The 288,358-nt window shown below is 42.7% G+C and overlaps 4 protein-coding genes across 4 annotated transcripts; 3 read left to right on the top strand and 1 right to left on the bottom strand.

The window, feature by feature from the left end:
• The first annotated feature begins 30,690 nt into the window (after positions 1 to 30,690).
• Positions 30,691 to 55,637, top strand: C1GALT1 (core 1 synthase, glycoprotein-N-acetylgalactosamine 3-beta-galactosyltransferase 1). Its single transcript, XM_065398725.1, has 4 exons — positions 30,691 to 30,725; positions 44,165 to 44,404; positions 47,147 to 47,814; positions 54,459 to 55,637. The coding sequence occupies exons 2-4, from the start codon at positions 44,182 to 44,184 to the stop codon at positions 54,648 to 54,650; spliced, it is 1,083 nt and encodes a 360-aa protein (XP_065254797.1). The 5' UTR covers positions 30,691 to 30,725; positions 44,165 to 44,181; the 3' UTR covers positions 54,651 to 55,637.
• A 30,988-nt stretch (positions 55,638 to 86,625) lies between these two features.
• Positions 86,626 to 228,135, bottom strand: COL28A1 (collagen type XXVIII alpha 1 chain). The gene is made up of 34 exons (XM_065398455.1): positions 228,009 to 228,135; positions 226,921 to 227,480; positions 224,564 to 224,584; positions 223,595 to 223,651; positions 216,411 to 216,464; positions 215,126 to 215,167; positions 214,285 to 214,311; positions 209,240 to 209,284; positions 204,693 to 204,737; positions 200,592 to 200,645; positions 178,858 to 178,926; positions 177,172 to 177,240; positions 170,487 to 170,555; positions 168,102 to 168,170; positions 166,051 to 166,119; positions 165,109 to 165,177; positions 163,246 to 163,314; positions 161,453 to 161,524; positions 159,194 to 159,262; positions 158,657 to 158,728; positions 157,906 to 157,974; positions 154,461 to 154,529; positions 134,233 to 134,301; positions 132,878 to 132,946; positions 123,532 to 123,600; positions 121,350 to 121,418; positions 113,268 to 113,336; positions 112,814 to 112,894; positions 112,687 to 112,722; positions 111,577 to 111,613; positions 108,337 to 108,885; positions 93,465 to 93,655; positions 87,669 to 87,918; positions 86,626 to 86,798 (listed from the first exon to the last, which is right to left on the bottom strand). Exons 1-34 carry the CDS (start codon positions 228,133 to 228,135, stop codon positions 86,626 to 86,628), a joined length of 3,528 nt encoding a protein of 1,175 aa, XP_065254527.1.
• Positions 228,136 to 243,281: 15,146 nt separating this feature from the next.
• LOC135873841 (protein NYNRIN-like) lies at positions 243,282 to 245,013 on the top strand. The gene is made up of 2 exons (XM_065398454.1): positions 243,282 to 243,367; positions 243,684 to 245,013. The coding sequence occupies exons 1-2, from the start codon at positions 243,282 to 243,284 to the stop codon at positions 245,011 to 245,013; spliced, it is 1,416 nt and encodes a 471-aa protein (XP_065254526.1).
• A 12,859-nt stretch (positions 245,014 to 257,872) lies between these two features.
• MIOS (meiosis regulator for oocyte development) lies at positions 257,873 to 282,530 on the top strand. Its single transcript, XM_065399040.1, has 11 exons — positions 257,873 to 257,913; positions 258,767 to 260,138; positions 261,635 to 261,733; positions 263,644 to 263,901; positions 264,457 to 264,626; positions 273,600 to 273,665; positions 274,761 to 274,919; positions 276,385 to 276,537; positions 277,954 to 278,158; positions 280,808 to 280,937; positions 282,424 to 282,530. Exons 2-11 carry the CDS (start codon positions 258,842 to 258,844, stop codon positions 282,518 to 282,520), a joined length of 2,634 nt encoding a protein of 877 aa, XP_065255112.1. The 5' UTR covers positions 257,873 to 257,913; positions 258,767 to 258,841; the 3' UTR covers positions 282,521 to 282,530.
• The last annotated feature ends 5,828 nt before the right edge of the window (positions 282,531 to 288,358 follow it).

Raw genomic sequence — 288,358 nt, 5'->3', positions numbered from 1 at the left:
CAATTTTCTAACCCGGGCTCGAACCTGGGGTTCTGGAGTCCACAATGCAGCACAAAGACCCAAGTCAAACCAACCATATTCCATACTCCCTAGCACCCTCCCAAAATGTGGCCACTCTTGCCCCTTGATGCACTGAGGAAAAATTTGACTGTCCACCCTGCATGTGACAGGAAGTTTGAACAGCCTGGCAACGCATCCTGTTGAGAAGTCATTTTGATAAGTGCACTCCCACCTAGGTTTCCTCCAGCAACGTGGAGGAAATGCCTTTAGAAGAACTTCTCTTGCTTGCACTTTCACTCTTGTGTCAGGAAATAAGCAGAGCTTCCATGAGACACTGGTGGACATTTCGGCAGCATTTTCTGATCCACCAAAGGCACCTGATGGATTTTATGATGCAGCAACAGGAGAAGAAGACAGAGGAGGGAAGAGCACCCTGGCATCGCAGACTTGCGCTGGTGGATGCTGCTCAGTACAATGGTCATAGCTGCTGATTCCCCCTATCTAGTCTGGGGCTTCTGGTGCAAGGTCACAAGCACAGACTGGTGGTGCAGTTTGGAACCCCATTTTTTCTAAGCCAGCAATTACCTCAGGAATATCTTTAATGCCCATCACCTTGGGGTAAACCACACACCTGATTACCTCAGAAACCTCCACCACCACTTTACTCACAGTCGACTTTTCAACACCAAACTGGCTGTCAATGGACCTGTAGCAGTCTGGGGTAGCCAGCTTCCTGGACTGGCAAGGGTGTCTTTATGCAGGAGGGTCAGGGCAAGCTGCTCACAAAGCTCCAGAAATGTAGCTTTTCTTCATGCAAAAGTTCTGGACCCACGCTTCCTGGCCAATGGGAGCTGCGGAGCCGGCGCTCAGGGCGGAGGCAGCGAGCAGAGCTGCCTGGCCATGCCTTCACCTAGGAGCAGAGGGAGGGGAATGTCACCGTTTCTTGGGAGAGGCGGAGCCAGGTAGGGAGCCTGCCAACCCCGCCCCTCCCCAGCACCCATGGCAGCTCCCAGGTCGCCTCCCCACCCCCCAAGATTTAGTCAGGGGTATATAGTACAAGTCATGGATAGGTCACAGGCCGTAAATTTTTGTTTACTGCCCATGACCTGTCTATGACTTTTACTAAAAATACCCATGACTAAAACATAGCCTTAATCATGACTGTATAATGGGATGCAGAGATAGCAATAAATTTTCTTGACATCATAAAAGGTTTTATGTAAACACGTTAAAACAGTACAAACAGTCACCCATTGCTAGGCAGGCCAGCTGCTATTATAACACCCCAAAACAACAGATGAACATTTCCAAAACTAACCAAAACAAAATGTGCATGTGTGACACAACCCCCCTACTGCTGCATGTCCCCTGGCCCCACAGACTTTTTTCCCTTCTTTCTTCATTTTCCCATGCTCTTGGTGCTGGGCATGAGGGGGGTAGAAGTATCCACAGGAGAGGGTTCAACAAGGAAGGCTGTATGGGATTTATTTGCCCTGCCCTTCCGTTCATGGGGCCTGATTGCATAGGCCACTCCAACATGGAGTTATCCAAGCTACCTCTGGGCTGAGAGTATGTTGCTGGGGGATCATGTTGTAGTGGGGGAGAAGCAGAAGGAGCCGGTGCTCTTCCAGGCATGATGGAGATGAGTCACTCAAACAATTCTCTGTTGAGCTCTGTCCTCCTTTAGCCACCGTTTGTTCTAGGAACTGCGCTGCAACTGCCTGCTCCCTTGCTGAAATCCTGTCCTCCAGCTGCACGGTGAGCTTCGGCCTTTCCTCTTGCTTCTCAGCTTGCCATTTCTCTGGTTTTAAGCCCCTCGGCTTCTGGTACTGGACCTGCTTGTGAGCCCTCTCAAGAACATCAACCATAACTTCCTCACAGAAATGCTTCCTCTTGGAACAGTCCATGAAGCTATGTTGGGCCAGGGATTGAGTTGTAGATGTACAGCAGCAGAGGTCGAGGGGCCTGAAACAGGACAAGAAACAGAGGGTTATTGTCTAAAATAGCTCAGTGGAAGAGCACAACATTAATTCTTGTGGAATTTCAAGGATATAAAATGTTATATTTCAAAACTGAAGCACAATATATTGTGAAAAGGATGCTTCAGTTCACAGAATCTCCCCGGATACAGAATGGTTAATCACAGTTATAGAAAAAGTGCAGAGGCAATGGTAAGTTTAAAATTACAAGCTGTTTGCGGTGAGACAAGTGGCCTTGCTACAAAAGGTTTTTTTTCTGTCATTTCAGCCTTTCACATTTTGGAGAATATATTTGTTCCTGGGGTGCCCTATTAACAAAGAGAGACGTTATTCCAAGCTGCTGGTGGGAAACCTGCAGTGTATGCAGCCAAAGTAGTTAAACATATTATGACTGAACAGCACATCTATGTGGAGCGAACTAGTTAGCTACGGAGGTGGCCCTTAAAAATATGCCCTTCCCTGAAAAGTGACTATCTGGAGTTCTTGCTTCAGGAAGTTAACAGCTATCACTAAAAGGCACTGGATCAGAATCCATGTGAGAATTAACAGGATGCTGGGTTATTTTACACATAGCTTACCCTGTTATGGCTGCATGCAAACATGCTGAACTCCACAACCTTCCTTCTCCCCGCTCCAACACATTTCTGAATAAAAAACAATACCTCCGTCATACTTGGGAGAAATGATTTTGTCAATCACAGACTGCCTGGACTACCTCTAACAGAAATGTTCACTGCTTCCAGGCAGCTCTATAGACCGTTGAGTGATTACTGAGCAGTAAACTTAAAGCCATTATTACTTCAAGGAAAATAGCAGTGACCCTAGCAAAAAATCTGTGCCTTTCCAGTAAAAACACTCTTTAAAGCTGTTCTTTACTGTTTGCATTTCCCAGTTTCTATTTTGAACTCCACTTGGTGATGGGGGGAGGGGGAAATGCTAAGGTGCTGGCATACAATCCACCATTAGCAGATACATGTTGCTAGCTGGGGCTTCTCATAAATTTTGCATTGGTTCTTAGAGTGGAAATCCCTCCCATTATTGTAGTAATAAGCTTTAAATTGGAGTCAGAAACATACTGAGCTCAGGGACGGCTTCTGTCTTCTCTGGGTTTGCTGTAGACTTGGCAGCGGGGCAATCCTCAGGGGACAAGACAAACAGCTCTTCCAAGTACAGATCCAGAATTTGCAGCTGATTCTTTTCCAAATGTAACTCTTCTGCCAGGTGGGAGCAGGCAGCAACCAGGTCCGGGTTCAATATCATGGGGTTCCTTTTCAACAATACAACACAGAACTGGCTCGAGCCACCACCCAGTAACCTGGGAAAATTACACACCACCCTTGGGCACCTCTGAGAGGCAATACTTCCCCACTCACAAGCACAGAGTCTGAGTGTAGAAAAGAAACTTTTAATGAAAGGAGAGAAGTCACATGACATTAATTAGGGAACATGCCAAAAGCAGGATTCATAAACCTAAAACTGTGAGCAGGACGCCCACCCCAGAGTGCATGGGGCAGAGTCTTCTGCCTCATGTTCTTGAGTTCTACAACTCAAAGTTCCTTTTCTGTGCCCCTCTCTGCTCCCTCACCATACCCCACTCACAGCGGTTGTCCTTGGTCAGTGAAGACCCAGGTTTCAGAAGCGCATCTGTGAGTTCACCTCCCACCCAGGGAAGAAGACACCTGGTTTGCTCCACCATCTGAGCACTTGCTTTGGTTGGCTGCCCTGCCAGCCGCTGCTCACCGCCTGGCCACCCTGCCAGCCGCTGCTCCTTGTTGCCTCCCGACTGCTTACCACTTTCGCTGGTTGCTCCCACCGGCCGCCCGTCAGTCACTTATTTTTAGCTCTCAGCAGGCTGGGCTGAAACACTGCCTCATCACAACTGATTTCAGCTCTCATTGACTACTTAACATAACAAAAAGGCTCCTAATGAAGCCTATTTAGCTCTATCTTTGAACAGTGGGGAGGAACAGGCTAAACCAGACCGGGGACCCTTAGAGAAAGGACACACTTCCTTGCTGGGACAACTGTCCCCACCCCTCTTACTTTCACAGGGGTCTGGCATTCGAGCCCCTGGCTTAACTAGGTACTTTCAGCTGAGGGTGACCCCTTAATTGGGACAGATTAAGCACAGTTCTGCTCCCTTATTCATACAATAATGACAACAGTATTGATAACAGCATTTCACTACCCCTGCATTCAGTACTAAAGTGATTTGTAACCCAACACCACCCAAAGTTGATTACTTTGAGCAACACCGCTCTATCTGCTGAGCGGAGTAGATGTGTTCATATAAATACAGTTTGCTCCTGAAGTCTCTCCACCTTCCAGCTAGTTGTCTGGGGAAAGTTCATTCAGACCCAGGTTATACATGCTCTGCACTGGTTTTAGAAAGAGAGTCATTTCATGTCCTCACTCAGAGCCTGGCTCCCACCAGTGCCCATGCTGGATTCAGGGGCCAGCAGGGCACCATCTCAGCTGACTAGGTCATCATGCACCATGGTAGACTCCGTGCTGGGGATGTCATGTAAAGCCTCCGCTCAAATGCGATTGTAAGATGTGTAACTTGTATCATTAAGTTCTGCAACCTTTTTGCAGACTTTGTAAGTTCAGTGATTGTTAGCATAGCCTTTGAACTTTTGTAACCTTTGCAAGCTCTGTAACCTTTTCAAGTTACCACTTGTATGAACTTCCAAGTTTTGTAATATCCCATCACTCAATCAGAGAGAGTGTGAATGAGGAAGTGTGTGGGGAAGATAAGGGAGTGTGAACAAGGGAGTGTATGTGGGACTGGGTGGAGAGGAACTGCAAGGAGAAGAGAGCCCGGAGCCAGGTGTGCCTGATGTAATCTGCACTGAGAAGGCAATCACAGAGTGCTGTAAAGAAAAGATGCATGAAAGGAACAGGGTCTGGGAATGCTTCTCGCTGACGGACACAGAAGAAAAACTCAGAGTACGTGACAGGAGCGCCCAGTTCCAAAATAAAAGGAAGCAGCCACGCACACAAGTGGCTGCTCCTTGACCTGCTCAGCAGCCTGGACACACCAGATTTACCACGCTTCGGCTTCTCGGCCTCCATGCTGTCTCTGGTAACTCTCCGCCTGTGTAAGTGTGTGGGTGCATGACGGTATGAATGCGGTGAATGTGTGCGTGTATGAATAAGCTCCATCTCTTTTCTATCTGACCTAAGAGCGGCATTGTAATAAAACTAATACAAGTGTGACCCTGGGTTGGTTTTTAGGGGAACAGAGGTAACATTAATGGTGGAGAATGCAGGCAGCTTAGTGGAGGATTTGACCCAAGAGTAGGGGTCCCCTGGGCCCCCCAGTGCTCTCTTGGGTTGGTCCAGCTCGAGCCTGCATGAAAAAGTGGTAGGCTAGCAACCCACTGCAGGGAGAAAAGGACGCCGCTGCTAAGTATGCCACTGTGGGGCAAGGGGAAGAAAAAGGTGAAGCAGCCCGAGCAAGAATACACCCCTCCTTGGGGAGCGCCGCCGCCGCCACCTGGGGTGTTGTTCGCATGGCTCCAAAAGAAAGGGGCAGACCCCTGGATGCCAGGGGCGGTTCTACCTGGGAGTACAATTCCTGAACTAGAGCTCATGTTGGATAAATAGGTACTTATATATGGTCCCAATAAGGCGGGACTGGATCGTGCATCTGCCTGGCTGCTGTGGCAAGCAGGCTGGCAATGGCAGGCGGCAAAGAGTCAGCTCGCCACTGAAATAGATTCACTCAAGGACCAATGTAATGAGTTGGAGAAGGAACGGGATATGTGGAAGGCACAGGCTCTGACTGCTAGAGCCCAGGCGTCTTCCCTCTCTGTAGCTGCAGTACAGGTGGCGGCAGCAGAGGAGGAGTGGGAGCGGGTGGAAGTAGAGAATGCCGCTCTGAGCCAGGCAGTTACCTGTCTAAAGAATCTGGTCCTGGAGGGGTCAGCCCGGGAGAACAGGGTCAGGAGACTTATTCAGCCCGGATCGCCGCCGTTGGGGTGAAAGCCCAGGGAGGGTGCGGGACCATATGATGATTAGCACGGGGATATCTGGTGTGATCGGATCCCGGATGGCCGGACCCCAGACACTGTGTTGCAGCGGTCCGGAGGGTGGTCCGAAACTATGGGCCTGCGCCCCCAGGGGCAGGGCAGCCCCAAGTACCAGACACACTGTGGCAGAGACTGAGTTGACTCTCACGCAAGCAATAGAGTTAGCAAAAACCCTGGTGGCCCCTCGCGCTCCAGATTCAGCAGGTGGGCCCGGGACATGGTGACCCTGTGTTTGGATCAGGGACTGAACCTAGCTGACGGGTGTTAAAAGCCGCATCCGGGTGGGAGGAGATTTAGCAAGGGCGACTTGGCAGCAAGCCGGTCATGCCACATACAGTAGTATCTTTGATATGTTGGCGGGGATGGTGCCTGCTGTGGGGCCGTGTGCGTTGTTGGCAGAGTTTGTCTCGGCGGCTGCTGCGCCTGGGGAAGACCCCATCCAGTTCATAGAGAGAATGGTTCTCCTGGCATGTTTGTGTGGCCGGGGTGTGGCTGCCACAGCAGGAGGGCAGGTACCTCTGACCATAGTTCAAATAGCCCTGCCTCCGGAGGAATTGAGGCTGATTGCCCAGGGTCTCCCAGTCCACGAACAGCAGGCGTTAGGGAGGTGGAGACCCGGGGAACCCGCGGATGTGGGCCACAACCACCAGTGGGCAAGACTTCTAAGGTGGCGGCAGTAGACCGCAGAAACCTCAGGAGACCAGACCCTTGGTCTGGAAACCGCAGGGGGCAGTCCTGCCTGCGGAACAACCTCTGGCGGGTTTTGCTAGAACAGAGGGAGGATATGGACAATTGGCATGGGAAACCCACCAGGGAACTGATGCTCCGGTGCGTGCAGTTGGGGATACCCCTTCCTGCAGGGGAGAAGAGGGACATCCCAGCCCCGTCAGGAGCAGCGCCAGCTGACTTGGATCAGCCAGTGCAAGTCCCCTAGAGGAGCCCGCAGGAGGACGGATGCCCAGAGGACAGGTGGCAATGCGTAGCCACCCTGTCCCCCTATCGGGGCGGCATCTAGTAGTCCAAATGAGGGTAGGAATGACACGTACCCCTGTGTGGCACTGGTGGATACTGGTGCAGCAGTTTCACTTTTACCCTTTTTTCCCCCTGAATCTGTGCAAGTTCGGTCAGTTGTGCTGGCTGCTTATGGGGGCCAGGAGGAGAGAGGAAACTTGTTGTCAGCAACTAGGTAGGAATTGGCAGATTTGGTGGCTAACTTCCCGTGGGTTCATTCACGGATGGCAGGCGAAGTTATTCTGGGGATTGATCAGCTCAGAGAGCTCCATTTGGTGGTAGATTGTGCCAATCGCTGCATGTGGCAGATCCCCACAGTGGATTGGGGAGAAGATCTACAAGGAGGGGTCTCTGGAGTGCTAACCCGCTTTATGTTGGGGGTGGCAGCTGTGGAGGTTCCAGAGACAGATGAATGGAAAAAGCAGATTCCTGGAGTGTGGGCTAAGGATAAATACGATTGTGGTCTCTGGAAGGGGGAGCCCATTGTCATTCAGGGTCCCCTGGTGCCGCCCCAGAAACAATACAAGTATTCTCCTGAGGCAGAGCAAGCTGTGGGTGAGATATTGGATGCCCTGATAGACCAGGGAATGGTTTGTTTAACTACCTCTCCTTTCAACTCCCCCATCTGGTCGGTCTGCAAGGCAGACGGAAAGACCTGGAGACTAACTATAGATTACCGCCGGATCAATGCTTGCACCCCACAGCAGGCTCCAGTGGTGGCAGACATGACTGCATTGTCGGAAAGAATTCCGCCTGAGGCAAAGTGGTTTTCAGTGATTGATTTAGCAAACTGCTTCTTTGCCCTGCCCTGGCTCCAGAAAGCCAAGACCAATTTGCCTTTACCTTTCGCAATACCCAGTATACGTTCACCCAGGTTCCCCAGGGATTCCACAGTTCCCCTATGCTAGTCCACCAAGCCGTGGCTAGCACCCTAGATACCCTGACCCTCTCTGCCAGCTATGGGACCCCAGAGGGAAAATGGGTACACCGCGGACAACTCAAACGAGCAGGGTCTGCCGCGGTGGGAGCACTGTGCTAATTTGTTTCTAAGCTTCTATCTTTCAGCCTCCAAACCAGAACATCAGGAGAGCTGGTACCAGCTGAAGAGTTATAAAAATACCATGGTTATAGTGTCACGACAAAGTCTGTGTTCAGTGTTCTGTGTTGTATGTTCTGTGTCTGTCTCTGGTGGGTATCCTGTGCTAGCATTGGGTCTGGAGAGAGAGGGGATACTACACTAGACAGGGTAAATGCCTTTTCCTCTCTCTACTTCCCCCATCTCCAACCAAATTATCAATCACATCCACCTCTGTCCAAAAGACTTTGGTCCCCAATACATCAGGTTTATTTTTTGTTAGGTTCTCTAATAATCATTTTGTTGTTAAGTTTTGTTATTGATACTGGTACTCCTACAAATCTTATTTGTTGTGTGTACTTAAGGATTAGGGTTGACTTATTGTTTGATGGCTATTGCAGCATCAAACTTGGGCCTCATTTTGTTTGTCAATGTACCCAATTATTGTAGTGGTGATGGTTTTACTGTATTCCCAATTATTATTATTGTGATTGTTTGCATTTGTGTTATGTTATAGCTGGTGTTAGTCAATTGTAATGGTTTTAGTTATATTCATCTGGTTATGACTGTTTGGTTTGTTTGCAACAGATCACCTGTGTCCTACAACGACAACAACCACTGTAATGATCATAGATCAAGGGGCGGAGTGTTGTAGGAGCAGCAGTGATCTGTATGCTCTGTATAACTATGCTATGTATAACCTGTATACTCAAAAGGTCTGTTATACTCCCCCCCCACTTTTGTCTCCTCTCCCTCTCTGAATACCTGTGAAGTGGCTTTCCCCCTCCCCCTCCCTCCTAGAATGCTTGTGGGATGAATGGACTGGTTGAACAGCTGGAAGATCAGAAGAGCTTCCAGGTAGACAAGGTGTCTGGGACTCTAATTAGGCAGCACTCGCACACCCAGTGCATGGACGCTGCATGGACACTGCCCGAGGTGGAGTGTGACCAACCAGATGCAGCCAAGTCATCTCTAGTCGCAGGCCATGAGGAGCAGGTCCTTAAAAGGGGAAGGGGCTATGTGCTCAGGAGTGCACTCACAAGTTTGTACCTCCCATGAAGGCCCTTCGCCCGGACCGCCTGGCCAGTAGTTCGCTGCGTTGCATTCCATCGTGCCTTGGGAAGACTTACCTTCATCGCACCGTCCATCGCTGTGCTTTGGGACGCTTATCTTAAAGAATCCTGACATCTCCAGTGTTGTGCCTGTCCTGGGAGCGTGAGTATGCGAGTATGAGTGTGACCCCTGCCCCTTCTTTTGAGCTTAGCTATCAGTATAATAAACGTGCTGCTTTTTGCCAAACTCTGGTGGGTCATTAGTCCTCCCTAAGCTTACTAGCTGACCCGGAACAGGAAGCAGCTTTCAGCGAGCTGCAGTAGTCTTTGTTGCGAGCAGCGATACTGTGACCCGTATGGGTTGGAGAGTCCATATATGTGAGGGTTGCCACCAGTCCTGAGATGTTGGCTGTGGTGTTGTTACAAGCAGACCTGTTGCAGAAAACAGTCCCGATAGCATTCTATTCACGCCTTTTAACACCAGTGGAGCAAAAGTTTGGCCCATGTGAAAGGGAATGTCTGGCAGTAATATGGGTGCTGGAAGTAGGGGCAGTGGTTGTGGGAGATAATCAAGTTATTATTCAGAGCCCCCACACCCTCTTAAAATATATATTGTCAGGAAAACCCACCCAAGCAGGAGTAAGTAATCCAAGAATGGCTCAGTGGACCCTGGCCTTGGTAAATCGAGAGGTCCAATACCAAAATATCCCAGGTGCTGGGCAACTACCCGGGGTCTTGCTTCAGACAAAAGGGGCAAAACATGAGTGCCCTGTGCCAAAGACCAATCCAGTGCTGGTGGGTTGGGTGACCTCAGTAGAGCAAGCACAGAGCCTAACCACACCGGCCAACATTTATTTTTCAGATGGGGCAGCTTGGGTACAAGAGGGAAAACCCCACATACAGAGTGCAGTAATAAATCTGGAAGATAAGTCAGTAGTGCAAGTTTGGCCCCAAGGTTCGGCGCAGCTGGCTGAATTAAAGGCACTGGTGGAATGTTTAACGCTTTGGGAGCCGTGTCTGGGACCCTTGGTGGTCTTTTCAGATTCTCAGTGTGTGTTAGGAGGGTTGACTAAATGGATGCCACAATGGGCCAGTAGTGACTGGAGAAGTGCTGACGGGAAGGAGTTGGTCCATCGTAAGGACTGGGAGGGTGTGCATCAGTAGGTCACTGCTAATCCTAACCAATTGTTAGTAGGATATGTTAAAGGTCATCAAAGTGCAGACTCGTCAGTGGAAACCCTTTTTAACAATAAAGTGGATGGTTTAGCAAGGACACCTGTGGTGGCCGTGGTCACCACTCGTGGAGCCCTGTGTCGGCAGTTGAAGCAAGATGGACACCCAGAGGACCACCCGGTAGTAGTACCGGCACAGTGGGATCGACAGGAAATTATATGTTGGTCCCATGCGCTGGCCCACGAAGGCGTGGAAGGGACTCTGCAACGAGCTAGAGACATAGCCCGCTGGCCAGGACAGCGACAGGACGTGACCAATTGGGTACAGAATTGTCTTACATGTGCTGCTTTTAACCCACGCCGACCAGGGGAATCCGAGGATCAGCTGCCTTTAGCGAGAGCCGGGAGGTCCGTGGGCTCACCTCCAGGTAGATTTTATTGAAGAGTTACCACCTGGGGAAGGAGGATGTACCTCGCTTTTGGTGATGGTAGACGCATTTTCGGGGTGGGTAAAAGCGTTCCCCATGAAAACCCATAGCGCCGAGAAAACAGCTAAGGTTCTGTTCAAGGAGATCATTTGTAGATACGGCTCTCCCGAGGCGATTGATTCGGACAGGGGACCCCAGGTTGTGTCGGCGGTCTGGAAGGCATTGTCGAATGCTTTGGGAATACAGCGGAAGCTGGATATTCCTAGGCACCCTCATAGCTCTGGGCAGGTGGAGCGTATGAATCATACCATCAAAGCAGCTCTGTCTAAAGACTTGTCAGAGAAGCGGGGGGCCCTGGACTAAATATTTGCCTTTAGTGTTAGCCGTAATCAGGAGTAGATCCCAGTACAGTAGCTCAGTGACACCTTTCCAATTAATGTTTGGACAACCAATGCACCTTATGCGATCACAATCGGTCCCCTCCCCCTCCGACCCCACCAGTCCGGAACTGATCCAATGGTATAAACTTCTACGGGAAGAACTTCCTCAAGCTGTTCAACTCATGCAGCAAACAATGGGACAGGCTCAGGAAAAAATGTACAAGGGGTGACAGAAACCACCCGCTTGGCAGGTGGGTGATCAGGTAATGTACATGAAATGGAACACTAAGCCCTTCCAAGCAAGGTGGGAGGAGCCGTTTACTATATGTAATAAGGGAAGTGATACAGTGTTCCAAATTGACCGAGGACCCCATGGGAAGTGGGTCCATCGGGGACAGCTGAAGCATGTAGGGGGAACCACCCCGACCCCATGTTCTTCTCTATGATAGCCTATGCCTCACAATATTTAAGCTTTTTTGCAGCTTCTGTTTTTTAGGCAATCAAAAGGGCTGGTACCAGCTGAAGAACAACTGAAACATACCATGGTGCATCATCACGACAAAACGTCTATGTTGTCTCATGTTCTGTGCTTTGTGTTTCATGTTTTATGTTTGTCTTGTAGCTCTTGTCTCATTGCTAGCATTATGGTGTATAGTGTTTGGGAAGAGGGAAGATACCGTATTAGGCAAGGAATAGCAACAAACCATTCTCACAGCCCTCTTTAACTCTAAATAGACCCCTCCCTCTCCTTACCCCTCCGTCTCCTGCCAAATTGTCAGTCACATACCTATCCCTGTAGTGGCCACCTCCATCCAAAAGCCTGGGTATAACTACCCCCTTTACCAGCCCCATGCAGAGCGAGGCAGCCGCACGGCAGGGAAGGGGGCTCTGAAGCCCAGCTGGTGCTCGTGGAGAAGGAAGGAAAAGAGGGGGGGATGTTTTTTTCCTCGCGGTCTCTCTTCAGCAGAGGGGGCTGAGGGAGCGGCAGGACCAGGAGGCAAAGGAGCGACTTTGGGTTATTGCCCCCCCTCCCGTACTTACCCCCCCAGTGCTGCGCCCCGGGCTGTGAAACTGTGCTTAGTGCAGCTTTTGAAGGAAGGAGGGGTAAATGTGCTTTAAGGTGCCAGTTATGTCTTCTCAGTCTCACTGCTGACTAGCTGCAGACCGAGGGCTCAGAATTAAGCAGTGTTCTCAGGGACTGTACAGACTCTATACTAGTTTTCAGTTGCCTGCTAAATGCTTCAGCCATGTCACCTTTTCACTTAGCTATCTCCTGAATAGTGGTGACTGGGAATGGGGAGGGCGGGGGGAGTGTAGTAGATGCCAATTTGAGGTGAATAGTCCCTTGGCCAGATTCTACTGGGTTTATGGTGCTTTGTGCTATGGACTGGAGCAAAATGGCTGGTGAATAACCAGGAATCTGGTTAATAATTGTTCTCTAAATTCAGCTTTCTTCTTTCTCTCTCTGTGAATTATCACTAATTCAAAATAGTAGTGTGCAAGTTGACTGGATGATGGTAATAGCATAATCTCTTGTTATAACACTGTAAACCCTACTACCTGATTAGTAATTTGATATGTCGGGTGGCGCCTTTTTTTATGTGTTCACTCCCCCTGATGTTAGAACCTGGCTATGCCACTGGGGAGGGGGGCTTCCTAGACCCGAGCAGCTGGGGCTTGGGTGAATTTTGTGACACCTTGCCCCCCCCCCCAGCCACCACCCTGCAGTCCCCACTCCTGCCCCACGCTGGGCAAGGGGCAGCCCCATCCCCAGTGAGGCTATGGTGAGGGGCAGCAGCAGGGGAGGCCACACATGATGGCAACCCCCCCCCCCCAGTACCCACCATAGGGGAGGTGAGTGGGCTTTCTGGACCTGAGAGAGGCCCTAGGAGCATGTGCAGTGACCGTGGTGCAGAGTGAGTGTGCTGCGGGGGAAGAGGAGGGGTCCCTCCCCTGGAGCTTGCTGCTGCCAGTGGGGGGTGAGTCCTCTCTGGCCCTAGCCCTGGGGCAGCCTGTGTGTACCCCAAGTTCCTCATCCCCAGCCCTGCCCCACCCCAGAGCCTGCGACCCCAGCACCCCAACCCTGATCACCCTCCTGCACTGTGAACCCCTCATCCCCAGCCCCACCCCAGAGCCCTCACATGAGGGGAAAAACACACAACTTAAAGTTGGTGGTCAGTTTGGAGTATCATTGTGTTTAGCACAATACTTGATTATTTTACACCCTTTAAAGTATATAACTAGTCGTATACAGGTGTTACGAAGTGGGAATGTTCTTAATGTTTTCTCTGAATACTGTGTGGGTTCCTCAGTTTCCCCTATGCATTTCTTAAGGATCTAGATGGTGGGATAAGGGGGTGTGATTGTTGTAGAGCCCTAGAGGGCCAGTGTGATGGTGTCTGCACAGAGAATGGCCGAAACCCTGTCTCCGGACAACTAATGGCCTGGGCCGCTCTCCTGCAAGGTGCCAACTGAAGGTGTTGGAGAACAAAGAGATCAGATGGCCTCCTAATGCCTGGAAAAGAGACAAAGGCCAGAGGAGGGAGTGTTAGTGCCTGTGCGGTGTGGAAGGGGATGCTGGGATGCTCTGGAACCACTCCTTCAAAGCCAGTCAGGACTCTGGGGGAGCCTCCTCTCTCTGAGCATACTGTCTACAGGGCAAGAAGCTTACACCTTCCTGGGTCTGACCTCGGAGCATTCAGCATGCCCTTCCACACCGTGTGCTTCCCGCAGCGAGTCCGCCCAGGCAGAGTCCTGGGGCAGCCAGAGGTCCCTGCATCCCAACTCTGGAGTCAGACATGACTCTCAGCCAGCCGGGAAAACAGAAGGTTTATTAGACGACAGGAACACAGTCTAAAACAGAGCTTGTAGGTACAGAAAACAGGACCCCTCAGTCAGGTCCATCTTGGGGGGGGGGGAGCCCAGACCCAAGTTCTGGGCCTCTCCCCATTTCCCGAGCCAGCTCCAAACTGACACTCCCTCCTCTGGCCTTTGTGTCTCTTCCGGACAAGGAGGCCACCTGATCTTTGTCCCCAACACCTTCAGTTGGCACCTTGCAGGGGAAACTGAGGCACCCACACAGTATTCAGAGAAAACATTAAGAACATTCCCACTTCGTCACAACAGGTGCAACAAAATATAATACTGTATATTGAAGCAGGCAAGTGCTGCTTCTGACTTTCCACTTTTAATTGACCCTTGTAATCTTGTGGCGCCGATGCGTTGTAGCTTCATTTTATCCCAGCAACAAATTCTTGATTTGTAGGACCACTAATAATCAACAATGGATTTTTCTGATAGTGATATTGTGCAATAAAGAGAAACATTGCACTTAAATGCTTACGGCTTCCAGTCCATGTTTACACTATTTAATAAAATATATATATTGGCTTACAGGGCGGGAGCGGGGGGGGAGGGCACCACCAAAAATTATACAAACCTGCTGCCTATGAGCATAGCCTTTGAAGTTTTGTAACCTTTGCAAGTTCTGTAACCTTTTCAAGTTACCACTTGTATGAACTTCCAAGCTTTGTAATATCCCATCACTCAATCAGAGAGAGTGTGAACGAGAGAGTGTGTGGGGAAGATAAGGGACTGTATGTGGGACTGGGCGGAGAGGAACTGCAAGGAGAAGACAGGAGCCAGGTGTGCCTGATGTAATCTGCCCTGAGAAGGCAATCACAGAGTGCTGTGAAGAAAAGATGCATGAAAGGAACAGGGACTGGGAATGCTTCTCGCTGATGGACACAGAAGAAAAACTCAGTGTACATGACAGGAGCGCCCAGTTCCAAAATAAAAGGAAGCAGCCACACACACAAGCAGATGCTCCTTGACCTGCTCAGCAGCCTGGATTCGTGACCGCAGGCAGACACACCAGATCTACCACGCTTTGGCTTCTCGGCCTCCATGCTGTCTCCATGCTGTCTCTGGTAACTCTCCGCCTGTGTAAGTGTGTGGGTGCATGACGATCTGAATGCAGTGAATGTGTGCGTGTATGAATAAGCTCCATCTCTTTTTTATCTGACCTAACATTGGCATTGTAATAAAACTAATATAAGTGTGACCCTGGGTTGGTTTTTAGGGGAACAGAGGTAACAGGGGATTGCCCAGCATCCAGTCAAACTCCTTATAAAATGGGCATGCGGTCAGTGAGTTGTCCAAGGTGTGGTTCTGATTCCTCATCTTCTGCTACTTGCTCTTCAGTTTTTTAATCCACTCACTGCTCACCAGTCCAGAAAGCTAAAAAGCTGGTAGCTTTGCAAATTATCTGCTGGTAAATATGGTCATTCCTAATACTTTTGCTAAAGTCCACAGTTTTGCTGGCTCTTGCTACAGAGATTCACTAAAATCTGGCTGTGCTCTCATAACCATGAAGCAGCGCGCTTTGCAAAAGGCTTGTTCTGTTTGGTCTCCATTACAAACACAGAAGGCTCTTTGATGGTGTGTTTGCAGCTCAGTGGTCAGAAGACAATAGAAAGGTTAACTCACTGAGCTACTGGTGTATGCCAAGGGGAGTGAATTCCATTTTCAATTGAGTCGATTGGAGATTGATGGTATAGAGAGGAAAAAGGAAGTTGGCCCATGTGATTGTGGAATACTTTTGATGGACTCCCAGGACACAAGTCAAACAGGGCTGTATCTATACTGCAAGGCAATAGGGCTCAAAGCTTGGGTCATGGCTTGACACGGGAGCAGACCCTTCAGCCCCACAGGGTCCTAGGAACCAAGTCTGAGAGATTTGTGTGTAGGCGGAAGGGGGGTTGGGCTCAAGCCTGAGGCTGAGCCTTGCTTGACATTGTAATGTGTCAAAGGGGTAGCCGTGTTAGTCTGGATCTGTAAAAGCAGCAAAGAGTCCTGTGGCACCTTATAGACTAACACGTATAGGAGCATGAGCTTTTGTGGGTGAATACCCACTTCTTCGGATGCATGTAGGCATTGCACTCTGTGTAAAGAACAGTTTTACCACACTCTGGTAATTTTTAAACCTTCTGTAACTTTCAAACTTTTTGGAATGAAAACAAGCATAAGAAATGTCAGTCCAAAGATCTTTATTCCTAAAAAGGAATAAATTACCAGAAAACACAGGAATAAAAGTGCTAAACTGTAGAAACATTAGTGCGGGGCTTTAACAGAAGTGTTAGAGCTTTAACTAGAGTAGTTCAAACAGTACTTCAATAGGTCAGTGAGCACAGCCACCCCCTTTTTTGTGAGCTGTTAAAATAATGGCAATTCATCTGTGTGAACTTCAGAACCTCTGAACTCCAGTTACTGTTTGAACACCTGCATCACTCCATCTGCTGTATATTTGTTGTTGTTCTTGACTGTGACAAATCTTTGTCCAGCCTCTCCCAATTCACATGCTGTGCTAAACTAATCCCATCCTCTCAGTTCCCTCGTGGGCCTCAAACAGTTTCTCTTGCAAGAACAGTTGGCTTATACTTTTATGCAGATATTGTCTATCTTCGGGAGCAAATAAGCAGCCAAGGCTCAGTTTGAATTGGAGTTCAAAGCAGAACATATTGTTCAAATAAAATTGTTTGAGTATACCTGTAAATATTTGTGACAAGGTGTACTCAGCCTTTGTTGCTTCCTGCTGGGGCCCTGCAGCCCTACTACACTGCATTTCAAGAAGCAGCCAGCTGAGAAGAAAAGAGCAGCAAAGGTGGGTCCTCCAAGCTTGCCAAAAAAAGGAATCTCTGGAGCAGCCATTTTGGAAACCAGAGACCTGATCCTCCCAGAGCTAGAAGAGCAGATTTAAAAATTTTATTAAGATGATGTTAAAAAAAAAAAAAAGTGAACAGAGTTTGAGCATAGAAGTGTCTGGTTATCAGGGAATAACATACAGTTTATCGAGGGTGCAAAGTTTGGTTTAAGATCAAGTGGCATAAGGAATACATAATCTGCAATATCCCCGATTGGGGGTAAAAGGTTGATGGGTCAAAGTACAGGCATTGAGATATGAGGGTATGAAGTTCATAGAGTGGCTATGTTCGGGTGTGGAGTATAATGAGTGGATATGATGATGAGGTTGGTATGACCCTCATTTGGTGAGATTTAATGTTCAGGGAGTTTATGGTTCCAGTTCATATGAGCCAACGGAGAAGGTCACTTGGTCCCTTTCTCGTAGTGGGGGAACAATGTCACTCTGGCTCACGCCTCCTGGTACTGTCGGTGGCCGGTGATGTGCTCGATGTAGATGGTTCAGGGACATCTACATCGAGCACATCACCCGCCACCGACAGTACCAGGAGGCATGAGCCAGAATGACATCGTTCCCCCACTACGAGAAAGGGACCAAGTGACCTTCTCCATTCTAACAGCCTATCAGGGCCTGCTGGCCCAGATAAACGGAGGGTGCTCCTCTTTGGCCAAAGGCACTTGAGGACTAGTTGGAGTTTTCTGGCTGGGTTTTGCATTGGTGGGTTTGCTGGGAGAGACAGGACCTAAGAACATTAATCCTGAACTAAGAGTGAAGCTAAAGGGGCCAGGTAGAAAGAGGCCCTGGGAAGCAGCAGCAATGAATTGAATCAAGCAGTATGTAGCTATTGTTTATAGGTCCCTGGGTTGGAACCCAGAGTAGTGTGTGGGCCTGGATTTCCCAACCAGCCACGGGTAAATTAGCATAAACCCCAAGAAGGGGATGTAGCTTATTTGGGAGCTTGAACACTGGGCTGAATTTAAAGGGCCCAGGGCCAGTGCTGTACACACTAGCAAGGGCAGATAGGTTTTTTTACTATTATTATTGGACTCTTTAATACCATGAAAGGGGTTCATTTGAAGTTGTTGACTTGGCTGGAGGGGTAAGCCACTGAAGACTCACCAAGATCAGCTGACAGCCTGCAGGAGACACCAGGGGCCATAGAAGGACTGCAATATCACACCCAGCCACAAGAAGGCACTCAAGGTGAGTGCCCCTTCACAGTATTAAACAAGAAAATGATGCAAAGTGATGTGTATAATAAAAATAAGAAGGGTTACATGCTGGCTCAGATTTTCTGATCTGGCCAGACTGCTTGTTGCAAGACTGTAAATGGTAAGCTGTAAATGGCTTTTAAATCAGTGTCACATTTTTATAATCCAATAGTGGGAGGGAGAGGGGGTATGTTTGATTTCCAATATAAGTTAGGGCAGCTTCCAAGCTACTCTAACTGATCCCTGGCTGCCTCATACCAAGTGGCACAAAGCAACTGGAGTGGGGCCCAGCATCAGTTCTCCGACTTTCATCTACACCTGTGTAAATCCACAGTAACACTGATTAAGGGACCACTATAAATGAGAGCAGTATTTGTCTCAAAGTGGTTAATATATACTCATAACTGTAGCTGGGCAATGACTGAAAAACAAATGATTTGCTAATACTTTTTAGAATACAAACCATGTGTTTGTTCTGTGGTATTCTTTGCCCCTTCTATTTGCTTTCTATACATTTTTGTTCTCAAGAAAGTGAAAGTGTTCTCAGGAGAATGTTATTTCAATTCAGATTATGAAATACTCTGTATTAATGTTTAAAATAATTCCAAGTAGAATTCTTTTTGAAAAACACTTCCCCAACTCTTCTCCCGTGGAGTGAGTCTGCTACATTGCAAGTAAGGTAGCATAGATCTCCTACTGTCAGATATTTTAGCAACTTCTAGATAGGCCAGAACAATGGCTGTTGGGATGGGTTACTTTGATTAATGGGACCTTTGGCCTGAGTAAGGAGAGTAGGAAAAGGCCTATATCTTTAAAAAAATAGTTCTTTGAATGGCAAATATATCACCATAAGTATATAAATAAAATTTAAAACTGCACAAGACTAAGAACAAAGACAATAAAATACAAGAGAAAAGTCATTCATATTCAGCATGAATTTAGGACTGACATTTGACTTTATTGTACTGATATATAATCCATTTTAGCTAAAGATAAAGTGAGGTTCTCAGTTCATGAATGCAAGTGACATATGGAGAATAGTAAGAAAAATAATACTAAAGGATTTAATATAAAGGTTGGTGTCCAAAGTTGGTTCCTACTTTAAAGTCCAATATCTAGATGTATGAAAAATTCCTGACAATTAGACATACTGATTATATTTTGCTTTTTTGAAAAAAAATTGTTCTATGCAGAATATTTAGAGATCAGTGCTATCCATATACTGTATATGTAGACTATTCTATTTGGATCCTTCAGCTTCAGTGGAATATTTTGTTCTCACAGCTAAATCTTGGGACCCATTTCCCATGTATACTGGGTATCTTCTTAGGGAAGGTGGGAGGGAAAAAAACTGAGGATCTAAACAGGGAGCTGGATGGAGTCTGAGGGGGAAGGGAAGATGTCCTCCCTCCTAAATCTACAAGAGTGGTTTTGGAGCCACAGCATGGAGGCTGGAAAATAACCCTCCCCTGCACCACCTCAACTCACTTACTGTGCACTTCCACACAGGGAGCCTCAACAGAGCAGGTCTCTGCACCATATAAGATGCACCTTGCATAGCTGCCCTCAACCCCTAACTCCAGTCTCTTGCTGTGCAGTGGAACTGTTTCATTCTATTTCCAAGATAAGGGAGAAGGTGGATAGGGTGGGGGAGATGGTGGATAACTGAGGCTACGGGGGTGGGGGCTGGATTTGCCCCTAAAAATACCTAGCTCTTATATGGTGCTTTTCATCTGTAGATTGGGTTGCCTTGGAGTCTTCAGGAATTAAAAATTAATCTTTCATTAAAGATTATTTCACGTGATGAAACCTCCAGGAATACGTCCAACCTAAATTGGCATCTCTACCTGTAGATGACACAGCACTTTTACAAAGGAGGAAAGTATTATTTTACAAATGGAAAAACTGAGGCATGTGACTCAATTACAATTCTGGCCTGTATTATTTCTGATAATAAAACAGGAAACCTATCCTGGATTGAAGAACCAGGATTACGCACGACATTACTAAACACACACAGGTTTACGTGAGGATTAACACTACCCATATTTGCTAAAAGAATCAGTGCATAAGCCTGCTCAAAATCAGTCCACAAATACAGATCTCTCTAGACAAACAGAACATATGTGTTGTAAATTATGGTGTCCTCATTGTGTTCAAAATTACCATTTTCTGTATTAACCCAAAGAACATAAGTGCCATAACACTGCTCAGTGGTCTTCTAATGTGCATAATGCATTAAAGGAAGTGACTACAAGGAAGTTACTCTCTAATAGATATCTTATAATCTTTACTGCTGACTCATATGAATAGTTCTTTATGTACCATGAAGGCAAACAGGATCTCGAGACAAAAAGTCACTTTAAAATTGCACAAGCGGTTAGGAAAACAAGGAAAGTTATCCATATTGATTAACAGTATTTGAGATTATAAACTATTATTTCCTTGTCAGCCAAAGTGCATGACCTTCCTAACTTTCAAAAGTATTTTTAGCTAAGAGTGTCACTTTATGCAGTTCTTAGATACATCTTAATGTGGAATAATGGTTTTGTCTCCAGGGTAGATGCTTATTGTGACCGAATACACCCTGGTATTCCCCTACACAAGGCTGTAGTAATCCTTGTACAAAGTATGCCGTGTAAAGTATCATTTGAAAACTCGTAATTTGTTGGCCAGTATTGTCCTGGTAAAATGTGTGGCAATATTGTATGTGAAGTTACAAGATTTCCCTGTGTGATGTTATTAATATGTTCCAAACCCCACAGTCCTGCCAAAGCAGAAGTCAGGTCTGTCCTAGACAGAGGAAGGAATGTGTGCTTGCCTTAATTTGCATTTAAGCAGTAATCAGAATAATCACGCAGGAAGGGAAAACAAAGGAAGTTCAAACAGGTGAGAAAACCAGCAGAGAACATCCTTCCATTTAGACTCTATCTCCTGGGTCTCAGCTGGAAATGTCTTTCAAGACAGGGACTGAAACTATAAAAAGGAGGGACAAATACCCAAGGCTGATATACACCATCCACATATGTTAAAATAAGTACCTATATCGTAAACCCAATACAGAGCGGTAGTTTGTTTAAATCAACATTTTGGGCTCTGTTGTTGCTGATCCCAGTGCCTTTTTTAAGGGCAGCAGACAATATCTTCCCAGAGCGAGGGGGGCGAGGGGAAGTGCATCCACTACTACACTCCTTAGGAAAGTGTAGAAAAAGTACCATTCTACTACTACAAACCACCTCTGCCAGTTGGTGTACCTGGGGTGGGGCTTTGCCCTGCCACCTGTGGGAGATAATAGGTAGTAGTTCCTGTGTTCACTGCAATTGTGGTCGGCCTATATACAAGCCACACGTGGAAGGGGAAGGCTTCTTGTACTCTCCCCAGTCTTTGCACACCTACACAAGGGCCAGACTCTATCTGGTCCTATACTTTTAAACTAAATTACAAAGGGTTTAATTTTTCTCTCATCTATCTTCTGGCCTGCTGCCTTCCTTTGGTGCCATCTTTCCTCTTCTTGTCTCGCTTTCCCTCTGCTCCATTTCTCTTTGGTTCTAGTCATTTTGGGACAGATGTTCAAAGGTATTCAGGTGCCTAAAGATGCAGGCAGGTGCTTTTGCAAATTCCACTAGATACCTATGTGCATCTTTAGGCACCTGAATGCCTTTGAAAATATGCCCTTTAGTATTTATCTTGTTTCCTTTCCTGCTTCCTCAAGTCACTTTGGGTTTGCCTACTTAAAATGCTACAGCGGCACAGCTGCACCACTGCATCACTTCAGTGTAGATGTCTCCTACGCTCAGAGGAGAGAAGGATTCTCCCATCAGCATAGGTAATCCATCTCCCCGAGAGGTGGTAGCTAGGTCACTGGAAGAATTCTTCTGTTAACCTAGCACTTTCTACTCAAGACTTACCATATGTTGGCTTAACCAGGCCACTCAGGAGTGTGGATTTTCAACATCCCTGGGCTATGTAGTTATGCTGACCTAATTTTCCAGTGTAGACCAGGCCCACATATCTAATCTCTATATCTTTCATTGCTTTCTCCTCCCACTTTCCTTTATTTCCCCCTCAATCCATTTCCTTTCCCACTATCTTTCTTATTTTTTCCCTGCCCTGTTAGCTTTAAATAGGCTGTATTTAATATTACAAACAGCTACGTCCAGTGGTCCTTGTTTCTGATATGTATAAGGATACAATATCACTAACCTCTGCTAAAATGAGATGACCCAGAATATATAATTTCTCTTCATACTTTAGGTAAGAAGCTCCTTTAGCTTTCTGAGGGAAGTTGGGATAGTGGAGGGCCTGAGTTTAATTCCTACTGATGTTGCACGTACAATGGATAGAACATAACTATTGTATCTGTTGTGTGGATCTTCACATTGTTATACAAGAAAAGCACCACATTGCTGATCTCAGCCTTTAGTTTTCTCATTGGTAATAACACTTTCTAGATGTCAAGTATCAGAGGGATAGCCGTGTTAGTCTGAATCTGTAAAAAGCAACAGAGGGTCCTGTGGCACCTTTAAGACTAACCGAAGTATTGGGAGCATAAGCTTTCGTGGGTAAGAACCTCACTTCTTCAGATGCAAGTAATGGAAATCTCCAGAGGCAGGTATAAATCAGTATGGAGATAACGAGGTTAGTTCAGTCAGGGAGGGTGAGGTGCTCTGCTAGCAGTTGAGGTGTGAACACCAAGGGAGGAGAAACTGCTTCTGTAGTTGGATAGCCATTCACAGTCTTTGTTTAATCCTGATCTGATGGTGTCAAATTTGCAAATGAACTGGAGCTCAGCAGTTTCTCTTTGGAGTCTGGTCCTGAAGTTTTTTTGCTGTAAGATGGCTACCTTTACATCTGCTATTGTGTGTCCAGGGAGGTTGAAGTGTTCTCCTACAGGTTTTTGTATATTGCCATTCCTGATATCTGACTTGTGTCCATTTATCCTCTTGCGTAGTGACTGTCCAGTTTGGCCAATGTACATAGCAGAGGGGCATTGCTGGCACATGATGGCATATATAACATTGGTGGACGTGCAGGTGAATGAGCCGGTGATGTTGTAGCTGATCTGGTTAGGTCCTGTGATGGTGTTGCTGGTGTAGATATGTGGGCAGAGTTGGCATCGAGGTTTGTTGCATGGGTTGGTTCCTGAGTTAGAGTTGTTATGGTGCGGTGCGTGGTTGCTGGTGAGAATATGCTTAAGGTTGGCGGGTTGTCTGTGGGCGAGGACTGGCCTGCCTCCCAAGGTCTGTGAAAGTGAGGGATCATTGTCCAGGATGGGTTGTAGATCACTGATGATGCGTTGGAGAGGTTTAAGCTGAGGACTGTAGGTGATGGCCAGTGGAGTTCTGTTGGTTTCTTTTTTGGGCCTGTCTTGTAGCAGGAGGCTTCTGGGTACACGTCTGGCTCTGTTGATTTGTTTCTTTATTTCCTTGTGTGGGTATCGTAGTTTTGAGAATGCTTGGTGAAGATCTTGTAGGCGTTGGTCTCTGTCTGAGGGGTTGGAGCAGATGCGATTGTACCTCAGTGCTTGGCTGTAGACGATGGATCGTGTGGTGTGTCCGGGGTGGAAGCTGGAGGCATGAAGGTAGGCGTAGCGGTCGGTGGGTTTTCGGTATAGGGTGGTGTTAACGTGGCCATCGCTTATTTGTACGGTGGTGTCTAGGAAGTGGACCTCCCGTGTAGATTGGTCCAGGCTGAGGTTGATGGTGGGGTGGAAGCTGTTGAAATCATGGTGGAATTCTTCCAGGGTCTCCTTCCCATGGGTCCAGATGATGAAGATGTCATCAATGTAGCGTAGATAGAGAAGGGGCGTGAGTGGACGAGAGCTGAGGAAGCGTTGTTCCAGGTCAGCCATAAAAATGTTGGCATATTGTGGGGCCATGCGGGTGCCCATAGCGGTGCCACTGGTCTGGAGGTATATATTGTCACCAAATTTGAAATAATTGTGCGTGAGGATAAAGTCACAGAGCTCAGCAATAAGTTGTGCTGTGTCATCATCAGGGATACTGTTCCTGACAGCTTGTATTCCATCTGTGTGTGGGATGTTTGTGTAGAGAGCCTCTACATCCATGGTGGCTAGGATGGTGTTTTCTGGGAGGTCACCAATGCCCTGTAGTTTTCTCAGGAAATCTGTGGTGTCACGGAGATAGCTGGGAGTGCTGGTGGCGTAGGGTCTGAGTAGGGAGTCCACATATCCAGACAGACACCATCAGATCAGGATTAAACAAAGACTGTGAATGGCTATCCAACTACAGAAGCAGTTTCTCCTCCCTTGGTGTTCACACCTCAACTGCTAGCAGAGCACCTCACCCTCCCTGACTGAACTAACCTCGTTATCTCCATACTGATTTATACCTGCCTCTGGAGATTTCCATTACTTGCATCTGAAGAAGTGAGGTTCTTACCCACGAAAGCTTATGCTCCCAATACTTCGGTTAGTCTTAAAGGTGCCACAGGACCCTCTGTTACTTTCTAGATGGACACTTCTGTAGTTTCAGCCACCACAATCAGTAATTGTTTCAAAAAGTAGCTTTCATGGAGCCTGAAACTGAGCCAACCAGGAACCTTCACTATGTACCAGTCCCAGAAACCATGTAATTTGGGAGGGGAGGAGGGAATACTGTAACAGTCTGAAATTCTCTTTCCAACCACGTACTAAACTATCCAGATATTTGATTACTTGGCTATAGTTATGCTTTTTTGGCTATCAAGGGCATTCTTATAAGTAGTGTTGATCATACCAGGAAAAGCAGCAGATGTGTTTAAAAACCAAGTAGAACTTTGAGAAAATGTCTCTAAGCAGGAAACCCAATATACCATCTTTTTTATATAACATTTCCTACTAATGCTCTCCCAAAACACTTTAGTTAACTCTGTAACTGTTTTATCTTTATAGAGCTGAGCGAGTCATTCATATTTGTTTATTTTTGTCTTTTTATCTATTTGCAAATTATCCATGGACAGATCATTGAATTCTCATTTAGTTGTGATTCAAAAATATTTGTATTTCTTTAGTGAAAATTCCTCAACAGAATATTTTAATTTCTAATTGCAAATATTTTAACAGAATATACTGTAGACCATTCATTGTAACTTATTACTCATAAGCCATAATTCGCTCATAACTCAATTTATGTATCTTATATAATTGAGTATAACTTTGAATTGTGTATGTTGGTTTGTAATAATCACAGTTCATGTTGTGTTGGTGAGTTACATAAAGAATAGTAAATTGTGAATTTTACATTTGAATAGACACTCAAAATGCACTTTCAGAGAATATTTGAGAACTGGGGCTAACAAACTATTTTGTTTTGAGAATATTTATGGTAGTAAAGTTGAAAAGGGATGGAATTGATGAGGTGGAGAGAGGACAGGTGCTACAAGGAAGTCAGTGGAAGGAAAAGCAATTAGAGCTTTCATCCATCCTTTTAGTGGCCTGGAGAGTGGACACGCAGAATCTTAGTACCTACCACCAAGGGAGCACAGGGATTCCTTCCTGCTTATTCCCCCACAGTGATGCACAAAGAGGGGATGGGATGGGAAGGAAGAGGAGCCATAGCTACACACCAGAGATTGCATCAGGCCAGTTTTGCACAGGGGACTACGTTGCATAAGGGTTGTAGGAGTGTGTGTACACTCTCTGCACACCATGGAGCTCTCTCTGAGGCAGTACAACTCTGCACCTCTAATTACTGTGGTAGTGCTGTCTCTTATGAAACATAAAACTAAAGTTGACTGTGTGAAGCCATTAAAGATTCTGTGGCACATTTTTACAAGACTGGGTTTAAGTTACAAGTAGAAAATATTCAGGAATTACAACTAGCTTTTGATCAGTAGTATGAGAGGTTCACAAAACCTCAAGCTCCACAAATGCATAATTAACATACACCAGTATAGACTGAGATCCTGAACTGTGGCCAAGAAATGCTCCCCCCGTCTTGGGGCCATCCTGGCACAAAGCCAGTTGCTGGCATAAATTAGAGAAGACAGGGGGCGGGATGGAGGGAAACTAAATTGCACTGTTGCGGGGTAGGTACCCCCATCAGGGGAGTGCCGGGTTGTGGGGAAATTAAGATTGGGGTTTGGTGGCCCAAGTGGCCTAATCTCCCATGTTCCTGTAGTGGCCCTGCCTCCCAGGGCGGTGCAGCCCAGTGGCCAGGGTCAAGGGGACCCAGGATTGGGTGGCAGCCATGGTACGGGTACCCAGACCCTCCCTACTCCACGGAGTCCCAGCCCAGCGCCCTGTCCATGGCAAGTGTATCCACCACATGCTCAGCAAGGGTGTTCCCGAAACATGCTGAGTCTATCCCCAGTTCCACAACTGGAGAAATGTCTAGTTCCTACCCTTCCTTCCGAGTCTGGCTGTCTCAAGGCATCCACCGTCTCCTTTCCATTGGTGGTGGAAAGTGGCTGGGGGTCAGTTGGAGCCTCGGCTCAGCTGGCTTCAACGTCTTGGAGCTCCGGCAGTCTCATGTCTGTTCCCTTCTTTCACTGAATTCTATATTAGCCACTTGAGCCAACTTAAGTGTATCCCCACAAGGGAGCTGTATCAATTTAACTAAATCTGTTTCTAAATTGATTTAGTTACTGCAATGCACTTTTTGTGTGTAGACAAACCATTAGGCACAACTCTTCTCTGGGCTATTCCTGAGGTGGGGGCTCTGCTGCCCCCCTGGTTCTCAGTTCCTCACCTAGCGTACGGCAGCTGACCGGACTCGGGGTGAGGATCTCCCCACCAGAGGTGAGAAGCCCCGGGTGGCTGCCCCCCAGCTCCTGGCTGGGAGCATGGAGGCAAGAAGACCAGGGGGCAGTTGGGCTCCCAAGGGGTAGCTGCAAGGAGCTCAAAGAACCAGTTGATTGCATCCATTAACACAGAGGTCGGCAACCTTCGGCACGTGGCCCATCAGGGTAATCTGCTGGCGGGCCATGAAACATTTTGTTTACGTTGACCGTCCGCAGGCACAGCCCCCCGCAGCTCCCAGTGGCTGCGGTTCACTGTTCCCGGCCAATGGGAGCTGCGGGAAGTGGCGCGGGCCGCAGGGACGTGCTGGCCGCCGCTTCCTGCGGCTCCCATTGGCTGGGAACGGTGAACTGCGGCCACTGGGAGCTGTGGGGGGCTGTGCCTGTGGATGGTCAATGTAAACAAAATGTCTCACGGCCCCAGTAGCGTAGCTAGTGGGGTGCAGGGGAAACAGCCGCTTCCCCTCAGCACGTTTTTAAAAAGCGGCGCGCCTGCCGGCCGGTGCTGAACACCTGCAAGCAAGGGGGGGGGGGGGCAGCACGGCCGGAGAGCCATGGGGAGGGAACGGCACGACCGGAGGAGCGAGGGGGGGCGCAGCAAGGCGGTCCGCAGCGCGGCTGGCAGCCAATGGGGGGGCGGCCGGTGCGGTCGGAGGAGGAGGCAAAGGCAGAGCCGGGGGGGGCGCAGCATGGCGGCCCGCACAGCGTGGCCGGCAACCGCAGCCGGAGGAGCGAGGTAGGGCGCAGCAGGGCGGCCCGCAGCCGCGGCCGGAGGAGCGAGGGGGGGCATAGCAGGGCGGCCCGCAGCCAATGTGCCGGGGTGGCGGGCACGGCAGGAGGAGGCAGAGCGAGGGGGGGGGGGGCGCAGCAAGGTGGCCCGCAGTGCGGCCGGTAGCCGTGGCCGGAGGAGCAAGGGGGGGCGCAGCATGGCGGCCGGCAGCCAATGGGGGGTGGGGGGGGCAGCACAGCCAGAGGAGCCAGCCAAAGGGGGGGGGCGCGGAGCAGCCGGAGGAGGAGCCAAGGAAGGGGCACCTTTTTTATGTTTGCTCCCCCTGCTCTTGGATCCTGGCTATGCCACTGCATGGCCCACCAGGGATTACCCTGATGGGCCACGTACCGAAGGTTGCCAACCCCTGCATTAGCACCTTCCAGCATAAAAGTACCCCCATCTCAGTTTTAAAAGGTTGACACCCTGAATCATTCATCTTCAAAGGGGGGGGGGGGAGCACACAGAGCTGCTGGCATTGAGAGAATGGGAAACAATGGAATGGGGAGGAGGGGGGAAAAAAGAGAAGCCAGCATGTGGTGGGGGGAGGAAAGCGGAGAATGAGGTAGGATACAGAGCCTCTGCCGTGGGGGAGGGAGCATGGGGGACAAGGGCAAAGCAGGGTGGACATGAGCAGCATATAGAGCCTCTGGCATGGAGAACAGGGAGGATGGGGGGCACCCAAAGCCCCTGGCATGGTGGGAAGGGGGGCATAGGGATTGAGGGGTGCACATAGAGCTGCTGACATGGGGGGGGAGGCAACTGGACATGCACAGCGGGGAAACGGGACCGAGCCCCTGGCATGAAAGAAGGGGTGGGAAAGTTGCAGGGAGTCCCTTCAACAGAGGGTAATGGGGTGGAGGGCATACAAGGAGAGCTCTCTCCCATCTGCATCACCAGATACGGCACAGATGCGCTGATGTAGCGCTTCTAGTGTAGTCTAGCCCTTAGTTTGTACAACATGCTCAGTCTACAGAAGCAAAAATCATGTGACCCTCTACGTGTTAATAATCAGTCTTTGTTTGCAAATTCATTCAGCAGTCTAGGGCCTTCATAAAAATAAAATCTCAATTCCACCAAGCTGCGCTAGCAAAACCACATAAGCTATCTGCTCTATTTGTAAGAGCTCTATCCTTTGATCACATTATCATGTGAAATGTACATAATGTATAGCTATATTATCTGCTCATTCAGCTTTTCAAAACCAAGGAGTTCTACAGAAAAACATCACAGTTGTTAAATAGATACGTGGAATTAACACAATCAGATAAGGAATGAAGGATTGTTTGTCTGAAATATACCAAACATGGCAATAATCTCTGAAGGTGCAGTTACATAGCAACTGTATTCTACAGTGTCATAGTGTTAGTTTTTGAAGTGCGGGAGCTTTAGACCAATATATTGAAATGAGGAGAATGAATGAGTGGAGACTGCTTAGCCCTCAATCATCCAGCGGTGACCCTACCTGTAGTGTAGGCAGACAATGCAGCTAGTTAGAAAGAGAAGGCAACTGCAAAGTACAACAAGAAGTGGAAATTTCTAGAGGATTTCAATTCCAAATATGGTTGCAGGGTGGAGGGGAGGGGATATTTAAGAGTTTTGCTTCAAAATGTGTTTTACACTCTGAAATCATTTAAATGTCAAAAGAAACGTGATACTCTCATTTTCCCAGTTCCCCTACCTCTACCCTCCCAAATTCCTTCTGCCTTAAACTCAGGGGTGAAAGTAACTTAAAGGACTTACTGGTAGGTCAGAGTCCTGAGTGGGAGCGTGCCCTCAACTGGAAGAGGCGTGGCTTCAAGCAGAAGAGGTGGGACCTTTCAAGATTTAAAGGCCCTGGGGCTCCGGCTGTGAGCCCCAGGGCCTTTAAATCACCCCAGAGCTACCAGCTGCAGAGGCAGCTGGGAGCCCTGTGGCTCAGGGGCGAATTAAAGGGCCCAGGGATCTGGCCACCACGGAGCTCCGGGCCCTTTAAATCACCGTGGGAGCCCTGCCGCCGCTACCCTGGGGCGGCAGGGCTTGGGCGCGGATTTAAAGGGCCCGGGGCTCCTGCCATTGTAGGGAGCCCTGGACCCTTTAAAGTGCCGCCGGAGCTCTGGCAGCGGGGTTCGGGTGGCGCTTTAAAGGGCCCAGGGCTCCCCGCAGCGGCCGGAGCCCCGGGCCCTTTAAATCACCACCGGAGCCCTGCCGCCACTACCCTGGGGCAGCGGCAGCAGGGCTCCGGCGGTGATTTAAAGGGCCCCGGGGCTCCCTGCAGTTGCAGGAGCCCTGGGCCCTTTAAATCCCCACCGGCTTACTTTCACCTCTGCTTAAGAGTTTTCACCTTGAGGTCCCAAAGCTATTTACAAAGAAGGCCCTTCCTCATTATTCCCATTTTACTCATGGGGAATCTGAGGCACATAGCCCTGCCCAGAGCAGTGGCCCAGCTGAGAGTCCCACTCGGGCTCTAGTCCTCGAGACTGTGCCACCAGTTGCCTGAATCAACTCTAGCTGAAGGCACGCTGAGGGAGGCTAAGAGGCGGGGTGGTGGCCGGGCCAATAGCACCATTAATCCTCTGCTACTGCTGTGCCACAGAAGCGACATGGGGCTGGAGGGAAGGATACCACCCCGATCTGAACCAAGCCAAACCTCTTTACTCCAGCCCGTCAGGCTGAGGCACTTGCTATAGCTCGAGGCCCCCAGTCAGAGCAGCTACGTGACAGACGCGCGGGGCAGGGCGGTCTCGCCCCCTCCCCTCTGCCTTGCCCGTCTGTCTCCGCGCGCCCGCCCCTACTGCTCTTGCTCACTGCCCGCTGCAGGGCGCGCTGGCCCGGGGACAGCGGGGCGGGCGGAGCCGGGGGCGGCCCGTGGGCTCTTGCCGTTCGTTGGCTCAGCGGCGCGCGGAAGGGGCCTGCCGCGGGGGCCGGTCCCTGCAGCTCACCGCGCCGCCTCCAGCCCGGCCCCGGCCGCTCGCTGCCCAGTGAGCGCGACCAGGCTGCAGCCGCCGCGCGGCGGTGACGTGAGGAGCGGCGAGGCCCCAGCGCGCTGCGGGCCTGCTCAGTGCGCGCTGGGCCGGCGCGATGGTGCCGGGGCCTGACGGCAGCGGCTCGGCGGGCTGCTTCCCCTCCCCGCCTCCTGCTTCTAGCTAATGGGCGCCTGAGAGCCGGGACCCGCCCTGCATGCGCAGGGCCGAGCCGGTAAGCGGGGAGCCGTCCCGGGGTCGGTATCGGCCTACCAAGGGGGGTCGGTCTGTCCAGCGGGGCTGTCGGGGCAGAGCCCGGGGAGGCCCCTGTCGGCGGCAGCGGGGGCTCAGGCTGTGTCTGTAACCCAGGCAGCTGGCTAGAGGCTGGGCATGGCGCGGGCAGGCACAGACCCGTTAGCGAGCAGGTGCCTGGCTCGCCCCTCTCCGGCGAGCGAGAGGCTGTTTCCCGTCTTCGCTCCTCAGCGCCTGTGCGAGGAGGGCGGGCGAAGTGAATCCCCCTAGAGCCGGCAGAGTCCCGTTCCGCAGGCCCAGCCCAGATCCCTCCTGGCTGGGAGTCCCAGCCCTTAGCATTGATCAGGTTCAATGAAACAGCATTAGGCATTTATGGGGAGGGGAATTTATTGCCAAGAGAAGGGTGCCAGATTTTTGGCCGGTGGAAGAGAGGTTTCTACTAAGATTTTTCCTCTAAAAATGGGATTATGGTATGGATGGCTATAGGCTTTTTATTTCCATAGTTTTAGGTTTTGAAAGCAATTTTAAAATAAATGTGTCTCAAAATTACTTAATTCTAATTCTTTGTATTTATACTAGCTATGAATGTATTTTTGTTCAGATACCAACATTTCCTTAGAAAAAAATAGTCTGATAAATTTTCTTCATTATCAGCTGAAACTCATTGATTCACACTAATGAGACCCATTGCAGATGAACAAATTTTGTGAGTTAATGAGTAGGACCCTACCAAATTCATGGTCCATTTTGGTCAATTTCACAGTCACAGGATTTTCAAAATCATAAATTTCATGATTTCAGCTATTTAAACCTGTAATTTAATGGTGGTGTAATTGTAGGGATCCTGACCAAAAAAGGACTTGTGAGATGGTTACAAGCTTATTGTAGGGGGGGTTGCAGTACTGCTACCCTTACTTCTGCGCTGCTGCTGGCAGCAATACTTCCTTCAGAGCTACACAGTTGGAGAGTGGTGGAGCCCAACTCTGAAGGCAGCGCTGCCGCCTGCAGCAGCGCAGAAGTAAGGTTGGCATGATATGGTATTGCTACCCTTACTTCTGCCTGCAGAGCTGGGCTCTCAGTCAGCAGCCACCACTCTCCGGCCGCCCAGTTCCGAAAGCCGCACTGGAGAAGGAAAGGTGACGTGGTATGGTATTAACATCCTTACTTCTGCCCTCTGCTGGCGGGGCCCTGACTTCAGAGCTGGGCTACTGGCCAATAGCTGCCACTCTCCGGCTGCCCAGTTCTGAAGACAGTGCAGAAGTATGGGAAGCAATACTGCAATCCCCGCTAAAATAACCTTGTGACCCCCCCCCCACAAGTCCCTTTTGGGTCAGGACCCCCAATTTGAGAAACGCTAATCTCCCCCATGAAATCTGTATAGTATAGGGGGAAAGCACACAAAAGACCAGATTTCACAGTCCATGATGCGTTTTTCATGGCCATGAATTTGGTAGGGCCCTGTTAATGAGTGAACACACATGGTTGAATTGCTTGTTTTGATGTCGTTTTTAATTTTAATATATTATACTTCTATGTATACAGTACTGTAGTTTCTTAAAATAATGAGATTTTGTTAATACAAAACCTAACTACATTTTATCAAATCTTTACTTAAAAATGAGATCATTCTGTTTGTCATTGCTTTGGTGTTAGCAGCATGGCAGTATTGATCAATTTCATTCTGAAGTATGCAACTCTTAAGGAGTATTTATCTTAGTTGTTGTTGTTTTTTTGTTTTTTTAACTACACTACATGCGGTAGAATTAACCCTAGAGAGAACCTAGTTGTGTATGTAATGTGTTTCCATTTAATTAAATGGACAAAGTCAACTTAAGACAATCTTTTAACTATTGCTAGTAACACTTAAATTTTATTTTTTTTAAATGTAAATAAAAATAAAATATATGCATTTATAAAATATCTAGGCTCAAGGTACCTATGCTATAAATTAAAAATACACAAAATAATACAAAGGAAATAGCCACGAGCATAAATGACAATTTTAAAAATCCAGATTACTTGTGACTTTTTATATTCTTCTTTTAGTTCTTATATTTCTTTCAGTTCAGAGAAAGGAAGTCAGTTAATTATCTTGTACTTTGCTTACAGGCCTCAATCATGTTTTGCGTGGGCAGAGTCCAAAACCTTCACAGAGTTCTATTGACGGGTATGGCTGTGTAGAACATGTTTCAGGGCGGCAGCCATACTGTGTATCACCATAGTGCTATTATGTTTGGGTTTCAAACAAGGCAGGAGAATGCCTCTGTTCTTAAAAATATTTTTCTAAAATTTGAATAAATTCTGTAAATTTTTATGGATTGGGGGTTTTATAAAAGCTCGTCTTTACACAACTTAAGTTTTGGACCAAATTTAAGGTGACAGTCTTCCTTTAAACTGTGACAACACTTTTAAAACACTAAGGAGGCAGTCAGTCCCATTGACTTGAATGGGACTGCTCGCATGAGTAAAGTTATGTGTGTATAAGTATTTGCAGGAATGTTCCTAAAGTTGTAATGAGGTACAAAATTGAATATGGCCTTAGGCCACTGTAGTTTATCAACCCTTTAATTCTTGTCTGGTTTAAAGAAGAACAAGAAGTAAGGTAGCACTAGTGGGTGCAAACTGGAGACTTTTGCTACTCCACAGATTCTGCACTTGTCTTGGCACGGCTCTACTTCTTAATGACTATCTGAATAAATCATTTTGCAGAGAAGTAATTAAATAAAGAATATGGGTGTGAGGGCTGGTTATTAAGTATCTGAGAGCTGATCTTTTTTTTTTTTCTTTATATAATTTGATCTGCTCTGGTCAGATACTGTAATGTAATGCAAAAAAAGTGTTTAAAAAAACACTTCTTCCTTTTGTTTTGCTGGCAAGTAAAAACATTTTTCACTCACTTCACATCTTAACATTATATAAAAATAAATTCCAAAATATAGCCTATAAATATGCATAAACAGTCTCCTATACATTAATTTCTCTAAGACTGTTTAGTGTCGTCAGAATCAATATACAACAAACTATTTAAATGGTTGGGAGGATATTTTAAATTGTATATCAAGAATGGGGGCTCCATTGCTGAATTTTTCAAAAATGTTGTCCCCCCCAAAATAATACTTTTACTCTTCTGGAATACTGCCAAAATATACACTAGTGGTTTCCAGGCATGATTGATATTTTTCAGAAAAACATATTGTGACGTTGTGCAGTCTACATGGTTTTATAAAAACATAATAAGTGAATATAATGTAACTGGGATAATTTTATAAAAAATTTGATAATAAGTGACTATAATGCAAATGGGATATGCTTTGTGCAAAAGGTCTCTTGTAAGGTATCATTACAAAGCTCATAAGCTACTGAGTGTGATCATCCTATTTGTAGAAATGTACCACTCTTGTATCTAAAACTAGAAATATAAAATGTAACTCTGAGGGCCTATTGTAATTATGTAAAGTGTGGGCCATTAATGATGGTTTGGAATCTTGATGACTCCCATTGTCTGCAGATGGCTGTTTACCTGTGAGTCTCCCTGTATATGTGTGTGCTGGCAAGTGAGTAATGAAGTCTTGCAGTGACATGTGATCATGTCACCTGAACTGGAATCCATCTTTAACCTGGTGCTTTTCCAGTGAGGGGAGGGGGTGGGAACCCAGAGGAACAAAGGGTTCCCGCCTTATGCAAAAGATATATAAAGGGGTGGAAGAGAAGAGAGAGAGAGAGGAGCCATCATGGAGAATCCCCTAGATAACACCTAAGCTGGAACAAAAGCTGTACCAGGGGAAAGAATTGTGCCCAGGCCTGGAAGGTGTCCAGTCTGAGAAAAACTTACTGAAGCATCTCTGAGGGTGAGATTATCTGTATTTAGTTTGATTAGGCATAGATTTGCGCATTTTATTTTATTTTGCTTGTAACTTACTTTGTTCTGTCTGTTACTACTTTGAACCACTTAAATCCTACTGTCTGTATTTAATAAAATCACTTTTTATTTAGTAATTTACTCAGAGTATGTATTAATACCTGGGGGAGCAAACAACTGTGCATATCTCTCTATCAGTGTTATAGAGGGCGAACAATTTACGAGTTTGCCCTGCATAAGCTTTATGCAGGGTAAAACGGATTTATCTGGGTTTAGACCCCATTGGGAGTTGGGCATCTGAGTGCTAAAGACAAGCACACTCCTGTGAGCTGGTTTTCAGGTAAACTTGCAGCTTTGGGACAAGTGATTCAGACCCTGAGTCTTTGTTAGAGCAGATTGGAGTGTCAGGCTCAGCAAAACAGGGTGCTGGAGTCCTGAGCTGGCAGGGAAAACAGAAGCAGGGGTAGTCTTTGCACATTGGGTGGCAGCTCCCAAGGGGGTTTCTGTGATCCAACCCGTCACACATATATTGGAAACATTAAGTAGCGGAAAATGTATTTTATGACATTTTTCTTTTAAGGCACTTACTGATGCCAAACATAGAGTTCTTAATATTCCATTTAAATATTTGACTGTAACTTAGTACTAAAATAGCTTAAAAATTACAAAAAATCATTCTGAAATGATATAGTGCTCCGGCAAGTAAAATTAATAATGATTGTTAAAACAGAACACTTAAATTGCATGGTAAAGAGGCAACTAATATTAAATGTGAAAGAGGTGAAGTGTGTGTTCTTTTGTGAAGGCCTGCAGTTGTTCCATATGACTATGAACTTTTTTTTTTTAAGACCTAAGTTTTGGAGGCCACACTTTATCCTGGCACTCTCATTGTCTGTCTTGCCAGTTTTGAGGCGCTCTCTGGTAGCAGATGGGGGCCATCCAGAAAGAAGCACTATAGCCAATATTTTAATACAATGAACAGTTGCAGTGTTACAGTTTATTTGTGTAAATCCTATAAGTTTGATTATTAGAGGGCATTTAGCTCAACTCTTCTTGCCTTCTGTGTTGAGATTAATAACAGATCAGATTATAATAGTAGCACTATAAATCAAGTCATTGTCTTTTCACAGCTGTAAGTCACAGGGGGTACTATAATGTGGCTTGTACCACCCTGATATTTAAGGAGGAGATATGATAGTAAAAATAGTTCCCACTATAGTACTCTACCTTGATCCAAGTGAAGGCTGCCTTAATCAGAATAAGCATCATATGTTGGGACCTATAATCTCGACATCATACTTTTCCATATTACAGATGAGAGCAGCTGCAGTCAGTGCTATGATATGCAAATTTGGTGCAGCTGTCAAACTTCTGCAGAATGATCAGTGTGGCCCTCAGTTGGGGAACTCCTGCTGTAGTTTGTGCATAAAGGCTCCATAATCACTTGATTTAAAATATAGTAATATGTTGCAATTTGGAGTAATTTCAGCATAGTTTAGTGTGTGTGTATATATGTGTGTGTGTGTATGTGTATATATATATATTGTGACGTTGTGCAGTCTACATGGTTTTATAAAAACATGATAATAAGTGAATATAATGTAACTGGGATAGTTTTATAAAAAATTTGATAATAAGTGACTATAATGCAAATGGGATATGCTTTGTGCAAAAGGTCTCTTGTAAGGTATCATTACAAAGCTCATAAGCTACTGAGTGTGATCATCCTATTTGTAGAAATGTACCACTCTTGTATCTAAAACTAGAAATATAAAATGTAACTCTGAGGGCCTATTGTAATTATGTAAAGTGTGGGCCATTAATGATGGTTTGGAATCTTGATGACTCCCATTGTCTGCAGATGGCTGTTTACCTGTGAGTCTCCCTGTATATGTGTGTGCTGGCAAGTGAGTAATGAAGTCTTGCAGTGACATGTGATCATGTCACCTGAACTGGAATCCATCTTTAACCTGGTGCTTTTCCAGTGAGGGGAGGGGGTGGAAACCCAGAGGGACAAAGGGTTCCCGCCTTATGCAAAAGATATATAAAGGGGTGGAAGAGAACAGAGAGGGAGAGAAGCCATCATGAAGAATCCCCTAGCTATCACCTGAGCTGGAACAAGAGCTGTACCAGGGGAAAGAATTGTGCCCAGGCCTGGAAGGTGTCCAGTCTGAGAAAAAGCTTACTGAAGCATCTCTGAGGGTGAGATTATCTGTATTCAGTTTGATTAGGCATAGATTTGCGCATTTTATTTTATTTTGCTTGTGACTTACTTTGTTCTGTCTGTTACTACTTTGAACCACTTAAATCCTACTGTCTGTATTTAATAAAATCACTTTTTATTTAGTAATTTACTCAGAGTATGTATTAATACCTGGGGGAGCAAACAACTGTGCATATCTCTCTATCAGTGTTATAGAGGGCGAACAATTTATGAGTTTGCCCTGCATAAACTTTATGCAGGGTAAAACGGATTTATCTGGGTTTAGACCCCATTGGGAGTTGGGCATCTGAGTGCTAAAGACAAGCACACTGCTGTGAGCTGTTTTCAGGTAAACTTGCAGCTTTGGGACAAGTGATTCAGACCCTGGGTCTGTGTTGAAGTGGACTGGAGTGTCTAATTCAGCAAGACAGGGTGCTGGAGTCCTGAGCTGGCAGGGAAAACAGAAGCAGGGGTAGTCTTTGCACATCGGGTGGCAGCTGCCAAGGGGGTTTCTGTGATCCAACCCGTCACAGTGTAATATGTTGCAATTTGGAGTAATTTCAGCATAGTTTAGTGTGTGTGTATATATATGTGTGTGTGTGTGTGTGTGTATATATATATATATATATATGAATTTTAATAATTAAAGTGCTTGTTTCGTGATCTGAAGCAATAAATAAGTATTAAAGCTATAATGGTGGAGGCATAGAATATAGTCTAGGGATTAATGACTGCTGTGGTGAGTTGGAGTGAATGTTCCAGCTAATCAGTAACAGTTAGGAAATCCCCAACTCAGAGGTCCTCATTGCAGTTATAAGCTTAATAGAATGCTTTTTTTTTCTAATTCATCTCAAGTTGTGCACTGCAAATGCATTTTTGTTTTCAGTTTCACTTCTTTCCTAGCAGTTAATGACCAATACAGTCTTGAAGTTTGTGATACTTCAAGTAGCTGTCTAATTAGTTTGGCAGGAACCCAGTAAAAAAACAAAAATATAAAACATACTTTGTTTTCTATCACTCTACATACTTTAAGTGGTGTAAATTGCTGGTTCTGGAAGCTGGGAAATAGTGCCACCCCGTATGACTAATAACTTATAGTTTGCATTCACAGAAGAAATATTATTTTATTAGCTTTTTCTAATATATCTTTTATGTTCATTTGTCTGAATTCTAACATTAATTTCTCCTCATAGCCCTTTTATTGGAAAAAAATGGCAGGCTGTTGTGTACAGTTGTTCGTTCTTACAAAAATTTTAGCTCCTGGTGTAGAATCTGATGTTTAGTGATATTTTTATTTTTTTTAGAACTCTATTTTCCCATCTAGTTGACCCAAGGTACAAGGAGTTGAAGTTGCTTGTACAAGATCATAGTAAATGGCTCACATAGACCCCCAATCCTTCCAAGAGTTGCACACGTGCCTAACTTTATACACATGCGTAAACCCAATGATGTCAATGGGACTCCTCCAATTGTAAGCTCTTTGGGGCACGCAGTGTCTTTGTGTGCTGTACAAACACAGCAAATCGCAGTGGGGTCATGGTCCATAACTAGACACCCAGGCACTAGTAATGCAAATAATAACAATAATAGTTGTGTGAAAGTTTTTGCAGGATCAGGTCAGGATTTGACCTCAAGAACCATTCTGCATTCTGCTTCTCTAATCGATTGTGTACAAAGAGTAATTATAGCCCTTCTGTAGATCAAATGTATTGCAGACAACAGAACAATCATTTGAAATGCCGCTTTACTGTAATGTAAACAATGTGACATAGAACCACCCTTGCTGGGGCGTTGCTTGATGCCACGCATTTGCTGTACAGAGTTCTACATTTGCTTGGAAGTGAGTTGCTCATCCTTACAGATTGGAATGAGACTATAACACATTTAAAATTTTCCTTAGTTTGAAGTGAAGTCAAATCTGAGGTTAACTTCTTAAAAAAACTAGGGGGTTCCATAAATTGTTGTTCTGTACACTAAGCTTATTGCACGCAATAGAGGCTCCTTGCATTCCTCCATACCCCATCACAAGCTCTCTGCATGCCACCTTTCCATCCTCTGTGTTTCAGGTATTCCCTGCAATCCCTTCCTCATGCTAGTCACTCTGTGTCCCCTATTCCCCCTCCATTGTGTGTGTTTGAGTTTTTTAATACCTAGAACTCACTTTTGGGAGAAAAATCTTTTTTAAAGATTTGACTGTGAATTAAGAGCTGTTAAGATTGACTTGCACATTTGGGTCATCCAAGAAATTCTCAAGCATGTAGCAAAACCAGAAAACCATATTTCTAAGAAATGGGGTGTGTGTGGGTGGGAGATTCAAGTCTGGAGGAAGGGAGTAAGGAAATCTTTCAGGGTGCCTTTACAGATCCCAAAAAGCAGAACAATACTCAAACAATATTTTACACTGAAATTCTACACTTACATGTATGTACAAGGACTTCTAACAGTGCTTCTCAAAGTCAGGCCGCCGCTTGTTCAGGGAAAGCCCCTGGCGGTCCGGGCCGGTTTGTTTACCTGCCACGTCTGCAGGTTCGGCCGATCGTGGCTCCCAATGGCCGCTCCAGGCCAGTGGGGGCTGCGGGAAGCGGCGCGGGCTGAGGATGTGCTGGCCAACCTTCCCGCAGCCCACATTGGCCTGGAGCGGCGAACCACAGCCAGTGGAAGCCGCGATCGGCCGAACCTGCGGACGCGGCAGATAAACAAACCGGCCCGGACTGCCAGGGGCTTTCCCTGAACAAGCGGCGGACCGGCTTTGAGAAGCACTTCTCTAGAACATATTGAGGTTTAACCTCCCGTTGATTGTATCTAAATCCTATGCACTAATTTTAATGGGAATTACTGTATGTGGTTGTGACGGGTTGGATCACAGAAACCCCCTTGGGAGCTGCCACCCAATGTGCAAAGACTACCCCTGCTCCTGTTTTCCCTGCCAGCTCAGGATTCCAGCACCCTGTCTTGCTGAGCCAGACACTCCAGTCTGCTCTAACCAAGACTCAGGGTCTGAATCACTTGTCCCAAAGCTGCAAGTTTACCTGAAAACCAGCTCACCGGAGTGTGCTTGTCTTTAGCACTCAGATGCCCAACTCCCAATGGGGTCTAAACCCAGATAAATCCGTTTTACCCTGCATAAAGCTTATGCAGGGCAAACTCATAAATTGTTCGCCCTCTATAACACTGATAGAGAGATATGCACAGTTGTTTGCTCCCTCAGGTATTAATACACACTCTGAGTAAATTACTAAATAAAAAGTGATTTTTATTAAATACAGACAGTAGGATTTAAGTGGTTCAAAGTAGTAACAGACAGAACAAAGTAAGTCACAAGCAAAATAAAATAAAATGCGCAAATCTATGCCTAATCAAACTAAATACAGATAATCTCACCCTCAGAGATGCTTCAGTACGTTTTTCTCAGACTAGACACCTTCCAGGCCTGGGCACAATTCTTTCCCCTGGTACAGCTTTTGTTCCAGCTTAGGTGTTATCTAGGGGATTCTCCATGATGGCTCCTCTCTCCCTCTCAGTTCTCTTCCACCCCTTTATATATCTTTTGCATAAGGCGGGAACCCTTTGTTCCTCTGGGTTCCCACCCCCTCCCCTCACTGGAAAAGCACCAGGTTAAAGATGGATTCCGGTTCAGGTGACATGATCACATGTCACTGCAAGACTTCATTACTCACTTGCCAGCACACACATATACAGGGAGACTCACAGGTAAACAGCCATCTGCAGACAATGGGAGTCATCAAGATTCCAAACCATCATTAATGGCCCACACTTTACATAATTACAATAGGCCCTCAGAGTTACATTTTATATTTCTAGTTTTAGATACAAGAGTGGTACATTTCTACAAATAGGATGATCACACTCAGTAGCTTATGAGCTTTGTAATGATACCTTACAAGAGACCTTTTGCACAAAGCATATCCCATTTGCATTATAGTCACTTATTATCAATTTTTTTATAAAACTATCCCAGTTACATTATATTCACTTATTATCATGTTTTTATAAAACCATGTAGACTGCACAACGTCACACCCTCCTCCTGAACTTACTGCCAGAGACTTGGACACTTAACCTGGCGGAGGCAGTATACCTAAAATTCGTTTTTGGGCTCCCCTATGGGGCAGACACTCCTGTGTCCCCCAAAAGGGAAAGAGACCCTGACCCAGCTGTAGGCTCACAGCTACCAGCTATGAGGGACCTTTCGCTGGCCAGCAAAATCCCCCCCCACTTTCACTCAGGTTGGGTTTGCTTCCAGCTAGAGTCCTTGGGGTTTGTTCCCACCGCAGCAGTCACCAGGACCCCAACTTCCAGCTCCAGGATACATGTCTCTGTGCACCTCTTCCACTCCATTACAGCCAGGTCATGCTTCTGGGTCTTAATTGCTTTGTCTCTTAAGTCCAGGTTGGTGGGCACCCTTTTCTTTTTCCAGGTCAGCCTTTTCCCAGGCAAATTGTACATCAGTTTCCATTTGTCTTCCCTTGAGACCACCACTCGATGAGCTGGGATACCACAGATAACACCCTCCTGCCAGAACAGGCACCCCTCCACTCCTGTCTTGCTAGGTTAGACACTCCAGTCAGCTTCAGCACAGACAGAGGTTGGGCCACACCCATCTGCAGTTCACTGAAACTGAGATGTACTCAGCTCAGGGGCTTCTTAGTTAACAGAGACATTCCCAGCGCCCATTGTTCAGTCTTTCTGGGCAATTTGCAACTTGTGTAGTTTTAGCTTCTTTTGATCTTCATTCTTACTTATTTTGCTTCCTTTTCTGTCCCTAATTCCCTTTCCCGAAATAAGCAAACAGAAAATAACAAACCAGTAACCACTTTGTCTGTTCTCCAGCCACCACACTTAAAACTCACTTAAAATCACTACCAGTATCTCAAAGCAATCAGCTGTGCACAGATCCTGCCGACTACGCCACTGTGACGGGTTGGATCACAGAAACCCCCTTGGGGGCTGCCACCCAATGTGCAAAGACTACCCCTGCTTCTGTTTTCCCTGCCAGCTCAGGATTCCAGCACCCTGTCTTGCTGAGCCAGACACTCCAGTCTGCTCTAACAAAGACTCAGGGTCTGGATCGCTTGTCCCAAAGCTGCAAGTTTACCTGAAAACCAGCTCACAGGAGTGTGCTTGTCTTTAGCACTCAGATGCCCAACTCCCAATGGGGTCTAAACCCAGATAAATCCGTTTTACCCTGCATAAAGTTTATGCAGGGCAAACTCATAAATTGTTCGCCCTCTATAACACTGATAGAGAGATATGCACAGTTGTTTGCTCCCCCAGGTATTAATACATACTCTGAGTAAATTACTAAATAAAAAGTGATTTTATTAAATACAGACAGTAGGATTTAAGTGGTTCAAAGTAGTAACAGACAGAACAAAGTAAGTCACAAGCAAAATAAAATAAAATGCGCAAATCTATGCCTAATCAAACTAAATACAGATAATCTCACCCTCAGAGATGCTTCAGTAAGTTTTTCTCAGACTGGACACTTTCCAGGCCTGGGCACAATTCTTTCCCCTGGTACAGCTTTTGTTCCAGCTTAGGTGTTATCTAGGGGATTCTCCATGATGGCTCCTCTCCCCCTCTCAGTTCTCTTCCACCCCTTTATATATCTTTTGCATAAGGCGGGAACCCTTTGTTCCTCTGGGTTCCCACCCCCTCCCCTCACTGGAAAAGCACCAGGTTAAAGATGGATTCCAGTTCAGGTGACATGATCACATGTCACTGCAAGACTTCATTACTCACTTGCCAGCACACACATATACAGGGAGACTCACAGGTAAACAGCCATCTGCAGACAATGGGAGTCATCAAGATTCCAAACCATCATTAATGGCCCACACTTTACATAATTACAATAGGCCCTCAGAGTTACATTTTATATTTCTAGTTTTAGATACAAGAGTGGTACATTTCTACAAATAGGATGATCACACTCAGTAGATTATGAGCTTTGTAATGATACCTTACAAGAGACCTTTTGCACAAAGCATATCCCATTTGCATTATAGTCACTTATTATCAAATTTTTTATAAAACTATCCCAGTTACATTATATTCACTTATTATCATGTTTTTATAAAACCATGTAGACTGCACAACGTCTACAATTATTTGTGAATAAAAATGGTGATACAATTATTTGTGAATAAAAATAATCTCTCTTGCTTGGTTTTAGGAATTCTAGTTATGTTTGTATATAAATGTCATGTCCCAATGGGTTTTTTAGACTTTAAAAGCTCTTTTCATAAAGAAATTGATATTCAAGTCAATCCTGCAAAGAATTAAGCACATGTAAATCTACTAGCTGAATTTCAGCAGAAGCTTTAAGGTGTTGGTTTTGTCTTATAAAAACTCATTTTGTGGTTTACTGGCTGTTTGAGAGATTGCTTCTCTCCCTATGCATACTGTCTCAGATGCCCAAGCTAACAACCCTCTATTTAAAATATGAGGAAGCGGAAAACAGGGTTTTTCTCAGGGTTGGCTCCTTGACTTTAGAGTTTACTTTTCATTGGGCTGCTCTACACTGGGGGGGGGAGGGGGGAGAGGTCAATCTAAGATACGTCGACTTCAGCTACGCTATTCACGTAGCTGAAGTTGCGTATCTTAGATCGACTTACCTCCCGTCCTCACGGCGCGGGATTGATGGCTGCGTCTCCCCCGTCGACTTCGCTTCCGCCTCTTGCCCTGGTGGAGTTCCGGAGTCGACGGGGAGCGCATTCGGGGATCGATTTATCACGTCTAGACAAGACACGATAAATCGATCCCCTATAGATGGACGGCGGGTAGCGAAGACGTACCCATTGTCCCATCAGAGCCTGGATTTGGTGACTTTCAGGACATCCCACATCTGTCTGTTTCTCGGAGGGGTGGGGGGGACAAGACATTGATAGAAAAATGCACAGATAAGATCTAGTTCATTCTGGGATTGGGAGTATTTTTAGTTTTTTTTTATCTGTTTGACATTTTTTTATGATTATTATTACTGTTTGTGTCCTTAACTCTTGTAATATTCAAACTTGTTAGGAGCAGTTGGGGGAAAATGTAAATAAAAGGGGATGTGTGTCTCTACACACACTACTTTTTTGTCTTTCGAATATCCTCTTCTATGTTTATATAAAATGCTTCCCCTTCTGTATTCCTTTATATACAAAGGAATAAATATTGGTTCTAATCTTGCTGCTCTTAGTCACCCAGGACTCCAGTTCAAGTAATGTGAGTTCTGCATGAATGAGGGTTCTAGAATCAGGCCCTGGGTTTGCCATTTGACTTCTTTTTCATACTCCCCTATATGTCCCTTACTTAGCTTAGAAAAACTTAATGTTACTTTCTTTCTTGACAGCATATTGCCTTCAGGAAATGGCCTCTTCTAAATCTTTGCTGAATCTTCTAACCTTCACATTTGGATCAACAATAGGATTTTTCACATGTTACATGCTATTTAGCATAGTGTTGGAAAAACAGGTTGAGATCCAACCTAATATTCTTCACAATGATCCCCATGGTGAACACTCAGAAGAAACTGGAAGTGATCAGCTGGAAGGACAAATGAACTTCAATGCTGATGCTGGGCAGCATCAAGGTATTTTTTTGTTTTGTACAATGTAAAAGGAGAGGAAACATTATGTTCCAATTTGACATTTTTCTTTCTTCATTGCTAGGTATTTATACACAAGTTTTTCTTATTACATGTGCACGCACACAATATAAAATCACGTAGGTTTCCCCTCCTAAGGCATTGAATGATTGTTTTTTCTTTACTAACTTGCATTTTCTAATAAGAGTGATTTTTTCAGAGAGCACAATACTTTCCAACAGTTGCATCCAGACTTGGAAATGGTTTAAAGTTTGGCTCCCGGAGCTTCTTAAGTGGTAAACTACAACAGATTTTTTTCTGCTCATTTGACACAATCACAGTACTTCATAGGCAGCTAGATTGCTTTTTAGTTTTACTTAAGCTAATTTAGCAGCATCTATAATTTGTGATTAAGCTTTTCAAATAAAAGTGAAACTTTAAAAGTAGCCCACTATTCTTTAAACCTGATCAGTCAAGCGGTCTACATTTTGGGAGGGGAAAAATGCTATAGACATTGGTGGTTTGAAGCATGTAGTATTTAACATCATTATATAAATAAAGTTCTGTGTAAGTTCAGAGTGTTTCACAAACATTAACTAAACCACCTCAGCCCTGTGAGGCAGATAAATACCTATTTTTCAGGTATTAAAACTGATGCATAGAAAAGTTAAATGACTTGCTCAAGGTTGTACAGATCTGTGACAGAAAAGAAAATAGAGCTAAAGATTCCTAGTTTTTAGCCCTTTGCTCTACCTACTAGATCTTCAAGGGGAGGTTGTCGCCCCCCCCCCCCCCCCCCCCCCCCCGTTTCATTTTAACACAGGCAACTTATATAATGGCGTGAGGCTGGGGTGGTCTGACTTTCATCGGGGAATTAAATGACGTAATCTCATAACCAAAAAATACATACCAGCCAATTGGTGGTGAAAAGGATAATTGGCAATCCAAAGCCATATTCATTCAGAAACAAATTAATTCTACTCTACTTTAATTTTGTTGTTCTCAGGCACTCAAAACAAACCATATTCATTTGCAGTTCCATGCACTTTTTTTCTTACAGTGGATATATTTTGTCAGAATGATTAACTGTAAAATTTAGAGCCTAAATCTTGTCTGCAACGGGACTACTTATGTAAGTAAGCTACTTGCTTATGTTAGGGTTTGCAGAGCCAGGCCACTAATGAGTAACTTAAAACTAAATATATTTAAACTGCAAAACACATACAAACCTGTTTGTTCTCTGAAATGTACACACTATTATAGTAAATTATTGTAAGGAAAATTGTCCTGATCTTGTATAAAGGTAAACAAACATTTTTAGGTCCCCATCCTGCACTCTGATCTGAACCTGAATCTCATAGACTTGCATGTAGTCTTTTGAAGGCAGTGGGGACACTATGGGCATGTCTGCACTACAGAATTACGTAGCCTTAGTTACATCATCATTCAGCTGCTGCAGTAATTAAATTGATTTTGCGTGTCCACATTAAGCTCCTTGTGTCAGTGTTGCGTGTCCTCAACAGGAGTTCTTGTACCGATTGTACTGTCAGCGTGAGTCATTGTGGGATGGCCTCTGAAAGCTAGTAACAGTTGATGAAAGCAACGCTGCGTCTACCCTGACACTGCATTGACCTAATTACATTGATTTTATGCCTCTCGTGGAGGTACAGTTATTAAGTCGGCATAGAGGGGCAGTGTAGACACTTACATAGTTAGGTCAACGTAAGCTGGCTTGAGTTGAACTAATTGTAGTGTAGACCATGCCTAGGTAGGCACAGGGGTGCATCTACTTGGGTCCAGTTGCAGAATTGGTGCATGAGTTTTTAAACCTTAAACCTATTTAAACCTTAAATAGGTGTAGACTTTTATCTGATTAAGTTGTCAGTGTATCTGGAAATGAAAAGTATTTCAGATACAGCAATAACGATTTTTATCACAGTATTGCAGAACCTATTTCTTGTCTCCTTTCAGTAAATAAAGATTTAATTTGGTTTCTGGGGACAAGTTGCCTTTTCTGGCTTACTTGCTGCTTTTAACTTGAAAACCAGTTTCAGTAGTTGGTGACAGTTATTTTAAAATAAATTTTTAATTATTAACATTTTAGGTATTAAAACTAAACATTTAAAAAAAAAATCTAATTTGCTCTTCACCATAAATATTTTTTTACTTAGCATGGACTGTTAAAAAAAAAATAGACTGACTGGCTTCAAATTTTTACATTTAGTCAGTTTTTTAAAAGGTTTTCATTAGCTTCGTTAGTCTACCAGAGAATTCTTTTAAATAAAATTGAGTTGAATTTTTTAAAATTCATGTAAGGTTTTGTAAAACCATGTTTGGTTTTTTTGTGAGAAGATCTTAATAGTATCCCTTTTACTTCTCTTGTAAAACTAAGTATTTGAAAATAATTTAAATTTTTTCATTCCTGAATTTAATTTTGGTCTTGCTGACTGAAGAAAATACAAAGACAAATGTTGGTCACCAAATATCAGGTAATGTAAATTGGGCTGTACAGGACTTGTCTTGTATTAAATATGACAGAAAAAAGTTGTCCAAAACAGAAGCCTCAACTGATGCACATCTATACTGGACTTCTTCCCATTCATCTCTCTGCACTTTCTTAATGGCTAACAACTTATTTTTTCTTAAGCATTGCTGAATCTTTTATATTGTACTTTTCCATTTGTGTTACTACTTAGCAAACACACTAACGTATCATGGAATTTCTTCCCCCCCTCCTTCCCCCTTTAGATGAGAACAAAAATATTGCAGAAGGACTGTATCAGAAGGTGAAAATACTTTGTTGGGTGATGACTGGGCCTCAGAATCTAGAGAAAAAAGCCAAGCATGTTAAAGCGACTTGGGCCCAGCGTTGCAATAAAATACTATTTATGAGCTCTGAGGAGAATAAAGACTTTCCAACTGTGGGACTAGAAACCAAAGAAGGCAGGGACCAACTGTACTGGAAAACTATTAAAGCCTTCCAGTATGTACATGACCATTATATTGACGATGCTGATTGGTTTATGAAAGCAGATGATGACACATATGTTATACTGGACAACTTGAGATGGCTTCTTTCAAAATACAATCCCGAACAAGCAATATACTTTGGAAGAAGGTTTAAGCCTTATGTGAAACAGGGCTACATGAGTGGAGGAGCAGGATATGTACTGAGCAAAGAAGCTCTAAGGAGATTTGTTAATGCATTTAAAACCAACAAATGTTCTCATAGCTCTTCTATTGAAGACCTAGCACTCGGAAAATGCATGGAGAATATTAATGTAGAAGCCGGAGATTCAAGGGACACAAGTGGTAAAGAAACTTTTCATCCCTTTGTGCCAGAACATCACTTAATCAGAGGATATCTACCTAGAACATTTTGGTACTGGAATTATAATTATTATCCTCCCATAGAGGTAAGGGGTTTTTTTTTGTTTGTTTGTTTGGTTTTTTTGTTTTTTTTTTTTAGAAAGGCTGTGTTCATTGTATGAAGTACATTTCTGAAGTTATCTTTTTATATATACAGTGATTATAGGCTATTTAACTGTCCATTATTAAAATGTTGTGGGAAAATAAAATGATTTTGTTGTGAGTGCCTTAGACAGATTTAAGGGTGGAATCATTATATATTCCATTTATGAATTAAAACTTGAAAGCAAGTACCGTACCTAGTGTACCATGAGAATAAGTTAATCTGAAATTACTTTTACTGTTCTAATGTTGTAAAAGATGGACTGGATGCTCCAGTAGGTCTCTTCTATCTAACTCTTGTGCTGTATGGAGAACTGGTTTATCACAGGATGTTGGCTTCTTCTTGTTTCCTGTTGCTAAATCACATTAAAAGGCAGCTAAAATACATAAATATTGTTCCCAATGTTACCTTTCCATGTCGACAATTACTGTAGTTGCAACTTATTATGCAATCATGAATGGGAGGGAATATGTGGTCCATGAGAAAATTTAAGGTGTGGTCCATGCTAGTGTGAGAATCCCTACAATGAATTTCCTTTTGTAATTTTAGAGGATACTACTTGCCTGTCAAAGTTGAGGGGAACATGAGAAGTTTGCAGTGAGTGCAAGTGGTGGAATTTGGCTTTTTAGCACCTCTTTTATTAAATTGCAATAACTGATTTTTTTTTTTTTTTTTTGTTAAAATCAAATTCTACCAATTTAAAACTGAATGTGAGGTCCTTATTGTTGACCTGATTTGCAGAGAAATGGAGACCTGTATCTCTCATTCTAATCAATGAGAGCTATAGTTCTTGAAAGTAATGAGAGCTGAAGGTACTCATATCAGAAAATCTGGTTTGTGTGTAATCTCTGCAAGAGCCTTATTAACAACCTAAAGGTAAGGTACACAGGACTGAAAAGGACCTCCTGTCACTGAGTCCATGCTATCACAGGCAACCCATCATATAATCTTGTTCATAAATTTATCAAGTTCCATCTTAAAACTAGTTAGATTTGTAAATCTAACAGCAGTGGTAACTTTATCTGTAAATGGAGTGGGAATTACACTAACACTGGGTGCTTTTGAAACAGTTCCTCTTGAAGTCAGTGGTGAAACTCCCATTTCATTTGGGAGCAGAATTAGGCCAACACTGAATACTGTTGAAATCCCACCTGTCTCGTAACCACCAAACCATTCTTGGTGTGTTCAAATGTAGCATGGTAGTGATAAAATGTGCCATTTAGTAAATGGAAGAAATCTTCTGTCCCACTTTTAAGAGACTGTCTTGATAGTACTTTTAGAGTAATATAATAGGACAGTAAAGATGAGATGCAAAAAATGACACTGGACCTTGCATTGTCCTGTCTTATTCCAAGAAGCAAATATTTAAAAAAGAGATGGTGGGTATGTTGTTCAAAGCTCAGTACAGTACTGTAGCCTCAGCTGATTTAGTCCCCATCCTTGATTAAGAAGGACCCTTTGAATTATTTGAACACAGTTGCCCCCTAAACTGGTTTTGAACATATCTAGCTGGTGTGTATAGGTCCAAACTGTGTGTCTAAGAATTGTGTTTAAAAAACAATATTCAGAAGACATACTTGCAACGAGTTTCGATAGTGAAATATATAAAATACGTACACATAATTACATTTAAGTCAATGGAATGGTCTCGCAGTGGAAATTGTGGAAGCAAGTTGCTTGGCATGTAAAAGTTAACTTTTTTAATGTGAGTGTTTACTCTGGTTTTAGTCCTCTTTAATTTTTCTATATCTGCATATTTTTAGTTAAATGTCAGGTACCTATAGTTTTGAGGGTGAGGGAAATATCTTTATAGACATTGTAATTCAGGGGTTTTTCAACCTTTTTTTTTTTTTTTTTTTCCCCCATTTGTGAACCTCTAAAAAATTTTGAATGGAGGTGCGGACTCCTTTGGAAATCTTAGACATAGTCTGTGGAGTCAAAAAAACACTGTTGTAAGTTAATATCCTTTTTTCTCTTGATAAATCTGGAAGATAATTTCATGCATGAGACTGCAATTAAAGGAGCATCCACTGATATCTGCCAAAATAGTTCTGCGTCCTTTGCCAGTCCTGCTGAATGTCTCATCTGGGTGCAGAAACTAGATCTGTTACCTTCAGCTTTGTGATTACTCATGTATTCATTTCTAATGAGTAAGGCTACGATTTAATCACGGGTATTTTTTAGTAAAAGTCATGGACAGGTCACGGGCAATAAACAAAAAATCATAGCCCATGACCTGTCCATGACTTTTACTAAAAATACCCATGATTGAATCTTGGGGGTGAGTGGGGGGAGCCACGCGGGCCTGCAGCAGTAACTGGTGGGGGAGGCCCGCTGCTGCTGCTCGGGCCACTGCTGGGGGGGGCCCGCTGCCAGGTGCCACCAGCTGCAGCTCCTCCCGCCGCCCTCGGGACCACTGCTCAGGCAGTCCCTGGGGCCGGCTGGCCCCCTCCAACAGCAGCCAGTGTGGCTGCCTGAGCAACAAGCTGCAGCCGGGCCCAGGGCCAGCTGCTTGGGCGGACCTGGGATCAGCCACACTGGCCACTGCAGAAGTCATGGAATCCATGACTTCCCCAACCTCCATGACAGACACGGAACCCTACTAATGAGCAGAGCTGCTAAGTTGTAAAACTTGTTTTTTGTAGGTGAGAAGTGCAAGTGTTTTCAAAAGCCTTGTTTCATGTAACGTGTAATGCATTAGACTTGATTTGTGTATCATGGCCAGCAGCCATACCACATCAAGTTGTTACCTCATATCTTACTAGCTAAATGGGGATGGGTTTGGATAAACTTCCAAGGAACATGTAGATGCTGTAGAATCCTAGAATATCAGGGTTGGAAGGGACCTCAGGAGGTCATCTAGTCCAACCCCCTGCTCAAAGCAGGACCGATCCCTAAATGGCCCCCTCAAGGATTGAGCTCACAACTCTGCATTTAGCAGGCCAATGCTCAAACCACTGAGCTATCCCTCTTACTCGTACTGCTTTAGCAGCATTGAGCCAGTAAACTAGCATGCTATCTGAAGGCACTTTGGAGGTGCTATTTTGGGATTATATATAAAACCTAGGTCTCGATTATCAATATTTTAACAATAAAACAGTGAAACTTCTAATAGTATTTTTTTTTAAAAACTGGTTAGCATTTGTAATTAAAGGTGCGGCGTGATCTGTAGGAATGACCATATGATTGGTTCTGAGGTTTACTATTAGCCCTGCCACTGGCTCTCACTAGATCTTGGGCAAATTTCTGTGTTTTTCTGCCTCCATTTCTCCATTTTGTAGAATTGGGGGCAATATTACCCGTATCTCCTGAGGGGGAGCAGGACTAATTAGTTGTGTGTTTATACACCATTTTAAACTATTGTATAAGGGGAGACTTCTCACAGACACAACGGGGAGTGAGACATCTAACTCTCTCCTGTGTTATTGAAAATCTCTCCCTAAATCACTAAGTGCTAAATTTTATTAGGCTTGAACCTCTGGTTAAAAACTAGTCTTGGTAATTTTATTTTGTTTGCTTTAAATGCTCCCTCAATTACAGTTAAAGGACCCAGTCTTTCATGCACATTGGAGTTCTGCTGGTGAATGATTTGTAGGACTGGCCTAAACTTTTAGTGTTTCAGTTGCAAGTGAATGAAAGCAGCCTGAAAAGTGCTTTGGATTGAAAGGTGTCAATAAATTCTATACTTTATTTCTGTAAATATCCATATGGAGTGAATATTTTGACATGTTTAGCTCCTTCTTAGTAATAACTAAAATATTTATGTAGTTGCAGCAGTTTCTGAACGGATAGCATATATGATGTATCTTTAAGTATTTACATTCTAAATCAGGAGGGATGGAGATACACTTCTACCCCGATATAACACGAATTCGGATATAACGCGGTAAAGCAGTGCTCCGGGGGTGGGGGGGTGGGAGGCACGGCTTGCTCCGGCGGATCAAAGCAAGTTCGATATAACGGTTTCACCTATAAGGTGGTAAGATTTTTTGGCTCCCGAGGACAGCGTTATATCGGGGTAGAGGTGTATATAAAAAACACACACACACTTACTTCTAGATCTAATTTCTTTAGAGTGCTTGGCAGTCAGTTCCCTTGTTAAAATACCTGGTCCATGCATGTAGGAGACAGGTGATTATCATGTTTTCAGTCTTTTAAAGTCTTTTTTATGGCAACTGTTGCCATGATCATGGAATAAAAAGGCATGACCGCCACTTAAGTTGCTGTTAATGGAATATGGTGTAAATGTGCTAACATTCTTCAGCAAATTAAAACAGATAATATTTAGGATCCAGTATTAAAAGATAGTATCTGGAAAACTGTTAGCTGCTTTCCAGGCTGAGTATTACAGTTAAAAAAAAAAAATAGAATTGCTTTACCATATCTAATCCAATCTTGTCTCCAATGGTGGCCAATTACAGATGCTTCAGCAATGGACAATTATGGAATAACCTACCAATAGGGAAGCTTCTCCCTGACTCCTGGTAGTTGGCTTATGGTCTGAAGCATGAGGGCTTACTTCCCTTATAAGTTATAACTAATATAACAGGGTGTTTTTTATCAACTGTAGAAATGCTGCCCTTTTTTTGGAAGCCTACTGAGTTCCTGGCTGAAAATTGATGATTGATTTCTTTGCCATTTTCTAATCCATAACAATGCTTTACCTCTCACTTCATGACTACTTAGTTTAGTTTATTGACTAGGCTCTTCAGAAGGACTTTGTCAAAGACTTTTTGAAAGTCCAAATAAATTTTTTGAAAGTCCACATGTTCTCCTGTATCCATTACTTTGTTGACATATTTAAAGAATTTCCTGACCAGATGTCATGCTTATTTGCCCCTGTCGTATTCAGGTAGGTGTACTCGTAGTAGTATTGTATAGCCTACGGGCTCATCCTGGGTCAGTACTCCATTGTGCTAGGTGATGTACAAGCACATATCTCTATCATTTCAACCAGTTCATCTGAAAATGAAATCTATGGGTCTCAACAATTTTAGGATCAACCCTAGCACTTTCCTAAAATGAAGAATAATAGATATGAGACTTGCTATATTCCAGTCCTCTAGCATAGTAATTTGATTTTAATCGGAGTTTGCATATTTTGAGCAGTTTAAGCACTTCATTCTTAAGTTGCTTCAAAAATCATAAATGAATATCTTCCATTCCTGGTGACTCATTACTATTTAATTTATCAGTGTGTCCCAGAACTTTCTCTTTGACAGCTCAATTTTGGACAATGTCATCTTCTACCTGATAAGAGTATCTCTTTTAGGCAGATCCCCCAAATCCACCTGGTAAGGACTGATCCAAAGAAAGAATGTAGTTTCTCTTCTGTGTTCTTATCCATATTAATTATTCCCTTTTATTCTGTTATCCCAGTAGACCTACTATTTCTCTCACAGGCGTCCTACTTTTAATATACTTATTTCCTTATTTTTGTCTTTTCTTTTTTCGTTAGCTGCTCTTCATATTCCCTTTTACGTTTTACATGCTGCAGCTTACTTTCTGCTTGAACTGGTTTTCCATTGTTTGAAGAATACCTGTTTCTTTCAAACTCTAGATCCCTGACATTTAACCATAGTGAAAGGCAGACTGTATTTCTACTTCCTTTCATTTGGCCTCTGTAACCATTACAGTATGCTTACATACTCCGCTCCCGTGCTGAGTTTAAGGATAGTAATTTCCTCACATTAGGGTCTCATTAACTAGCTTTGATTCATTTTTTTTAAAATTTCTGTGTCAAGTTTTTCGTATCACTTTTTTTTGTGTGCACAGTCTTTCCAGTGAGAGTTTGACTAGTTTGAACTAAGGCTGGTCAAAATGTAGGATGTAATTTGTAGAAACGACAATCCACTTCTTTTCTTCAAAATTTTGAAAATTTAATTGAAATTGCAAATTTTGGGGGAGGGGGGAAATTGAGCAGCTTTAGTTTAAATAGTGTGGTGGAAAAATTAGAGATTTAAGAAATTTGAGGGGTTATCTATTGTTGCTCACTATTTGCGTCCAAGCAGAAATCTATCAGAGTACCTTGCTAGCACCAGGTCTTTAAACAAAGTCCTTTAGCTCTTTTGGCTATTTCTGGCAAGGAGGGAGACTTGCAATTGAATTAGAACATGGGAAACCAAGTTGAAGGTGTCCTGGAGAATAGGTGAGGAAAATTGAAGGTAAGGAAAAGTGGATGGGGAGAAACGTGGATGAAGATTCTGGGAAGCAGAGTCCACACAGATCAGTTACTGCACAACATGTTAGTGAGTTTTAGAAATTACACCCTGGTTTGCTCTCTTGTACACCAGACATGCTCTTCGTCATGTTGTCACAGAAACTATCTAAAGCACATCAAGCATTCTTGAAAATCGTTAATTTCCATTTGGAGATGATGATCAAACAAAATAGTATACCAGGGTCTGAGTACTCTATTCCTGCAAAATTTAGGCTTTGAAATGTGTGAATTATTGATAAAGGTGAATTGTATGATAAAGTGAAGCCAAATATGTATTATTTACACTTTAGAGAGAATTATTTTTAACATTTTAAGCATATTTTTTAATGTCCTCTGAGTCTTTTGTTTGTTTCCCCCCCTATTTTTAGGGTCCTGGATGCTGCTCTGATCTGGCAATTTCATTCCACTATGTTGATTCCACAACTATGTACCAGTTGGAATACTTGATTTATCATCTCCGACCATATGGCTACCTATACAGGTACAATCCTGACTCACTCAAGAATCTAGAAAAGCAAATCAAAAGCAAAGCAATGGATAATGATGCCGAAAGCTCCTGAAACTGAATCAGACTTCTACCCAATAATAAGATGTGGAACAACGCACTGAAAGAAGTATCATGGAGTGAAAAGCAACTACATCTAGCTCAGACAGGACTCTGGAATTGCTAGTAGTAATTCATTTGAATTTTAAAAGTTCTGTGTTGAGGGTCTTCCTCTGTGACTGCAAACTACAGGTTTCATTGTGCAGTTCTTATTCGTGGGGATAGTGGGACTTTTCACATGTTAGGACTGCAGAATCAGGTCCTAAAGCTTTTATGTGATCTGTGAAATCTGTTGAGGTGGCTTTGTTACAAATTCTTCATGTTTATATTATTGTATTAAAACAAATGGATGGTGGTGAGGTTCAAGCACGATTATACAGTATTTTCTAGTCATTATTTTTCTTTTTGCCCCAGTTCCCATTATTTTGGATAAGTACTAATGTTAGAAATCCTGGGCTACATAGGTTCATCACTTTGAGATGGTGATGATACCGGAGAAATTTGACATGAAGTAACTTGGCTGAAAAGAGAGAGAAAAAAGTCTTCAAAACCACTCCTGCCTTAAAAACAGACTTTAAAATATTTGGTGTAATTAGTAATATTCTGCCTATTTAATGTCGAAATCTGAATTACTTCCCAAATGAAATGAACTTGTTACTCTTGGCCTCATCATAAACTTCCCCCAAGATACTACTATCTGTTCCACAAAACCACCACCCAGTTGGCTTGTGCTAATTGGCGAAAAGCCCAGGAATAGCAAGGCTATACATCTTGGAGTATGTTGAAGATGTGTGGAAACTTGCATACCTGCCCACTCTATGCCTCTTGGTGTGTACTCCTTGCTTGAATGGGCACAAAATTCATCCAAAAGCTTTTTAATGTACACATGATAGAAATAAACCCCTTATAAGTGCAATTTCCTCCCCTTGTATTCATTCTGTAAGCCAAAAAATGTTTGTGTGATAACACTACAGTCATACAATAAATACTTGTGGACAGCCAGGCGTTTATGCACTAGCGTACAGTAATTTCCAGATTCACCCAGTGCTACTATTAGTTTATTTCTGTTTAATTTACACATTGCTTTACTGTAGGTTTTTTTTTTGGGGGGGGGGGAGGAGGAGGAGGAGGGTTCTTTGTTTATGGAAGTGATCTGGCACCCAAAAAAGTACTATTTTAAATCACAGTGTAGGTTCTCCACTGTGTACTCTACTATGATTTTTTTGAATGTTCCCTACAAATTCAATTTTATTTGGCTGCAATATGTAGTTCCACCTCTCTCTGAGGGTTTTGTCTGGTTTATAGTGTGGCTTTTTTCTCTGCCTTCAGTTTAAGATTTTCATGTGTCATTTTAAATGCTCTTTATTGTCTGTCTTGTGAATGTGTTGCACAGTTATTCAGGTAAGCCAACCTGAATGCAAGGACCCTTTCAGAAAGTGCATTTATTTCATCCACTATGTGGCTATGGGGAGTAGCTCTATGCCTAATTAGCTAGAAAGGATCCACTTGTTATCTGTGAGACTGACACAGATTATCAATATATTAAAATGCAGTCAGAGGTTACACCAACTATAGATTTTTGCTCTTGTGATCAATATAGTATATACATCATTAACCCAATTTTATGTTCTGCCTAGCTTGACACATTGGCTGTCTTTGGTCCTCAGTTTCACAAAAGCCTCTTTATCACTTCTTTGCTGGTTTTCATCTTCATCATATTGGTGAGTTTGGCCAAAACCTTACTTCCCTTAGCCAGTGTTTTGATGAGGTCATATTACTGGTTGTAAATGGCTTTACTAAAATGGTTACCACTGTTCTCCTGAGGATGTTGCTAGAAAATTTTGGGAGACTCTGGAGTAGTATGTCTGACTTTGAGAGACACTAAACATTATTTGCCAACAAACATCATGACTGACTTATCTATTTTCTTCTGTTCTGTCTTGTGACATGATGCCAATAACCACAGTATCTCATGAATGTGAAGTAAACATAGCCACGTTTGCTGCTCCTCAGTGTCTGAACATGGGATGTATGTATTTATGTTCCCTAGTACCACTGATGTTATCATATAGTGATTGTTTAGTTATTTCATATTTAAATCTAAATATTTTGAGTATTTTTCACTAGCAGGATTGCCTCACACATAGGCTGGAAGGGGTAGGAGCTTTAATGTGTGCTGTGAATTGACCTATAGAACTCTTTAAGGTTTGAACCTGTTGGATGATTGAAAAGCTGTGCTTTTTATGAGAGACTATGCTGATGCTGGTCCAGAGGAGAATATTTATCATTTGTGTTTCAGCTGAACTGTAGAAGGTGATTAAGCTTAGCAAGGTATTCCCATGTGAAAGTCACTCATTAGACTAACACTGTATCTCATATCTGACCTAATCAATAGGATTGCTAAATCAATATGCTAAAAGCACTGACAGCTATAGTGATTAATATATTGTTCAGATTCTTGGCTAAACCATTTTCTTAACAGCTGATGGTGCATTTAATCTACATTTAACAAGTTGATGGTTTTGATTTTAAATTCTGTATACTCGGCCAATGTAAAAGACCTACTGAATTGTAAATCTATAGTTCCTCACTACCCTTCTCTTCCCTCACTCTCCTTCAACGTCACCCATTGACCTGTAACAAAAAAGGAACTTCTCAGCTTGTGGTGTAGGCAGCCAATGTTGTAGTGAATTGGGTAGGCTGTGTCTGAGAAATGCAAATACCCTTCTCCAATAAAGTGTTAGCAAGGATACTTCAGAAAGCATGTAGTACAGGGGTGGGCAAACTACAGCCTGGGGGCCACATCCAGCCCTTCAGACATTTTAATCCGGCCCTTGAGCTCCTGCTGGGGAGCGGGGTCCGCGCTCCGCGCATGCTGTGGCTCTGCATGGCTCCCAGAAGCAGCGGCATGTCCCCTCTCCGGCTCCTACGCATAGGGGCAGCCAGGAGGCTCCACATGCTGCCCCTGCCCCAAGCGCCACCCCTGCAGCTCCCATTGGCCGGGAACCGCTGCCAATAGGTGCTGCAGGGGCGGTGCCTGTGGACGGGGAAGCGTGCAGAGCCACCTGGCCGGGCCTCCATGTTGGAGCCGGAGGAGGGGACATGCCGCTACTTCCGGGAGCTGCTTGAGGTAAGCGCTGCCCGAAGACTGCACCCTGGACCCCTTCCTGCACCCCAACCCCCTGCTCTAGCCCTGATTCCCCTCCTGCCCTCTGAGCCCTTCGGTCCCAGCCCAGAGCACCCTCCTGTACCCCAAACCCCTTATCCCCACCCCAGAGCCTGCACCCCCAGCTGGAGCCCTCACTACCCCCCCCGCACCCCAACCCCCTGCCCCAGTCCAGAGCCCCCTCCCATACCCTGAACTCATTTCTGGCCCCACCCCAGAGCCCTCACCCTCTCCTGCACCCCAACCCCCAATTCCATGAGCATTCATGGCCTGCCATACAATTTCCATACCCAGATGTGGCCCTCAACCCAAAATGTTTGTCCACCCCTGATTTAGTATCTGGCTAAGAAGGCTTCTGTCTCTACCCTCCACCACATATGCCCAGAAAGGAGAACAGGAGGTTTTGCCTTCCAGTATCACTGATTGAGAAGTATTGACTTGACTTTATTGTAAATTTTTCTAAAACTGTGTTGTGTTTTTCTGTCAAACTCCAGTATCATTATGGAAACAAAATGAATTGTATGTAGGGATTATTAACTTGGTTTTTACTTTGGTAGCCATTTTACCAGATAGCTTTCCAAACGTGGCTACCTAATAAACTTTTATGATTGCTTTTATCAGAGGGGCTTTCAACATTGCAGCCTCCTTGTATAGTGTTCTACACTTGTGAGCCACTGATTTCAGTGTCATGTCATCACTTTAAGAGCAAGCATATAGTAAAATGAGTACTTCTGCCGCCCAGGCAAGCTACTACAAGGAATCCTTCCTTAATTGATGAATTGCTTTTCTTAGAATATGCCTTTGAAGTGCAGGGGCACAGGATGCCTTATGCCACAGTGCTTATTACTCTTGATTTTTAATTTTAAAAAAGTCTGACAGAATTCTGTAGCCACAATGTAGTGATTGAAACAATCCAATCATGTAATTCTAATCTAAATTTCTTTAAGAAAATTACTTGGCAGTAAATTTTCTACTATCCCGGGGGTTTATACTGAGAGTCAGACATGGGTTTTGTTCTTTTAATAGGCTTCTTAATATTTTAATTGCTTTGTTTTTCAGTACATTCATTAGACATGCATTAGTTTCCAGAGGCATGACAGTATTATCAAATTATCCGAAGCTCTTACTTGTGGGCTGGTACTGAATGTTACGTTTTCAGAGGAGTGACTCAATTGAACTTTATTTAATCTGTTCACTCTTTGTTGTTGTTCATTCAGTATAGCAATTTGCACTGTATTTGTCTGCATGAGTGGGTACACTCCCTCGTGATACCTTGTCTGTCCTTTTGCTCAACTTTTCTTTCCCCTTTGATTTTTTTTTTCCTGGTCTTTCTGAGAATGCTTCTACAGCTCCATCCAGTGAAGCAGTGTTCAAATAATCTTTTCACATGTTGCTACTAGCTCTGTTATGCTTTAATAAGTAAAAGAAAGTTTCAGTGACTGCATTTTAAGACTACTCCCAAAACAGCCAGGAGCCACCCTTTTAGTTTACGTACTCTGATAATCTGGAGAAAGAGGTGGCATCTTGATAATTTAACTACCATTGATATTAATGATTTGGGTGTGCACGCACCATGATGAGAATGGGACAAAGAGTCCTGTGGCACCTTATAGACTAACAGAAGTATTGGAGCATAAGCTTTCGTGGGTGAATGCCCACTTCGTCAGATGTTTGCCCATGAAAGCTTATGCTCCAATACATCTGTTAGTCTATAAGATGCCACAGGACTCTTTGTCGCTTTTTACAGATCCAGACTAACACGGCTACCCCTCTGATACTTTACATGATGAGAATAGTCACCTTAGTATAGGACTAGGAAATTAACCTTTCCAATTTTTACTGTGGCAAGAAAAAATTTGTGTGAACCCCAGCAGATGTAGCAGCTCTTCATCTTACTGTGTGTTGTGTTTAAAATACTCTGCTAAATGAACTGCAGCTGTTTGTATGAAAAAATAGTTGAAGGAAGACACATGTTGCTGCTGAGCCGTCTATTCCATTAAAATCAGTGAATGGTCTGGAATTTGAGACAAGAAAATAGTTTCAGTTGTGGTAGACAATGGTTGGTGACTTACGTGTTTTTAAGTGATCACCATAAACAAAAGTTTACTTTTAAATAACTTCTTTGAAGTGCCTATGACCATTTTTTAGTAATGAATTTAAAGTGATAACTGCACAAATAAAATAATTGATCACACATAAAGCTTGTCTCTTGTGTTCCTTTACTCATTCAATACAGGTGAGCTTGGTAGAGGCACAACTCTGCTTATCTAGGCATTTCCTTACATTTTTTTCAACTCAATAGATAAGGAATTGCATATTTTGAAAAACGAAAACCATCTCATTTTGCACTTGTTTCCTATCTTTTGTTTGTGCTACACACACATACAAGTTATTTTCTTTACAAAATAGCAAACTACCTAGGGAACTTCTTTGTTTTGTATGTTTCAGAGTGTGAAGTTAGGCCCCAGTGTTATAACTGGATCCACACAGGGAGGCCTTTGTTCCTGCAGAGTCCCATTAATTTCAGTGTGATGTGAGTGCAAGGGTCTGTTTTCCATGATTCAGGTTATCGGATCCATATCTAATGCTTATATATAATTACCTCAACGTTAGACTAGAACCGTTAGAAAGTAGCCCTTTTTTGTGAAATGTCTCACCTTTTTGTTTCCACGTGCTTTTCAACTCTTTCAATGACTATTGTATTTTCGCATAAATACCTAAAATTCATACTTTCCGCTTCAAAAGCTTTGCATTTTTTCATCTGAGAAAATGATCAGTTTAAAGTGACCACTTTTTACTTAGAGCTTCCTACATTCAGCAGACAGCCCACAGAACTCCAGTTTTTTCACTACACTGAATATCACTGTGACACTGCTGGGCAAGAACAGCTGAGCCAGCACTCTGGTCAGCTCAGTGGTTCCAGTCAAACAATGCAGAATGGAGCTGGTTAAACACTATGCCTAATTTGTGGGTGGAGCAGAGCTGGAAGGCTAATTAAGCCATTAGGCAGAGGAAGGAAGTAGAAGGAGGGAAAGCAAGTAGCAGGGAGAGGAGAGAGATGGCTCTTCCCTGCTTGTTGCAGGAGCTGGGTGCTCCCTAGGACTGTTGGAGCAAAGCTGTATATAGTATGAAGGTGGTGGGAACCCACTGTAAATAAACTCCACAAGGTATTTGACCAGCACAAGGGTCTCTGAGCAGTTTGTGGAGCAGAGCAGAGTCAGGAGCCAGAAGGCCCTGCCACAATCTACCATTTTGGAAAACTGAAATGTAAACATCTCCATTTTCAAAGGCCTCACATTTTTTTGCACACTTTGTACAACAGATTATACTTTAATCCTTTTAAAATGCATCTTATTGCTCGGAACCATTTGTGACCATATGCAAATAAAAGCCCCGATTCTGCAAATATACATAACTTTGCTCAGCGAGTAGTGCCATTGTGGAATTGTGATGCATGATTACTTTGCAACGTCATGAAACTGACTATGCAAAAAGCGTGTGCCAAAATGTTTGCCAAATTGGGGCTTGTAGTGGACTGTTTACTCCTAGCACTGTGACAAAATACAGTGCAGTTTCAAATGAGAAAGACTCAGGACACAATATACTGTGAGAAATACAATCGCTATGTCTTTTATATTTTCCCCATTTGGTTCAACAGGAGTAGAGCTGGGTCTGCTGGTATAGCTTTCCATTCTTGGTTAGACAAAGTATAACTTTCATTCCACAGCATAATTTTAGACAGAAATAAAGATGTATTGGGTGGTCTCTGTGTGCATTTTATTTAAAGTGATCTAAAGCCACAAAAATGTATTTGAGCTTAATTTCAGATGTTCTGTTCTTTAAAATTGCTATGTAACTTTCAGTTTCAGACTTTGAACTATATATTTATTATTTTCCATTTAAAATGTTTGTACTCCTATCCAAAAAATGATCTGACTTTAAAAGTATGCAGCACTCCTTGAATGTAATTTTCCTATCTCTTGCTCTGAAATGGGCATTGCACTCAAGAAATCCAAACTACAATTCCTCTGGATTGGCTTCAAACTATTTAATGGAATAATCTTAATTTATCAAACATTGTATAATACATAGGTAGATATCTTCTCTTTCAAAGTGCCATTAACATCTTCATATGATGCAAGTCTAGCACTGAGAGAAGTGTACTCTATTTTCTTCTTTACCATAGATACTGTTAACACAAATTCCTGAGTATAGTACTATAGTAATTGCTTCGCTGCCTTTTGTACTATACGAGAGCACCTGCTACTACTGTTATAGTTTGGGTTCACTAGCTATTTCCTTATTCATTATTGTTACACATGTTTACATCCCAGTAATAAATATATAATATAAAGTATAACCATCAACTTTAACTATGCTAATATGATGGAGGACTTCAGTCAAGGAGCAAAGACATCCCAATGGACTCAAAGAAAAAGCTTCTGTATCCAGAGACTTAGATAGGAGCTATTCTTTTATGTCAGGGGTCAGCAACCTTTCAGAAGTGGTGTGCCGAGTCTTCAGTTATTCACTCTAATTTAAGGTTCCGTGTGCCAGTAATACATTATAACGTTTTTAGAAGGTCTCTTTCTGTAAGTCTATAATATATAACTAAACTATTGTTGTATGTAAAGTAAATAAGGTTTTTAAAATGTTTAATAAGCTTCATTTAAAATTAAATTAAAATGCAGAGTTCCCCGGACCGGTGGCAAGTACCCGGGCAGTGTGAGTGCCACTGAAAATCAGCTCGCATGCCGCCTTCGGCACACGTGCCATAGGTTGCCTACCCCCGTTTTATGTGCTTCTATAACTTTTTATCCTTATCTTAAGGACCAGCTTCTGTAAAGTGCAGCATGAGATCAAAAAGTTAAGGGTGTTCAGCCCCTTGCACAATCAAACTTTGAAGTTACAAGTCTAGGGTGAAACTCCTTTATCCTCACAAACATGTTTTTAGTATGGCTAACAAGTTACATTGCACATACTACATTAAGCTTAATAGATGCTTTAAAAATACATTTCTATGATTTCATTTCCTAATGTTGTTTTAACTGCAAAATCTTCACCATGGGCTGATTACAGAAAGATCTGTATTATCCAAGGAAATTCCTGAAGCTCCATTCTTTGTTACAAAGAAAATTCAAACATACTTAATGAATGTTAAGTTTCACACACAAACTGGAAAAAAAGCTTTAATGCAAACGTTTGTTGCAAAGTACTCAGTGTTCTTTCTTCCTTTTGCCGGTATTCAGTTTCCTTGAAGGTCTCCCAGAAGCTCTAGTGCACTCAGATACCAGAGAGATGGCAAGGGAAAGCGGAACAGAAATGGAACTAAATTTGCACTTAAGGCATCTATATGAAATGTAATAAAACTAGTGTTTGCTGGTGCACATTTTTAATACTCTACAAATAAAGAAAGGTTGGCTGGTATCAATAGAGGGGTCCATGTTAAAATAGTTTGGGTGCCTTGATAGAAAGGGCAGCTTTAACTGCATTTCTTGGTTTTCGAATATGGGGCCTTGGACAAGAGCAAACCAAGCCCACTCTCAACGTGAGGTAGTCAGCCAAATGTGGCAGGAACACTAACTCTCAATCTGATGTCTTTGTACATTGGTATTCAGATTTGAATTGGGTGTGGCAAACTGAATTTGAGCCTCTCTCTTCCCTTCCTTTTGCTCTCCTTTCCATAGTATCTAGTTTTGTGGCTAGCGAAGCCAAGCCCAGAAGTAATTTTTTTTCCTGCCCTCTTTTCATGCTTGAAGATTTTTTTTTCCTCAAGCTTCACCGATTAAGCCTTAATGTGTCATATCTTTTTTTCTGCATAAGTTGGTTGGGAAACATAAGGTGCTGTAGCATGAGTTAGTAGGTGGTATTCATCACTCTAAGTCAGTACTGAACAATTGACTCAGCCTTACGTTGGGGGACATTAAGCTGCTGGAATGTAGAGTCTTGGGATGCCAGAAAACCATAATCCTGACTACTTGTTTATTAAAGATTTTTTGCAAGTGTGACATGTCTCCTGAACATATTCCCATTAAATAACTGTGTTGTACCTAATTAATTGCTCCTATAGACTCTGCTAAATACAGTTCCTCTTATCCTATCCAAAAATGTGTTGGGTCGGTGTGTGATGTTACATTGGCAGTAGTCACTTTTCACATCAGAGTTGGCTGCATGTGACTTCCAGATAGGTCTGTATTATATATTAGTTAGTATGATCAGTAAAGTTTATAAAACACTTCAGGATCAGCCTGAAAGGGGACTACAGAAATGTAAGATACAATGGGGTTCTATTATTTGGTGCTGAACTACTCCAGTTTGGCAAAGTGCACAGTTGGACTCCCTCCAAGCCCTGGGAAATGGTTGTATTCAGGGTTTCCAGGCTGTGTTCTGCTAAGCTTCATTTGAGGCAAGAGTGGATGCTTTTTGTAGTAAAATCCTTCCAGGAGGTATGTTTAATTTTCAGCTGTGCACCAGGTGTTGCTAAAGAAAATATCTAAATTCACTCTTGTTTTTGTGCGAAGAGCTGAACAGTCCTGTGGCAGTAAAGCTGAATGACAGTGGTATTACAAATTAAGCAAACTTAGTGAGGGTGATGTGTGACTTTCCCTGTGGCAGAGCTTTACATTTGGGTTATAACAGCATCATAAAAGAAGCCTTGTTTGAGATCTGTCATGAGTCCTGGGTGATCAACTGGTGAGCAGTCAACAGCTTATGAAGAGGCATCATAAATGTCAGACCTATTCTGTGAAAGTAACCAGTAGGTTGCAAATGAACACTTTATGTCTGCATATTTGGGTATTCTTAGCCCAGCAATAGATAATTGTAACCAGGTGTTAAATAGAATCTGCTGGACACTTCAATGTGGTTATTGCTTCACACACTACAGTCATGCTGTATTTATTGTCTTTTTTGAGAATCCACTTTATTTAACAAGTGCTTTCCACATTGTGAACTTGACATGCACAGCTTGTGTCTTTACTTTAGCTACCACACTAAGCTTTAACTCTGCAAATATGTATGTCTGTGAATGTGCTTTTACATGATCAGGGCCTTAATTCTAATAAGCCCAAGCAGCAGTTCATATGAATTCATGCAGGGTAGGTTCAATGGGGTTAATTCCAGACTCCTCTCAGTGAAAAGGCTGCATTTGTTTGGATTTAAAATGTCTGTACATCATTCAGTATTTTGTCCTTTTAATTGGCCATGTTAACTTTTTCACTCTGCTATATATATATATATATATATATATATATAATCTTTTCATTTCACTCTTTTATAAAGGGGCCACAAATGTATTGAATCTAAAGCAGTTGAATCCTGTAGATCATTGCTGTATCATAAAAATGAATTAACAGAACTTAGTTACTGTAGGGTTCAAAAGCAACCATGATTCACTTGGAGAAAATAGTCAGTATCCCCAGAATTGAAATTCCCAAGGAATGATAAATTGTTACTTGGTAATTTTTCAGTTGCTACTTCAAGTACTCTAACAGTATAAATTTAAAGCATCACTTATTCCTGTTTATTTTTTAAAATGAGGATATGTTAATATTTTGCAATGTTTTCATTCTGATTTGGAATAAAAAATAGTTTTAAAGTTTCCTGTGAAAATATTTGTGGATTTTTCACACTGACAGTTAAACAAATCTAATGTAGACCACGCTGAATGGGTTGAATGAATCTAGCTACCAAACAGAGCTGCCATCACAGGAGCGTACTCTTAGGGCTGGTCTACACTAGAAAATTAGATTGACTCAGCTATGTCACTGAGGGAGTGTGAAAAATCCACACCCCTGAGTAATGTCTTTAAGATGACCTAAGTCCCCATGTGACCAGTGGAATAACCATTTAATTTCTAATGTTATTAGCTGAACAAGTAACCCAAAGAAAATACCCAATGTAAATCAGGGAGTTCTAAATTGCTTAAAAAAAACCTTAAACATTAGCTACACCCAGTTCTGTTTCCCATGCCAGTTTGTCTCATATTATGAAACATCCCACCTTGCTACAGAGGATCTTAAATATCTATGTAATTCATCTAACAGATGTATAGAGCCTTGACATTCTGTTTTCAGCTTTAGCTATTTGTAGGACAGGAATGGAAAATTTTCTTCTTTAGTGTTACTTCCGATGTGCTGCAAAGGTCATCTCATCTTAAAATTCTGACACAGGACTAGAAATAAGTATGTGTGATGTGACATTTAAAGTAGGGCAAAAATATAGCAGCCGTATTGTCTGGGCATCTTGAAATGCCACACATCCTGCAAGAAGCGTTATGAATTCCCCAGAATGTTGCAAGATGAGGATGGGAGGAATGTTAAGATTCAAAACACAATACAAATAATCTAACATTAAACTACTCTACATAATGCAGGCTTTCCAGCATTTTTAGTTATAAATGGGTGACTGCCATATCTAAAGCTTGTCACCTGGAGAATCTTGTAAATTCTAATGGCCAACAATTATATTGGGATAGACCCCAATATTGATGAAAAATAAATACATTTTAATTTATGATGTTAGGACACATCACTACATTTTTGCCTTATGTGTTAAAAGTAAGTAAGATTTTTATACTGATCATGCTTGGAAGATAACATGCTTAGTCTTGATTTTAATAAATGTCTCTATTCAGGATCAAAATAAGTGTTGTGTAAGAGATGTTAGAAGCCATAAAGCAAAGCTATAAAAATGGGGGTTTCCTTTTTCTCTAGAAAAAATAACAGGAGTACTTGTGGCACCTTAGAGACTAACAAATTTATTAAAGCATAAGCTTTCGTGGGCTACAACCCACTTCTTCGGCCCACGAAAGCTTATGCTCTAATAAATTTGTTAGTCTCTAAGGTGCCACAAGTACTCCTGTTATTTTTGCGGATACAGACTAACACGGCTGCTACTCTGAAACCATTTTTCTCTAGACTATTTTTAGGATAAAGTTACTTGTGGCTGAATAACCTGAAACACCAGAGAGTAAGTCAACTCTAATGGAAGTGCCCTATCATATAAGAACGTGAACAGCAAGTATTTCTTAATTATAGGTTTAAAGGCCATATTGCTCCACACCTGCATATTCACTGCATAAAGCTGGGCCTCAGGGAAGTGAACAAACCGGACTCCCAAAAATAATGCATGTCACATAGTGACCTGGCCTTTAAAAGAATGTGGCATCAGCCTCACCTGTGCCAAGTGTAACTTCCTTCCCCAGCTGGGGGTACAAGAGCGCAAGAGCTATATCCACTAAGGGACTGAGTGTTGCAATACCTAAAAATCTATGTACTTTGCTAAGGATTCTCACAGGAAGTTCATTGCATAAAGAAAACTTGCCAAAAGAGGTTACACAGATATACACAAAAGTCTATATATTCTAACATTCATAACTCTGGTTGGGAGCCATCTTTTTAACATGAATGGAGCCATACAGTATTGGCAGAGTTCTTGTAACAGTGTGGCACACACTTCTTGCAAGTGCCCCTTTCTGGTTAGTTGTGTCTGAGGTCTTTTAATAGTTCCAGCCCTGGTATCAGGCCATAACCTCCAGGGCTTTATCCCTGGAGGCAATGGTTTTGGTCCTTTGGTCTACTCTGGCCCCAGCCAGGCCACTGAGTAGTTTAGTTTCCCTTCTGAGGGTTTCTCGCTGTCTGATTGTAGGCCAGTTCCCCAGTGGCCTATGGGGTGGGGGTGGGAGAGCCAGGATCACCCACTACTCCTGGTCCCAAGTCCAGGGACCCTAAGAATAGCAGTCTCTGCCACCATGTCCCTTTGATGACACTGCTTTCAATTCCCTGGTCCACTTCCTCGCATCCCCAGCCTTTGCCAAAGCTTCACCCTTACCTCAGGGCTCATCTAAGTTCAGGACCAGCAGCCAGCCAAGGGCTCTTCCTCACTGCCCTGGTCTCTGTGAGCTGTCTATGGTGCTGCAGTCCCCTTTGGCCAGCCAGGAGCACCAGATACACTCCTCTGGCTCCTGCAACTCCTTTTATATGGCCCCTTCGGCTGCTCAGGGGACTCCTCTACTGCTCCTTTCCTGGGATGGGTGTGGCAGGACACTGAGGCCTCTGGCAAGGGGCCTCTGGATCTAGTCAATCCCATCACAGTTCTGAATTTATTTCCTGTATCTGCATCAGAATTTGTAACAGGGGAAAATGTACCAGATTTTTTGTTGTTGTTTAGGGTGGGTAAGGAATACTTGAAAAGACCAGATGCTCTTTCTAGAACTTTAGTTTTTTGAAAGCCCATTTATCTTGTGGTAACCAAATAATATCTTGGAATGAATTAGTGACTGTTGCTGTGTTTTCTGGGAATACAGAAGATGCTGAAATATGAGCATATTAATGGGTGACTAAAGAAAGTTGCTGGAACTGTGTAGGTAGTAAAGTCGTTCCTTTCTTTGATGCACATTATTGACAACAGATTTAAAAATTAAAAGGATGTAGGTCCAGATTTGTAAAGGTATTGCTATGCTCCTCAGTGCACTATCTAACTGATTTAGGAAGTGAAATCATTTTCAAAAGGGATTTAGGCACTTAGAAGCCAAAATTCCATTGACTGTCACTTTTGACAATGAGTTAGGCATTGCCATGCTGAATACAGCTATGCCTAGTACCTTTAAAAATCTGGATCTTAATGCTTTAATTTGCCAGAGGAAAAAAAAAACATTTTATGAGCCACATGAATTTCTGTGATTTGAAGGAACAAAAGCGATGTGCTATTTCTATTGTTCCTTTTAAAGAGGTTGGTTCTGTTACCTAGAAGTAAGCTGAAGCACCATGTTGAAAACATGGTCACTGTCCGGGTCTGTAGCAATAAGTTTCATTTCTACTAGAAAATTAGTATAATTATTTGTGTTATTTTGAGCTACTCCAATTACAAACATTTCAATAGGGTTAGCATGAGCTATGCTCACCACACGAGCCAGATTTTGCTTATCACAGTAATCCGTCTGCTCATCTGTTATTACAACACCTGTTTCTCTCACCCCTTTTCATGCACCTTGAAATAGCTAAACATTTTTTGTCGATAGCTGCAGCTGTGTATGTGCCTTCCCCTATGCACTTCATTGTACTAACAGCAAGTTTCAGAGTATGTTTGTGTACTGTTACAGGGTGGATTATTGTGGCTGTACTTGATAATGCACAACTATCAAACACAGATTGAAGATTGAAATCAGTATTTGTGACTGGTGTCATTGAAGCTGGTGGGCATGATGGCTGTCCTTCATTCAGGAAGTATGTAAGGAGCAGTTAAGCTTCTTTCTGGAGTAAGAAACAGCAGCCACTGCCCCAAACACTGGCCACTTACAAAACTGGTTAGAAACTGAGCTATGTGCATAGAGAGGTTTTGCTGGGGAGTGAATATAAACTCAAGGGCTGGGTATTTGGTGGAGTTGTGCATATGTGAGCAGAAACACTCAGAAGTAGCCAGAGAAGCAGCAGCAGCTGGCAACTAGAGAAACACTGGAAACACAATCCTGAGAAAGCCTAGAGAGATTTTTGGGCAGAGTGTTGGGTGAAAAGAGGCCTCGAATTGTGAGCAAAGAAACTGCCTCTGGTTGTTTTGATTCGTACTGTTCATGGAAATGGGACAGCCACTGTATATAAGATTGCAACAGATACCTGACTCCATCAACAATTTCTCCTAACAGAAACAGCCAGTATTTGACATCTGTTGGGTTAACAGCGTGGGTCAAAATACCCGAGTTTCTGCAAAAAGCCAAAGCTTGACTGTCAGATCAATTAATGTGCATACTTATAGTAAATCCAGTTTCATATTTTGTTCCTGAAGCTCCCCAAGGGTTTGTAGAATGAGATTAGTAAGGGCTAATGTTTACTGAGTTCCATTTTATAAGATAAAGTATCCAAAAATTCAGTTTACCTTTGGTCCTGGTTTTCTAGTTTCCTTTTTGTCACCTTGCTTTCCCGATCACATTTCTGCCCGTGATCTCCCTAATAAAATACAGCAGTGTTACAGTTAAGGATAGGCCTAAGAAATAGTCTGGATCCAAGCTTTACACACAGAAATAGTCCAACAGTTACAGGGTTGGGCGTTTATATTGTAAAAGAAGGGATAATGAATGAATAAAATGCAGCTCGAAGTGTACCACCAATGTGAGTGGACAGATCCTCACCTGATGTAAAATAGAGTAACAATTGGTAACCCCACTGATTTCAGACTAGCTGAAGATCTTGGCCCTAGAGCTCTAAATTATAGATTTGTATAAGGAAGGAACAGAATGGCATATCCTCCACACGTAAATTCTGTGCCATCCTATATGCCACCTAAATTGTTAGGCCCTAGAGATGCCTCTAAAATGACATCCAGGCCTCCTCACACTGTTACCACACGCCCAGAATTCCATTGCTTCTTTCAGCAAAGCAGAAGGTTGAATGCTCGTTTCAAAGATGCAGGAACTCAGGTTTGTGTAATTAAAGATGATAGAAAAAGAATTGAACGTCCCTTTCCCTTCCACCTTCCCCAAGCTTCCTTTGTAGTTAGAGTTGGGCAAAGAATTATAAATATTTGACTATAGTTGAAAAGTGTCACAAGTTGTATTTGGGGCATTCAGATGTTCTCATAACATTAAACAGTAGTCAAAATTTTCAAAAAGTCAAATAGTTTATTCAAAAGTTGTGTTGGCTATGAATATTTTCCTATCTGTAGATACCATGCCAGTTATATCTTAATGCGGAGTAGTCCAACTGAAATCCAGCTCTTGGTAGTAGCTCAATACCTGATAGCAAGTGTCTGCAGAATTAGACGTTTAAAATGATGAACTCTTTAGAGCATTGTCATCTTTTGTTTGGCCCAGACACACTTAGTAACTAGTAGTTTTCTTTTGTCACAAGCCTACCTTTGCGTCTGACGAAGTGGGTATTCACCCACGAAAGCTTACGCGCCAATACATCTGTTAGTCTATAAGGTGCCACAGGACTCTTTGTCGCTTTTTACAGATCCAGACTAACACGGCTACCCCTCTGATACTTGAAGCTTACCTTTGGTCCACTAAACTGGTCTCCCATCGAACCCCTTGGTCCTGGTGGACATGAATATCCTTGTTCTCCCTGAACGATATGGAAATTAAATGTCATAATTATGTTCTGTAAGTCTTCTGCTCAAAAGTAATGATCATCGCAGATTAAGCCAAAGATTTATATAATCCAGACACTTTGGCTGCTCAGTGTAGGGCATAAGACACAGTAATAACTAATGGGTTTGGATCTAAAATTAGTGTATACTCAGCTTATTAGACATAAATCATAACAGAATGACTTCACCATTAATTAAAAATATTGGGTCTGATTATCATTTTGCTGATATAATTAGACAGGAATAGCCTCAGTAAAAATCAATAGAGTTACACCAATGTAAGAGTGATGTAGGTCAGGCCAGAATCAGGGCTCTAGACTCCTCAAAGGCACATGCAGTGTTGCAAGCTCTCGTGATTTTTGTCACCTGTCTTGCAATAATCGTTTTTAAATGGTTCCCATAAATGTCTAATTTTTGCCTTCAGTCTTTGAGTATTACCCTGATCCAAAAGAGCCACCATCTCCCATTACTTGACTGAAGTCACAGGCTGCCTTTAGGAAAGATGGTGGCCCCTTATGGGACCATGCAAGGGCCAGACAGGGGACAGGAAGATGTGGGAGGGCAGGGAATGGGACGGTGAGAACAGCAGGGGGGAGTGAGTTAGGGAATAGAACTGGAAACTGAGCCATGGAAATGTGGGGGTGAGGGGAGAAGTGGAAAGCAGACTGAGCAGTGTTGCAAGGCAATGTGGCAGTTGGGGAGAATGTGAGGGGTAGAAAACTAAGGAAAGAAGGAAATACATAATGTAAGTGACCAGAGGGACAACAGACTGAAGGAACATGCAAGTGAGACTGTTCTCTCTCTCCTGTCTAATTAGGGAAGGGGATAGAATGGCAGATCCACATAACCCAAAGCAAGGCAGAAGGTAAGCACAGTCCCCTGAGCATTGAGCAGAGGTCTTCATTTTTTGCATGTGGCTGAATTTTGACTGAGATGATCACACATAACTTGGGGAAGGTGGGTGGCCTTTGTAGCGAGTCATGTTTTAAGAAAGATGGGAGCATTACATCATCTAGTCTGACCTCTGGCATAACACAGGCCATAGAACTTCACCTAGTAATTTCTGCATCAAGCCCGTAACTTCTGTTTGAGCTAGAGCATATCTTTATAAAGGGATCTAGTCTTTCTTTAAAGACTTGAAGTGATGGAGAGTCCACCATGTCCCTCAATAGATTAGAAATAAGAAACAGATTTTTAACAGTCTGAATTTGTCTATTCTCAGCATCCAGCCATTGGATCCAGTTATGCCTTTCTCTGCTAGATTAAAGAGCTACCTTCTCTTAGAAAACTCTTTGCCATGTAGGTGCTAGCAATGTTCAATAAGTAATGTAGATCCATAGCTAGAGAACACTTCTATTTGGTACTTAGAAGGCTTAAGGAGGGTTCAGAATTTTTTTTTTTTTTTTTTTTTTTTTGGCACCACTGTCCCCAGAAATTCTGAAATAGGACTGAACTTCTGACTTATATCTAATTAAAAGGCTAAGGCTAAAGTGAAGTCAGTACAGTCTATTTTTCTGGCTTCAGTGCATTCCCCAGAAGAGGGGTATTTCATATTCTTTCACATCCGTGTGATCATTATTATTTATTTATAATAATACGGTAGCACCTACCAGCAAATTGATATCAGGTTCACATTGTGCTAGGCTCTACAAGTACAGAGTATTACAGGATCCCAGCTCCCAAAGATTTTACAATCTAGTTAAGACAAAGGGTAGTGGAAAGGGATATAATATACAAGCAGAGTGATGGCTTGTCAACACCATGTTAGTATTGTGTTTTTGGGGGTGGGAGGAGATGGAGAAATAAAAGAGAAGTGGATTAAGTTTGAGATGTTTATTAGGAGTGGTTTAGATAACTAGAAAAAAAGAGAGATTGGACATTGAAAGCAAAGAGGTAAGGGGGGATAGGGCAGGGAGAAGAGGGAGGGAAGAAAGGAGGGTAGGCAAAATAAAGCTGAGGTGCCTATTGGCTCTTTACTCTGTATTTTCTTTCCTATGATGAGACTGCAAACTACAGAAAGTAGTCTGCTATCATCCGTGTCACAACAGCTGCCGCAACTATAGCTCTGTCTGCTGCCAGTTGAGTTTCTGGCTAGCTCCACTCAGGAGTTTCTTCCCTAAACCTAGATGGGTAGGACACTGGAGCTCCCCAGACAGAGGTCTCCCCTGTACTGTTCTGGCATGTGGGTAGCCCTGTCTGAATCATCTTTTTCCCCTCCCTTAACTGAGAACTGATTGGAACTGACTGAAACTCTGCCCATTTTGATTTGCTACCAGATTCTTTCACGTGGTCCGTTCTCCACCAAGATGCTCCACCACCTGTGCATTTTTGGAAGTAAGTATTTTTGGAATATTTTGCATGTCTGTACTTCTGTCACTTCCTGCTTCCAATTCCAACCAGAATCCAGAAGTCTTGAGAGTGCTTATTCTTGCTTGATTTGTAGCCCGGTTTTTATCATCCATGATAGTCAGATAAACATCTTAAGATACCTAAAGCACTAAATCTTTTGAAGTGTTCTCAGCAGTAATATATAAGACATCCTCTAGTATACAAGGATCAGGCTTTCACATCTTAAAGACAGCGGATTTAAGAGATGCCCTGTTTTGGATTTTGTTGAAAACATAATGGAAAGTTACTAGTGTCAGGGACAGATAGATCCATTTCTAAATGTTCAGGAAAACCTGTGGAACACAACTATCTTCCCCCAATTATGAAGCTGGCAGCTTTCCCATTCAAATAGTAGTGTCTTTGTATTTGTCAGTGCTGCCTCAATCTTAACACTGCCAGGCAGTGTCTGTTTACCCAGAGTAGAATGTCTGTTGTCAGGTCAATCATCATCCTGCTTTGGAAGAAAGAAAAATTCTATGATAGCTTGCTTAGGATAGAGCTCATTTACAAAACCTCCATTAGTTTTCAGTTCTCATGAGCCAAAACTTCACTTCAATTCAGATATACCGAACTTCGGATCCAGATCTGAACTTCCCCAGAATTCAGCAATGTTTGGTTCTGTCGCTTTGAACATAAATATTCACTTATTTTAAAACTGGACAGTTCAAGAGTGTAACATTTTTGGGTGCAATCCAGACCAGTGATGTCCTGTCCTGGGATGTCTCCCAACCTGGCTGCTCACAAACAGCAGGCAGGTCACACCTGAGTGTCTGTGTATGCCCACAGTTCTGGTTCAACAACTCTGGTCCCAGCAGCCTGTCAGCAAACATCGCTACACTCTGGCTTCCACCAGCCGTGGTTATTACTTGCAGGGTGACCAACACACTCCCAATCCCAAGTTCTCACACACTCACCATGTGAGTTCTGTGCTGTCCAGCCCTCTCCTGGACAGTTCAAATGTTTTAAGTCCATTTTCCCTGTAAGGGAACAATATACAACAGTTACCCATATAGTTCACAACACTGGATTAATTTTGCTTAAAGAACGGAAAAAGTTTAAACTAGAAAGAGATACATTTTAAGTCAGTACAAGTATTACGGCACCGAAGTCAGAAATGGTTACAAGAAAAAGATAAAACTCTTCCTAGTACTAAAACCAATTAGGCTTGGTTCAAAGTAAAATTCTTACCACCAATCCTGTTCTTAAAAAAAGGTAAAATTTATTAAAAACAAAAAGAAAGGAAATACATCTGGAACTTAGGCTCTTTCCTAGATCTTAAAAGAAACAATTACAAAAATTAAGCATCAAGCTAGCTCTCTTGAGGTTCAGCTGAAAGGTTACAAGCAAAACAAAAGCATCTGGGGTTAGCACAGAGGAGATCCACAAGCCAAAATAAAAAAATAAACCTAATCATGTCTATTTAAACATGCCCTGTCCAATAATTTCTTCTAGGTATGGAAGATGAATTTTCATACCTGGTTCAAGCCCTACACAGCATTCCTGCTTATAGCATTGCTGCTTCATGTCTCTTTCTCTGGAGAACTGCAGACACAGTCAAAAGGAAGTTTTTTTCCCCATTTTAAAAAGTTCTAGTCTTCCCCTTGGCTCTTTTGGTCAGGTGCCCACTCCTTTTCCTTTACCTGGGGAACTCTGTTAACCCTTTACAAGTAAAGTAAACAGAGAACAGCCACCAAGAGGGACTTTATATCTAACTGGCTGGGTGGGTGTTCATAAAAGGGAGCCCCCCTCCACTTCATTTATCACACGGGCTCTTCCTCCTCCTCTGCTGAAATCACTGTTAGCTAGTCAGCTAACTAATTAACCAACCATTCAGTTAGATATATAGAGTTTTAAAAAAAACCATTAAAGAAAAATACAAAACTGAGAATAGCAAAATATAAATGACTCTTTCCCCATCATCACATTCAAATAAGAGGAGAATTGGTAAATCATACTGGTTGAGAAAATTTAACTAAAACAGTTTGACTAAAATCAAACAACATTCCAAGTATAAAATTAAAAGGCATTCGTTTTCCCTCCCAGTTTCCCCTTTCTATAATTAACACGGCCAGAGCTTCCCTGTTGAAGAGTTAATGCTTCCGAGTTAGGGAACACAGCTGGCTTTCTGCCACTGGGACTCAGCTTCTCTCAACCCCCACATCGCCTTTTGCAAAGCAGCTGCCCTGACTACTTACCCTCATGGAGTCTGAGTCCGGCCTACAAGAACCTATTGACCTACCACACCCAATTCCAGAAACTTCTGAGTATGGAGAGCTATTTGTGAATCTGCCTAGCAACAAGGACCCAGACCCAACTCATTCCTACCTCTTCCCCGCACCCAACCGCAGATCTCTTCAAGAGATATCTCCCTATTAGGCAGGTGGGTTACAGAAGGAGCCTGGACTAATTATACCAGTTATCAACAATCATTTTATTTTGATGTTGTTAATATATTTTACTGTTTGTTTGGTAAATGGAAGCTGTCCCTTTAAAAGCAGAGTGGACTTCTCTGGGCTTGTTTGAAGAAGAGGGAGAGCAACATATGTGAGAGTTTGCCTGTGTGTCCAGAGAGAGGATGACCCCTCCTGAGTAAGCTCCAAAAAGGTCAGACCTTGATTTAATCAACTCATCTTTACAAAAGCAAGCCTTGTTCTCAAAGAGGTAACAATAGGATGTATTGGGGAACGGATGCATCAGGGCATTGCTAATAAGTTTTATATAGCCTTTCACCTACAGATCACTAGCATGAATCCAGTCCAACTCAGCAGGGACTAAAAGTTCTTCCTATGTAATGGATGGATAGTGAATATAAGAAGATAAGAATGGTCATACCAGGTCAGTCCAATGGTCCATCTAGCCCAGTATCCTGTCTTCCAACAGTGGCCAAAGCCAGGTGCTTCAGGGGGAATGAACAGAACAGGAAATCATCAAGTGATCCATCCCGTGTCGTCCAGTTCCAGCTTTTGGCAAACAGAGGCTAGGGACATTTCAGAGCATGGCTTTGCATCCCTGCCCATCCTGGCTAATAGCCAGCCATTGATGGACCAATCCTTCATAAATTTATCTAGTTTTTGTTTTTTTAACCCTGTTGTAGTCTTGCTTTCACAACACCCTCTGGCAAAGAGTTCCACAGGTTGACTCTGTATTGTGTGAAGAAATATTTTCTTTTGTTTGTTTTCAACCTGCTGCCTATTAATTTCACTTGGTGACCCGCCCCCACCCCCAGTTCTTGTGTTATGGGAAGGAGTAAACAACACTTCCTTATTTACTTTCTCCATGCCAGTCATGATTTCATAGACCTCTATCATATCTCTCTCTTAGTCGTCTCTTCTCCAAGCTGAAAAGTCCCAATCCTATTAATCTCTCCTCATATGGAAGCTGTTCCATACTCCTAATGATTTTTGTTGCCCTTTTCTGTATGTTTTCCAATTCCAATATATCTTTTTTGAGATGAGGCGACCACATTTGCATGCAGTATTCAAGATGTGGGCATATCATGGATTTATATAGAGGCAACATGATATGTTCTGTCTTCTTTTCTGTCCCTTTCCTAATGATTCCCAACTTTCTGTTTGCTTTTTTGACTGCCACTGCACATTGAGCAGATGTTTTCAGAGGACTATGCACGACTCCAAGATCTCTTTCTTGAGTGGTAACATCTAATTTAGACCCCATCATTTTATATGTATAGTTGGGATTATGCTTTCCAATGTGCATTACTTTGCATTTATCAACGTGGAATTTCATCTGCCATTTTGTTGCCCAGTCACCCAGTTTTGTGAGGTTCTTTCGTAACTCTTTGCAGTCTGCTTTAGACGTAACAATCATGAGTAGTTTTGTATCATCTGCAAATTTTGCCACCTCACCTTTTTCCAGATCATTTATAAATATATTGAACAGTACTGGCCCCAGTACAGACTCCTGGAAAACACCACTATTTACCTCTCTCCATTCTGAAAACTGACCATTTTTTCCTACCCTTTGTTTCCTATCTTTTAACTAGGGCTGTTGATTAATTGCAGTCAACTCACCCAATTAACTCAAAAAAATTAACTGTGATTAAAAAAATTAATCGCGATTAATTACACTGTTAAACAATAGAATACCAATTGAAATTTATTAAATATTTTTGGATGTTTTTCTACATTTTCAAATATATTAATTTCTATTACAACACAGAATACAAAGTGTACAGTGCTCACTTTATATTATTATTTTTATTACAAATATTTTGCACAGTAAAAATGATAAACAAAAGACATTATTTTTCAAGTCACTTCATACAAGTACTGTAATGCAGTCTCTTTATCATGAAAGTGTAACTTACAAATGTAGATTTTTTTTGTTACATAATTACACTCAAAAACAAAACAATGTAAAACTTTAGAGCCTACAAGTCTACTAAGTCCTATTTCTTGTTCAGCCAATTACTAAGACAAAAAAGTTTGTTTACGTTTATGGGAGATACTGCCGCCTGATTCTTATTTACAATGTCACCTGAAAGTGAGAACAGGCATTCGCATGGCACTTTTGTAGCCGGTGTTGCAAGGCATTTACGTGCCAGATATGCTAAACATTTGTATTCTCCTTCATGCTTCAGCCACCATTCCAGAGGACATGCTTCCAAGCTGATGCTCGTTAAAACAATAATGCATTAATTACATTTGTGACTGAACTCCTTATGGGAGACCTGTATGTCTCCTACTCTGTTTTACCTGCATTCTGCCATATATTTCATATTATAGCAGTCTCCGATGATGACCCAGCACATGTTCATTTTAAGAACACTTTAGCTGCAGATTTGTCAAAACACAAAGAAGGTACCAATGTGAGATTTTTAAAAATAGCTACAGCACTCGACGCAAGGTTTAAGAATCTGAAGTGTCATCCAAAACCTCAGAGGGACAAGGTGTGGCGCATGCTTTCAGAACACTTAAAAGAGCAACACTCCAATGCGGAAACTACAGAACCCGAACCACCAAAAAAGTCAGATGCTGGTGGCATCTGACTCTGATGATGAACATGAACATGGATTAGTCCACTCTGCTTTTGATCATTATCAAGAGTAACCCATCATCAGCATGGACGCATGTCCTTTGGAATGGTGGTTGAAGCATGAAGGGGCATAGAATCGTAGAACTGGAAGGGACCTCGAGAGGTCATCTAGTCCAGTGCCCTGCACTCAAGGCAGGACTAAGTATTATATGAATCTTCAGCGCATATGGCACGTAAATATCTTGCGACGTCAGCGACAACAGTGCCATGCAAATGCTTGTTCTCACTTTTAGGTGACCTTGTAAACAAGAAGCGGGCAGCGTTATCTCCTGCAAATTGTAACCAAACTTGTTTGTCTGAGCGATTGGCTGAAGTAGGACTGAGTGGACTTTTAGGCTTCAACGTTTTATATTGTTTTATTTTTTGAATGCAGTTATTTTTTGTACATAATTCTACATTTGTAAGTCTACTTTTGTGATAAAGAGATTGCACTACAGTACTTGTATCAGGCGAATTGAAATATACTGTAATCAAAAATAAATATAAAGTGAGCACTTGTACACTTTATATTCTGTTGTAATTGAAATCAATATATTTGAAAATGTAGAAAACATCCAAAAGTATTTAAAGAAATGGTATTCTATTATTGATTAATATTTTTAATCGCTTGACAGCCCTACTCTTAACCAGTTATTGATCCATGAGAGGACCTTCCCCCTTATTCCACCATGGCAGCTTACTTTGCTTAAGAGTCTTTGGTGAAGGACCTTGTCAAAGGCTTTCTGAAAACCTAAGTACACTATATCCACTAGATCCCCCTTGTCCACATGCTTGTTGAATCCCTCAAAGAATTCTAGTATATTGAGGCATGATTTCCCTTTACAAAAAACCATGTTGACTCTTCCCCAACAAATCGTGTTTATCTAGGTGTCTGATACTTCTGTTCTTTAATATAGTTTCAACCAGTTTGCCTGGTACTGAAGTTAGGCTTACCAGCCTGTAATTGCTGGGATCATCTCTGAAACTTTTTTTAAAAATTGGCATCACATTAGCTATCCTCCAGTCACCTGGTACAGAAGCTGATTTAATGATAGGTTACATGCCACAGTTATTAGTTCTGCAATTTCACATTTGAGTTCCTTCAACTCTTGGGTGAATACCATCTGGTCCTGGTGACTTATTGCTTTTTAATTTATCTATTTGTTCCAAAACCTCCTCTAATGACACCTCAATCTGGGACAGTTCCTTAGATTTGTCACCTAAAAAGAATGGCTCAGGTTTGGGAATCTCCCTCACATCCTCAGCCGTGAAGACCGATGCAAAGAATTCATTTAGTTTCTCCACAATGGCCTTATCTTATCATCCAGTGACCCCACTAGTTGTTTAGCAGGCTTCCTGTTTCTGATGTACTTAAAACTTTTTTTGCTGTAACTTTTTAAGTCTTTCGCTAGTTCTTCAAATTCTTTTTTTAGTGGCTCCTATATGAGATGTATTTGGTTGGTTTCTGTTCCAGGTCTGTGATGGTTGGCATTCATGAGGAGTGTCACCTAGTGGTCAGGGAGTTAGGCCCTTCAAAACGCAGAGGAGGTAGGGGAGCCCAGGCCCTCCCACTCCACCAGGCTCTGGCCCAGGGCCCTGTGAGGGCTACCAGAAGTCTAGCACTCAGAAGCGCCCTAAGGCTGCTTTCCCTGGGCCACTTCCTACCATCCTGCTATTGTCCATAGTTCACAGTCTATCACAGGAGGCTGTCAAGGGGGTCAGCTCACTGCTTGGCACCTCCTCATGGCCAGGCGTGGCATGGCTGCTCTGGGGGCAGCGGCTGCCTCCTCCTGTGACTTGGCCCTTTGGCCAGGTCAGTTCCAAGTCTCTCCCCTTCTGGGCTGGGACATAAACAAAACAAGAGGAATTAACACAAGCAAAGTGAGTTAGTGTTCAAAAGAGGGAAATGCCTCCTTTTCCAGGTACAATGGAAGCAGATCCTCCCTTCCCTCATGGAGGGCCCTTCAGGCAGTTGTTCCTGGGAGAGATCCTGGCTTCCCTCAGCCCTTTCCTCAGGACCTACAAAGTAAGGGTCCTTTCTCTTCCCTGGCCTGCCCACAAGTGAGTTGTTCTGCTTCCTTTTAACTTCCCCTCCAGTCTGTGTTTCTCTTGCAGGTATGGTGGAGCAGGGCTGGCTGAGTCCAGAGCAGCTCCTTAACCCCTTGTTGCCCTGTAAAGGGTTTGTATACCCCACTACATTGGACAATATGAATTGCAGACAACATGGAGATTCAAATAGTCAGAGTTTGGAAAATCAGGTTTTACTTGTACTTTTAGAATGTGTTTGGAAGTGTAAAACATACACATTCAAATTCTGCTTCATGTCATGAATTGACATTGGTCCACCTCCTAAACCTGCATGATTTAAAGTCTCTGTCCAAGAGCAGTTTCAGAGATGTTTGTGGTTAAGAATAAGCTTCATTAGTAGAAAGTGGGAAAGACAGAATGTCACCTGGCCACCTTGTGCTTGGATCTAGTCAGTGTTATTTGTCCGTGTCTTTTATAAGCAAAAAATATTACACAGAAAATAGAAAAAGCAATCTATCTTAAGGTATGTGACAATAAAATCAGTTTAGTGTGTATTGTATATTTTATTTGCCAGTAAAACAACCTAGTTGATATTTATCATTCTGGAATTTTTCTGAATGATGATACTTAAAAGTTAGAATATGTAACAATAGCAGTAAAATGGTATCTGATTGCCTGTACTGCAAAAAAACTGGTCTTACTGTAAGATACAAATGATAAAGAGTAGTGTTCTGTATTTGGCAACAAGATAGAATACGTATGTATATGATTCACTGTAGACCTAGTATCCATTTTTTTTCTGACAAAAATGTTAATGTTATAATAGATTTGCTCTAAAATTGTTGGCTAATTGACAATCGTATTTTAAAACTAAATTTTAAGAAGTACTTGACTTTTTCCCCCCAGTATTTCTACAAAGACTTACTTGGAAGGGGACGGTAAGTGTCTTCCTCATTAGCAGAAAATATTTATTTCTATTTCTCCAATTATACTTTTCCAGAGGCCTCTTCCAGTCTGAAATATATTCCATTATTAAATATAAATGTGGACTTATATAACAATGTATAAAGTATTATCCACATTATATAATGCAGGCAACATATTAGCGTTTAGGTTTCAGTTTAATGGGAATCAGGATTTTAAAATATCACAGATACATTTTCTTATACATCAGAGTAGTAACAGTTCATTGGTTTTATGACGAGAACACTAGTCAACTTGAAATTACCAAAATATAACTTATATTTAATAACATCCATAACATATGTGAAAGAACCTGGGAGAGCCTGTTTCATGTGAAGCAGACAAGATGCTGCCCACTTGGTGTTTTTCAGAATGTAAAAATAAAAGGCTGTTTGCTTAAAATAGAGCTTGTGTGGGCATTGCTTTGTTTTCACACAAAACTCTAAAGCAATATCTGAACAGGCTGGGTTCGATGTGCAGTGACTGAAGCATCCTTAGTATCTCTTCCACCTGAATTATATCTGAATTGCTAGTCTTTGCCTTGCTCTGTAGAATTCCCATCCAGTAGAGAGAATTTCTTGTCCTTTGTCTTTATTCTTGCTATGAGGAACTTTGTAAAAAAAAATTTATAGTTGCCCCATCTGGTGGTACTTGAGGAGATTACATGTAAAATAAAGAGTTCTGTCTTGAATTATTAGAATGAATGTGTACACCTCTACCCCGATATAACGCTGTCATTGGGAGCCAAAAAATCTTACTGCATTATAGGTGAAACCGCGTTATATTGAACTTGCTTTGATCCACCAAAAATCTTACCGCATTATAGGTGAAACTGCGTTATATTGAACTTGCTTTGATCCACCGGAGTGCGCAGCCCTCCCTCCTCCCCCCAGAGCACTGCTTTACCGCGTTATATCCGAATTTGTGTTATATCGGGTCGCGTTATATCGAGGTAGCGGTGTAATTGTGCCCTGCTAAGTGTGGTCACTTATTCTGAGTGCCAGTAAAATCTTAGGTCCCACAAGAGTTTTTCCATATCATTTGCAGTGCATCTGTTGTTATGGCCAAAAGAATAGCAGATTTTTGGTGGCCTTGTTAATAAATTCCAGTATATTTTGAAATAAGAAGTGAAAAGGATTTTCCTTTTTTTTTTTTATTGTGAAAGAAAATAGTATTTGAGCTTTTAACAGCTTGATTTTGTTCTAAATCTTTGAACCCCTGGTATTTAAGCAAGCAACACTATGAAGCTCAGTGTTTCCCTGGTACTCTCATTTGACTTTTGCATTCTAACCGAACACTAAATCCCTCTGTAGTGGGGCGGCTGCCCCACTCCCTGAGATTATGGGCTGCGGCAGGCCAGTGGGCCTGCGCAGACGCACAGCCAATCAGAGAAGGGCTTACTGGGAGCCAATCAGGGCCCAGGTTGGAGACAGCCAATCAGGGCCAGGCTCAGCCCTATAAAAGACTGTACAGGGAGAGAGCAGTCAGTCTGTCCCAGGCCTTCGAGAGGGGAAGGTCTATCTCCAAACTGGGAGACTAGCACCGTGGACAGCGCAGTGCTGGCCAGGCTCAGGGAGCAGAGGGGAGCTCTAGCCTGAGGCCTGCCAGGCTGCAGGCCCTGATTGGAAGGGCCTAGCGGGTGCAAGGGGCCGTAGGGGAAGCGGACCAGGGAAGCGGACAGACGAGGGGAGAGTAGGAGGACAGCAAGGCTGCCGCCAGAGGGTCCCTGGGTCGGGACCCAGAGTAGAGGGCGGGCCTGGGTCCCCCCCTACCTCCTTGCAGTACATCTAGCCATTGGCCGTAGGGAGCAGCCAGTACAGACCACGCCAGATCCCTGACGGAAGGGATTAGACTTTGGGGTGTGTGGTTGACTACGGTGGCTGGACAAGGAGACTGCTGATTGACCCCCCCCCCCCGGAAGGGGGTGTGGAAGGACTGAGGGGCACTGCCGGAGGGCAGTGGTCCCGAAGAGGACGGCGCGAGTTGGTGAGTGACGAGGGCTCAGACACGCCAACCGAGGGCGAGACGACGGACGGGACACCACCAGGAGGGGCGCTCCACTGGACTGAGCTAATTCCCGGAACAACCAGTAGGAGGCGGTGGTGAGTCCCGACCCCGTTACACGTGGTGGAGAATGTGGGCATAGCGGTCCGCCCCTGACATAAGGGGCAGAGCAAGAGACTAGGCAGATTGTGTCACAGTGAGAGACTGAGAAAAAGAGACTGAGACAGAATGGAGGAGAAGAAAGACTTTTACTGGAGGGCCTGGGTGGCTCAGCTTGCCGAGCAGCAGAGAGAGGTGCTCTGGCTGCTGCGGGGGTGGGCACCCAGACCATATAGGAGACCAGGCGCCAAGGGCGAGAGGCCAGGGCCTGGGCTCAGGAACTGTTACACCTGTGGGCAAAAGGGTCACTTCAGGCAGGAGTGTCCCTACTGGGAGAGGGCAGAGAAGCCTCACCCAGACAAGGCACCCCCTGTGAGAGTAACAGGGGGGCCTCCGGCTTGTTGGGTCTGTGGGGAGCAGGGACACCTAAAGAGGGAGTGCCCCTACAGGGCTCCCAAGGCCCGGGCCAGCCCAGAAGGAGGGGCTAGGGCCCAGACAAGCAGGACTAAGGCCGTGGCAGGGGGAAGGCGCCGAGGGTGCTTCCACTGCCACACCAAGGGCCACATCAAAAGGCATTGCCCCCTGAGGCAGAAAGGGGGAGTGCCTGAGAAAGAGGCTCGGTCTAGGGCTAGCCAACAGGGGGTGGTAGTCCAGGTCGAGGCCCCCAAAGAGAAGGGGGCTGGGGTGGAGAGGCCCCACCTTAACCAGGGAACCCACATAGGGGCCGGGAGGGTCGATGTGGGAACCCACGTAGGACCAGGGAGGTGTACGGTGGGGACCCAGACCATGGAAGAAGGAGGCAGATTGCTCCAGTTAGTGGAGGGCCTGCGCTATGAAAGAGATTCCCTGAGGGCCCAGCTGCGGGGAGCACAGGGGCGCTAGGGAATCCCCCCTGAGAGGGTTCTTAAGGGGGAGGGTGTGTAGTGGGGCGGCTGCCCCACTCCCTGAGATTATGGGCTGCGGCAGGCCAGTGGTGAGTCCCAACCCCGTTACACCCTCATTTTTCAGGATGAAGTGATCATTAGCTAATATTAGTTCTATACATACAGGCCAACATTCTGAGAAGTGACTAGTGATTTGGGCTGCCTCCTTTTTGGATATCCAACTTGAGACACGTTACCAGGGACGTGTTTTCAGAAATGGGTGAGCACCCTTTCTCTGAAAATTATGCCTTGTTTTAGGTGTCTCAGGTTGGGCACACAAAATCACTAGTCCTTTGGAAAAATCATATACTCCAGCATTTCTTTCAGTGAGGATTGCATAACATCTGAGGTAAACCGCAATATACCTTGTGATGTCCTTAAGGGTTAAGTAAGAGGAACTTAAAACTGTGTAAGCAGCTATTTTATCTTCCATCTAATCATAATGATCATCATGTAAAAGATTGGCATGAGTGCCTATGCAGGCACAAGTATTGTATTTCCAAACAAATAACAATGCAAGATTACTTTATATTAATTTAATCAGAAGCTCTTCAGTTTTAGCTTATACAGTGCCTTCAGGTAGGGTTGGGTCTGAAAGGAAAAAGTAGTATAATAGAAATAAAGATGTCAGTACATCTTTCAGTGCTTTTCCCTTTTAATTGCAACACAATTTATTTTATTTAACTGTAGTGTATATGTTTTTTTGTTTCATTCTATTATACAGGGGCCCTGAGAAATCAAAATATGTTGAATAGCCTAAAAGTTGAAGACTCTCATAGCTTTTACCATAACTATACAATAAAATGAATTGACGGGGCTTACCTTTCTAACTGACAAAATTATTCTAGCGTTAAATCCAAACCTGCTTCAACAGAAGAAAACACTAATTCAGTTATATCCATGGTATTTAAATCCCCAAGGGATACTCGTAAATGACAAATTTTCATTTCCTGCTCTAAGTGCTGTAACAAGAGAAACAATTTCAGGCACCACTAATTTCTGTTTAAAACTGTAGCACATTTTATTTTTCAAATAGATTGAAGCCTTTATTGTTAAATGCTGAGTATCAAAATGTTTGACATCTTAATTCTAAAATTGGAATGATATGTGCCATATACAGTACTATATCAAAACAACAAAGTTGGAGGGAAAAGGTATATTCCTTTGTATGCATCATAAAGTTATTACTGTGATGATCTAGATAATATATGCTATACATGAGTGTATCTACACTCTAGTTATTGTGAATGTCATATTGTGACAAGCACTAGAAGATACTCTAGTAATGTTCATATTGGCACATCATTCTGGATTCTTCTCCAGTGTTCATTCCTGTACACACGCCAGAAACATTCAGCTTCACTAATCCCAACTGACAGTTCCTAGAAGGAAATAAAAATCAATTTGATCATTATAGAGCTTTGAGGAATGCAATTGCTGCAGTTTAAAGTCACTTTTTTAAACAAAAGATCAAATGCAATATATTTTCTGTGATTTAGATGAGTAGAAACTTTCCTAGACTCACAAGCAAAAATAAGGAAGTTAATTCTGATACCAGAGATAATGGTTCAGATGTTGCTGGGTTGGATTCTATATCACCTAATTAATATTATGTACCCACAGCTCTGGTTGTTTAACTGTAAACACTTATGCCACTTACAGCAAAACCTTAATTTTTAAAAAAATGTGTTGGTCATAAAAGAGATATCTAAAACATCAATCTATATAGAGGTAGCTATTATAGAGAGAGCTATAGCTATGAGACAATACAATATTTTTTCTTTGGAAGTTTCAGACTATAGGCTAGGATGACCAGATGTTCCAATTTTATAGGGACAGTCCTGATTTTTGGATCTTTTTCTTATATAGGCTCCTATTACCCCACCCCCACCCCCTGTCCTGATTTTTCACTTTTGCTGTCTGGTCATCCTACTATAGGCAGTCCAATATTCCCACTTGGTGGTGATAATGCTTACCCACCTGTTGTAAAGCGCTTTAAGATTTATGGATGAAAAATGCTACCTAAGGGCTAGGAATTATTTCTCTTTGTCTGGGGAGGCCCATGTTAAACAGTATCTGGGAAATATTCCATATGGCAACAAGACAACTTAATTACTGTAGTACGTCTATAAATCAGATTTTGCATCCCTTTAGACAGTTATACTTGGGAGACCACTTGAAGAGTTGAATACCTCTGGTCCCTGCATTCAATATGCTGCACAATTAATTTTCTTATCTTTTCAATTTAAAAGATGACTCTGGATTTGTGAGGACAGCCTCCAGCATAGATGTGACTTACTTGTTCATCCATGAATACAGGTTTCCTGACATTCTTTTTCTGTATCAAACCTATTTCTGGTGCCATTACAACCTCCATACCAAAATCGGGCACAAGAATTGGCATCCTTGTCATAATACCACTTCACCAGATAATCTCGACAGTCTCCTGGTTTCATAGGCTCCAAGCACCTAGGATCTGAAAACACATCAAGTTAAGTTAGCTGGGGTTTTTCTTCCTTATTGTGTTAAATTGAACTTTATAAAAGAACCTTCTTCAGTAAATAAAAACCATCTCCTGTTCCACCCACTTGATCTCTTGGGGTCATATAATGTCCTCAGTCAAATTCCCATTGACATCAGTGGAAGGTATGTGAATGGATTGAAAGATATATGGACTAGTGGCTCAGTTTTCAAATTTGGGTGCTTAAATCCCTATTTTGGAACCTAAATCAGTGTTGAGGTGCCAGAATTGGGTTCTTATTCTAGAAAATGTCATTGCCAAGCAATAGCAACCAGTAGGATAAAAATAATTAGCGGTTTGCAAATATTTAACTCCCAATTTATTTTGTTCCCGATATAATTTGGTGAATTTAGTGTCTAGCAAATATTAAGGTTTGTTAACACTGCCTAGACTAAAAAATAGTGGAGGCAAGTCTAGTGAGCAAGCTACCTCCTGAAATATTGTGAATGCCATTCGTCCTTGACTAGAAATATCTGCTACATCTCCAGGCCCCAAGCTTACCTGAGCAGAGTTTCTCAGTTGTGTATCAAGCTATTAAATTTTTTCTCTGTCTAGGCTAAATGATTTGAACTCAAGCCCCCAAGCATGAAAACGACTTGTTCACTTAATCCTCTCTGCCTCCTTATACTCTCCATTTGCCACCATAAAAAATTTAAAATAGCTTGTATTCAAAGTGTTGTGAAAAGTAGTCAGCATTTAGGAGGAAAAAATGAAGTCCTTAAAAAACCTGAACAAACACCTACTGTAAAACAAAAACCAACAGTAACAAGACAAGAACGAGATCTTTGTTCTTTCCAAATTCTAGCAGCAACATTTGCTCCTTACCTTTTCTAGTTGCTATTACTTGAGGCTTCAAAACTGTTGAAGGCCATTCTACATCTGTGATTATACCGAATGGCAGAGATACATCTGGACTAGGAGCTCTAGTTTCCAAGTCATCAGGTCTGCCATAAAGAGAAGAGGTCACTGGTTGACTGTGACTATCAGGAATGTTCCTTTGAAAAGGTGTGCTAGCAGTATAATCCAGTGAGGAAGACAACAGCTCTGTCTCTCTGTCAGTCTCTGGAGGGCTCAGCTACAAAAGGATTAAAAGTTTTACATTAATGGTAAAATTCTACTTAGACTCGCATACCAAGAGAAAAATTGAGATGATGTAGGAGGCTAATAGTATTTTCTCATGTGCTATTTAGCTGTACTGCTCCGCAAGTTCATGCCTCTCTAATGAATTGTGAACCTCCACATCTCTCTGTTGCTATTTTTACTAAATATGTTTTTAGAGCTTCTTGGGTGCTGATGGACTGAGAAGGCAATATAGTGCTTTCCACTTAATTCAGTCACAGGCTATGTCAAACCTAATTCTAGTTAATCAACGCCGCAGGAACCTTTTAGTTGGCAAAGTAAATAAAATCAGGGATATGAGGGGCCAAAGAGCAAAATGAATCTGTGAAATGCTTCATCATTTCTAGTATGTAGTTCCAAGGGATTATGTGACATTTTAGATCCTGAATCTAGGCAGTGAGATGGATGGCACCCTATTTGCTGCATTATTTGCAGGGGGATATGCATGCATTCTGCCTCTTCAGAGATGTTTTTAGGAAGTAGGAAAGTAGCCCCTAAGAGACTGCTAGAGCAGAAGGTGATAAACATTTAAATTGTGCAGACCATATCTTAATACACAGATTGGCTTGTGGACATTTCTCCTCCCATTCACGGTCGCATGGGATCGTCTCATCTCCCTGCTGCTGATAGTCAGGATTTTTAATGGTTAACCGGATCATATTAAGTAGTAAATACAATTGATCAAATATCAGAATTTGAAAAGAAATCTCCAATTGATAGTGAATTGCTCATTAGGGAAATAGAAATATGTAGAATTTTTTGGACAAAATAACCCCCCTTCCTAAAACCTGTAAAGCTCTACAGATCATTAACCTAACCCCAAATTTTAAAAATGACTCCAAGGTTTAGAAACAATGGAATTATAGATCACAGAATGGAGAGTGTTCTCTGAATTATCTGAACTCCAAATCTATAAATAATGCATTGCTTTTGATTTATGAAACTATGTACACTCTCATTTAAAAGAAATAATATTACAGACTTCAGCATTTCAAACCGCAACTTAAAACATGCAGTGTTATAGATTAATGTGAAATAATCTATAACACTACATAATAATGATGAGCTGATTTGTCACTTTTATAACTGGACACTATGTTCTGAATCCCCTTGTTTACAAGCAACCAGAATCCAGGGCCAGTCCAGGAAAAATCCTGCTCATTGTGACTCAATAGCTGTAACTGTGGGAAACGTTTAAGCAGGCGGACACAGTCCAAAGAAGCCTCTTCAGGCTGCAAACTTATATTTGTGTTTCAGCTCAAGCTCTTTAAATGGCCATATTTATTTTGATGGGAGTTAGGAGCTGTAAAGATTTAGCTATTGATATGATCATCCAAATCCACATTAATGAGCACCTGGTCATTTAGAGGTAAAAATGATTAACAATAAATCACATATAGTACGTGATCCCATAAACAGCCAATTCACTAATGAGCTCAATACGGTGCTTCCAACTACTTTGCCTAAATAAGGCCAAATTCTGCCCTCAGTTTCACCCATGCAACACTAGGTGTAACTAGAGGCATGATTTGCCCAGAGACTAAAGCAAAAACAGCATATGTATGTTATTCCGCTATTCGTCTAAATCAGGGATTGGCAACCTTTGGCCTGTGGCCTGTCAGGGAAATCTTTTAAGTGTAGACAAGCCCTCAGATTGCTCATGACAGAGGGGTGGCCAGGCCAAATTTGCCACTCTAGACCACTGCCCATAAATCTGCTGCCCTAGGTAACTGCCTAGGTTGCCTATAGGTAGAGCAGCCTCTGCTCCAAACCCATACTGTGTGTGATCCAGTGTACAAGGCTGGGCCACAACAGAGTGAAGAGACCAGACCATTAAAAACTGTTGTTCAGTTTTAAAAAAATTATTAACTTTTTAAAAGAAACTAGGGCTGTCGATTAATCGCAGTTAACTCACGCGATTAACTCAAAAAAGTAATTGCGATTAATCGCGGTTTTAACCACATTGTTAAACAATAGAATAAGAACTGAAATTTATTAAATATTTTGGATGTTTTTCTACATTTTCAAATATATTGATTTCAATTACAACACAGGATACAAAGTGTACACTGCTCACTTTATATTTTTTATTACAAATATTTACACTGTAAAAATGATAAAAGAAACAGTATTTTTCAATTCACCTCATACAAGTGCCACAGTGCAATCTCTTTATCGTGAAAGCGCAACTTACAAATGTTTTTTTTGTTGCATAACTGCACTCAAAAACAAAACAATGCAGAACTTTAGAGCCTACAAGTCCACTCAGTCCTACTTCTTATTTAACCAATCGCTAAGGCAAACAAGTTTGTTTACATTTACGTGAGATAATGCTGCCCACTTCTTTTTTAAAATGTCATCATAGAGTGAGAACAAGCATTCGCATAGGACTTTTGTAGCCAGCATTGAAGGTATTTATGTGCCAGATATGCTAAACATTTGTATTCTCCTTCAAGCTTCAGCCACCATTCCAGAGGACATGCTTCCAAGCTGATGCTCGTTAAAACAATAATGCGTTAATTACATTTGTGACTGAACTCCTTATGGGAGACCTGTATGTCTCCTACTCTGTTTTACCTGCATTCTGCCATATATTTCATATTATAGCAGTCTCCGATGATGACCCAGCACATGTTCATTTTAAGAACACTTTAGCTGCAGATTTGTCAAAACACAAAGAAGGTACCAATGTGAGATTTTTAAAAATAGCTACAGCACTCGACGCAAGGTTTAAGAATCTGAAGTGTCATCCAAAACCTCAGAGGGACAAGGTGTGGCGCATGCTTTCAGAACACTTAAAAGAGCAACACTCCAATGCGGAAACTATAGAACCCGAACCACCAAAAAAGAAAATCAACCTTCTGCTGGTGGCATCTGACTCAGATGATGAAAATGCACATGCGTCAATCCATACTGCTTTGGATTGTTATCGAGGAGAACCCATCATCAGCATGGATGCATGTCCTCTGGAATGGTGGTTGAAGCATGAAGAGACATATGAATCTTTAGCGCATCTGGCATGTAAATATCTTGCAACATCAGCTACAACAGTGCCATGAGAACACCTTTTCTCACTTTCAGGTGACATTGTGAACAAGAAGCAGGCAGCATTATCTCCTGCAAATGTAAATAAACTTGTTTGTCTGAGCGATTGGCTGAACAAGAAATAGGACTGAATGGACTTGTAGGCTCTGAAGTTTTACATTGTTTTATTTTTGAATGCAGTTATTATTGTACATAGTTCTACATTTGTAAATTCAACTTTCACAACAAGGAGATTGCACTACAGTACTTGTGTTAGGTGAATTGAAAAATACTATTTCTTTTGTTTTTTACAGTGTAAATATTTGTAGTAAAAATAAACAGAGTGAGAACTGTACACTTTGTATTCTGTTATAATTTAAATCAATATATTTAAAAATGTAGAAAACATTCAAAATATTTAAAATAAATGGTATTCTATTATTGTTTAACAGTGCGATTAATCACGTGATTAATTTTTTTAATTGCTTGACAGACCTAAAAAAACTTTTCTGCTATTGGGTAACATATTGTTGGTTTTCCAACCATATTTCCAAGATATTCCTTAGAATGGAAAATATCACTAGAATTTGTAACATTTTAACTGTTAAAATAGTTTTACAAAAAACAACCCTGCACCCACTCTTGGATGTCCATAATAGACGCAGAAAGAAAGGAAGAGCCAGCAACGCTTGAAAATTGAGTGATCTGGTATTAACTGACACTATCCTATAGGATATTATAGAGACTAGGTGTGTAAGGTAATATCGCTTAATGGACCAACTTCTGTTGGTGAGAGAGACAAGCTTTCAAGCCACACAGAGCTCTTCTTCAAGCCTGGGAAGGGTAATCCCAGCGTCACAGCAAAATGCAAGGTGGAATAGATTGTTTTAGCATAAGTAGTTGGCACATATTGTAAGGGACCATTCAAGGTAGAGTAGCCCATTAACACCTCTGCAGTCATAGGGCAAAAAGACAGGGCTAGTGGGTACAGATTATTGTAATAAACCTTAAATCAAGTGTCTCTGGACATTTGGTGCACTGGATGAGGTCCACCACATGTTGTGATAGGCATGTGTAGGACCCATAGATCTTAAAAGGTGTGTTGTGGGGAGTGTTGATCACTGTAGCAGTGGAGATGTGTCTGCAGGTTTTGCATCTGTTGCTCTGGCAGGCTCTGGTGCCACTTTGAATTGATGTGTCCTGATCTGTGGGGAACTTGCTTCTGATGATGAGGTTGGAAGGTTGTTTGAAGGCCTGAAGTGGGGGTTCAGGAAAGATTTCTTTCAGAATGGGCAGGGCCGGCTCCAGGCACCAGCTTAGCAAGCAGGTGCTTGGGGTGGCCAAGGGGAAGGGGCGGCACGTCGCGCTCTTCGGGGGCAATTCGGCGGTGGGTCCCTCATACTCCTCTCAGAGGGAAGGACCTGCCACCGAATTGCCGCCGAAGAAGAAAGCGGTGCGGCTGAGCTACTGCCGATCACGATCGCGGCTTTTTTTTTTTTCCGCCGCTTAGGGCGGCAGAAACCCTGGAGTCGGCCCTGAGAATGGGGTTCCCATCAAGTATGGGTTGTTTGATACCCTGTATGGTTCCAGTGTGGGGTGGTAGGTGAAAACTAAGTGGGTGTGGTCAGAGGGGGGTTTATTTCTGTCTTGAAGCAGGTTCTCTTGGGGTATTTGGGTGGGCTGTTCCATGATGCAATCCACTTCTCAGTGGAGTGTCCTTGTTTGGAGAAGGCAGTTTTAAGTGTGTTAAGATGTTTATCCTGGAATTATTCCTCAGAGATTACAGAATCTAATTTTCAACATGTGGGATTTCATTCTAACTGCACAAAACTGTGCCTTCACAACACGTTTGCACAGGCAGTTAGCATATTTTCCACATAAAAATGTCTTCTATTGCATAATTAGGCATGTAAACTGGGTGCATACTCACCGGCAGGGGTAAAAATAGAGGCCAGATTGAAGCCTCTTTAAAATGTTGCTTTCAGAGTGAATTTCTTGTTCTGTACATTCATAGCGTACATGTGCACTTTGCTACATATATTTTCTTTTCTTACATAACTATATTTCCTAATAGTACTTTTCCATGTAAGAAATTGTTCTAGTTGCATTCACAAAGGGGTGGTGATTTGTACAATTGTGAATGGAAGGAGAGGTACCCACAAAGCTCACTTTAAGATGTGTCCATACTAGGAAAAGATTGAAAACCCTGGCATAATATATATTTTACAGATCTCCATTTGATTCTAAGACTCCAACATCTACTTCTTTTGGTAAACAGCTGTTTTTTAATAATTAGCAATTAAGTTCCAGATCTCACTTTAAATATCCTTTGTCCAAATCTTGCTTCTGTCTTGAAAGAATTCATGATTTGATCATGTTGCATCTTACAAGGATAATAAACAATGTAAGAAATTATGTTTTTATGTAAATACAGGCATAGTTCTTTTTAAAGATTATTAATAATTACACTTTACTTACAAAATTGATAGTTTCTTGTGTAGGTGGAGGGACATAAAGTTCTGGAGTCTGAGTTTTACCAAACTGATCAATATTACGTTTGTTGGGTGTTTCAAATCCAGGGTGAGGAGTTGAAGATGAACTGAGGACTCTGGTGATATATGAGCTGGAGTCATTCTCACAGATTTGTTGGAAGAGATTATTCTCAAGAGCTGAAAAGATTAACAGAAATCCACATTTTACTCTGATTCTGACAGGAAATTCAGTGCATAAGTGGAACAGTTGCCAGAGTTGCTCTAAAGTGATCATACACATGAACAAAGAAAAGTCTATAATCCAGTGCAGTGGTTCTCAACCTTTTCCACCCCTTGACTGCCTTCCCCAGAAAACCCTTAGTATCTGTCTGGGATCCCTCTCCCATTTAGCAATATGGAAAGAGCAGAGTGGTTTTGACACCTGACACCTGTTCATGACCCCACTTTGAGAACCCTTGTTCTAGTGTCTGTACATCTGGTTGGCAGTCACCTGTTTGTCTTGAAAGCTGCTACATATAGTATATCCTAGATGTATTTACCTCTGAAACACAGTGAATTAATTAGTACAGGGGAAATGTATTGAAAAATTAAGTCCTCTTAGGCTACGTCTTCACTGGGGGGGGATCGATTTAAGATACGCAAATTCAGCTACGTGAATAGCGTAGCTGAATTCGACGTATCCGAGCCGACTTAACCCGCTGTGAGGACGGCGGCAAATCGACCACTGCAGCTCCCCCGTCGACGGTGCTTACTCCTACCTGCGCTGGTGGAGTACAAGCGTCGATTCGGGGATCGATTGTCGCGTCCTGACGAGACGCGATAATTCGATCCCCGAGAGATCGATTTCTACCCGCCGATCCAAGCGGGTAGTGAAGACGTAGCCTTAGAGAATGACTTGAAAAGTAGATCACAAAATTTTCTGAAAAGAACTAATATACAATGAGTATTCTCAAATCTGTTTATTTTTGTTACTTCATATATCAGTGATATCTCCCAATTAATGACTGAATGGAACTAATATATAGGGCTTTATTAGTATCTAAAAAGCACAGGGACAGGTGACTAGAGAAAGTACCTGAATCTGTCGTTAAGGTCCCAATCCTACTATGAACACTTCATGGGCTGGCCCCTGAGCCCACATGGAGCCCCACAGAGTCACTGCTGGCCATAATCTGCATCAGAGTATAAGAATGCTGTTACCACTTACTCAGTGAGGTGCCAGTTCTGCCAAGATGTCTGTGCAGGCAGACTTCATTACAGGTTCAGGGGCTGAGTAGGTGGTATCATCTGTTCTATACTCTGATGTAAATATTGCCAGTGGAGTTGGAAAAAAGATTTAGGCCCAGATCCACAAAGGTATTTAGGCTTCTAATTTCCATTGAGGTCAATGGAAGTTAGGAGTCTACCTTGGTGGATCTGGGCCATAATGTTTTAATTTGCCATAGAAAAATCTCAATCTTATGAGTTTGTAACAGGGCATGCTAGCACTTTAAGGTAAGATACAGGCCTAGCACCGTCCTTTAGAAATTTTAGTTTAGAAAAAAGGCTTTCTGCAGATTATAGCTCCTATGGGACATGGCAACTACAAACCTGAGAGCCAGGCCTGCTGGGAGGTCCTTTTTCCCAGTGTGAAAGAGACATGGGAGGGAACAATACTGGTGATGGTTCTCTCAGGTGAGAGAACCTGGAAAGGCTGTGCCAAGGGCAAAGGAAGACAGAAGGCAGAAGATTCTGGAAATGAACTGCTGGCTAGGTAAGTGGTGTAGGGTGGAGGGTTTTGGTTTTGTGGAACATTGGTCCACCTCAGGAGAAGGGGAACCAATCTCCTTGGGGACAGGGTAGCTAGAGTAGTCATGAGGGGGTTAAACTAACAGCAAAAAAGGAGGGTAAGAAAAGGAAAGATAGGAGCACTAGTTAGCACAAAATTGAGATGCTGAGAATAAAATCAGTCAAGGAACCAAAGGATATGAAGGGAAGAAAGTCTATAATTGCCTCTACACCAATGCTAGGAGCCTGGTTAACAAAGAAGAGGGATTGGAATTGCTCCTTTATGGGCACAAATTTGATTTAGTTGGTATTACTGAAATTTGGTGGGATTATTTGCATTAAAATCAATGGTTATCACCTGTTTAGGAAGGATCAAGTAGGCAACAGAAGGGAGAGTGGCACGCTTTGTCAAAAATATTTCCAAGTCACTGATTAGTGCAGAAGAGAGTGATCTTGAATGCTTATGGATCAATGCCTTAGCAGATAGAGCACAAAACAGAGTGCTAGTTGGTGTCTGCTACAGATCATCAAATCACACTAGGGAACAAGATGACGATCTCCTTACGCACCTTTCTCTAGAGTATAGGGGAAAAAACTGAGTGATTATGGGGGACTTCAATTTGAGTGACACATACTGGAGGTCTCATGGTGCCAATACTAAAACATCCTTGGAATTTCCAAATATTACAGATGATGATTTCCTAACCCAAAAAGAGTTGTGTCCAAAACTATATTGGACCTATATTAGACTTCATCTTGACAGATAAAGAGGAACTGATCACAGAACTAAAGATTAATGGTAGCCTAAGTACAAGTGATCATGACTTGATCACATTTCTAATGTCCAAACAGAATAAAATTCAGACCAGTGATATATTTACTTAGGACTTTAAAAGGGCCAATTTCACAATTATGAGCCAAATCGGGTGGAAAGAAGAATTTAATCAGAAAAATTTGAATGATAATTGGGAATTGTTTAAGAACACTTTACAAGATGCCCCAAAAGCCACAATCAAGGAAGAAGGCCTTATTGATTAAAGAAAGACCTAGTTTAGAGAGGAAGTAAAGACGGCTATAAAAATAAAAAATATATATATTATCTTACAATAGAAGAAAGGGGAAGCTAATAGTAATGAATATAAATCAGAAGTTAGAAATTATAGAAAATTGATAAGGGAAGGAAAGGGACACACAGAGAAATTTATGTGCAGCAGAGTTAAGGAAAATAAGAACAAGTTTTTAATGTATATTCGGAACAAAAAGAATCCTAACAATGATCCATTACTAGATGGAAATGATAGAATTATCAATAATAATGCAGAAAAGGCAGAAGTGTTTAATAAATATTTCTGTTCTGTATTTGTGGGTGGGGAAGATGATATAGTCATATATGATAACACTCTTTCCATTCCACTAGTATGTTTGGATGATGTTAAACAGCAGCTACTAATGTTAGACATTTTAAAATCAGCAAGTCCAAATACCTTGCATCCAAGAGTTTTAAAAGAGCTGACTGAGAAGCTTGCTGGACCTGTTAATGCTGAGTTTCAATAAGTCTTAAAGTAGTAGGGAAGTTCTAGAAGCCTGGAAGAAAGCTAATGCTGTGACAATATTTTAAAAGGGTAAATAGGATGACCCTGGTAATTATAGATCTATCAGTCTGACGATCCCAGGCAAGATAATGGAGCAGCTGATATGGGACTCAGTTAATAAAGAATTAAAGGAAGGTAATATAATTAATGCCAATGAACATGGGTTTATGGAAAATAGATGCTGTCAGACTAACGTGATAATTTTTTTTATGCAATTACAAGTTGGTTAATAAAGGTAATAGTGTTGATGTACTAGACATCTGTATGTATTTGACTTGGTACCACATGACATTTTGGTTAAAAAAACTAGAACAATGTAAAATGAATATGCCACACGTTAAATGAATTAAAAGCTGGCTAACCAATAGCTCTCAAAATGTAATTGTAAATGGGGAATTATTATTGAGTTGGTGTCTTTTTAGTGGAGACTCACAGGGATCCATTCTGGGCCTTATGCTATTTAACATTTTTATCAATGACCAGGAAGAAAACATAAAATCATCACTGATAAAGTTTGAAGAAGACACAAAAATTGGGAGTGTGCATGGAGGAGCAGATCCCTTGAGCTGCAGAGCTATATGCTAATATCTATTTCCATCCAGAGTCCAGGGCCCCTGACTGACCCCCTCTAATAAAGGAACAGCTATCCCAAAATGGCTGGGATGTCAGCAGGCAAATATTTGTTTGCTGGAAGCTCTATAAGTAGTTGAAAAACAAGGAGTATGTATCCCCCTCCTCCTTCCCCTCCCCCCCCCCCCACTGTGAACAAGTTGGCAACTGCTGAGGGCACTATGTATACGGTAGCCCTGCTGAAGAGAGTTGCTGCAGACATAGTAGATATCAAGGCCACACAATACAATTCACTGTTACCTCAGTTAACTCCTTTCTGCCAGCGCTGACATGACAAGATGGGTGAATGAAGCAGAAAGAATAGTACCATCGGTGGAAGATCAAGTACAAAGGCTCTCTGCCCAGCTGCAGAGAAGCACAGATTTATTTTTTCTTAAATCTAAACTGGCAGATCTCCAGGGAAGGTCTCGTTGCAATAATTTGAGAATTATCAAGAGTACCTGAAGGGGCAGAGAAAGACCACTCCCTAGAATTTGTTCCTCGGCTCCTTTGAGAAATGCTTAGCTTGCGGGATGATTTTAAATTTGATTAAGAATGAGCATGTAGGTCCCTGGCTCCTAAGCAGCCTGGAATGCTAAACCTTGTGCATTGATTGTCAAATTTCTCAGATTTATGGCAAAAGAAAAAATATTGCAGCTAGTTCATGGGTGGGGGAGAACTGTTGAGGGGATGCCACAAAATAAGATAATAATTTCTCAAGATTTTGTAAAAGATGTGGTTGAACAGAGATCAGGTTTTAGAAGAGCAAGGGAACTGGTTAAGCAGCAAGGCCTTCAATATTTTATAAAGTTTTGAGCTCAGTTTCATGTCAGGATTAGTGAGGAAGTGCATCTGTTCCAAAAGCCACAGGAAGCAAAAAGGTTTTTAAATAGCCTGCAGTGAAATGAGTATCTGTTCTGTTTTATACTACATTTACTTCCCAGTTGTTATGTCTGCCTTACCTGCACTTATGAACCTATCCAGTCATTGCGACTGACTGACTTCTTTGGGTTATTTCTTCAGCTCCAAGCTTATACTTTATTCATTTTTGGGACACGTATATAAATTCTCATCAAATTGTTAACTGTGAAGCGCCCCAGCAGGGGAGTTAAGAAAACACCTCATCCCGAATTGATCTCATGGGAGCGAACTGACTGTGGAAAGGATTTATTTAAATTGTGTATTAGCAATATTAAGTGCTTTGCTCCTGTATTTGTGCTGAGGTATTCATGAAACATTTGACAACATCCCCATGTGGCAGATCAACATGAATTATTACGAGGCCTGTGTATTAGCTGGGCACCAACATACCCACCAAAGATGGGGTGGTGCAGCTCCCTGATGTTCTGTAGAAATTTGAGGGCTCCAATACCACTTTTTAAAATTGGTGCCAGTGAGAGACTCTGCTGTGTTGCCATGCCTTACTGCTGGGGCTCCTCAAAGCCCAGCAGCTTGACATCCTATGTGCTGGAAGTAGGAGAGACGGCTCTCTTCCCTGCAAGATGTCCTGGAAAGCTGCACAGGAGCTGAGCAATGTAGTTATACCCCCTATGGTCCAACAGAGCAGAGGAGAAGACCAACATGGGTTGCTGAGCTACAAGGACAATGACTTCTACCCTCCCTGTCACCTTTTACTTTCTCCCTCTCACCCTGACCCTGTTTGCCCCTCTCCCCACATCCACTGCCTTTCTCATCCCCCTTGCCCTGACCCCCCACATCTTCTTCAGTTCCTTTCCCCATCCTAACGCCTTCGATAAGCTCAAATCTGGAGTACATGAACATGAAGTATGAAGTTAATATAGAGGAGTCACTTGTTTGCTGTGTTCTTTGGTGCAATAATTTACAATTTTGGGAGCAGTTAGATTCCTCTCCTGTTAGTTATGTTAATATGAAGAAGAGAAACTGAATGTTTGGTTGTAAACTAAAAGGGGGAGGGACACGTGGCTCTGGAATTCCCACAACATACAATGTCTTACTCAGTGCACCAACCTGTATTACCAGTACTCTGGTGTTTGGTTTGGCAAACTGAAACAAATACAAATTAGGGGATAATATACAGGCATAACCTTGACATACCTAGTTAAGAAGTATTCCATTTGTGGAGTGCATGCTCCCTTTCTTTCTCCTTACCACGTAGTTACTACTCTGGTATGGGGAAAATAGGATCCCTGTTTTAAATAAATAATAGTAATACTTTCAATAATGGATATTGGTGGATCTCTCGGCCTGGATAGTGTGTCTCCCTGGCTGACCCCCTCCGGAATTTATGAATGGTTTAGTTTTGTCTATATAATGTTAAGTATTTGACAACTATTGCCTTTTCATTGTGCTTGCCTATGCTTGGTATAAAGTTAAGTTGGTATATGTATGTTATGTTTTTGCTTTATCTTGTCTTTTTGTGCTCTTCTCCCCTCCCTATTCCCTGGAAGTCTGGCAAGTGTCAAGCATCTAGCAAGGCAATCTAAAATCTGTGGAATAAGTGTCTGAGACATTTCATCCATGGACTCTCAGTGGGTTTCTGTAAGGGGAGGAGGATGAGACGTAATAGAGCAAATTATACAAACATTCCACCCCCTTCATCTGTAAGGCTACAAAAATAATTCTTAACACAGCCAAATGGTCCTAAATCTCAATGCTCCAGTTAAAGAAAAAAGTGTACTCATTATTAAAGAAAGCAAAGGCAGATGAAATGCTTTTGCAGAAGACACACTTGACCACAGATGAGGCTGCTAAATTAGAACACGACTTGGTAGGAAAAACAATGTCTTGCTTCTTCTCATCCAAATCCAGAGGGATAGCCATCCTCTTCCATAAAACACTGTCCGTAACAGTCTTGGAGTCAATTTCAGACAATCAGGACAGAGTTTTAATCCTTAAAGTCACCACAAATGTATCTGAACTAATCACTGCTAATATGTATGGACCTACGCTTGATGATCCTGAAACTTTTTGTAGGTTTTTATTAAATTACATAGCGAACCCCATATCCTTACTGTTATTGTTAGGGATTTAAATGAGGTGCTTGATTGAACAAATCTCAACCTCGGGGTCATATACCAACCAAAACTAGAATGGATCTGGAGTTGTACATTGAAGATCTGGGACTATGTGATATCTGGCGACTTATACATCTAATGGGTAGGGTCTATTCATAGTTTTCTCTGGTACCTCGGTCCTATTCCTATATAGATTTCTTTTTGATCTCCAGGGACTTGGTTAATTCTGTAATTGACTCCTCCATTAATATAAGTGCTGTCACTGATCATGTTCCTATAACTCTTCAAATAGGAACAGACCTGAGAGAGAAACAGCCTTATAGCTAGCGATTTAATTATTCACTTTTATTAGATCCGCATTTCAAAATTTTTATTGAAAAAAGAAACTGGCTTGTTTGCTGGAGACAAATGAACCCTCAACATCTTCTAGCAGGCTATTTTGCTCAAGGGCAAATAGAGATAAAATTGTAAGTTTTGCATCTGAGAAGAAGAGGGAACCTGGAGAAAAAATGAAAGCCCTTGAGAAAAAAGTAAAAGAGCTCAATTTATCTTATGCCACAGCTCCATCTCCAGAATTTCTTTGATCCTCAATTAATTGTAGTTTTAAACTCAATAAGCTGCACTCAGCACATCTGAATTCACCCTATTTTGACTCTGGCAGGACTTCTGGGAATTGGGTGAAAAAGCAGGCAAATTGCTGGCATACTGCCTAAGACAGTGGTTTTCAAACTTTTTTTCTGGCGACCCAATTGAAGAAAATTGTTGATGCCTGCGACCCAACGGAGCTGGGGATGAGGCGTTTGGGGTGTTGGAGGGGCTCAGGGCTGGGGCAGAGAATTGGGGCGTGGGGGTGAGGCCAGGGATGAGGGAGTTGGGGTGCAGAAGGGGGCTCCGGGTTTGGGGGGGGCTCAGGGCTGTGGTGCAGGAGGGGTCTGGGCTCTTGGCTGAGGGTGCAAGCTCTGGGGTGGGGTCGGGGATGAGGGGTTTGGGGTACAGGAAGGGGCTCTGGGTTTGGGGGGGCTCAGGGCTGGGGCAGGGGGTTGGGGCGCAGGGTTGGGGCGGGGACTTACTCGGGCGGCTCCCAGTCAGCGCGGAGCATAAGAACATAAGAAAGGCCGTACCAGGTCAGATCAAAGGTCTATCTAGCCCAGTATCCTGTCTACCGACAGTGGCCAATGCCAGGTGCCCCAGAGGGAGTGGACCAACAGGCAATGATCAAGTGATCTCTCTCCTGCCATCCATCTCCACCCTCTGACAGACAGAGGCTAGGGACACCATTCCTTACCCGTCCTGGCTAATAGCCATTAATGGACTTAGCCACCATGAATTTATCCAGTTCTCTTTTAAACTCTGTTATAGTCCTAGCCTCCACAACCTCCTCAGGTAAGGAGTTCCACAACTTGACTGTGCACTGCGTGAAGAAGAACTTCCTTTTATTTGTTTTAAACCTGCTGCCTATTAATTTCATTTGATGACCCCTAGTTCTTGTATTATGGGAATAAGTAAATAACTTTTCCTTATCCACTTTCTCCACATCACTCATGATTTTATATACCTCTATCATATCCCCCCTTAGTCTCCTCTTTTCCAAGCTGAAGAGTCCTAGCCTCTTTAATCTCTCCTCATATGGGACCCGTTCCAAACCCTTAATCATTTTAGTTGCCCTTTTCTGAACCTTTTCTAGTGCCAGTATATCTTTTTTGAGATGAGGAGACCACATCTGTATGCAGTATTCGAGCTGAGGGCGTACCATCGATTTATATAAGGGCAATAATATATTCTCAGTCTTATTCTCTATCCCCTTTTTAATGATTCCTAACATCCTGTTTGCTTTTTTGACTGCCTCTGCACACTGCATGGACATTTTCAGAGAACTATCCACGATGACTCCAAGATCTTTTTCCTGACTTGTTGTAGCTAAATTAGCCCCCATCATATTGTATGTATAGTTGGGGTTATTTTTTCCAATGTGCATTACTTTACATTTATCCACATTAAATTTCATTTGCCATTTTGTTGCCCAATCACTTAGTTTTGTGAGATCTTTTTGAAGTTCTTCACAGTCTGCTTTGGTCTTAACTATCTTGAGCAGTTTAGTATCATCTGCAAACTTTGCCACCTCACTGTTTAACCCTTTCTCCAGATCATTTATGAATAAGTTGAATAGGATCGGTCCGAGGACTGACCCTTGGGGAACACCACTAGTTACCCCTCTCCATTCTGAGAATTTACGATTAATTCCTACCCTTTGTTCCCTGTCTTTTAACCAGTTCTCAATCCATGAAAGGACCTTCCCTTTTATCCCATGGCAGCTTAATTTACATAAGAGCCTTTGGTGAGGGACCTTGTCAAAGGCTTTCTGGAAATCTAAGTACACTATGTCCACTGGATCCCCCTTGTCCACATGTTTGTTGACCCCTTCAAAGAATTCTAATAGATTAGTAAGACACGATTTCCCTTTACAGAAACCAAGTTGACTATTGCTCAACAGTTTATGTTTTTCTTTGTGTCGGACAATTTTATTCTTAACTATTGTTTCGACTAATTTGCCCGGTACAGACGTTAGACTTACCGGTCTGTAATTGCCGGGATCACCTCTAGAGCCCTTTTTAAATATTGGCGTTACATTAGCTAACTTCCAGTCATTGGGTACAGAAGCTGATTTAAAGGACCGGTTACAAACCTTAGTTAACAGTTCCGCAACTTCACATTTGAGTTCTTTCAGAACTCTTGGGTGAATGCCATCTGGTCCCGGTGACTTGTTAATGTTAAGTTTATCAATTAATTCCAAAACCTCCTCTCGTGACACTTCAATCCGTGACAGTTCCTCAGATTTGTCACCTACAAAAGCCAGCTCAGGTTTGGGAATCTCCCTAACATCCTCAGCCGTGAAGACTGAAACAAAGAATCCATTTAGTTTCTCCGCAATGACTTTATCGTCTTTAAGCGCTCCTTTTGTATCTCGATCATCAAGGGGCCCCGCTGGTTGCTTAGCAGGCTTCCTGCTTCTGATGTACTTAAAAAACATTTTGTTATTACCTTTGGAGTTTTTGGCTAGCCGTTCTTCAAACTCCTCTTTGGCTTTTCTCATTACATTCTTGCACTTAATTTGGCAGTGTTTATGCTCCTTTCTATTTGCCTCACTAGGATTTGACTTCCACTTTTTAAAGGAAGTCTTTTTATCTCTCACTGCTTCTTTTACATGGTTGTTAAGCTACGGTGGCTTTTTTTTAGTTCTTTTACTCTGTTTCTTAATTTGGGGTATACATTGAAGTTGGGCCTCTATTATGGTGTCTTTAAAAAGCGCCCATGCAGCTTGCAGGGATTTCACTTTAGTCACTGTACCTTTTAACTTCTGTTTAACTAACCCCCTCATTTTTGCATAGTTCCCCCTTTTGAAATTAAATGCCACAGTGTTGGGTTGTTGAGATGTTCTTCCCACCACAGGGATGTTGAATGCTATTGTATTATGGTCACTATTTCCAAGCGGTCCTGCTATAGTTACCTCTTGGACCAGCTCCTGCGCTCCACTCAGGACTAAATTTAGAGTTGCCTCTCCCCTTGTGGGTTCCCGTACCAGCTGCTCCATGAAGCAGTCATTTAAAGTATCGAGAAATTTTATCTCTGCATTTCGTCCTGAAGTGAAATGTTCCCAGTCAATATGGGGATAATTGAAATCCCCCACTATTATTGAGTTCTTAATTTTGATAGCCTCTCTAATTTCCCTTAGCATTTCATCATCACTATCACCGTCCTGGTCAGGTGGTCGATAATAGATCCCTAATGCTATATTCTTATTAGAGCATGAAATTTCTATCCATAGAGATTCTATGGAACATGCGGATTTGCTTAAGATTTTTACTTCATTTGACTGTACATTTTCTTTCACATATAGTGCCACTCCCCCCCCGCATGACCTGTTCTGTCCTTCCGATATATTTTGTACCCCGGAATGATTGTGTCCCATTGATTGCTCTCAGTCCACTAGGTTTCTGTGATGCCTATTATATCAATATCCTCCTTTATCACAAGGCACTCTAGTTCAGCCATCTTATTATTTAGACTTCTAGAGTTTGTGTACAAGCACTTAAAAAACTTGTCACTGTTTATCTGTCTGCCCTTTTCTGATGTGTCAGATTCTTTTTTATGTGAATGTTTATCATCTGATCTGGCCCCTACTTTATCCTCTTCCATCCTCTGCTCCTGACTATAACCTGGAGATTCTCTATCATTAGACTCTCCCCTAAGAGAAATCTCTGTCCGATCCACATGCTCCTCTGCAGCAGTCGGCTTTCCCCCAGCTCCTAGTTTAAAAACTGCTCTACAACCTTTTTAATGTTTAGTGCCAGCAGTCTGGTTCCACCTTGGTTTAGGTGGAGCCCATCCTTCCTGTATAGGCTCCCCCCATTCCAGAAGTTTCCCCAGTTCCTAATGAATGTAAACCCCTCCTCTCTACACCATCCTCTCATCCACGCATTGAGACTCTGAAGCTCTGCCTGCCTACCTGGCCCTGCGCGTGGAACTGGGAGCATTTCGGAGAATGCCACCATAGAGGTCCTGGATTTCAGTCTCTTCCCTAGCAGCCTAAATGTGGCCTCCAGGACATCTCTCCTACCCTTCCCTATGTCATTGGTACCTACATGTACCACGACCACCGGCTCCTCCCCAGCACTACACATAAGGCTGTCTAGATGCCTCGAGAGATTCGCAACCTTCGCACCAGGCAGGCAAGTCACCATACGGTTCTCCTGGTCATCACAAACCCAGCTATCTACGTTTCTAATGATCGAATCTCCCAATACTAATACCTGCCTTTTCCTAGCAACTGGAGTTCCCTCCCCTGGAGAGGTAACCTCAGTGTGAGAGGCAACCCCAGCACCATCTGGAAGGAGGGTCCCAACTATGGGAAGGTTTCCCTCTGTTCCCGTTGACTGCTCTGCTTCCCTGGGCCTTTCATCCTCCTCAACAGCACAGGGGCTGTCTGACCGGAGGTGGGACAATTCTACAGTGTCCCGGAAAGCCTCATCAACATCTCTGCCTCCCTTAGCTCCTCCAGTTCCGCCACCCTTGCCTCCAAAGTCCGTACGTGGTCTCTGAGGGCCAGGAGCTCCTTGCACCGAATGCACACATACGCCACCCGCCCACAGGGCAGGTAATCATACATGCTACACTCAGTGCAATAAACTGGATAGCCCCCACTCTGCAGCTGGGCTTCTGCCTGCATTGTCTCCTAGTTAATGAAGGGGTTGTTTAAAGCAAGAAGTTTTGAATGTAGTTTGGTTTATAGATTTTAAGGGGAATAAAGGGTATAAGATAGAACCGGCAAGGGACCCGCGCTCCCTTCCTGCTCCCCTTCTAAACTCCCTTGCGAAACTCCCTGTTAGCAGCCCCTGGTCGCTTGTGCACTGCTTTATAAAGCCCTGGTCTGGGTGAATGCCCCGCCCACTGATTAAGGCTCAGCCAATTACCAGAGGCTTCTAGCCTTCAAACCTTCCTTTGAAGCTCACAGCTTCCAACTGCCAGCCACAGCACACGGTCCTTCAAACAACCAAACAAACAGACTGACAAACACAAGCTCAGCACGCAGCAAGTAACCCCCAAACACAAACAAACACACACTACAGACAGTCACTTACCCCAAGGGTCCTGTATTTGCTCCTCCTTCACCTGGAGAACTCCCTTGCGAAACTCCCTGTTAGCAGCCCCTGTTCGCAGGGGTGCTATGGCAAGCTTCCTGCCTGTCCTGGCACCATGGACTATGCTGTGCCCCAGAAGCGGCCAGCAGCAGGTCCAGCTCCTAGGCAGAAGTAAGCAAGCGGCTCCGCGCGGCTCTTGCTCACAGGCGCTGCCGCCCCAGCTCCCATTGGCCAGTTCCCAGCCAATGGTAGTGCAGAGCTGGTGTTCAGGGCAGGGGCAGTGCGTGGAGCCCTGTGCCCCCTTCCCCCCCCCCCCCCCCGCCTAGGAGCCGGACCTGCTGCCAGCAGCTTCCAGGTTGCAGCGCGGTGTCAGAACAGGTAGGGACTAGCCTGCCTTAGCCGGGCAGCACTGCCAATGGGACTTTTAACAGCCTGGTCAGCGGTGCTGACCAGAGCTGCCACAACCCAGTGCCTTACATTCCACAACCCAGTACTGGATTGCAACCGTCACTTTGAAAACCACTGGCCTAAGACAAAAGACCTCTGCATGTAGAATCACAGCCATCCATGATACACATGGTAAACTATGTACATCACCTGAAGATTAATGAAGTGTTCTTTAATTTCTATAAAGATCAGTACCAATTGGACATAAACGCCTCCACAGATGCTTTGGATCAATTTTTCAAAAATATTACACTACAGCAAATGACTGCAGTCCAGCATAGAAACCTTGATGTGCCTCTAGCAGAGGACAAGTTAATTGAGAAGATTAAGAATATGAAAGTGGGGAAAGCCCCCAGGCCAGAGGGCTTCCCTGCCAAATAAACACTTCCTTGATGTCCTGTCTAACAAGATGCTTATCTATTTGATCTGAATGCCCTAAGACTGCCAGAGGCCTTAGATATACTGCGAACTTTGGAAATGCTTCAGAAACGTTTGTGGTGGGAGCAGCACACCAAGACCCCTGACCCCTGCACCCCTTTGCTGCAGGGACACAGAGCCAGGTGGGAGCCCCTGCCAACCCCGCGAACCCTCCCCCCACCAGCAACAGCAGGGGTCCTGGCCGTGCACCGCCTCCCCCCAGCACCAGCGTGGGTCCCGGGCCATGCTGTCCAACCCCCCCCCACCAGCAGGGTCCTCTGGGCCACCTCCTCCAGCCCCCACAGTGCCCCAGACTGCCCCCCCAAGCACCCGCAGCCCCCCCGCCCAAGTTTTAGTCACGGGTATTTTCAGTAAAAGTCATGGACAGGTCACGGGCCATGAATTTTTGTTTACTGCCCGTGACCAGTCCATGACTTTTACTAAAAATACCCATGACTAAAACATAGCCTTATCTCTAAGTACCTACATGGGGAAGAAATATTTGATAAATGAACTCTTCAGTCTATCAGTGAAAGGTATAATACAATCCAATGGCAGAAAGTAGAAATTAGACAAATTCAGACTGGAAATAAGTTGTAATTTTTTAACAGTATGGGTAATTAATCATTGGAACAATTTACTCAGGGTCCTGGTGGATTCTCCATCACTGGCCATTTTTAAATCAAGATTGGATGTTTTTCTAAAAGAAATGTTCTAGGAATTATTTGGGGGAAGTTCTATGACCTGTGTTATGCAGGAGGTCAGTCTAGATGATCACAGTGGCCCCTCCTGGCCTTGAAACTGATGGATCTATGGGGTGGAGAGACTGGAAGGAGTACTTTATGGTGGTGTCTATGGGGAGGAGAGGTTGGGAAATGTCATAAGCTCCATTATAGCTCTATGTGAAACTGTGAAAAAGAGGGAAGGATTGACAGACCTTGAGGGAGATTAGTGGCCCAGAGAGACAGACAGACAGACAGAATGCAAAGGTGAGGAGAAATCCTCTTCACTGTCCTGCACGAAGGACAGAAGACTTCACAGACAATGGAACTTTGACCCAGCACTGAGGCATTCTGGGGAAAAATTGACAGAAGCCTTCAATGGAGGGCTGGTAACCCACAGAACAAAAGAAACTGGATAAAGAATGGCTGTGGGAACTCTCATTGTTTGTACTGGACTTTCATTTACCCTGGAAGGCATGAAGATTTGATTTGGCTAGAGGACTAAATTACACAGCGAGTGAGGGAAACTGAGGAATGAGTTGCATCTGAAGGTAAGAGGCAAGCTACTTTGCCACAGAACTATACTGACTGGCTTCAGTTGCTATGTCAAAGGCCTAATTCCATGCAATGCACTATTTTCATGGTTCCTGTTAAAGAGGTAGTTTCTCTTACCTGGGAGTGTGATGAAGTCATCTATCTGGTAGACATGTTCACTGTCAGGGTCTGTAGCAATGAGTTGCAATTCTTCCAGAAACTCCTGAATGTTAGGATCAGTCTTTTGAACCACTCCAATTACAAATATCTCAATGTTGATGGCATGCGCATTCCTCACGACATCCAGGCTTTGATCACGAGTATCAGCTTGTCCATCTGTTATTACAATAGCCACTTTTCTTACCCCTTGTCGTGCAACCTGAAATATCTCAATGGCTTTGCTGATAGCTGCAGCTGTGTAAGTGCCTTCCCCTAGGTACTGCATATTATCAACAGCAAGTTTCACCTTATCTTTGCTCGTGTACTGCTGCAGAGTCGATACCAGCTCTACTTTGTGGCTGAAGTTGATAATGCCAATGCGGGCTGTACCTTGGTTGACCGTTACCCTGTCAATGAGTGTTTTCACAAAATCTTTGACAATTCTGAAGTTGTCTGGTCCAACGCTTTCTGAGCTGTCAATCACAAATACAAGTTCCAGTGGAGTTTCTTTACATTTGACGCCACAGCCTAAAATATTAACAATTTTTGACATTTTATGAGAAACTTCCTTTCGATTACACAATGAATGCAACTGAAAAAATATATATCAGATTCTCAGTCACCCAAGTCAAGGTGACTTTTCTGAAAACAGAAAACTAAAGTAATCTACAGTTACTGAGATTTTTTTTCATAGCAAATGGTAGGCCAGATACAGAATGGAAAGAAATGGGTAGAAGATTCTGACTTCCCAAATTTTAATTTATCTGTCTCTACATTTTTATAATGAAGGTGCTCTTTTTCTTTGGTTACATTTTGTTTATTTACCAACAACTACTAAATATTTATTAGAACATAAGAATGGCTATACTGGGTCAGACCAATAGTCCACTTAGTCCAGTAACCTGTCTTCTGACAGTGGCCAGTGCCAGATGCTTCAGAGGCAATGAACAGAACAAGGCAATTATCAAGTGATCCATCCCCTGTCATCCACTCCCAGCTTCTGGCAAACAGAGATTTAGTGGTACTAAGAGCATGGATTTGTGTTCCTGACCATCTTGGCTAATAGCCATTGATAAACCTATCCTCCAAGAATTTATCTAATTCTTTTTTGAACCCAGTTATTCTGTTGCCCTTCACAACATCCCCTGGCAATGATTTCCACAGGTTGACTGTGTGTTGTGTGAAGAAGTACTTCCTTATGTTTATTTAAAACCTACTGCCTATTAATTTCATTGGGTGACCCCTGGTTCTTGTGTTATGTACAGGGGTAAATAACACTTTCCTATTCACTTTCTCGATTTGTATAGACCTCTATCATATCCCTTCTTAGTCATCTCTTTTCTAAGATGAACAGTCCCAGTCTTCTTAATCTCTCTTCATATGGAAGCTGTTTGATACCCCTAATCATTTTTGTGGCCCTGCTCTGTACCTTTTCCAATTCTAATATATATTTTTGAGATGGGGCAACCAGAACCGCATGCAGTATTCAAGATGTGGGAGTACCATGGATTTATATAGACTCACAGACTTTAAGGTCAGAAGGGACCATTATGATCTTCTAGTCTGATCTCCTGCACAACGCAGGCCACAGAATCTCACCCACCCACTCCTGTAACAAACCCCTGACCTATGTCTGAGCTATTGAAGTCCTCAACTTGTGGTTTAAGGACTTCAAGGTGCAGAGAATCCTCCAGCAAGTGACCCGTGCCCCACACTGCACAGGAAGGTGAAAACCCCCCAGGGCCTCTGCCAATCTGCCCTCGAGGAAAATTCCTTCCCGACCCCAAATATGCCGATCAGCTAAACCCTGAGCATGTGGGCAGGACTCACCAGCCAGACAACCAGGAAAGAATTCTCTGTAGTAACTCAGATCCCACCCTATCTAGTGTCCCATCACAGGCCATTGGCCACATATTTACCGCTAATAGTCAAAGATCAATTAATACATAATAGCATTATGATGTTTTTTGTCTTATTAAAAGACGGGGGGAGGGATAGCTCAGTGGTTTGAGCATTGGCCTGCTAAACCCAGGGTTGTGAGTTCAATCCTTGAGGGGGCCACTTAGGGATCTGGGGCAAAAATCAGTACTTGGTCCAGCTAGTGAAGGCAGGGGGCTGGACTCAATGATCTTTCAGGGTCCCTTCTAGTTCTATGAGACAGGTATATCTCCATATAGTATTATCTATCCCTTTTCTAATAGTTCCTAACATTGTTAGCTTTTTTGATTGCCACTGCACATTGAGCAGATGTTTTCAGAGAACTAAGCACTATTACCTACATAGGAAACAAAGTATCCATAACTTTATCAATTTAATAACTTTCAGTGTAGCTATTAATAATTTCAAAGTAAATTAATAAACAACAGAAATGTTCTTTACTGCATTTTGCTTTTATATTTTTAAGTTCTATCTCCCTTAAAGCACACAATTTAGTAACTGAAATCTTAACATTTTTTTCTGACAGTTTAGTTAATAATTTCTGAAACCTTTAAAAAAAGACATGTAACTGTGGTTTTTGTCCTCAGATTTCCCAGGTTTGCACAGTCTGTAAAGGCAATGTGCCCAAACTCTAGGCCCAGTCACCTCTTCTGCAGACAGTGTGTAGTACAGAGTTAAGGGAAGACATCTCAGTGAGGTTATCCTTCCAGTAACTCTGTGCAGAGAGCAGGTTCGTGGCCACTTGCGGAACATTCTGCATGGCTTGCCGACAAACCCTGCAGATCCCAGAGATATGCAGAAGGCCTGGCCCCTGGTGTTCCCTCCTTCCTCTTCTCTTCTTCCCCTTCTCCCCCCCCCCCACCCCTTCTCTGGCAGTGTGGCTATGCTTTCAGGACTTCTTCAGCTGGTGTCTGCCCCTGGAACCCTTTTTACATTGCTGAGATAGTGTCTAGGGACATATGATACAGTTTCTGGCTGGATTATACTTCCACTGTGAGCTCTGCTGGATTTCCTTTTGATTTGCAGAATTCCTCTTGCTAGCCCATATGATGTGCTTACTTTTCAGCTGAAAATCATAGGCTCTACCCAACTTCACTTATTTTCTGTAACATCTTATTTAAAGATGTTTTACTGCTGACACTGTACATGTGTTCCATTATGACAGAGATCCTTCCTCACTAACATGTGGAGTAGCAGGCTTTACTTGTATCATTTTAACCATGGTAGTTTTATTGTTTTTTATTAAAACTTGTTATTTCTTTTCTATAACATAGATCTTACCACATATTTCCATGATAAGTCTGATAATTTCTTCTTTCTGAAAGAGAGTATTCATTAATGTGTTACGTTTATTCTAATCCTAGGGCATGTTTTTCTTTTGTCTGAGCTGCTACTGCATATCCAAAACCTGCTGTACCATTTTTGCAGTTCTGCTATTTTACAGAGCAAATTATATTGCACTTAGGGACAATTATAAAGTGACTGGAACTCATAAATGTCACCAGCTGACAGGCGGCTATATCATGCCATCAGCTTCTAAATAGTACTCCTAGTTGAAGTCAACGAGGAGTCCAGTGGCACCTTAAAGACTAACAGATTTATTTGGGCATAAGCTTTCATGGGCATAAAACCCCACTTCTTCAGTTGAAGTCAGTTAGCTGTTCTTAAAAATCTACATAATATGTGGCCCAAAGTATTTACAATAAATTGCTCTTGACACTAATCATAGGTCTCAAGAGTTGTAACCTGTTGTTCACATCTCGGGTATTAAGTCCTTTAATGCACATTTAAAAAGAAAACCTTGCAAAGATAATGCAGTTTACTCTATGTGGTTATCTCAGAGACACATGGTCCATTATTTTATTATCCTAAAATAACTTGTTTGGATGTCTGAAACAAAACTATGTGGTCTAGACAATAGAAAGGTCATTACTACATGCCCCAGTCATTCCCATATGCATTTATATCCACCCATATTGTGCATTCTCAGCAAATTGCATGCAGAACAATGCCTGCTTCAGTCTATCACATGAAAGGGTTTTGAAACGCTCCATGTTTGGCCTGTGTAGATTCTTCAGGAAGTGGTATAGTTAGCAAAGTATTTCCACCACTCCAACCAGCAACAAGAATGACAACAACACAGCAGAACCTGTCTATGACACAAATTCCACCAATAAGATGATCATCTCCGGTGGAATTTGTGTTCTTCTTCCAAATGTATTGCTAATGTCCTGTCAGTGTGTCTCTGAATTCCAGATCAGCCCAATTTATAATAACTTAGTCAAACTCTGAAGCAGCAGGATCAGAATTTATTCAAATTAACAAAACATGCACAGTTTTTGCAACGGGTAAATTCTTGACTGTCATAAATCAATTAATGTACATACTTACAGTAAGACCAGGTTCACCTTTTCTTCCCACAAACCCCTAAGAATTTGTAGAATGAGATCAATTAATAAATGCTAGTTTGTCTCATTTCCATTCTGTAAAATTAAATAATGTAAAAAAGACATTTTACCGTTGGTCCTGCAGGTCCTGGTTCTCCAATATCTCCTTTGTCACCTTTCTTTCCTGGATCACCTTTCTCCCCATAATCTCCCTAATAGAATACAGCAGAGGAAAAAGTAGTGAAGTGCTAGAGACACATAATTGGAACTGTGCTTCCCCAGTTTTTGTTTTCTTTGTACTAGCACATGTCTTCCATACCAACCCATGGAAGAGCTCTATCTGTGCATTTGAGACTACTGGTCAATGGGCAGTTTGTACGTGAACCACTGCAGTAATTACTGTGGTGGCTGTATGTCAACCTAACATAGTTTCATAGTGTAGACGTGCCCTAAGTGTTTGCAGGTATTAAGTCCTTAGACTGCAAGCTCTCTTTAAAGTAGTGCTGGTCTTTTGTTTATCTGCATAAAACCAGGCACATCTAATAAGAAAAAAAATCCTTTATTAACACATAGGCTAGGATTTACCTTTGAGCCAGGGAGCCCATATCCCTCTGAACCCCTAGGTCCTGGTAAACCTGGAAGTCCTTGTTCTCCCTGAATACAACATGGAGAGTAAATTCAACTAAAAGTGATATTAAGTTATGGAAAAGATACATTCATGTAGTAACATTCTGTGTCATAGAGAAAGCCGAAGTCTTTGCATTATGTAATGAAACCAACAATTCAAAAGTGCTGCTCTTAAGTAGCAGTAATAACTAATGGGTTTGGATTTGGAGATTCCATCCATACACTAAAGATCCCACAATACTTTTTTGTAAAACAGGGGTTGGTGTATGGTGCACCAGTTGCCCTGCTGTATGTATATAGTTTTATAAAATGCTTTGTGATAGTGGCACTGTATTCAATATAACTGCCACCATGGAAACTGGACATTAAAAACAGTAATTTTTAGCTACATGTGGACTTCCTGAATGTACAGAAAATCCATTACATTGATAGAGGTTCACAAACCTTTCTGTTCCTTTTAATACAGGAATGTTAGTATTTTTTGACTGAGACATCATACTAAAGGCAGAACAACCCCACAACTCAGCTAAGCAGCCTTAAGCAGTCACAAGTGTTACATAACGGTAATGTGCATTTACAAAGCCCAAAGGAATGATAAACAGATGTCTCTATAGTGAAGCCCCACAGAAAGGAAGTAATTTGTCTACCTTAAAACACTTCTTCCACAGCCACAGGGAGTGCTACTACAGTGTACAATACCTTTAAGGCCTAATGAAGAGTCAGATCTGTTAGGGTATATCTACACTGCACTCTGAAGTGTGACTGCAGCATAAGTAGACGTAACCACACTAGCATGGTTAAAATTAGCAGTGTGGCCACAGCAGCACAGGTTTCAGCGCAGGCTGCATAAGCACAGTGAATAATCCACACCCCTGAGTGATGTAAGTGATACCAATCTAAGCGCTGGTGTAGACAGCGCTACGTCAAAGCTCTCCCACCAACGTAGCTACTGCCTCTCACGGGGGTGGAGAAATTAAGTCGATGGGAGAGCTCTCTCCCATTGGCTAGAGCGTCTTCACCAGACGCGCTACATTGGTGCAGCTGCACCATGGTAGCGCTTCTAGTGTAGACTAGCCCTTAAGTCACACAAAGTGTTCTCTACCACCTTTCCCCAGTTTCTGGGTTGTAGCAGTCATTTTTTTTAAAGTGACAGGGAAAAATAAGTGCTGGGACAGCCTGAGGCCATTCTAGGTTGCGATTCCCAGCTGAGATATGGAATTGCACTAACATAAACCTGAAGTAATGCTGTGGACCCCTGAAGTGCAATCTTAACCCCAGTGAAGTCAATGAGAGTTTTCCCATTGATTTCAATGGGACCAGGATTCCATACCAGGCCTCCGTTCCTGTTCTTTTGTAGATCAAACATTCTGGGGGGGGAGGAGGTAATCTGATCAGGGCTTTAGAGTAAACAGAAATATGATATTTTACATTTTTGTCATTTTTTAATAAAAAGAAAGCAAAAGGAATATTGATGCAATGTGGCCCAGTCAATGGCCACTCTTTATCAATGTTAATTACTGCAGACAGCAGTCACAGCTCTTTAGTTTTACTGACAGCTAGCTAAAATATTAGATTGGTTTAGAATGATACTAAAATGTGGATGGAACATGTTATGAAATGAAAATCACATATATACGTCTGACATTTTCCCATGAGAACATAAGCACAAGGCTTGAAGCAGATGCAGAAAAGTTATTTATGTTTCACTTTACCCCATTTCAAAGTTTTGTTTGTGTGTGCTCCTGCTAAAGTATGACTGGTTTGAAAATGGAAATGTCTGAGGCAAGACTCTGCTTCCGTAAGGCTCTCTTCCTGTAGCCTCAGACAAGGGAAGCAAAAGACAGCAGAGAAGGAAATAAGGACCTATGAAAATTACTAAAATGATAGTAGAGGGATTTACTTGCAGCATGAGTGTGTTAAACAGAAGGATCAATTAAGAGAGGACATAAATGGCACTGGAAGTTACATGTTGGTAAAATGGAATAAGCCAGTGCAAAGTGATATAATGTACATAGTAAAAGGACAGAAGGGTGAGTTTGTAGCATGACTAATGACAAGAGAATGACAGGTGTAAGATAAAGCTGGCTATGTGAAATGCGGCTATTTCCATTCATATGTTGAAGCCATTTACACCACTTAAGCCCAATGTGAAGAGGGGTACTGTGACAGGGTGATGGCTAGGAAACCCGGAGCGAGCCCTCTGTCATGCCAGCTCCAATCAGGAAAGGGGTATTGGAGCTGGCTGAGTAAGCCCAGGCCTAAGTGGCAAACGGGGAACAGCTGCTGGCCTCGTTAGCCAGGGGCTACATAAAGGCTGGCAGGCAGGAAGTCAGAGGGGAGAGGAAAGGGAGCAGTTGGGGAGCCAGAGGGTGCTCTCCCCTGCTGACTACAGAAGCTAGCAGTCCTAGAGGCTGCAAGCCTGATGCTGTCTGTAGCTCAGAACCGGCTCTAGGCACCAGCAAGGCAAGCACGTGCTTGGGCCGGCACAATTCCAGGGGTGGCATTCTGGCCATTTTTGGGGGGGCTTGGGCAGTTGCACTCTTGGGGCAGCAAATTTTTTGCTTGGGGTGGCAAAAAACCCAGAGCTGGCCCTGCTGTGGCTACAAGTTTGTGGGAACTTCTACTGTAAATAAAGAGCACAGGTGATTGCACCAAAGCAGAGTCTCTGGCTGGCTTGTGGGTGCAGAAATGGCAGATGATAGAGGGGCCCACCTGTGCCCTGTTACATATGGGGGTTTGTCCGGGAGCCTGAGCCAATGGATGTGGTTGGTGGTCTGGGGATGGAGGAGACCCTGCAATGGCTCGTAAAACAGCAGGAGCAGATGCAGAAGGCCCTGCAAGGCTTCCAGCTGTCCCACCAGGCTGAGAGATAGGCCTTGCTAACCTGGCAGGCAGAACAGCAGAAAAGCCTAGAGGACTTTATAAGAGAGCAGGCCAACATTCAGCAGCAACTCCTGCAACGAATGGTGAGTCCCGCAGTAAGGGATGGCACCTGGCCACCAGGCTTGGGACTCTGTAAAATGGGGTTGACAGGTGACTCTGATGCCTTACTTGGTATGTTCGAGCGGGTAGCCATGGGTGCCGGATGGGATAGGGCCACCTGGGCCCTATGGCTGGCTCCCTATCTGGTGGGAGAAGCTCAAGTGGCCTACATAGCCTTGAGTGAGGAACAGGCCAGGAATTATGAGATGGTGAGAGCGGCCATCCTAGACCAGGTGGGCCTGTTCGTGGAGAAATACAGCCAAAAGTTCCAGTCGGCCTGATGGATGGGGGCTGTTTGGCCTCTGGCACTTGCTCAGAGACTGATGGATGGGGCCACCTGCTGGCTGAGGCCTGAGATGCAAACGGTGGGGGAGATAATGGATGCCCTCATCCTAGAACAATTGCTACAGAGTCTCTCCGAGAATATATGAGTCTGGGTCAGACAACATCAGCCAAGTACGGTTGATGCAGCAGTACCGAGGCGTACACGGAGGCAGACGTTCCCCAAAGGGAGGGCTGACCCTATAAAGACCGAGAGTTGGGGAAGAAGCTGAGGGAACCCCTTCCTGGGAAAGGCCCCGAGAGGAAGGAGGAACCCTGAGGGGCTCCTAGTAGAGCTGGCATGATTGGTTGCTGACAGTGTGGGCGGCCAGGACATAAAAAGGGGGACTGCCCAGATATGGAATGTGGGTGGGCTGAATTTTTTGGCTGGACTAATGCTGGAGGGTGGACAAGGGGGTAGAGGCTGTCCACCTTCCCAGTGAGGGCAGAGAGGAAACCCCATAGGATACAGCTTCAGCCTGCTCACTCATCCAGAGGGGGCTGATAAAACTGCACTGGATAATTCCAGGTGCATGGATGGCCCTGGAGTGTACCTACGGGGACAGGAGACACTGCCCGGTGGTCCAGGTACCCCTAGAAGTGCAGGGCAACTTTAAATGGAAGCGGATCAGGGTAGTAGAGGGATTACCATGCCCTGTTGTGTTAGGTATGGACTGGGGCCCTCCCCCCAGAGGGAAAAGGAAAGGTTCCCCAAAGAAGGAGGCATGGACCCCTAGACTGAGAAGCCCCAGGGACGAAGAGGAGCCAGGTTCTCAGAGTAATGAACATGAGAACCCTAGACAACAGATCCCAGATAGGGTAGACCGAGGGAAAGGAGGTGCAGGGGAGATGGCCAGCCCAAGCCCCTTAGAGGGAGTAAAGGGGCAACTGGAGCTCCCCATGACGCAGCTCCAAGAGAAGAAACAGGGACCCCACTTGGTGGCTTGGGAGAACCTGGGGTGTCCAGCAGGAGGTCAGGATTGGCCTCGACCCACTACCGGAAGAAAAGGGGATAAAGGAGAAGGGATGCCTGCTGGGGTGTGATTGGTGTGAGGACCTGTGGGTGGCGGCAGAGCTATGGGGACATCCACCACCACCCCCCAACCAGTGTACTTTTTGCAGGTGGGGGATGAAGGAACCTCCAGGAGATGATGCTGGTGATCGCCCAAAAGAGGTGGAGAGGCTTACCCAGACGAACCCCACCGGAAGGGGGTGGAGAGGCCGAGGAATGACGAACCTGGTGGTTCATAAGGGGGGGAGGTATGTGACAGGGTGCTGGGTAGGAAACCCTGAGCCAGCCCTCTGTCACGCCAGCTCCAATCAGGAAAGGGGAATTGGAGCTGGGTGAGTAAGCCCAGGCCTAAACAGGGAACAGCTGCCAGCCTCGTTAGCCAGGGGCTACAGGAAGGAAGGAAGGAAGGAAGCCAGGGGGAGAGGAAAGGGAGGAGCCAGGGAGTTAAAGGCTGCTCTCCCCTGCTGGCTGAAGAAGCTAGCAGTCCCGGAGGCTGTAAGCCTGACGTTGTCTGTAGCTACAAAGTGGTGGGAACTTCTACTGTAAATAAAGAGCATGGGTGATTGCACCAAAGCAGAGGTCTCTGGCTGGCTTATGGGCGCAGAAGTGGCAGAAGATAGAGGGGCCCACCTGCACCCTGTTACAGGTACACATGGCATGGTTGCACAGTTTTGCCTCCAGACTGCCAGCGTGCCAGAGAGGTGCTTCAGTGCTGGCTCCACATAGACTGGTGTGGAGGAGGTCATTGCAGCTGGGCCAGGGAAGAAATTGAAAGATCAGCACTTATGCAGTTCTTGTGACCCCACTGAAGAGTCACAGAGAGTGCTCTTCTATCATTCCATCTGCTAGGCTGCAACAGTGGTTATGGAGGGGTGGCAGTTCAGCTCTGTGCCCTACCCAGAGACTGAGCAGGTGAATTCAATCATAGAATCATAGGACTGGAAGGGACTTTGAGGTCATCTATTCCAGTCCCTTGCTGCACTCATGGCAGGACTAAGCATTATCTAGACCATTGCTGATAGGAGTTTGTCTAACCTGCTCTTTAAAATCTCCAGTGATAGCTATTCCCTGTTTAGTACTCCATACAAAATCCAAGGAGGCTTTGTTCAAGAAATAGTGAATTTCATTCCTTATGAATGCCGAACATAAGGCCAAACACAATGCACAGTCAACCTGTGGAACTCCTTGCCAGAGGATGTTGTGAAGCCCAAGACACTAACAGAGTTCAAAAAAGAACTAGATAAGTTCATGAAGGATAAGTCCATCATTGGCTATTATCCAGGATGGTATCCCTAGCCTCTGTTTGCCAGATGCTGGGAATGGGCGACAGGGGATGGATCACTTGCTGATTACCTGTTCTGTTCATTCCCTCTGGGGCATCTGGCATTGGCCACTGTCAGAAGACAGGATAGTGGTCTAGATGGACCTTTGGTCTGACCCAGTATGGCCATTCTTATGTTCTTAAACCCTGCTCATGCAAGCAGTGCCATTAACACGAATAGGTCTTCTCACATGTATAAGGCAAGCAGGATTTACCTTTCAGTGAACATCAATAAAGATCACATTTTGTTAATTTAAAAATATTCAGTTATTTACCAGTTTGACCCACATACTATAATTCAACTAAAAATTGGCTATTTATTCTTACCTAGAAAGCAAATTATGCTTGTGCCATAATGCTGTTTGTCAGGTCCCTGACCCTAACTTCCTGCTAGAGCATTGATCAATAAATGCACCTTTAAATAAAATCTAGACTCTGAACTGATTGTGGATTTGGGCAAGATACACAGTGGCTTCTGCACAAAAACAGCAGCATTGACAGGGCTTTCCTATTATACTTTTATCAGATTTGTGTAACTGATCTCTTCTCCTATGCTCCATTCTCTCTACAAGCACAGAGTTCCACATAAGTAATAACTTCTTAGGTTGAAATTTGCTATTGCCCAAACAAAAAATGGGCACTGTACTTCTGAAAAAGATCAGTGATTGGCACCACTGAGGCACCAAGACAGATTTCAATGGATGGAGAAAACAGTTACTGGAGTGTCAAGACAAGTGCCACAGTGCTAAGAAAGAAAGATTAAAGACTTTAGTAATTTAAATGATTATATAATTCACTAATCATCCTGACACAACACACTGGACTCTACAAAATTCTAGGGCTAGCTGTGTATGTTCAGCCACATTATTATAGTAATTGTCTCAAATGCAAGGACAAAAATCTTATTTCAATAGCCCACATTATTAAATGTGTTTTTCAGTGGATCATAGTCACCACCTTAAAAACCCTCAGTAGTAAAACTATTACCGCACATCTCAAAAATACTGCATGTTTTGAATTTATCTCACAATGGGATAGAGGCAACATTTAAAGTTGTGTACATACATGACTACTCCTCTAGAGAATGTTTTGGCTACCTTTTAGCTACCGAAGTAGGGAACACACTCAGATTCTTTCTCCTGTAACTGAAAAAATGTGGATTTGCACAAATACTCTATATATTCTGCAGATTATTTTTCCTGCATTTTAGATGCATTTCAACCACTGAAACATTTCCACTTGGTTTGGCTAATCTCCTTGCTATAGCTAAACCCACTGTAACCACAAGATTTAGTCAGATACATTCCACATAATATATTCTGGAACCATTGCCAAATGGGAACAGAAGGTGCATTTCTCAACACAGCTATGCCAGTGCACCTCGTCACTGGGGCTTAATCCTGCAAAATGCTGAACATGCTATTTTTGAAACAGCAAAGCATTTAAGTATACACTTAAGCGTGTATGTACTCCCATTGATTTAGAAGATAAAGATTGGCACTTGTGGTGTTCTCCATTAAGGCCCTGGCCATTAAAAACTTGCTTCCCTACCTTTGTTCATAGCAGCCAGGTTGTTAACCCTCAAAGTGTATTACAAGGTTCACTTTGCTCCCCCACTCATAAGTGATGGCTGGGGCTTGATACCGGGAGCGGGGAGAGGGATTGTGCCAGAGGCAGGTTAACTTCTGTTATATTTATGATGTCTCTGGGTTATTTGATTTAATCTGGGGATAAATGACAGGTCTGTCAGTGTATTTTTAAAATATGGTAAAGGGTGCTCAGAGCAATGAATGGACACCCAGGCCTGCCGACAGAAATTCTGGGCCCCTGTCACTTCTGGGACTGCCTACACAGGCCCGCGGAGCCTAGAGCGGTCTTACGCACGTAGGTGCCCTGTGGCCCACCTGGGCGATTTAAAAGGGCCCGATGAGCCCGGCCGCCGCTGCTGCAACGGCGGCGGCCAGGGGCTCCCGGGCCTTTTTAAATCACCCAGGCCCCTGGGCAATTGCCCCTTTTGCCCCGCATGTCCAGGGGCCTGTGGACACCCTCTTATTATAGAGTATTACAAATCCAAATAAATAAATAGCATCTTGTAAAACTGAGACTTACTTTTCGTGGTTAAAAAGTATTAATCGGACAGCAGACATAATTCAGATTAATTTAGGTGACCAATCACACACCACAAATAACAAAAGGTGAATAGTTGAAGTAAATAATTCATAAACAACCCATCAACTTAGGGGTTAAATTCACAACTAATATTCACAGAGATTAATTTAACTGGCTACATTAAAACTGCCCTCTACACTGAATTTACGCACAACAAAAAAGAAACAAGGAATCTCTGCAAAAGACTATTTTAAATAGAGAATTCTTGGCTATACATCATGTTAAATTTGGTTACCTTGCTTCCTTGTATGCTATCCCCTTGAGGGCCAGGTGGACCTGGCAAACCCTTCTGTCCCACAGCTCCCTGTTAAGAATTGTGCAGCAAAAAGAGAAGAATTAGTTTGAGGACTCTCAATTACTAACATTACTCTTAATCAACACACATTTACCACAAGCAAAAATAAGAGTAGAAGCATTTTAAAACTGTAAGGGCTTATCTACACTAGCATGCTAAATCGGCACTGCTCTCCTGTGGACTTCAGTACTCCACCTCCCCGAGAGGCGGAAGCTAAATCCGTGGGAGAGTGTCTCCTTCTGACATAGGGTGGTGTAGACCCCAGGTTAGGTCGATGTAAGCTACGTCGCTCAAGGAGGTGATTTTTTCACATCCGTGAGTGACATAATTTGCATCGACTTAAGCAGCAGTGTAGACCAGGCCTAAGATTCTGACCCTGATTTTCCTCTGGTTGACACTGTTTACACTGAGGTAGTTCTTGAGTTCAGTAGTTACTCCTGTATACACCACGGTAACCAAGGGGATAACTCATCCCAAAGTTTTAAAGAATGAATTATACCAATGAAGCTGAGCCTGATTTTCCACTGTACAAAGTGGATGTAAAACATTCTGATGGGGTAGCATTGTATGCTTGTTCTACACCCATGTGCAACTGAATACACAAGGGGCAAAGCAGTGGAGATATCAGATCCTCTGTAAACACAACGGGTGCGCTGTCGTGCACATTAACCTGTTGTGTGTCACCAGGGCCGGCTCCAGCATTTCTGACGGAGGAAAAAAAAAAAAAAAAGCCGCGATAGGCGGCGGCAGTTCAGCGGCAGGTCCTTCGCTCCTAGAGGGAGTAAGGGACCTGCCGCCCCCGAATTGCCGCAGGTGCCGCCCCTCTCCCTTGGCCGCCCCAAGCACCTGCTTGTTAAGCTGGTGCCTGGAGCCGGCCCTGTGTGTCACATGTCCAGGTATGCCAAAAGTCACTATTGTGACACATCTGGTGGGGCCTGGGCATGCTGATTCAGAGTCACATTCTGCCTGGTCCTTACACAGTGGGGGAGAAAGATGTAAGGGCCAGGAAGAACTGCAGCCCTTGTGCTTTAGGAAATACAAGGGCTGTTCTCTCCCTATTTCCCTGGGGTCTCTCAATACATAGAATCATAGAATCAAATTGTCTTAGTCCATCTTACTATTTTGTTGTTTCTCCAATACAGTAAATGGAGTATCTCCAATGTTGTGTGAAGTGCCAGTATTCAGCAGATACTATTTAGAAGTGCTGCATAACTCAGATGTCTTAAGAATCTTTATATGCAGCTGTTTAGCTCATGAATCTTCCAGCTGTTAGCGAACACTGAAAAGTAGTTGCTGTGGTTTGTGGCAAGAGATGTGCAAGGTTGTACACAGATTTATTTTTAGTTTGAGTTTGTATAAAATATAGCATGTTGGTGAAAAGACTATTTTGAGACTTGGGTAGAACATGCTTCAATCAGGGCCACAACATTCTTAAGATAAAATGATTTTCCTCTTTCCATTTAAAACAATTTTTTAATTCTGTTACTCCTTATTAAGTTTAGTGTACGTAGTATATTTTCTGACACTAGTTTTTGCTGGTAATTTTTGTTCTCAATCCATATATTACTATTTTAAAATATAGTTTGCCGTGTTGTTGTAGCCATGTTGGTCCCAGGATATTAGAGAGAGAAAGTAGGTGAGGTAATATATCTTTTATTCATTAATGTGATGACTTGGGTTTAGATTTAATTGGGCAAGAATTGCTGGTGTGTATATATATATATATATATATATATATACACACTTTAAAAAAGCCTCCTCAAAGGAAACTCCTAAAAAGAAACAGCACAGAAATAAACAGAAGCAAACACAGTCTGTGTTACTAAATTTAATTAGCGGCTTTATTGGTTTGATTATCTATTCAATTTTAGGCCCCAATCTCACAAACACCTGCATGTGTGCTTAACTTTAATCATATGAGTAGTCCCATTGAACTCAATGGGATTCATCACATGCATAAATAGGTACAGGATCAGGGCCTTTATCTTTTAGGCATGATTCTGATCTCAGTCATACCAGTGCAAATCCAGTAGTCAAAGAAGTTACACCAGTGTAGGTGAGGTCATGTCAGGTCTCAAGCATCCATAAAGATCACAAATCTACAAAATGGATTCTGACAAACCTTTGGACCAGATATTCCTATTCCCCTAGGCCCAGAAGGTCCTGGCAGTCCCCTTGCTCCAAGCTCTCCCTGAAAAGAGAGACATAAATCAGTTATCATCTAGTAACTTAACTCATGAACTGATATACTTGAGGTAGTGACCATTCTTTCATTTAGAACTTGATTATTGTATTGTATTTATTATACATTCCTGAAAAAATCAAGGATGAGACAGTCAATCCAGCTTATATGATATCTTAAAACATACATAAATCTAAGTGTATGCTTAACAATTCCATTTAAGATAAAAAAACAAAATGGGAATAATTGTACATAAAAATTACCAGGGATTTGAGTCAGAAACTATATATGCTAAAACACAGATCCTATGACAGCTGTTCAACATCTTAACTAAAATTTCTTGGTTTCAATTCAGTTCCTAACTGACAAAGGTCCATACCACCCAAACCACCATTACAGCTGGTACTTATTTGCTGCTTTGTCTGTCACAAAGGAATGAATAGGCTTGAAGAAGGTTATACTAAGTTTTTGCCTCCTACTCGGGAACTCTGCAGGACAGACTTGAATCACACCGGTGGGTTGCTGTAGACATTTATACTTTTATACTGTCTGTGATGTACCTATTCTAAAATTAAAGGACTTCAGTATCCAGGGCTGTCAAATCAACACCTTTTGTGAGAAATAAATACATTTATCAACAGTTTTCATTCAGATAGAAGATTAAACCATCCATTTATTTTAACAGTATTGCTGAACTTGTTATGCATACCCTCATTTCTTTTTGCAAGGGGTTCTTTTACTGGTGGAAGCGGCGCGGGTGAGTGGGGGCCGCGATCGGCCGAACCTGCCGCATCAGCAGGTAAATAAACTGGCCCGGCCCACCAGGGTGCTTACCCTGGTGAGTCGTGTGCCAAACGTTGCCGACCCCTGAGAGAACATTTCAGTCTACATGTACTTGCTTAAAAAAAAAATGTTGACATGGCCTGTAGAGGGAGCACCTGCATTAGGATAACCAATGTTACACTGATTCACAGAGGAGGCTTGCAAATCCATGTATCATCATCAGTAGATGGGTGAAAGAGGGTGTGACATCAAGTTGGCTAAAACAGGAGGAAAACAAATTTACAGTGTTTTCATTCTCTAGCTTTACTTTGTCTCCTTGGTGATTTTCCATAATTAAACTCCTCTCTCCAAAATTCAACAACTGGTTCTATTTGAAATACTCCAGATCCAATCTTTAGTAGGAAACTACTTCATTATGGATTGTCTTTCTGTAGTCATAATACTCCATTTCCTATTTCCTGGTAGTGTTTTGTGTACCCCTAACAAGTGCCAGAGATACATATGTGTGTTTGTAAATGTTAAAATGTGCCTGAACCAAAAGTCCAGATCTGAAGGACTTTGGGATGTTTGAAACCTCAGTGCAAGTGATGTGATGGTCTTATTGGCCTGAGTTTGAGTTCAAGTTCATCATATCACCCGTGAGTGGCATAACTATAGGTGAGCTATGCATGTGTTCCCAAATGGGTACAACACAGTATTATAGGATAGACTATCTGCACGCACACACCTGTCTTCCCCCTCCACCCCCCCAAGCCTGTAGACCACAATAATCCCTTAGCTGGCTGCAAGAAAATTCTTCTAGTGCAGGCCACAGGCTGCCATGTTGAAGGCCCCTCCCAAATCTTGGCAGAGGTGCAACGTGGGAGGCAAGATGGCGGTGACAGGGGAGTCCTTGTGATGTACAGTGCTATGGGGGATTCTGGGCTACTGTGAGCTGCAGAACATATGTAACTCCTGGAAGCAATTGGGTGGGTAGGGGATATATGCCATAACTTTGAGCACACACACAATATAGTGCAGTTTTTTAACATGAATATGATTAGCTCTACAATGAACACTACCAATTTTCCACTGAAAAGCTTTAAAGTCTCATTGCGGGGGGCAGGGAGGGTAAGGATGGGCTTTGTTTGCTTTAAATGATACAAACAAGGAAATGTACAGGTAAAGATGATCCTTCATATAGGCAGATACAAGGACCACAATCCTCCAGAGAAAAAGCATCATAGGTGAATGTGATATGCAACAGTATAGTTTACATTTGCTACTGAACATTTGGTAAAAATCAGTTCTATATCCCCTACAATTTCTTAATTCACAGCGTACCCTCCAGGTGGTGTCAGAAGATCCTGTTTGTGTTCTCTCGCTTTTTTGCATTTTTCTGACAGAACCTCAATTTTCTTTAAGGGCCTGATCCAAGCTCACTGAAGTCAGTGGAAAGACTCACTCGCTGGTTCTCACATTTAGAATTTGGAACAGATTTAGTACTCTATTTACTAGTAGATATGTCTTTAATTCATTTTTTCAACTCCAGACAAATGATTATTTGACAAACAAGCAGATTAAGTTTTCAATGTATCTATCCCCCTCCTGTAATTAAAGAAAAAAATAAGCTGATTTTTAAAATATACTTTATAAAGATGACAACTACCATCAGAACATGTATGAAATTTCACTCCAGAATGATTCCCCACCATCCTCCTCCTCCTGTAGGCTGAATAATGTAGCCCAGACTCTGGAAATGATGACATCAGGGACTATAGCTGTCAGACACTCATGGCTGTAATACAGGGGTAGGCAAACTTTTTGACCTGAGGGACACATCTGGCTATGGAAATTGTATGGTGGGCCATGAATGCTCACAAAATTGGAGGTTGGGGTGCGGGAGAAAGAGAGGGCTCTGGCTGGGGCCAGAAATGAGGAGTTCAAGGTGCGGGAGGGGGCTCCAGACTGGCCCTGGGGGTTGGGATGTGGGAGGGGGTGAGGGCTCCGGCTGGAGGTGCAGGTTCTCGGGTGGGGCTGGGGATGAGGGGTTTGGGGTGCAGGAGGGTGCTCTGGGCTGGGACTGAGCAGTTCAGAGGGTGAGAGGGGGATCAGGGCTGGGGGAGGGAGTTGGGGCACAGCAGCAGGTCAGGGGTGCAGGCTCCGGGCGGCGCTTATCTCAAGCAGCTCCCGGAAGCAGCGGCATGTCCCCCCTCCGGCTCTTACGCGGAGGCGTGGCCACGCAGATCTGCGCGCTGCCCTGTCCACAGGCACCACTGCCCCTACAGCTCCCATTGGCCATGGTTCCCAGCCAATGGGAGCTGCAGAGCCGCCGCTTGGGGCGGGGGCAGCGTGAGGAGAAACCTGGCTGCCCCTACGCGTAGAAGCCAGAGGGGGGACATGCCGCTGCTTCCGGGAGCTGCTTGAGGTAAGCGCCGCCCAGAGCCGGCTTCCAGGAGCTGCATGGAGCCACGGCACGTACGGAATGGGGCAAGCCCCCAACCCTGCTCCCCGGCGGGAGCTCCAGGGTCAGATTAAAAGGCCTGATGGGCTGGACGCGGCCCGTGGGCCGTAGTTTTCCCACCCCTGCTGTAATACATTGATGTGTATTAATTTCTCCCCCACTCCTTTTAAAAATAAACATCTTTCTTAGAACCAGTTTGAGTTGTAAAGCCATTCCTTACATTTGATAAGTGCAGTGCATTTGTTTTCTGTGCGAGCAGCAGGTAAGATTCCCTGGGTTGTGTAAATGATTGTGTAATATGTTGTAAAACATCACTTAGCAACTTTACCTGTGTTTGGAATTTTTTAAACAATGTTCCGGTGGGGGAAGGAGGTTGTGTGGATTAAATAGTATTGTTGTGAAAATGAAATAAGAGAGTGCATAGGAGGGGAAACATTCTGTCTCCTCGTTTCTGGATTTATTTCTGAGACACAGGGGCCAAGGTCTGGATGATATTCTTCCTGCAACTGCTTCTGGCTTCATCATTCATACACTAGGGACTATACTGGTGGTTTTGGCATTTCCTCTGTTATTTAGTGAGAGTGGTGGTTTGCCTTTTTCTAATGTTGGGTTGTCTAGGATATAAATTTCTTTAACCACTGCTTCAGTTAGCAGTAATGCATTTATATCCATTTGTGATTAAGTACCAGCTTCCCATGCCCTTGCTGTCTATGTTATAGAAAATTTGGTGCTGTCTATACTGAATGCATTCCACATGTTTCAACTTTGTTTTCATGTGAATCAGGCCTCTGTTATACAAAATTTCTATTCTGTAGTGTACACATATGTGAACCATCTCCGAAAGCAGGGAGAACAGAGCTGCAATTCAGATGTATGGAACATTCTTATATAATCGTACTCAGTGGCATTTCAGATTGACTAGCATGCAACTTTATGACTGAGTCTCTTTTGTTAAGCAAGTGTGCTTTTTTTAATTGTAGAGATTAGTGTACTGTTTGTACTCATTTTTGGGGGGCGGGGGATGAAGTGGGAGGTCCATTGTGCCAAAGTTTTATTTCAAATCTGACCGTCTATAAAAATTGTTCCAGGTCCAGGGTGATAAACATATCCTGGCTGTTGGGGAAACCGGTTTCTCCGCTTCCTTGCTGCTGTGAGCTATCTACATTATCTTCATCCTCATCTTCCTCGTACCCCGAACCTGCTTCCCTGTGTTTCTCTCCATTGAAGGAGTCAAAGCACACGGTTGGGGTACTGGTGGCTGCACCCCCTAGCATCGCATGCAGCTCCGCGTAGAAGCGGCATGTTTGCGGCTCTGCCCCAGACCTTCCCTTTGCCTCTCTGGCTTTGTGGTAGGCTTGCCTTAGCTCCTTAATTTTCACGCGGCACTGCTGTGCGTCCCTGTTGTGGCCTCTGTCCTTCATGGCCTTGGAGACCTTTTCTAATATTTTGCCATTTCGTTTACTGCTACGGAGTTCAGCTAGCACTGATTCATCTCCCCATATGGTGAGCAGATCCCGTACCTCCCGTTCGGTCCATGATGGAGCTCTTTTGCGATCCTGGGACTCCATCACGGTTACCTGTGCTGATGAGCTCTGCATGGTCACCTGTGCTCTCCACGCTGGGCAAACAGGAAATGAAATTCAAACTTTCGCGGGGCTTTTCCTGTTTACCTGGTCAGTGCATCTGAGTTGAGAGTGCTGTTCAGAGCGGTCACAATGAAGCACTGTGGGATAGCTCCCGGAGGCCAATAACGTTGAATTCCGTTCACACTACCCCAATTCCGACCCGCTAAGGCCGATTTTATCGCTAATCCCCTCGTCGGAGGTGGAGTAAAGAAACTGGTTTAAAGGGCCCTTTAAGTCGAAAAAAGGGACTTAGCCGTGTGAACGTGTCCAGGCTTAATTCGATTTAACGCTGCTAAATTCGACCTAAACTCGTAGTGTAGACCAGGCCTTAGAGATTAATGAGTCTGCTCTACTGCCTTAGCTAAGGACCAGCTAACTTTTAGCTCATGCAGTAGAGGCTCATGCACTGAGCTCCAGAGGCCCCAGATTCCATCCTGCCCACCGACGACCAGGGTCTGTCGGTGTTACACTGTGGTATGTTAAGGACCAATAATACTCCCGTGGAACTTGGGTAAAAGTTTTGCTACTGGCTTTGATGTGACCAGGATTTGGCCCTAAATTAATTGCTTGAAATGCAAAGAGAGCTACTCCTTCAAGGTTCTTTGCCATACAGCTTGCTTGGACCAAGGCTCCTACATTCTGTATCCCATTGCTACTGAATTCCATTATAAATTTTGGCCACACTCAGATAGCATAGGTGGGTCCTTGAACTTCAGAAGCAGCCTCTGTGACTTCAATGGAAGTCTGCCTGAAGAGAACTGATCTCAGATTCCAAGCTTTTGTCTGTAACCTCTATAACACATGGCTCTGATTGTATTGTATGAGATCCTGGTCAATTAATAATTTGAAAAGACAACCTTTATTACAACTCATTTTTATCAGTGTAATTCTCAGACCCAAACTCACAATTCTAATGTTTCATATAAAAACATGGAATAAGTCTACAAAAATGTGGAAGGTGTGTCTAATTTACATGATGATTCCAATCTCACCTGAAGTTTCCAATAAATGTTTGAGAATGTTGCTGATTTACTTGCCTTTGCAAAATTCTTTTGTCACTTAATTCACTGAGGCCCGTTTGTATTTAATAGCATTCTATGGAGATTTCCAATTAATTAACACTTGATTTGTTAAAATATGGATTATATCTTAATACTTAATTTTGACAGATTTAAAGTTACACTTAAGTTTACTGTAGAACATTTTCCATTTATCACACATTTTGATAAAGTGACATGACCTGGCATAAGTGACTACGTGCAAAAATAGATAATCCTTCAGTGAACATTGCAGAATCTCTATGCATTAGGTGGAAATCTATGAATTAGTTCTAATTTCTGAGCTGTTCTAGATCCCAATCCTGCAACCATTTATACATGTGTGATGCTGGCAGCTGGCAGGTGCAAGCTCATGCCAAAGCCCCAGGCCAATTCACTTCTGTGTTAGTATAGATAAATATGATTGTTAATTGTTTAAGAATATATTTGGTGTTTAAACATCATGACAACTAATTACGTTACATGCATTGTTTTCATTTATCTGTATCCTTTTATAATATAATGGCAAACATTTACATTGTATAGACCCGGTAACTAAATAACCCATCAAACAAGAAAGAAGCCTTGTGTAATGCAAATAAAGAACTTTAACAGGAAAGTACACCTCTACCCCAATATAACGCTGTCCTCGGGAGCCAAAAAATCTTACCATGTGATAGGTGAAACCGCGTTATATCGAACTTGCTTTGGTCCACCAGAGCACGCAGCCCCGCCCCCCCCTGAGCACTGCTTTACCGCGTTATATCCGAATTCATGTTATATCGGATAGCGTTATATCGGGGTAGAGGTGTACTAATTCGTGTATATTTGAAGGCAAATGGTCACTGCGTGTGGTCACTGCGCTCTTCCCTCTCCACCAATCAAAGAATGAACCCTCGTGGGTGGTGACCTTGTCAGCTTGTTTTCTGTTAGGAGAAGTTCTAAGTATGGATTCAGAGAAAGATCCTGCATCTCTGGGCTGTATGGGTTCTAACAGGACAGAATAACTGAACAAGAAGACTGAGATCCCCAGAGTTATTCTGGGTAAGCCTGAGAGACTTTTGGGAAACTGGCAAATTACTGCATCTCTGCTACCATTTGGAATTATGTACAGGTGCATCACAGTCTATATATTTTTACCTGCTTTAACCTCTCAATAGCTCTCATTTCTTTTTCTTAGCTAGTAAACCTATAGTTAGTTTATTATAGTATTGTCCACCAGTATTATCTCTGTAAGACCTACAATGCAACTCGACTCGGGTGCGTGACTGGGCTCTTGGGACAGGTAGTAACCAAGAATATTTGATGTTTTTGGTATAAGTTACCGTTTATCACTAAGTGTGGTTTGTTTGGGTGGCAAGATAGACTGGGGAGTCTAAGAGGACTGTATGGGACTCTTTAGTGTATTTATAGTAATAGTAATGTTATAGTAATCCAGGAGTTCACATCTGGTACTGGCTTGGTGATATCTAATTATAGAACATACCACCAATTTAGGGAGTCTTCCCTGCTTTTGACAGTCTGGCCTGAGGTAGGCACTCACGTCATGATCCACTCCAGTGTAACAGCATGTGCTTAACTTTCCTCATGTGAATAGTCCCAGTGGCTTAAATGGGACTCCTCACAAGAGGAAAGTTGCTTGCCGGACCTGATTTGATGCAGTGTAAATCAAATTATTACAAGACTCTTCACTATACATAAATGGAATAAATAATGGATGGCTGAGATAACAGTATCTTTTATTAGCTGTTCCAGTGTGTTACTTTCTGGCATAATGAAATATTACATGACCACATAGTATCTTACTTTAACTAGTTACAATTAGACATTGTGCTTTTGATGCATTTTAACATTGATTTAGTAAATCTGAACAATGTTCAATATCTCACTGCTGTTCAAAATAATTAAAATGATCTCCTTAATGTCTGTGTCTGTCCAAAGAATTACATTTATCTTGCACTCACAATGGAATAAAGTTTAATATCAGGTGGTTTCTTTTAAAAAATATGAGTTTACTGTTAATGAAACATGCCAAGCTGACAGCATTGCAGGCTGTCATGCACAGAGAAGATACTACATACAAGCTTCCTACATACTGCAAATGTGCTTCAGTTCTGCCTGGAATGAGAGGGGATTGTTACATCTCCCCTTCAGTCCTTGGCCATTAGGATGTGATCGCTAGTTGGAGTCAGCGGTGATTGAGTTCTTTATGAAAAAGTATCAAACTGTTTCCAATTGATGATTTTTGGTTTCTACCCATCTGGGCCAGATTTTAATGTGTCACCTGCAGGTGAAAGACAATCCCCAGAATGTGGTTGTAGCCTGATAGGCTAAATATATAGTAGCCATATATCATGAGATTAAAAGTTGTGAAAATGTAAAAGATTTGGGAAAACTTAGGATAAAAGACTGTCCTAAAAATACCAGTTGGCTCTCTTTTCTCCTAGACAAACCTAGAAATGAAGGGAAACCATGTGCTCCCATTTCTATGACTCCCAGGAAAGAGTAGTTACTATAGAATTAAAAAAAGATTTTAAAAAAATTATAACACTGAAAATAAGTGGACTAGTGACGTATTAGGAAAGTACTCCAAAGACTCTAGTGGCTGAGAGGCATTGCACCTGGGGAAAACTAAAGGTGACAAATGTGATTAGAAATGTAGAGTTGAAATGCTTCCACATTGTTTTCATAGTATGTGCAGTGTCACCTAAAGTATTTTAATGTTCTAGACAATCTGATAGCTGCACCACAGAGCTGCATTGCAATTGCTACATTTAAAAATCAAATCTGGAGGAAAGAGAACGAAGAGAAACTGCTTTACAGTATCCCACAGTGCAGTATTTAATGATTTGCACATTTCAAATAGAAAATAGAAGGCAGGAGGCAGAAAGTTGATGGGAATGGAGAGAAACAAAATAAATGTTGTCGTCCCCCAAAAGCACATGGTTTCCCAAAATATGGGAGTTTCATTCCTACTCTTCAAATATTTGCATATTCCTGTCAGAAAACATAAGTACACTTATCATCAGTACAAGATATTTTGTGTATGGTATTTTCTAGAACAGGCAACGTATGTGAATCTCCTCAGAGACATAGTCACTAGGCAGCTCTCTGCCTGCATGACATTCTGCAGCTCTCTCTGCATTCTAATGCAAACTACAGCACTCAGATGAGACATTCTGTAGATTTGTGACAATTCTCTGTGGGGTTGTGGGTATATAAAACAAAGAAGGGCTTTCACTCTGCCAGAGATGTTACAATCAACACCTGACAGTGATACAAGGCATGAGAAGGGACTGCACCATTTCATCATATGTGGCATGAATCTCAGGTTTGCTGGACTCATATTTTGGAGATGTCTGCTATTTTAATAGTATGCATTACTATAGAACTGGTACCTTTTGTCCAGGATCTCCTGTGCCTTTTGGGCCTCTTGGTCCTGGAGAGCCTGGCAGCCCTGGAGGTCCCTAGCACAACACCAGAGAAATAGTGAGTAGTTTCCTAAACCATGAGAAAGAAAGGCGTTCCATCCCTAGCTTTGAATTTCTACATTTTTACTACTGGATATTTTCGTCAGAAGCTTAACATTATTTACATGTACTGAAGAGTGGTTTCCCTTAAATACCAAGAGGGACACTGAAGGAACAGACAGATTGTTAGGAGACACAGTCACAAAATCCAAAGCAGGGCAAGGGCATGACTCTCAGTGTCAAAAGCATCTGAGAAATCCAGGAGGATGGGGTACAGGTCCTTAGATTTAGCCAAGCTGATAGGGTTGACCATCCTCCAGGATTGGCCTGGCGTCTCCAGGAATTAAAGATTAATCTTTAATTAAAGATTATGTCATGTGATTAAATCTCCAGGAATACATCCAACCAAAATTAGCAACTCTACAAGCCGAGTTTGTTAGAGATGTTGGTGACAGCAGTTTCAGTGGCATGAGGGGGATCCAGGATGGAGGTGAGGGAGAGGAACTTGAAGGTGGGGGGAGGGATAGCTCAGTGGTTTGAGCATTGGCCTGCTAAACCCAGGGTTATGAGTTCAGTCCTTGAGGGGACCACTTAGGGACCTGGGGCAAAATCAGTACTTGGTCCTGCTAGTGAAGGCAGGGGGCTGGACTTGATGACCTTTCAAGGTCCCTTCCAGTTCTAGGAGATAGGATATCTCCATTAATTCAGTATAAGGAATGGTTATAGATGGTGTGTTCAATAATTTTGAAAGGGAGATGGAGTGAGGTAACTGGAGATGTAGGGGTGGTGTGGGGTCAAGAGTGGGTTTTTGGATATGGGAAGCTATAGTATCTTTGAACTGTGAGGGGAAAGACACCAGATGAATATGAGAGGGGAAAAGTCGGGGGGGAGGGAGAGGGTGAGCAGGGGAAGTCATGAGGCAGGAGGGGGTGGGATCACTTGCTTTCTAGCAGGAATAGTGTCACTAAAAAAACCAAAACATCATGCCCAGTGGTAATTATTTGCAGGATTATGCCTGTATTTAGGAAAGGGAAGGGGTTGGTTGGTTATTTTTTTTAAATAAACAAGGCAGCTGAGAAGTTAGAGGCCTCCAAAATGTAAATAAAATGTTCCTGTTACTTCAAATGAGAGAGAAACCTAACTGAGTCTAGACCCTTCAAAGCAGCAAACTCCCATAACTAATACCCACATAACTATTGTTATACATGAAATTATTCATGTTACTTGGGACACCAAGTACAGTATCTAATTGCCATTAAGAAATTACATAGAACAACACATACTGGTGCACCTGGATAGCCATCTCCTTTTGGTCCAGGTAGCCCACGTGCTCCAGTTAGTCCTGGGTTACCCTGAATACAAATTAAAAAAAAATAATCAAGCATTGTATCAGCAACTGGACTGTAAATAACACTGACACACAAGATATACTGACAAATATATATATGAAGAAACTATTGGGGACAATAGATCACGGTGTTGCCAACTCTTGTGATTTTATTGCAAGTCTCACAATACTTGTGTGTGTGTGTGGTGGGCGGGGGGGTTGTTATTTGATTTTTTACAGCCTCTTCTGGAATTGAGAGATTCCAGGAGAACCTCAGGTTTCATTTTTTTAAAAGTATGTTCCTAGGCACAGTGGTTTGCAGAGAAGAGTTTGAAAATGTGAAGTGAGTGCACGCTAAAGGCTCAGAAACCAGGAGGCCAACAAAAAGGATTATTATTTAAAAAAAACCTCATGATTGTCTTATTAATCTCATGACTATTTGGGGCTTGACTCATGATGTTCTAGCACTGGAGGCTCGCAATACTGAGAACATGACATGTCAGCCTCAACTGGTCTTGGATTATGTGGTATGTCTGATTTTTTTTTTCAGGTAAATCAGCCTCCAGGTTCAACAGTACTCCAGAGCCAGACAGTGCTTTGTGGGGAAGAGAAAGAAAGAGAAATTCCTGCACAATCTCCTTTGATTCAGGGGAAAATGCACTGAATCAGGAGACCATGAGTTTTAAGCTCACATTTTCCACTGCTTATATTTCTGTGCATTTCAAAAGCCTTACTAATGAGTAATATCACATACAGGGGCGGCTCTAGGCACCAGTAAAGCAAGCAGGTGCTTGGGGCAGCCCATTTGCAGGGGCGGCAGCCAGCAGGGATCCAGCCTGGGAGCTGAGAACCAACAGGGGGCCGTGGGAGCTGTAGTTCCTTGGTTAGCTCCCTGCCTATAGAGCCAGCCCTGGAGCAGGGAACGAACTACATTTCCCAGCATTCCCTTGGCTGCTATCAATAGGAAAGGGAGGGGGAGGGAGTATGGTAGCTGAAACCTCATGCTGCAGCTTGCTGTAAATGGAGAACTCACTGCTAGAGCGGGGTGGCACTGTGAATGGGGAACAAGTGTGCCCAAGGAATAGAAGGCTTTGGCCCAGATATCCCCTTCAGAAGACATCCCCAGACCGGATTAGGGATACTGGTGTGACCTCACCTTGCAGCCCCCAAAGAAAGAATTGGGTGGACTAAATGGACCGTGCCCCTCTCTATCTGAAGCCTAGCAAGGGAGGTACATGGATCCACTAGAATTTAAAATGAAAAGTAAGGGAGGGGAGACTCTACTGGACCTGGGCAGCTTTAGATACAGTACCAGGCACGTAGGAGGATTTCCACTTCTGAGCCATGGAAGCAATGCATAGGTGCTGGAACTAGGAGTGCTGGGGGTGCTGCCGCACCCTCTGGCTTGAAGTGATTTCCATTATATACAGAGTTTATAGTCTGGTTCAATGGCTCTCAGCACCCCCACTATAAAAATTGTTCCAGCACCCCGCTGCAAAGTGTGTTAATTCCCCCTTTTATTGGCTGGGCCATATATAGCATACCAGTTAATCTTTAACTCAAGTGGTAAAAGTGTGTGCTGAGAATCTGAAGGTTCAAATCCTGTTGCTGAGCCTTAGGCTAAGGCGGGTCCTTGCAAGAGTGAGTTTCTGTTTTTCCAACTTTCTGTCTAACCTGGCTTATTTAATTAACACATTTAGAAAAGATTCCTAAAAACAAGTTATAATTTTAAAATATTGTAAACTGTCAAACATAGCATGATAAGCAACAAAGCACAGCTGTTCCCCACTATGGTCACTGGTCATATTTCAATTTCTTCTGTCACACAACAGCACGTTTTAAGGTTGAGAGGTATAATATGAAGAGTGGAAACTTTCTATAAATAAATAAAACTTTCACAAGTGGTAGTAGATTATGTAAATTGAGAAGAGATCACTGACAGAAACAGATGAGCAGTGTTGAAGATGAAATTCAAAATGAATCCTGCTATACGAGATATGATTTATGGTAAAGGAGAGTCTTGCAATAGCCAAAGCTGCGGTATCACAAAGAGGTTATAGTGAAAGCTAAAGTTTGGGAAAGTTACAGCTAAAATGGAATTGATCAAGTAGGGCCATATAGGAAGGAGTTTTGTAGTACTTTGCACAGTGACAGATTTGAGCTAGCCACTGATAAAACAGAACAAGAGCTGGTAACCTGGGATAAAAGGGAGGATGGAAAAGGGGAGGATTTAGCTTTAGAAGTTCCTACTTAGATTGACATTTTTAAGTGAGGTGCACTGAAGTGAATGTACTCTTAGTAATAATTCTGTACATTACTAACTAACACATTGTTCTTTCAGTATTTGGACTTACAGTTTGTAAACAGATACAGATAAAATCATCTACATTTCTTGGATAACTCTTTTGAAAGACCACATGTCCAGAACACCAAGGATATGCATGTATTGGCTCTAATCCATCGCTGGGCTTTTAGAGATTTGGTGCAGTACAAAAATCACAATGTAATAGCCTGCACAAGACTGTGGAAGATACTTATCATGGTTCTCAGCTACAGAAGTCTAATAGTGGTTTTGATAACAACCCTAATTTATTATTTTAGTTCAACTACTATAAAGGAATAATGATGGAAGTCCAAACTCATTTTTCCTCAGAAAACATGTCTACTTAGCTCTTAATACTTGTACATAATAAAGGATGCGCTAATACATGTAGTCAACCTATTAATTTTTTATTCTTTTTAAGAAAAACGAAATCATGAATCATAAGTTCATTTCTCTATTTTTATTTCAAATTCCAGTGCTGTAAAGAGCTGCCAAACAGATGTTTCCATTTAACCTTAGCAGACCAGTACAAACATGTTAACATGTTCTCTTCTATAAGAGCTGGGGATTTTGCCAAACAACTGCTTGCTGCTGTTAAAAAAGCAGTTCAATTATATTCCTATGCTTCAGAATATTCAATTTATTCTATCCCAAATCTTTCATAACTGCACCTAAACTAGAAGAGATATATGATTCAGGCCAACTAGCCTCTATGGCAGCTTCACCACCAAGTTCCATGAATCTTCTTGACTCCATAGCCATCAAGGCTAACTGCCAAGTACCACTGCTTGTATCTGTGGAGTACCTAATTAAGTATTATGCACTTCTCCTTTCTATTTTTTAGTATTAATTTGTATTATCATAGTGCTTAGGAGACCATGGACCAGGGATCCATTGTGTTAGGTGCTATACAAACACAGAACCAAAGATGGTCCCTGAGCCAAAGGGCTTACAATCTAAGTACAAGACAAGAGATAATAGATGGGTATAGACAGATGGGTAGTACGAGGAAACAGTGAGACAATATTGGTCAGCGGGATAGGCAGAGGTCTAACATAACAACTGCCTAGCCATTGTTAAGTTTATTGTCGCCATCAGAGCAAAGAAGAATTTTAGAGAAGGGATGTGAAGGTGAACAATGAAGTGACTTCAGAGATGTTTACAGGAATTTCTTCCCAAGCATGAGGGGAAGTGAGGGAGAAAGCACGAAGATGCTTGTCTGAAAATTTAACAAGCAGGTGATGGAGGCTGGCATCAGAGGTTCATTGTGGGCAGGAGTCTACCTTATTCCATTTATTCCCCAAATCAGTAATGCAGGGACAGTGTGGGCATTCATCTCCATTGCCTTGCACTCTATCTAGTCATTCATACCAGTGCAAAGTAAGTTAAAACATTACAACTGGTATGATTTGAGATTTCTGATTTAGAAGTATTTTACATCAACTTTGTTTTCATTTTGCTCAGGTGTAAATAATTAAACAAGATGCAAGACAGTGGAGAATCAGACCTTATTAATTGTGAGAGGGAAATAACATGACTCCAATAGGCATGTAGGGCCAGATGTTCAGCTGGTAGACTTATGTTGACTTAGACCTTGCAGAAAATCTGACCCCTAGTATATTTCAACTTCACTGCTCAGGGGGCTGATGATGTTTGGAGCCTTTAACATTGCGGACCAATTTTTCAGAAGTGGTTTCTAAGTCTGTATTCCCAGAGCTGTGTCTCCAAATTTTTGGAAATGGAATTTCAGATGCTCAAGATTTTGCATATCGAAAATTTAAATGTGTGTGTGTGAACTGGGTAGGAAGATTATCAGTGGGAAAGCTGGCCCTGTACGAGTGGTTCAAGGTCCAGCTCAGGCTGTGTTTCCAATTGAGCCCAAGAGCAATGCATCCTGGGACATGTAGTAAGAGGGACCCTGGGAGCTATAGGCTGGACACCCGTGTGTGCTGGGAAAGGGGGGCAGGGTTATGAAAGTGCTCCCTTTCTGCTATAAAGGAAAGATTAAGGAAGAGACTAGATTTATTGTGAGGGTCTCAGTGAGAAGGGAACATGACCTGTTGAATGTTTCTGCGCAAAAAAGCTTAGCAGGAAGCATAGGTGCTGGAACAAGGGGTGTGGTGGGTGCTGCAGCACCCCCTGGCTTGAAGTGGTTTCCATTATAAACAGGGTTTACAGTTTGGTTCAATGGCTCTCAGCACCCCCACTATAAAAATTGTTCCAGTGCCACTGGCAGGAAGGCTGAAAGAGCCTGGGAAGAGACCTAGAGGAAGAGTCTTCAGGCTGGTGAAAGTTCTCTAAGGAGGAGCTAGTATTTGGGTCTAGAAAACTAGAGGCTCAGGGAGAGCAGGAGCTACCTGTAGCTCTCCAGAAAGGGTTGGAAAAGTTGAGTGGTAAGGCTGCTTGTGAGCCCATGGGTGTAGAGAGCGAGCCCCTGCACAAAAGGGTGAAGATTTTGGAATTTTCTTTGCCCCAAAAGAGAAGGAGGTTTTTGGGACTGGGCCAGAGAGCTAAGCCATCATACCATGAAAAGGAAAGCTGAGACTCTCTCCACATGTATTACCACAAAGAGAAGGTAAGCCACTACTATATCTAAATACTCAATGTAAGTGCGCCAGTTATGCAAACCTGCAGGATACAAATGCAGAGGCTTGGTTGAGGCCACTCTGAAACTGCCCATATGTCCTGTTTAAATTTCTTTTACCCCTTTTCCAATATACACTGCACATGTTCTGAAAAATAGTTTAACCTCCATAACATTATATTAGCCATATTAATTTTACACAAGGTGTAACTGCCTTCCCATGCCCACAGAGTTTTCATGCACCCCCAAAGTGACAGTCTGATCCCCCAGAGCCACCCCAAGGCTCAGTGTTCCCATCATTGCTCCCCTTTTCCTTTTCTTTTTCCTGTGCACACATACAAAATTTTATTTTTTGCCTAACATCCCTTGCACTGTAATTACTTTGTTACACAACTGTACCCTGATTACACTCCCATCTTGTACAACCAGAGACAGCCAGGGGCAGTCAAGTTCAGTTCCAATAGAAACCCCTGACATTCCTTTAGTGATTTTGATTACATTACCCAATAGTCAAATAATTTTGATTAGATTATTCCTCCGCCTGCTGCCGTTCCCTATAGACCATTTCTGTGGGAAAAGGGCCCATTTTCCCTCAGAATAGCTGTAAAGGCTTCTGGGGACAGACGCATAGTGGTGGTAGTAACCACTCTTCCTGACCCCCTGGTATAATTTAATTACCAAGCTTCCATCCAATGTGACTGCACAGAGTTGTACATACAGTTACATTTATATAACTGGGTTTTATTATTAAACCAAAAACTTGCTTTTGTAACACCACAGTCGTTACCTTTAACATCTTTATAACTGTTACCTTTTACCATTTCCACAACTTCCAAATGTTTACTTTTTTTCAAACCCTGTATTATCAATTGTTGCAAAAGGTATTTGTAACTTTTTACTTATTTAAATCACTTACTTTTACATTTAGTTTTTTAAGGTAGTGCACTTTGTTTTTAACAACTCAGCCACCAAGTACAATTATTGCCACACCGCTGCCTTAACCTGTGCTGTCTTTACCTTGAGACTGTTTAAAAGGCATTAAAACATTTGTCTCCGTGGTTGCCCATGGATCTTTTACTTCAAAAATTCCAATGGACTACAGCAGACCTTCGTCATACTTTGTCCCAAACAAAACAAAACACAAAACATTTCACATGAGTATTCAAAGTACCCTCCATTAAAACTTTTGTTTTTCTAAAGTGTGGAAAGGCAGAGGGAGAGAAGGGGGAAGACGTGGAAAGAAACCAAATAAGCCTGTCAAGTCAGTTTAAAGTACAGGCTACCAGCAGCAAATTAAGTAAACTGAGAGAAAGAAGAAGGAAAAGAAGAAAAGGATATAGTTAGCTCTGAACCATGAGTAGGCTTCCCGGGTTGAAACAGTTGGGAACCCTTACCCCCAGGTTCCCATCCTGGCTCTGGGAGAAGAGTGGGAGTTGTTACCTGCTCCTGCAAATGCTGCCATTTTTTACTTTACAACTTTTTTTTCCCACTCCCCCTGGACCAAGTCCCAGCTCCTGTCTCTAAAGGTGGTCTGTTAACTCTGCTTCTGACTCTAAACCCTGTTGTGCCAAATCATCTTTAACCACCCCTAACTAATTTACAACCCTTCAGCAGCCCTTGCTGAAACAGCACCAAACTTGAAAGATTACTGGCAGCTTTCCATAATGCTGCCCTTACTTCAAACCTCTCACAAGCGGACTGAAGTGCCTCCTTTCCCTGGAAGGCATTCAGTCCCAATGGGCAGGGACCTTCTTCCACTACCCATATACCAAAGGAGGGTGGGCTCCTCAGCCACCCCACATCCCTCTGGGTTCCCTAACACTTCCTCCATTTCCTTTTTAATCTCATTCCAGGCTGACCCCTGCACCTGGTATGGGCCCTGGTTCTTTCTTATTCATTTATCCTAAAAATCCTTTACCCTGGCTTGCCAGTACCCGCAACTACCATCACAAGAGTTCACATTACCCCCTCCAAGCAGCTGCGCGGACTGTTGGGAAGGGGGACTTATAGGCTGCCACTCACCTATCTGATGCGATGCATCCGAGTCACGGCACCAAGATGTTAGGGGGCTTATTTTTTTACCCTCTTACTTTTCTGGTCCTTTTTGCATGAACAGAGAGCAACAATACCCGAAGTTCAAAGGCGCAAACAATTTGATGTTTATTGGGGTGAACTTTCAGCAAGCATGATTTTAGTTTTTTTCCTTAGTGTCCCCCTTTCCAGCTCTGACACCACAGAGCCATCCCTGTTTCCATTCCCTGTTTCCATTTCCCCCTTAGCAAAACATGATTTTAATTTCCCCACCCCCATTCCCTGTTTCCATTCCCCCCTTACTTCCTAATTGACTGTAGACTACATAGTAAAACTTGAGTTCTGCTTAGCTATACCCTAACCAATCATTTTACTAAAATTTGACTAATCAATTCTAACATACTATAACATGGTGTCAAGTATCAGAGGGGTAGCCGTGTTAGTCTGAATCTGTAAAAAGCAACAGAGGGTCCTGTGGCACCTTTAAGACTAACAGAAGTATTGGGAGCATAAGCTTTCGTGGGTAAGAACCTCGCTTCTTCAGACTTGCATCTGAAGAAGTGAGGTTCTTACCCACGAAAGCTTATGCTCCCAATACTTCTGTTAGTCTTAAAGGTGCCACAGGACCCTCTGTTGCTTTATACTATAACATGGTTATTTAACCAATTATATTTCACCACCTTAATTGGTTTACACCCAACAAAATTAATTATACAGCAGACAAAAACAATTACAGAACCAGACAGAAACCATGCAAATAAACATTCAAAACAATACAGAAGCAAGGATTTCACATCCCAGCTATTGATAAGTGAGTTCTTGCCAGACAGGATGCTATCAAACTAAGTTTCCTTTTACATCTTCTAGGCTCTTTCCTTTCTCTGGAGGTGATAGGAATATCAAAACAAAATTGTATTCCTAACAGCCCAATAGCACCTTATTTCCATGTAACTAGTTTGGAATGTGAGGATGTGACCGTTCACTTCTCAGCTTATGGCTGCCTCTGCTGCTTAGCCAAAGGCCTTACTTAGCCTAAAAACAGGGCCTCAGACTGTCCTTACACACACAGACAGTGATTTTGATTCTTTCTTCTATACCTTCATAACTAGCTAAGTGATAAAAATACACCTAAATTCTTAAAGTATAGGCCTTTATAGATAGGCCTGAATAGCTATATCCTAACATCTGATACTTTCCAGCTAAACTGCGTATAATTGAGTCTGAAAAAAACCCTCATTTTGTAACATGGCTTAAAATTCAAACTAGTTAAACTTAAAGAAATGTGAGGCCTTTCAATGGGTTTGTTTCTTTCCCTCACAGTGATCCTTTTGGGGCCTTATATTCAGGAATTTGCAGAATTCCATCTTTTCACACCTATTCAATGTGTATATAGGTCTCCTAGGACAAATTGAGACTTTTTGGTCTAGCAACACTCTGATCTAAATCTCATCTTGATCTAATTCAGTCACTGCTGTTTCTGTTCTCTCCCAGTGCTATGCAGAGAATGTGAACTGTTCTAGATTCAACTCGCCTTAGACAAAAGTGGCATGGATACACAGTGTGATGGTGAATGTGCCATCTATTGGAAATGTATGTCAGATATTTGTCATTTGTCAGATACTTGGATTTATAGTCATGTGATGATGTTTAACTCATTACCACTCCTGCAGTCTCAACTGTTTACAGTAAAACATTTGACTTCAATGCAATTATGCTGACTTACACCATCAACTGGCCCATCTCAACCAAATGGAGGTGACCATCTCAACCCCCCAAAATGGAGGTTTCACCACAGGTAGATTTTTACATTGAAGGAATGATATCTTTTGGTCTGTAAATGACTGTTGTGACAAAGTTCCTCCTCTATCTTGGTGGGTCCTGCGCTTATTGGCGGATTTTCTTGCCTCAGAGATTCACCATGTGGGTTGGGGAACAACCCAGAAACCTTCCCCTCTGGAAGAACCCACAGTCCAGGTCAATTGGGAGGTTTGGGGGGAACCCGGGCCCACCCTCTACTCCGGGTTCCAGCCCAGGGCCCTGTGGATTGCAGCTGTCTATAGTACCTCTTGTAACAGCTGCATGACAGCTACAACTCCCTGGGCTACTTCCCCATGGCCTCCTCCAAACACCTTCCTTAGTCTCACCACAGGACCTTCCTCCTGGTGTCTGATAACACTTGTGCTCCTCAGTCCTCCAGCAGCACACCCTCTCACTCTCAGCTCCTTGCGCCTCTTGCTCTCAGCTCCTCACACTCCCACCACAAACTGAAGTGAGCTCCTTTTTAAAACCCAGGTGCCCTGATTAGCCTGCCTTAATTGATTCTAGCAGCTTCTTAATTGGCTCCAGGTGTCCTAATTAGCCTGCCTGCCTTAACTGGTTCTAGCAGGTTCCTGATTACTCTAGTGCTGCCCCTGTTCTGGTCACTCAGGGAACAGAAAACTACTCATCCAGTGACCAGTATATTTGCCCTCTACCAGACTCCTGTACCCCACTGGTCTGGGTCTGTCACACTGTCTTTTAATGATGTCTGAAGTCCAAAACCATAGCAATGGGCTCCAATGGATTTCTAATTGTAAAAGTAGTGGTCATTAACATGGAATAAGTTGATATCTTCTACAGATATTTATATACATGCTTCAAGTTAAGCACATATGTAAGTATCTGGAGGATCGTGATCTTAGATTTTTAGTTCTTTAGACTGGAGACTGTCTCATTTATATTTTTGTACAGCCCACAGCACAATAGGGTCCCTGTTTGATTGAGGCTTCTGGAAACTACTGTAATTATAGGTTGCCCAACACTTCCCAGTAGAAGATTCTATTTTCAGTTGTTTAGAACTTGGCCACGCTCCAACCATTTGGGCAGAATTTTTTTCATGCTGAGTGTCTGTTGCAGGCTGAATTTTGGGGGGGAAATTTCAGCCAAAAAAGTTCAGATGTGTCTGAGAACAAGGCTAGAGGAAAAGAGTTTGTTTTCCCCACGTTAAAAGATCCTAGCAGCCTCTTCTTTGAAAAGCTCTATCACCCCCAGGCTTTGGACCAGAGATTTGAATTCTGGAAGGTGACCTCTGTGTCAAGGACATGCCTTTTCCTATCTCCAAAAAATCTGCCAAAATTTGGCCAAGTTAGAAACCTTTGCAAACAGGTTTTTCAGAAGACACTCCTTGGATTTTAATGCTAAAGTCTCTGAAGATTGTCTGCTCTGGAAATGCTCCTACCTGGGGCTGAGCCCACACCTCCCTCCCCGGCTCTGCACAGCACAGCACAGCAGTCTTCCTCTCCCTGCTCCTGGTACATCCAAGATGGTCATCCACCAGTCACGTAGGAGGAAGGTTGATTGTGGGAGGGGTTGCTCAAACCGTGGAGCTGTTTTCTGGTCCCTCGTATCACATCTAGAGCTAGAGTTCCTCTGGGCAGTGTCCAGTGGCTCTTTGGACCCCTTTGAGGAGCAGTGGGCATGGGCTGAGGTTCTTTGCTTGGTGTCCCCCTCTGGATCACTTATTTTGGCCCGATGGTCCTCACTCTCATCCCTGTTTTTTCATTTGTTGTCATCTGTAATCACATGCTGACTGGGCTCATAATTCCTCTCCATCTGAGGAGGTGCAGCCCTTTAGTTTTGGGTGGGCCAAGGCCCGCCTGCCCCAATACCTGCAACAGGTATTCCACATCTAACTTTGATCTTTTCCCAAAGGCATCTCTTGCACATTATATCTTGCTCCATTCTGCTAGGAGGCTATTACTGTTTGTTAAGCCTTCGCTAGGTGATCTTTCAATATATAGAGCTCCCCTTACAAAACAATTCCCCAGAATACTTGGTATGAAATAATACGCCACATATACCAAATTTCTGGTTTGGTTTTTTTAACAGAGTTATAACACAACTTATATTACTGAGTGTGGCAAAAAATGTAACAGTGTTGCCAACTCTTTCAATTTTATTGTGATTGTTTTGTGATATTTGGTGCTTTTTTCAAAGCACCAGCTGCTGAAATCCAGAAATTGTATGAGAATCTGTTTTCATTTAAAAGAAAATGTAAGTTTCTATCTGTGATAGGGCTGAGAAAGGGTACACAGCCTGACAGAGTTAATGAGGGCCTGATGCCAATTAGATCATCCAGCATCACCTGAGAGAAGGAGGGCCAGGGTTAACTGAGAGGGAAGTCCAGCTGGGAAGGGCTGGGAGAGCTCTATAAAACCAGCAAGAAAGGGGTTGGGAAGGCTATAGCTAGGGCTGCAGTGGCTGAGCCTTTGCTAGGCAGAGTGATATGGAAGAGATGACAAATGAAACTGAAGCCAGGCTGGATAATGAAAATAGGGAAAACATGGAGGAAGGCTGGATGCAAACAAAGAAAACAAGAAAAGGGTAGATTTTTCTGGAACCAGAAGAAGGACCAGCAAATAGGAAGGCAGGAAAAGGAAATGGGCAAAATTACATAACAGTAAAACCCCTAGGTAAGGACATCATGATAGGGGATAGCAGCCCCCTGAAGATTGCAGAGTGGAGAAGAAAAAATGCTGGAGATGGCAGAGACTTGTTTTTTGTTTTTACATTCCACTAACCAGTCAGGAAGCTCCTTAAGATAGAGGTGCTAGGTAAAATTAAAATAAGCTGTCAACTACTCAGATTCCTCACAGAAACAAGAGTGGTAGCACATAGTTTGCTAGCTGAAATGTCAGAAGAGGAAATAAAGTGAGGAATAGGTGAAGATAAGGTGATAACAGCTAAGAGGCTAATTAGCATAAGAGGCAGTGATAGCAAGTCTCGCCAGTTGTGCTGGTCACTCTTAAGGGAAGGATGCTACCAGAGTAACCGTAGGGTATCAGATATTCTGGACTAAGGCCTTTAGTCTTCCTCCTGTGAGATGCTACAGGTGCCAATTTGGACATGTAGCAAATAATTGCAAAGGGAAACTACAGTGCAGTAAGTGTGAAGATGAACATCCATTGGATAATTGTGAGGAAGGGACAGAACAAAATATTGCAACTGTGGAGGAAAACACAGCTCAGCATATGGAGGATGTACCAAGGCAAAACAAACTAGAGAAATAAAAAACCCACAAAATTATTGATAACATCTCATATGCAAAAGCTGCTAGAAGATATTTAAAAGAAAGAAGAGGGGAAACAAAGAACCTGACATGGGAAAGGGAATAGCCAGCAACAAATTAATGAGAAGGAAATAATGGGTGACTTCAAACAAACAAAGAGATTCATTGTGTTTCTGATTGAAGTAATAAATTAAATACAGAAAATGAGAACTATAATCAAAGTGACTGAAAAGTACCTACAGGCTAGCAACCTCAATGAAGGAAATATTGTAGGTTAAAAAATTGTGGTGACTATTTCCAGCTGGAATGCCCATAGCCTAATAGCGCATAGGCAGGAATTAAAGAAAATAATTGATATGAAAACAAAGCCTGCTATAATATGCATGCAAGAGACTTGGCCAATAGAAAAACTAGACTATAAAATCCTGGGATATGGTATATATAGACATGATAGAGAAACTGGAAAGTGTGGGGATGTCTGTACCTTCATTAAAGAGGACCTGAACTACCCTGAAATAGAGATTAAAAAACTAAATATTGAGTATTATGCTACTTACATACCAATACAAAACCATTCTACCGCTCTAAGACTTTATAATGCCTATAACTCATGCAGGAAACTAGAGGCTATGGCCTGAAAGAATTAATTGCAGATGTCACATACCCTCTCATTATTTGTGGTAATCTGAATTGTCAGAACAGATTGTAAGGAAAGTAAGAAAAATTATAATGATAAAATGTTTAGAACAATTATTTGAAGAGAATAAATTCAGTACAGCTGATGGAAGCTTCTCATGCCTGGATCTGGGAATAACTTCTAGTAATAGCAAGTATAACCATAGCTGGGAAATTTACAGAGGAGGGAATGGCTAGTGACCAATTCCTCACATAATTACATATCAAGGAAAAGGTAATACAGAAGATGAGGATAATATCCTCACTCAGAATCTCTAAAAATAAGCAAATGAGAAGATATTGAGGAATTCTGTAATAATGTTACTAAGGGAATCATAAAGCCAGCTAGTTTAGCTATTCCTAGGATGCCAACACTACCTAAAGATAGGAAAAGAATTCCATGGTGGAACAAGGAATGTGAAATAGTAATTTGGGAAAAGAATAAGAAATACAAGACAGCAAAAAATTCCCTAAATAGCGAGGACTTAATGAAATATAAAGCAAGTAAGGCAGTTGCACAAAGGACTATAAAAAGAGAAAAATGGAGAACACACTGTGGGAAGTAAATAAATACACCAATACAACGGAAGTATATAAACAAATTAGGAAAATGAATGGAATAAAGGGTAAGCCGTATAAACCAAGCATTGCAATTGCAGGACATGGAGTAATAAGCTCCAACAAAGAAAAAGCGGAAATTCTGGCCAAAAAGTCAGTGATGATGAGGATCAGAGGATAGAAATTAGAGAGAGGAAGAAATGTTTATTAATGATTAAAAGATGATGAAGAGGTGGGAGGAGGATGTGGATGTTATTTTAAATGAAAACTTTGGTACAGACAACTCCAAAAAGCAGTACTAAGGCACAAAAGCACCGTGCAAGGCAAGAATGAAATAAGTTTTGAAATGCTTAAACGCTTAAGCAAGGGAAGCTCGAGGGTGTGTGACTGAGGTCCTAGTCGGGGCCAGCTGAGATCACTCTATGAGGGTGAACTGCAAAGAATGGGGCAGACAAATCCCAGAGCTGGTGGATAATTCAATACTTAAATTTACCAAGCCAGCACTAAACAGCTTCTGTTATACCTTACTGGTTATTCAGAAGTCCAAACAACACAATTCCCTTGAAGTGACCCAGCCTCAGGCCTCCATCCAGGTACCCAAGTCAAATATGATGCAGATTTCTGAAAATCTTATCATATAAAAGAAAAGGTTCTACTAATCCCAAAGGACTGGACACATTACCTCCCAGGTTAATGAATATTCCAGATCTTACCAAAATACACGCTATAGCCAATTCTTATTAACTAAACTAATTTTTTTTTAAAACAGAGAGAGAGTATGGTTAAAAGATCAATATACATACAGACATGAGTTCAATTCTTAAGGTTCAGATTCATAGAAGAGATGGTGAGCTTTGTAGTTGCAAAGAGTTATTTCAGAAATCGTTCATAGGTTCTAGTCCAATGTCCAATATCATTGCAGGGTGTTCCAGCTTAGGACTGGGATCTCAGTCCTTATGTCTTAAGCTTCCCCTGTATGAAGCCTCAAGCAGATCTGAGATGACAGAATCAGGACCCAATGGTCTTTTATACAGTTTTCTAGCATCCACTTGACCATACAGTCCTGGATAAACTATCTGTTTATAACCTTCTGTTTTCTAAACACCACCAGTAATTATTTACACAAATTAACATAGGGCAATTTATCCACTAGGCAGTTTATTACAAATTTCAAAGAGACATATAGACAATGACATTACTTCAACCAAGATTCATCTAAATCAGAGGTTGGCAACCTTCGGCACATCCACAGGCAAGGGCCCCACACAGCTCCCAGCGGCCAAAGTTCGCCCTTCCCAGCCAATGGGAGCTCCAGGGGGCTTTGCCTGTGGATGGGTCAACGTAAACAAAATGTCTCCCGGCCTGCCAGCGGATTACCCTGATGGGCTGCATGCTGAAAGTTGCCGACCCCTGACCTAAATGTTAATATTCCCTTTTGATCTATGAATTACTAGCTATAGTGACAGGTAGCATTTAAGATACACACAATTAGTATCACTTCTAACAATATAGGTTTGCATTTCAAAGTTCTAGCCTATTTAGCATGAATAGCCCTAATTACCATTCGCATACCTTTTTAACAGGAAAGGTTTGCTTTGGGTCATCCAGCCTGCAAGCTGTTTAACCCTTTCTGGCCATGAGTTATATTTTTGTATAAGATTTGTTGCAATTATATAACAATGGTAGCAATAATGATTTGGTTATATGTGACAATGTCACAGGGTGATACTAAAATTATATAATATCATATGGCAAAAAGGTGAAATCCTGCAGACTGGAAACATGTGATTATTGTCCCAGTGAGGAAACTGGGTAAATTCTCTCAAGACCTGAGGCATACAGATCAATTGCCTTCACAGCATGTTTAGATAAAACAATGGACAGAATGGTAACAGAGATTAGTAGCACATCTAGAAAGAAACAGGTTCATAGATGGAACATAAAGTGGGTTCAAAAGAGGTAGGAGTGCGATTGACCATCTTGTTAGGGAAGGGACAGAAGTACAGAAAATCATGATAAACCAAATAATTCGTGATCAGAACCTTACTGGAGACAGGAAAAGGCTATAATGGAGAGAGGGATACTGCATAAGGTGGCCTCCATGGGTGTTATGGGGAAAATGTATAGATGGGTAAGGGACTTCTTAAGCAACAGAACTATACAATTATAGTATAAATGCAAAGTGATGCACATTAGAAAATATAATCCTAATTAATAAATCCAAAAAATGGGCTCTAACTTAGCTGTTACCACTCAAGAAAGAGATCTTGATGTCATCATGATAGTTCTCAGAAAATATCTGCTCAACATGCAGCAGCAGTCAAAAAAGCGACCAATGTTAGAAACCATTAGGAAAGGGATAGATAATAAGACAAAAGATATCCTAATGCCACTATATAGATCCATGGTATGCACATACCTTGAATACTCCATACAGTTCTAGTTGCTCCATCTCAAAAAAGATATGTTAGAATTGGGAAAAGTACAGAGAAGGGCAACAAAAATGGTTAGGGGTACAGAACAACTTCCATATGAAGAGAGATTAAAAAGACTGGGTTTATTCAGCTTAGAAAAGAGAAGACTAAAGAGGGATATGATAGAGGTCTATAAAATCATGAATGGGGTGGAGAAGTGAATAGGGAAGTGTTTGTTTACCCCTTCACATAACACACAAAGCACGGGGTCAACCAATGAAATTAATAAAACAAACAAAAGGAAGTATTTCTTCACAGAACACACAGTCAACCTGTAGAACTCATTGGCAAGGGATGGGGTGAAGGCCAAAAGTATAACTGGGTTCAAAAAAGAATTAGATAAGTTTATGGAGGATAGATCCACCAATGGCTATTAGCCAAGCTGTTCAGGGATGCAACCCCATACTCCAACTATCCTTAAACCTCTGACTGTCAGAATCTGGGAATGGATGACAAGAAATGGATCACTCAATAATTGCCCTTTTCTATTCATTCCCTCTGAAGCATCTGGCACCGACCACTGTTGGAACACATGATAGTGGGCTAGATGGACCACTGGTCTGGCCCAGTATGGCCGTTCTTATGTTCTTAAATCCAAATAGGGAAAGCTTTTTCTAATATATATTCAATTGCAAATGGAACTCCAGAAGGGAGCATAATTAGCCTAACCTTTTTTAACATCATGATAAATGACTTCCCTAATGGGGTAAGTAGTGATCACATTATTTGCTGATCACTGTGCCAAATGGACTTAAAGCAGAAACCTTGAAAGTGCTGCCAAAAGAATCAATCATGCACTTCAGAGAATGAGGAAATGGGGCGTTTCAAATTATCCATAGGCAAAATAAGGGAATGATCTTCACATCAAAGAAAATCCAAAAAGATGACCAACAGATAAATATAGTGGAAAACTTACAAACTCTTAGGTGTGATATTTGATAACAAACCGACTTGGATGGACCATACTGAAAATATTAAAGATAAGTGCAAAGGTAACTTACTTAAAAGTATCTCTGGAACATTCTGCGGAGCAATAAGAAAATGGTGGAAATGCTATACAGAGCACTAACAAGACCAATTATTGAGTATGGATGCTAGACCTTTGGATCAGCAGCAAATACCGAGAAAACAGGACTATATCCAAGCACAGTCATTGCAGCGCACATGTGGTGCATTCACTACTAAGTCTGTGTGTACTCCAAATAGTAGCTAGTGAAATGCTTATCTTTCTAAGAATGAAACTCCTAGAGTTAGCCTCTTGGGCCAAAGTAGTAGGTAATAGCAAAGATGACAACATGAAGCCAATATATAATGATTGCTGGGAGTTAAGTGGAGGCTGGGTAGGAAAAAAAATTCAAAATCTCCCATGTAAATTGGGTACAGAAGTGGATAAAAGATTGTAATGAAAAGAAATGATTGAAAGAGACCAAAATCTATAGCTATGGGAAAATACTCAGTCATTGGTAAACCATTCCCCCTGAGATAGACGTAGAATTATATAATGAAATAAATTAAAGATGAAGACTGGTAAATATACAAGATTTAGCAAATCAATATATATGTGTAAGTGGGGAGAGGGGACACTATTGCCAGATATATACACATGGCTCAAAAGAGGAGGAAACAAGAAGAGTGCATGCCCTCACTCAGACTCAAAAAAGCCGTAAAACTAACTTTGTATCTGTCTTCACAGCTGAGCTAACAGAGATTATGTTAGCACTAAATTGGGCTTTGGATATATGTGCTGCCGTGGCCATCCTGTCTGACTCCTTATCAGAGCTGCAAGCAATTTACAATGGTAAGTCTGACAGTGGAAATTATATTCTCAATGAAATATTAATGCTAACAACCGAACTGGTGCAACTGGATATAACCATAGTAATAGCTTGGATCCTGGGGCATACAGGGATAGCAGGCAATTAATTGATGAACAGGCAAAGTGCTAATAAACACAAACAAGTTGACGTAGGGTAGGAATCCCCTGAAGCAAACTGGAATTTAAACACCTACTCAAAAATGAGCTAAGGAGGGAATGGCACAAATTTATTTCTAATTAATATGCACAAAGATGAATTTTTTGTAACGTGTAATGTTCAGGAAACGATAGATCATATCCTTTGGAATTGTATAGACTGTACCAGTGAAGGCAGTGTTTGTATAGAAAACTAAGAGGCCTTTCAGTAACAAAATTTTCCTTGCAGCATCTATCAAGAATCTAAGGAAAACAGGACTCATTGGAAAAAAAGCTCTTCTGCGATTCTTTAAGAATATCAGGAAAAGTGCAAGTGCATGGTAGTCATAGAATCTGGAAGCGTGTCTGCTGTGCCACAAAAGGGGGGAGGGGTGGAAGGGGAAGAAGGCTGCAGAGAGAAGGTCTGCAGTCACTCCCTAGAGGGAAAGGGAGTTAGCCAGGGACAAGGAGGAGATCCAGGGGGAGAGTAAGCCCTGGGGTCCTGCCCTGGACTGGGGAGTCTGACAAGAGGCTGAGAAGGGTGAAGTAGCCACTGTGAGCAGAGGAATCTCCAGTGGTAAACACAGAGATAGACAAGGAGATGGAGAGGTGGGGTAGGAAGGAACCAAGGGAAACAGCAACAAGATCTGAGACTGAGCAGACCTATACTGCTAGTTATAGGGTCCCTGGACTGTAACCTGAGTATTGGTGGGCCTGGGTTCCTCTACCAACCACTGAGAAAGTGCCACAGGACCTAGAGATGGAACATCAGACCGCATCTGGACAGTTTGTTTGGTAGGACTTTGTTACCCCAGAAGGGGTGGACTATATACTGTCCTGGCCAGAGGACCGAGTCATGGAATGAGAGAGGGATTACAGTGCAAGCAACTGATGGCAGGGGGCACCAAATGGGATGAGAGCTAATTCCCAGACCTAGGCATAAGGAGGGCACTTGTGGTGAATGGACTCCTTTGAACTAGCCCTCATAAATACAGATAAAAGCTTGAAAATTGGAACCAAATGCCCCCTAAAGGCTCTGGGACAGAATATACCCCTATATTCACACCCTGCACACTATTGTTGTACTCTTTATGCAAAAAGCATGCCTTGTAAGGTATCATTTGAAAACTCAGAATTTGCTGGTCGGTATTGTTCAGGTAAAATGTGTGGCAACATTGTATGTGAAGTTGTAAAGTTCCCCTGTATGATTTTATCAACACATGTTCCAAATCCCACAGCCCTGCCCAAACAGAAGTTGGCAAACAGGTCTGTCCTAAACAAAGGAATGTGTGCTTGTCTTAATTAGCATTTAAGCAGTAAATGGAGTCATCAAGTTGGAAGGGAAAACAAAGGAAGTTTAAACAGATGGGGGAAAAAACAAAACGCAATATCCTTTCACATAGAGTCTTTGGGCTTGTCTATACTTACAGCACTACAGCTATACCCTGTAGCACTAAGTGAAGACACTATCTGTGCCAATGGGAGAGCTTAGGCATAGATGCGCCATCTCCCTGAGAGGCGGTAGCTATGTCAATGACAGAAGCTCTCCCATTGACATAACGGTGTCCACAGTGGGAGTTCGGTCAGTATAACTGGCACTCAGGTGTGGATTTTCCAGTACAGGACATTTCTGGGGGAAGATCTGGGACTGAGGGTGTGTTGGGGTCACCCTGCAGTATAACCCAGGCTGGTGAGAGCTAAGGTATAGCTGTCAGGCTGCAGTTACACACAGACTCAGGGTGTGGCTTGCATGCTGGAAGGCTGCTTGTGAGCAGCCCACATGGAAGCTACTATAGCATGGCATTATAAGGCACCCAAGGTTGTAGGCAGGACTGACACAGCCCCCCACTTGTCTGGATTATACCCCAGGTATGTCTCAGGCTCCAAAACCAGTAGGCAAATAAAAAGCCCAAAAGTTTTACTTTTTTTTAGAAAACTCATGACTTTTTTAATTGCTTGCGGTTGCAACACTTGAACATAAGAACAGGTCAGTCCCTCTAGCCTAGTATCCTGTCTTCTGACAATCGCCAATGCCAGGTGCCCCAGAGGGAATGAACAGAACAGGTAATCATCCATCATCCATCCCCTGTCGCACATTCCCAGCTTCTGGCAAACAGAGGCTAGGGACATCCTTGCCCCATCCTGGCTAACAGTCACAACTATAACTGTTTGACATTTGTCACAAGCTCGAAGTGCAGACAAGCCTTAATGTGGGGTGGGGGGGTGAAACTCACAGGAATGGAACAAAGACCAAGCGAGAGGATAAAAAGTAGAGAAATTTGAGGGGCTAACTTTGACCAGAAGAGGGATCTCTTGTAGTTTTGCAGAGCCAGGTGTGTGAGAGTCATGTAATCTGTTTTGCATTTCTCAAACTAGTCAGAAGCTTATTAAATAGCTAGATTCAGTTTGGAATGATGGAGCTGCGGTATCAGCCTGTTTGGGTTTTTCAAAACCATTCAACCATATTTTTTTCTTTGAAATGGTTAATATTTCTCACATTTCTTTTCAACCAAACATGAAATAAAGAAACATGCTACATACCATTGGTCCCATTATTGAATCTCCAGGATTTCCATCACTTCCTGGTAGCCCAATTGCTCCTGGCTCCCCCTACACAAAAAAATTTATTATTTATTGTCTTCACTCTAGGTTTTGCAGAAAAGAACCAGCTTCATGTATTCACTTATTTTTGACACTAAAATGACAGTGACTGAAGGTCTACAAAGTAAACTACCAATATTTTAGGAAAAACTCTCTTTCTACCTCACTACTAATCTCCCTGGACATGCTATTTTGTGAAAAAAATGTAACATGTCAAAAGTGCTAGTTCTCCCTTTGAGAACTAATTCCAAACACTTATTTTCATTAAAGAACAAGGGTTAAAATAGTGCTAATCAACCAAGGGTCACATTCACCTGTGTTTTATGCCTGCTACTGGCAGTGTAAATCAGGGCACAAAACCTCTGCCAAAAAGTTGTTGTGTTGGTACAAAGTGAGCAAAACCTCTCTCCTGCCAGATGCCCTACAGGAGGGTCAGTATTGCCCAAAAAATGGCCAGTGCTGGTCCTGGAAAGGGGTTGTGGCAAAGAAAGCCAGAAACTGAAATGATTCAGCTCACCTCTGTTGCAGACTTCCCACATGGGGCTTCTGAGGAGCCCCAGAAAGAAACTTGAGTCTCAGTTGAATATTGCTTGCTACAGTTGGTGGACTTCTCACCTGTATTTACTGATGACTTGATAGATGGTTGGTTTGCTGGGTGCTATCAAGCTTAGCTTTGAGCTTTTATCACATAATTAAGATAGTAGTACCTCCTTGTAGCACTGGGGCTTAACCTAGACCAACAGCTATATTTCCCCCCACCCCCTTCTTTGGGATCTCTCAAAGATCTTAATTTTCAGTAGAAAGTTTGCACTTTATCAACACCAACGGAATGCACCAGTAGGAGCTCAAATAACATTCCTAAAAAATTATTGTTGCTTACATAAAGCAATCACTGAGCTGCTGCAACCAACTTCAAAACTAAGGGGACACAGCATATTCCATAGAGTGCAAGATAGATATCTAATTGTTCATTTCAAAAGTACAGCTGAAGTTACTATAGACAAGCCAGCAACAGGCAGGAGACTGTCTATTTGCCAAGAGACAGTAAGAACTGTACTCATACCTTTTTGGTTCCAAAATAACTGTCCAATGAATGCTACCAAAGCTGTTCAGTATCAGAGGGGTAGCCGTGTTAGTCTGTATCCACAAAAACAATGAGGAGTCCAGTGGCACCTTAAAGACTAACAGATTTATTTGGGTGTAAGCTTTTGTGCGTAAAAAGCCCACTTCTTCAGATGCATGGCCGAAGATCCATGCATCTGAAGAAGTGGGTTTTTTACCCATGAAAGCTTATGCCCAAATAAATCTGTTAGTCTTTAAGGTGCCACCGGACTCCTCGTTGTTAAAGCTGTCCAGGTGTTTGATATACCGCAGTTGCCAACAATGGCCAAACTGGGATGATCTCTGAGAGCCTGAGATGCTCCCAGAGTTGAATGGTATGCAAACTCATTGTGTTAGAAACTGCTTCATCTGACTTCACTACTGCAGAATGATGGGAGGCTTCCAGGACAAAATTACTAATCATTGTGCTTGCCAAAGAATTCAGAGAAGCTGGACTTCCATTCATCCCAATATATCAGGGAGAAATAGTGGGTCGCCTAGCAAGAAACTTCTCTAAGTGATAGAGGGACAATGAGAAAAAGGTTTGTCCATTTCCTAGAAAGTTCTTCCTGAAAGAATAACTTACTGTTTACAATTACCATAAGCCATTTGTTTTGTCAGATCACATCACTCAAAGGAGAGCCTGATCCAAGTAAAATCAGTGGAATGACTTCAATAGGCTTAGCAGCTGGGCCATATTACTATACAACTGAGATGAATGGGAGTTTTGTCTGAGAGGGAAAATTCAGTAAGAACCTCAGGATTTGACTCTGCCCATCAAAAAACTTCACTGTTGCATAGTCTAGCCTGCCCTCCTACCAAAATATCTCTTCTTTCCATGCTGGGAACAGTAACAGGAATTCTCTTCACTCACTGTAAATATAGATGGCAGTGCCTGTTTCAAGTGGGGGAGGGAGGAAAGGGCTTTAGAAGCCCATATCTTCATTCCTATCACCTGCAGCAAGGCCAGAATCCTGGGATTTGTACTACACCCCATTGGCCCAGTCAAAGAATGGCAAATTAACAAGAGACAAGGCACCACATCCACAATGGAGACTGTATTTGTTGTTCAAGGATGGAAGACAATGGGATATAAATAGTCCCAAATTATAATACGAGTCATTTTTTTGGTTCCAGTGTGATATTAAATGGACTCAATACAAAATAATTATTCAGGGTTGGCCCCCTTCAGACCAGCCACTAGAATTCACCCCACCTCTGAATCCTCTATCCTCCCCACAACCATGAGGGTAGCAAGGGTACATGAAGAAGAGAGTCTGAGAGAGCTACCCTTCTTCTTCCAGGATAATAGAGTCCACCAACTATCTTCTGGGTGTGTCACTCATGTTTACCTTTGGGAGCTGCCCCTTTGAGCTTCTCACCTGAGCTGGCCACTGCCCCCAAATTGCAATGAAATTACATGTAAACTTAACTTTTAGTTTCTGCCCTTACTCCCTAATAACCTACAACTAGGCCTCCAGGATGCTGCAAGGAAGGCACAAAAACTCAGACCACCTGACATCTTGATGTTCTTGCCCCAAAGGAAAATTTCCTTCCCGATCTCAGACTGTCAATCAGACACACCCACAGCATCTTGGAAACACAGTTCAAACAATACCTCCATTATCAGGCAGGGCAGCAATGAAAGAAAAATGGCTGCTGCATACTCTGAAGGCTTAATGTACAGGAAGAGGGGAGTTAAGACAATCAACTCTCCTTTTTCCCTTGTCCCACATCCTACCCAATAGTAGCAGAGAGAGGTGGAGAATCTCTTGCCCCTCTCTCTGGCCAGGCACATCTCAGTGTGAGTTTTGGGGTAGGAAGGGGAAAGTCTGTAAGGCCCCTGAGCAGCCAAGCCTATTCCTCCCTTCCAACCCTCCTCCCAGAATCTCAGAGGTTTCTTCCCTGCTGGGCTAATCAAACATCCTCCTCCCCTGCTGAGCTGGTGGGTGGCATTCTATTACAAAAGGCTGAAAATAAACCTTTTTGCTTTTTCAGGATACATATGAAGTCTCAGCTTTTACAGGGCCATTCTGACAAAAGTTACCTTCAATGAAATGACAAAACAGTTATTTTCCTCTATGAAATAAACCACAGTACAACAGAAGATAGGCATACATCTGTATTAAACTAATTGGGCTAGGTCTGCCTTTATTTCTATCATTGCAACTTTAGTTCCATTAACCTGGTATAAGTATACCTTATATCAGTATAAGGTATAAGTGTTACTGAGTGCAAAATGTTCAATATTTTGGCTCCAGCAGATAAATCTCAGATGATTTACCTTTGGTCCAGGCGGTCCACGAATCGATGGTCCAGGGTTACCAACTGAGCCTTTATTTCCGGGCTCACCCTACAATAAAACAATATAATATAAGTATAAAGTAAATACTTCCTGTGTATGTACTAATTTATTTATTATTCAACCCTTAGTATAAAATAGCCAAAATATTTCGGATCAAATGGGTAATATTTGGTGAAAAAACATAAATCAATCCATTTTTCCTCAAATTTGCAAACCCTAATAAACCTCTTGAGGAACATAGACTGAACTTCAAGTCTGAAATGAGCACTGGTTGAACAACTTATTTGAAAAAAAAAAATTAATGCTAACTCATGTGGTGGTGGTTGTTTCTTTGCTCAGCTAATAGAGCTATTTTATTATATAAGTGTGTGATTTGGATGGCTTCAGTGTGCAGGGCATATATATATATATAAATTATACATCAAACTACATCAAAAGAATGTTAAGGTTGCAAAATTAAGCACCCTAACCTTGGGAAATGCCTGAATTAACAGTGCCATTGCAACATTAATTTGGCCCCTTTATGATAGTGTTGAATTACATAATCACATACTATTTTTCCACAGAACCCCTGCCTCATTCAGTGCGCAGGATGAAAATATACTTTTCTGTTTTGCCAGCTTAACATAAAAATCTCAAAGCTTTAGAGTCGTCAATAAATTCACACCATAAAAATTCCAGAGATGTTTGTATAGTGTAGAAAAAGGAGTATAGGAAAGAACAAACCTACTTTTGGTCCTGGAGACCCTTGTAATCCTTTAGCACCAGCATCCCCTTGGGATCCTTTTTCTCCATGATCACCCTGACCCAAATATAATCATTTAGTTTATAAATCACTACAAAGATCTTACACTTGATAGTTAAAAAAAATCCTGGGTGCCTAAGGTTAGGGAGAAAGATTCAAAATTATTTAGATATCTAACTCTCATGTGTCCCTTTTGAATATATCCTTCTAAATTCCTAAAGCCATATTTAGGCACTAAAAAGTAGCCTGATTTCCACCCCCCACCCCAAGGAGCTGAGCCAATTTACGTCCCACTGACTTCAATGATAATTTTGAACTTTAATTTTAGTACTTGCATTTCATTCTGCCGCATACTCATGCTGAGCACTCTCAAGTTCTATTGAGATCAAACGTTTAAACTGGTGAAGCTATTACTTAAGGAAGACCATAACAAATTAAAATTATACCAGTCATTGAACTGTGTTTAAACACGAACATTTAACCTTGTTATGTTTCTCAAAGATGGATATTAATAATTCATACCTTTTGGCCAACATCTCCTTTCCCAGGTGGTCCTTCTGGGCCTCTTAAGCCAGGCACTCCTTGTTCCCCCTAATGAAAATTAGATCAGTTTATTAATTCTCAAATTGATGTGTATGCTACAGAATCAAAGTTCTAATTAAAAACATTCTGGGAAGTGGTTTGGATCAATACACTTTTCCTGGGTTGGGCAAGGTCAGGCTCCCAACATATCAAAAAAAGTTGGTTCTCTCAATTATATCCTGTGTAGCTGAAACAGTCCAGCTTGACAGTCTCAAAAAATAACCCAACCTTGAGATTTTTCAGCTTGGTTTAAATATCAAACAGTTTGGAGCTAGTATCCAGACTTTTAGGTCCCAAAAGCTGCAAGAGAGTGTCTGCAGGCAGCCCCTTGTTCCTATGCAGAATGCCATTGAAATCAGCAGGGTTCTATGCAGGCATAGATGACTGCCCACACAGAATCAGTTGCAGATCAGGGCCTGATTTGCTTTTGAGAATCATCCATTCACAATTGGACAAATATTGCAAAAGAGAATCTGAAAACATTCTAATAAAAGCTGCAAATTCATTTTTATGCTACATGTGACCAGTTCTGGTCAGAACTTTACCAAAAAGGAAATTTTAACCAAACAGAAGATTCGAGAAAAGAGCTGGTCAGGAAACAGAAACAAATGTTAGCAACTGTTTTTATTTATTTCCACAAATACTCGTAGGAGTGAGTTTTTGCTTGCAAGAATTGTTGTAGAAAGATACTCTATGCACACGTAGTCATAAGGGAAGTACCAGAAGTGCTTGCACAGCTGTCTCAAAAACTCTTTGTGGGATAGATTGTGAGCTATGCAATTTGGAAGCAGAAACAATGCCATTTAGCAAATACTTGAAGCAATAGGTGTGGCAAATAGGTAATAAACAATCTATAGACTGAAAGGCATTCAAGAAAATCCTTCATCCAATTGTTTTTAATAAGAACAAATTAGTAAATAAACATGATAAGTCATTCACAAACAGAAAAAAGTGTTAAATAGCTTAAGTTGGTGCGTATAGTCTGCCAGCTCTGGAAAAATCCACCTCTGATTAGAACTTTTGATTTAAAGTACAATTATGGGACATGACTTTAAGTTAGGCCTCAATCTGGACTTCATTTGTATGAGCCAGTTTTGTGTCTGCAAATAATTGTAACTACTTCTTTGTGTCCACAAAACACTGCAGGTGCAAATGCTAGTTAGACTAGTTACTTACTTGCACCTATAATGAATGTGATAGGTGCCCAACTGCTAATATTTGTGCTTGCAAAGAATTGTGGAAACTATGATGAAGGTGTAACTGTTTGTGGATGCAGTTTTTTCTGAAGACACAAAGGCCATCACTAAAATAAGCCCCCTAGCAACTTCTGCTTTCTACAGTTTTTTTGCTAAACTCAATGACCTTCATTTTGGGGGGTGAGTGGATTTTCACTGACTTCAATTTTTTATGAATGTGAAATAATTTAACATTAAGTTGCAAAACATCACCCCTGCTTTCCATCCACCAAGAAAGATTCCATACTTCAGCCTTTAGTCTGGCACTAGTTGTGTCCTTTATAGCGGCACTAAAAAGAAGTTGTATGAAGTGAAAAGTGGACTTGTACTCTTACTTTTGTAGATCTTTATTGACCCAGACTGAACTAAATCTTGCAAAGCAAGCTGGATACTGAAGGCCACACTAATCCCCTAGTGGCAGAAAATCTGAGGGGAAGAGGGGCTCAGTGACACAAGATGTCTGCTACCTCACTCTGATGGAGTATGTGTAGTGGGTGGGGGTGAGAAAACAGAAATCCAGAGCTGGCCAACACACCTCTACTGTACCAAAAAAATGGGAAATCCGAGATGATTCTGAACCCATAAGTCTGGACAGCTGGAACTGTGTATGGAGCATCTTGACAGAGCTCCTGGGACAGCTACCACAAAAAAGGGATGATCCTGGGAAATCCTGGACAGGTAGCCACCCTCGCGAGGTCAGCTAGAACAGTTGCAGTTTCAATGCCCAGTGCCCCTTTGCCAGTGGGGCTCTATGGAAACCTATCCATATTTAAAACTGTCTTACCTCAGCAGACCCCCTAGGGAAGGACATGTACTGGTGCCAACCTTCCCCCAGGAGGAACGTCTCTCCATTGTGTAGCTGCCCTCCTGGGAGCAGAGGGATTCAATTTGCAATGAGGTCTGAATTTGATCGTCCTATCCAGCCTAAAGCTTTCACATCCAGCAAACAGAAATACTGGCTTACCTTTTTCCCGTTGTTTCCAGTTAGTCCTATCATTCCTGTTTTTCCTGGGATTCCTGGTGTTCCTGGATCTCCCTTAAAAGGTGATCAATATTTATTTCCCAAAAGCTTGGTAAACTCATGCACTTTATACACTGAGGGAGTTACATTCTGGTACAATACTGGTTAATGGACAATATTTCTGTCCAAAAATAGACTCTTCCTAATTAATACTATACTGATTATCCCAATCAAGAAACCCAACTAATGCATTCAATTTGGAATACACCTTTTAAATTTCTTTTTTAAAAACACTACACTTCTATCAAATTAAAGCATCTCTAGATTTAACAAACTAGTATTCACATGGCATGGCTAGCATGTAGCATAAGGGCCTGCTCCTGTGGTTATTTATAGTTATATTGCATAGCTAATGGCTCAGAGATCTCTTCAATCAGTTCCTTTAGTATTCTAGGATGTATTTTAGAGAGACAAGGTGGTGAGGTAATATCTTTTATTGGTCCAACTTCTGTTGGTAAGAGAGACAAGCTTTTGAGCTTATACAGAACTCTTCTTCAGGGATTAGGCGGTGGGGGGAGAGGATTCATGCCCCATTCTCCCTGGGCCTTTGGGTGCAGAAGGAGAGGAACTGGGGAGATGGCAATGCCCCCTGCTCTCCCAGGACTCAGCACAGCAGGAAGGGGGTCACACCTGTGCAGTTCTTTTCTGCTGCAAATGTAACCCACACACCTTCTGGGTGTGGTGTTCTGTCCCATGTAGTGGCACTGAGACCACTTAGACAGAGAGAGATAAAATGAGTCTGCTCTACAGCCTTAGCTAACAGCCATATGACTTTTAGCTCATGCGGTAGAGGCTCATGAATATAGCTCCAGAGATCCCAGGTTCGATCCCGACCGCTAATGATTGGGGTCTGTTGGTGTTACACAAACACCCTGCTGAGAGCGGACATCTTGTCTTCAATTCCCTGAGTATAATTGCAGCCTTGCCTGCCCGGCCACCACCTATGGTCTAACTTGTGATAGTTCTGCTGGGGCAGAGCGCCACACTGCAGGGGCTGCAACTCTGCTCTGAGCAGAGGTGTAAGCGTGGAGTTTCTTCTCACATTCCCAACTGCCTCCCAGAAACCACTTCCTCTCCCTCACAAACTGCATTCCTTATCCCATAGCTATGGCTCTATTCCAGTAAACCCTGGGACAGGTAGTGCTGGCCTGGAGACTTTCCTCACTAGCCTTAAAGAGACCGGGATATAAAGACTGAGGACTGGACTTTAGGAGGAGGGCCAGACATGGGGAAAGGTTGGGAGCACTATGCAGTTAGTTGGGTGAGTAACACAAAAGTTACACAGGATTTTGCTTCTTTGTTTACATATATGACTATTTGCAAATTTGCAAACCTCCTTGAAGTGGGATTTGAGAAGGGTCATAAAGGAGGAGAGAGTGAAGGCATGGCAAGTCGGCCTAGGGATGGGTGTGTATTAGGAGTGATATAAAAGCTGCATAGGCAGCCCCTTCTATGAGAGCTCTGTTTGCTCCTCCCAGCTCATCACTCTCGTATATTATTCAGTCTTCATTAGCATGATCGTTGCTCTCCCATTTGCTAGCATCATGCTATCACTTAAACATGACTTATTTAGAAGGGTGAATAATGGTTGAAACTATGAATTTTAAACAGTTGAAACACACTTCTCTATGGAGACTTTGTCACTGAGGTACATGGACATAAGCAACTTCTTACTAAAAATGATCAGATATTTTTGCAGAAAACTTGGCATGATTTTTTTTTTTAAATAGGCTCACTTTCAGTCCGGGTACTCCAACTCCTGGTGGTCCTGGATCCCCCTTTTGTCCCAATTCACCTTCTTTTCCCTAGTAATGAAAAATTATTTGTGTTTAGCACAAGTACAGATTTTAACTTTATTTATTTGTATAGCAACACAGATTATTGAAGGTTTAGAACAGATTCTCAGGTAGAGCTGGTTGAAAATTGATGACAAAACAGTCTTCCATCAGAAAATGCAATTGTGTCAGCTGAACTATTTCGATGAAGTTTTCAACAGAAAAAAGTCAATGAATCATTTTGACTTCCTAGTTTTATTTTGGTGGTTAAACATTTTGTTTTGACTTTATTCTTTTGATTCAATTTGTTTTGACTTTTATATTAATATATAAATATTTACATTGAAATGAAATATTTTGACATAGTGAAACAAAAATGTCTTGATAGTTCCAGATTAATTTTGTGGGGGGGAACTTTTGTTCCGCTGGAAATTTTGATATTTTGGCTTTTCATTCTGATTTGGTACAAAAACTAATTTTGAAATAGCAGAATTATCCCAAGGATCAGAAATTCCATTTTCTGACCAGCACTAGCCTTGAGCTTTTCATGGTCTTAATAGAGACCGTATCTCTTGATCACCTGTTCTCCCAGGCCCAACCACACAGCATCCTTATGGCAACTACAGCAATTGCTTACATGCAAAAATAATGTCCAGAAAGTATTTAACAGGCTGCTTTCAATAAAATAAGCATTCTGTCCTCTTGTGGAAGAACTTAATCACAAGGTCTACTTTTGCTTTTTATTTCATCTGTTCCTGCCAATTCATTTGCTCCCCTGCCCATCCTGCCTTGTTCCTTTGCCCCTGAACCTTCCTCTCCTGAAGTACCAGTCCTGCTAGTGGCTCTGGTTATGAGGGTGGCTCTTGTTTCACCCATCTTACTTTCACTTATGTACCAGATGTCCCAATTTTATAGGGACAGTCCCGATTTTTGGGTCTTTTTCTTATATAGGCTCCTATTACCCCCCACCCCCGTCCCGATTTTTCACATTTGCTGTCTGGTCACCCTAGAAGCAGTGTCACCTTGTAACTGTAGCTAGGCTGACTTTCTTTCTCCCTTCATGTTTTCGTCTAATGCTACAGACCTCCAAACTCTTTTCCTATGATGAGGATGGAGGGCTGGAGACTCAGATGGAAAGAAGAATGACAGCCAGCATCATGTGACCAGCAAATTCTCTGCAAATCACCAGAGTTCACAGTGGGAGAGCCATTAGTTTAGAATTTCTCAGTAGAGTATGACATTTACATACAGTGTCTATATGCCACCAAACCAACACACAATGAATCAAAATGAAAGAAATTTGACTTAAATCCATGGTTGATGAAGAAAATCTGTATTTGTTTAAACAGTAAAGAACTGCTAGCTTGAAACAATGCAGTGGTGAGGTCCAGCAATGGAGGCTGTTAAAATGGAGTGGCTTTCCTCTTCAGAATCTTTCAAATATATCAGTCAGAAATCTCTATGTTTCTACTTCATATACTATTAAACACTGGTAGCCAGTGTTGCCTTTTATGAGGTACAATATCAGGTGTGTGCTTCCACAGTAGAAAACTGTTCGAGTACTTGAGAGCAAGCTCCAAACATTCTGTTGTAAGGACATATCCATGCTTATTCCACCCACACAGCACAGTGTCATGGGAGTTTTCCTACAAAGACCAAATATGGATCGTGGTCTAAAAATGTACAGCTCTGATTTCTTTCCATTGTTCCCACAATGGAATACACTTTAAAAGCACTGGGATGTCTGACTTTGGTCAGATATATTCCTTGTTCCTTGAGGCGGCCAATAAATTTTTTTTTATTTGCAGTTCTCTTGAAAGTTACCTTTGGACCCTGCACACCCATGCCTCGAGACCCTTTTGGCCCAGGTATACCTTTAGGACCTTGGATACCCTTAAAAAAAAGAAGGAAGACGTTAATGAAAACTACACGTCCATGGGTTCATTTTCCAGGTTAATAAAATGAATTTATTATCCTCCACAGGAAAGAAACCTAACTGGCTGTCTGTTCTAGGGCCAAATCACAAGCTCCTTACTCAATTTTCCCTCAGTCACACACACATGGATTTCACTGAATTACCCCAAGTTCAGGGATTGGCCTAGGTAGTGGTGGGGAAAGCCAGGGAGAGGATTTTTGTCTCCTCATCCTAACCCTGTGCAGTGGGAAATTATGCTCTGGCCTCTGAGAGGATAGGGCTACACTTTCAAAAGGGACTCATCCCTTTAGATGCATCAATTTTTGAGTGTCCATTGTGAGGCCTCTGTAAATGATCAGAATTTCAGAGGCGCTGAGCACTCACCCTATAAAAATCTTCCCTACTGCATCATCCCATGTGGAGATCTCTGGAAGTCTGCTGTGCAAATTATTGCATGGATTGGTCCAGATAATTCACCTTTCTATTGGCTTGATCTCAAGACAATTGAAATCAGAGTCTTTCCATTGATGTCAATGAACTTTGGATTGGGCCCTGTCTGGTATTTTTAAGGTACAACTCACAGTGGTGTGTTTTGAATCTCTAGGCATTAAAAATTAGAGATTAGGCCAAGTATGAAATCTAGATCTGGATCTAAATTTTGCAACATCTCCAAAGTTTAGAGCTGCGGCTGACCCTTTTCCTACTGAAATCAGTGACACAGCCATTTACTTAAACAAAGCTAATAGGGTTTTAGTTTGGGCTCCTGTCATCTAATAATAATGCAGTATATTATGCCAAAACTAGGCGTTCAACTGAATGTATTTCTTAACTAAACTTAATGTCAGATTTACCTGGATTCCTTGACTGCCGATTCCAGGTTGTCCAGTAGGCCCTTGTGGTCCTTCAGGGCCCCGTTCACCCTGCATAGAGAAACCTTGCGACTTGTAAATCACAGTGATTTATAACAGCATCATTTTTAGGTCTGAAATGTTTTCCTTACATTCTACCATACAGATTAACTTGCAAAACATCCAAAAGAAAAACCCATGAAGAGAAGTCATGGGATACAGAATATTTGGGCTAGCTTTGCCATTATTTTTTCAAAGATCTGTTCTGGTTATGTTTTATTCAGTGTTAATAACAATATATATAGCAACACCAATCTTTGGAACATGAAAAGTCACTAAGAAAATGTGTCTGAATTATTCACAGACATCAGCTTTAAGGAAGATAAAGCAAATGAAAATATCTCTCTTCCCCCAACTCAAATAACATAATTTAGTTAACAAAATTCTGTTCTAATAAAGAATAAGAGTAAAATTTGCTTAGCAATGCATACAGTGAGAAGTTTTCTGAAACTTGTATTCACCCAAGCCACAAGGGAATTAGAATTAGAAAGCAGCAGACTGAAGTATACATCCTAGAAAGAAGATCTCTGCAGTATGTCACAAACAACTAAAGTCTGTAATGGTGGTTTGAGCAACCAAGCTAGTAATTGCCTTTCAACTATATTTTAAATTACCTGAAACTATATTTTGCAGTTCCTATTATATGCATTTATTACTATTGAACCAAGTTTCCAATATAACACTCTGCCCTGAATGCCAGTAACTTGCAAACAAGAGAAACCTAGCTGATATGAGCACCTTACAATATTTTCAGTGCCGTGCATGGGAAATGTCATACATAGGAACAGATTATCCCTGGCTTTTGAGTGGACATGAGGCGGGAGGAAAGATGCAAGAAACTTTCCCCTGCACAAAGGCCAGGGACAATTGTAGTTCTTATCCTTGGGAAACACATTGCATTGAGGGGGCAGGGAGGAGGTGGGATATCCTAAAAGGTCATGTGGACTGCTGCACACTCCCCCTAAGCAGTGGTGGGCTTGGGGAGAAATTATGGCTCCCAGAGAGACAATCCTTCTCTCATCTCCCACTGAGGTAGGGTGCTTCCACATTGCCTTCTAATCAGAACTTCGGATAAATTCTTCACTCTAGCATGTAAAAGCAGTTAATTCTGAGTGTTGGGATAGTATGTTATATAGAGCACCATGACAACCAATGGCATGTGGTGGTAATGTAGCCACAATGTGATTTCAATGTCTCTCACTGAGATCTCTCAGGAATTAAAAGAATTTGTTGTCTGGCTTTTGGCTGAATTTATTTTGCTAGCAGATGGAGAAGAATTCAGTGTCTGCAGGCTAATTAATACCATACACCAGATTCTGAGGCCATTTTCCAAATAGAGAGCTTAAAGATAGGCTCCTCAATACACATTTGGATGCTAAAAAGTGGCCTTATTTTTGAAAGGGTGAAACCCATTGATTGCTGGTAGATGACCTCATTTTCAGCACACATTTTGGAAAATCATGGATATGGTCCATTTGCATTGCAATGGGGCAGTAAAGCATCTTAACCAGTTTCCTGGGAGATTCCCAAGTGACACAGGGCTGGCAATGCACACTTTGCATTCTAATTCCTTGCACAGAGGTTGGGGGCATGGTCAAAACAAGGGGCTTTGCTCCAGCAATCCCTGGCTGACAGAAATCCCCTTGCATGCTATGATGGAAAGGTGCCCTGAATAGCACCAGAAGCTGGCCAAGCCCCAGGATTTGGGAGCTTAAATGTGGGGTAAAGTCACCTTTGTCAACTTCTTTCCCCTCACTCCCAACTGCACAGAGCGCAGCCTGGCTGCAGCTGAAGACTGAGCCCCATGTGTCATCAGTCAATAGACTTAACCAGGGGCATGGTCATAGTATTAGAACAGCATAGAATAGTTCAGTCCACATCCAACTATAAGATATTTATATACTATTTCTAGATCGCATTAAGGACTAAATAATCATTACTTTAACTATAAATCATACAGGAGTGATTTAAAAAAAAAATCTTATTTACCATACCTTAGCACCTTTGACTGATTCTCCTGCTATTCCAATTGGACCTGCTGGGCCTTCTGGGCCTTTTTCACCCTGGAAATATATAGTATTGATATAAGTTAACTGGCTTTAGGACTTCACACATTTAAATTTCTAACACAAATCAACAGAAAATCACAATAGACGATGTCCGCACGGAAACAGTTTCTTCAAACAAGACACACTATCCAAAGAGTCATTTATCGCAATGGGAAGTAGCTTAGCTACAGTTCATAAACTGCATTTATGCCGTTAGACAGGGCCAGCCCACCAAGCTGGTGCTTGGGGCGGCACCTGGAGGGGGGCGGCGCGGCGCTCCGGCCCGAGAGCGGGGCCACGACTGGGCTCGCCGCCCTCCCCCGGCGCTCTGGCCGCCGGGGAGAGCGGAGCCGCGGCGGGCTCGCCGCCCTCCCCCCGGCACTGCCTCTGGCCGCCGGGGAGAGCGGAGCCCTGGCGGGGCTCGCAGCCCTCCTCCCGGCGCAGCCTCTGGCCGCCGCGGAGAGCGCCCTCCCCCCGGCGCTCTGGCCGCCGGGGCTCCGCTCTCCCCGGCGGGGCTCGCCGCCCTCCCCTGCCGGGGGGGGGGGGGGCGGCGGGAGGCTTTTTTGCCTGGGGCGGCAAAAAAGCCAGAGCCGGCCCTGCTGTTAGAACTATTGTAACTTGAAAGGGCTTTAAAAGAACTCTCAGGTTTAGATAGAGTAAGAAGGGGGAAAGCAATAACAGAAAGGAGACTAGAACACTCTGGGTGTTTCATCTTTTAAACATTGCAAAATGTGCTTAACATAAGAACATAAGAATGGCCGTACTGGGTCAGACCAAAGGTCCATCCAGCCCAGTATCCTGTCTACCGACAGTGACTAATGCCAGGTGCCCCAGAGGGAGTGAACCTAACAGGTAATGATCAAGTGATCTCTCTCCTGCCGTCCATCACCATCCTCTGACAAACAGAGGCTAGGGACACCATTCCTTATCCATCCTGGCTAATAGCCATTAATGGACTTAACCTCCATGAATTTATCCAGTTCTCTTTTAAACCCTGTTATAGTTCTAGCCTCCATAACCTCCTCAGGCAAGGAGTTCCACAAGTTGACTGTGCACTGTGTGAAGAAGAACTTCCTTTTATTTGCTTGATAGAGCAGTTTGGTGTGGACTGTTGTAACACCAGTGCACACAATGTGACTGTCTGACATCTTTTCCTTTATAGGGAGGAAAATCCTCTTTGTTCAGCAGTTAAGGCACCAGGGAATTGTGGAATCAATAAAATATCTCAGCATGAGATTGTTGTGCTCTTCTTGTACAAAACAGCAGAAAGAGGATTACGTGGGACTGGGATGTGAGATTTCAGTTCAAGTTCCACCACTAATATTTGGGGTTTTGTTTTAGTTTCAGAAAACTATTTATTAATCAGCACACTCATATATTTTATTTTAAGATGTTGATGATATGCTATAATGAGGTATATGTCCATACAGACTCATTGTCACATTCTGAAGTGCTATTCAGACCAGTGAGAGGTTGTGTCACTGCTTATCCTGTAAACCTGAGTGCCTTAAAATGCTCTGCTGCTGTGAAGAAAGGTGCCATGGAGTCTGATGGAGAAGGTTCCATGCCAGTTTCTTCCCCACTGGTGCTTTCTATAATTCAAATTGATCTGTCCCTGCAGCTTCTGATATGCCAATTGACTGTCATTGCCAAGTGTCTGTGATTGTGCCTGGATGAAGACACCAGCCTTTCCGTTATCTGGGAAAAAACTGCTTACCCACAGCCCAGATTTGTCTGGTTCAAATACATTTTAATAATATCAGATAGAAGGAATGCATAACTCCACATATAACATAAATACATGCATTTTCAATTATATTAATAACCAGCACATTATTAGCTTGTATATGATATCTCACAAGGCATATTTTGTACAAATATTATTGCAATAGTGTGTAGAGTGTGAATACAGAGGTGCCTAGAGTCACAATCGTATAATCCTTGTCGGAATTTCCCAGAGTGGCAAGAAGAATCAAACTGCCTTCTGAATGGTTCCCTCGAGTACTAAGCAGCTGTATGGGTTATATTTTACATAAAGAGCTTTCCAAAAGATACTTTTTTAACCTACCAATGCTACCATGATAAGACCTCTTATTAACACAGTCTTCAGCACTAAGTGGATCAGTAATTTATTACTGTATTTTGGCGAGGGTGAAATTTCTTTTGGTAGGACTCAAGCTTCTTAAGAGAAAGTAAAATATTCAAGAAGCACCTAAAATGTCTTGGAGCATACGCCCCATTGACTGACTTTCAGCATTGTGCTCCTAAATCACTTAGGCACTTTTTGAAAACCACAATCACAGTATTTAAGAATTTCAGTGTAACATTTACCTTCTGGCCTGGAATGCCTTCTCCTGGGGGCCCTCTTTCCCCTTGTACACCCTCAGGACCACGAGGCCCCTGATGTTAAAAAAAAAAACCATCTTCAGACGGCATGTGCAATTAAACATTTCCTTATTGATGCTATTTCAGGTACACGAGTACCATCCCATCTGTCATTAAGCTGAGAACTGCAAGGGCTACAAGAAATTCTGCAACAGCCTACTTAAAGCAAACAATTAGAACACAATGGAGCAGCCACTTTTTGATGAGTTACATAACAATGGTGTGGATGACATAAAATAGATATTTTATTGGACCAATTTCTGTTGGTGAGAGAGACAAGCTTTCAAACTTACACAGAGCTCTTCTTCAGGTCTAATGAAACTTGAAAGTTTGCCTCTCTCACCAACAGAAGTGGGTCCAATAAAAGATATTACCTCACTCAGCTTGTTTCTCTAATATCGTAGGACCAACACGGCTACAATACTACTGCATACATAGTATGATCTACAGAGGTTTCAGGATCTTTTCTATTTCCCCCTTCTGTAAGGGAAAGAATCAGCAATGGAATCACATCATTTGTTTGGATGGTTCTGTGCCTGTAAAAATCCGTGTATTGTACTGTGTGCTAGTATAAGCTATTGTAATTACCTCCATTGTTTGTATAGTGGTGATCCTTAGAGGCTTTGGCTAGGTTAGGGCCCCACTGGGCTAGGCATTCTACAAACATAGTAAATGACAGTCTTTGATCCCAAAGAACTTACAATCTTAAAGGTACTACTTATTACCATCAACTCTAAAGGAATAATAATTCATGGAAGAATTAATTGTAGAAGTTATACATAGAATAAATTAGTTTCTATTTAACACATAGAACCCCAACTCTACGTATATAATAAAATTAATGTTTTTAATCCCCTTAGCATAATTTGATCCCTCAACTGTTTTGATAAAGGCATTATAATGCACAAGGCAAAATGCAAAATGAGTTAAAATTAGCTAGGGACATAACAGGTAATAAGAGGTTCTTTAAATACATTAGAAAGAGAGAGATGAAAAAGTGTAGGTCCTCTACTTAGTGAGCAAGGAGAGCTAATAACTGATGACATCAAGTAGGCTGAGGTTGTTTAATGCCTATTTTGCTTCATTCTTCACTAAAAAATTTAATGGTGACCATATACTCAACACAGTTTAATATTAACAACAAGGGAAAGGAATGCAACCCAAAATAGGGAAAGAACAAGTTAAAGAATATTTAAATAAGTTAAATATATTCAAGTCTACAAGGACTGATTAAGTTCATCCTAGAAAACTTAAAGAACTAGCTGAAACAATCTCAGAACTATTAGCAATGATCTTTGAGAACTCATGGAGGACAGGTGAGGGCCCAGAGGACTGGAAAAGGACAAACATAGTGCCTCTCTTTAAAAAATATTGAACCAAAAGGATCCAGGGAATTTTTGTCCAGTCAGCCTAACTTCGATACCTGGAAAGATAGTGAAACAAATTATTAAACAATCAATTTGTAAGCACCTAGGGAATAATAGGGTTATAAGTAATAGCAATCATGGATTGATTAAAAACAAATCATGCCAGACCAACCTAATTTCCTTATTTGACATGATTACTGGCCTAGTGGATGGCGGCAAAGTAATAGACATGATCCATCTTGATTTTAGTAAGGCTTCTGACACAGTCCCATATGATATTGTCATAAGCAAACTAGGGAAATGTGGACTAAATTAAATTACTATAAGGTGGGTGCACAACTGGTTGCAAGACTGTACACAAAGAGTAGTTGTCAATGGCTCTCTCTCAAACTGGGAAGGCATGTCTAGTGGGGTCCTGCAGAGGTCAGTCCTGGGTCAGGTACTAGTCAATATTTTCATTAATGACTTGAACAAAGGAGTGGAGAGTCAGCTTGTAAAATGTGCTGACATTACCAAACTGGGAGGGGTTGCAAGCACTTTGGAGGACAGGTTTAAAATTCAAAACAACCTTGACGAATCAGAGCTTTGGTCTGAAATCAACAAATTCAATATAGACAAATGCAAAGCACTTCATTTGGGAAGGGAAAAGCAAATACAGAACTACAAAATGGGGAATAACTGGCTAGTAGTACTGCGGAAACAGATCTGGGAGTTATAGTGGATCACAAATTGAATGAGTCAAAAATGATGAAGTTTCAAAAAAGGTAATATCATTCTGGGGTGTATTAACACGAGTATTGTATGTAAGACAGGGGAGGTAACTGGCCTGCTCTACTCGACACTGATGAGGACTCAGCTAGTGGACTGTACCCAATTCTGGGTGCCACCCTTTAGGAAAGATGTGGAGAAAGTCCAGAGGAGAGCAACAAAAGTGATTAAAGGTCTAGAAAACATGACCTATGAGGAAAGATTGAAAAATTGGGTTTGTTTATTCTGGAGAAGAGAAGCCCGAGGGAGGACATAACAGTTTTCAAGTACATAAAAGGTTGTTATAAAGAGGAGGGCAATAAACTGTTCTTCATGTCTACTGAAGGTAGTGTAGAACACAACAGGAAGGACAAGAAGTAATAGGCTTAATATGGAGCAAGAGCAATTTAGATTAGATATTAGGAAAAACTTTCTAACTATAAGGGTAGTTAAGTTTTGGAATAGGCTTCCAGGGAGGTTGTGGAATCCCCATCATTCGAGGTTTTTAAGAAAAGGTTGGACAAACTCCTGTCAGGGATGGTCTAGGTTTACTTGGTCCTGCCTCAGTGCAGAGCGCTGGACTTTTAATGACATCTCAAGTTCTCATCCAGCTCTACATTTCTATGATTAAGAGAAATTTACAAAGATTTCCACAATATTTAGTTTGTATTCTTGGTCATATATTTCATAATTGCCATTGCAGTATTTTTTATTCCAAGTTACTGAAAGAAAGATTTTTATGTTTTCCCCAGAAGAACTACTCTGTGAGAAGGCAAAGGGGAAGAGAGTTATTATTCTTGAAAGTGTCCATGGCGTCATCAATCAAGTGATGTTATAGCATCATTTTTGAGGTCAATACAGGAATTATCATCTCTGAGTAAGGTACAGTGGTCACAGTTATAGAGCTGGCATGTCAATAGTATCTGAGGCCTTGGCTACACTCAGGACTTCCCAGCGCTGCCGCGGCAGCGCTGTGAAGCGCGAGTGTAGTCGCGCCACCAGCGCTGCGAGAGCTCTCCGAGGGGAATAGCTTGCAGCGCTGCGAGCGAGCATGCAGCGCTGCAGGCTCTGATTACACTGGCGCTTTACAGCGCTGTACTCGCTGCGCTTGGGGGGGGCATTTTCACACCCCTGAGCGCAGCAAGTTGCAGCGCTGTACAGCACCAGTGTAGCCAAGGCCTGAGAGAGTTGCAAGTTATTTCCCATAATTAAAATGTGTGTGGTAGCTCTTAAAGATAATAACATCTACTGATCCATAATACCAAGCAGGAGCGCCGCCAGCTTTTCTGCCGCCCTAGGCGGCGGAAGGTCCCGCCCCGAAATGCCACCCCTCACAGAGGCGGCGGAAGGTCCCGCCGCCGAAATACCGCCGCGGTCGCCGCCCCCCAAATTGTAGCGCCCTAGGCAACCGCCTAGGTCGCCTAATGGGTTGCGCCGGCCCTGATACCAAGCTATATTACTCTTCCGATTGGTGATACCAAACTTCTCTGAATTGCTTTAACTAGTGGCTAGCACCAGAGGCAACTGAAGTGTGTCTTACATGGTCTGTTTGTGTATTGCTATATGTGTACTATCATTAGGATTCTGGAAATGCAGCAAGATGGCAATTACTTATTCTGCTTTGTTTGGAAAAAATTCTCTACAAAACCCAAATGTGAGAGTGTGATGATTTAAATTAAGAATATTTTTTTATTGTATGTGTAAAGTAAACTGAGTCCATACTCTTATATGAGTAAAACATATGACAAAGCCAAGCTGAAGTGCATGGTTTCCAACAGAGAGCTAAAACTTATTACTGGAGAAATGGTGGAATGATAAAATGATAAAAAAGAAATGGCAAAGCATAGAAATTCAGAGGCTGCTCTTAAAAAGAATAGCCAATTTTGCCTTAGATAAACACTGAAGTAACTTTCTATATGTAGCATTCTTTTCTCTTCCCTAGAATTCATTTATCTAACCTACTCTTAAATATCTCCAGAGATGGAGATTCCACAACCTCCCTAGGCAATTTATTCCAGTGTTTAACCACCCTGACAGTTAGGAACTTTTTCCTAATGTCCAACCTAAACCTCCCTTGCTGCAGTTTAAGCCCATTGCTTCTTGTTCTATCCTTAGAAGCTAAGATGAACAAGTTTTCTCCCTCCTCCTTATGACACCCTTTTAGATACCTAAAAACTGCTATCATGTCCCCTCTCAGTCTTCTCTTTTCCAAACTAAACAAACCCAATTCTTTCAGCCTTCCTTCATAGGTCATGTTCTCTAGACCTTAAATCATTCTTGTTGCTCTTTTCTGGACCCTCTCCAATTTCTCCACATCTTTCTTGAAATGCAGTGCCCAGAACTGGACACAATACTCCAGTTGAGGCCTAATCAGCGCAGAGTAGAGCAGAAGAATGACTTCTCGTGTCTTGCTCACAACATACCTGTTAATGCATCCCAGAATCATGTTTGCTTTTTTTGCAACAGCATCACACTGTTGATTCATATTTAGCTTGTGGTCCACTATAACCCCTAGATCCCTTTCTGCCATACTCCTTCCTAGACAGTCTCTTCTCATTCTGTATGTGTGAAACTGATTGTTCCTTCCTAAGTGGAGCACTTTGCATTTGTCTTTATTAAACTTCATCCTGTTTACCTCAGACCACTTCTCCAATTTGTCCAGATAATTTTGAATTATGACCCTATCCTCCAAAGCAGTTGCAATCTCTCCCAGTTTGGTATCATCTGCAAACTTAATAAGCGTGCTTTCTATGACAATATCTAAGTAGTTGATGAAGATATTGAACAGAGCCAGTCCCAAAACAGACCCCTGCGGAACCCCACTTGTTATACCTTTCCAGCAGGATTGGGAACCATTAATAACTACTCTCTGAGTATGGTTATCCAGCCAGTTATGCACCCACCTTATAGTAGCCCCATCTAAGTTGTATTTGCCTAGTTTATTGATAAGAATATCATGCGAGACTGTATCAAATGCCTTCCTAAAGTCTAGGTATACCACATCCACTGCTTCTCCCTTATCCACAAGACTCGTTATCCTATCAAAGAAAGCTATCAGATTGGTTTGACATGATTTGTTCTTTACAAATCCATGCTAGCTATTCCCTCTCACCTTTATACACACAGTATAAGTTTTAAACAGACAATTTAATACTGGTATACAGTGATGATGATTGTGAAGCTTGGTTGAGGTGGTGAAGTCAGAGGGTGGGATATTTCCCAGGAAATGCCTTACTGCTAAATGATGAACTAGCAATTGGCTGAGCCCTCAAGGGTTAACTCATTGTTGTTAATGTAGCCTCACACTCTACAAGGCAGCGCGAATGGAGGGAGGGGAGACAGTATGGCAGACAGAGACAGAGACGCACACTGTGTGTGTGAGAGAGAGATGTGCATAGCTCCTTTAAATACGCTGACCCCACTCTAAGTACACTGCCTTTTAAAGTAGATCAACAAGCTGAGACGGCAGCTGCTGCCCGGAAGCTCCATCTGTCCTGAGCCCTGTCGTGTGTCTCCCCTGCTCTATGGAAGATGGGGTAAGTGGGGTGCAGGAGCAGGGGAGAGGGGGACACCCTGACATTAGCCTCCCTATCTCCTCCCCCCCACCCCCCGCACAGCAAGCAGGAGGCTCCGGGGAGCAGCTCCAAGGGAGAGGACAGGAGCAGCACATGGCAGTGGGGGGAGGGACAGCTGAACTGCCCGGCAATTGATAGCCTGCTGGTCAGCTGCCGCACCGGGAACTTAGGGGAACAGGGAGCTGGTAGGCGGGCTGCCGGTCCATCCTGGTTCCAAGCCCCCACCAGCTAGCTGCAACGGGCTGCTCTTCCTGCAAGCAGTGGACAAAGCAGTGGACAAAGCAGGCGGCTGCCAAATGATGTTATAAGGGAGCATTGTGCAACTTTAAATGAGCATGTTCTCTAATTGATCAGCAACGTAACAACGTTAACTGGGACGACTTTAAGTGAGGAGTCATTGTACAAGTTTCTTCTCTTTTTATTTATAACCAAAGAAATATAAGAACTAGTTTGAAACCAGGAACATTTAAAGATATGTGGCATCTAAATAACCTTTCCAGACCAGCTGTGTTGGCATATTTAAGTTACACACAGGTATATAGGAATGGTCCAACTTTTGATTCTTTAAAGATATATCTTTTATTTCAGACAGTTCTAAAGTATTTTTCTCCTTAACATCAACTAGAAGAGAAGCACAGATACAAATTCGCATCTAGAGTCTTATTGAAAATCAGGCCCTAAGAGGCTGTTTAGCTGGGATCAGGCAATCAAATTTTTCTTTGTTTCATATTCTTTAGAGATGGCACTGGCTCCTGGCTCAGCTCTGCTAGGAGCAGTTGTTATTGCAACAGTTACTAACACATCCCCTCACTTTCATTGTCCCAGCAGCAGGTACAGAGTGGACCAGTCAATATGACCATAATCTATCAAACAAGTTCACTTAGATGTCTTGTATTGTTTTTAATTTCTAACACGTTATACAGAACTGTCCTGTCCACTTACAGTTAATCCTGGCTCACCAATTCCAATAGGTCCTGGAGGCCCAATTCTTCCTTCCTGGCCTCTATCACCCTATTGAGAAGGAATTTCAGAGATGTTACTTATTGTTTTATTAGAGTGTGACTTTCAAAAGCACCCAAGTGACTGGGACTAAGTGCCTTTTGAAAATGGGACTTAGCACTCTGGAGCCTAAGTTTCATTGAAAGTCAATGGGACTTAGGCTCCCAACTCATTTGGGCACTTTTGAAAATTTTACTCTTTACTCATAGGTGAGGTATAGTGCATCATATAATATCCCCTGGTGGCACTGAAATGAAACCACTAGCATCTTTTAATGAACAGTTAATATGAACTATAATTTAGGAGCATAAAAAAGTCATCTTCGTTTATCCTTAGGGCTAGATTGTAGCCCATCCTACATGCCAATGGGAACACAGTAAGGGGATAACAGGCACCCGCTTATACTCATGCACCAGTACATGGTACCATCACAGCCAGCACACAGGGAGTATCAGGCTCCACAGAGCCATTGCATCCCCCACTCTGTATAAGGCAGTAGGGAGTTGGCATAGCAGTCCAGTACATTGGGCAGCATATGCCACACTGTGTGTAAACCTGGTGCAGTGTAGTTCCTCTACAGAGCATCATGGAGCCTGGGAGGGACACTATGACTCCCTAATCCACAATTTCCCTCCTGGACTGCACCAAAAGCAGCACAACAATGCTCTGCTCCTTCATCTGGGCAAATTACAAAATGATTATGTAGCCCTCATGCAGCAGACACTGAATGCATTCCAACATCTCGCACTGTTCCACAGCATGGAAAATGCCCATGAGTTCCATGGATGCAGGGAAAAGAGCAATAAAACCTTACAGATATGTTGTTCTAGGCATTGGCCCTTTGTCCATACGGTACAGAAGCTACATGGCCTAAAGCAATTTTTGAAGAATTAGCACCAGAAGTAATCTTTGGCTCAAACAAGATGCAGGAATGAATAGGTGCATAAGAGAGAAAATAGCAGGGAATCTCCATCTCCCAACTAAGAAATATGGGAGAAATCAGTCATTTATTCTCCAACAAGTATTTAGTTCCCTTGTCTCTGGCCATATATATTGTGTGTAAAAGCAGCCAAGGTATATTTATACACTTTACATAAATATGCATAATGGTGCAGGATTGGAGGCAGATCATGTGTACTTCAGCCATGCAACTGATCTCACCTCTACTGATTTCAGTAGTTACTTCTGATTTTCACTGCTGTAGGTGAGATTATAATCAGGCTTTGGGATGGCTGAAAGGCAACTCAGCTACCTCCATCCTATGCAAGTGTGTAAACTTCTAAAGTTATATACTCTTCAGCTTCAAATAATAATAACTCACTTGTTATGGCAGTAAACTCAAGCTAACTTTAATTAAAATATACTACAAAGGATTCACATAGAGATTGCATCATGATAGGAAATGTATTGTATTATTGAGGGCACCTTAGAGACTAACAAATTTATTTGAGCACAAGCTTTCGTGGGCTACAGCCCACTTCATCTGATGCATAGAATGGAACAAATAGTAAGAAGATAAATATACATACAGAGAACGTTAGTCTCTAAGGTGCCACAAGTACTCCTGTTCTTTTTGAGGATACAGATTAACACGGCTGCTACTCTGAAACCTGTATTATTGATGATTACCTTAGGTCCTTGAAGTCCAACACCAGGGAGTCCGATGGGACCATAAGGACCTCTAGGACCTGGCTCTCCCTAAAGAAACAAAAGAAGTTAAGAGACAACAAAGTGCTTATGGTACTTTCATAATATTCCCCACAATATGTGTTCCTAGTGTCATTGCAGATGGGAAAATATGTATTTACTTACAAAGAACATTTCTGATCTAAGGAAATGAGTTCCAAAATTAATAAATGTCATGGGTGAAGTCCCAGTCCTGTTGAAGTCACTGGGAGTTGTGTCATTGACATCACTGGGGTCAGGATGTCACTGCATAAATCTAACCAATCTGAGAATAATGAGACCACAGGATTTCCTTTGCAAACATAAACTCCAAATTGTTGTTGTTTTTTATGCTGGTTCCTTGGTTGTTGACCTTATTTGGTAACTTGATGTGTGTTGCTTAATCCTTCACTCTTTCTTTTGGGGATTAGGAAGTATTTATGCCTTAACTGTTGAGCTTATTCTCTCCCCACACTGCTGACTGTATATTATAGCTCCTCCGTAAATCTTAGTCAGTCTCTGATTCTCAACTGTTCTTAGTGTGATTCTAATCCAGTTAAGGTAGGTTTCACTAACAAAAATGAGATCTGTAGACAATTAGTTCTGATGTGTTATCTAACAAATACTAAAATCACTGGCTTAAAACATCATTAGGATTTAATTGAAACCAAATAAACTCAACATTAAGACAAATATTTTGTTCAGCTGCCTTGCTGATAAACCCAATATATACACTAATAGAGTCTTAATCTACTCTAACATTACTTGATATTGCCAGGGTCTCTGAATACGAATGTACCCGATGTTTGATACAATACATACTGTGGTAACAAGGTGAATTGACCTCAGTGGCTGCAGCTGCCTACCCCAGTAGTTAATTTGGGCCAGTGTGTCGAGATCAGGACAACTTTTGGATTTCCTTTCTCAGACCCTTACCCTTGTTCAGTGGTATGTACTTAATCCTATCTAGTGGCCTTTTTTAGGAATACTAAAATTAAAAAAAGAACAGTCCCCTTTATTGTATTTTATTTAGCAAATTAGTAAAACTAATAAGGTTTTTAAAGTATTTTTAAAGTAGTTCATACAATATTTAAAATGCTTAGCTTGTTGAATAAAGCTATGTCTACACTACACAGTTTTGCTGACATCAGGCAGCTTATGCTGACCTAACTATAGAGGTGTACACATTGCAATGCTCCTCCCGCTGCTTTAACTTGCCTGCTATGCCGACATACTAAAACCACCTCCACAAGAGACGTAGAGCTTAGGACGACATAGTTAGAGTGACATAGTGTCAGTGTAGACACTACGTTGCTTACATCTCCCTAAGTGGACTCCAGGAGGTATCCCACAATGCCCACCATGACCGCTCTGGTCATCGTTTTGAACTCCGCTGCCCTGTAGCCAAGTACACAGGTGAACGCCCCTCCCCTGTTAAAGCCCCAGGAAGTTTTGAACTTGCTCTTCCTCTTTGCTCAGTGTGGAGAGCCCACATAGCAACTGCCCAGATGAGCATGCTGGCTCCATGCAGCATACACGGCCTTATCTGGAGCACATCAGAGGTGGTGGATCTCCTTGGTCTGTGCGGAGAAGAGGCTGGGCAGGCACAACTCGAATCCAGCTGCAAGAACTTGCTCAGGGCAATGAGGGGAAGGGTTATGTTAGGGACACATGCAGCAGTGCTGTGTAAAACTCAAAGCCCTGCAGCAGGCGTAGCAGAAGGCAACAGAGGCAAATAGTTGCCTCTAGTGTGGAGCTGCAGACATGCTACTTCTACAAGGAGGGAGCTGGGGTCAGGGTGGTGGTAAATATCTTCCCTGTTGAGCTCCTCTTATATCCATGTGTTCATAACGCACAGCACAATAATAATATATGGAGATATACCTATCTCATAGACCTGGAAGGGACCTTGAAAGGTCATCGAGTCCAGCCCCCTGCCTTCACTAGCAGGACCAAGTACTGATTTTTGCCCCAGATCCCTAAGTGGCCCCCTCAAGGACTGAACTCACAACTCTGGGTTTAGCAGGCCAATGCTCAAACCACTGAGCTATCCCTCCCCAATACTAAAAAACAGTGCAGGATCCATGCTTTCTGACACAGATGTCTGACTCGCAGATTGCCAGGGCAGTTGAAAAGCTGCTAGAAACCTAGTATGATGCCCATGGAATGATGAGATTGAGAAACCTACATCATGTGACGCTGAATCCCCTCCATGAGGCATTGCAAACCCTTCCCAAAACACCCTGCGGCCAGTTGCACAGTGGAATAGCTACCCAGAGTGCACTGCTCTCTGTGTTGATGCAAGAGCCGTTACTGTGGATGCACTCGGTCAACACAAGGAGTATAGTGTGGATATGCAACAGCGGTTTAACTTAACTTTGTAGTGTAAACATAGCCTAAAACTATCTCTTTGTATACTAAGTACTTGCCATTTATTTCAAGGAGCCAGGATGTTTCCCCCAGAACTCTGGCCTGTCTTCTAGCAAAGAGTTAAACTGAGATGCAGGAAGAGGAGTGTAATAGTACATAATTTGCCCCAATGTCCTGATTACACTTGTAGCTATTTTCCTACCAATTTATAGCCAGAGAGGTAACACTACATCTTTAATAAAGTCCTATACAAACATGACATTGATTACTCACTGAGTCTAGAGCACAATATATTGATATGAAATTGTAATATAAACTCTGACACGTTGAAAAACCACGCTTTCATAATTAATGTAGCTTTTAAAGGACAGTTCTCAACAGCTGAACAAATATGCTCACAGAGGGCAAGTATACCTCAGAATAATACACCAGCTGGCTTCCAATAGCACCTAGTTTGTGTTATTGTAGATACAGTATATGTAGCAGTCACTGCTGCCAAAATACCAATCATAGCGATAGAGTTTGCTATATTCCGAGGCAGTCTGTTATTTGAATTCCATGATGGTGCTCATTTTCATGGAGATTTTGGACCAGATTCTGATCTCAACCAGTGTAACTTCCAATTAACTCTATTGAGTGCAATTTATGCCAGTGTAACTCAGATTAGAATTTGGACGTTTTTCTCCATTGTTTTTCTTTCTCCCTTTGTTACTTTTAAAAATATTTAAAAATAAATAAGATTGCTCAGGAACCAGATTTTCCATCCTACCAGTTCTACTTCAAAGGTTATTTGGGACTGAAAAAGTTAACATTTTGTTTTAATATCAATTTATCAAAAATAAATGCTGACTATTAAATATTTCCCATCAGCAGGATTATTAGGAAAAGGCCAAGAATAATACAAACACAATTAATACTTGTCTGCTTTCTAGTTTTCTTGGCAAACATTCTACTGTACGTATTTTTGTCCTGTCGTAGGCTGAGCAGAAAAGTTGAAATTCAGGGTATTATGGGGTGGTTCCTTTTGGATGAGAAATAATGATTCTGAGTTGGGATAATCTTTGGTACAATCTGTATATATACAGAAATATACACGAAGGGTAAATTTTTCAAAAGCATCTAAGTAATTTAAGCTCTTAAGTGCCATTTACAAAAGTGACTTAGGTAAGTGAATTATGCATTTCGGAGTAGAGTGGGTGAACATTTTTTGGATGAATCATTTATTTGCCAAAAAATGCAGTTTCAGTCAACCCAAAACTGCTCCACAAATTTGACCCAATAAGTTTTATCTAGGAACAAATGTTCAGGGCCATCGTCACAAAATGTATGTGTGCATACCTAAATGCATCCCCTTATGAACTTGAGCCCACTTGCTTAGGATGTAGTTTGAATGCCCACTCAGGAGCAGAACTTGAATTCACATTTTCTACTTCTGAGCTGACCCTGTTAACCACCAAGCTATAGGCTATTCCAGAATAATGGGTCCTCAATCTCAATCTCTCCCGTTGAAGCTGTTCCACGGTGTGTAAATACTTAAATACTCATTGGGCCAAAGAGAAAATGAGAATGACTCCTAGATTCCAAGGCCAAAAGAAACCATTATGATTATCTAGTCTGACTTCCTGTACTACGTAGGACATAGAACTTCCCCAGAATAATTCCTACAGCATATCTTTTAGAAAAATTGTCAGTGGAAAATCCACCATGACCCTATATAATTTTTTACAATGGTTGATTATTTTTACCCTCTCACTCTATAGCCTGGTGATTAAGGCACTGGCCTGGGAAGTTTAAGATGTGGATTCAAATTCTACCTTTGACTGAAGCAGAGAGAAGATTTGACTCCATATCTCATCTAAACAAAACCACCTCATGGTGTCCTGAATTTCACCTTTCTACTTGACCTAAGACACTTTTGAACATTGTAATTATGAATTAGACTGTGATTTTATTTTTTATTTCCTTTTATAACCAATTCTGACCTTTATGCCGATTGCTTACAATAACTTAAAATCTATCTTTCTGTAGTTAATACATTTATTTTAATGTTTTATCTAACCAGTGTGTTTTTGGTTGAAGTATTTAGGTAATCTGCTCAGGTTACAGAGGCTGGTGCATGTCCACTACCCTTTTACGGAGTGGCAAGCTAATTAATGATCTTACACTGCTCGAGAAGGTCTTCAGCAGTGTAAGACAGTACACAAGGGGTGCAAGGCTGGGGATGGGGGAAATTTGCTGACATCTCCCTGTTGTTTATATGATTGTAACTTTCTGTGTGGACTGGAATTGAACTCATGACTAAAAGAGCCTATTACCAATCCCCTGAGCATTTAAGTCACCAAACAGGTGGTCTTGCCTAGAAATAACTAAAGCAAGAGCTGCCAGGATAGAAAACAATTATAGATGCTCTATGAACCAATGTGGTGCTGGCCTTCTGCAAGAAGCTTGATAATTTTTGTATATGAGATTAGTTGGACAAACGGTTTGAATACCCGAAAGCAATGCTAAATATTAATACTTGAGGCAGATGAAGCTGCATCAGAGCCACCCAGACCTGGAGGGAGGAAAGCTTTTCATGTGCAAGGAACAATATTATTCATGTTGATGTGCATGACAACTTGGTAATAATTATCTGGGGTACAGTTACTGAAGCCAGCTGCAGTACATCACACACTATTAGGTGTACTTACTTGGCTCAATTCCCATTAAGGGCAATACAACACTTTCCATTGACTGACTTCAATAGGTGTTAAGTTAAGACCTTATTGAATTTTCTCACCCCATTCCTAGGCTGTGCCCAAGCTGCCCTCAGTGCAGATCATGAAGCAGGGTGCAAAAATGGTTTTTATCATTTTTTGTGCTGTCCCCTGATACTAGGAATATATGGGCAATCCATATAACTCTTCTATAAGCTAGTCCGCTGGTGGCCTCAAGATGCTGTTCCATCAGCCAGAGCACAGGGAAACCCCAGCCACGTTGGTGTGGCACAATAGCCAATAATATGGCTCAGTACCACCCAAAGATTCCCTACAAAGAAAAAACCTCCTGTGGCTTTGGCTGACAGTTTAGGACTGCTGCTGGTATAAAGCTGAGAGGAAGGAGGGTCCAAGGGTTAAGATACTAACCTGGGACTTGAGATACCCACATTCAGTTCCCTGCTCCTACACAGATTTCCTATGCAATCTTGGACAAGGCCTTTAGCTCTCAGTTTCCCATCTGTACAATCGGCGATAATACTACCTCCCAACTTCGCAGGGATGAAACACGACATTAAAAAGATTGTGAGGTGCTTAGTACAGTAATGCAGGCGATGTGAAGCAGCCAAAGTATCAGGCCCTTACAGGAAGAGTGTGTGTGTGTGTGTGTTGAGGAGGGAAATCTTTTTATTGAGACACCTTTGTAAAATCTTCTCCTAGAGCAGAACTGGCAGTTCTGCATGCATCTATTTAATTTGTAATGAATATAATTTATTACAGAACTGTTTCCTCTTTCTTGTTCATGAATTGCCACAAACAGCTGCCCATTTCCTTGAATATTAGTTATTCAAAAGTATTCACCAAATGATTTCTCCATATAGCTCTTGACCTTGTTTGCAAATAGCTTCTTGTGAGTACTCAATACTCAGCATTCTAGCTGTTTCGAATGCACACAGAGCACAGCATGCACAGGTCTCAGAGCATGTTTATAGTCACTGAATGGAGGACCATAACCCTCAGAAACAGAGTTCCAGCATGAATATTTGCAATTACAAATTCTGGGCCAGTTCTTGTGTTGCCCCAACAAGACAAAGAGGACTTAAAGTTGCCATAAACCAAAAGGATTCTCCTGATGGAAAAAGCCAACTGAGCCAGCATAACACCATTCATTCTTCCCCACCAAGTAGGGAGTGTCTGAGCCAGAGTGCACCAGGCTCCGGCAATCCCTGGCTGATAAAAAGAGAACTAACCCAACCAGCATAAATTAGACCAGCTTTGTGGCTATTGTGTGGGCCTGATCCAAAGCCCACTGAAGTCAATGGAAATGTTTCACTTCAGTGGGCTTTGGATCAGGACCTAATTTGCATCATGGATTAGTTTAGCTTCTAGCCAGCCCCAGGAATGGGGAAGGCAAAAATGTGGCATAGAGCCATCCTTGCCTTACAGCAGCTGTGCTATGCCTCCCAGGTGACAAGAACCCACATCTGCAACACCTGGGACAGCTGATGTTCCCAGATTGCCACCAGGAGGTCATGCAAAGTGGCTGCCAAGGAGCACTGTGGAGATTAGGCACGGCAGGGCGTATTACCCAAAGGGACCAGAGCAACAGCAGCCTACAGCCTTCTGATTGGCCCATGCTGACTATTTAACCCTGGAGGGTGGTCCAGGAAGTGGTCTGGATAACTATGTAGACTGCTGGGTTGCTGTGGTGCCAGACTTCACCTTGCTTTCTGATCTCCAATCTCTGACCCTGCCTCTTGCCTCCTGATTCTAAGTAAGAATCTCTGATCTCTGGTCTCCAACCCTGGTCAGAGACTGCCCTGACTCTTACCTATTGATCCTGGCTCTAGCAATTATTCTAATCCCTGCTTGCTGACTGATGCTTTGTGGCTGTCCTTGACTTGTGGACATCAGCCCAGCTGTGACTACTAGACAAGATTGACTCACCTTTCAGCTGAGATTAACTCTGTTGTTAGGAAGTGTTCTACAAACTTAGTTTTCTGCCTTCCAAAGAGACACCCTGTTTTGCATCCACTTCCAGCAATTTGTAATAGAACTTTCAAAAGATGGTGACCCTGTGGCATATTTCCTAAACCAATGCACTTGTTCTTTCTCAAGTATCCATATGTTCTAGCTGTGTGTGTGCTTACATAAGTGTGGGTGCATGATGGCGGTGCTGACTGCAGATGGGAGTCCCACTGAGCTCAAATAGTGCCCAGAGATGTTTCTTAATCATGTAAAACATAGTTTTTTCTTCAAGTGACCACTGGATTTTAACCAGCTTTTCAGCAGCTATTATCACAGTTAGTATGTATTGACATTGCTATTTCTTTTCCACAGAACATGAAATCTAAGGGTATTTGGAGTACATGGTGGATTTATCGTTTTAGGATTTTAGGTAGTGTGCAAATTACCAAAATTATCAAAGCCTGGATATTACATAATTTTTTGTGGAAGTGTAAACAAAATTTCACTTCCCAAATCTTTTGAGTTATTGTCTCTCTTTCATGCATCCATTTGAGTTCCCTTTCTTTTCTCTTGCTGAGATCTTCTTTCAATTGAGTTAAAAACTAAATAGGATAATGGTAACGAAAATACCATTTGATCTGGGTTTAATATTACTGGGCATTAAAATTCTATTGTTTTAGGTCTGGCACATTCTCAACAATAATTGCTGTTTCTCCTCTTAGCTTTTTCCAAACAATTCATTATTTAATATGAGAACTATGCTCACTAAATTCAATGTAATGCCAGTATAAAGTGTTTCTTTACTTTTTAAGAATACTAAAGCTTGTGCACACTACAAGAAAGATATTTAACTTCCTGATGTCAAATGAAGCTATATTTATTGTAATCTTCCATGTACTTTTTAAAATCACTGTAAGTAACATGTATCACTGTAGAATATACACTCTACTATGCTAATTATAGCACATTTGAAAAACGCAGTTTCATTTTAAAGGGGTATAGTTGTATGTTCTTCTTAATTTTACATGTATTTAGTTAAATTTCAAGGAGACTTGAAATTAAGATTGCCTGGGGAGATACAGCTTGCATGAAAGTAAGTAAAGAAGGAATTTACAACATGTATGAGTGAAGTAGCAGCATCCCTTAACAATTCATTTCCAAGTTTTCACACTTTTGGAGGAATTTGAGATATAGTTTTCATAACATAATTCTAATACATTTTTTGGTACTAGGTAGTTATCATTGATATCCCCTTTCAACCTTAAATATTTGTTAATAAAGTTTTGTGTTTACTATTATTAGTAGGGATTGACTCTTAATCCAAAATGTTGCTACATCTGTGGAATTTACCAGCATTAAAGTTAGGGAAACTATTCACAGTGAACAATTTTCTCTCATGGCTGCAGGAAGTAAATGTTATTTTTTGCTTTTTAAAAAAAGCATACTTTTCTGTTTGTGAATTATCCAAAAACATTTATAACTGTTCATCTCTAAAAATTAAATAATAACAATACAAGACTTTCAAAATGGCCTCGAGCATATCTGATGTGAATACTCTTGTGAATATTTTTGTGCTGTTACAATGACAAATTTTGTTTTCTGCCAAAAATTTTCAAACAGAATCTCACTCAACCAAATGTTTGCAAAGAAGCAAACAAATGGGTCTGTGAACACCAGCGAAGTGAACTGGCATGTTTACATGAAAATATTTGTCAATACTTTTCTGCTGTATTAGCCTAGCTTTACATGCAATGGAAAAGCAAGCTCCTCATGTCAGGATTTAACTGCCTTTGCTTTGCTGCATGCAGTAGATTACACACTACCTGCTTGCACTATGCTTGGCTTGATTTAGAACTCTAAGGGTATGTCTGCAATGTAAGCCTGGGCTTAGACACAGGCTCAAGGCTAATCCCCCTTCCGTCAACGCACAAAACACATGAAACTAGGGCTCGGACCCAAGATCAAGTGACCCAAGATCCAGGGACGTATGTGCGCCCGCCTAGTGACAAGGTGTGAAAAGTAGTGCCGCGGCCCCGCGCCTGCCGGGGACAGATGTTCTCTCGGCTTCTCTCTGCACTGCCCAGCGCAAACTGGTCTCATTTTCATTCGCCGGAACAACTTACTAGGCTTAGTAGCATCATGGTAGTGCAGATGTAGGCTGTCTCATGCGCGTGCTGTTGATTCCAACCTCTCATCACTCGTGTATCGCTGCTCTTTTTTTTTCTGCTTGCGCCTGCGCACGCAGTGGGATGTCAGTGACCCGTGTTTCCATAATTATGTGAGTATTCTTTCACTGCACTGATACTGCTGTTTTCTCGTGCTTTGCGATTTATTATTTTTTTAATATTTTGCCCCAAAATGAGTGGTTCAAATAAAAGACAACGTACGTATTATTTCAACGCAGAGTGGGAAGAATCCTATTGTTTTATTGAAAATAAAGGGAAATGTGTTTGCTTATTGTGCGGTGGTGCTGTTGCAGTGCCGAAAAAACATAATGTCGAACGCCATTTCCAAACTAATCACGGCTCTTTTGACATTAGCCATCCACTTAAATCTGAGTTGAGGAAGGTTTGATTTGAATTGATTAATTTTCTTCTATCTGCCCAGCAATCTGTTTTCACTAGACAAGTGGTAAAGTCTAAAAGTGCTACTATTGCTCCCTTTAAAATTGCTCATCTGCTCGCAAAGAAGAAAAAACCCTTTCAAGACGGTGAATTGTTGAAGGAAGCATTTTTGACTGGTGCTGATTGTCTGTTTCAGGATTTTCTAACAAGCGTGAGATTTTGTCGGCAATACAAGGCTTGCAGTTATCAGACAACACAGTTACGAGGAGGATACATGCAATTTCAAGCGACATGCAAACTCAGCTAAAGGATGACTTGGAAATATGTGACTGGTTTTCACTGCAGTTCGATGAGTTGACAGATATATCGGATACAGCGCAGTTGGCAGTTATGGTGAGGATGGTATTTAGTGACTTCACCGTAAAAGAAGAGTTACTAACAGTATTGCCTGTGAAAGGGCAAACAAAGGGTGAGGACATCTATAATTTATTCAAATCATACACAACATCAATTAGTATGCCACTACACAAGCTGTCTGTGATCACCATTGATGGGGCACCAGCAATGATGGGCAGCGCCAATGGATTAATTGCATTCTGCAAGAAGAATGAATCCTTTCCGAACTTTATGTTTTATCATTGCATTATCCACCAAGAAGCTTTGTGCGTCAAAGTTCTTTCTTTTCAACACATCATGATTGTCGTTATTAAAATAATTAACTCTATTTGAGAGAAACCTTTGCAACACCGACTTTTTAAGGCCCTGTTGGAAGATGTTGATGATAAACAATCTGATCTTATCTTGCACACAGAAGTACGATGACTGAGCAAAGGTAAAGTTCTTGCACATTTTTAAAGCCTAATTGAAGAGATCAAAGAATTTCTTAAGTCCACAAATCAGAACTTCGAGCAACTAGAAGACTCCAGCTGGTTAATGGACTTGGCTTTTCTTGCCGACATCACTGACAACTTGATCATTTTAAATCTTGAGCTCCGGGGAAAAGACAAACATGTGGCTCAAATGATAGGTTCTGTAAAATCGTTCAAAGCAAAACTGATCTTGTGGATGTCACATATGAAGACGAAGTCTCTCGTACATTTCCCAAGTAAGAATAAAATGGTATGTGACAGTGATTTTAACCCATCACCATTTGTTATCCACATTCAAACACTTCTGGAACAATTTGAAAAAAGATTTCAACAGTTCACCATCATTGAGCCTGTAGTTGCCTTTCTTGTGAATCCTTTTACTTGCCAAATAGCGGTAACAGAAATGGCTACATCAATTGCGAGTCTCATTCAAGTAAGAACAGAAGACGTGGAACTGGAGATTTTGGACCTTCAAAATGATATTGTTCTAAAATCCTGCGCAACAGATGAAAACTTTTGGAATCTGGTTGACTGAAAAAAGTTTCCTGCCTTAAAAATGTAGCATACAAAATAAAATCTTATTTCAGTTCCACTTATCAATGCGAAGTTCTGTTTTCAACAATGAACATCATAAAATCAAAATACAGATCTCGGCTTACAGATGCCCATCTTGACGATTGCTTACGAACGGGAATATCATCCTACTCTCCCAACTACGAAAAATTGGCTGAAGAAATGCAGTGCCAAAAATCACACTGACTTTATTAGAAAAAACATGTGAATTAATGATACCTATTTTCCATTAAGTGCTGATGAGCATGTATGATTAACTTGTGTTTAACTTTTTTTCATATTTGTTTGTTTGTTTATTGAAATCCAGATACAAGTAACAATACAAAGAATATTTTTTAATTAACCATAACTGGCTATCTGTGTTAAAGTAAGAATAATAAATACATTTGGACCAGCAGTTCATCTATGTTTTACTTTTTTTAAATAAATAAGATGAAAACTGTTTATGATATTTATTTTGTAAAAACTTCTTAATTTTTCGTACAGGTAGATAAAAAAGAGCAAATTCACATGGTAAGGTGAAAGAGTAATTGCCGAATAATTTAATTAATACCTTTTACATGTAAAATTACCTTTTTTATCTTATGGATTCATATATTATGTAATATGTTTTTCGTATTATTTAATGTACAAATGCAAAATAAGCCTTGAAAAATTGTTGGCGCCCGCCACACTCTTCTGCAAATATGAATATGCTATTGGCCACAAAAAGGCTGGGGACCAGTGGTCTAGCCCAAGTCAAGCTGTGACCCAGGGTTCAAGCCATATGGCTTTGAAGTGCAAATGCAGCCCCCTGACTTTGGGTCCTGGGAGTCTGCCAAAAGTATCTCACAATCTCATGGGCCAGTTTCCTTTGTTCTCTCTATCCCAACAAACTCCCATTGACTCCAATGAAAACAGAAGCATGCCCGCCCAGCATACAGCAGCAGCTCAGTAAGTCAGCATTAACCCTTCCATTGTGTTCTGATGACCGAACTGCAAATACACCAGCAGAGAGCCTTCTGTGTTTGCAATGGAGACCAAACAAAACAAGCCTTTTGCAAAGCATGCTGCTTCATGGTCATGGGAGCACAGCCCGATTTTTGGTGAATCTCTGGTGTGAGGCCAGCACAACTGCGGACTTTATTAAGAGTATCAGGAATTATCACACATACCAACAAATAGCAAGATGAGTGGCAGTGTTGCAAATTTACTGGACTGATGACCAGTGCAGGGAGAGGATTAAGCAGCTCAAGAACAAGTATGGGAAAACCAGGAACGAGAATCACACCTTGGGCAACTCACTGACATCATGCCTGTTTTATATGTCACTGCAGCATGGAGCCAACAGTGGTGCAGGATGACCTGGTCAGCCAGGATGATGTCCTGCTGGCCCCAGAATCCAGTATGGGACTGGTGGGAGCCAGCAGCTGGCACTGTGTGAGGACCATGAAGTCACTCTGCTGAAACTGGTCTCAGAGCAGGCTTTGGAACAGGAGCAGCAGCAGCAAATTCTGGGTCCATACTCACAGGACCTGTTTGATGCACTCGCGAGCAATAGTCCACTGCAGAGCTTGCAGCAGATACAGAAGCCACTTTTGAGCCCAGTACATGTCTGGATCCATTATAAGGTTTGTTAGTACAGTAATGGGAGGGATTTCTGCTCTGTGAACCAATTAGGGTGACCAGATGTCCAGATTTTATAGGGACAATCCCGATATTCGGACCTTTGTCATATATAGGTGCCTATTACCCCCCCCCACCCCATCCCTATTTTTTACACTTGCTGTCTGGTCACCCTAGAACCAATGCAAAAGTCATGAGAAGCCCTGGCTAGCAACATGTATCCACTAATGGCAGATTGTATCAAGGCATCTTGGTTCCTGCCCCTTCCTCATTCCCACCACCACATGGAGTTGAAAATGGTGACCGGGTAATGGAAACAGCAAAGAATGCCTTGAAAGACAAATTTTTTGCTAGAGCCTTTCCTGCTTCTTAAAAATAATAACCTTACATTGCCATGCCTGTAAGTATGCCTCTCTGTAACCACTCAAAAGTCTATCGAGCCACCTGGAAATGGTGAACTGTGTAGGGCTGGGGGGAGGTAGAAATGTGTTCCAATTACAAATCTAGTCCACTTCAGTTAGAGGTAGGCCATGCTGTCAATAGGTGACAAAATCATTTGTGCCAAGTATGATTGGGTTTGAATTTTTGTCTCAATGTGCTGGGGTCGAGGAGGAGGAAGGCTGTGGACTTATGTTTGCACACAGGTAAGCCATGTGGAAGCTAACACAGTATCCTGTTGATTCCCTCATAAATTCTGACCCCATCTCAGGTGCTAGTAGCTAAGTCTCTGAGTTTGTCATGGAAGTCACGGATTCCGTGACTTTCCAGGACCTCCGTGACTTCTGCAGCAGCTGGTGTGGCTGGCCCGGGGGCCACCTGAGCAGCTCAGGCAGCCCCTGGGCCAGCCACACCAGCCATTGCTGGAGCAGTCTCGGGCCACCATGCCTCCACCTGCACCAGCGCTCAAGGTGGAGGCAGCGCATGGAGCCGTCTGACCACGACTCCGCCCGGGGGCCGCAGGGGCATGTTGCCGCTTCCAGGAGCTGCCGGGTAGGGAGCCTGCCAGTCTCGCCAACCCCCCCACCCTGTCCCCCCAGCACCAGCGGGAGTCCTGGGCTGTCCCCCCAGAGCACCTGGGCTGCCCTCCAAGAACACCAGTGGTGCCCCCTAGGTTCTTGCCCCCTTCTCTCCCAAGATTTAGTCAGGGGTATATCGTACAAGTCATCGACAGGTAACGGGCCATGAAAATTTTGTTTACTGCCCGTGACCTGTCCATGAATTTTACTAAAAATACTCATGACTAAAACATAGGCTTACTAATAGCTGCAAACTTTTCCTGAAGCAGGAACTCCAGAGAGGCAGTCACATTTCAGGGAAGGGCATATTTTTCAGAGCTACTGTGGTAGCTGACCAGTCCTCTCCACTCATACAGGTACTGTTCAGTCACTATACATTTGTGTACCTATTGGGTTCCGGGAAGTGGGCGGGCAAAGCCCGCCCACTGCTAAAGGATCCTCCCCCCAGCCTAAGAGGAGGACCCACAGGACCTAAAACCCAAATGATGACGGGGGACAACTAATGTAAAAACAGGGACAGGAGTGCGATTAAAGGGTCAAAAGAAGGGAACCTGACGGGGACACCGAGCAGAGAACCCCGGACAGCGCCCATTGCTCCTCAAAGGTGGCAAGGGAGCCAGTGGACGCCGCCCAGAGGAACTCTGCCCGGATACGTGAACGGACAGAGGATCGGAAACAGGCCCCACAGTCACAGGAACCTCCATCGGCCAACCTCCGCTCCCTGGTTTTATAGATGGCCTGTTTAGCCAGAGCCAAGAGGAAGTTGACCAGGAGGTCCCGTGACTTTGTGGGGCCACGGATAGGGAGTGCATAAATGAGAAGGTGAGGGGAAAAGTGTAACCAAAAACGCAACAGAATGTCGGTGAGGAGCCGGTGTAGGGGCTGCAACCTGGCACACTCTAAGTAAACGTGAGCCAGGGTCTCCCTCACGCTGCAGAAAGGACAGCTGTCAGGGACAGGGGTAAACCGCGCCAAGTACACGCCCGTGCTCACGGCCCCATGAAGGAGCCGCCAACTGACATCCCCGGCGGGCCTTGGGACCAGGGTGGAATAGAGGCTGGCCCACCGGGGCTTCTCACCCTCGACAGGTGGAAGGAGGTCCCGCCACTTCGTATCGGGGCGGGACACGAGGGTGAGGAAGTGAAGAGTGTGGAGCACGAGCGTGTATAGATGTTTCCTTGGCGTGGTCAGGAAACGAACCGGCTGCAAGTCGTGCAGCCGGCTCACGGAGAAGGGGCGGGGAGGCCGGTTGGGTCCACGGGGCAGGGGCCCAATAAAAAGGTCCGGAGGACCAGGGGTGGAGGGTGGGCGGGGCGTGCCCTCGCGCAGGACCTGGTTGAGGTAGACCCGAGCAGCGGGCGGCAAAGCGGCCCTCACCTCCTGAAGTATGCGCCGGGGAGTACAAGGCCTGGAGAGCCCCATGCGCCGAGCGAGCGTCAGGGGATCCAGCCAGACTCCCCGGTCGTAGTCCAGGAGGTCTCCGACTCTCGTGACTTCTGCCAGGACCAACCTCTGGCGCACCGCGGGGGACTCCGCCACCTGCACACGAAGCTGGGGGTTGTGTAGCAGGGGCTCCGCGAGGAGATCTGCCCCCCCGGTGGCCGCCACTAACCTGGTCGCTGAGAACAGTTTCCAGGTCCGGAGGAGGTCCTGGTAGAAGACCGGCAGCCCGGAGAGGTCTCGCGGAAGACCTCTCGGATCGAGATAAAAGAGCTGCCGGTCGTACCGGAGCCCTCGGAAGTGGCGCAGGAAGGCGTGCGCCAGTACTCTCCATGCCAGACTACCTGCACCATAAAGGAGCCTCTGCAGGGCCTGGAGGCGGAAGACATGGACCTGAGTGCGAAGGCAAATCATGCCCTGTCCTCCCTTCTCCAGGGGGAGACTCAAGACCCCTGCAGAGACCCAGTGCAGTCCTGGCCATAAGAACTCCAGAACTAACTTCTGGAGGTGGGCCAGGGTACCCAGGGGCAGGCTCAGGGTGTTGAGTTGGTGCCAGAGCATGGACGGGACTAGTTGGTTGAGCACAAATACCCTTCCCCGCAGCATTCCTGTCCATCTCAGCAGCTGTTCAGCCACCATGCCCTCCAGGGCCGTAGCAACAAAGAACGTGGCCCCCTCCGAACGGTGGCCCCCTCCGAACATATGTCCGGGCGGGGCCCCTTACAATGCAGAAACTGGAATGCGGTATTTATTTTGCCACTTTTAGGGGCCCCCTTCCTTGCAGGGCCCCCTCCGGTCGGAGGGTACGGAGGGTGTTCGCTACGCCTCTGATGCCCTCCAAGCCTTGCAAGAGAATGGTCCTATTGAGTTCTGGGCTTGCAAGAGATTGGTTGAAGGCAGGTATATTAGCCCTAGAATGATAAAGGCCCTTTTCCCTATAAACTCTACTGAAAAGGAACTACCTCAGGTGTCCTTATCTGACCTGAGTCCAATTAAGGGCTACCTGACACCTTTAAAAACCTATCCTCTGAGAGAGGAGGAGGAGACAAGCTGCTATAGGGATAGTGACAGCAGAGAGAGAGGCTTCTCCACTGAGAGGCTGCTCTCCTCCCTTCAGAGGAAACAACCATACTGAATGCGGGTTTAGGGGAAGGACTGGCAGCCCAGGGCCAATAACAGGACAACACCCCCCCAGCGAGGGGTAGGAAAAGGTATTCCCCTTTATTTTGTGTTTGTGAATTTGTTTGGAGGAGGAGCACTCCCGGGGCCTGCCTGAAGGCCTACCTTGAAAATATTGATAAACCCAGAGTGGGAAGACAAACACTGTCCAGAGTGGAGCTGATTTAATCCAGGCCCCGCCCCCCCCCCCACCACCAGAGGAGGAAGTGCTAAGCCTGGCAGGACAGAGGAGGTGCCTTGCCACAACAGTTAGGTACAGCAATTCACACAGTGCCTCCAGCATGTAAGTTATTCCCAGTTATACTGTATGAGTGCTGTTGCCAGCCACTCTTGAATTACACTGCAGAGTAACATCAGCAAATTCCCAGTCCCAGACTTTCCCCCAGCAATGTACATCTTGTACTGCCCAGCTTTCTCCAGGACAATACAAGCTCATATAAAGTCTGTCATTTTATTAATAGAAAATTATATGCACAAATCCTGTTATCCCAAACGGAGTTTCCCAAACACATTGGTTTAGATAAAAAAAAAAAAAAAGTTTATTAACTACAGAAAGCTAGATTGCAAGTGTCTACACGTAATGAGGCATAAAAGTCATAATTGGTTACAAGAAAATAAAAATAAAATGCAACTAATGCCTAACTTAACAAGCTAAATGAATTCAGAGCAACATCTCTCTCACCAGATATTCCAGCTGTCTTATGGCTGAATTCCCTTCAGTCAGGATCCCTCACCCAGTCAATGCTGCTTCCTTTGTTCTTCAAGTATTGTTGATGCCATGGGTAGCTATAAAGGGAGGAATCATTTGGGGCATTTGCTCTCCCTTCTTATAGTTTTTTCTCTTCTTTGAGAATCATCTCTAGCTGAGGTTCAGGAGACAGACAGTCTGCATGGACAGGAACCCCAACCTATTTCTTTATCAAGATGTAGATTTTTCACCCATACTCTTTTTCCTGCTAAAGAATGACCACTTAACCAGATGATAGTCCATTTGATTTAGCTGACAACTGGCCAAAGCGTCAGTTTGCCTTTTGTCTCTAAGGAACTGGTTTGTGACTGCTCTCCAGATTTGGAACATGTCTTAGTAATATCATACCATAGAATCTTATAACTTTACATTCAATGTTGCCACACATTTTACCATGACAATAATGATCAGCAAATTGTGAGTTTTCAAATGATAAAGTGCACTCCTTTTATAAGAATCACATCCATCTCGGATTATTTGATTTTTATAAGTGGTTGATTCTTACAACCAGGGTATAGGTTAGTATAGGAATAATTTTGTCCCTGTGGTTTTGATCGGTTGATTCTTATATCAGTGATTCTTATAAATAGAGTACGCTATACCTCACAAGGCATACTTTGTATGAAATGTATCATGGTCCTGTAAAAGAATCTATACCCCTATGTTAACCTATCATGGATATATCAGACCAAGAAGCTCCACGGAAGCAGTCTGGTTAATCGCAGTGAAAGAAATGCAGAGACGATGGTAAGATAAAAATTCTAAGCTTCTTTTTGTTTTCTAAAAATTGAATAACTACTTGGGTTTGGGGTGGGGTAAGAGGGCAGCCAGTGGCCTTGCTACAAAAGCTTTTTCTATCATTTTAGGCCTTCCACATTTTGGAGGCCACAACAGTTCTTGTGGTGTCCAATTGGCAAAGGGAGATGTCATTCCAAGCTGCTGATGGGAAACCTGCAGCATATGCAACAGAAGTATTGACTGAACAGCACATCTTTAAGTGGAATAGGCTGGTCAGCTACTGAGTTGGTTCTTGAAAATATACCCTTCCCTGAAATGTGACTGCCTCTCTGGAGTTCCTGCTTCAGGAAAAGTTTGCAGCTATCAGCACCCGGGATTGGGTCAGAATTCATGAAGGTTGATGCATTAGCTTCCACATAGCTTAGCCTTTTATGGTTGCATGCAAACACACAGAACTCCACAGCCTTCCTCCTTACCCTCCTTCCCCATTTCTGGACAAAATTTCAAATCCGTCATACTTGGCACAAATGATTTTGTCATCTATGTACTGCATGGACTTCCTTTAACTGAAGTGGACTAAATTTGTAAATAGAACACATTTCCATACAGTTAACTGTTTGCAGGTAGCTTGTTAAACCGTTGAGTGGTTACAGACTGGCACACTTACAGCCATGGCTATGTACATTATTATTTTTAAGAAACAGGAATGCCCTAGCAAAAATGTATGCCTTTCCAGTAAAACTTCATTTCCAAGGCATTTTTACTGTTGCATTTCCTGGTGGGGTAGGGTGGGGGAGCCAAGTCAAGAGCGGCATATAATCCACCATTAAGAACATAAGAATGGCCAAAGGTCCATCTAGCCCAGTATCCTGACTTCCAACAGTGGCCAATGCCAGGTGCTTCCAAGGGAATGAACAGAACAGGTAATCATCAAGTGATCCATCCCCTGCCTCCCATTCCCAGCTTCTGGCAAACAGAGGCTAGGGACACCATCCCTGCCCATCTTGGCTAATAGCCATTGATGGACCTACCCTCCCCTCCATTAATTTATCTAGTTTGTGGTTTTTTTTGTTTTTTTTTGAACCCTGTTAGTCTTGGCCTTCACAACATCCTCTGGCAAAGAGTTCCACAGGTTTACTGTGCGTTGTGTGAAGAAATACTTCCTTTTGTTTGTTTTAAACCTGCTGCCTGTTAATTTCAGTTGGTGATCCCAGTTCTTGTGCTATGAGAAGGAGTAAATAACACTTCCTTATTTACTTTCTCCACACCAGTCATGATCAGCAGATACACACTGCTAGCTAGCTAGGGCTTCTCATAACTTTTGCATTGGTTCATGGAGTGGAAATCCCTCCCATTACTGTATTAATAAATATTAAATTGGAGACAGAAACTTACCAGGTTCAAGGGTGGCTTCTGTCCCTTCTGTGTCTGCTGCAGGCTTTGCGGTGGGCTGTTCCTGAAGGGGCCATCAAACAGCTCCTCAGAGTACAGCCCCAGGATGTGCTGCTGATGCTCTTGCTGCAAAGCCTCCTCTGGGACCAGTTTTAGCAACAGTGTCACTCCACTGTCCTCATGTGCAGAGGTGAAAGTAAGCCGGTACGCCCTGGTACAGCATACCGGCAAGAGCCAGTACACCAGACCGGCTTCCCCAGGAGGCAATTTAAAGGGTCTGGGGCTCCCAGCAGCAGCTGGAGCCCCTGGCCCTTTAAATTGCCGCCAGAGCCCCGCTGCCGGAGTCCCTGGGTAGCCGAGGTGGCCAGGACCCCCGGGGCTCTGGCGGTGATTTAAAGGGCCTGGGGCTCCACTGCGGTAGCGGTGGCTGGGAGTTCCTGGCCCTTTAAATCACCACCGGAGTCCTGCCGCCGCTACCCCAGGGCTCCGGCAGCGGGGCTCTGGTGGCAATTTAAAGTGCCCAGGGCGGTAGCGGCGGCCGGAGCCCCGAGCTCCAGGGCTCCCAGCCACCTCTGCAGCTGGTAGCTCTGGCAGTGATTTACAGGGCCCGGGGCTCCCAGCCGCCACTACCGCAGCCAGAGCCCAGGGCCCTTTAAATCTCGTTTTAAAGGGCCTGGGACTCTAAAGGCCCTGGGACTCTAAAGGCCCTGCTTCTTCCTGTTGAGACCACACCCTTTCCGGTTGAGGCCCTGTCCCCTGCTCAGGACTTCAGCATACTGGTAAGTCCTTTAAGTTACTTTCACCCCTGCTCACGTGGCACCTGCTGCTAGTTCCCATCAGTCAATTCTGAGGGCAACAGGGTCAATGGCTCTGTGCTTGGCACAGTGCCCAACAACCAGTCAAACTCATCCTAAAAGGGGCATGATGTAAGTGAGTTGCCAAAGGCACGGTTCTGGTCTCTGGTTTTCTGGTACTCGCTCTTGAGCTGCTTAATCCTCTCCCTGCACTGTTCACCAGTCCAGTAAATCTGGAAAGCTGCCAGCTTCTTTGTCAGTTGCTGGTATGTGTGGTCATTCCTGGTACTCATACTAAAGTCCACAGTTGTACTGCCCTCCCACCAGACTTCACCAAAATCTGGCTGTGCCCAAGCTAGCACACAAACAATTGCAATGTAGCCAGTGGTTGCATGGTTGGCAACTCGGGCTACCTGCCTGAGTATAAATCCACTCAGACCCCTGGGTACTTAGTCAGGTGGCCTGAGCCACCACCCATGCTATCCCTGGCTACACTGCTATTTTTAGCTCACAAACTTGAGCAAAGTTTGTCTACTTCCACTGGAAAGCAAGCTCCCAGCTGCAGTAGATGAACCCTAAATCTGCCGTGCTCACTAGAATGGAATATATAAACTAAGAGGAAAGCACCAATACAGTTCAGAAAAAGTAAATGCAATATACAATAAGATTAGCTGGTAATACGGTCCATGCATTGTCAATGTGAAATTACAGAAAGAAGCCAAGACTTCTAACTTTTGCAAAGCTTAAATCAGGATTAGTAGAGACATGGCTATTTCGCCACATGCATGAATAGTTTCTTTCAGAACCCTTTTTTTTTTCCTGCTGAAATAATCCACTAGGGGCTTCCTTAATTGTGTTTTGCATGAAAGATGGACAAAAAAGAACAAGAAAAGCATTTGTCAGGAAAGGAAAAAAATTATCAGACCAAGATTCCAATATAATTTATATCATAAATATTTTCCACATATAAAACTGTTCCTTTGTGTCTTCAACTGGACTTGTTGCCTCAGGAACAAAACATGAATATATCCCAAATTGTACATGCAATTCTAATGGAACCTAAAAATGGTATTTCATTCTTTAGGCTACCCATAGTTCTGCTGTAAAATGGATAACTTGCAGGTGTTAACCTCAACCCCTATATTTTGAAAGAGATGTTTGAGGATTTAACTGTACAACACTCATTGAAGATAATGGAAATTTTATGAGTAGAACAAATATATTTGCATAAATCAATTTGCTAATAATTTGTGAACGGGAAGAATGCCTACATTCCTCAGATACTTGGGCCAATTAATTCTAACTAGCTCTGGTTACAACTACTTATTATTTTGAACAATCTATCTTAAATATGTCAAAGGCCTTGGTATTCATTCAGGACCAAATCCTTGTCTAATATTTTTTAATTCCATTTTTCAGTCCTCGGAACACAAAGCATTACATAAATACTCAACTCTTGTTAAGAGATCTTTCACATCTGAATATTTCCTAACAGCTAAACAGAAACATATCAAACACCTTCAACAATATTCAAGCACAAAATATTTCAGCCTAAAAAGTAATTTTGTAGCAAACTGCCTGAACGAATTTAGAACCAGAGAGCCTTGTCAGAAACGCTAAGATTTACTACCCTGATGACCACTGTCAAGAAAATCATGACATCACAGTGATAAAACTAATCTAGCACTCTGCTAGAGCTTATCTTGCACACACTCCATATTCCACACAGACAGTCCTATATCTTACCTTATTTCCTTGAATACCTTTTGGACCTGGTTCGCCTGGAGGTCCACTGATTCCCTATACCAAGATAAATACCATAGAATTAGTTTTCTTCAAAGATACATAAGTTTCTTTTGAATGTTGTCTTGAACACAATACAGTAAAATATCTTTGGGGCTAGAGCGGTCTTTGTTATACATTTGTACAGTGGCTAGCACAACAGAGCCCTGGCCTCGAGGTGCTACCATAATACACATTAATAATAATAACCAGCTCTTGCAGAAAGAATATTTTACTTCTACATATAATTTGCATGTATTTAATTTGGAGCTTCTTGTTCCTCTTTCTCCAGCTCCGGACTCTGTGATACTTCCATACTGCCCCCTATGCCTGGAATTCCCTTCCCCAGCAAGTTCACTAAACCACCACCTTCTCTCTCTCTCTCTCTCTCTCTCTATTCAAGTCTGTAAAGAAACCACTTCTGTGAGGCCAGCTATCTACTGTTGAGTTGTGGTTTATTTTGATTTTCTGAAAAACATTGCATTCTGCAAGATACTTTTAGAACTAGTTGTTACTGTGGCCACAATTGTGTTCTCAGACACAAAGAAAACAATCCTCTGACCTCTGTGAGTGGTATGTAAGTACCCAGTCTGCAGCACTTACACAAAGGCGTGGGGTATGAGTGTGTCCATATCGCAAATGGGTGGTCAGGCTGCTGGGTGCAGGTTGATGAGTTACTGTGAGAAACAGCAAAAATGTGGAACTGACTGTTATACATCCTATTCATTTAGCCCTTAAAACTCTCCTTGACACCCAAAGTAGATCTCTATCTCCATAGTCAGCTACTAGGAGTCCCAGGACCACTTGGCAGGTTGCCCATAATGGGGTTGTGCAGTGCACTTCATTGCAGCTCCCAGCAGCAGAGCTGATCACCAGGTCTTTGTGTCTGTCTATAGGTATGTCTACACAACAAAGGAAAACTTGTGGCTGGCCCGTGTCAGCTGATGGGCTCGTGGGGCTGTTTCATTGCTGTGTAGACTTCCGGGCTTGCCGTGTAGCCCAGGCTCTAAGACCCTGTGGGGTGAGAGAGTCCCAGAACTTGGGCTCCAGCCCAAGCCTGGAAGTCTACACAGCAATGAAACAGCCCCACTGCCCAAGCCCCATGAGCCCAAGTCAGCTGGCACAGACCAGCTGCGGGTTTTTCTATGCTGTGTAGACATACCCTATGAGGCCTCATGGAGTTTTCCTGTTGGATGGGCAGAGATACTCATGAGCAATAAAGAAGTTTCAACCATGAAAACTGCTTTTTATTACAGTAGAAAGTTTGGGAAATACTAGAAATTTTTATGCTGGTAAAAAGAAAAAGAACTGGCAAGAATCCAAAATGCTCAGTTTCCCTGATTTTGCACCCTCTCTGGCAGGCTTGGCAAAAATATCAATTTATTGTACCTCTCCCTTGCCTAATAAACCATACCAATTGCTCTACAAACCATGGAACAACACACCAGTATTCCTAAATAATCACAAAATAATGTAGTTCACAAATCATTTAAAAAAAACACATCATAACCATCAACAAAACCACAAAACAGTTAAAATTCTAAAAGGCAAATTATCAAATCACACAACCTAGCAAAGAATCCTCCCATAGGAACAAGCGGTACAGCTAATGTTCTCTGTGTCTCCTTTCTGACTGAGGTTGAGACTAGCTGATTTGTTCAGGTAAGGCTGGTGACAGTATGTGTGTTTGTATGTATGTAAATGTATGCCTTTATTCTGTATTTCCTCGTTCTGAGTTGGTTATTATTTGCCACTAACAACCTTAACTGGTTTTAATCAAATTGTTGTGTGTTTAAATAAAAACAAATTCTACTCTATTCTGTTAATAAATGAGGGACTTTACATAAAAAAACAAAATAATTTTAAGCCTATGAGAACACAAACATTGAAAATAATTCCAAACAGAAGTTTTGGAAATCACATCACTCTTTTTGATGTATTTGTCTTGGTGAAAAATAGATTACGAAGAAGTGAGATGAAGAAATGTCTGTGCAGTAGAAAATGTGCATCAGGCAGGATGTCAGGGAATCTAATAATGTAATTTTCTGTAAATGAGATCAATCACTATCCAGTTTATTGTTTGGCATGTTCCTTTTGGTCACTGAAGGTACTGTATTCCCATTAGTAATTATTTAGTTGCCACAGTTCATAGTTACAGTAAATCGCTGAGCATATTGGATTAATCCTCGATCTGTTTTTATTTTCCAGCAATTTTTTGCATCAGAAGTCTTCCAAACAAACTGAATATACAGCATAATATACTATAATATAAATATAATATAATTCATTAATATAATGTACTATAATATTAACAATATCCAACATTAGTTTTGAAACAAGGGTATCACAGAACTAAAAACTACATTGACTACTGTACATTGAAAGGAAAAAAATGTTCAGTTCATTATGACTTCACCTAAAAATAATAGGGTTGTTTTCCTACTAAATTGTTCCAAAGTTATTTTTTACAAGAATTCAGAAATGGCTCAATTTGCAACAGTTAGCTGCTGGGTATTTTACAAAGGATGCATAACTGAACACACACTGCATGGAGAGTTTAGTTTCTGTAGGGAAATGGTGATTATTTGATTTGTCTCATTTTATGATAGGTCTAAATCTCTCTGATTCATGATGTTTCTATCTAGAAATAGTTGGGCTGGGTGCAGAAGTGGAGTGGAAAAACTCTATGCACTTTCCACAGTACCAGCATATGGAGCCACTAGGGAGACATGCGTCTGATGAAGTGGGTATTCACCCACGAAAGCTTATGCTCCAATACATCTGTTAGTCTTAAAGGTGCCACAGGACTCTCTGTTGCTTTTTAGGGAGACACAAGTAACTTCCTGAGATCCCTGCCATACTAAGCAAATATCTCCAGATCCCTGTCCTCACTCTTTCTCTGTAGAGGGACTGTGGAAGTTACTGGAACCCAAGGTTACCAGTAACCCCGAGAGAGAAAGGCAAGATGTGGGCCTCCTACAACAGATAATTAAAAATAAGTGAGCTTGGAATTGTGGGATTGGCAGCCATGAAGGAATTGTCCATCATCCCTTTTCAAGCAACAAGAAGCATTTTCTTCCCAATGGGATGGGACCTTACTTTGACTCATCACTCTTGCTACTGAAACTCTCATATTAGTGTTCAGGATCTATCAAACCTGTGTGCTGCCTGCACTGCTATATGTGTCATAAACCTCTTACAGACAGAACTGGAGCAGCTAGAGACACACCATAGGCACTGTCTGTGCCAAATCCTGAACCTAAAGTGGTTTGACTTTGTGTGAAATGCCAAAATCTCACAGAGATCTAGCCTTCCTCCAGTTGCTCATTACATTCAAAGCAGCACTGCATGCTCTTTGGCCATGTCACCTGGATGGACAAAAATACGCCAGCACACCACAGCTCTCAGACTCTCCATCAGCGTGCAAAAGCACGCGTACCTTGACCCTACATGGCGTCGCCTGTGGGGCTGCCCCAGAGATTCATGGATTTTCAGGACTGAGCCAGATCTGGGAATTTTACTCTACAATGTCTAGTATGATGCCATCAACTGTGGTCACTCTGGTTGATGCAATGGGTCCTCAGTAGACTATGCACATTTGATGATGATATTGGCATTTGAGCTCCGCAACCAATTCCATCTCTCCAGCTATCATTCATCTGGGCAGTACTCTGCCCATATTGTTGGCATATTGGGGAGTCTGGTCATTGAGGGGTGAAGCCTTTAGATTCTAGCTATGTGATTTGGCAGCTACATAGGTGCTATGTTATCAGTCTAACAGGAGAAACATCTCCCACAGTATGTGGAAAGCTCTACAGTTGAGGAGTCCAACTGAGCCACACAGCTCTGGCTAGGCTCTGTGCCAGATACATAGCAGGGGCCAGGATTTGGTACATAAAGAATTTTCTGAAATTCATAGAGTTGCCATGATTTACTTTATTTGTCAAAATGTGAAACTTTGCAGAGTTTAGCAATAAAATGGATTGTGTGATAAATACAGAGCAACGTTACAGAGAACAGCATAAGTAGTACTCTTCATTATTTAATAACTTTCAGCTTACTCACCTGTGGTCCCCGCGGTCCTTTTCGTCCAAGAGGGCCTTCTAAACCCTGGGTGGGGGGGAAGGTAGCAATACACTTTATCAACTAACTGCATTTAGAACCACATATTGCTAAAGCACAGTATTGAAAATGTAGCCCAAATTGTTTTGTTCTTTATAATATACAGAAAGACCAGATTTGTTTATACCATGTCTCCACTCATGAATTTCCTCTGGATTTCATTCCCTGCTCCACTATGGCTATGTCTACACTTAAAATGCTACAGCAGCACAGCTGCAGCCCTGCAGCTGCGTTACTGTGGTACTTCAGTGTAGACAGTCACTTCAGCAACGGGAGAGTTTCTCCTGTCGCTGTAGTTAATCCATCTCCCCAAGAGACGGTAAAATTCTTCCATCAACCTCGCGCTGCCTACACCGGGGATTAGGTCGGTATAGCTATGTTTCCTCAGGGGTATGAATTTGTTGTTTTGTTTTTAGTAATTCTGTTTTTCCTTTGAATCGTCTCTTGATGTTTGATCAAACACCTTTATTATAAGAGATATACAAGGTGGCTTAGGGAATATTTACATGGCAATGTAAGCCCATAGTTTGAACTCAGGCTCAAGCCTACCGCCCCTTCCATCTACACACAAATCACCCTAACTCAGGGTTCAGACCAACGACCCAGGATTCAAGTTCTATTGGTTTGCAGTGTAGATGCAGCTCGACTGGACAAGTGCTCTTGAAGTCTGCCAATAGTATCCCACAATCCCACAAGCTAACTTTTTGTCCTCTAGACAGTCAAATCTTCCTACATTGCCCCATGAACAAAGGGCTAGAGTGGCAACATTTTAGGAGAGCGATAGGAAGTCTGGGATATGAGTGGTTGGACTCAGACCCACATAATGCAGTGTAGATGCTGGAGCCCCAGGGTTCAACAATTCCTAACCTGGGGTTACAAATGCATGTAGATCCTCGAGCCCTAGGTTAATGAGCCCAAGGTCTGTTAATTCGAGTTCTACTAATCCTGGGTTTATATTGCAGTGCAGATGTACCCTCAGAAATCAATCCCTATTGATAGATAAGAGTTAGTTGGTTGCTTAGCTGGTTGTCATCTGATACATGTCCTGAATCTCAATTTCTATTGATATAGCTGATGGAAAATCTTTAACAAACCCAGCAATGATCATGTTATCTCTGTGATACAGGGGTTGAGTCTGATCTCACTTGAATAAGTTTTACACTGCCATAACTTCAATTGACTTTAATCTAGTTACTTCAAATTACGCATCAGAATCAGACTTATCGTTTTCAAAAATCATAAAAACCTTTATCTTCAAAAGTAAACGTGCATTTATCTATTATCTTATTAGCTGACATACTTATGCTCCATAAAAAAAATTTACTAGTTACAGCTACTGTCCAGTTCCAGTGTAGTTCATTAATCTGTCTTTCTGCTGTACTAGTTTTTCACTATTTACCAGAATGCACACTTAGTGTTTAACTCCCATCTGGCTCAATTACAATTTGCTTCCCAAGTAAAAAAGAATTTTAGGCCAATCCAGATGTTCCCCTGTTTTTTTCCTCCTCATCCTCTCTTCATTTTTTTATATTTCTACATATACAGAAGTCAGTGGATCTGGCTGTCCTTTCCACAGCATGTGTCTTGTTTTGATCTTGTAATTGTCCTGATGAATAAAGCAGCTGATGGAATGGAATGCTTTAAATGTCACTATTTCCTCATCTTGAAATAGATTCAAAAGTTCAAGACATTGTATGTATCCCGGCACCTGTGGGCCTGATCCTGCAGGGATTAACTACTGAGTATAGTGCTTGCTACCATGAGTAGCCACAATGATTTGATGCACATTTGCAAAATTACATGAAGATATGGCAAAGCAACCACTAGAATGAAACAAATCATGATAGTAAATGTGTGTAGAATCAAACCTACACTGAGAATATGCATAAATGGTTAGAAACAGTTCCGATTTCAAATCAAGACAAGTTTTCTGCATTTTGAGCCATTGTCTATATTCTAGTCTGATTTGCATTTAGGGAAACCCAATTTGCAGGCAGTGGGAAACATCAGATGCTCTGTTGAAGTCAGTGTAATTAATTAAATTAGAAGAAAGAAAAATAAACCCTCCTCCTGGACAGCCAACAATACTGCCTATTATACTGCAATGCCAATTACTGCATCTTCTAAATTTGTTTCTGAATATTGGAGTTGTGCTCTTGACACTCCTCTTATGTGTGTTAAATGTCTGATAATTTTTCCAGAGGCACAGATTTTTTATTTTTGTTAATTCTTGAGAGGTGGTTGGCAGATCTTCATCTATTTTTTTTCAAATGTGCGTTGAGCTGGTAATTCTGTGGGTGACTAATATAACTCTGGTCTGTTCAGTAACTTCTTAAAGTGCTTAATCCATTATAATTTCTTTACAGATCCTTTACAGATGTCAAATGTTTTTTTTCATCACTGTCCTTAATAGAAATTAAATAACAGAGGAACACTCTGCTTAGCTTTCTGTAGTCTTGGCATATGGTTTTTATGTCCGATCTCCTGGGCTGCTTTGTCCATGTTATTTGCCAGCTTCTGAACAACTTCCTTTTATCTTAATACACATTTCACTTAACCTCCTACTACTTTGCACGTTGCCCAAACTCGTATTCTTTTTTTCATGTGAGATGTGCAACTCCTCTATTTCTTTAATGTCATTATCTCTTCTGATTCACTTGTCCTTAAAGAGATTTCTGAACCCCTGCTATTTCACATGATCTGGTAGGTCTTTCTTTGTGACAAATCTTATTCCTTAAAAGTATGTCCTAGCTGCCAACGGAAATGTTTCACAAACATCTGCTTTGTTAACTTACATCAAATGACTGCTCTATAGGCACTAAGAAACTTTCCAGTTTTGCATCCGATAAGGTGTACATATTACAGAGACTAATACCGAAGAAAAATTGTAAATATTTTGGTAATATGATGTCATTACAAAGCTAATTAATGCCTCTTAAGAGTGACCACTATTCCTTTTATGTCAATTGATTTTAAATTGCTTATATAAAAGTCTAATCCATTTCAATCTAATCATAATGCATGTCTATATAGAAAGGGATAGGCTATGTTATCTTTCCCATGGACCTGATTTAAAATCAATAAAGTTAACAGGATGACTGCTATGGCTCAGGTCCTGTATGCATCTGTAATTCCCTTTACAGGATATATTCAAAAATAGGGACAGAATATATATAGTGTGTGTATGTGTATAATTAGGGGCTGGGCATAAATTAGGTAAAGTATGGCGAGGGTCCTTAATTTTGCATGTTTGTTTCAGTGTTACAGAGTGTTACAAGGGGTAGGTGAGTCTTGAAAATCACCAAAATATGTGTTATGGAATTTATGGAGAGCGCCTTATAGATAGGGCTGGTAGCAGTTTCTATTATGGTTGCTGAACACTAGAAATTATAACTTTCAGTTCCTTATAATTTTGCCAGACTCTTACTGTTTGGGCTGAAATTTTTCATGCTGGATATCTGCCTCAAGCAGTTCAGCTCTCTCTGAGAATGAGGGTAGGGAAAAATATATTACTTAAATATATTACCATGTTAAAAAGCTTCGGTAACCTTTCCTTTGAAAAGTTCTAGCACTCCCATGTTTTGGAGAACTGGGACTTTCCAGGCAGAGACTGGGCCTAGGAGCTGGAATGGGATGGACCGTGAAACTGTATAAGGGAAAGAAGGCTGGGACTGGGAACTAGTATGACTGGAGAATGTGGGTGAAGGGAAGAAAGAGAGAGAAATCAGACAGGAGTGGGGAACTGAACTGTGTGGACAAGAAGGCTGGGACTGGGATGAAACACCTGAGCAGTGGAGACTGGGACAGGCTAGGTGAGGAGACTGGGAGTAAGATGAGGAACTGGGGTGGGGAATAGATGGGACTCTGACAGGGACAAGTTGGAGGGATAGGGTAAAAAGGGTCAAGCTTATGGGGAACAGCCAGAAGGGTCTAGCACACTCCCTCCAGAGCCTGGAATGGAACCCAAGATTCCTGAGTCTCACCATTCCTCTGCCAACAGCAAATATCTTCAAACCCACAGGCAAACTGTCTCATCCCTCTCGAGTGCTGGTCCACATAGCAGATGACAAGTACTACCACCCTCACTTTACCATACTCCATTAGGTCAAGTGGCACAGGTCTGTGAGGTGGATCTAAGGGTTCCAGCCCTGCTGGTGACCCATGTGGGTTCCAAAATGATGCCACATGATGGAATTTCTGTTTTTTTAGTTTGCTTTTTGAAAAACTAGGAAATTACACACAAAAATACTGTTTTAAAATAACATTATTAAGGTTTCAAAGTCAATCTGTCAAAAGTTAGGATATTCCAGATCTAAGGGTGCCCATGCAACCCCAATTCAGCCCTCCTCCCCCATGTGTATATGCATAATGATGCATTCTTTAATCACATGATCCTCACTGCCTTATTTAGTGCACAGGTTGATGGTACTTATATATGTGCTCCACAATTAACACCATGGACAACATTTTAATTAAAAAGTTGTACTTACTCTGTCCCCTTTTAACCCTGGTGTCCCACATTCTCCTCTTTCACCCTATAAAAATTAAATTTTTTATAATTGAACAAGATTTTTTTGATTAAATAAAATGCATTACATAAGTTTTGGTATTTTCTGAAGACGTGTAAGCACTGTAATTATATCAAGTTCTGCAGAAGTTCAGTTCTACTCAGCATATCTAAATTTATCTTCCTAAGACTATACATAACATAACAAGTCAAGATATACCACATCTACCACTTTCCCCCATCCATAAGTCTTGTTACCCTGTCAAAGGAAGCTAATAGGTTGGTTTGTCATGATATTTTTCTTGACAAATCCTTGCTGGCTTGTCAACGTAAGAGACGGGTGCATCTCCGGGTCCATGGGTAAGATTTCCCCATGACAACAGACCTGCTCCCTTAAACTGACTGACTCCTTGGCCCATAACTGCACAGGAGCAAGGACCCACTGAAACCCAGAAAGAAGATGACACAGATGCTAGAAAACAAGGGACAGCTGTGATAACCTTTTACTCCTGTGGACAACAGGGGCACTCATTTTAAGACTGCCCCTAGATGGAGTGTAAGTTCGGGCAGGTCTGGACTGGCAAGAATAGGGCCCACAGGAAAAGTCCAGAAAAACTCACAATCCCCACTGAAGTAGAGGGCCAACAGACTCTGGGGTATGACCAGACATTTATCCGAGAACAGGTAGCCTAGGCGACAGTGAAACACAAAAAGGGAAAATTCCCTATTAAATGTATCCATGGCAATGTTCTATTAGGTATCCCACTAGGACAATAAGATTTTTGATGGGCTCCAAGACCAGATGAAAGTATGTGTCTCTGCAGACCTACCTTATCCTGTAATATTAGGCTGAGACTGGTCATATTTCCCTGAGCTCTTGCAGAAGCTTCCCTTAGCCCAGGAACTCGAGGAAGATACCTCAGAAGAGGTATTAGGCATCCTGTTCCCCTTTAAGAACCCTGACCTTCTCACCTGCCAACCCAAGGAAAGAAAATCGTGGAAGGAAAAATTGGTAGTGGGGAGAGAGTGGAGGGAGGAGGCAGATGTGGTTCCTATCATGGCTGTAATAGGGACCACAGATGCCAGAGCTGATGCCACTGACGATGATGACCCCAGAGAAGGACCATCCATGAGACCAAATATACCACCACTGCTGCAAATGGATCCAGAGAAGTTAATTGGATTCTTGGAGTTTCAAGGAACTTCTTGAGCAAAGGAACAACAAGACCTTGAGCTGAGCCTTCGAACAGGTATCCATGGTGGACGACAAAGAGTAGACCCCGTAAAGGGCCAGCAGTATCCACACTTTGCCCTCAAGGAGGACTTATTATACCATGTAGACCAAGACATGTAGACACAAGAGATACGGATGCACCTGTTAGTACCTCACATACATCGCAGTGAGTTGCTGCACCTGGCACATGCAACCCCATGTGCAGGGCATCTTGGGAAAGGCAAAACGCAGTCTAGGATCCTGGCCCGATACTTGTGGCCAGTAGTCTTCAAGGAAGTTGAGAATTTCTGCACCTCTCATCCTGAATGTCAACTGACAGCCCCCAAGGGAATCCCAAGAGCCCCACTAGTATCTCTCCGCTTGGTGGAGACCACCTTTGAAAGAGTGGGAATAGACCTTATAGGTCCCCTAGAAAAGAGCACCTCAGGGCATCAGCACATACTTGTCATCGTGGACTATGCCACCAGGTACCCTTAGGCCATACCACTATGTTCTACAGATGCTAAGACTATCACCAAGGAGCTGCTGAAGATCTTCACATGGCTCAGGTTTCCCAAAGAGGTCCTGACAGGCCAGAGGATGAATTTCATGTCCCAGATGATGAAGGAAATATGGAAATTCTTAAAAGTCAAGGCCCTGTGGACATCCATGTACCACCCTCATATAGATGGCCTAACAGATAGGTACAACCAGATACTTAAGACACCAGACACTGGAAACTACTCACAGCCTTACTTTTTACCATCAGAGAGGTGCCCCAAGCTTCCACAGAGTTTTCACCCTGCAAACTGATAAATGGACAACAACCGAGGGGCATATATTCAACCTGGTATGGGAAACCTGAGAGAGACAAACACTGAGAGCTGAAAATGTCAGAGAGTGGAGGTTATAAGGGCATATGCTAGAAAAACCTGAAGGAAGCACAGGGACAATAACAACAGTATAACAAAGGGGCACGGATGCATGTCTTTCAACTGGGTGACTGAGTCCTGTTGCTTCTTCCAAGCTCAGAATCTAAGCAAATGGCCTAGTGGCAAGGCCCTTATGAGATGATAAAGAAAGTGGAAACTGTGGAATACTTGATCAGACAACCAGGAAAAAAAGGGAACAACAAATCTACCATGTAAATGTAGTGAAGCCCTGGAAAGGCAGAGAAAACTTTTTTATCTCACCAAACCCTGAAAACTGGAACTAGGACCCCAATGTAAAGACTGCCTAAAAGGTTCAGTGATCCTCAGGGAAAAAATTAAATAAGCAAAGCGAACAGGCACTCCATCTGCTGGCCGCTTTCCCATGGGTATTCTCAGCTCTACCTGGGAAGACATTCCGAACACAACACCATATTAATACAAAACCTGGTAAGGTAATACAAGAAGGGCTCTAACTGATCCTCAACAAGTTGAGGGGGGTCACTGAGAAAGAGATCAGGACCATGCTGGAACACAAGAGTGATAGAAGAGTTCCAGAGTGACTGAAGCAATCCTATTGTGCTGGTGCCAAAGCCCGATGGCTCACTACATTTCTGCATAGATTTCAGGAAGGTGAACACAATTTCTAAATTTGATGGCTATCCCATGCCCTGAGTGGATGCTCTTAGACCAACTGGGAGAAGCCCAATATATCACCGCTTTAGATTTGACAAAGGGGTACTGGCAGATCCCCTTAACACCAGTGTGTCTGGAGAAGACAGCCTTTTCTACACTGCTAAGTCTATTCCATTTTAAGACCATGCCCTTCAGCTTACACAGGGCAGTGGCCACCTTTCAACATTTGATGGACCAATTGCTCCAACAACACAGCCAATATGCAGCAGCATACTTGGATGATGTAGTTATCTACAGCAAAGGTTGGGACTCCCATTTGGACATGGTAGCCACTGTCCTCTGATCACTGAGAGAAGCCAGATTAACAGCAAACCCTACTAGATGTGCAATAGGGAAGGAAGAAGCCTGGGACATAAATTCAGTGGAGCACACGACTGCCCCTTGGTGGACAAGGTTCATGTCTAACAGGCATACAAGGCCCCCATGACCAAAAAGCAAGTGCATGCCTTCCGAGGCTTAGCTGTCTACTACCACCGATCCATACCTCATTGTGCACAGGGCCGGCTCCAGGCACCAGGCGAGCAAGCTCGTGCTTGGGGCGGCAGATTCCACGGGGCGGCATTCTGCCCAATCCTAGGGCGGCACGGCCGCTTTTTTGTTTTGTTTTGTTTGCCGATCCGGCCGCCCTGGAGGGGGCGGCAGCACGGAGGAGGGGAGCGCCCTACTGGGAGCGGGCTGCGCGCTCCGTCTGCCCCAGCTGGTGCCAAGACTGCAGCAAGCCCGGCAGGGCAGCCTGCGTCCTTCCCTGCCCACCGACCGGAGCGGCGCAGAGCCCTCCCGGCAGGTGGCGCGGCGGTCGGGGCCACGTGGCGAGCGCCCCGCTGAAGCCCTGGCCGCCCCCCTTCTCTCTCTCACCCCTTGCTCCCTCCCCCCCCCCCCCGCTAGCTGGGGAGTCCCCCTGCACCCTGGCTCCGGCCGCCCCGCAGGTTTTTTTTATTTATTTTTTTTCCTGCTTTGCCGCTCCGGCCGTGCCACAGGGTTTTTTTTTGCTTTGCCGTTCTGGCTGCCTCGATTTTTTTTTTTTTTTTTTTTGTGCTTGGGGCAGCAAAAAAGCCAGAGCCAGCCCTGATTGTGCAACCGTAGCAGCAGTGCTAACAGATTTGACTGAGGATTCTGCCCCAAGATGGGGGTTGTGGACACCCACTTGTGAAAGGGCCTTTCAAGAACTCAAGACTACACTCTGCAGACACCTAGTACTATATAGCCGGAATTTAGAAAAAGAGATCATATTACAAACGAACGCATCAGAGGTAGGGCTTGGGTGGTCCTTTCTGAAGATGTCAATGGAGAAGAATGCCCAGTAGTATATATCAGCTGGAAACTCTTCCCCTGGGAGAAAGCATACTCAGTGATAGAAAAAGAGTGCTTGGCTGCCAAATAGGCAATAGAGGGCCTATGGTACTACCTCCTAGGAAGCAGGTTCACCCTCGTTATGGACCACGTGCATCTGTGCTGCCAAAATGTAATGAAGCAGACAAACCCAAGGATCATGAGATGCTACCTGTCACTACAGCCTTACACCTTTTGAATACAATACCTGGCGGGAAGGTTGCACTTTAACGCTGATTTTCTATTCTGGGAAGGAGCATATTTCAGCCAAGGCAGGGCCTCGGCCTTGCAGGGGAGGATCTGTAATAGGGTTTACAAACCCCATACTGAGCAGAGGCAGAAGCGGGAGAGGAGTCTCTCCTACCTACAGGCAAGCAGCCTGACCACATCCCCATGCAGCTGTCACAATTGCCAATCATGGAGGCAGGCACCTACAGCTGAAACAAGGCCTGCTATAAAAGGAGAGAGCTCAGAGAAGTAAGGGAGGCAGAACACCAGGCTGCCTTCAGAAACACAGCCAAAAGGGACTGAAGCAGACGACTTGGCCTAATGAGAGGCCAGGAGCCAAGAACTGTCCTACCCAGGGGCTAACCAAAGAAAGCCAGTCAAAGGGCTGTAGAGACCCCCTTGAAATACCACATCAAGGACCAGTGATGGCCCCAATCCTCCAAACACACACATGATTAACTTTATTGCCATGAATAGTCCTATTGATTTCAGTGGGACTGCTCATGGTAGTAACATTTATATCTGCATACGTGTCTGTAGGTTCAGGGCTTAAGACAAAACCTTCTGCTGAGTATCCCATGTGGATTTTCATCAAGTGACAATCTGGCCTTAGGTTCTTCACAAAGATCTTACCTTTTCTCCCTTGTTGCCAGGATCTCCCTATTTAAAAAAAAATAAATAAAAAAAGATTAAAAAAATAAAGTGAAGATACAGGACATACTTAAATTACTAACAGGAAAAATATAGATAATCTTATCAAGTATAATGAAGTTTAAATATAGTTATAAGAAAGTCCATTTAAGTTGTCATCTTCTGTAGACTTCAAGAAATGGTGTTGTCCCGCTCCATACACACCCTCCTCCCACCCCATAACAGTAGATAGACAAATATGTCCTTTACCAGAAAAAATTTCTACTGCATTCCTAGCAAATATAATCTCTACCCTAGACTGATTTTCAAATTAGATTGAACTATTGCATTACTGTCAAGTTTATTGACTGTGAATCTTCAAGAGTTCAAACTGAGGGAATACCAGATGAGGGACCTATTCGTGGCAACTATGCAGATGAGATCTTTATTATGTGAACTTCAATTCTCCCTTGCAGATAACTATAATGCTGGTCAATGCAATACACTGCCATTTCAAAAGTTCCTGTTATCACAAGGGCCCCATTTTAGGAAAGCACTTAAGCACATGCTTAGCTTAAACAGGTGCTTAAAGTGCTTGCCTGAATACAGATGCTTTTCTGAATCAGGAGCTAGTTCAGATACATATTATAAATGATAATATGAAACATCTGCATAAAAATTTGAAATCTAGGACCAGATCTCAGTTAGTGTAAATCAACATAGCTCTCTTCAAGTCACTGGAGCTATGCCAGTTTATACTAGGTAACAATCTGGCCCTAGCTTTCTAAATTATGATATTCTCAAGAATAGATCTTAATAAGGAAATACTAAGTCATCTACATACCTCTTCACCTTTTTCTCCACTTTCTCCTTTTTGAGAATCACCCTGTCAGGAACAATGGAACCCAATCAAAATATGCAGCACTGTTTTACCAAACATTACCAAATTAGAACCAAGATATACTGATTGAAAATCAACACCAATTTTAACTTAAAAGGCTCCATCTTCTCTTCTACAATGAAGCATATACAGTGCAAAACTTTGACAACACAGAAAACTAAAGCACAGTTATTAGATGACTGGGATCTTAAGCAGAGGTGAAAGTAAGCCGGTAGAGTCCAGTACGACGTACCGGCAAGAGCCGATACGCCGTGCCAGACCGGACCGGCTTCCCCAGGCCAGCGATTTAAAAGGCCTGGTGCTCCGGCCGCTGCAGGGAGCCCCAGGCCCTTTAAATCGCCACTGGAGCCCTGTTGCTGGAGCCCCGGCGGCGGCCCAGGGCTACAGCGGTGATACGACTACCGCAGCGGAGCCCCGGGCGCTTTAAATCGCCGGAGCTGCCCCGGGGGTTCCCGGCTGCCACCACTACCCCAAGGCTCAGGGCTCTGGCAGAGATTTAAAGGGCCCGGGGCTCTACTGCAGTAGCGGGGGTCGGGAGTCCTTGGCCCTTTAAATCACTGCCGGAGCCCTGGGCTGCCGCCGTTACCCCAGGGGCTCCGGCAGCGGGGCTCAGGCAGCTATTTAAATGGCCCAGGCCTCCGCTGCGGCAGCTGGAGCCCCGGGGCTCCCAGACGCCTCTGCAGCTGGTAGCTCTGGTGGTGATTTAAAGGGTCTGGGGCTCCCAGACGCCGCTACCGCAGCCGGAGCCCCAGGCCCTTTAAATCTTGATTTAAAGGACCCGGGGATTTAAAGGCCCCGCCTCGTCCGGTTGAGGCCCCGACCCCTGCTCAGGACTCCGGAGTACCGGTAAGTCCTTTAAGTTACTTTCACCCCTGATCTTAGGCCCCAATCCTGCAAACTGTTCCTAATAAACAGAGCCTGGAGGCCACACAGAGCCTCATTGACTTTAATACAGCTCCACAAAGGTGCAGGGGTCTGCCTGCAGAGAAGAGCTTGAAGAACTGGCATCTTAATTTGTTCAGTCTGATAAGGATTCAGATTCAAATACTATCCTTGTATGCAGTTCTGATAGATTTCAACAGGATTCTTTGAGAGCAGAATTCCATGCTTGAATATTGATTTATGGCATGTTGTACTGTACCTTTTCTCTGCTTTCCTCATTTGCATAGTTTGAATAAAACTAGAAGAAATTGGCATTCATTTTAAAGAGAAAACTCTGTCAATTTACCTTGTCTCCTTTTGGTCCTTGCTCACCTTTATCCCCTCGACTACCAAGTCCTCCCTTAAACAAAACAGGAAAATATTATGAACATCCTAATGATATGTTTCTGGTTTCTTTAAAACTGGACCAGGAAGGAAGGCAACAGTGGCGAAGGGAAAAGGTTTAGGCAAAAGTTCTACAGTGAAGCAGAGAGAGACAGAGGAGAAGGAGCTTGGACAGGCATAAGATTGTTCTCATTAGTCTGATACATTTCCTTGCTCAGTATTAGAAGACATGACTCTGGCTGTGATTCTTTACCCATGCCCAGTGTAAATATGTTTTCCATCTTCAACATTAGCAAAATAGAATCCTAGTAAACCTAATGAACTAAGGTGCAACAGAAAACATAACACACTTCCTCGCTGCTGCCTTTCGGAGACATTCCAGTCATTTTTAACTAGTATTGTCACATACAGAATATGACTTGTTTTAGCCCATATGGTTGTCTCTGCTCATAATATATTTTACAGAACAGATTAATGCCAACATTCTGCAGCTCTAAGGCCAAGAATTTTTCCCACCACCTTCCTGGTTCATGAGACCAAGTGTGATGTGGCTTGTGCAAAGGCCTGGGCTGGAAAAGGAAGCAGAGGTTCTGGGATTCTTGTTACATACCGTACTGTGATCTAATAATTTTGGACAAAATAACGTAAACGTCTTGGGCCTGGTCTACACTAGGCGTTTATGTCGAATTTAGCGCCGTTACATCGAATTAACCCTGCACCCGTCCACACCACGAAGCTATTTAGTTCAACATAGAGGTCTCTTAAATTCGACTTCTGTACTCCTCCCCAACGAGGGGAGTAGCGCTAAATTCGACATGGCCATGTCGAATTAGGCTAGGTGTGGATGGAAATCGACGCTAATAGCTCCGGGAGCTATCCCACAGTGCACCACTCTGTTGACGCTCTGGACAGCAATCCGAGCTCGGATGCTCTGACCAGCCACACAGGAAAAGCCCCGGGAAAATTTGAATTCCTTTTCCTGTCTGGGCAGTTTGAATCTCATTTCCTGTTTGGACATGGTGGCGAGCTCAGCAGCACTGGCAACGATGCAGAGCTCTCCAGCAGAGATGGCCGTGCAATCTCAGAATAGAAAGAGGGCCCCAGCATGGACTGATCGGGAAGTCTTGGATCTCATCGCTGTGTGGGGCGATGAGTCCGTGCTTTCCGAGCTGCGCTCCAAAAGACGGAATGCAAAGATCTACGAGAAGATCTCTAAAGCCATGGCAGAGAGAGGATACAGCCGGGATGCAATGCAGTGCCGCGTGAAAATCAAGGAGCTGAGACAAGGCTACCAGAAGACCAAAGTGGCAAACAGACGCTCCGGATCCCAGCCACAGACATCCCGTTTCTACGAGGCACTGCATTCCATCCTAGGTGCGGCCGCCACCACTACCCCACCACTGACCGTGGACTCTGAGGATGGGATATTGTCAACGGCCGGTTCCTCGGACATGTTAGTGGACGGGGAAGATGAGGAAGGAGATGAGGAGGACGAGGCAGTCGACAGCGCTTACAACGCTGATTTCCCCGACAGCCAGGATCTCTTCATCACCCTTACAGAGATCCCCTACCAACCGTCCCCAGCCGTTAACCCGGACACAGAATCAGGGGAAGGATCATCCAGTAAGTGTTTTAAACATCTAAACATTTATTTTTAACAGAACAGGAATATTAACAATAACAACAATGGGTTTCTCATGATTAGTGTGCCCTAGGCGCTTAACGTTTCAGTCCTGGGCAGTGCAACTATTGAAAAAAAATCTAACAATGTCTGGTTTTGCATGATTGTTCTGCCCAAGCCGCTCTACTGTTTAGTCCCTGCCAGTGCAGCTACAGTAAAATGCGGTCTATATGTCCGGGGATAGAGCTGAAATCCTCAATGGACATCTCCACGAAGCTCTCCTGGAGGTAATTGGAAAGCCTTTGCATCAGGTTCCTGGGGAGAGCGGCCTTATTGGGTCCTCCGTAATAGCAGACATTTCCGCGCCAGGAGACAAGCAAGTACTCCGGGATCATTGCCCTGCAGAGCATGGCGGCATACGGCCCTGGTCTTTGCAGGCTTTCCCGAAGCATTCTTTGTTTTTCCGTGTCTGAGATCCTCATCAGGGTGATGTCGCTCATGGTGACCTGCTTTGAATTAGGTAGGGGAATGTTAGTATTGGGACTGCTTGCCCGTTCCTTTACAGAACTGTAACCGGCGGTTTACAGCCACGCGGTGGAGGCGGGAGAGGGGCAGCATACAGGGATCTTTCCCTGGGACAGCCGCAAGGGGGTGGGACAGGGGCAGAGCTCATGCTTGCCGGATTGCTGGCAGCAGGGACTGGCATTGCTTTCAATGTGAAAGGAGGCCAGTGCAACTATTAAAGTTTTAAGCAGCCACAAGTCTACGGCTTACCATGTCGGCCTGCTACACAAATTCCGGTGTCCTGCCCCGCTTCTCTGATCTGCACTGCAAGACCCCAGGCACTGAATGCGAAGGCCGAAAATTCGACCTTGTCCTGAGTGCGCATGTGATAGGTGCTGTGCATGGTCTTCTTTACAGAGAAAGACTATGTTCTTTGTTCACAACTAAATTTATCTTTCTGAGGAATTCACTCCCTTTTTCCCATTCCCACAGCTGCGACTGTCTCCCAACCCAGCCTGGCATCACACTCCCAGAGGCTAGCGCAGATTAGGCGTAGGAAGAAGAGGACACGGGAGGACATGTTCTCGGAACTTATGGGCTGCTCCCGAGCCCAGGCAGCACAGCAGACCCAGTGGAGGGAGAACTTGTCCCAAATGCACCGTTCACACATGGAACGGGAGGAGAGGTGGCGGCAGGAAGACCAGCAGGTGACTCAAACGCTGCTTGGACTACTGAGGGAGCAAACGGACACGCTCCGGCGCCTTGTGGATGTTCTGCAGGACCGGAGGCAGGAGGACAGAGCCCCGCTGCAGTGTATCTCTAACCGCCCTCCCCCGCCACCAAGTCCCATGCCCCCCTCACCCAAAGTCCAAAGAAGGAGGGGCGGCAGAGTCCGTGAAAACTCTCACTCCACCCCTGCAGACTGCTCTACTACTAGAAGGCTCTCATTCCCCAAAATTTGACAAGTCCTTTCCTTTCCGCCTCACCCAAGCCCCCGTCCCAGTTTCACCCCCCAGTTTCATGTGTAGTTGATAAGAAAAAATACGTTTCTGTTAATTACTGTTTCCATCATGTTCTTTAGAGGAGAGTCTGTCTGAAGGGGGGGAAGGGGGTTGGTAATTGGACAGGACAGTCACCTTTAGCAGGGTACAGAGGCGGGGGCAGGTTCAGCAGCAGGGCACACACACATTGCAGTCACTAGTTACCCTGGTCAGTCTGGGAGGTGGTTTTAGTGTTCTGTGGGGGGTGGGGGGTGCTCTGTGACTTTGTGGCCGGGGAGGGCAGTTACAGATCTTATGCGGCGGTCCTTATCCTGGATCACAGAGCCACGCAGCAGGGGATCTGTAACCGTCCTCCCCCTGCCACAAAGTCACATAGCCCCCCCACACACAGAGTCCCAAACAGGAGGGGTGGCAGGCTCCGTTGAAACCACCAGTCCACCACCGCGGAGCCTGTCATTCCTGGAGTTTGGAAGCGTCATTTGCATCACTACACTACACCTGCTCCCCACCACAGTCTGCGTCCCAGGTTCAACACTTTCCCACGAAAACAGTAATAAAGAAAACGGTGTTCATTAACAAAATTCAAGTGATTCTATTTTTAAACGTGTGTTGGAAGGGAGGGAACGGGGTATGTAACTGGAGAGGATACTGAACATTTAGTGGGTAAAGAAACGGGGGCAGGTTCAGCTTCTCTGTACACAAACTGAAAAGTCACTGGTTACCCTGCTCACTCAGGAACCTAGCTTTCAAAGCCTCCCGGATGCACAGCGCGTCCCGCTGGGCTCTTCTAATCGCCCGGCTGTCTGGCTGGGCGTAATCAGAAGCCAGGCTACTTGCCTCAACCTCCCACCCCGCCATAAAGGTCTCCCCCTTGCTCTCACAGAGATTGTGGAGCACACAGCAAGCTGCAATAACAATGGGGATATTGGTTTCGCTGAGATCACAGCGAGTCAGTAAGCTTCTCCATCTCCCCTTGAGACGGCCAAAAGCACACTCCACCACCATTCTGCACTTGCTCAGCCGGTAGTTGAAGAGTTCTTTTTCAGTGTCCAGGGCGCCAGTATAGGGCTTCATGAGCCAGGGCATTAGCGGGTAGGCTGGGTCCCCGAGGATGACTGTAGGCATCTCCACATCCCCAAGAGTTATTTTGTGGTCCGGGAAGTAAATACCTTCCTGCAGCCGTCTAAACAGACCTGAGTTCCTGAAAACACGAGCGTCATGAACCTTGCCCGGCCATCCGACGTTGATGTTTGTAAAACGTCCCCTATGGTCCACCAGTGCTTGCAGCACCATTGAAAAGTAGCCCTTTCGGTTGATGTACTGGCTGGCCTGGTGGTCCGGTCCCAGGATAGGGATGTGAGTTCCATCTATAGCCCCACCGCAGTTTGGGAATCCCATCGCGGCGAAGCCATCTATGATGGCCTGCGCGTTTCCCAGGGTCACTACCTTTGAGAGCAGTACCTCAATGATTGCGTTGGCCACTTGCATCACAACAACCCCCACGGTAGATTTGCCCACGCCAAAGTGGTTCGCGACTGACCGGTAGCTGTCTGGCGTTGCAAGCTTCCAGAGGGGTATGGCCACTCGCTTCTGGACAGTCAGGGCTGCTCGCATCCGGGTGTCATTGCGCTTCAGGACAGGGGACAGCAACTCACAAAGTTCAAGGAAAGTCCCCTTCCGCATGCGAAAGTTTCACAGCCACTGGGATTCATCCCAGACCTGCAGCACTATGCGGTCCCACCAGTCCGTGCTTGTTTCCCGGGCCCAGAATCGCCGTTCCACAACATCCACATGACCCATTGCCACCGTGATGTCCTCGGCGCTGGGTCCCGTGCTTTCTGACAGGTCTGTGCTACTCTCAGACTTCAGGCCCTCACCGCGGTGCCGTAGCCTCCTCGCCTGATTTATCTGCATCTGCCTCTGGGAAAGGTGGATGATAAGCTGCGAGGCGTTGACAACGGCCACAACTGCAGCGATGGTCGCAGCGGGCTCCATGCTCGCAGTGCTGTGGCGTCCGCGCTGTCACTGACCAGAAAAGTGCGCGAACAGATTTCCCGCCGGCGCTTTCAGGGAGGGAGGGCGGGAGTGACGGTTGGATGACGACAGTTACCCAAAACCACCCTCGACACATTTTTTTCCCCAGAAGGCATTGGGGGCTCGACCCAGAATTCCAATGGGCAGCGGGGACTGCGGGAAATGTGGGATGTCGACGCTTGCCCCGTTAGTGTGGACTCACAAAGTCGAATTACTGTCCTTAGTGTGGACACACACGTTCGACTTTGCAAGATCGATTCCACATATTCGATTTAAGTAAAATCAAACTACTCTCGTAGTGTAGACATACCCCTAGATATTAAATTCTGATTAGAGACTACAAAAAAGTGCAGGAAGGCTCATTTCTGGACTTGTGTTACCCAGCAGTAGTATGGGATGGTAGGCCTGCCGCCATATTCTGGTTCCACCAGGGCTGGCCAGTTAGTCCAGTGGATAAGGTGTGGTATAGCCTATGAGATGGTCTAGGTTAAGAAAAAAGTAAAAACAGTGCTAACTGGCACTTTTCACAAGTTGGACATGAAAACCCTAGTATCCTAGACAAGATTCATTCTCATTCATTATAAACAAATGTTTATTTGTTTCAGGCTGTGAAACAGATATTGCTAGACATCTACTGTGTGTTTTGTTAGCCCAAACAGTCACTGCACTCCCAATATCCAACTAAATAGTTTAGAAAGTACTTTCTGGTCAGCTAAGAAACTAAAACCAAATTCTATTTTGATTCTATTAACTAGAATTGCTCCAGGTCTAGATTTGATTCTATAAGCTAGAATTGCTCCAACTCTAAATTTGCTTCTGTTCTATAAAGTACATAAAATGCATGATTAAAAGCTACACCAGGGGTCGGCAACCTTTCAGAAGTGGTGTGCCGAGTCTTCATTTATACACTCTAATTTAAGGTTTCGTATGCCAGTAATACATTTTAACGTTTTTAGAAGGTCTCTTTCTATAAGTCCATAATATATAACTAAACTATTGTTGTATGTAAAATAAATAAAGTTTTTTAAATGTTTAAGAAGCGTCATTTAAAATTAAATTAAAATGCAGAGCCCCCGGGACCAGTGGCCAGGACCCGGGCAGTGTAGTGCCACTGAAAATCAGCTCGCGTGCTGCCTTTGGCATGCATGCCATAGGTTGCCTACACCTGAGCTACATAAATATTGTATTTGGTAAACTGAACTGGTTCTGAGTTTTACAGAATACTTTGACAATCCCAAGCATCATCTTTTTGTTGGCCGAATATATCTTTAAGTGCTTCATCATCTGACTGACACGGCATCTGGCTAAGATTAGGCAGAAGAGCTATAATATTATGCTGTGACTTTAAGCCAATCACTCAGCATACAACATTAAGATTTTCTGTGTCACTCAGACACCAACTGCATCTGTTAGCCATGGAGAAGCCAGCTACCACAGAAAGATGGAATAAGAGACAGAGATCTTTGCCTGAGCAGCAAAGCTCAGCTCTGACTTTGGATTCAAATTGCCCCAAAGTCTGGGGTGCTCAGATTCAGACTTTTGGCTTGTATCCATTTCTATGTTGAATCTTTGCAATGTCCTTCTAAGTTGGAGGAGACAGGCTGTGGGTGTATGTAGCATAGAGCCCTGATAGCCTTCCATCACAACTAGGGTTTCTTGATTTGTGCTTCAAAATCAGGTACCAATTTAGCCAACTTAGATTTCAGCATAGTATATGGTTTCATTTTTTTTTGAAACATCATTAAGAAGATTCTCTGTTTGGAGGTTTCAGGCCTTCATTAGGGTATATGAAATCCATAATTTCAGAAACCATAGAAACAAAATTAAACATTTACATTACAGCATATGGAAGGCTGAGATCTTGCTTTCATACAAACTGTAACCATTTAAAAAGACTGTTCTGGCAAACATCCATAATGTTCTGCCTTGACCTCTGATTAGAATTCATAGTTCTGAAGCTTCCTAACAAAAAATATATATACTTACAGAAGGGCCGGGTGGTCCCTGGTCTCCCTTTTCACACTCACAGGACTTCCGCTCACACTAAAGGGTTAATAGAAATATTTTAGAAAAATATTCAGATTTAGCATTTCAAATTTTAGAAGCACTTTTAAATCAGTATTTTTGGCTAGGACATGAGCTAGCTGAAGCACAACAGTCAAGCAGTCAGAAAATAAATGATCTTATAAAATGAGCCTTCCTGTAACAAACCATACACCACTTCTACACTGCACAATCTCAATTAAAATAATCCCTTAAATCTGTTCCATCTCAATCTTTGTTTTGCACATACTGTATTACAAATATTTTGAAAAATGTTTTTCTTAATAGCCAAATCTGTTATACAATATAAACATTTCAGGTAGTGAACACATAGCATGTAATGTTACCCACCAATTTTGGACATGAATCTCAATTTTGAGGCAAGTAGACTGCCACATTTTATAAGACAGGCAAGTAACTTATACCCGGACTAGCCCCAATACCCTTTCAAAGGAAAAGTTTCTTAAATTGTAAAACTGAATATCGCCCACTAATGAGCAGTGTTTGGGGATTTATGGTGAGAAGGGCTGGAAGGAATGGATGAGAGTTAATATAAAAGTCACCATATTTCTATACAAATAATAGAGCCAGATTTTATCACCCTTATTTACATTGGATAGTACCTTAATCCTCAAGTAGTCCCATCCATCCCAATGATTCTGCTTAAGGAGTATTACTCAGTGTAAGTAAAGGTAGAAGAATCTGGCCCAACAATTAATATCAAAAACTGTCTGATTTCTGACACACTGGTTTTTGAGAAAATTCTTCTTCTGTTCTGTGAGGAAATAAAAACATAGCACTACTACATTTGTATTCAGATATCCGTAGTGAAGGAAATGGCACAGCCTTGATGTGCTGATTAAAACATGTTACACTGATATACTAATAGTAGTCAAATCTTGTAACACTTACCCGCTTGTTAAATAAGGCAACCTGGGAAGGAAAAAGAAGAAGAAAAATATATTCTCTTGTAAAATATACCAGTTTATTAATTTAACCAAGGTGTTTGCTATAAAATATATTGGTTCCAAATACCATTCCAAGAATGGTAAATTAAGTGAATGGTTTCAACCTTTAAGTGTGCAATTCTTACACTGATGAACACTTAGTAGGCCTACTCATGCCATATTCACTGAGAGAGACATGTAGCATCATAGGAACATATCCTGACACTTTCATAAGTTCCAAAAGCAGATGAATTACCAGTGTTTTGCTGTGTAGCTTCTCTTAGGGTATGTCTTACATTGCAGCTTGAAGCATGCTTGACAGCACACAAACACAGCCAGACACTAGCTCTGCACAAGCTAGTGTACTATGCCAGCCCCGAAAACCCTGTTTTCTAGGGGGCCATCAAAGATCTCATATTTCTTTGATTAAATTTCCTTAAATCACAATGACTCTGATCCTATCCACCCTCTAGAGGGAGTTACTCATATCCAGCAGGAGGAGAATAGGTCCCACAGAATGGCTGGAGGAGGTGTGGAACTTTCAGCTGCATATACTGATGCCTAGGAATATGTACTGAAAAATGTGTATAATGTAGCACCAGCCAGGAAGATACCACCAATGGGCCACCAGTGTTAGTATGTAACATCTAGTCAGAATCTTTACCTTGGAAAAGTAGCAAAGATAAGAAGGACAAAGAGTCAAAATGCAAATAGCTAAACCTGAGATCTTGGCTCATTGCACAATGTATGAAGAGATCATGAAAATGCACCAGTTAATAAAGAGAGTAACTCCAGATTTATACCAGTGTAACTCGGAGAGGAATTTGGCCCATTACATATTAATTAAAATATACAATATAGTGGATTTGATTTTAAAATGTTTGTTCTATAAATCTGTCAAAGGACATCTATCTAACACAGGGCAAGACATAAATTAGTAAAAATTTTACAGTTGCCTTTTACCAATTGCCATCAGTGTCTGAGAAGTCTCCAGATGTTTCCTTAATTGCATAGCTTGTCCATGTGCTTTTACACATATGTGATAACTAGTCACTATATCTGGTTTTAAAACTTTCCAAACTAGTTTTAACATGCTTTTAAAGTGACTTAGTGAAATGTAAACATTACGAAAACCCTTACAATATTTCTTCTTGTGTAATTACTGAAAAGCTAATTTAATTCTAAACATGTTTTCCCCTTATTTATCTTAGCTTATTATTTACAACCTCTTATCCCACATGAAAATACTTTCAGTAGCCTTGAAAAGAAGTCCCACAGTAGCCTATCTAAACTCTTTGACTATTCCACCAGAGCTCACAAGTCAGTGCCACTAATTTCAGCCACACCAACTTCATAACTGTGCTGGTATTTACTGTCAGCTATTAAAACAATTTTGGACATACTGCTTACTGTATGTATGCACTACATTGGATTTTTTAGTGTGCTTTCTAAACGAGAACAGTAGGAGACTTACACTGCTTTTAAGTTGTGATCCAATGCCTACTGAAGTCAGTAAAAAACTTCCATTGTCTTCAATGCGCAATGGATCAGGCCCTTAGCATGTGCTTGTGAATAATCTAATTCACTTCAATGGAATTACACACAATACATAAAGTTATGTATGTATATAAGTCTTTGCAGCATCAGGGTTTTAGTCTCCATACTTTTGTGTGTGAGTTTGTATAATTAGATCAAAATCAAAATGTTGATTGACCTGATGTCAAAATTACTAGTAACAACATAAAAATTACAGGACTGGGGCTTTAGCGTGCAAGCATTTTGGAGTACAAGGCTATTTTGGCAGCACAGATAGATCTAAGTACAGCGCAATTCCTTGAAAACTAGGAGGCACACTGGAATTATGAGTAACTATCCCCCAAATTATATTGAGGGATGGCACAAAATTCTGCCTTGCCCAAAATGTTGTTTGACCGAAGGCTGGGCCTCTGAATTGAACTGGATTCATGCTGCCTCAGATCTTTTTCACAGCTGAACCACTCCACCTATTCCTGCAGCATTGCTTAACCTTAAGTATTCAAAAGCCATCATGACACAGGTCCTAAAAAACCATCAGATTGTTTTTAAAATCATTTGATTAAAAAAAAAAGTTGGCTTTTTTATCTGCTGTTTGGTTTTTGAACTTTTCAGGTACGCTCATGTAATGTCTTCAAACTTTTCTCTGCAACCAGTAGGGCTAGAAATTTAAGAAAGAAAATAAGACTGTACCTTATTTTCAAATTAATATGTGTCTATATCATCATCAACGACAAAATCTGCCACTAATAAAAGGGAAGAGAAATGTAACCATTCACAGTTACTTACCAATTGCTCTTTTATTTTCTCTGAGAGATTAGGCTCATTTAGGATTAGAACAGGTTCACTAGGAGAATTCCCAGATATCAAATGTAGGTTTGATTTATTGGCCTTTTTACTAGACAGTCCAATGGTAATGAATGATATTCCAAGATCTCTGGCTGCTGCAGATATCCCCTGGACATCAGGACTCTTTGGATGGTCAATACCGTCAGTCATCAACAAAGCCACTTTTACACTTCCCTTACGACTTTCAGTTTTAAACAGTTGAGTGGCATTGGAAATTGCATAATAGGAGTAGGTGCCATGCCCAATATAGTTCATTTTCATGACTTCCTGCTTAAAGTTATTTAGGTCTTTCCAGGCTACAAAGGAATGCTCAATTTTGACTGTACTGCTGAACTGCATGATTGCCAGTTTGACATCATACTTCTGGAATTTACCAGGTTTTATTAGGAAAACTTTGTCACTTAAGTTGTTAACAAAATCTTTCTGCTCACTGAACAATGCATTTTTTGCACTTTCAGAACTGTCCAAGATAAAGACCATGTCAATGAAGCACACAGGATCTGTAATGGAATAAGAAAGTTACAATAATAATTCTGTCTTAAGGGTATATACCTGCTTCCAAGATTTTAAATTAAGGAAGCCACTGCAACATTCCCAAACCTCCCCCATCATTTTTTTTTAGGAGATAGAGACAAATTCTGCTCTATAGTACTTCATTAGTCCAATATTTCAGATTTTAGGTCACACTTACATCACAGATTATTTTTATCATAGTAATATTACATCAAAATATAAATTTTCTGACTGCAAATTCAATATGAAAAATGGTTTTTCAATTTCTCATAATGTGTATCATTCAGAAGTGATATATATTTAGATGAAAACAAAGGATCACATTACAATACAATGTAGATATGAAATGTGCTGCTATATATTCCAGGACTCAGTAGCAAACACAAAACAACAAAAAACAAAAAACAAAATAATCCCACACATGTATAATTTCTCATTTCCTTGGAAATTATCCTGGAAAACTTCTAGGAAACATTTTATACAGCCTATTGCAATTTCTAAGAAAAAGGTTTTACCCTGAAAATCATCTTTTCTTGCAAGAGGATTTGGCTTTTGTCCCTTCTTTCTGTTTTGTCCATAGGCTACATGATCTGTTGCGACAGCCAAAAATAAAAGGCAAAAGGCAAAATGTTTTTTCCACATAGTGACTGTGATCCAAAATCAGATGACTTACTACTCCTATTAATAGAAAACAAAATATCTATTAATGCTTCAATAATAAGATTAATAGAAACATATTGTGTATATATAGAACAAAATTTTGTATTGAGCATCTTTCAGTTTCTAGGTACAGTATCTCAGAAAGATTTACCGAGGAAGAAGTTAAAACAAAATAATTCTGTGCCCAAGTAGGAAAACACAGCAGCCACTGCAGTATCAGCTATAGCTCACACATCCTTGGACATTATGTTCTGTTTTACTGAGAAAAACCATGTGGGATGGGACAAAACCATGTGGGATGGGACAAACAAAATGTTCCCTACTCTTTATCTTTTTTTATAAAGGCAATAGTTTACCAGTGAAATTCTACAACTTAATATTTTATCACTTCTTTCTAAAAGGATGGATACAATGTTGTTTATAAAAATACCATTATGGGATTGTATCTATGATATCTGATGGTAAACTGAATATATCATTAAAAAATTTCCTTCAGTCAGTGTGTTAACTAATTTCCACAATGCACTGATAGCTATTAAATCTGAATTACAAAAAAGGTCTACAATTTAGAGCAATTCATTTTAATCATTAACACTAAAGATTACTTGCTAGTACATAATTGTATAATAAAAGTCCTTGTTAAATATTAATTTTGAACTCCATTCAGTACCTACACATTTAAAATCATTAATGTACTCTTCTGAGAAGATAAAAGGGAAAATGTACAAAACAAAACAATAATAGAATGACTAGAATTATAATAAGCAATAAGCTTCACAATCAGTTTTACACAGTTTCTGTTCAAGTCTCAGATGAGTTTATTTCAATTTGATAAGTGTTCTAAACTGTTTATGACTTACCTTATAAATCATGCAAACAGCAAGTTGGGGATTTAAAAAACTGTAAATAAATGTGACTGAAAAATACATTTCTGTTTAAGAAAATAAGGCAATTTGTAAATAAATAATCTGTCCAGTTGTAAATAAGGGTTACCTTGCATCTAGTTCTTTCATTGTCCTTTATTCATGTTTTGTTTGTCAAAACTGAATCCAGAGTGGCCAGGCATTTAGCCAGCATTACAGATCTGGGTGGGAATAGTTTAAAGGGACACTGTCCTATGAACATGTTAAAGTCTTACAAGTTATTTGAAGAACAGTTTGAGTGTTTTTTGTTTTCCATAATTGAAGTTTTATATAGAAATACTAATGATCAGTTACCTGTAATAATAATGATCAGTTATCTGTATCTGTATCTATGCCTCTCCCTTCCTCTGTGCTCATGTATGGAAAAGCACCTGTTGTAAGTACCAGGTAGAATAGAGCCCCAAAACAATACAGTTTTATGTTCCATAATATCTTGCATGCAAATTGTATGTTACAGAGAAAAATTAGACAGTTCTGGTGTTAAATAAAAAACAGCCGAGGAAGAGCTTTTAAGGCAGGAAGATATCATTCTGATCAATTAGCATGACCACCTGTACAAACAAGTTATAGAATTTCACCAGTATTTTCTACAGAGTCCCATAACTTGTGGATGAAAGTTTTGGAAAGACATTCAGTTAATGATTCCAAGCGGTGGAGAATTTACCATATCCCTTTAACCTGTTCCATGGTTAATACCATTGAAAAATGTGCACATTATTTCCAGCTACAAATTTTCAAGCTTCAACTTGCAGCTATTGTATCTTATGTATTTATCTCCTAGATGAAACAGCCCTCTATTTCTAGCATTTCTCTCTGGGCAGGTACTTAACAATAGAGCTGTTCGGAAAAATCTATTCTTTTTTTTCCACAGAAAATTTCAACTTTTCAGTGAAAGTTTTTTCAACTTTTCATCCAAAAACTGAAATGTTTTGATTCAAAGCCTCATGAGATTTTTAGTTTAGATACCTTGTGCTCCCATTCTCCTCTATGGGCTGGGCTCTCAGGCTGGACTACATCTCCCATGATGCAACTCTTTCTCCCTTCTTAGTGAGGGGAGAGGTTCCATGATAGGAGTCCCTTCTCTTTTATAAACTAAATAGATTGCGCTCCTAAAGTCTCTCATTGCAAGGTATGTTTTCTAAACCTCAGATCATTTTGGTAGCTTATTCCTGAGCCCTCTCCAGTATTTCAACATCCTTTTTAAACTGTAGACGCCAGAACTGGACACAGTATTCCCGCAATGGCATCACCCATTCTAGTCCACTGGGGGGAGTGGCTCCTCCTCCTTCGCGTCTGTGGGCGGCCAATCCGCCTCACTACGTCTCCGGGGGTCGCTTGACGTGGGGAATCGGTGGGGCAATGGGAGACATGAGCTCGGGCCTGTGATCAGGACCGAACAACAAACACCGTTACGGAGCCCCAGCCCCTGGTCGGGGCGGGGCAGCAAAGAGTCTCGGGCTCAGGCCTATAGTCAGGCTTGGCAGCAAACAGTCAATTAGCCCAGGCCCTTGATCAGGGCGGGGCAGTAGAGAGTCTGAGGGCTCAGGCCTGCACTCAGGCTGAGCAGCAAACAGTCGGGCCTCCTAGCTCTGGCGAAGGGCTGACAAGCACAGGGTTCTTGCCTAAGGGAGGGGGAGACTGCCACCTATGGATTGGGGTGGCAGGCGGGACACAGGCCCACCCACTCCACTGTGTCCTGGCCCAGGGCCCTAGCAGTGGTAAAGCGGTCTGCCACCGGGACAGCGGGGATCCTGACCCCAACATGCTGACTCACTTGCTGTCAGTGTTGCAGCCAGACAGGGGTCGGCTACCCCTGGGCCACTTCCCAACTCCCCTTCATGGTGTACCTGGCTCTGTAGAGGGTCGTCCTGGTCATCGGGGAAGAAGGCCTCTGTTAGGGCTTGCAGCTCCTCCGTGCTCGGGTCAGTAAATTTTGCCCAGGGGTTGAACTTTGAATTGGACAGTCTGAGACACTGTGCTCTTTTTATGGCTGGACTGAGAGGAAATTGAGGCAGGTGCTCCTGTTGTGCCATGGCTTGATGCAAGAGGGTGCCCCAGTTGAGCCTGCCCCATTACAGGCCCAGTATAACTAAACTTATAGTCAAATAAAGAATTAAGGTATATTCAAACATACTGAGTGCACACAGCTCCCATTGACTTCAGTAGGAGCAGTGTATGGGTACTAAAGGTAAGAATTTGGCCCATTGTTAATCCATTTACAGGATACTTTAAAAGTCTATGGAGTTGAGTATGGGTATGGATTGTCTCCAGATGGTTCCGGCTTCTTAGCTTTCTAGGAGAAGGGCATCTGAAAGAGACAAAAGGAAAAGAAAATGGAGTGAATACAAAAAAATAATCTACATAGACCTTTCCTGTCTTTTTTGGTCTTGAGACTTCTGGGTGTGGTTGGTTTATTTGGCTGAGTCTGAATGAATCCTGTGCTTCTGTGAACAATATGTGTCATATACCTCCAGCACAGAAGAGACTACGCAAGCACTTGCAGAATATTGTAATGTCCTTCTAGTGATGTTTATTGATCTGGGGTACACATAACTACATTGTTAAAACAACAAGCGTTCCAAAGGATGCTAAGGAAAGTAAGCTTGATGCCTTTCACAACAACACCCTGCTTCAATTTTTAGGCCCCTAGAATGCTGCTGGAGTGCTACATTATAGTACACAAACTGATTACCAGTAACAACATCCTAGTCACCTGATTAAAAAAATTCCTACACTTCCATTATTAAGGCTGGTTATTTGCCACAAGAAAAATGGAAAACTGTCATGGCGAAAAAAGATAAAGTAATAATTTTAGATAAAAAGATAGAAATTATGGCACATTTTAAAATTAATATTAAGTTGTTTCTCATGAAAAACTTTACTATACTAGTATACTATACTTTACATATACTTTACTGAATAATAAAAAATGTGTAAAAAATTAAAAAATATGTAACTGATAGTTTAAATCCACTTAAGTACTTCTATTCAATGCACTCAACATATACAGAACAAACTCTGTAAAAAATCATTGAGGAGTCTTGCTCAGTGGCAGGCTGACCAAGATGAGACATTGAGAATGTCTAAAAGTCCCATTTTTTGGTAATAAAAATAATGGCTGTGACAAACATACAGCCTTACCTACTGTGGACAAAAGTGTTACATTGTGCTTGAAAGAAAGAAAAATACTGTAAGTGGGGAGGGGAGAGAATCAATCCTTTTATTAGAGTAACACCATTTCTAGAGTTCAGATTGTTCAGTATTCTTCAGTGGGAAAAACTGTGCAAAGAAAGGAAACAAATTACTTGGGCTTTTCCAGTCAAACACATAGCCTTCCTAGTAGTATCAAACATGAAAGATGAGGATTTAACCCAAAGAACAAAGATGAAGCTGCTATACATGTTACCACTTGGGGCTTTTTCTAAATGTTAAACTATTACTCATGATTGTGTTTGACTTTCTTGGCAGCATGAACTGCAGCAGATCGTGTTTGACATGCTACCGCCTCTGTAATGTAGTATAGATAATCCTGTCTCACTGCCCCGTTTCTGGTTCCCTTTAAGAGGACTGTACAGCAATTGCACTGGATGGGGACCCCCGAAATGTGCTTAAATTTTTTCCTCCGGTGTTTAAACAATAGTCAAGGGACAGGCTAACTTGAAGCCTTTGCATAGCTAAAGTTCATTTCATGAATGTTTAATATAAACTTTGATGTGGGATATTTTGGGAGGAATTATGTATGTTATTAACCATAGGGCCAGACCACTGGTTATTTGCTATGAAATGTGTTGTGGTGCTTACTTTCACTCTATGACATCATTAGTGAATGTTCTTTATGACCTCTACTTGTCTACTGCCCTCGCCTGCGGGTACCACCCCTGAAGGTCCCATTGGCTGCAGTTCCCCGTTCCCGACCAATGGGAGCTGCGGGGGGCAGTGCCTGCAGGTGAGGGCAGCACACGGAGCCCTCTGCCCTCCTCCCCCAGGGGCTGCAGGGATGTGGTGCTGGCCACTTCCAGGAGCGGCGTGGGGCCAGGGCAGGTAGGAAGCCTGCCTTAGCCCTGCTGCACCTGGCAATCCGGATCCGGCCCGCAGGCTGTAGTTTGCCCTCCCCTGATTTAGAAAGGTAGGAATAGGGGCAGAAAATAACAAAATGAGATTTAGCATAGAAAAATATATCGGGAAAATAATCCAAAATAAATGTATTCAGTGAGAGGGAAAAATCTCAAAGCCAGTTATGTTAAAAGACATCAATCAGTATGGGAAAAAGTGGACCACAAATTACACATGAGTCTGTGTTATGTTTCCAGGTCAAAGGAAGCCAGACATGTCTTTTTAATGAACTACACTGAATTTAACTAGGTGAGAATCAGAACAACAAGAAAACATTTAACAAAAACAAATCAAGATGGACCACAGAATGGTACCATACTTAGAAACTACATCCAGCCCACTGCATTCATAAGTCAGTCTCCAACAACTCCAGCTGCAATTTACAAGTCTTTTAAAATGTGGCACACAGACTGTTCCAGACACCATGGTTTGCTAGATGATATAGTAGCCAAAAAGTCCAAATCTATCAAGTTGTGTAATAGTCTCCCAAGAAAAACAGTGTAAGCCCCATCACCTGAACCATTTAAAACTACTTAAGCAGGAGAACATTAAAAATGTATTGTAGGTAACAATCCTGCATTGGCAGGGAGCAGGCTGGGATAAACTTTTATCTGTCTCTGATTTATATGGTCTACATGATTTTCCTGCTGCCAATAATGAATGCGTACAATGGACTTTTCTATGTTATATGTAGCATGGCCACCTAATCTTGCAATACTTTCTCCTCTTCTTTATACTTTGTTTCTTCCTCTTTCTTTCTACTTTTTCTGTTCTAAAGATTAATATTACATAGTATTACTATGTAGTATTAATTACTAATAGAGGCCAGCATCCAACATCTGTTGGGATAGTGATGACATTAGTGATGATTGAGATACAATTCATATAACTAAGTAGTATATATATCACCTACACCAGGGATCAGCAACTGCTGCTCCGGAGCCACACGCAGCTCTTTGGTTGCCCCCTTGTGGCTCTCGGCCGGGGGCACAGCAGGGCTCTGGCCCCACACCACTCCTGGAGGTGGCTGGCTGCTGGCACATCTCTGCGCACCCTTTGGGGGGAGGGGGGCAACAGGTCTCTGTGCGCTGCCCGTGCCCGCAAGAACCACCCCCACAGCTCCCAATGGCCGACTCCTGGCCAATGGGAGCTGTGAGGATGATGCTGGGGGTGGGGGCAGCGGGCGGAGCTGCCTCCCCTCCCACCAGGGGCGCGCAGAGACATGCCAGCAGCCAGCCGTTTCAGGGAGCGGCATGGAGCCAGAGACCTGCTGCACCGCTGGCTGGGAGCCGCCTGTGGTAAGTGCCTCCTGGCCAGAGCCTGCACCTCACACCCCCTTCCGCATCCCAACCCCCTACCCCAGGTCAGAACCCCCTCCTGTACCCCAATACCCTGCCGCAGCCCGGAGCCCCTTCCTGTTCATATTCAAATTCAAACTCCAGAAGTCGCATTAAAAATATTGGTGACTAGTAATAACTTTAATATGTTCAATTATTATTAGTTGATAAATTCTAACTTTACAAGTAGCTTTATGTGTGATGCGGCTCTCGAAATATTTTGGTCAAAGACAAAAACAAAAAAATGGCTCTTCTTCTTTGAAAGGTTGCCGGCCCCTGACCTTCCCAATTAACATATTTTTCTTCTTATGTGTGTGTTCCTACATGTGCCTAGATCTACACACATGTAGTAGCATATCCATTCAATCAACTCAACCCTCATAGAGAAAATCACTGTATACTTTTGACTGTGTTCAAGAGTTACTTCACTGCCACTAGAGTCAAAGGAGAGTTGATTTAATAGATTTTCAGCCCATCTCCAATAGTTTTTAGCTCATTTGGGGCACAGAAATCTGAGCCTTAACCACACAAAGCTCAGGAAATATTAAAATGTACAATTCTTGGACATAATGTCCTCCAGTTATCAGAGTGCTTGTAAAATCTGGCACCTGTCATGAACATCTGATATTCTGGCAACAATGATGTCAGCATTGATTGTTTTTGTGTATCTGTGGCTGGGAAGTCTGTAAATCTGTTCCACATATATGGGTCATTTTTGTAGTTTGTGAAACCATTCTATAAGGATAATCCCAGCTCTTGCCTTTCCTCTCAATTTGCTACTCCAAGGAGCTATATAATATAGACATTGATTTTTAAGGATGAGAGCTTTACAGTTCAGTACTTTATTTTCTTCATCTACTCAGCCTGATCAGGTCTTTGCATTTTAAAAAAAAAATCAAAATCTGATGTGAAGAGTGTCCATCTCCAGGTTTAAGATCTGGCTTTAATATTATTAATTCTGTTTACTAAACTATCAAGTGTAGCAACCATGTTTGCAATAGCTGTCTGCACCACATCAAATATTCTTTTTAGTTCATCTAGCTAGGGCTCCCTGCATGCTCAGATTGTATGATCCCACTGACCAGTGGGTTATACCTGTACCATATGCAGCTTCTCCTGTATCAAATGCACAATGTAACCTCTTGGTATGAAAAGTTAGTCTCTAAGTTTATTTCCCTTTACTTCTCACATTATTTGTTGCTTTGTTTTTCATAATCTATGTTTGGGTGAATGTACACTTGAATTACATTTTTGCAAATATAGGTTATGTGATAACATATCATATACTGCTTGTAACTCTCCCCAAGCCCCTCTTCCCTCAGAACCTTCTTTTTGTCCCAGCTAACTCATATGTGGATTAGATAGCTGTAACGTATTGCCCTCCTTTCTTCCCTATTCCATTTCTAACCTCTAGTAAGCTACCCTGATACTGTTATTCTGGTTTAGTATTTCAACCAAAATCTTCATTGGTAAATCTTTAGTGGTAAGATCTATTATTCTGCCTATTAAGAAAGCTCTAAGGATTTAAGTAATTGGATACCTAGATACTATTTGTCCACTAACCAGTGGCTTTTATTTTTATATTTTGGCACAAATTACTCACTTCAGGGTTGCTTTTTCCTTTATTTCATAGAGCAGATAAGATTATGTAGCTCTGTCACATAGAGATCTGTCTGACAGATTAAACTGAAATTGCTGATCACTTATTCAGGGCCCAATTTTGCTCCCAATTAAGTTGATGGTTAAACTCCTATTGACCTCAGTAAGACTAGGCTAAAATCCTTCCTTGAAAATGTATCCTTTTGACTTCTCCTAGTTCCTCGCTAAATGGCAACTGAATCCTTGTTTACTTAGAGATTGTTTATGCCTTTTAAAACCTAGATTTGATATTTTTCAGTGCACTGTACTTAGGATTAAGCTATTGTCAATGTATGTTGGACCTCTAGTTCTTATAGTGGAAAGATATTATGATTTCCTGGACACAACTAAGGCCTGGTCTACACTAACCCCCAAATTCGAACTAAGGTACGCAACTTCAGCTACGTGAATAACGTAGCTGAAGTCGACATACCCTAGTTCGAACTTACCGCGGTTCAGACGCGGTCCACACGCGGCAGGCAGGCTCCCCGTCGACTCCGCGGTACTCCTCTCGCCGAGCTGGAGTACCGCAGTCGACGGCGAGCGCTTCCGGGATCGATTTATCGCGTCCAGACCAGACGCGATAAATCGAACCCGGAACTTCGATTGCCAGCCGTCGAACTACCGCGGTAGTGTAGACCTGGCCTAAGACTTCTTCTCAGGTCACTCTGAGAATTACTGAAAGCGTATATAAAAATTGGTCTACTTTTCTTTTTTAGGCTTCCTGAAGCACGTTAGCTTTAGAATGTAGTTTTAAATATAAAATGCTATAAACCAAGAGAGATTTATTTAAGCAACTTCATCCATATTATTTGTTTATACTAATTGCTCTGTTCGACCTTATGTGACTGTACTAGGCCCCAGGGGAAACTTCTAGACAACTTTAAAATTACAATTTCTAAAAACTCTCCTCCTTAACTGCAAAATTCCCTTTTAGATTAAGAACTGGGAAATTTGATATTTTCACAACATCAGTTTTAAGACATTCTGAATTTTATGTCAAATTATATTTTGCTGATGCTTTCTCCAATATTCAGGACTGATTGATCAAACTCATTAGTAGAAAAATGCTTTCTTATTCAGTCTTGCAAAAGAAGGAGATTGGGGCTCCATCTTGTGGGCTTAGATTGTATATAATTTGATTATCAGGTCAGCTATTTAAGTGCCTTTCAAGGACTGGTTCTCACAAAATTTCTTTTTTACTAATCTAATGAAAGTCATAACTCACCACCACACATGTAAAACTTTGGTTTTTTATTCAGATGCACACAAAAAAATAGTCTGAAAATTAATTTGAGAGCTCAGTCCATTACAGCAGGCTGATTTAAAGTTTCATCTCACTTCAGTCAACATACGCTTATACTAAAACTCTTTTAATACTTGATTATTTTGACAAGTGATGTGAACATGGTGTACTTGTATCACCGTCTAAAACAAAATTCTTGTCTCAGCCCACTAGCACTGTGATGTTGCACTCTATATGTTTATGGAAATATGCTTATGAGTGTAAATTTAATGTAACTGGAATATGCTTTATGCAAAAGGTCTCTTGTAAGGTATCATTACAAAGCATATAATCTACTGAGTGTGTTCATCCTATTTGTATGAATGTATCATTCTTGTATCTGAAGCTAGAAATATGAAGTATTACTCTGAACTACTATTTAACTATGCAAAGTGTGGGCCATTAATGGTGGTTTAGAATTTTGATGGCTCCCATTAACCAGGACAATTGGTTATAAATGGCTCTGTTTACTTGTAAGCCTTCCTGTGTTTATGTGAGTCAGGCCAGAAAGAATGGAGGCTTGGGGTCTCACAGGACATCTGACCATGTCACCTGGTACTGGAATCCATCTTAAACCTGGTGCTTTTCCATTTAGAAGGAGGGGTGGGGACCCAGAGAGACAAAAGATTCCCGCCTTGTGCCAAAGCCATAAAAGGGAATGGAACAGAACAAAAGGGGCTGCCAGTCATGAGAAACCCCCTAGTTACCACCTGAGCAGGGACTAACAAGAACTGTACCAGGGGAAAGGATTGGGCCCAGACTAGGAAGGAGTCTAGTCTGTGAAAGAAGCTTATTGGAACATCTCTGAGGGTGTAAACAGTTTCTTAAATGTATTAGGCTTCGACTTGCATGTTTTGGTTTATTTTGCTTGGTAACTTACTTTGTTCTGTCAGTTATTACTTGAAACCACTTAAATTCTACTTTTATACTTAATAAAATCATTTTTGTTTATTAACAAACCCAGAGTAAGTGATTAATACCCGGGGGAGCAAACAGCTGTTCATATCTCTCTATCGGTTTTATAGAGAGCAGACAATTTGTGAGTTTACCCTCTATAAGCTTTATACAGAGTAAAACGGGTTTATTTGGGGTTTGGATCCCATTGAGAGCTGGGTGTCTGGGTGCTGGAGATAGGTAACCTGAGTGGTGTTCAGTTAAAGCCTGCAGCTTTGGGGTCGTGGTTCAGACCTGGGTCTGTGTTGCAGCAGACTGGCGTGTCTGGCTCAACAAGGCAGGGTTCTGAAGTCCCAAGCCATCAGAGAAAACAGGCTCAGAGATAATTCCAGCACATCAGGTGACAGTCCCAAGGGAGTCTCTGTGACCAAACCTGTCACAAGCACCTGTTCAGAAACATCAGTCAGTTTGGTTCCTTGATATATAAATGTGGAGATCAAAGTTTGGGTTACATATTACTGTTGACCGAAACAGAAGTTGGAAATAAAAGTAGCCCAGATCTTTCGGTCTTAGGTTCGCCCCCTACCCGTATCTGTCACCGGGGGTTTGTATTTTATAGAAAACTTCACAGAATCAAGGTGCAACAAGGTTTATTAAAGGGAGAAAATGACAAGGACCCCAAAAATAACCAGGGGGGAGGGGGCGAACCTAAGACTGAAAGATCTGGGCTACTTTTATTTGCAACTTCTGTTTCGCTCAACAGTTTTGGCGACCGCGGCAGGACCCCAATTTGGTTTGTAAAACTCCCTTTTATTTTTATTTCTTATTTAGACACAGCTGTAAGGGTGACAACCCATTGGTTGTGGGGTGAGGTCTCTGTCTCCGCAGCATACTCGGAGCAGAGACCAGCGGGTAGGCAGGCGTGCCGGCGGCACAGGCCGTTGATTCCCGCAGCGGGCAGCCTGAGTGCTGATCACGAGGAGTGTAGTCGCGTCCCGCTTGGCTTCAGCCATCTTGATTGAGCGAGTGGCTGGATCACTATCCGGCAGGGCCCAGGCAACGTGCCAGGGTCGGGGAAAGGCAGTAGGCCTACGGAGGGCGGGACTACCCCGTTGTGACTCCGAGATTATCTGACTCCCTTATACCGGGAGGGAGGGACAGCTTCGGACACTGTCCCAGGGGCTCACATACCCCGACGCACTCAAGGAGGGGCTTGGAGTGCGGAGTTGCTGCACCAAGCAGAGGTGACAGCAGTAAGCTGGAATAGTCTTTTAGGTCCTGGTAGCCGGAAAGACTCGGGTTGACCATGAGTATGCGGACCTTAGGAGCAACTGGCTGGGAAGCAGAACAAAATAAAAACTCCTTATGTGCAGGTGTCCATCATTTTGGGAAAGGCAAAAACCCGTGGTCCGAAGGGTTGTTTAAAGGGCGGGAAGCATTTAATGTGCTATCCCGTAGATGGGAAGCTATGGCTAACAATAAGCCTAAGCCTTCTCGGAACGTAAAGAAGAGGGCTTTGATATATGGGCTATATATGGCCGGCCTGGAGCTCCATAAGAACGGAGAAACGCAGGCCACTGAAATCAGCAGCCTCAGATCCCAGTTACAAACACGGGATCAGGAAATAGAAAAGTTGGGATATAAGTTAGAAGGGCTAGAGGCACAAAACACTACTTATGTGTCACAACTGGGACGTTTAGAGCACCAAGTCCAGGACTTAATAACCTCACTGGCAAAGAGGGAGAAGGAAGCTCTCTCCCTTCATACCCAACAAACAGAGTCCCAGGCAGCCATCAGGGAGCTCCTCAAATAGCTGGGCTCCAGGGAAAGCAGACCCGCTGATCACCTAGAGTGCCAGCATGAACTAAGGAAGCTAAAGAAAAAGCTTGGGAAAACTCGGGGTCTTTTAAGAGCCGTCAGTAAAGCTCCGGTATGTAGAGGGGAATCCTCTCACAGCAGCCACAATAGTAGCTTCCCAGTATCGGAAGAGGAGTACGTTAGAGCTCCTCTTAAGGCAGGAAAACCAGCAGCATTGCCAACCGCTCCACTGCAGGAACCATGCGAGGAGGGGAAAAGCCTTCCTATGGCCCCAGTGACTACCACTGTGATCAGTTTTGGCCCTGATGCTAATCGTCCAACAGAAACCAGGCAGCAAGTAAAAGCATATACCCCTGATCAGGCCCGTGCTATGGGAAAAGCTCTAGGCCCCTTGAAACAGCGTTAGACCGGCTAGCTAAAGTCTGTGCCCTCCCCAAGATCATCAAGGAGGATGTAGCAGCATTAATTAGGGAATGTATGGCTGGGGAAGACTTTGGGGCTCTGCCCATGTATATACAGGTAGCTGATGTCCCATCCTGCATGAAACTATATGAGGGAATATGGAAGTTTTATCACCCTAGTCAGAGTAAAATAGGACGCTACTATTCAGAGCGTCAGCGAGCTGGAGAGCGGCCTGAAAAGTACTTGAGCCGTAAAAAGTTACTATACTGGCTAGCGGGTGCAGAGTCATGCGACACCCCAGAATTTGTGGAAACAGCGTTCCAAGGTCTAACATCGACTATGAGGATCGCTTTAGAACCCATAAGTCCAACCAACCTTTTCCTTAAAGAACTTCAGGATAAAGTGAGAACGGCTTATGAGCTACAGAGAGAAGCGTTCCCCACTGTTCTCAAGAAGCGGGTGTCTGTGGTCACCGAAAAGGGGAAGGAGTTCACGAGAAGCTCCAAGACCAAAACAGGGAATCTCCAGCACCCAAGGAGCCCTGCTGCCCAAAGACACGGTTCATCTAAACCTCTCGGGGAAGGTCCGTCTAGAGAAGATGCCAGGTCCTTTCGAACCATGATCTGGAGACAACTGCTCCAGTTTGAGCGTAAGGAAGACATAGATGGGCTGTCAACTAATGAACTGTTGGAAAAATTTATCAGACATAGAAAAACCCACGAGAGCCTGCAGTCTCCAGCATCTCCAAACCTCTTATGAAGGGGCCGAGCCCGCCCTTGCTCCCCTGTTAAGGCACCAATTGACTTAGACCAGTGGGGACGGCCTATTACTACGGCTTCGTTTAAGGGTGGGTTTGGTTATTTCCATCGACAAATGTTGGTTGACACCGGCGCCTCAGTCTCCCTCTTAAGTTCCTGTGGAGACCCCAAGGTCAATCACATTCCGATATTGTTACGCAAAATGCTGGAGGATTACAGTGGGGAAAATTGCTCCGTTCCATTCACAGTACCCATACTATGTACAATAGCAGCAGTGACTACTCAGGCTACCTTTGGTATCCAGAAACTGCCTGACAGCCAAGGGATTTTAGGCATTGACCTCCTAAAAAAATTAAACATAGTAGTGGACCTTCCTAACAAACAGCTAACCATAGGAGACAGAGACAATCAATATGGTATTATCCCAGACTCTCATAGGGTCTCAGCGTTAAAGGCCCCTGAAGAGCTTGCTATACCTCAACTGGAGACTGACGTTAAGCATCTAGTCCAAAGACACCTTAGAGCTTTCGTGAGCAACAAGCTACAGTGTGGACAGATACAGGCAGAAGTAAGGGTAGATGGACCTGATCCACGATCTCTGAAACAATATCGGTACCCGACAGAAGCTGCAGAAAGTTTAAAGACAACGATCGAGGCACTAATGCAACAAAAGGTGCTAGTTGAAGTAGAGAGCCCCTGCAACTCGCCCATTTGGCCGGTGATGAAGGCGGACAAGAAAACATGGCACCTCACCGTGGATTATAGGGCGTTGAACCGGATAACCCCTCGCTTAGCCCCAGTAGTGGCGAAGTTCAATGATATCATGGCCGCCATTACCGCAGGTGCCAGATATTTCTCAGTGCTCAACCTATCCAATGCTTTCTTCAGCATCCCATTACATCGAGTCACAGCATAAGTTCGCTTTCACCTTTGAGGGACGCCAGCTGACTTTCACCCGTGTTCCACAGGGCCTACACAACGCCCCGAGTATATGTCATCGTCATATGGAGAGGGATGCAAGATCAGGACCAAGTGTTGAGTTATGTGGATGACATCCTGATTGCCACGGAGAGTCGGGAGGAGAATCTACGAATTCTCAAAGTACTCCTGGATAAAATCCATTCCACCGGATTTCTAGTTAACCCAACAAAGGCCCAGCTTGTGCAACCTGAGGTCACCTATCTAGGCATCCATCTATCCCCAAATGGGAAACAGCCAGATAGACAGAGAGTTGAGCTGATTTGCAAGCTGCCGGCGCCCAGGGATATCACAACACTGTGATCGTTCTTAGGCCTCACAGGGTTCTCCAGAGAATTTATAGGAGGCTATACTGCCATCGCGAGACCCCTCTATAAACTGCTTCAAAAGGGCCAAGAGTGGGAGTGGGGAAGCATCCACCAAGACGCATTCCAAACCCTGAAGCAAGCACTAACAAAGGCCCCAGCTCTAGCTTTTCCTAGGCCAGAAGACCCTTTTCATCTACAGCTGGCCACAGATGGGGATGGAATTAGTGCAGTGTTGTTGTAGGATCAAGGTAGCGGACTACGACCAGTCGCCTATGGATCGAGAGTTCTCTCCCAGGTGGAACTGACATTCAGCCCCTGTGAAAAGGAGGTCCTAGCACTGGTGTGGGCAATCAGCCATTGGGAATATTTGATGGGATTGGCTCCTGTTATTGTAAGAACATCACACACACCCATTAAATACGTCATATCAGGGAAGATCAACGAGGGACGAGTGTCCTCCCCTCGACTCGCTAATTGGACCCTAAGCTTGGTAAACCGAGACATCACGGTATGCAAGTCGCCTCAGTTTAGCATCCTTCCTTACGCATTGCTGTCGGAAGGGCAGAACCATGAGTGTCCTTTACCACCGTCAACTCCGATGATTAAATCTCCCTTCAAGGTGGAAACCAGCTTCCTAAAAATCAAGGAAATAAAATTGACCATATGGATGGTGGATGGCAGTTGTTATCATCAAGACGGCCAGATACACACCGGATATGCTGCTTTACAACCAGTCTCAGGAAAAATACTGCAAGGCACGGTAAGACCGTATTCGGCTCAAGCAGCTAAAATAGTGGCAGTGGTAGCAGTTCTGTAGGAGGAGGAGCAGGAAGAAGACGTGTGTATTTGCTCAGACTCAGATTGGGTGATTCGGGCTCTGAGCGACTGGATGCCGGTGTGGATCCAGAATCAAATGCATTCGTCGGACGGAAAACCCATAAAGTACGCCAACTATCTCCAACATGCCTGGAATCTAGCATCTGACAGGAAAGGACGTACTTATATGTGTAAAGTGAAGGCTCATTGTAAGGACCATACGGAAGCATCTAAATTAAACCACCAAATGGATCACTTAGCCAAGCCGCTTTATTAGATGAGAGCCATCTCTGGAGACATACGCCACCACCCATCTCCAAGATTCAGCCGTTGGATCCTGATGTGAATAGTCAACTTGACATTAAACAGCTTCAACAACAAGATCAACAAATCAAAAGCTTGTTGGGAAAAGGAGAATGCAAGGGGTACTCTATCTACACAGACAAGCATGGACTTATTTTAGCCTGTAGGAAGAATGACAACAACGCATTCCCGGTGGTGGTGATGCCCAGCGGTCTAAGAAAAGAACTGGTCATTCTAGCCCACCAGCAGGGCCACTTTTGTCCAGAAAAGATCATGGCGCGCCTAACGTCTGTGGCTTGGTTACCAGAGATCTGGAAGGATGTCAATACCCACATCCAATCCTGTCTAAGATGCGTAGAGAATAACGCAACATCTAGAATTGCCAAGGGACCCTTGCAGCACCATCTTATAGAAGGCCCTTGGTGCAAGATCCAAATCGATTATATTGGCCCTCTTCCCTGCACTGGCAGAGGCCATAAATACTGTTTAGTAGTTGTTGACGTTTTTACCAAATGGGTAGAAGCTTATCCAACAAAGAATTGTACTGCCAAAACAACGGCTAAGGTCCTTTTAGAAGAGACCTTTTCCAGATTTGGGTTGCCCTTGGAAATGGACTCAGACCAAGGTCCCCACTTCGTTGGTGAGATCACTCAGGTGTTGTGCCAAGCTTTGGGAGTAAAGCAACGATTACACATTGCAGGCCATCCCCAAAGCTCTGGCTCAGTTGAGAGGACTAATAGAACTCTAAAAACTGCACTGAGGGAAGTCATCTCCTTTCAAGGGAAGGACTGGGATATAAAACTCCCTCTTGTTCTTATGGCTATTAGATCAACCATAGCTTCTCATGGCTTTACTCCATTTGAGGCCATGATGGGAAGACCCATGAGAGCTCCAGAGCATTGGTGGGTAGGAGGGCAGCCCCCAGATGAGTACCAGCCTAGATTAAAAATAGATGCCTACATGACTCGTATATTACATGACATCATTAATATACAGCGACAATTAGCTGCTCAATTAAAAGCCAACATTAAGGTCATGGATAGGAAATTAGGGCATGTAAAGGCTATAGAATGGGACATAGGAGATAAAGTTCTGTATAAGTACTATTCTGACAAGGGTCACGCTCTAAGTCCTAGATGGATAGGCCCAGCTGTAATTGTCAATAAGGCTAGCCCCAATGTGTATCAGGTAGAAATACCTGATAAAAAGAGAAAATATATAAAATGGTTCCACTCAAGTCAGTTAAAACCATGGAAGGGAGCTGAGCCAGGTGTCCTAAAACAGTAACAAATGTTGTTTCTATCCATCTGCAGGAAAACTTCATCCGTCGAACATTCTGGATGCTCACTTTTGTAACATATGTAAATAGTAATGTGTATGTACAGCCTAATGAACATCATTTTTGTAATATCAAACTATCATGAGATGTAAAAACCGGGTGGGCTCCTCCCAAATTTCTTGCAGCTTTGGAAGCTGTCCGTAGTATAAATCGCGTTAACAATACAGTTCCTGTAATGATTTATACGGTTCAGGACGATTGTCAGTGTGATCTAATCTGGGTTATGGAGACTGAAAATATTGCAGGCAAGGTATATGGTACAAAACCCATTTCCCGTAACGTGGAAACTAGTGAGACTGGCCCATTGGGACAGGTTTTGTTGCCTTTTAATAGCTGTATCTGGAACCTAACCTTACCAGCACAGCAATGTTTTGGGGGACCAGTCACATCAAGTTACTACCAATGGTGTATGTGCCTGACTTCTGATATTAAGCCTTCCCTAGAAGTGGGAGTCTCCCGATTTAAATTTGCCATCCGTACTCAGTTTCACCTGTCATCTATGTATATAAGGTTGCATACTGCTGTGCAGTCGTATGGAGTTATCGTTAATTGTGGTAGTAGCCCTTCCCAAGTTTGTAATCCCTCTAGTGTTAAAAACAGTTTTTGTTCAAGTGAAGAACCAGGAGTAATATACATACTTAAATGTACCGGTGAGCTTGTGGCCAATATAACATTTAAGGATTTTGGGATCTGGTCCCTAGCGGGTCCTTTCGGGTTACTCCAAACCATGGAGGTAACTGTAGTACCACCCCCGTATATTAATCGCGTTGGCCCTCTGGTTATTAATCAAAATCTAAAACGCATGGTCATTTCCAATCCAATATATTCTATCAAAAGGGTAATAGTGGATGCACAGGCCCTAATTTCTGGTATTATGTCCAACTGCACCCCGTTTGTAGCACCATCCGTCTCAGGTTGGGAATCATGGCTTCTAAGTATTAAACCCTGATACATCGGGGGAAAAGGGATTTAACTGCCAAAATTTTGGGAGGTGCAGGGGCAGGCTTGGGAGTTGTCAGTGCCCTTGGAGTGGGGTCCCTGTCAGCAAAAATGGGAACATTAGGACATGAGGTGGCATCTTTAAATCAGCCACTGATGTCTGCCCTTGACAAGGTGGTGGATCTGTCATACAACATCACTAATGTAATCAAGTCGTGGTATGCCAAGCAATTGGACGATTGGCACTGGGTAGAAGAGGCTTTTGAAATTTTGGAAAGCTCCTCTGCTTGGTCACTTGCATGTGTTCAGGTGCAATTGTAGCTACAATCTATTGCAAGTAATATGCTAAGATCTGGACTTCAAGGGATCCTCCCTATAGAAATTAAAAATAAGGTGATGGGAAGTGTCTCCCCCTTTGAAAAACAATACTCGGCCTGGTGGGAGCTTATTGATTTCTACTTCCTCCCTGACATTCAACAGATAACTGCCAGAATCCTAACAATCACTAATGCCACTGTCCTTTGGGCACACCCTTTGCTCACCTTGGGTATAGTAGCTTTAAACTCGGTCATGTTACCAACCGACATCCCAAAATGGGTAACTCCCATGGGTGAAGAATACCATGTTATAGACGTGAGTTTCTGCCTATGGAGGCAATCCATAGGATACAATTGTCCAGTTGAAGTAATACCTGGGGCTCATATTTGTTTAAGTCCAAAGGAAGGAAGGTGCCATTATGAGTTGCGTCCACAACCAAGGGTTTATTCACAATTAGCAGTTGTTAATGATCATTGTGTTTGCATAAGAAGTACATGTAAATATTTTACCATTAATTATCATTATAATGTGTCAAACCCTGTTCAATCTAATCTATGTTTATGCTTTGTGTTGACCATTGAAGGATGTGATATTAGATTTAAATCAGAAAAGCCAACATCGCGTACTATAAGAGTAGCCTATTGCTTATACGAGCATTTGGAGCCTGTAAGTTTGGGCATCAATGCTTCTCTTTTAAAAGATCTTGCTAATCACCCGGATTTGGCCCAACAAATTGAAAGCATGTGGAAGCAGGGCAGGCTCACTATGTTGGCTGTCCATCACTCCTCCAACCAAATTAGTGCCGTTTTAAATAGAGTGCTCAAAACAGCAGGAGTAACTCATTGGTGGAGTTCCTTTTTCTCCGATCCAACCGGTGTCTCTGAGAAGTGGCACTTCCTAGCGCATCCGTTTTTTATAATATTGTTTGTACAGTTAGTTCTGTTTATCTTATTGGTATGGTTGTGCATTTGGACCAAGGCCAATCTAAAAAGGGTCGAATATCGGTTTAAATATCCTAGTATGCCTTAAGGTTGTGGTGACTTCAGGTTATGTAAATAGTTACTTCCCCTCGTCGCCAAGGAGGGGATTGTAGAGGCAAAAATCTTGAGGCCATCTTGGATCCTCTAAAGGACAACTAGGCGTCCATGTTTGTGAGCCTTCTTGTTCCTTCCCCACCCCAGTTTGGTGCCCTTTTCTGGTTTAGGCAGGAAAATGGAACTGTCAATCACATAATCTGCCCAGTAACTGGGAGTCTATATAAGGTAGTGTTCAGATCAGATCGGGGCTGCCCGTCTGAGTGGCAGAGTGCAGAACATACAATTAAGGGTAGGCCATTCGCCTCACATGGGTTATTCTTGCTAGGGAATTTCTCTCTTACACACACTCATTCCATCTTCTGGGAGATTTGCACACCACATGCACGACGACGCAGATTCGCTCACGTAAAGGGCAGAGGGAGGGTAGAACTCAACAACTTACCTGAAAGAAGCTTGTCCAGCCCTGCTTCAAGATCCTGCTTTCATCCAGGGGATCCAGCGACCTGCCGCGCTGTGCCAGCCTAAGAAGAAGAGAGACATTGGTACCACAAGCTGCTGGAGATGGTATTGTAATCATTGTGTGTCTGCTTGTACAGTTCCCTATTGATACAGCCTGTCTTGTTCGCTATTTGCCCTGTTATCACCTGTTTCCCCTCCCCCCTGGTTATTTTTGGGGTCCTTGTCATTTTCTCCCTTTAATAAACCTTGTTGCACCTTGATTCTGTGAAGTTTTCTATAAAATACAAAACCCCGGTGACAGATACGGGTAGGGGCGAACCTAAGACCGAAAGATCTGGGCTACTTTTATTTCCAACTTCTGTTTCGGTCAACATTACCAGCAACACACAAATAGTCACTCCCCATAAATAATAAAAGAAGAAAAATCTTGCTCAATTATTGGCTCAATGGCATCCTTTGGCAATGAGTTTCCAGTCTAATTCCACATAATGTAAAAAGGTATTTCTTTTTATCAGTATTGAATTGGCCACCTTTTAATTTCATTGAACGTCCTCTTGCTCTGTGTTATTAGACTGGGAGAGCATTTGTTCTTCCTATCTACCTTCTCCAGACTATTAATTATTTTATATATTTCATTGTGTCTTCTGTTATTTGTTTCCTTTGTAAAGTAAACAATCCCAGTCTCTCTACAGATAAGTCACTCTATGCCGTTAATCATTCTTGTCACCCTTCTCTGAACCCCCTTTAATTCTGCTGCTGTAGCTCATCAGAGAGAGATCGCCTTGGGATATTGGGTGGCATAGTCTACGATCACCAGTATGTATTTGTATTCAGCTGCAAATTTTTCTACCAGGCCCACAAGGTCTACGCCTATTCTGTCAAAGGGCACCGCTACAGTGGGCAGTGGCACCATTTGGATCTTTCTCTGACCTGTCCTCTGACGCTCAGGTGTGATGCATAAAAGTCCTACTCCTCTGAAAAGTTCTACTCCAGTAGAAATGCACACTCATTCTGCTGAGTGTCTTTTCTCTCCCCAGGTGACCCTCACATGGTCTAATTGGAGCACCCCCCTTCAGAACTTTCTTGGCACTAGCAACTGCATTGTCAAGTCCCCCACCTTGGAATCCTTTTCAGCCCGATATGCCCTTTCCTCACCCAGCTCAAAATCGTGCCACTGTTTTAATTGCTGAGGGTCTAGTACTGTGTCATCATAGAATCATAGAATATCAGGGTTGGAAGGGACCTCAGGAGGTCATCTAGTCCAACCCCCTGCTCAAAGCAGGGCCAATCTCCAGACAGATTTTTTGCCCCAGATCTCTAAGTGGCTCCCTCAAGGATTGAACTCACAACCCCGGGTTTAGCAGGCCAATGCTCAAACCACTGAGCTATCCCTCCCTGCATGCAGGCAAGCTGTTCATAAACTTGACCCAAGGTTGGGTTATTCCTTTGTTCTTCTATTAAGTCTGCCTCACCAGACAGTAAGTCCATGTTGAGAGGTGTTACACTGAGCCAACGAGGGTTAAGCAACAAGCAGGCTAAGTGACCCAAAATCAACCTTTATGTTCATATTAGAAAAGTACTGAAATGGTAAAAGAGGACCATTCCCGGAGATAGTTACCAAAGCCATGTTAAGTAGACTGAATTCTTTAATACGTATGCATGTATTGTTAGAGAATCAATGGATGTCTGTGTTTACCTACGTCTTGTTAGAAGTTTAACAATGTGATCTAATTAGCTTGTAAATGCTAAACTTCAGTTCCTGTCTGTAATGTTTCATTATTATATTCTATTGATTCAGAGATCAAAAAGGAATTTATGTGGAACTGATGGTGTAATAATATCTTCATTTCTTTTCAAAATGTGTGATGCCACATTGTAAAACTAGCTGTGAACTGCCTGAATGATTAATTGCCTTATGCTAATGAAGGCAACTGTTGCAGCCCTACGCCCTGTCATGGCGTCTGGATGGCCAATTGCCGGTCAGAGGGTCACATCGGTGTCGTGTGCAGCACCTTGGTGCTGAGTGCAGTGCCTTGGTGTCGTGTGCAACACATTGGGGCCGTGTGACCATTCTCGAACCTTCCGCCTGGTCAATTGTAGGTCACATTGGTACCGTGTGCTACAATTCCAGCGGGCCGTGTGCATAAGCCTAGTGTGCCGTGTGCAGTGCCTGTTACGTAGAGGGCACCAGCTCGGAGCCTGGTTGGTGTAGGGGCGGAGAACCAATTAGATGCTAGCACGTGCAAGGGTCTTCGAACAAAACTATGTCTCTGGTCTAAATCAGCAGGAGTGTCCGCGTGTTAGCTGGAAGGCCTGATCACCCTTTTAGCCAGGATCTCCTCCGGATTTAGCTAGCTCGTGTCATGTTCTTTTGGATTACATCTCGTCATGTCCCTGGTGTCTGTACTGCTGGTCAGCTGCGCCTGGAGTGTGGTATGCATATATTAAGTTTTGTAGATATTTTGTTGGTTAGGCCCTTTTTCTGTATTACTTGGTACCAAATCTCCTGTATAGTGTATAGAGGGCAAATGGTTACAGTTTACTCAGTTTTATATACTTGTTCCGGCTTTTGGTAAATAGTTGGTTGTAAATTATCTGATTTCTTGTTGTTAACTGTATATAGCTTGTTTTATACTACTGCTTCTTTGTTGTAAGTGTAAATAGACTGTTTTATAGTGCTGCTCTGGTGACAGTTTTGGTTGGTCACTTGTTTCTCTTTCAATTGAGTTTGTATTGTTAGTTGATAAAAGTGCTCCTCCCCAGCCCAAGTTGTGATTTGTTCCCCATCAATAAACAGCCACCTGTTTTTGAATTACAATCTGCCTCCGTTTTCAATTTCCCTCCTCCACTCGAGTATTTGAACCTGTATTGATTTCGGACAGCAACTAGTTACCAGAGTATGCCAGAAATAGAAATTACTTCAAAGCAACAATGTATATTACCCATTCTTCATCCAAAGAATGCCTGGTGTGATCACTTGCTGCCAAGAGGTTTATCAGCTGAGCTTCAGCTATAAAAGAACTTTGGGACCTGATCCTTACTATCTCAGATCTGCTTAAACTTTGTCAGGGGTAGTTCAAGTCGCAAGACTGAGGTCTCCAGGTCTACCCTGGAAGAATTTGAACAAACTCTGAACATGGACTGCCTATTGGAATATAACCTATTGAACTGACTCTGGAAGGGCTTTTACAAATTAGCAGCCTCGTCATCTCTACTATGAAACTGACCTAAGAACTTTATTCATATCTGTATGTATAATGATCTCTTAATCATAGTAACTGTTCCTTGGCTGCCTGCTATTGCTGGTTTTCCAGGACTCACTTCAGCAGTTTCTCTAAATCCATTTCTGCTTTTTTTCCCCCTCTCTTCTCTGGCCTACTTTCGGGCCTGGGATACTAATCTGCCCGCATTCTCCGCCATGTCTGATAGGCTGCCTGGCCTTCTGAGCACCCTATCAGTTAGTGCACCTGACCTCTGGCTCCTTGCCACTCTGCCAGGGCCCTGTGGAAAGCAATACCAGCAGGGTCATCCCTGCAGAGAGTCTAAGTCCACCGCCCTGGGTTACTTCCTATCCATATGTCCCTTTAATTTGGAGCATGGCCCCTTTTCACCAAACAATGCTTAAAGAGTCCAAATAAGCAGGGCCCTGCAGGACCTGCTGGTTCCTAAAAGTGGTGGTGGTTGGAGAAGGCACTTCCTGAAGGCCTCATCCACTCCGGGGTCCCACCTCAGATTCAACCATCTGTCTGGCTTCCTGGAGAAGGATTCATCTCTCCTGCAGCCTCTCCACCTCTCTTTGCCTGGGCTTCTGAGCTCCTTTTAACCCACTCCTCCAGTGGGAGCATGCTCAGCAGATCTTTAGGAGCAGGGCTACCTGGGCCCAGTATTGATTTTTAACCCCTTTGTGATGTTGCACTCTATAAGCTTTTATGAAAATATGCTAATGAGTTTAAATATAATGTAACTGGAATAGGCTTCATGCAAAAGGTCTCTTGAAAGGTATCATTACAAAGCTTATAATCCATCTGAGTGTGATCATCCTATTTGTATAAATGTACCACTCTTGTATCTGAAACTAGAAATATGAAATATAACTCTGAGGGCCTATTGTAATTATGCAAAGCGTGGGCCATTAATGGTGGTTTGGAATCTTGATGACTCCCATTAACCAGGAAAATTGTCTGCAGATGGCTCTGTTTTACTTGTAAGTCTCCCTGTAATACGTGTGTGCTGGCAAGTGGGTAATGAAGCGCGGGGGAGGGATAGCTCAGTGGTTTGAGCATTGGCCTGCTAAACCCAGGGTTGTGAGTTCAATCCTTGAGGGGGCCACTTAGGGATCTGGGGCAAAATCAGTACTTGGTCCTGCTAGTGAAGGCAGGGGGCTGGACTTGCTGACCTTTCAAGGTCCCTTCCAGTTCTAGGAGATACGATATCTCCATTATTTTTTATTTAAGTCTTACAGTGAAATGTGATCATGTCACCTGAACTGGAATCCATCTTTAACCTGGTGCTTTTCCATTGAGAAGGAGGGGGTGGGAACCCAGAGAGGGACAAAGGATTCCCACCTTATGCAAAAGATATATAAATGGGTGGAACAGAACAAAGGGGGCAGCCATCATGAGGAATCCTCTAGCTACCACCTGAGCTGGAACAAGGGCTGTACCAGGGGAAAGGACTGTGCCCAGACTAGGAAGGCATCCAGTCTGTGAAAGAGACTTTATTGAAACATCTCTCAGGGTGAGATTTTATCTGTACTCAGTTGTATTACTCTATTAGGCTTAGTTTGCGTGTTTTATTTTATTTCACTTGGTAATTCACTTTGTTCTGTCTGTTACTACTTGGAACCACTTAGATTCTACTTTCTGTATTTAATAAAATCACTTTTTACTTATTAATTAACCCAGAGTATTTATTAATACCTGGGAGCGGGGGGGGGGGGGGCAAACAGCTGTGCATCTCTCTCTATCAGTGTTATAGAGGGCTAACAATTTATGAGTTTACCCTGTATAAGCTTTATACAGGGTAAAACGGATTTATTTGGGGTTTAGACCCCATTGGGAGTTGGGCATCTGAGCGTTAAAGACAGGAACATTTCTGTAAGTTGCTTTCAGTTAAGTCTGCAGCTTTGGGGCACGTGGTTCAGACCCTGGGTCTGGGTCTGGGCAGACTGGTGTGTCTGGCTCAACAAAACAGGGTGCTGGAGTCCTAAGCTGCCAGGGCAGGAAAGCAGGGGCAGAAGTAGTCTTGGCACATCAGCTGGCAGTTCCCAAGGGGGTTTCTGTGATCTAACCCATCACATCCTTCTTTCCCAATTTGGGTTTGTATACTCTATCGCAGAGACATATGCTGGAAGTCTCATGCTGTCGCTAGTAGAACATCCTTTGGGTTTTTAAAAATGATAGACAATTTTCCAGTACAAAAAGTAACGACACCGATTTGATGTCATTTTATGTTAGATCTTATTCTGACAGATGATGAATTGAACTAAAAACTGATGTTTTAAGTGAGATGCTAGATAAGGATAAGGACAGTAAAACAGTCAATTATGATGCAGAAAAAGAAGTAACCAATAAATATTTATGTTCTGTATTTGGAAAGAAGTAGGATGATGTATTCATATTTTGCAGTGATAATGAAATACTTTCTATTCCAGTAGCTAGGGAGGATGTTAAATAGCAATTATTAAAGTTAAACATTTATCAATCTGCAGGACTGTGTAATTTGTACCCAAGAATATTAGAAGAATTGACTCAGGAGCTTCCTTAAACATTAATATTGATTTTTAACAAATCTTGGAACAGTGGCGAGGTTCCAGAGGACTGGATAAAAAGCTAATATTGTGCCAGTATGTTAAAAGGATGAATGTGATGATCAGGAAAACCATCGACTGATTATCCCGACATTGCGTCCCATATCAGCCTTTCCATGATTTTGTCTTGGATCAATCAGTAAAGAATGAAAGGATGGTAGTTTAATTAATGCCAATCAGCATGGCTTTATACTTTGTTAAACAAACCTGATATCACTTTTTGAGGAGATTACATGTTGGATTGATAACGGTAACTGTGTTGATATAAGATTTCTGTAGGTCATTTAACCTAGTCCTGCACAACATTCTCATTAAAAAAGCACTATACAAAATCAATGTAGTCTATATTAAACTGAAAGTTGACAATAACTAACAGTAAATGAGGAATCATTCTCGCATGGAGGTGTTTCTAGTGGAGTCCGGCAGGGATATGGTTTTGGCCCAATGCTATTCAATATATTTACCAACAATCTGGAAGAAAATATAAAATCACTGTTGGTAAAATTAGCAGATAACATAAAATTGGTGGAATGGTAAATGATAGAGACAGGCCAGTTATACAGACTGATTTGGATCACTTGGTAAAGTATGCTAATTTGAACAGCAGCAGCAGTTTCAGATGGCTATGATATAGCCATGGTGGTGTATAGAAAGGACTTCCATCTTGAATGATCTCTTGCAAGTTTTCTTTCTTTGGAAAGAATCAGTATGGGAGGGTTTAGGCTTCTTAAATCCCTCAAAATTGCATCTTCCAACTTCATTCATGGTCGGCCACATGCTCTGCTTCCTTTCATCTCAGCTCAATAAACCTTCTATAAAAGCAGACCTTCTGCACATTGGACATGACCCCACGATTGCAGTCGTCTTATTCTCAACTGGCGCAAGACTGCAACTTGCTGGGGGATTGTCGAAGTATCTCCTCATTTATGGGGCAGGGGGGGAAAAGCGAATTAGAACAATGTGTTTTAATACAGCCAAATGCAAGGTCATACATCTAGGAACAAAGAATGTAGGTCACACTTATAATATGAAGGACTGTATCCTGGAATGTAGTGGCATTGAAAAGGACTTAAGGGTCATCATGGATAACCAACTGAATATGAGCTCCCAGTGTGATGTTGTAGCTGAGGGGGCTAACACGATCATTGGATGTATAAGTGGAGGAATATTAAGTAGGGGTAGAGACGTATGCAACATTGTATACTACAGGCAGCAGATGACTTCTTTCAGAACACAAAATTCTATTCAATGACAAAAAAGAACATTAACTGTAGCTGTTGTGACTGGGAGTATCAAGAGCTGAATTTCTACTTCTTTCATCCTAGGAAACATAGCAAAAAGATCAGGTCGAGCCACTAATGATAATAAAAAAGAACAAGTTGAAATCAAATCTTCGTTCATTTGTCGTATGACATATATGTTCAAATTCTCTATTCTGTCCTGATCACATAGCAGCCCCATTGCTGGTAGTGCCTCGCTCCACTCAACTGTCCATGTTTTATAAGATAGGCATCTGTAAAAGCTACACAGAGATTGAGTAGACTCCAGAAGTCGCTGTTGTAGATTTGTAAGAATCACGTCTGTGTACTCTTTCAGCTGGCTTAACGAACAGTTCTTTGTCAACTTCACTTAAGGATTCATTGGTCAACTTCTGGACTGAAGTCTTTGCATCTTCCAGTATGTTTTTAATTGATATCTCTCTGATTGATCCAAGTGTAGCTTGTATTGCTGGACAAAGATCTACTACTTTGTAGCGGATGCCTGGATGACATTGTTTAATGACCCAAGTGGTTTCAACAGTAAACTTACAAGAGAGAGAATGGTGATTGTCTTCTCTGCAATAATGGTTGCAGTAATTTTAAGACACCAGCCAAGGATCGCTTGTGAGAAAGCCGGGTTTTTTTCGCAGGTTGGCCTAATTTAAACTTCAGTCCCAGAGCATTGTCTATTTTTTCCACAATGTTCAGTCTTTTTGGACTCTTCTTGAAAAAAGTCTATAACAAAGACATTAAATGTATGGCTTTTAAAATGTCTTCTGAAGATTCTGCAGCTCGAACTAGTGCGAGTTGGAGTAGATGTCATTTGCAGTGCGTATAGGAGAGATTAGGGTTACACTTTTTTCTGAGCAAAGCTTATTCTCCATGTCTTCCAGATAAGTTTGCAGCTCCATCAAATGTACAAGCTGACATCTGTTTGGGGTCCAATTCACAAGCATTTAACTCTTCTAAGATGTGGGTTGTCAGAGATGCAGCCAGTGTGTCTTCTATAACCTGAACATCTAGAAATGCATCTACTGGCCTACCACTGACATCAAGATAACATACGCTATGACTTAATACTTGATGACCATTTGCATTGGTGCATTCATCAGCCAGGTATGCACATTTTTTGAATGTGGTGAGAGAATGCTTCACTTTTTCAACTGCTGAGTCTTTCATTGTTGCACCGCAGGCTTCTAACCAGTCAATTGAGTTTCTTGCAGAAAGATAGTGAGCATTTGCCAGTCTTGTTTGGAACCAGTGTCCAACTTCAGGGCTAACAAGTGACAATGCACTTAATATTGGCCTCCAGTTTGTAGCTTGTGATATCTTTTGCTTAAATAGAAAGTATGATGCGGCAGCCATGTTTTTTATAAGGCTTCCTGCATGTCAGTGCACTCCAGAGGCTTGGTGTTTTACAGCCTTTTCACATAGTTTGTCAGCATTGGCTTTGCTGATCGGTTTGGCAAACCAAGCTCCTCCAGTTTTACCAACTGTGGCAGTAGGAAGCTTTCCTTCTTCGTAAGATTCTTTGTAAGAGGTACACCAGTAACCATCTTTTGTTACTTCAATAAATGGGTAAAGTTTGACTGACAAACATCAGGAACTGCCTTTAGATTGTGGCGACACGGTTTCTTTAGTAGATAGCTGGATTTGTACTTCGGGCTGTTCAGATGTGGATATACCACTAGAACCTTCAGATGACATGTTGGCATATTCTTAGTTCTTGGTATGTTCTTCATCTTGGTTGGTTTTTGAGGCCTTTGTGTGGAAAAACTGTTGTTTTTTATCTTTTCATTTTAATTTTGACCTGCAACATTTAAAACAGATATGAATAAATTAAATGTTTTGATAGGATAATGCAAATTAAACCAAAACACATAAGTTTTAGATTTCTAAAACAAAAAATATTAAAAAATTTTAAAAAATATTTAATTTAAATTGACCTACAAAATTTATTATAATATAATACAAATGTTTAGTATAGAAACTCCCTGAGAGAACGACCTCTTGAGATAGTGACAATGCAAGATAACGACCTTGGCAAATAATGCATTTTAAAAATCTTGGCCGACTAGGAAACGTGCATTTATATAAGTTTTCCAGTCACAAATCTAACATTCTGGAGCAAACTCACTAAAACATACTAAATCAAGTTGTCCCAAGAATGAGAAAGTATATTAATTCCTTCCATATATGTATAAACTTTAATGACATATCAATAAAAAAAGGAGTTAAACTTACTGTGGCTGCCAGGTTGCTGTAAGCAAGTTTTGTATGTTTTCATTGGCAAGGTGATTTGGTGCTAACTCTCAGCCCCACATTTTAAACATCAAAAACACCAATAAACATCAGCTTTTGAATCTGATGATTTACTGTTGTTTATCAATCATAATTTGAAATTATTAGGCCAACCAACATTCTTGAATTGAATGTGCCATTGTCATAACAAATGCAGCTGTGTGAAGAAGCTAGTCTTTGTTCATACTTTTCACAACTACTAAGCTTTTTACAAGTATTTTATCATATATATGCTTTTAAAGTGTGTATTAATGTTTCAATTTCAATTAAAATTTCAAATCAACAACTAAATGGATTTTTTTCCAACTAGCAAACGGGCTTCCCGAGGTGCTGCGCTAGGTGGCTGGTGGCGATGCGGGGCCGCGGCCCCTCGTGCACGTCCCCCATGTGGAACAGTCCCGAGGCTCACGCCGTGGCCGCGCTCTCAGCGACAGGCCACAGAGCCCCCTCGAGAGGCGGGAAACCAGCACTTCCGCTTTCCGACGAGTCCAGCAGTCGCCCTGGCAACAGGGGCGGCATCGGGGCGGGGCTTCCTCTCAGGCCGCCAATCGAACGTGACAAAATCCGTTACCGACGCACTGGTGACGTAGTCAAACGGCGCTTCTTACTGCGTAGAAAACGGAGGGCGCTTGGCGTCTCTATGTTGGGGTTGTCCGGAGACCAAACCCGGAAGTGAAGGCGCCAGCGTCGTATTCGGTTCGGGAGAGCGTCTGAGGCGGGTGCGCGGTGAGTGAGCGGGGCGGAGCTTTCACGCCGCGCGCCACAGGGTGGGTTTCCAGAAATGCCCACTTTGCTCCGGGGGAAGGCGATTTCTTCAAAATGATACATAGAACGAGTGTTTCTGAGGCGGGAAAGCTACAAAAAAAATCCTCCCACTAATGTGTGAATGTTTTTTGTAGCAGAGTAATAATACGTGGGAATTAATGTTTGAATTAAAGTCCAGTTCTGCGGAAAAAACCGTCCTGAAGCTCTTTGTCTTGCAAAGCGGAAAGAAGCGAGCTGCTTAAGAGTTTTGTAAGTGCCTTTGACAATATCATAATATGTGTATGTGCTCCTAATACTATATCCTGTATATGAGTTGGTTTCTTTTAAGTCTTTTTAATGAGACATTACATTTTTGCAAGTTGTCATGGCATTCTCCTCCCTTTCTTGCTACAGAGAAGACATCTGTGCTTTGACGGAATTTTTCATATTGCCACATGAGATGAACTTTAGTCTGAGATCATGTGGTGCTGAGATACCTCAATACTCATGGTAGTATAATAAAGGAGTAATATTGACAGAGGGTTTCATACACATGGGAAATTCTGTTTTCAGTTCAAAGAAGGCTAGCTGGATATTTTTTCTCAGTAGACATATCAATAACAGACAGACAGAAGAGGGTTGAGAATGGAACCTTGGGGTGATGGGAGAGGATTTTACAATCTCAGCTTAAGTATATACAGTGCTTGAATGTTTGTTTGCCTTAGAAATAACTCAAGGCCTTGTCCTAGTTTTAATTTAAAGATGAGTTAGGCAACTAAAGAACAAATATAAAAATCTGTGTTTACTAAAACCATTACAATTCCTTTCTTAACAGTTTCCATATGGATGGACATCACCTGAGTCTTCCTACAGAATTTTAAATCACTTACATTGATCTGTAATTGCAAACATGAGTGGCTCCAAACCTGATATTCTCTGGGCTCCACACCATGTTGATAGATTTGTTGTATGTGATTCAGAATTGAGCCTCTATCACATTGAGTCTGCTGTGAGTTCAGAACTCAAAGCAGGGTCCTTGCGATTATCAGAAGAAACTACAGCTACATTATTGTCAATAAATTCAGACACGCCATACATGAAATGTGTGGCTTGGTATCCTAAATATGATCCTGAATGTCTTCTAGCCGTTGGACAAGCAAATGGTCGAGTTGTCCTTACCAGTCTGGGCCAGGATCACAACTCAAAGTCCAAAGAGCTGATAGGAAAAGAATTTGTTCCAAAACATGCACGGCAATGTAATACCTTAGCGTGGAATCCATTGGACAGCAATTGGCTTGCTGCTGGCCTAGATAAACATCGGGCTGACTTTTCAGTATTGATCTGGGATATAAGTAGCAAATACACTCCAGAGAGTGCAGTTGCCACAGAGAAAGTGAGACTTTCAGCTGGAGATGCTGAAGCTGGGCTGGTAGTGACAAAGCCGCTTTATGAATTGGGACAGAATGATGCTTGTCTTTCTCTTTGCTGGCTTCCACGGGACCAGAAACTTCTTTTAGCTGGAATGCACCGAAACTTGGCTATCTTTGACCTTAGAAATACAAGCCAAAAAATGTTTGTAAATACCAAGGCAGTTCAGGGAGTGACTGTAGACCCATACTTCCATGATCGTGTGGCTTCCTTCTATGAAGGTCAGGTTGCCATATGGGATCTCAGAAAATTTGAAAAGCCTGTTTTGACCCTGACAGAGCAACCAAAGCCCCTAACAAAAGTAGCTTGGTGTCCAACAAGAACTGGACTGCTAGCTACTTTAACTAGGGATAGTAATATTATTAGATTGTATGATATGCAGCATACTCCCACACCTATTGGAGATGAAACTGAACCTACAATAATTGAACGAAGTGTGCAACCATGTGAAAATTATATTGCTTCCTTTGCATGGCATCCCACAAGTCAAAATCGAATGGTAGTTGTGACTCCCAACAGAACTATGTCTGACTTCACAGTTTTTGAAAGGATTTCTCTGGCATGGAGTCCAGTTACATCTCTTATGTGGGCTTGTGGCCGACACTTGTACGAATGCACAGAGGAAGGACAGGCTAGTTCCTTAGAAAAAGACATAGCCACTAAAATGCGTCTCAGGGCTTTATCCAGGTATGGCCTTGATACTGAACAGGTCTGGAGAAACCATCTTCTAGCTGGAAATGAAGATTCTCAGCTGAAGTCACTTTGGTACACTCTGCACTATATCCTTTAAAATGTAAAATAAGGGATGTTGTAAAGGAACCTTATATACAGATCAGTCTCTATATAAACAATTTGTATTTCATACTGAATGTGTAAAGAGCTTATAATGTAAACAGTGCAAGATATTGCAAATACTTAAGAATTGAAATTCTACTTTTCCAAATCCCAGGGGAAAAAATAATGGAGGGAAAAACCTATTGTCCTAGTATTTTTCTTTCTAGATGTGTTTGTCCTTCATCTCCCCAGGACATTTCAAAATTCACTTACAGAGGCAATCCAATACCCATTTGCATGATCAGGGTAATGCTTACATTTCATTTAAATTAAATATGGTCTCTTTATTTTTTGTAACTGTATTTTAGGAAATGTTTCATTGTTACAAGTGAAATATCTACTCTTCAGAGTGTATTGTAAGGACTAACTAATGTTCGTAAAGCACTTTGAAGATTAAAAGTAAGTGCTAAACGTATTTGTTTTCATGCATGATTGCATAGGACTCTAAAAATCTATCTGAATAGTTCCAAACCTTTTAGACAGTTGTATACTTTTCCTGATTTAGGGCCCAGTCACATTTACAAACCTGGAGGCAGTTAAATACTTCAGAATGTAGAAGTACCCCCCTGCCTAGTGGAAACTGGGTCCATTCCTTGCTATATCCCTGGCTACCATTTGGGTGAAAAGCAACACACGTTTGTGGACAAACTGTAAAAAGCAGTCACCTTTTGCTCCCTGCGCACTTTCACTAAGGGCTTGTCTACATGGGAAAACTTACCAGCATAGTTATACCATTATAATTATACCTGTAAATTTCCCCATGTAGATAAGCACGAATATTTACAGGCTATGGACTTGTCTATACATACAGTTATTCAGAAACAGCTCGTCCAGAATATGCCTTCTTTCTGTTTAGCTACGTCCACTTTGAAAGTGGGTTAAGATAAACAGGAACAAGGCACTTTTGGAATAGGAGTGTCTACACATGGACTTATTCAGGAATAATTTCATGTATAGAAAGAGACCTCAACATTTAGCGCTTGACACTTTTGGATGCTGGGTAGGCACTTAAGGGGAGAATCCATTAATTAAGTTTCTTGTTGAAGAGACTTGACCTTTCTCCATACACCCTTTCCCTAAATTTAGTCCCTTTAGATTTTTGCTTATGTAGACTGTACCTGCCCTTCATTTTATTGAGGGGTGCTATTCAGAATCCTAGTGAGTGAGCTAAGGCCAGCCAATCCATAAACAAATTAGCAAGTAAGGAAATCTTCTTTGACAGCAGTGCATGGTACCGTTTTCTTACATCATGTTAATTTATTAAAATTTAGTAGTTCATTTTGCTTACAATGTTCCATTAGTGTGGTGATCTGCGTGACCATCCTATTGTGGAGAGGCTGGTATGTAAGACTACTTGAATAGAAGCACATTTGAAAGAATGGGGTCTTTTTCCTGTAATTAAACATTAAGACTTTTTCATGTTTCCTAAACGTGTGAATACTTATGAAACAGTATACTGAAGATATGGATCAGAAGCTTACAGGAAACAAAGGGTCCTTAGTTTATGCAGGCATTAAATCAATTGTGAAGTCATCTTTGGGTAAGAACATTACTACTTTAATAATAATTCTACTGTAGCATGTTTACAAAAACTTTGTGGAGACCGGTATGGTTTGTCACATGTACAAAATTGTTAACTTGTTAGAATGCACGTTACAGTATATGGAAAAAATGAATATGCAGAAAGATGATGCAGAAGCACAAGTAAACATCAATTTCTAATTGGCTCTTGGATAAATCCCGTATATACTCGATCATAAGCCAGTTTGTTTATAAGCCGACCCCCCCCCTCCCCACCCCCCCCAAGATGGATAAGTAAAAATGGAAAATTTTTATAACCCGTTCATAAACTGACCCTATAATTCAGGGGTCAGCAAACTTTGGCTCCCAGACCATCAGGATAAGCTGCTGGTGTCTCTGAGGATGTCTCTGACCTGGCTGGAGCTGCTCTGGCAGACTGGGCCACGCAGCCGCAGCATGTTCCAGTGGGCTGGGCCGGGCAGCGTGGCCGCAGCGTGCTCCGGCGCCCGGGCCGCGTGGTCACAGCCTGCTCTGGGGGCTGGGGCCAAGCGGCACGGCTGCAGCCTGCCAGCCCTGGTGCTGCAGCTCCTTTGGAGACTGGGGGGGAGCAGTGTGGCCAGAAGTGGAGAGACTCTGGCTCCGCCTCTTCCCTTCTGGCTGTGCTGCCTCTCCTTGCTCCCTCTGTTGGGGGAGGGGAAGAGGGAACTATGTCCCACCTCTCCCTCTTTATACCCGTTCATAAGCCGACTCCCGTCTCTGGTGCTTCCCTTTTTTTACTAAAAAAATTCAGCTTATGAACGAGTATATACGGTAATTTGAAACGAAACATAATTTTTCTTGCAATAGCACCCAGAATTTCTGGTTTGCTTTGAAAGTCTGTTAACATAGCGCAAGCTGGGTTTCAACTTATTTGAAAGGTCATGAAGATTTATTTCAAACATTGCTTTTCTTGATGTTATGTAAAAGCTTGAAAATGACTCTTTTTCTGTAATCATTTGACAATATAATTTTTTTCTGAGTAAGAATGCAGCAGCAGCCAAATAGACTTTGTACTGGTTACTACTTTGTATATGTCAGAATAATATAATCAGTGATGTAAACCAAAATACTGAGTAAGTCCTCCATGTGTGTGAAAGAGACAGAGAGAGGGGTGTGTGTGTGTGTGTATATATACACATTATCACCCTCTTATCTACATGCCATGTGCTTGCTTAGCTGAATAAAAAGATGTTTCACTTATATCAGTCTTGCTTCAAGGAGCTTATAGAAGATGTGGCTAAGCCCCTTGAAGCAAGAATCATGTCTTTTTATTCTGGGAGGCACCTGGAACGTGTTTGGCTGCTGAGAGAAATAATGAACCGTAGAATACTAGTAATAACAGAAGCATGTGCTGTTCTGTCACTTCTTTCCTTTTTAAGCTTAATTTTTTCAGATTTGAAAAAGCAAATCTTGTTACAAAGTTCATAGGAGCAATGAAGAGCAGGGCCGGCTCCAGGGTTTTGGCCGCTCCAAGCAGCCAAACAAACAAAAAAGCCGCGATCGCGATCTGCGGCGGCAATTCGGCGGGAGGTCCTTCGCTCCGAGCAGGAGTGAGGGACCGTCCGCTGAATTGCCGCCGAACAGCTGGACGTGCCGTCCCTCTCCGAAGTGGCCGCCACAAGCACCTGCTTGGTAAGCTGGTGCCTGGAGCCGGCCCTGATGAAGAGTTTCCAGAATGTTGTGTTGGTAAGAAGACTTGATCGGAAATAAGTATCAGTTTGATGTACATGCTAAGAAGCCATGTATTTACAACAAATTCTATTCTATACTAATGCTAAAACAAAAGTTTAGTAAATGTTCCTTTGTAAAACTAACTTTGTTTTCAATGAAGCCTGAGATTAAAATGTTGCAAATTGTCTGTCAAATAATTTAAATTGTGTTTCTTCTTAGGAACAACAGAGAATTTGAGGCATAGCAGGAGTGGGTCCGATAGGCAGGCAGATATTATTCAGTATCTAAGTGAGGAGAGGTCATTGGCCTTGCAGCTCTGTGGGTGGATAAAGAAGGGAACAGATCTAGATGTGGAACCCTTTCTAAATTCTTTGGAACAAGAAGGAGACTGGGAGAGAGCTGCTGCTGTGGCACTTTTCAACTTGGACATACGGCGAGCAATACAGATCCTAAATAAAGGAGCTTCTTCTGAAAAAGGTATATTTTGTACCTTCTAATTTTTTATTTTTATTTTTTTGGTTGCGGATAACTTGCCTTACTGTTACTAGATCAGTTTTCCCTTCCATAGAAACCCCATCAGGGCATTAATGGCAGCAAGTGAACACCCACCCTTGATGCACTTAATTCAGTGAGGGTTGGATTGGGCCCCATGTTGGTGAGGGGTGAAAACATTATCTAGTATTTAACCAATTCTAATCTGTTGCTCCCTTCTTTAATGCATTATTGGTCTTAGTCTCTTGAAAGAGCAAGGGATGATCTCATGCCCTGTACAAAATACATCCACTAGAACCCTAGAAATGCTGATACCTAGTCCAGTACCCAAGACCAATCTTTTTTCTTTTATGGAGGTGTGTTTGTTTTATATTATGTAAATAGATTGCTTTTCATTAGTTTAATGTTTAGTGATGCAGGAAGCGAGGAAAGTATGTCTGAGTGTCAGCATATGTGGGCTATTTCAGATTACTGTAAAGTTCTTATTGGACAAGTGCTTCTAAATTTTTATCCCTATACTTGGTGGTTTTTGTTAATCAGGTGATCTGAACCTCAATGTAGTAGCAATGGCTTTATCAGGATATACAGATGAGAAGAACTCCCTTTGGAGAGAAATGTGCAGCACTCTAAGATTACAACTAAACAACCCCTACTTGTGTGCCATGTTTGCTTTTCTGACAAGTGAATCTGGTTCGTATGATGGAGTTTTGGTAAGCAAATTTGTCATACTAAACCTCCTTTAACTGTATACATACAGAGGCCTATATATGAATTCTTTGAATTTAATTCTAATTAGAATGTATTCTTGTTTACTTCCTCCTGATGCTCATTGCTGTTTTCTCATGAATATTTCCTTTTAAAAAAATCCTATGATATTCATGAATAATCTATAAAGATGGAATAAAATTCTAGCTAAAAATGTCAACGTTCGCTTCATAGTAAAACTTAAGAGTTTAATTTAGGTTTTTTTCTTTAATTGTAAACTCATTGTAAAACTATACAAAACTACATGAATAACCCTTTAAATTTATAGTTGGGATCTTCTCTCTTTCAAACAATAAAAGACAATGTTAAGAAAATACTTAAGCAGGTAGGGAAGCAAATGAGTGAGAAGATAGTAAAAGGGGAGGGAAGGGAAAGCAAATTGAGAAAGTAGAGAAGTTCATCAGATTTCCCCCATGTTTTCCCTTAAGTGAGCATTCCAATTCACTCAATTGTCTTCTTTGTTGTTTTCTAGCAAATTTTAAAAAACGGATCTTTTAAAATATTTAAAAGATTGACTACCTTGCTTAGGCTATCTTCTGGAAAAACAAATCAAAATTTCTTAAAACAGCTGGCATAATAGAATAGGGTAATCCTATGCATAGGGCCCTACCAAATTCACGGCCATGAAAAATGCGTCACGGACCATGAAATCTGGTCTTTTGTGTGCTTTTACCCTATACTGTACAGATTTCACGGGGGAGACCAGCGTTTCTCAAATTGGGGGTCCTGACCCAAAAGGGAGTGTGTGTGTGTGTGTGTGTGTGTGTGTGTGAGATATATCACGGTATTGCCACCCTTACTTCTGCATTGCCTTCAGAGCTGGGCGGCCAGAGAGCGGCCATTGTTGGCCAGGTGCCCAGCTCTGAAGGCAGCGCCCCAGCAGCAGCAAAGAAGTAAGGATGGCAATATCCTACAATGCCATGCTTGCTTCTGCACTGCTGCTGGTGGCAGCTCTGCCTCCAGCGCTGGGCTCCTGGCCAGCAGCCACCGCTCTCCAGGTGCTCAGGTCTGAAGGCAGCGCCGCCCCCAGCAGCAACGCAGAAGTAAGGGTAGCAGTACCACTCTTTTTCTCCCCCGCTAACTTTGCGACCCCACTCCCTACAACTCCTTTTTGGGTCAAGTCCCTCAGTGATTGGGGGAAGGGAGGCAAGAAAGTGCCGTGCATCACTTAACAGAAACTGTTCTGGCCAGTGTAAGGATCAGTGTTAACTGGCATCAAAGGGATAGCTGTCCAGACATTGTGAAGGAAAGCAGTCATGACATAAAGTGAGGCTGAGATGAATGTTCTCCCTTTCAGCAAATGTGCACCCTCTCTCTCCAGGATGTGGGGGAATAAGAGCAAATGGAAATCTATGAACTGCTAACCCTCCTTAGAATAATCCACCAAAACACTAAAAACCAGTCACAGGGGTCTAAGAAGGGATTGGCAAAAGGTAACACAAACATGGCCAACAAGATAAAGGGAAGGATAATAAATACAGGTGGTGGGTTTTTTTTTTTTTTTAAATTAAAAAGTCTAGATTTCCCCCCCACCCCCCGTTTACCTTAAAATTAAAATAAAATAAAATAAAGACAGGCTGGAATTCCCAATGAAAAATACAATTTCTTCTGTTTATCATTTTTACAGTGCAGGTATTTGTAATAAAAATAGTGAGCACTGTACACTTTATTCTGTGTTGTAATTTAAATTAGGGCTGTCGATTTAATCGCAGTTAACTCACATGATTAACTCAAAAAATTTTGATTAATCGCAGTTACAATACAATACCAATTGATTACAAATATTTGCACTAAAAATGATAAATGAAACGGTATTTTTCAATTCATCTCATAAGTATCATAATGCAATCTCTTTATCGTGAAAGTGCAATTTACAAAATCTAGATGTTGTTACATAACTTCACTCAAAAACAATGTAAAACTTCAGAGCCTACAAGTCCACTCAGTCCTACATCTCGTTCAGCCAATTGCTAAGACAAACAAGTTTGTTTACATCTAGGGGAGTTAATGCTGCTGGCTTCTTTATTTACAATGTCACCTGAAAGTGAGAACAGGCATTCGTATGGGACTTTTGTAGTCGGCATTGCAAGGTATTTACGTGCCAGATATGCTGAACATTCCTATGCCCCTTCATGCTTCAACTACCATTCCAGAGGACATGCTTCCATGCTTATCTCGCTCATTTAATAATAATAATAATAATTAAAAAAAGCGTTTAATTAAATTTGTGACTGAACTCCTTGGGGGGGAGAATAGTATATCTCCTGCTCTATTTTATCTGCCATATATTTCATATTCTAGTAGTCTCGGATGATGACTCAGCACATCTTCATTTTAAGAACACTTTCGCTGCAGATTTGACAAAATGCAAAGAAGGTACCAATGTGAGATTTCTAAAGAGAGCTAAGCACTCGACCCAAGGTTTAAGAATCTGATGTGCCTTCTAAAATTTGAGAGGGAAGAAATGTGGAGCATGCTTTCAGAAGTCTTAAAAGAGCAACACTCCAATGCGGGACCTACAGAACGTGAATCACCAAAAAAAAGAAAATCAGCCTTCTGCTGGTGGCATCTGACTCGGATGATGAAAATGAACATGTTGGTCCGCACTGCTTTGCATTGTTATCAAGCAGAACTTGTCCTCAGCATGGACGCATGTCCTCTGGAATGGTGGTTGAAGCATGAAGGGACGTGAATATTTAGCGCATCTGGCATGTAAAAAAATCTTGCGATGCCGGCTACAACAGTGCCATGAGAACACCTATTCTCACTTTCAGGTGACGTGAACAAGAAGCAGGCGGCATTATCTCCTGCAAATGTAAACAAACTTGTTTTGTCTGAGTGATTGGGTGAAGAAGAAATAGGCCTGAATGGACTTTGTTTTATTTTTTGAATGCAGTTATATTTTGTACATATTTCTACATTTGTAAGTTCAACTTTCGTGATAGAGATTGCACTACAGTACTTGTATGAGGTGAATTGAAAAATACTATTTTGTTTCTTACAGTGCAAATACTTGATTAAATATAAAGTGAGCACTGTACACTTGTATTTTGTGCTATAATTTAAATCAATATATTTGAAAATGAAGAAAAAAATCCAAAAATGGTTATTAAATTTCAATTGGTATTCTATTGTTTAACAGTGCGATTAATCACTATTAATATTTTTAATCGTGATTCATTTTTTTGAGTTAATTGCGTGAGTTAACTGTTATTAATCGACAGCCCTACTTACAATGTGTGACTGTAGACAGCAATTGTGTGGTTATCCTCTGATTATGTTGCCAGTATGTGGTACCTTCACAATTGTTCTCTGAACCTGTTTAGGAGATAAACCAAGTTTAACTGTTTGGTGTTCCACAGAATGCTTATAAGAGTTCTAACTTTGGGCTTTTGGTCTGTATGGATGAGATTAGAGGAGCTGTAAAATAACTGAATATTTGTACCCATAAGCCAACAGCTAGAAAGATATATCTATCTTGTTTAAATAGACAAGGGCCTGGTCTACACTACGAGTTTAGGTCGAATTTAGCAACGTTAATTCGAATTAAGCCTGGACACGTTCACACAACGAAGCCCTTTTTTCGACTTAAAGGGCCCTTTAAACCGGTTTCTTTACTCCACCTCCGAGGGGATTAGCGCTAAAATCAGCCTTTGCGGGTCGGAATTGGGGTAGTGTGGACGGAATTCGATGTTATTGGCCTCCGGGAGCTATCCCACAGTGCTTCATTGTGACCGCTCTGGACAGCACTCTCAACTCAGATGCACTGACCAGGTAGACAGGAAAAGCCCCGCAAAAGTTTGAATTTCATTTCCTGTTTGCCCAGCGAGGAGAGCACAGGTGACCACGCAGAGCTCATCAGCACAGGTAACCATGATGGAGTCCTAGGATCGCAAAAGAGTTCCATCATGGACCGAACGGGAGGTACGGGATCTGCTCGCCATATGGGGAGATGAATCAGTGCTAGCTGAACTCCGTAGCAGTAAACGAAATGGCAAAATATTAGAAAAGGTCTCCAAGGCCATGAAGGACAGAGGCCATAACAGGGACGCACAGCAGTGCCGCGTGAAAATTAAGGAGCTAAGGCAAGCCTACCACAAAGCCAGAGAGGCAAACGGAAGGTCCGGGGCAGAGCCGCAAACATGCCGCTTCTACCCGGAGCTGCATGGGATCCTAGGGGGTGCAGCCACCACTACCCCAACTGTGTGCTATGACTTCGTCAATGGAGAAACATGCAACAGGGAAGCGGGTTCGGGGTACGAGGAAGATGAGGATGAAGATAATGTAGATAGCTCACAGCAGCAAGGAAGCGGAGAAACCGGTTTCCCCAACAGCCAGGATATGTTTATCACCCTGGACCTGGAACCAGTAACCCCCGAACTCACCCAAGGCGTGCTCCCAGACCCTGAGGGCCCACAGGGGACCTCTGGTGAGTGTACCTTTGTAAATATTACACATGGTTTAAAAGCAAGCGTGTTTAATGATTAATTTGCCCTGGCAATCGCGGCCAGTACAGCTACTGGAAAAGTCTGTTAATGTGTATGGGGATGGAGCGGATATCCTCCAGAAAGCTCTCCTTCATGTACTCCCAAAGCCTTTGCAAAAGGTTTCTGGGGAGGGCTGCCTTATCCCGTCCGCCATGGTAGGACACTTTACCACGCCAGGCCAGTAGCACGTAGTCTGGAATCATTGCATAACAAAGCATGGCAGCGTATGGTCCTGGTGTTTGCTGGCATGCAGACAACATCCATTCCTTATCTCTCTTTGTTATCCTCAGGAGAGTGATATCATTCACGGTCACCTGGTTGAAATGGGGTGATTTTATTAAGGGGGACATTCAGAGGTGCCCGTTCCTGCTCGGCTGAACAGAAATGTTCCCCGCTGTTAGCCACGCGGTGGGGGGAGGGGTGAAGTGATCATCCCAGAGAATTGGGTGTGGGGGGGGGGGGTAGTTGGGTTTGTGCTGCATGTTAACCCAGAAACCGCAGCCCCTCCTTTTACATTGCAAACCCATTTTAAATGGCCAACCTACGGGGTGCTTGGTATGGGAAATGAGGGCACTACTGTTTGAAACCATTCCCACATGATAAGAAGGTTAAAAAAGCCAAAAGACTGTGGCTTACCATGGCTGCCTGCAAGCCGAAATCTGTTGCCTGGCACTGCGTGAGTGATCTCTCACACCAAACCAGCAGGCCCTCAATATAAGAGGAAAAATGCGACCTTGTAACGAAAGCACATGTGCTGTGTAATGTGAACAGCAAAATTTAACGTGAAAGAGTGTACCCATTGTTCTCTAAAATGTCTTTTTTAACCACCTCTCCCTTCTCCTCCACCAGCTGCAAATGTTTCTCCTTCACAGAGGCTAGCAAAGATTAGAAGGAGAAAACAGCAGACTCGGGATGATATGTTCTCAGAACTCCAGATGTCCTCCCACGCTGACAGAGCACAGCAGAATGCGTGGAGGCAGTCAATGTCGGACTACAGAAAAGCACAATATGAACGAGAGGAGGGGTGGCGGGCTGAATCGCGGGATGAACAGAGCAAGTGGCGGGCTGAAGATGATAGGTGGCGTCAGCTTGCAGACAGAAGGCAAGAGTCAATGCTCCGGCTGCTGGAGCATCAAACTGATATGCTCCAGCGTATGGTTGAGCTGCAGGAAAGGCGCAGGAGCAGAGACCGCTGCTACAGTCCCTGTGTAACCAACAGCCCTCCTCCCCAAGTTCCATAGCCTCCTCACCCAGACGCCCAAGAACATGGTGGGGTGGGGGGGGCCTCCGGCCACCCAGTCACTCCACCCCAGATGATTGCCCGAGCATCAGAAGGCTGGCCTTCAATAAGAGTTAAAGTTTTAAACTGCAGTGTGTCCTTTTCCTTCCCTCCCCCACCCATCGCGGGCTACCTTGGCAATTATCCCCCTAGTTGTGTGATGAATTAATAAAGAATGCATGAATGTGAAGTAACAATGAATTTATTGGCTCTGCAAGCAGTGCTCGAAGGGGGGAGGGGAGGGTGGGGTGGTTGGTTTACAGGGAAGTAGAGTGAACGGGGTGTGGGGGGGCGGAGGGTTCAAGGAGAAACAAACAGAAGTTTCACACCGTAGCCTGGCCAGTCACAAAACTCGTTTTCAAAGCTTCTCTGATGCGCACCACGCCCTGCTGTGCTCTTCTAACCGCTCTGGTGTCTGGCTGCACGTCATCAGCGACCAGGCGATTTGCCTCAACCTCCCACCCCGCCATAAATGTCTCCCCCTTACTCTCACAGATATTGTGGAGCGCACAGCAAGCAGCAATAACAATGGGGATATTCTTTTCGCTGAGGTCTGAGTGAGTCAGTAAGCTGCGCCAGCGTGCTTTTAAGTGTCCAAATGCACATTCCACCACCATTCGGCACTTGCTCAGCCTGTAGTTGAACAGGTCCTGACTACTGTCCAGGCTGCCTGTGTACGGCTTCATGAGCCATGGCATTAAGGGGTAGGCTGGGTCCCTAAGGATCACGATAGGCATTTCAACATCCACAATGGTTAGTTTCTGGTCTGGGAAGAAAGTCCCTTCCTCCAGCTTTCGAAACAGACCAGAGTGCCTGAAGACACGAGCATCATGTACCTTTCCCGGCCATCCCATGTTGATGTTGGTGAAACGTCCCTTGTGATCCACCAGGGCTTGCAGCAGCATTGAAAAGTACCCCTTGCAGTTTATGTACTCGGTGGCTTGGTGCTCCGGTGACAAGATAGGGATATGGGTTCCGTCTATTGCCCCACCACAGTTTGGGAATCCCATTGCAGCAAAGCCATCCGCTATGGCCTGCACGTTTCCCAGAGTCACTACCCTTGATATCAGCAGGTCTTTGATTGCCCTGGCAACTTGGATCACAGCAGCCCCCACAGTAGATTTGCCCACTCCAAATTGATTCCCGACTGACCGGTAGCTGTCTGGCGTTGCAAGCTTCCACAGGGCTATCGCCACTCGCTTCTCAACTGTGAGGGCTGCTCTCATCCTGGTATTCTGGCGCTTCAGGGCAGGGGAAAGCAAGTCACAAAGTTCCATGAAAGTGCCCTTACGCATGCGAAAGTTTCGCAGCCACTGGGAATCGTCCCACACCTGCAACACGATGCAGTCCCACCAGTCTGTGCTTGTTTCCCGGGCCCAGAATCGGCGTTCCATGGCATGAACCTGCCCCAGTAACACCATGATTTGCACATTGCTGGGGCCTGTACCTTCTGTGAGGTCTATGTCCATGTCAATTTCCTCATCACTCTTGTCGCCGCGCTGCAATCGCCTCCTCGGCTGGTCCTGGTTTTGCTTTGGCATGTCCTGGCTCTGCATATACTCCAGGACAATGTGCATGGTGTTCATAGTGCTCATAATTGCCGCGGTGATCTGAGCGGGCTCCATGATCCCAGTGCTATGGCGTCTGGTCTGAAAAAAGGCGCGAAACTATTGTCTGAGGAAGGGAGGGAGGGGCAAGTGACGACATGGCGTACAGCTACAGGGAATTAAAATCAACAAAGGTGGCTGTGCATCAGGGAGAAACACAAACAACTGTCACACAGAATGGCCCCCCCCAAAGATTGAACTCAAAACCCTGGGTTTAGCAGGCCGTTGATTTCACGGAGGGAGGGGGAAGCAAATGAATACAGAACAAATCTATTTTTTACATTTTAAGCTGGCAGCCGACGGTGCAGCATGACTGATAGTCCTCGGCATCTTCTGGGTGCTTGGCAGAAAATGTGTACTACAACTGATAGCCGCCATCATCATTGGGAAGGCAGCAGAATATGACTGGGGGACATACGGAGTTTCAGCCATCATCTGATGATACCAGTCGTAATACACCATCTACTGCCAAAAGGCAAGGGGCTGCTGCTGTGTAGCAATGCAGTACCACGTCTGCCGGCACCCAGATGACATATGGTGACTGTGAGCTGAGCTGAGCGGGCTCCATGCTTGGCATGGTATGTTGTCTGCACAGGTAACCCAGGTAAAAAGGCGCGAATCGATTGTCTGCCGTTGCTCTGACGGAGGGGGAGGGGCCTGACGACATGTACCCAGAACCCCCCGCGACACTGTTTTGCATCATTCAGGCATTGGGATCTCAACCCAGAATTCCAATGGGCGGCGGAGACTGTGGGAACTGTGGGATAGCTACCCATAGTGCAACGCTCCGGAAGTCGACACTAGCCTCGGTACTGTGGACGCGGTCCGCCGACTTAATGCACTTAGAGCATTTTATGTGGGGACACACACAATCGGCTGTATACAACCGATTTCTATAAAACCGGCTTCTATAAATTCGACCTAATTTCGTAGTGTAGACATACCCTGAGTTCTTTGGGGTCGGAAGTCTCTTACCCTGTTTGTACAGTGTCCAATACAATGGGTGCAGGTCTCATTTGAGGTCTCTAGTGCTACTGTAATACCAATAATAAATAACAGAAGTATTGAGGTTATTTTAATGTCTTTAATATGATTTTTTTTCAAGAAAGACAATTTAATAGCACCATCTACTTCATTTCAGCACCTTCTCCGATCTTTCTTCTCTCACTTGCACATGTTTTCCAGCCTTCTCCTTTTTTCACCCTGCATGTATCCCTGCTGCTCGGATGTATTCTCCACTATACATGCTGGAAGCAGTATGGACCAGCACTGTGACTTGCCAGCTTTTCATAGACTGAAGTGCAATTTATTGGATCAGGCTCTTTGCCATTGTGGTAGATTGCCCCTGGTAATGGTTTTGTGACTAAGCCTAAGCATAAAAAGGTACCTGAAAGAGTTAATATCACAATGTGAGGACACCTCTTATTCATGTGCATAATGAAATTCATGTCATTAGTTATACAGTAAGCCTACTGTTCTGTTTAGAAATGAGTGATTTGGAAATTTGAGCTTTATATTGCCATATGTATCTATCTTTCCCCACAGTATGAGAATAAGGTAGCAGTACGAGACAGAGTGGCATTTGCTTGTAAATTCCTCAATGATGCACAGGTGAGTGTGTGTTTGAATATTAGCATAAGCTGATATGCCATCCTGTATCTTTAATCAGAACCTTTTATAGAAAATTCTAAAAGTGTGAATAATGGAAGTAATGATACAATGTGTTCCTTTCCTGAAAATAAAAAGGAATATATTAACTATTGTATAATCTGAAAATCTGATTTCCAATTGTGATAATTTAAGGTCAATATTAATACTTTCACTATTTTTATAGCATGTTACTATGTTAATGTATTTCTAATAGGATACACATACTGTTAATGCCATAGTCATAATCCCTGATATATCTTTACTAGCAATTTTATAATTATAGTGTCTTATTCCACAACTGATTCTGCGTAGGTGATTTCCCATTTAATTCAATGGTGCTTCATGCTGACAGAGTTCTGCTTGCATGGTGTCAATGGCTGGATCAGGACCAAACTGTGTAGAGGAGGTTTTCACAATCTGTCTCTTGGTTGCCCTTCCTTCTCCTTTGTCTGGCTCACATACACATGGTCAGGTTAGCAAACAAAAATTAAGCATCCTTCAATTAGTGATCTTATCTAGGCATGTGAATTTGTTTAATCTGTTTTCATGGGAAATGCTTAAACACTTTTTTACATGCCTGTAACAAACTAACCTGATTAAGCTACACAAACTCTTTCTTTGCTGTTTAAATGCTCCATAAATTGTTGTCTAATTCTGAAGAAGCTCTTTCAAAGAGAATGTGCGTTAATCTCTAAGACTTGACTTCAGAGTATGTTTTGTACTGGTAGAACAGCAAACTCTTATATTCCAGATTAAGTTAAGAGAAATCAGATAGGTTGTTTGACAGTAGGAAAGGGTATTTTTAAATTACTGAAATGGTGGGTCATCTTTTGTTTTCCCACCATGTGAGGAAACTTGAGTATGTTTGCCAGGATTTTGACTCTGATGCAATGAAGTGGATGTTTCTGTATTTTAGACTCATTTTTCTGCATAAATTCCAGCAGATACCTCTTAGGGAGAAAATTAATCAAAAAGTTGAAGTGTTAGCACGTGCTAATTGGTCACATTAAAAGGTCATGAGAAGAAAATGAAGGTGGAAATCCTTTATTTTTGTAGCTGAATAGATTCATTGAAAAGCTGACAAATGAATTGAAAGATGCTGGAAACTTGGAAGGAATTCTGCTGACAGGACTGACAAAAGATGGAGTGGACTTAATGGAAAGTTACGTTGATAGAACCGGGGATGTCCAGACAGCAAGCTATTGTATGCTCCAGGTTAGTATTTCTCTCTGAAGTAATTTCAGGTTACTCCATTATTCTTCAGCACTATAGTAATAAATCTTATATAGTGAACTGAAAAGTACTTCTTAGCATGTATTAAAAAAATGAGATATACCATGTATAGCCTATGTAGTTTACTTTCAGTGTTTCATTTGGCACCTTAGAAGCAGAGGTTCTCATTAGTCTTTCTGGGGAAAGACATGGAATACTCCTTTCCCCTTCCACTAGCTGGGCTGGGCACACCTAGTCACAGTCTGATACTGATTGAGCTCCCAAGCAGGATCCAGGGATGGTACTCTGAGAAATGTCCCAGTACCTTCCTTACTTCCCAGAAACTGGTGGCAGAGGAACTTGGATTCTTACCATGTCATTGCTTCTGGATTGTGTTGGCAGAGTTGCTGTCACCACCACCATTGACTTTCATACCTACCTTTTGGATAGTGAGTTTAGTCTTCTGATGTCTGGTCCTACTTTTAAAGTCCCGTGGGTCTGGGTTGTTCAGGGATATCGGAGTACAAGTGTTTTCTACCTGACAAGAAGACTTAAGCTTGGGGTAAATATTAGATACACTGGTGCAGAGCTTGAAAAGTGTGTGTGACTGAATGTATCCTGCCATGTCATTACCCCCCTTCTGCTGTGTTCTACATTTTTGATCCTGTACACATGCTGGCTCCCTCTCCCCTTCAGATCTCTCCTCAATTCTGCCTTTTCCCACATTCCCTCCCTTGTACAATACACACAATGAAAATACTAGTTTAAAAAAACCTACCCTGACATTGTGTGCCATGTTACTATAGCAACTGTGTGAAAGCACAGCTTTTTCACACTTGTTTTACATCCTCCTCCCCTTCCTGATGTTATACCTCCGTGTCCTGTCTGTCTTATTTGATTAAATTGCAAGCTCTCTAGTGGGGATCATGTTTGTGTAAAGTGCTATGCACTTGTAAAGCACTATGTAGAAATGTAAAAAACAAAACTTTTTTGTTAATCATAATCAAACTGTGAATTAAAATATTGAATACTTGGACAATAAGCATATCATGCTCCTAACAAAGCTTGGTACAATTATAAGATACATGGGTTTCTGAACAGCACTAAAGCGTAGTATTGCATTGTAGCTCATGTTTGCTGAATTTTTTTATTTTATAGATAATTTTGAATGTTTCTTTTAGTCATACTACATTGTATTGCTTCAGATATCTTTTACTAAATCATGTGAAACCCTCTGAAGAAATACTTGTATTGTGGGGGGATGTAAAATATGTATTAGTCTTACCGTTAATATATTGCGGTTAACGTTTAAAACAAATTGGCGGCAGCCCCCAACCCCAGACCCTGACCGCTGTCGTGTTAACAATTAAACAGTTAACTAATATAATTTGAATAGTTTAAACGGGTACTTTTAAAAACTCTATTTACATCCCTAGTATTGTGTATGTTGGTTTATTTCATGCTTTAGGGTTCTCCGTCCGACGTACTTAAGGATGAGAGGGTTCAATATTGGATTGAGAATTACAGGAATTTGTTGGATGCTTGGAGGTTCTGGCATAAACGAGCAGAATTTGACATCCATAGGAGTAAGCTGGATCCCAGTTCAAAACCTTTAGCACAGGTAAATATGAATTATATTTTTGTGAGCATTTAATAAGGTAAAAAGTTAGTCCTTCAGCACCGCATCCATAGGGTTTCCTTTCACACGTTCATCACAGCGTCTGCTCAGACCTAGCACAGCTTTATGTGCCTTCAGTAGGTCCAGACCTTCCAACCCTTTCTAAAGGATTTGGGACCTTCTTGGACCCAGGGATCCTGTCCATTTGCTGGGGAAGAAGGCTGTGAGGCATTTTAAAACCAGGCTGTTTATCTAAAATTCCTGTCTTTCTGTTGGTCCCTGGAAAATCGAGTGTGAACTAGTATATGTACACCTCTCCAGAGGGTACCTTCAAAGGGCTGACAATGGAGGAAGTGCATTAGCATTCCTCCTCCCTATGAGAGAGGGTACATACTGCCACAACACATACACGATTGCCTTTTTAATGCAATGTACCCCAAAGGTATTCAATAAGGTTTACCTTAATTCATAAGATTTGTTCAGGATATTGTCAGTCTGTCACACATACATAGAGAGGCACGTACTCATTGTTAGCCACATCTTGGCCTCCACCAGCAGAAAGGAAGGCCTGGTTTAAGGCCATGCTGAAAATGTTGCTGCAAGAGCCTGTTAAATGTGTGTAGGGCAGGCAGGCAGGGTGGCGGTGGTCTGACAAAAAGCTGCAATCCTGATTGTTAGATGAGGGGAAAATAGTACTGAAAAAATCCAGTTTCCCCTTACAAAACAGTGGAAATGAAATAAGTTTTCAAGTCTTTTTATTAAAGTAAGCTCGTTTTTGTTCAGTGTTTTTTAGCAGGTGTTTATATAATCATTTTATAAGAGTAGAAACAGGCCTTTCAACAACTTTGATTTCCAGCACTTTCTATGGTGAAAGCCGGTTCCTTCATCCCCTGCTAAAAAGAATCATTCAAACTGCAGCAGTGCATTGAGCTCCACACTTGTCCCATTCCTGTAAGAAAATACTGACACATACGGTGACAAATATTGATTAAAAAGTGCCCTGAATTTATTTGTGTGTGTGTGTGTGTGTGATATAAAATATCTTACATGGCTAAAGACAAGAATCAATATTTTCCCCCTAAAATAGTGTCATGTAGAGTCCTACAGCCTTGTATCTCTCAGGATTCTAAACTTTTGTATCTGTTTACCTTCATGTTCTGTTTAGAACCTCAGATGGGCACTCCTCCTATGTATATTTCAACTCCAATACATTGCTGATATTGACTGTGGGTGGTGTTTTTTTTTTAATTCTGTAGCTTGTGGCCAACTGTCTATTCCTAATGAGATTTTAGCCTTTTCTCTTAAATCAGCAAAGCAAAACTTCGCAATTCATGAACATAACTAGAATTTATTGGTTGTACCCTATTGCAAGTATCTCATTCCTATTATTAATTTTGGCTCTTGTCTGTGTTTTTGTAGGTATTTGTGAGTTGCAATTTCTGTGGGAAATCAATCTCTTATAGTTGTTCAGCCATACCTCATCAGGGCCGAGGTTTTAGTCAATATGGAGTAAGTGGCTCACCAACCAAGTCAAAGGTTACAAGTTGTCCTGGTTGTCGGAAACCCCTTCCTCGCTGTGCACTTTGCCTAATAAATATGGGGACTCCAGTTTCCAGCTGCCCTGGTATGGCACAATGTTAAGAAATTCCTTTTTAATCTTAAAATGCAGTACTATTTAAAGGTGCATGATTAGTGGCCCCTGTTTAATGACATTGCATTTGTATCTCTCTTTCTAGTCTTATTATTTTGAAATACCTCTCTCATTGAGTGAAAGATTCACTGGTTCAAATCCCACCCAGTTCAGTGATGAGACCCCTGATTACAATTGTTTGATGCCTGACAGTTTGGAAATTAGTTGTTCCTGACCGTTTGCCTGTAAGATACCTACTCCCTCAATGAACATGGAGGTTACCCTGTCACTGCTAGAGAGTAGGCTCTCCCAAGTAGATGAGGTACATTCTTGCATTGCAGCCTACTGTTCTTCTGTTGCTGCTACTGCCTATGAAGATGTATGTATTGTATGACTAAGACTTCAGTCTTCTGGAGTCTAGTCACACGTGGGAGAAGTGAGAGTCTAGTAGTCAGAACACAGGACAGGGAAGAACTAAGAATTCCTGATTTCTAATCCTGACTCTAACACAGTTTTCCTTTATGACCTTGGGCAAGTGACTTGACCTCTCTGCTTCAGTAAAATGAGACTAAAACTTAGTTATGTACTTCACAGGGTTATTAGGATCAGCTTGTTTGTAAAGTGATCCCAAGACGGAAATATACTATAGAATTGTTAAGAATTTCATGCTATAAACAAAAAGTAGGTAAAAATACAACTTTAGTAAATGGTATTATTGTATCTTTATTATTGTTGACAAATCTGTAAATGTAGGGTGAAAAACAAAGACAATGGCAGCAAGTTAAAGCCATTAAATATATCCAAGAGACTATGCACTTCTTACTTATTACGTGTACCCTAGAAAGTTTTTAGCTAACTGTTTACATTTTACAGCGACATGAATAAGTTTTAATCCATGCCTTGAAACTAAAAAAAAGCACTTTATATTTCTAAAATGTAATTATAGTAAAACTTATTCTCTCTTCTCCTCTTCCCTGTGACAGGGATGTGTCCTTGATCATGCCCCCTTTTGGCCCTGCAGGTATACAGCCCTCAGCTCCCTCTTGGTGCTTGCAATCACTCACTGAGACCTGGTACTGAGAACAAGATCCACCCCACCCCTTGTTGTGGGCACTCATTAACTTTTTCTTTTTTTTACAGAGTACAAAAACCTCATTGTTAGTCCCTCAAGTCCAACCCTACTGCTGGTACTGTGGTTAATATTGACAAGTGTCTTCTCCCAAGTTCAGGAGTCCACAGCCACTCTTCCTGGAGCAGAGTTATAGCTTAAATGACTCACACTCCTTAAATCAAGAGTCCACAGCTTTCCTGTTGCTGGATTGTATTTCAAAACAGGTTCACTCTCCTTAGGAATTCTCCACTGTCGTCCTGGAGCTGGGTTAGAGTTCAGGCTAGCTTCTCCCCAGCTGGCCCCTCTTTACTCAGTCCTTTCACTTATCACCTTAGAGAGGTTAACAGGGAAGCAGTTCTCCTGCTAGAGTCTCTGGGAGCTCCTCTCTCCAGGAGCACCCTCCTCCAACTGAGCTCTAATAGCCTCCTGTCAGGTCCAGGTGCTCATTAGTTAGCTGCCAACCAGACCCCCATGGCAGTTAATTGCTTACAGATGGGCTCGTTCTCCTTAAAGAAGCCTGTCATGGGTAGACTGGGTCCTGACTCCCCAGAAAGGGCAAGCCATCCTGTGGTGATCCCCCATATGTAAAATGTATGTCTGTCTGCAAAAATTTTATTGCTAACTAGCAAACTAATAATATGTCCTCCACTGTACTGTCATGAGGTTTATTTCATGGCTGTAACAGCCTTCAGTCTTACTGGTTAAATGCTAAACAAATTGTGTTGATGCTTTCTCTCACTAACCATGCTTATAGTTCAGTATTGTGATATTACAGACAGAGAATATAGTATTGTGTTGTCATACATACACACATCTTTCCCAACTGTTTCACCAGTCCATCTTAAGACTTCTTTATTAAATTGTTTCCATTTATAGCTTATTGATAGGTTACTATGCGGTTCTAGAGTAACACTCTTCCAAAGCAGAAAAGAAATCCTCGCAATGAAATAGGTAACATTAGAAAATGTAGCAGTTATTGCAAAAGAAATAGTGTGATATGAAGCTATTAATAGGCAAGCAGAAATTACTGTGACAGTAAGAGCTAAAACAGTAGCTTAGCAATATAATTCTATTGGTTGTTTTATACTTCCTGGTATACTAACATTTTTTCCTGTTTGTTAATTTTGCTAATTACCTGTTGGGGTGGAAGTGATTTTATAAAATCTCAGAATAGAAATGTATTGCAAATACTCTCATATGAAACCTCCTGAGAAGCCAGAATGTAAGATCTTAGTAGTATTGGGAGTACCAAAAAGTCATGTAAAATACACATGGTAACACTGTAAACAACTATAATATTTCAAAATATTTGTGCTCAAATGAGAAATACCATATTGAAGAAAAATGTTCACGCTTTCAAGATAGAATCATTGGTGAAATAACTGTAATTTTCATTTATTTTGGGGTGATAACTTTTTCTTAATTTATCAGTTTATTTCTGCTTCCAAATCAAGCTCCTAATTTCAATTTTAAGTTCTTTAATACTCCAATATAGCACAGATATTGACTGAAAGTTTCTTACCTATCCATAGGAGTATCAAAGTCAGATGAAAAGGTGGATCTTAGCAAGGACAAGAAATTAGCCCAGTTCAACAACTGGTTTACATGGTGCCACAACTGCAGGCATGGTGGTCATGCTGGACACATGCTCAGCTGGTTCAGGTAAACTGACAAAATTAAACATGTAGCCTCTCACATAAATTTATATCTAATGTGCCATATCGGACATACCTCCTTGGCTGTCGTGTTTATTATATATTGTATTTACTTGTCTGGTATTACGTAAAAATATAATTTAAGCCAGGCATACACACAAGTGAACCAAGCTTAAGGTTGAGATTTCAGCTTTAACTCTGCATCTCCTGATTTTTAATCCATGATTTCCAAGTCTTAATATTGCATTAACGCTAGCTTTTGCATGGAATGTATGTCAGCAGAGTCAAATTTCTGCTGCTATCATCCCACAGTGGAGAGTCTGAGCATTTGCTTGAGATTCAAGACAGTTGTGTGTGATTACAAGACACTATAACCAGTAATGGCCAGTCATCCAATTAACCCCTGTGCCATTGTGCTGAAAGCCGTGCCCTACCTAGAAACAGCTGTAGGTGTGAACAAACTTTCTCTTTTCCATGACTGTCTTGGCATATTGGTACTGCTTGATAGTTTGATTTGGAAAGATGTGGGGGAGATCTGTCCTGACATAGGGATCAAAGAAATGGCGAATTCTTGTGGGGGGCAGCCATTGTTAGGGGTGGCCCAACGGAAAGGGAAGCTGGCAGCCTACGGAAGCAGTCTGATAAAGTGGAGAACTTGCTAGCTGGACAAAAGGCTGCTTTTTATCATGGTACTGGGGGTCAGCTATTGCTCAGGATCTAGGAGAGTGTGTTAATTTCACAAATGTAAATAGCGATTTCACGTTGACAGTCCTGACTGTCTTGTTTTTAAATTTTGTGTACTGTGTTTAAAAACATATTCCTTTCTATTTTCTCATGTGATGACAGGTGTCAAATGTCAGGTTCATTGGAGTTCTATTCTGACAGTTTAGCAGCATGGCTAGGATTAGTTTCTAGGTTGCCTCGTGATTTATTGCAAGATGTGGCATGTTGCCCATTAATTATTCTGTGTCATGCACAGTTAGTAGCCTTTTATCCCATTAAACTGTAGGATGTATTAAATTCAGGTGGTCTCTCTCTAGATGTCATGCTATACCTCCTGCAGTTGGTGCCTACTGCTGGCGATATTTGAGCCCAATTTGTCACACTATATTGGACTCCCTGTCTTGAATTTAAACTTTGAATATGGCACCATTTTACATATTAGAAAGATCATTTTCAAAGATGCAGACAGGACAAGGATGAGAGTGTCGTTTTAATTTTATCTACTTCAAGTTGACTGTGTGAAACTTACTTTCTGAGCTTCTATGTCCTTTCTGCCTATATTTTCATAGTTTAAAAGGATTGATCTTCTGCTTTCAGATAACTTATTGCTGATTTATTCTGTATGCTTTATTACTATTTCCAAATTATGTTCAGCTATTGATTTCTTTGATCATGTTGCTGCACAGATTTACGTTTTGGGAAATACAGGACTGAGATTACAAAACTGTTCCTTTACAATTTTATAATCCCCAGTTTCCTTTCTCATCCAGGGACCATACTGAGTGTCCAGTTTCTGCGTGTTCATGTAAATGTATGCAGCTGGATACTACAGGGAATCTCATCCCAGCAGAGACTGTTCAGCCATAAAACAACCGAGTTTCAAAATGTGGGGCTAATAGCTGTCCTTCTCAGCCTAAATACATACCTCAAAACAAGTAACTCATGAATCACCCATAGTGGAAAAATAAATCATTCTGTTGGATCAGCAGTTTTGGTGTGTGAAGTTTATATGTGCTTCAGAGCCAGGTGTTGCTGGAATGAACCTTTTAAGTGTGCCATGTGGACTATAGTCAGTGTGTTGAAGCAGATCCTTTTAGAAATACTTCCACAGGCTTTGTTGAAATTCAAAGCACCCTTCAAGAAGAATTTTTTTCAGAGTAACACTGAACAATCCATGAATCTGCCATCCGAAATGAGCCAGTGTTATATACTGTTACTAGTACGAGTTCTGGGCTTTCAAAATAGATAATTGAAGACTGTTATTGAGAAAATCCCTGAGTTATGCTGTAGCTTTCTATTTTCATTCATCACTGCTCATTATGTACAAAGGATACTTTTTCTTTGAAATTCTTTCAAGAGTCCAGCTATTAAAACATTTAATTTCCCTTACGGATTTTTCTTGAAAGAAAAGTTGCATTCATGTAATTTTTTTTTCTGTATTCACATTTTGTTAATACCAAGACTATTTCAATGCAAGTTTACTTCTATATCTTGCTGTTTTGAATGTAAAATCTTTAATTTGTTTTTTCCTAACAAGAAACAGTTTGAAGAATTATTTCATAAAAAGTCGAATATCAACTTCAAAACAGAATACAAATAAATCCTGATTTTTATGAAGGACTCTGTGTGCATCCAAAATATTATCAAAACTGACGTTTTGTAAAAGTTAATCAAATTCAAATTATGATTACTGGCCCAATATAAATTTCAGATAACATGAAGATTTGAATATTCAGTGTTTAGAAAATCTGGGTTTACCTGCTCTTGTAAAATGTGTTGAAATGTGAAATGCACTAATTCAAATTATGCTACAGATTACCAGTGGACGTTGGCCCTCCTCATAAAATTGCACAATTTTTTAAAGTTTCTGGTCAAGAGCAGTTTCATAACCTGTTGCTAGTCAGGAATAAAATTCATTAGTGGCGCACTGAGTGTCATCTGGCCACACTATACTTGGCTCTAGTGAGTGTTTATTTGTCCTTGATTTTTATAAGCACCAAATTTCTCACAGAATTAGAAGAAACTGCTTTAAGAGGTGTGTCTGTGTGTGGTTTTTTATTTTTTTAACTGGTGAATAAATATTGCTACTTAACACTCGTATTGTCACTCAAAAACCCCCCCCAAATGTTAAAAGATGGAACACTAGCAATACAATGGTATCTTATTGCCAGTATTGTGAAAAATTGGTCTTTAAAAAACAGAACATACTGGTAACCAGTTGCATTTTACAGTATTCCACTGTATTGGCAATAAAGTAGAAGCCAAATGTAAATTATGTATATGATGTCTCACCAGGGACTGTTTTTTTGTTTGTTTGTTTGTTTTTTCTGATTAAACCTATTAATGTTTTAATACATTAATTACTTTACCCTACCCTAAAATTGTTGCCTAATTGGTAGTCTTATTTTTAAACTAATTTGTAAAAGGTACTTGATATTTGATTATTTGTACAAAGGCTTACTTGGAAGGGGGAAAGATTTTTGTCTTATTAGCAGCAAATATTTATTTCTACCTACCCAATTATATTTTGCACGCTTTGTTTTGATGTTGTCAGGGGCTTCTGCCAATCTGAAATGTACTCCATTAATAAATGTAAACTTGAACTTAATGCATAAGGTATTGTTCTGATGATATAGTGCAGGCAATGTAATATTTAGGCTTCAGTTTCACAGGAATCTGGATTTTAGACTGTCAATTTTTTATTTTGAATCCACCATAGTAGTAACAATTCATTTTTTTTTTTCTGGAATATTCAGTATAAACAACAGCATGACTACTTATTGTCATCTTTCCCTCATGTAAAAGTTCTCATTTTGAATTGTCAAATCCTATCACCATGAAACTAGAAGCTTACTTTATGATTCTCTTCATCTCTTTAAATCATATGAGTTAAGAATGTTTGTATATTCTGATACAGCATAAGCACATGTAGTCAGTGCTCAAGCTTTCAGGCAAATGCATTATATTTTAACACCCTAATTTCAGTACAGGACGAGAAGTGCAATGTCTTCAACATTTTAATCTTGTTAATCATTATCACTATTTCTCCTGTGCTGGTTTTAAAATAATAAAGTTGTGGTTTCTGTCTGTCTGATTTGCTGCTTTAACGTGAATTGCTTCTTAGTGGTTTTTATCTTCATTGTTCCTTAGCATTCTACTGACACCACAGCCCATGAAGGTAGGAGTACAAAGAATAAATACATGCAATTTCTGTTAATAGAATGTGGTTTTTTCAGTCGTCTTTTTGGTTTATTTAGGTTTCTATACTGGATTCATATCCATTTGATACCAAATGTGAATATTTATATCTCATTAGAAATTCCTATAATTAACATGGGATGGGGATAGTAATTTGTATGGAGTCTGACAACAATGATACTCAAATAGGGAGGGAAAAATCTTTGCCTCAGTCCTCAGAAAAAGCCACTAAATACAGAAGCCGGGGAGAGGCGTTGCAAAGAAACCGTTTCCGGGTGGCCATTCCTATCCCTGGCATACTTTAGGGTGGCCTCAATGCTGGCTATAGCTCCAAGTGCCAGCCAGAGAGAGAGTACAGTGTGCTCTGTCTAGGCCTCCTCTCTCCCACAGCCATATACCTTGAGCTAATTGTGTGTAACTATAACAAGGCTGCTGTTCTTCTAGATGTTTTGCTGGTTGTACAGCTTCAGTGGTTACTCTTCCTGAGGTTGGAAACAACTGTTGTGACAGATTTGTTACCAATCTGCCTGGGACTTCAGGTGATCAGGCTGAGGCCGCAGGATCTTTAGGGGAGGAGATGAAGGAGCACACCAAGTGACTAAGTTTAAAGCTTTATTAACCAAATAACAGCAGTGAGTGCTGGGTGTGCCCCACATTACTCAGAGGGAGGAAGAAAGCATTAGTGCCCAAGCCCTAACCCACTTTCATACTTACACACGCACAACCCAAGGTTGGCCAAGCCTGGGTGTATCGTAAGAAGAAAAGGGGAAGAAGAGTTCTGCCCTGTGCACAGGTTGTCTAGGGTCCGCTGTAAATCTCCGACTTGCTTCAGCTCTCAGGAGGGTTTTAAGCTCTGGGTTCTTCCAGGGGTGTTTTCGTCCAGGGACCTTTGCCCCCCGTGCTCTTGGTACCAGTCCGAACCAGCCTTCTGCGGCTCCCTTAGTTTCCCCAAAACACACTGGTTTCAGGGTCGCGAGATTGTTTTTCAACTCACTGGCCTTTGCAGTCTTACTGGTTTTGCAACCCCTTCAGTTCTGTCTGGCTCAGTTCTCCCTTTCTCACGCTGGCCGGGGTTTGAGATCCAGGCTTCTGGCTGCTTGGCAGCAGAGAGCTTGTTTATGTGTGCTGGCCTTGGGCTGCAGTTTCATTCCTTATCTTCGGGCCTATCTGGATCGTTGAGTTAACCCGTTCCTTTCTCCCTTCCTCCCTCTTTGGCCTCTTGTAACCTGCAAAGGAATCTTCCATTCCACACTCACACCTTTAACCCTTCCCAATGCATATAAAGGCATTAGCAATATACAACGCTGGTGCTTACCCAGGGGACCCTGGGGTGGGGGTGAGGGGGCATTTTATTGTGACACTGTGTCTGATTATTACTTATTTGTATTTCTCATATGATTTTGGAAATATAAATAGAACTTTATGAAAATTTGCTGCTATTGCCTAACCCCCTCTTTCTACCATTTTCTGCTGATTTTCTTTCCAGGCCTCCTTTTTATGTATATAAACATCACACGCATGCGCGCGCGCACACACACACACACACACACACACCTCTTTAACTAAAGTTTACAAGTGGATGCTAACAAAATCTAAACAGGTATTATAAAATGGCTTTTAAAAATAGCAATCACAAGGTTTTGACTCTGCAAACAGGTTTGCCTGGAATGCTTTTGAATGGTGTGTGCCTGGCATATTTAACTTAAAACAGGCATATATTTCTAAATTCTGCACACCTAAATTGTCAGTTAAATACATTTTACCTATGAACTGGTGTCACATCCATTTACAACAGATTTGATTGACAAGTTTCATCTCTAGGCTCTAAATGTCAAACCTGTGGATAGCAAATGTGTTTTTGGCTGACAGTTTTGACGGTAGTAGTAGTGTTTCATCCTTTGAAGATAAATACAGAATTCATTATGGCTTTTTAGAGTGCCTTAAATAGTCCCTTCATAGAAACAAGACAGGTCCCTGATCCTGCAAACACTTGCACCTACTTATCTTTAGTCTCATGAATAGTCCCATTGACTCCATATGAATAAGTTTTTAAGCAGTTGGCAGAAACTACGAGGCCTAAATGATGGTTTGACAAGACAACTGAAGCTATAATGTACATATGTACAGTGAAGGACGTTATTACATACTCATTTTTGTAACTCACTTCAGGTAGACACCAAACTGTTAATATTAAGCAATAAAATTTTCCCACAAAAATGCCATTCCTTACTGGTGCTCTATCAATTCTGGGTGCTAATTACTTTTCACTTAGAACTTGTAAAGAGCAAATCCTGCCCTCTGCTTTTTGGGTGAACTACAGCTGGGACGATAAACACCTGAACATCAGCAGGCTCTTCTCCCTTCTTCCAGAACCTCCTCCCAGTACAGCAGCTCTGACTGACGCTTTCTACAATATCCTGAATGAATGTTGTTGAATTAAATTAATACATTCAGGGTCCATTGTATTAAAAATGCAGTTGTATATGTTGTTGTAGAATTGAAGATATTTCTATGGGAAGGGTAAATAGGAGAACAGCAGGGGGTGGTTAGGCAAATTCACTGTTTGTAACATCCCCAGAGCAACCACCTTCTTGGAGAGCTAGGCATATACTAGTTCAGCTTTGATTCAGACAAAGCAAGGGTTTTTGGATAAATAGTCTGGGTTTCACCTTTCTGAACCACAGAGGGCCCCAATCCTTAGGAGAGGGTTGAAGGATGCATGCTAGAATTTATGTTGGGGTTTGGGATAATTCTAGTAAGCTTAAAAGCCAACACGTTCTAATATTTTTAATATTATTGCTGGGGGAATTCTGTGCCACTGTGCACAGGCAGAATTCATGGGGCATGCAGAATTTTTTTTTTCCCTGCAGAAAATACATTCTGCCAGAAAGGTGCTGTAATTACCCCTTTTGACCATGAGGGGCCACCGTGGAGCCAGAACAGAGAGCAGCTGCCAGTGGGAGCAGCCCCAGCTGCAGCTAGGGAAGAAAAAGAGACTGTCTTCCTCACAGCATCCTTCCTGCGGGGCCAGGTCAGAGGCAAAGGATATGGGGGGCCGGATGGCATGAGGCACATGGGGATGCTGGAAGGTCACAGACTGGGGTTCAGAAGGGCTAGTGAGGGGGACAGACTGGGGCAGGGTCTGAATAGGAGTGGGGGTGTAGGGGACAGGGAGGGGTGGCTGAGTGGGGGTGGATCTCCCTCTTCAGTGTGCTATTTGAACACAAGGTTGGAATCCCAGAATTCAGCTGTCACATTTCAGGCCAACTGCACCTGTATTTCCCCTCTGTGGTTCAGCAAGGTTACTCACTCTCAGCTTTCAGCTCTCCAGCCATTTCCTCTCTGAGTGGAGAACTATGTCTCTCCCCCTTCTGACCAGGACATTTCCAGGCTGAACAGATCCCTGCCTTCACCAGCACAGAGAGGTTCTCAAAGACATCTGCTTGCTTTCTCTTCAGAGACTGATAGAGTGACTGTCAACAGTTATAAATTACCACGCAGCACTTC

This window comes from Emys orbicularis, chromosome 2, assembly GCF_028017835.1.
Source record: "Emys orbicularis isolate rEmyOrb1 chromosome 2, rEmyOrb1.hap1, whole genome shotgun sequence".
NCBI lineage: Eukaryota > Metazoa > Chordata > Testudines > Emydidae > Emys > Emys orbicularis.
This window is presented reverse-complemented; position numbering and strand designations above follow the sequence as displayed.

Bases quoted from the DNA above. Each gene is read 5' to 3' on its own strand.
- COL28A1 (XM_065398455.1), bottom strand. From the start codon at position 228,135: ATGTGGAAAAAACATTTTGCCTTTTGCCTTTTATTTTTGGCTGTCGCA. The intron at 204,738-209,239 runs GTAAGTACAACT...CCCCCCACCCAG, and splicing joins CAGGGTTAAAAGGGGACAGA to GGTTTAGAAGGCCCTCTTGG. The intron at 166,120-168,101 runs GTATGGTAAATA...TTCTCTATGCAG, and splicing joins AATCAGTCAAAGGTGCTAAG to GGTGAACGGGGCCCTGAAGG.
- LOC135873841 (XM_065398454.1), top strand. From the start codon at position 243,282: ATGGCAGTTGTTATCATCAAGACGGCCAGATACACACCGGATATGCTG. The intron at 243,368-243,683 runs GTAAGACCGTAT...TGGATCACTTAG, and splicing joins GAAAAATACTGCAAGGCACG to CCAAGCCGCTTTATTAGATG.
- C1GALT1 (XM_065398725.1), top strand. From the start codon at position 44,182: ATGGCCTCTTCTAAATCTTTGCTGAATCTTCTAACCTTCACATTTGGA. The intron at 44,405-47,146 runs GTATTTTTTTGT...TTCCCCCTTTAG, and splicing joins TGATGCTGGGCAGCATCAAG to ATGAGAACAAAAATATTGCA. The intron at 47,815-54,458 runs GTAAGGGGTTTT...CCCTATTTTTAG, and splicing joins ATTATTATCCTCCCATAGAG to GGTCCTGGATGCTGCTCTGA.
- MIOS (XM_065399040.1), top strand. From the start codon at position 258,842: ATGAGTGGCTCCAAACCTGATATTCTCTGGGCTCCACACCATGTTGAT. The intron at 276,538-277,953 runs GTAAATATGAAT...GTGTTTTTGTAG, and splicing joins GTTCAAAACCTTTAGCACAG to GTATTTGTGAGTTGCAATTT. The intron at 280,938-282,423 runs GTAAACTGACAA...TTTCTCATCCAG, and splicing joins CACATGCTCAGCTGGTTCAG to GGACCATACTGAGTGTCCAG.